The 285,425-nt window shown below is 43.7% G+C and overlaps 3 protein-coding genes across 16 annotated transcripts; 1 reads left to right on the forward strand and 2 right to left on the reverse strand.

The window, feature by feature from the left end:
* Positions 1–88,869: 88,869 nt before the first annotated feature.
* Positions 88,870–235,899, reverse strand: LOC106604533 (rap guanine nucleotide exchange factor 2). 13 transcript variants are annotated; one of them, XM_082975120.1, is made up of 32 exons: positions 235,249–235,899; positions 190,417–190,487; positions 189,850–189,906; positions 175,064–175,147; positions 164,798–164,873; positions 159,231–159,398; positions 133,487–133,618; positions 130,271–130,448; positions 128,663–128,799; positions 123,123–123,281; positions 122,055–122,207; positions 121,748–121,912; positions 119,848–119,955; positions 119,097–119,300; positions 117,965–118,073; positions 116,944–117,110; positions 116,576–116,694; positions 115,962–116,119; positions 115,739–115,753; positions 114,321–114,561; positions 113,592–113,975; positions 111,645–111,856; positions 103,331–103,454; positions 102,821–102,844; positions 101,291–101,514; positions 100,880–101,050; positions 99,785–99,934; positions 98,855–98,920; positions 96,292–96,496; positions 95,345–95,859; positions 93,322–93,624; positions 88,870–92,664 (listed from the first exon to the last, which is right to left on the reverse strand). In XM_082975120.1, exons 1-32 carry the CDS (start codon positions 235,315–235,317, stop codon positions 92,639–92,641), a joined length of 4,974 nt encoding a protein of 1,657 aa, XP_082831246.1. In that variant the 5' UTR covers positions 235,318–235,899; the 3' UTR covers positions 88,870–92,638. The 13 variants fall into 13 exon arrangements, with proteins under 13 accessions (XP_082831246.1, XP_082831245.1, XP_082831244.1 ...); XM_082975119.1 differs by having other exon boundaries at positions 101,291–101,505; positions 119,836–119,955; XM_082975118.1 differs by having other exon boundaries at positions 119,836–119,955.
* Positions 235,900–251,807: 15,908 nt separating this feature from the next.
* Positions 251,808–257,065, forward strand: LOC106604531 (peptidyl-prolyl cis-trans isomerase D). Its single transcript, XM_014199227.3, has 10 exons — positions 251,808–251,988; positions 252,505–252,645; positions 252,934–253,040; positions 253,176–253,364; positions 253,586–253,708; positions 255,378–255,484; positions 255,691–255,835; positions 256,079–256,165; positions 256,360–256,402; positions 256,644–257,065. The coding sequence occupies exons 1-10, from the start codon at positions 251,904–251,906 to the stop codon at positions 256,730–256,732; spliced, it is 1,116 nt and encodes a 371-aa protein (XP_014054702.1). The 5' UTR covers positions 251,808–251,903; the 3' UTR covers positions 256,733–257,065.
* A 104-nt stretch (positions 257,066–257,169) lies between these two features.
* Positions 257,170–281,462, reverse strand: LOC106604511 (electron transfer flavoprotein-ubiquinone oxidoreductase, mitochondrial). Of its 2 annotated transcripts, none has more exons than XM_082975132.1 (13): positions 281,169–281,462; positions 279,959–280,167; positions 279,147–279,376; positions 274,806–274,887; positions 274,565–274,683; positions 274,181–274,258; positions 273,839–273,985; positions 273,418–273,558; positions 265,204–265,347; positions 264,024–264,192; positions 263,227–263,409; positions 262,758–262,979; positions 257,170–257,762 (listed from the first exon to the last, which is right to left on the reverse strand). In XM_082975132.1, the coding sequence occupies exons 2-13, from the start codon at positions 280,101–280,103 to the stop codon at positions 257,599–257,601; spliced, it is 1,824 nt and encodes a 607-aa protein (XP_082831258.1). In that variant the 5' UTR covers positions 280,104–280,167; positions 281,169–281,462; the 3' UTR covers positions 257,170–257,598. The 2 variants fall into 2 exon arrangements, with proteins under 2 accessions (XP_082831258.1, XP_082831257.1); XM_082975131.1 differs by having other exon boundaries at positions 280,015–280,167; positions 281,169–281,403.
* Positions 281,463–285,425: the final 3,963 nt, after the last annotated feature.

The raw sequence follows: 285,425 nt of genomic DNA on the forward strand, positions 1-285,425 counted from the left end.
ACGCTTGGATTGCGTCCTACCTGACAGGTCGCTCCTACCAGGTGGTGTGGCGAGAATCTGTCTCCGCACCACGTGCTCTCACCACTGGTGTCCCCCAGGGCTCTGTTCTAGGCCCTCTCCTATTCTCGCTATACACCAAGTCACTTAGCTCTGTCATATCCTCACATGGTCTCTCCTATCATTGCTATGCAGACGACACACAATTAATCTTCGCCTTTCCCCCTTCTGATAACCAGGTGGCGAATCGCATCTCTGCATGTCTGGCAGACATATCAGTGTGGATGACGGATCACCACCTCAAGCTGAACCTCGGCAAGACGGAGCTGCTCTTCCTCCCGGGGAAGGACTGCCCGTTCCATGATCTCGCCATCACGGTTGACAACTCCCTTGTGTCATCCTCCCAGAGTGCTAAGAACCTTGGCGTGACCCTGGACAACACCCTGTCGTTCTCCACTAACATCAAGGCGGTGACCCGATCCTGTAGGTTCATGCTCCACAACATTCGCAGAGTACGACCCTGCCTCACACAGGAAGCGGCGCAGGTCCTAATCCAGGCACTTGTCATCTCCCGTCTGGATTACTGCAACTCGCTGTTGGCTGGGCTCCCTGCCTGTGCCATTAAACCCCTACAACTCATCCAGAACGCCGCAGCCCGTCTGGTGTTCAACCTTCCCAAGTTCTCTCACGTCACCCCGCTCCTCCGCTCTCTCCACTGGCTTCCAGTTGAAGCTCGCATCCGCTACAAGACCATGGTGCTTGCCTACGGAGCTGTGAGGGGAACGGCACCTCCGTACCTTCAGGCTCTGATCAGGCCCTACACCCAAACAAGGGCACTGCGTTCATCCACCTCTGGCCTGCTCGCCTCCCTACCTCTGAGGAAGCACAGTTCCCGCTCAGCCCAGTCAAAACTGTTCGCTGCTCTGGCACCCCAATGGTGGAACAAGCTCCCTCACGACGCCAGGACAGCGGAGTCAATCACCACCTTCCGGAGACACCTGAAACCCCACCTCTTTAAGGAATACCTAGGATAGGATAAAGTAATCCTTCTAACCCCCCCCCCCCCCCCCTTAAAAGATTTAGATGCACTATTGTAAAGGGGTTGTTCCACTGGATATCATAAGGTGAATGCACTAATTTGTAAGTCGCTCTGGATAAGAGCGTCTGCTAAATGACTTAAATGTAAATGTAAATGTAAATAAATACACTTCTCCTTAATGCAACCACTGTGTCAGATTTCAAAATAGCTTTACGGCGAAAGCACATTGTTCAATATTCTGAGTACAGAGCTCAGCCATCAAAGCAAGCTATACAGTTATCCACCAAGTTCTGGAGTCAACTAAACTCAGAAATAGTATTATAAATCTTCACTTACCTTTGCTGATCTTCGTCGGAATGCACTCCCAGGACTCCCACAAGAAATTTTTGTTTTGTTCGATAAACTCCATTTTATGTCCAAATACCTCCATTTTGTTCGCGCGTTCAGATCACTAATCCAAAGGCATAATGCGTGAGCGCAAAACTCGAGACAAAAAGTCAAATAGTTCCATTACCATTCTTAGAAACATGTCAAACGATGTTTACAATCAATCCTTAGGGTCTTTTTAACATAAATCTTTGATAATATTCCAACCGGAGAATAGCGTATTCATTACAGAGGAAAAAGAAGGAGTGGTGCGCCTGCGTGAGCGCGCAGTGAACAACTCACTGGTCCCAGGCTTGAGACAGCTCTTATTCTCTGCCCAGTAACAGTAGAAGCATGAAACAAGGTTCTAAAGACTGTTGACATCTAGTGGAAGCCTTAGGAAGTGCAAAATGACCCCACAGACACTGTAGTTTGGAAAGGCAATCAGTTGAAAAAATTACAAACCACTTCCTGGTTAGATTTATTCTCAGGTTTATGCCTACCATATGAGTTCTGTTATACTCACATACATCATTCAAACAGTTTTAGAAACTTCAGAGTGTTTTCTATCCAAATCTACTAATAATATGCATATCCTACCTTCTGGGCCCGAGTAGCAGGCAGTTTAATTTGGACACGTCATTCATCTGAATTTCCGAATACTGCCCCCTGTCACTAAAAAGTTAAGCAATGGCTTTTTTTCTGGCCACTCTTCCATAAAGCCCAGCTCTGTGGCGTGTACAGCTTAAAGTGGTCCTATGGATAGATACTCCAATCTCCGCTGTGGAGCTTTGCAGCTCCTTCAGGGTTATGTTTGGTCTCTTTTTTGCCTCTCTGATTAATGCCCTCCTTGCCTGGTCCGTGAGTTTTGGTGGGCGGTCCTCTCTTGGCAGGTTTGTTGTGGTGCCATATTCTTTCTATTTAAAAAACAAATTGATTTAATGGTGCTCCGTGGAATGTTCAAAGTTTCAGATCTTTTTTTATAACCCAACCCTGAACTGTACTTCTCCACAACTTTGTCCCTCCCCTGTTTGGAGAGCTCCTTTGTCTTCATGGTGCCGCTTGCTTGGTGGTGCCCTTTGCTTAGTGGCGTTGCAGACTCTAGAGCTTTTCTATAACAAGTGTATATATACTGAGATCATGTGACAGATCTTGTGACAAATACTGTAGATTGCACACAGGTGGACTTTATAACTAATCATGTGACTTCTGAAGATAATTGGTTGCACCAGATCATATTTAGGGTTTCATAGCAAAGGGGGTGAATACATATGCACGCAACACTTTTCCGTTTTTTAATTTTTATGTTTTGAAAAATATTTTTGGGGGATTTCACTTCACCAATTTGAACTATTTTGTGTATGTCCATTACATGAAATCCAAATAAAAATCTAATTAAATTACAGGTTGTAATGCAACAAAATAAGGCACTGTAACCACTGGGGTCTGAGTCTCACCATCCATTCAGTCACTAGGGAGCCTTCTGTCAGAGTTAGAGGAGATAGATATATGTGCTGTCTTCTGGTTATCCATATAGTGAACAGAAATGTTTTTACCGTTTCACTGGGGCTGGTATCTTTGGGTGGAAAGGTACTGTATGCCTTTTAGCTCTGTGGTGTTTTGCAGTCATACAGGATATGAAATATGGCCGCTTTTCCTGAGATTCTGTGTGGACATAGTCTGTCTTAAGAGCTAACAGTTGTTGTTACAAAAACATGCACCAATATACTCTGCCACTCATTAAACAAAGTACTGTACATTTTGAATGTTACCCTTTCCCTAAAGACACCAGTACATGATCTAGTTCCTGATTCATCCAAAGGAGAAGAAAAATACCGGCACCAGGTTTAAAAAACAAGTGTGAAGGCTAATGTTTTTATTAACCTCCTGCTACTTAACAGCCACCCTCAGGTTTTGAGTATAATGGTTCTATCCATGCCAGCTTTGTGTTGAAATGTTGGGCCAAACCATTCAGGAAGAGGGATAATGCAGTAACCTGTTCACTGTACAGTGACGCTAGCTGATGGGATCAAACAGTTCTCATCATTAGATGTGATAACTGTTGATAACAGGCTGCTATTTAGCCCTAAGCAGCTGATTTTCGACCAAACTTTACTTGCCATTACTTTCTTTGTAACGGCAAGTCACCGGTGTCTTCTAATCTCCCATGGCTAGTTGCAGGGGGAATGTTTGAATTTAGAAAATGCTCCATTATTAAATTAAATCTATTTTGTCTCCATGAAGTATGTCATAGGGTGGACTTTAGCTTTCCTATTTAACTGAATTTTCATTGATCTATGCATGCTTTGATTAACTTTAAAGTGGAACTGACAGCATTTTAACTACATTGCAGATATGAAACAAACAGACAATCATAATATCAATCAAAATATACAATTCCCAGTTTATGCTTCAAAACCAACTTTAGAAGAGGTATTAAAAATGGGGTCTATTTGACCAAAAATCCATGATGTACGCTAAGTCATTGTTGGTAGAATAGATGTATGCAGTTCAATGCATGATTAATATAATTCACCAATACATTTCTTGGTTGCCCCCAAAATATTGCTATCAGGTTGTAAATCACAGCTGGCATGGTACATTGTTTGCTTCCTCCATTCGATATGCACTGTTTCAGTTTCAATATTTTTAACAAAAACGGACGACTATAACTAAGTTTGGGAAAGTAAATACACAAGTCAGTCATAACGAGGCTAATAGGCTAGTGTACATGAGTCAAACACAAGGCCCGCGGGTCGAATTGGATACACAAGCGAGTATAAATTAGTCAACAAGTCCTCTACTTTATGAAATTACAGCCAGATGCGCAACTTCAATTGCGCTGCTTATGTGTGTCTCATTTACAGAGCGCAGAGGAGGGAAAGTGTGCAGACACATGATACAGTCCTAGCTAGGCTACTAAAATGTTGTAGTCTGGCTTCGGTTATTAAAGCTTGTCAATGAATAACCAAAAAAACTGAAACCTGCATCAAAAAATCATGCAAAGGAGAAAGATGTAGACGTATTACAGCATCATTTGAGCATTTGGCTAGGCTGGCTACTCAACTACAATACATTTTGCGTGCACCATACAGCAATACTGCATTCAACCTCACTGGTGATCAATGCAGTGCAGCAGAAATTAAAAACCTGTTTTTAATTTCAATGTTATAACAACCTATAGCTACATTTTTGTTATTTGGAGTTATTACATTTTTGAATAGGGTTGCAGCATATTATGCACGTATGCAAGCATAGCAGCAAAGGCTGGACAAATTATTTATCTCTTTTGTTTTAATATGTTAAAATGCTATATACAGCATCCTATGTACATAAGTGGACATTATAAAGGGCCATATTTCTTTCTGATAAATCAATAGCCAATTTGGGTCGCAGTTGCAAGTTTTTTTTGTAAAAACAGAAGTTTGACACCCCTGGGCTTGACTATCTATTTATGGCGCTAGCTATTTATTTAGCAAGCTAAAAACACAGAGCCTAACGTTAGCTAGCTGCTGGGAGGATTACATGTCATTTGAAGGCTGGGTGAGTGACCAACTTTTTTTCCCCCTCATATAGTGTTTTGGTGGCGACAGCTAGATATGCAGGTGTCATTTGGTTAGCTAGCATGACATGTGAATCACTTTGCTAGCTAGCTAGCTAGCTATGCAGAACTTGAACGATTGTTATCCACAGTTAGCATATATCTTAGTTGCCAATCAAATGTATTTGGCAGCGATCAAATGGGCGGTCAGGCAAGTTCCCATTCAATTGTCAAAACATGGGTTGGGACAAGCATGAATTAGCAGGCAAGCTGCAGAAGGACCAGCAGGCTACTATTCCCCATCGTTTATCAGCGCAAGTTTTGATAGCCAACTAGCTGAAAAAGTTTTAGAGTTGATCTAATGTTTCCTCGTTAGATTTTAGCTCATCTCGCTCTGGCTAGCATTAGTTGTTAATCTTGTTATTGTTCATGTGCATAGGCAACTGAGGAAAAAAGCCTATCTTTCCATGGTTGTTTGATCAATAGTAATGTGAAGTTCCCAAAATGTATTTGCATAAATCCTTTCAGGTGTATTTTGTGACTTTCACCGAATCTGTTCTAATGATCTAAAGTCCCGCTGTTGGTATTGATTGTAAACACACAGCCCAGTTCAAAGTGAATGACGGAAGGCCTGTGTTGCAAATGGCTTATTTGCATATACAGTTGAAGTCAGATGTTTACATACACTTAGGTTGGAGTCATTAAAACTCGTTTTTCAACCACTCCACAAATTTCTTGTTAACAAACTATAGTTTTGGCAAGTCGGTTAGGACATCTACTTTGTGCATGACACTAGTAATTTTTCCAACAATTGTTTACAGACAGATTATTTCACTTATCATTCACTGTATCACAATTCCAGTGGGTCAGAAGTTTACATACACAAGTTGAATGTGCCTTTAAACAGCTTGGAGAATTACAGAAAATTATGTAAGGGCTTTAGAAGCTTCTGATAGGCTAATTGACATCATTTGATTCAATTGGAGGTGTGCATGTGGATGTATTTCAAGGCCTACCTTCAAACTCAGTGCCTCTTTGCTTGACATCATGGGAAAATCAAAAGAAATCAGCCAAGACCTCAGGAAAAACAATTGTAGACCTCCACAAGTCTGGTTCATCCTTGGGAGCAATTTCCAAACGCCTGACGGTACCACGTTCATCTGTACAAACAATAGTACGCAAGTATGAATACCATGGGACCACGCAGCCGTCATAACGCTCAGGAGGAGACGCGTTCTGTTTCCTAGAGATGAACGCACTTTGGTGCGAAAAGTGCAAATAACCCAGACCAACAGCAAAGGACCTTGTGGAGATGCTGGAGGAAACAGGCACAAAAGTATCTATATCCACAGTAAAACGAGTCCTATATCGACATAACCTGAAAGGCCGCTCAGCAAGGAAGAAGCCACCGCTCCAAAACCGCCATAAAAAGCCCAGACTATGGTTTGCAACTGCAGATGGGGACAAATATTGTACTTTTTGGAGAAATGTAATCTGGTCTGATGAAACAAAAATAGAACTGTTTGGCCATAATGACCATCGTTATGTTTGGAGGAAAAAGGGGGAGGCTTGCAAGCCAAAGAATCAAATCAAAGTTTATTTGTCATGTGTGCTGAATACAACAGGTGTAGGTAGACCTTACAGTGAAATGCTTACTTACAGGCTCTAACCAATAGTGTGAAAAAAAGCTGAAATAAATCATTCTTTCTACTATTATTCTGACATTTCACATTCTTTAAATAAAGTGGTGATCCTAACTGACCTAGGACATAGAATATTTACTAGGATTAAATGTCAGGAATTGTGAAAAACTGAGTTTAAATGTATTTGGCTAAGGTGTATGTAAACTTCCGACTTCAACTGTAGGCCTACTGTAGCTCTGATTGGCTAATGCACACCGGTCTGTGTAGTCTCCGGTTCTGGAAAATATAGTTGTTTTTATTAGGTTTTATTTACTTAGGTAGCTACATTGCTAACCTCCACCCAGTGATGATCAATCAATCTAGATTTGAGTTTGGTTCAACTACCACCAAGCTACAGCAAAATGGAATTAAATGACTAGTTGAACTATGTAGTTCACTACACCTCAAGACTGCCTGCTCTTCACTGCAAAGCGAGCCTGCTGAACTGAACAGCAAGTTCTGAGAGAAGTGAAGGCTTTAGAACCTAATGTACTCTGTACATTGTAGCCTATTTATAGTTGATCAATCTATTGCAACATCTATAGCCCTTCTCTATTTCAGGGGGGTTTGCTTATTAATTTAGTGTTTCCATGATATTCTGTTGATTGCCTCCAGACCTAATTCTGACATCAAATCCTTTGTTCCATTTGGCCTTCTATAAGTGATTGAGTTAGTGAGTGAGTGAATGAGACAAAGAAGTCGTTTGTGAGTGAGGGAAAGAAGGGGTGAGTGAGGGAGTGAGTGAGGGAAAGCATGAATGCGCAATTTTTTGTTTATGCACTTTATTTTGTATTGCTTATAATTTAACCAATAAATGTGTTTTTTATATATAGATCTGCCTTGTTGCAACTCAAAAAATAAATCCCTTTTTCAATGTATGGAAACGATCAACAACGTTCAGGTAATTTTAGCAAAATTAAATGAGATACTTTTTACTTGAGTAGTTTTTTACAACAGTAGTTTTACTTCTACTTGAGTAGGATATTCCAGTACTATTTTCACCTCTGCTGTTATCACAGCTAATGATGAGAACCATTTGATCCCATCAGCTGCAGTGGCGCGTGCATTACTGATTGTGCACCACCACCCTCCTGTGTAAGTCAACTCAATCACACTCTCAAGCCTAATTACCTTCAGCCCTCACCACCTGCAGCTCACCACTAATCCACCGCTAAGCTGTCTAACCTAAAGGGGTTACACACATAAATAATTGTGTAGGTGCTCGCACGCACCTACACAATTGTGTGCACTCACACACACACTTGTGTGAACACATGTAAATGCACACACTCATGCGGAAAGACACATACCCAAACACACACCCACAAACAGTTATAATAACAAGTACAAAATAAATCTTAAACTGAAAGAAAATCAGCTTCTCCATCAAGAATGTATGCAAATTGAATGCAGACTGTGGCAAAGCAAACGTTAATGCATGTAAACAAAATGCACAAAATGAATTATGTACACTTTCCTGATCTTTGAGTTGAGACAAAGGTAAAAAAAAAAAGGTAAGTATAGACAAACAATGTTTCCTTCATTCTCTCATTAAGTGACTGTTCTAGTGTCCACAAAGTGTTCCTGAATTGCTCAACAAGTAAATAGTTCAACTCCTAGATCAATATCCCTGGCAGGCTTGGGCAAAGTGTTAGCATTAGGTCAAGTGTCAAACTCATTCCACCGGGGGTCGAGTGTCTGCGGGTTTTTCACCTGATTCTCTAGGGTTTAATTGTTAGGAAAAAAACAGAAACCAGCAGACACTAGGCCCTCCATGGAATGAGTTTGACACCCCTGCATTAGGCTAATAGATAACCTAACCCAGGGCTCTCCAACCCTGTTCCTGGAAAGCAAACCTCCTGTAGGTTTTCACTCCAACCCCAGAAGTAACGATCCTGATTCAGCTTATCAACTAGCTAATTATTAGAATCAGGTGCGCTATATAGGGTTGGAGCAAAAACCTACTGGACGGTAGCTCTCCAGGAACAGGGTAATGGAGAGCCCTGACCTCATTGGTGGTCCAGTGCTTCTGTGGAGGTTATACGTGTTGCACAGTTGGCTGTTTAATTGTCATCCAACTGGGAGGAAATTATGGTTTATGAACCCAGCAACAAATAAAGCTGATCCTCTCTCGAGTCACTAATGAGCGGCCTAGCATATTGCCTTATTTGTCGACAATACAAATGTTGGTAATTTTCGCTTTTATCGAGCAAACATTGAGATTCTGACATGTTTAATGAGAACCAATTCCCCAATTAGGTCTGTAATTGAATTATTACCATATATTTGTTAGGGCACGAGAAGGGAGAAAGACAAGCTTGATTGCGGTGTCACCTCTGTGGCGTGGTGGCAGGTGGTGGGCAACAGCTGGCAGGTCCTGTCAGGGCTGCCCATTGTCCCAATCTTCCAGCTGCCCAGCTGGCCCTCGCCATCCTGTGCCTGGCCTCGGCCGCCTCGGTCCTCTCTCTCAGGGCATCGTGGGATACTTCAGCTGAGTGTCGTCCGCCGCCCGCCTGCCTCTTGTGTACCGCTAGCCTGGGAGAATGAATGTGTCGGCCAAGGACATTTGGCATGGGCTGGACTGTGATAAAGTGTTTGTGTGTGTGCGTGCCTGTGTGCTTGCCTGCTTGCATGTTTGTGTGAGCCAGTTTGAGTGTGTGCGATCGTGCGTGTGTCCTCTACAAAAATACCAGAATATCCCCATATATTTATTAGTGAGTGTTGTAAACGAAGCATGTTGCCAGCCCTTGTCCTCATAGCTCTGGGATCAGGCTTTGACAGGGTGAGGTCAATAGATCATGTGCCTGCTCTCCAACATTTCTCTCCACAGCTTAACAAGTCAAGGGCAGAGTCCATGACTAACATAACACCTAAGAATAAAGGGTATGAAGGTCAGAATTATTTTGTTAGACTTATGTTGCTATTTCTCTCATACTTCCTCCAGCAAACTATTGTCACTGGTCGAATGGATTAGTGTGTGTTGTTTTCTGTAGATCTCAGAGTTTAGTTTACGGAAGCATATATCCCTGACATCAAACAGCTGTGTTGCTTTGCAAAATTACATATTTCAGCCATGTAATGACTTCTCAAATTGGCTTCACAGCTAAACCGAGATTACATCCTAATGTTTCAAAATGGCACTCAATTGCCAAATCACCTTGCAAAATGTCTTAAGCCTTGTAAACATTGGCAGTTTGAAGTAACTCAAATACAATTTTTCTGCATATCTGATTCTAACCTATTCTTTTTCCTGCAGTCTGAACAGCCAAAAAGCACATGGAATCAGATATTTCAAACCACATTTCAAACCAGATTTGTATCTTTGAAATCAGATACAAATCTGATTCCTGGCAATGCGACATTGTCTGAACAGTCAAATATGAATTATTTGCCCACAAGCATATCTTGTTGCTTGCTAACTACTCTGTCTACAGTTTTGACAGGAACATGTGGTAACTAACTAGCTTGTTCATTGTTTACAAACAAATGAATGAATGTGCTAGAAAGCTAACCAGCTAGCTAGTTGACTCCTGTGGCTAGCCAAAAATGTATCGTTTTTAAAGTTGGATCATCTTATCCTTAGAGACTTTAAAAGTGCACTATTATTTTGAACGTTCAAAATAACTGGGAAACGTCCATGACAGGCCATGTTGTCACGTTAGCTTGCTACATAACTTATGAGTGATAAGAAGCACGATCACCACCACCAATCAGCCTATACCACTGCGCACACACCCGTCATTACTAAGACAACTAGCGTAGCCATGTCAAATGACTGCTGTCTGAACACACACGTATCTGATATGGTCACTTGTAACTTGCTGTTTGGACAGTCAGTATTCCAAAATTGATTTAAAAAACTAAACGGATTTGAGCATTAAGGTCTGCAGTGTGAACAAAGCTATACACCGCACCCTCTAAAACGGAGGGAAACGGCGCTAAAGCACAGCAAGTGGCGTTTGCTGTGCCTTAAATCCGATTATGGCAGGTCACCTCTAATGAGCGAAGGTCATCCATCACTTCATCTGTCACCGTCGTCTTTTTCACCCCCCCTCTCCTCTAATTCCCCTCCTCCTTTCCTAAACAGTTAACTGCAATGCAGTGGCGGCTTTGAGAGACAGCAATGGCAAAGGGGGCATGTCAATGTTATCAGCATGCGACAGGCGCCGGCTTTGAGGGAGACCATGACTTTCCCTGCCACTCTTGCTCTCCGCTCGCTGGCTAATTACCCCACCAGACCCATTTCCTTCCCAAAAAGCAGCTGTGTTCATGTGTTAAAAAAGGCAGCCATCTTGGTGAATCAACTATTTTGGGGGAAGAGCGATTATGTCCCATCACTGGCTAAGAAGAGGTTAATCTCTCATGGACAAACTATTTAAACATAAATGGTATCATAGAGCTGTCTTTATGAGCAGTACTAGTTCCGGTGCTTGGGTTTTTCCATCACTGGTTATTCAGTGCAGGCACTTACTTTGATAAACAAACCATATGGCTTACCTCCTGCCAAAAGCAACAGGAGGTTATGCCAGTTATATTCTTGGTGTGATATAATGAAACATTTCAACTACATTTGCATTAAAAGATAGAATCACCTCCATAAAGGACATTTGATCGTTGTTTGGCCCCACACTCTTACCACAGATTTGACATTTGGATATGGTATTGATTTTGTTCAATGTTTAACATGGGCTACAAGCAGATAAAGGTCCCAGACTTAAAAAGTGTCTGCCCCTAAAAAGCAACTAAAATGGCCTACATGGTCATTATACGATTCCTTTTCAAAGACACAAGTAGGTATATCAGATTTCAAATATGCACTGGTGCACTGGTAAAATTAGGAAAAAGTTGAACAATAAAATAAGCACAGTAATTACCCTATACTTTAGCCCATTGTTAAGAATGAGAATTGTTCCACTGATCAGACTAAATAAAGTAAATAGATAAAATCTCCTGAAGACAAGATTACATAAATCTGCCCTTACACCCTAACCAAATTATTGTTCTATTTGTTGTCCCCCCTCTAGAAAACTTTGGGTTCACAATCTGTTTGACAAAATTATTTTCATGGTTACAAATCAGGTCACACTACTAAACTTCCCTGCTAAAACATATTGTCACAGCCTAAATGCCAATCAGCAAAAATAGGGGGCTAATGCAAGTGTGGATTAAATCGACACTACGACATGCTGCATTCTGCAATAGGGACAGGAGTAACAGAAATCTTATTTTGTTGGCAATATTGTACATAAAACAGCACTACTGTGCTGCTCATTTTACAGTTTTACGGCTCATGTACATTAGTACGTGGTACATTGCGGCGTGCTGCTCCGGCCGCCCAGAGTGCCTTGCATGTGGGTGTGCTGGCAGCATATAGCAGCACCTTCGATTGTGTGTCAAGAATTCAGCATATTAAGTTTGTATGAAGGTCTGGTTATTAATTATGTAGATAGTTTGATGCATTCTCTGTTTAATTTATTCACAGGTAAATAGTAATTCGCTCTAAACTGCTCTGGTGACAAACTATGTTGCTCTGTCTCCAATCATCCACATGGCAAGGAGAACCTATTCAGGTAAGTATATATATTTTGAAAATGTAAAAAAACAATGTATTATTAGCTAGCTAGCTACAATGAGCTGCTAACATAGCTAGCTAGCTAGCCAAATTTACATACTGTATAGATAGCTAGCTAAGTGAATAAAATATCACCAGCTATCTAACTTCATATTAGCTAACTATCTTAGTGTATTTATCATTGTAAATTAAAAACACGAACTCCAAATGCATTTGTAGGTAGCTAGCTAACAGCCACGGAAGAGGTTAAAAGGATAGCAGCTCCAGCTGTCAAAGAAGGGAGATAGCAATTATATTCTGAATAGGACAGATACTTTCGTGTAGTTCCAGTCCCTAGAAAGAAAAAACAGAGAATAGAGATGATAGCAACATAATATTCAGTGCTGTCTAATATGTCCTCAGATACAGAGTGCTGTAGATGAAGAGATCCCAATGAAAAGCAGTGGTTCTCAGTCCTGGGGTCTCAAAGGGGTGAACATTTTTGTTTTTGCATTAGCACTACACGGCTGATTCAACTCATCATCAAGCTTCAACTGGTATTTATGTATTCATTTGTGATGCTATCCTTGATATGATTGTCACAATCTTCTTCGTCAGATGATAAAGAAAAATCATTGGCGGACCAAAACGCAGCGGGGTTATGTGTACTCATCTTCTTTTATTAAATTGGCAAAGAAGGAAAAACCAAAATAAACACGTACACAAAACACAATGACGAATAACAGGCCGGTAAGGCATTAAGGCTATACCTAGCACAATCTCCCACAAACCACCAACAAACACATACCTATATATAGGACTCTCAATCAGAGGCAACTAGGAAACACCTGCCTCCAATTGAGAGTCCAACACCCAATGACCTAAACAAAGAAATACTAATACTAGAATAAACATAGCCCAAAACCCGGAAATAATAAATCAAACACCCTTCTAAACAACCAACCAACCCGAACCACATAAAACAAATACCTCCTGCCACGTCCTGACCAAACTACAATACAAATAACCCCTATTACTGGTCAGGACGTGACAATGATCCTGCTGTTGACACATGCTACACATGTACATGTGTGCACATGCATTTATCTATCCAATGTTATCGTGATTTGTTATAAGAGATATTATTCTTTAGCAATCCACAATGACCTGGTTATGTAAAAGTATAATAATGACATTATCTTCCATAATCCTAAAGATACCTTGCAACTTGGAGATTCTTTCAAAACGATTGCCTACCGTTACCGTGTAGGGCACTGCGCGGTTAGGTGCATTGTCAGGAGTGTGACCAGGGCCATCTGGGACTGCCTCGTGGGGGAATTCGGGCATGTGTGAAGGCTACCTGTGTCCTGCATAATTTCATGAGGATGGACACGAGGACTAGGAGGACACTTGCAGCTCTCCGCCGTCTGCTGCTATGCAGGATGTTGCCCGGATGGGGGCCAACAATGCAGCACGGGAGGCAATCCGTGTGCGGGAGATCTTCACCTCCTATTTCTTTGAAGAGGGTGCTGTTCCCTGGTAACGCCTTGTGCCATAGACTACACTATGCACAACCAAAGGCTCTTTTATTAAGAGCCACCCACATTGCAATAAGAGTATTCTTCTATTTACTTAGCTATGTCAATTGCAGTTATTCAATTCCTAGTTTCTCTCCCTTTGAAATTCTACTTCTCAGGTGAGGGATTTGTTCAGGTAAGGGTAATGTCAGCACATGAACAAAACAGGCTCTTAAGAGTCACACATATTGAAAAAAAATTGAACAATTAGACACCCTACAGTATCACCCACACACTCGTGTATCAATCTGATTGATGGATTGTGTTGTGCAGTAAGCAGGCTCAGGTGTATAACTGTGGCTCCTTCCACCTTCAAAGAATAGGCAAGAGGACCAACCATGGAGAATAGTAAGACACTTAATTATTTATATAACTACGCTATATTGTTTGTCCTTCTGTGTCTGTGCATGTTTTTCAGTATAAAGTACTCTGCAGCCAGTCGGTGTGGATACTAGGTAAGGCACACACACACACCTTTTGAACACTTTTTTTCAATAACAGTCTCCCTACCTCACTTCATCCCTCTCCCCCCTTCTCCCTAAATACTCTTATATCAGCTGTGTTGGTGAACCCCTCCTAGGTCGAGACAGCAGGTGCGGTGTAGAGAGAGAATCAAAAACAGCATGTCCGGGACAAGTTACCACATCCGGTGAACAGGTCAGCGTTCCATAGCCGCAGGCAGAACAGTTGAAACTGGAGCAGCAGCACGACCACGTGGACTGGGGACACCCAGGTGTCTTTAGGCCAGATAGTCCTGAGGCATGGTCCTAGGGCTCAGGTCCTCCGGGACGGGAGGGAGAGAGGGAGAGAGAGAGAATCAGAGGAGACGAGCCCATGGGAGCGCAAAAACCGGACAGGAATATCACGTCAGTGACTCAACCCACTCAAGTGACGCACCTCTCCTAGAGTTGGCATGGAAGAGCACTTAGTAAGCCAGTGACTCAGCCCCCGTAATAGGGTCAGAGGCAGAGAATCCCAGCGGAGAGAGGGGAGCCAGCCAGGCAGGGACAGCAAGGGTGGTTTTTCGCTCCATTGCCTTGAGTTCACCTTTGCACCCCTAGGCCAATCTACACTCAATCATAGGACCTACTGAAGAGATGAGTCTTCAGTAAAGAATTAAAGGCCAAGACCAAGTCTGTGTCTCTCACATGGCCAGGCAGACCAATCCATAAAAATGTAGCTCTATAGGAGAAAGCCCCTCCTCCAGCTGTTTGCTCAGAAATTCTAGGGACAATAAGGAGGCCTGCGTCTTGTGACCATAACGTAAGTATAGGTATGTACGGCAGGACCAAATCGGAGAGATGGGTAGTAGCAAGCCCATGTAATGCTTTGTAGATTAGCAGTAAAACATTGAAATCAGCCCTAGCCTTAACAGGAAGCCAGTGTGGAGAGACTAGCACTGGAGGAGTATGATTGTAGTTGGTTGTAGTCAAGATTTAGCAGCCGTGTTTAGCACTAAATTAACTTTATTTAGTGCTTTATCCTGGTAGCCGGAGTGTGGAGCATTGCAGTAGTTATTGCAATGTTACGAAGATGGAAAAAATCTGTCCTTGAAATATTCTTGATATGTTTGTCAAAAGAGAGATCAGTAACGCTGAGGTCCTTCACAGTTGAGGTCCTTCACAGTTTTATTTTAGACGACTGTACAACCATCAAGATTAATTGTCAGATCCAAAAGCAGAACTAGAACTAGCATATCTGTTTAGCCCAAGTTTAAAAGTAAAACATCTGTCGCCATCCACTTCCTTATGTCTGAAACACAGGCTTCCAGGGTAGACAATTTTGGGGCTTCACCATGTTTCATGGAAATGTACAGCTGTGTATCGTCCGCATAGCAGTGAAAGTTGACATTGTGTTTCCAAATGACATCATCAAGAGGTAGAATATATAGTGGAAACAATAGTGGCCTTGCAGTCGGAGGCCGAGCAGTTGCCATACCAGGCAGCGATGCAACCCGTCAGGATGTTCTCTATGGTGTAGCTTATAGAACCTTTTGAGGATCTGAGGACCCATGCCAAATCTTTTCAGTCTCCTGAAGGGGAATAGGTTTTGTTGTGCCCACTGTGGGCACGACTGTCTTGGTATGCTTGGACCATGTTAATTTGTTGGTGATGTGGACACCAAGAAACTTGAAGATCTCAACCTGCTCCACTACAGCCCCGTTGATGAGAATGGGGGCGTGCTCGGTCCTCCTTTTCCTGTAGTCCACAATCATCGCCTTTGTCTTGATCATGTTGAGGGAGAGGTTGTTGTCCTTGCACCACACGGTCCCTCCCTATATGCGGTCTCGTGATTGTCGGTGATCAGGCCTACCACTGTTGTGTCATTTGCAAACTTAATGATGGTGTTGGAGTTGTGCCTGGCCGTGCAGTCATGAGTGAACAGCGAGTACAGGAGGGGACAGAGCACGTACATCTGAGGGGCCCCCATGTTCAGAATCAGCATGGCAGATGTGTTGTTACCTACCCTAACCACCTGGGAGTGGCCCATCAGGAAGTCCAGGATCCAGTTGCAGAGGGAGGTGTTTACTCCCAGGGTCCTTAGCTTAGTGATGAGCTTTGAGGGCACTATGGTGTTGAACACCATAGTGTAGTCAATGAATAGCATTCTCACATAGGTGTTTCTTTTGTCCAGGTGTGAAAGGGCAGTGTGGAGTGCAATAGAGATTGTATTATATGTTGATCTGTTGGGGCGGTATACACATTGGAGTGGGTCTAGGGTTAATGGGATAATGGTGTTGATGTGAGCCATGACCAGCCTTTCAAAACACTTCATGGCAACAGACGTAAGTGCTACAGGTCGGTAGTCATTTAGGCAGGTTACCTTAGTGTTCTTGGGCACAGGAACTATGGTGGTATGCTTGAAACATGTTGGTATTACAGACTCAGACAGGGAGAGGTTGAAAATGTCAGTGAAGACACTTGCCAATTGGTCAGCGCATGCTCGGAGTACACGTCCTGGTAATCCATCTGGCCCTGCGGCCTTGTGAATGTTGACCTGTTTAAAGGTTTTACTCACATCGGCTGCGGAGAACGTGATCTCACAGTCGTCCTTAACATCTGATGCTCTCACACATGTTTCTGTGTTACTTGCCTCGAAGCGAGCATAGAAGTAATTTAGTTTGTCTGGTAGGCTCGTGTCACTGAGCAGCTCTCGGCTGTGCTTTCCTTTGTAGCCGGTAATAGTTTACAAGCCCTGCCTGTTTTATGGTTCGTCGGAGGGCATAGCAGGATTTCTTATAAACTTCCGGGTTAGAGTCCCGTTCCTTGAAAGCGGCAGCTCTACCCTTTAGCTCAGTGAAGATGTTGCCTGTAATCCATGGCTTCTGGTTGGGGTATGTACGTACAGTTACTGTGGGGACGATGTCATCGATGCACTTATTGATGAAGCCAGTGACTGATGTGGTGTACTCCTCAATGCCATTGGAAGAATCCTGGAACTTATTCCAGTCTATGCCACAAAACAGTCCTGTAGCTTAGCATCTGCTTCATCTGACCACTTTTTTATTGCCCGAGTCATTCGTGCTTCCTGCTTTCATTTTTGCTTGTAAGCAGGATCAGGAGGATAGAATTATGGTCAGATTTGCCAAATGGAGGGCGAGGGAGAACTTTGTACGTGTCTCTGTGTGTGGTGTAAAGGTGGTCTTGAGTTTTTCTCCCCCTGGTTGCACATTTAACATGCTGGTAGAAATGTGGTGAAAGGGATTTGTTTCCCTGCATTAAAGTCCCCGGCCACTAGGAGCGCCGCCTCTGGATGAACGTTTTCCTGTTTGCTTATGGCCTTATACAGTTAGTTCATTGAGTGCGGTCTTAGTGCCAGCATTGTGGTGGTAAATAGACAGCTACAAAGAATATAGATGAAAACTCTATATAAACTGTGTGGTCTACAGCTTATCATGAGATACTCTACTTCAGGCGAGCAAAACCTCAAGACTTCCTTAGATATTGTGCACCAGCTGTTGATTACAAATATACATAGATCGCTACCCCTTGACTTACCAGAGGCTGCTGTTCTATCTTGCCAGACAGTGTATAACCCACCAGCTGTATGCTATTCATGTTGTCATTCAGCCACGACTCGGTGAAACATAAGATATTAGAGTTTTTAATGTCCTGTTGGTAGGGTATACGTGTTTTAGTTCGTCCATTTTATTATCCAGCGATTGTACGTTGGCCAATAGGTTTGATAGCAAAGGCAGATTAGCCATTCTTCGCCTGATCCTCACAAGGCTCTCCTTCCATGAAACATCTGTCTCTTTCTCCTGTGAATGATGGGTATGAGGACCTCTTCGGGTATCCGGAGTAAATCCCTCTCGTCCGACGCAATAAAGAAAAATTATTAGTCCAATTCAAGGTGAGTAATCGCTGTTCTGATGTCCAGAAGCTCTTTTTGGTCATAAGTGTCATGCCCTGATCTGTTTCACCTGTTCCTGTGATTGTCTCCACCCCCTCCAGGTGTCGCTTATTTCCCCCAGTGTATATATCCCTGTGTTTCCTGTCTCCCTGTGCCAGATCATCTTGTATGTTTAGTCAAGTCAACCAGCGTGTTTTTCCGTACTCCTTTTCTATTCTCTTTTTATAGTCCTCCCGGTTCTGACCCCTGCCTGACTCTGGACAACTTTCCTGCCTGCCTGATCATCCTGCCTGCCCTGACCTTGATTCTGCCTGCCCTTCGGTACCTATTGGGCTCTGATCTGGTTTTGACCTTTTTGCCTGTCCACGACCATTCTCTTGTCTACCCCTTTGGATTAATAAACATTGTAAGACTCCAACCATCTGCCTCCTGTGTCTGCATCTGGGTCTCGCCTTGTGCCTTGATAATAAGAGACTGTAGAAGCAACATACAAAATAAGTTACAAACAATGCAAAAAAACGAACAAAATAGCACGGTTGGTTAAGAGCCCATAAAAAGGAAGCCATTCTCTCCGGCGCCATTATTATAGTTTGCTGTCGTAAATGTTAGCAACACCTCCACCTTTGCGGGATGCCCGGGGGATATGGTCACAAGGGTAACCAGGAGGAGAGGCCTCATTTAACACAGTAAGTTCATCAGGCTTGAGCCATGTTTCAGTCAGGCCAGTCACATCAAGATTTTGATCAGTGATTAGTTCATTGACTATGACTGCCTTGGAAGTGAGGGAGCTAACATTAAGTAGCCCTATTTTGAGATGTGAGATATCAAAATCTCTTTCAATATTGACAGGAATGCACAAGGTCTTTATTCCAGTGAGATTGCTAAGGCGAACACCACCATGTTAGTTTTACCTAACTTAGATCGAGGCACAGACACGGTCTCAATGGGGATAGCTGAGCTGACTACACTGACTGTGCTAGTGGCAGACTCCACTAAGCTGGCAGGCTGGCTAATAGGGTGCAAGCCAGGCAGCAGGCTATCTCATTGTGGAACGACAGGAGTTAGAGCCTTGTCTATGCTGATAGATAAGATGAGAGCACCCCTCCAGCTAGGATGGAGTCTGTCACTCCTCCGCAGGCCGGGCTTGGTCCTGTTTGTGGGTGAGTCCCAGAAAGAGGGCCAATTATCTACAAATGCTATCTTTTGGGATGGGAAGAAAACAGTTTTTAATGAGCGATTGAGTTATGAGAAGCTGTAGAGCTCATAACTCCCCCTAACTGGTAGGGGACCAGAGACAATTACTCGATGCCGACACATCTTTCTAGATAATTTACATGCTGAAGCTATATTGCGCTTGGTGACCTCTGACTGTTTCATCCTAACATCGTTGGTGCCGACGTGGATAACAATATCCCTATACTCTCTACGCTCGCCAGTTTTAGCCTTAGCCAGAACCCTCTTCAGATTAGCCTTTACGTCGGTAGCCCTGCCCCCTTGTAAACAGTGTATGATCGCTGGATGATTATTGTTATGTCTAATATTCCGGGTAATGGAGTCTCTAATGACTAGGGTTTTCAATTAGTCAGAGCTAATGGTGGAAGGCTTCGGCAGCTCAGACTCCGTAATGGGTAGAGGAGAGACCTGAGAAGGCTTGAGTCCGAATCTGTCACATAGGATGACGCTGGAGAGACGAAGCAGGTACGGGGAGTAAAGCATTTAATAAAGAACGGACGTGGAACGAGACAGTAACAGCGTCAGCAAACTAATAATACAGACAAAAAACAATTAATGCATCAGCAGGAAACAGAGCAAGGAACTGACAAATATAGGGGAGGAAATAAACAGATGAGTGAGTGAGTTCAGGTGAGTCCAATATCGCTGATGAGCGTGATGAGGGAAGGCAGGTGTGCGTAATTGATGACAAGAGGGGGGCAGAGCTTCGGGCAGAGCTTCGGTGGCGTACCCGAGCGCTGAGAGAGCACGGCTCCTATCCCAGCCTCGGGCGCGTCCACCTCCACTATGAATGCCAAAGAGGTATCCGGATGGGCCAGCATGGGAGCTGAGGTAAACAGAGCCCTCAGGTGACCAAAAGCCCTGTCCGCCTCAGCTGACCACTGCCAACGTACCGGTCCCCCCTTCAGCAGTGAGGTAATGGGAGCCGCTACCTGACCAAAACCCTGGATAAACCTCCGGTAGTAATTGGCAAACCCTAAAAACCGCTGCACCTCCTTTACTGTGGTGGGAGTCGGGACAGTTGGAAGAACAGTCGTAATTGCAGGAGAGCAATTACGCACGGCTGAAATGCGGTCACTCTCCATATCCACCCCTGAGGTGGAAATGCGGTACCCTAGGAAGGAGACGGACTGTTGGAAGAACAGGCATTTCTCAGCCTAGGCGTACATGCTCCAAAAGTTGACCAAGCACCTTGCGCACCAGGGACACATGCTCGGCGCATGTAGCCGAGTATATCAGAATGTCATCAATATACACCACTACACCCTGCCCGTGCAGGTCCCTGAAAATCTCGTCTACAAATGCTTGGAAGACTGATGGAGCATTCATCAACCCGTACGGCATGACGAGGTACTCATGCTGCCCTGAGGTCGTACTGAACGCCGTCTTCCACTCGTCTCCCTCCCGGATACGCACCAGGTTGTAAGCACTCCTGAGATCAAGTGGTGAAGAAGCGCGCCCCGTGCATTGACTCAATCGCCATGGCAATTAGAGGTAGCGGGTAACTGCACCTCACAGTTATCTGATTAAAGCCCCAATAGTCAATTCATGGGCACAGACCTCCCTCCTTCTTCACAAAAAAGAAACTCGAGGAGGAGGGTGAAGTGGAGGACCAAATGTACCCCTGACGCAGGGATTCGGAGACATATGTTTCCATAGCCACCATCTCCGCCTGTGACAGGGGATACACGTGACTCCTGGGAAGTGCGGCGTCTACCAGGAGATTTATCGCACAATCCCCCCGTCGATGGGGTGGTAATTGAGTCGCCTTCTTTTTGGAGAAGGCAAGAGCCAAATCGGCATATTCGGGGGGAATGCGCACGGTGGAGACCTGGTCTGGACTTTCCACCATAGTAGCACCTACAGAAACCCCTAAGCACCTCACCGAGCACTTTCGCGACCACCACGTGAGATCCCTCCGTTGCCATGAAACAGTGGGGTTATGACAAGCTAACCAGGGTAGACCTAGCACCTCAGGAAACGCAGGAGAGCAGAACTTGGTAAATAGCCGGAGCAGTTTAATAGTAAAACCGACGGCATAAGAAAATACAAAATATGGACACAATAACCCGATGCGCACCAGTCAAACACATGTGCACATGCACTTACAATAAACAATACCACACAAAGACATGGGTGGAACAGAGGGTTAAATACACAACACATAATGAGGGAAATGAAAACCAGGTGTGTGGGAAAACAAGACAAAACAAATGACAAATGAAAAATGGATCGGCGATGGCTAGAAGACCGGCGACGTCGACTGCCGAACACCGCCCGAACAAGGAGAGGCATCGACTTCGGCAGAAGTCGTGACAATACCCATACCCACGTCCTAAATAGTAGGCCATTCAAGTAAGCGAAAAATTTTAGTTTAATAGTATGCTACAAAAATCGAGTATACTTTAAATGCGTGGAGTAGTGAGGGCAGTGTGTGATAGGCCCTAATTCTCTTCAAGTAGACAAAAAACAAAACTAGTGTCATGTCTACTCCCTCTCCCCCGCTCCGGTGCTCGATTTCGCCAGTATACTAATCACCGGTCCTGGAAACCTATCATTATGCACACCTGGCAACCCTCATTACACACACACACCTGCGCCCCATCATGAGGCACACCTGGACTCCATCACTACCCTGATTACTCCCCCTTTATCTAGCACTCCCTAGCATCACTCTTCAGGCAGTATTGGTTCTGTGTTCATGTCCAGATGCTTCTCTTGCGCAATGTACGTTATGATTATTAAACTCAGCACCTGCTTCCTGAATCCCAGTGTCATCGTTACAACTAGGCTACTTAATTGGGACGATGCTGAATCCTGAAGCTTCTGCAGTGGTGTTCAAATGTAGGCTCAGTAGTTTTTGTTATCTTTAAAAGGATCACGAGTATTGCATTGTAGGCTACGTCTTTGAATACAGACGTTTTTAAAGTGGATTTCTGTTTTCTCATTAACCTCTATGGGCTAGCGTCCCACCTACTCAACAGCCAGTTGAACATCCTGTGGCGCGTTATTCAAATCCTTAGATATGCTATTACTTCAATTTTTAAAAAATATGACTATTTTACACCATTTTAAAGATAAGACTCTCGTTAATCTAACCACACTGTCCGATTTCAAAAAGGCTTTACAACGAAAGCAAAACATTAGATTATGTCAGCAGAGTACCGAGCCAGAAATAATCAGACACCCATTTTTCAAGCTAGCATATGTCACATAAACCCAAACCACAGCTAAATGTAGCACTAACCTTTGATGATCTTCATCAGATGACAACCCTAGGACATTATGTTATACAATACATGCATGTTTTGTTCAATCAAGTTCATATTTATATCAAAAACCAGCTTTTTACATTAGCATGTGACTAGCATGTGACTAGCATTCCCACCGAACACTGCCGGTGAATTTACTAAATTACTCACGATAAACGTTAACAAAAAGCATAACAATTATTTTAAGAATTATAGATACAGAACTCCTCTATGCACTCGATATGTCCGATTTTTAAATAGCTTTTCGGTGAAAGCACATTTTGCAATATTCTCAGTAGATAGCCCGGCATCACAGGGCTAGCTATTTAGACACCCAGCAGGTTTAGCACTCATCAAAGTCAGATTTACTATAAGAAAAATGTTCTTACCTTTGTTGTCTTCGTCAGAATGCACTCCCAGGACTTCTACTTCAATAACAAATGTTGGTTTGGTCCAAAATAATCCATCGTTATATCCAAACAGCGGCGTTTTGTTCGTGCGTTCTAGACACTATCCTAAAGGTTAAATAAGGGTGACGAGCATGGCGCAATTCGTGACAAAAGAATTCTAAATATTCCATTACCGTACTTCGAAGCATGTCAACCGCTGTTTAAAATCAATTTTTATGCAATTTTTCTCATAAAAAAGCGATAATATTCCGACCGGGAATCTGCGTTTAGATAAACAGACAAAGGAAAACAAAGCATTCGGTCGAAGCGGGCACGTGCCTAAGCCCATAGTACTCTGAGTGGCCACTTGCCAAAAGCGATAAAGTGTTTCAGCCAGAGCCTGCCTCGATATCGTTCAACGTTTTCCCGGGCTCTGAGACCCTATGGAAGACGTAGGAAGTGTCACGTTATTGCACATATCCTGAGTCTTCAATAAAAAGAGCCAAGATGAAACACTACTTCTCAGACAGGCCACTTCCTGCTTGAAATCTTCTCAGGTTTTGGCCTGCCATAGGAGTTCTGTTATACTCACAGACACCATTCAAACAGTTTTAGAAACTTTAGGGTGTTTTCTATCCAAAGCCAATAATTATATGCATATTCTAGTTACTGGGCAGGAGTAGTAACCAGATTAAATCGGGTACGTTTTTTTTCCAGCCGTGTCAATACTGCCCCCTAGCCCTAACAGGTTAAAGTGTTTCTTGTTCTCTTGGCCTTTGTCAGAGCTTTTAAACTAAATACTTCATCTTTTCATTTCTGAATGTGTCGGCACCGGGGACTCAGGATTTGGCTGTGTTATTGATGTCATGTTAATCAGGCCTTTTGACTTGAACATATGGTTTGTTTTAGTTTTGTAGGCTGGGCTACGTATTTAATTTATGGATCAAGCCTTAGCAGTCATTTGTATTTTTTATGGATCCCCATTAGCAGTCATTCTGATCTCATTCCCAATGATCAGTGCTTTAGTTTGTTACTGTCCAGTGGTTCTGAATTTGCGACGCACCCAACTGTCCACGTTTGTTTTGTGCAATATCCTTTTGATTTGAATATTTGAAAAGTTTTGTTGTGTGTACTAAGCTATTAAATGTATATACAGTATTTCACAGCACTTTGCTTTTACAAATAAGTTTGTTGAAATGGAACCAAATGGTCTGTTTCTGTCTTCAGTTCTTTTTAAATAGGATAGATGGGCTACAGTATAGGTTGAATGTGATAGGCTGCATATAACCTGCCTGAGTAGGTCTATAACTCCATTCCTATTCTATTCAGAGTTTAGAGAAATTAATCGAATTAGAAATTAGCTACTATCAGGCTGATTAATGCAATTAATGTCTGCGTTTGTAAAAATCCACCCTTAGTCGGCCCTGCAACACCTACTCAACCAGTCAGGAGCCACTCCTGTGTTGCGGCCATTTCATACTGCATACTTAACGGTACGCACTAAATAGTATGCGACAATGAGTTCATACAGTGCCTTCAGAAAGTATTCACACCCCTTGACTTTTTCCACATTCTGTTGTGTTACAAAGTGGGATTAATATTGATTTAATTTGTCACGGTTTTCATCGTGTTGCGGAAAAGACCAACATGCAGCGGGATTGTGGACACTCATGTTTATTAAAGAAAACATGTAAAGCATCCACTTGAACAAAAAAAACAATAAACAGTACTTACAACGGCAACAGTGTGGCAGGCTCAAACAAACGCAGTGCACACAAACAATCTCCCACAAAAGACACATACAAACACACCCTAATATATGGGACTCTCAATCAAAGGCAAATGGACAACACCTGCCTTCAATTGAGAGTCCCAACCCCAATTGACCACACATAGACATACAACAGCTAGATCAATCATAGACATACATAACAAGGAACAGTGCCTAAAAACCCCGGAATACACAAATCAAATCCCCTACAACAAACACACCACCCCGAATCACATAAAACGAATACCCTCTGCCACGTCCTGACCAAACTACAATAACAATTAACCCTTATACTGGCCAGGACGTGACAGTACCCCCCCCCCCCCCCCCTAAAGGTGCTAACCCCGGAAGCACCTCAAGAAAAAAAAAGAAAAAAAACCAAACAACAACAAAAAAATCCCCCTACTAAAGGGAGGGAAGGGAGGGTGGCTACTGTGCTACACCCCCCCTCCCCAACCCACCTATATCTGGAGGTGGCTCCGGTTCTGGCCGTTCCAGGCAGTCGGGCCACTCTGGCAGACCCGGAGGGCAGTCGGGCCACTCTGGCAGACCCGGAGGGCAGTCGGGCCACTCTGGCAGACCAGGAGGGCAGTCGGGCCACTCTGGCAGACCCGGAGGGCAGTCGGGCCACTCTGGCAGACCCGGAGGGCAGTCGGGCCACTCTGGCAGACCCGGAAGGCAGTCGGGCCACTCTGGCAGACCCGGAGGGCAGTCGGGCCACTCTGGCAGACCCGGAGGGCAGTCGGGCCACTCTGGCAGACCCGGAGGGCAGTCGGGCCACTCTGGCAGACCCGGAGGGCAGTCGGGCCACTCTGGCAGACCCGGAGGGCAGTCGGGCCACTCTGGCAGACCCGGAGGGCAGTCGGGCCACTCTGGCGGCTTCTGACTAGCGGGCGGCTCTGGCGGCTCCTGACTAGCGGGCGGCTCTGGCGGCTCCTGACTAGCGGGCGGCTCTGGCGGCTCCTGACTGGCGGGCGGCTCTGGCGGCTCCTGACTGGCGGGCGGCTCTGGCGGCTCCTGACTGGCGGGCGGCTCTGGCAGCTCCTGACTGGCGGGCGGCTCTGGCGGCTCCTGACTGGCGGGCGGCTCTGGCGGCTCCTGACTGGCGGGCGGCTCCGGCGACTGTTGACTGGCGGGCGGCTCCGGTGACTTACGACTGGCGGGCGGCTCCGGTGACTTCTGACTGGCGGGCGGCTCTGGCGGCTCCTGACTGGCGGGCGGCTCCGGCGACTGTTGACTGGCGGGCGGCTCCGGTGACTTACGACTGGCGGGCGGCTCCGGTGACTTACGACTGGCGGGCAGCTCCGGTGACTTACGACTGGCGGGCAGCTCCGGTGACTTACGACTGGCGGGCAGCTCCGGTGACTTACGACTGGCGGGCAGCTCCGGTGACTTACGACTGGCGGGAAGCTCCGGCGACTTACGACTGGCGGGCAGCTCCGGCGACTTACGACTGGCGGGCAGCTCTGGCGACTGTTGACTGGCGGGGCTGGGTTTACGCACTAGATGCCTTGTGCGTGGGGCTGGTACTGGACGTGCCAGCCCAGAGACACGCACCTCAAGGCTAGTGCGTGTAACGAGAAACACCGGACCGTAGAGGCGCACTGGCAGTCTTAAGCGCAGGGTTGGCATCTCCGGTGCTGGCTCGATGCCTACTTTCCCCTGGCACATGCGGGGTGCTGGTATTGAGCCTACTGGCCTGAAAATACCAGGCCTTACCATGGCACCTACCCCAAAGCACGGGACCTGTCCAGTCTGTTTACCTCTAACAAGGGTATGGGGCGCTGGCCTGGGTCTCCAGTCTTGCCCCGTCAAACAGCCCTTGTGCCCCCCTCTAAAAAATTATTGGGGGTGCCTCTCGGTCTCCCTTACCCGTCGTGTTCCCCAGTCCTCGCCAGAATTCTTCCGCTGCTTGGTCCTGGTTTGGTGGGAGATTCTGTCACGGTTTTCATCGTGTTGCGGAAAAGACCAACATGCAGCGGGATTGTGGACACTCATGTTTATTAAAGAAAACATGTAAAGCATCCACTTGAACAAAAAAAACAATAAACAGTACTTACAACGGCAACAGTGTGGCAGGCTCAAACAAACGCAGTGCACACAAACAATCTCCCACAAAAGACACATACAAACACACCCCAGTATATGGGACTCTCAATCAAAGGCAAATGGACAACACCTGCCTTCAATTGAGAGTCCCGACCCCAATTGACCACACATAGACATACAACAGCTAGATCAATCATAGACATACATAACAAGGAACAGTGCCCAAAAACCCCGGAATACACAAATCAAATCCCCTACAACAAACACACCACCCCGAATCACATAAAACGAATACCCTCTGCCACGTCCTGACCAAACTACAATAACAATTAACCCTTATACTGGCCAGGACGTGACATAATTGTTTGTCAACGATTTACACAACTCTAACATTAAACAAATATATAAATTAAAACATTCATCTATCTTGATAAAATAAGCATTTAACCCCCTGAATCACTAAATCTTAGAATCACCTTTGGCAGCGACTCTAGCTTTGAATCTTCCTGGGTAAGTCTCTAAGAGGTTTCCATACCCGGATTGTTCAACATTTGCCCATTATTATTAAAAAAATTACTCAAGCTCTGTCACTGGTTGTTGGCCATTGTTAAACAATCATTTTCAGGTCTTGTCATAGATTTTCAAGAAGATTTATGTCAAAACTATAACTCGGCCACTCAGGAACATTCACTGTCTTCTTGATTAGCAACTCCAGTGTAGATTTGGCCTTGTGTTTTAGGTTATTGTCCTGCTGAAAGGTGAATTCATCTACCAGTGTCTGGTGGAAAGCAGACTGAACCAGGTTTGCCTGTGCTTAGCTCCATTCAGTTTTTATTTTTATCCTGAAAAACTCCCCAGTCCTTAACAATTACAAGCATACCCATGACATGATGCATCCACCACTATGCTTACAATTATGGAAAGTGGTACTCAATAATGTGTTGTATTGGATCTGCCCCAAACATAACACTTTGTATTCAAGACAAAAGTTAATTGCTTTGCCACATTTTTTTGCATTATTACCTTAGTGCCTTGTTGCAAACAGGATGCATGTTTAAGAATATGTTTATTCTGTACAGGCTTGCTTCTTTTCACTCTGTCATTTAGGTTAGTATTGTGGAATAACTACAATGTTGTTGATCCATCCTCAGTTTTCTCCTATCACAGCCATTAAACTCTGTAACTGTTTTAAAGTCAACATTGGCCTCCTGGTGAAATATCTCTCATTTTTACTCCCAAACTTATTTAGTCTTGCCATAACAAAGGAGTATGAAGGTATGACCACTCTGACATGTTTGCCAATGTAGCCCCATTACCAGTAGAACAAAATGCTGAAAGGCACAGTATCTGTATCAGCTGGGAATGACAATGAAAGGTGCACATTGTTATATTAGCAGAACATTGTTTCTATGGTATTATGTAAAGACTTGTTTATTCTACATGGACCTGATACTACATTTTAAAGTTATCAAAAGTTTAGAATACCTACATAAATTCAGCAATTGTATTCTTATATTACTCTGTAGGCTACTGACCTATTCAAAGCTTCCTCCGGCATTTCACCAAACATCTGCCTTTATTTATTGAACTCAACCTGCAGGAGGTTTGCTTGTTGTGATTGAGTGGGGGGAAACCATTGCAGGCAAGGTTCTGGCAGATGGGTGTGTCTTGGGGGTGGCAAGGACACACCCAAGAAACACCCACAACAAACCACACCCCCAAGCCAACTCACGTTTGGCTTCTGTCATGGCTGCCAGCGTTTCTAGAGGAGCAAGCCAAAAAATTAGGCCAAATCAGTGGGTGCAGTTCCTCTTTAAAGGTGTGGGATTTTGTCAATGAAGCCCTTTATCTACTTCCCCAGAGTCAGATGAAGTCATGGATACCATTTTTATTTCTGCGTCTAGTATGATGTAAGTTAGTTTCGCGAGCCAATGCTATCTCGAACTAGTGTTAGCGCAATGACTGAAAGTCTACAGTAACAGCTGTTCCCATAGACTTCCAGTCATTGTGCTAACACAAATTGGCAATTACAGTAAACCAAAGTTAGCAACTTCGTTCAAACTGAACTCAGACAGAGATGACCTATTATATTGTCAAGATAGCCGAGTGACCTCTCTAACAATGGGAAGACGTCCTCAATGATTGAAGTCAGGCGAGATCAGGCGGGACCATTCTAGCCAATGAGAGGGCAGATCCATGTGTGAACAACAGGCTTAACTAAGTAATTTTCCCAAAGCTGCCAGAATGCCACGTGCATCCACTTATATCAGTATATTTGTAACAGCTTAAACATTACAAAACTTTTATTCGATCAAATAACCTCCATACAAAAAAGGGCTTATCACATGTGGACAGATTTTGGTTAGAGTAAATCCTTCTGCTTCACCTCTTCCTCTCTGACACATAAAAATGGTATCCACGAGTTCATCTGACTCTGGCGAAGTAGATAACGGGCCTCATTGCCAAAATCCGGAAGAATCTGTTTAATCGACATTGAATTTAGCATCTGAATTACTTACAGTACATAGTGTTGATTTATGTTTACTGCAGCAAGAAATAGAGAGCTTATTTCAGAGGATTGCAAAAGAGTTGAGGTCGGAGTTGCTGGTGGACTGCTCAATCATTTCTTATATGGTCGTACGTATATTGTTGTATACCACTCTGAAATTGCAAGAAACTAAGGCCTGTCACACCTGAATATTTCTATTGAGATAATGTGATTTATTTTTAGAGGGTGCAAGCCAATTGTATGGCAGCCACTTTGATTACAATTTCAACGTGTTGAATAGAGAATGACCTTACAAGGGGATTGTGAGCCAAATGTTATTTTACTATAACCACAAAAATTAACAGAATAAACTCTAAAGCTGTTCCCACAAGGGGTCAGTTGGAAACGGCAAACTAAATGAAAATAACCCTTGATAAGAATAATGTTCTCATTTCAGAGGTTCCTTCCACTTCTTTCTGGCCACACTAGACACCAATGGATAGACAGAGATCACAGGAAGTTGGTGGCACCTTATTTGGGGAGGACGGGCTCATTATAATGGCTGGAACGGAATTAATGAGATGGTAATCAAACTCATCACATGATTTCCATGTGTTTGATAGCATTCCTTTCACTCCATTCCAGCCATTATAATGAGCCGTTCTCCACCCAGCAGCCTCCTGTGACAGAGATTTAATACACACCAAACCAATGCAGACTACCTTAACGGAAAACCTACTCAGGTGTAACTCATTAGAACATAGCAACTAATCTTCCAGGCATCCAAGTATCCCAACTTCACACTCGACTACCAACTTCAAGGATTAATTATATGCTAGTGATTTAGGTGATGAAGTAACTTGTCAGGAAGTACAACCACTGATTGGAATTAATATTTTCTTAATCATGAATTGACCTTGAATAATGGAGAAGAACATTTAATTCTTCAGGTATACTTTTAAGTGATCAATTTGTTGAGAAGTTGTTTTGTGACCCTCAGTGAGTTGAAGATAAGTCCTCGCACTGACTCGGCTAATCAAATCATGATTTAGGGAAATTAACCTGTCAATGACTGAATAATTTAATAAATTAACTTTAATCAATCAATCAATCAATCAATCAATAAAATGTATTTATTTATAAAGCTCTTTTTACATCAGCCGATGTCACAAAGTGCGATACAGAAACCCGGCCTAAACCCCAAAACAGCAAGCAATGCAGATGTAGAAACACGGTGGCTAGGAAAAACTCCCTAAAAAGGCAGGAACCTAGGAAGAAACCGAGAGAGGAACCAGGCTCTGAGATGTGGCCAGTCCTCTTCTGGGTGTGTCTGGGTGGAGATTATAACAGTACATGGCCAAGATGTTCAAACGTTCATAGATGACAAGCAGGGACAAATAATAATAATCCCAGTGGTTGTGGAGGGTGCAACAGGTCAGCACCTCAGGAGTAAATGTCAGTTGGCTTTTCATAGCCGATCATTCAGAGTTAGAGACAGCAGGTGCAGTAGCAAGAGAGAGTCGAAAACAACAGGTCTGGGACAAGGTAGCATGTCCGATGAACAGGTCAGGGTTCCATAGCCGCAGGCAGAACAGTTGAAACTGGAGCAGCAGCACAACCAGGTGGACTGTGTACAGCAAGGAGTCATCAGGCCAAGTAGTCCTGAGGCATGGACCCAGGGCTCAAGTCTTCTGGGAGGGGAGGGAGAGGGAGAGAATTAGAGGGAGCATACTTCAATTCACACAGGACACCAGATAAGACAGGAGAAATACTCCAGATATAACAGACTGACTAGCCCCCCAACACATAAATGATTGCATCATAATTACAGGAGGCTGAGACAGGAGGGGTCGGTAGAAACTGTGGCCCCATCCAACGATACCCCCAGACAGGGCCAACCAGGCAAGATATAACCCCACCCACCTTGCCAAAGCACAGCCCCCACACCACTAGAGGGATATCTTCAAACCACCAACTTACTACCCTGAGACAAGGCTGAGTATAGCCCACGAAGACCGTAGCGTACGTGTAGGAATTTACAGCAGGACCAAATCGGAGAGATAGGTAGGAGCAAGCCCATGTAATGCTTTGTAGGTTAGCAGTAAAACCTTGAAATCAGCCCTAGCCTTAACAGGAAGCCAGCATAGAAAGGCTAGCACTGGAGAAATATGAAAAACATTTTTGGTTCTAGTCAAGATTCTAGCAGCCATGTTTAGCACTAACTGAAGTTGATTTATTGATTTATCTGGGTAGACGGAAAGTACAGCATAGCAGTAGTCTAATCTATAAGTGACAAAGCATGGATTAGCTTTTCTGCCAAATTTTTGGACAAAAAGTTCAATATTTTTTCAATGTTACGAAGATGGAAAAAAGCTGTCCTTAAAATACTCTTGATATGTTCGTCAAAAGTGAGATTAGGGTCCAGAGTAAGGGGTACATTTTTTTATTTTATAAGCAAACTCATACTACACAGAGGGTCGTACAAAATGTCCTTACATCTGATGCTTTGCCAAATGGGGACAGCGCTTTTGCCACCCTTCATATGGCATTATATTTGATAATGAATTTTAAAGCATCAATACACAGTAGTTTAAAGATAAGTGTTAAAAGTTGTTTAGTGAATTGACTATTACTAAAAGTATTAAATTATTACAATTTGAAAGGGTATTTTCATAGTTTATTCTACTCTTTATTACTATCGGGAAGAATAGGCTATTCAAACTTTGGAAACAATTGAATCATTATTGTAAGTCAAAGCACCAAAACATTGGGGAATGACAATCCTCTCTGCCCATACCAAACCGTAATGAGACAATTTGTTTGTTTACAAATCTAAGTTATCACCCACACTTAAATGATCTCCCCAGTGCTAGAGCCAAATGGCTGTCAAAGCCTTGAATAATTTATTGAACTCCTATCACAATATACTGCATGGTGCTGACCAAAACACTTTTAAAAAACATCTTGTCATCATCGTTATTGTTTAATCCCTGGGTAGTTTTGACATGTTCTCCATCTGTTGCAGCCTGCTGCTGTTGAGCTGTGTGCTGCAGGGACTCTGATAAAAGCAACTTTACTGTTTTGTGATCTCCAAACTGTTTCAGCTCTTACCATCATTCAAAGAAGGACTGCTGTGTGAAAGAGAGAGAGAGAGTGAGAGACACAGAGAGTGACAGAGAGAGACAAACAGAGAGCGAGAGTGGGAGGGGTAGATCTGTTATTGGGAGTGATGGCCGCAAACAGTGCAGTTGGCTCAAAAAGGCGCTTTTTCTTTGAGGGCAGTACTCTTGTTTCAAGCTAAGCAATTCCCTCCCACTCTCTTCCTATTCCCCCTCTCTGTTTTGTAGTTGGAAATGGGAAAGAAGGATTTTTTCTCCACACTGCCAAATGCGCTGCAGCAAAATGTTATCATTCAATGTATCAAGCAATACCAGCCTGTTGACAAGTTATAGGAACAGTGTTTGCATCGAGTGCACATACTGTAGGCTACACAATCATGTACATGGCATTGATTTAAGAGTTTATACTGGTAACTATTGCTCAGTACAAGCAAACCTACTGGCAGACAAAAATATTCAGTTCCAGGTCATTTTGGATGTCAGTACGATCATGACCTCCTACCATGTCACACATTGTAAACCCCAGTTAGACTTAAAGGCCCATTCTGTGATTTCTGCAGCCAATTCACAATCTCCACACAAGGGCACATTCGAAACAATTAACAATAGTCTAAAAACAGTTCCATACATTAAAGGGTGACAGCACTTACTGAGTTGGCCTTGTTTGTCAAATCAAATCACATTTTATTTGTCACAGGCTCCGGATACAACAGACCTTACAGTAAAATGCTTACTTACAAGCCCTTAACCAACAATGCAGTTTTAAGAAAATACCCCCCAAAAAGTAAGAGAGAATAATATAAAATAATTAAAGAGCAGCAGTAAATAACAATAGTGGGGCTATATACAGGGGGGACCGGTACAGAGTCAATGTGCTGGGGCACCGGAGTCGAGGTAATTGAGGTAATATGTACATCTAGGTAGAGTTATTAAAGTGACTATGTATAGATAATAACATAAAGTAGCAGCAGCATAAAAGAGGGGGGAACAATGCAAATACTCTGGGTAGCCATTTGATTAGATGTTCGGGAGTCTTATGGCTTGGGGTTAGAAGCTGTTGAGAAGCCTCTTGGACCTGGACTTGGCGCTCCGGTACCGCTTGCCCTGCAGTAGCAGAGAGAACAGTCTATGACTAGGATGGCTGGAGTCTTTGACAATTTTTAGGGCCTTCCTCTGACACCGCCTGGTATAAAGGTCCTGGATGGCAGGAAGCTTTGCTCCAGTGATGTACTGGGCCGTACGCACTACCCTCTGTAGTGCCTTGCGGTCGGAGGTCGAGCAGTTGCCATACCAGGCAGTGATGCAACCAGTCAGGATGCTGGTGCAGCTGTAAAACCTTTTGAGGATCTGAGGACACATGCCAAATCTTTTCAGTCTCCTGTGGGGGAATAGGTTTTGTCGTGCCATCTTCACAACTGTCTTGGTGTGCTTGGACAATGTTAGTTTGTTGGTGATGTGGACGCCAAGGAACTTGAAGCTCTCAACCTGCTCCACACATCAATGCTCAATAAGAAATGCTTGCAGCCATGACTGAGTCGATTCGATTTTCTGGCCCGGGTTACCCCAGTAGGAGGAGATTGACAGGGTGAAAAGTGATTGGACTTGTTTTGGAACCGGGCTGCCTCCCCATGCAAAGCCCATGGCGAACTCATCTCAAAACAAAAGTGACGTAGCCAAGGCTAGATTAAGCATGTGGAGTAATGAGTTGGATTCTGTTTTCACATGCAAAAGTGATTGCTTTTGATAAAAACCCTAATCTGCCTTGCCAAGAAAACGAGTTCAAAAAATGAAACATATATTTTACGGAAAAGAGATGTATGTTTCTGAACAATGCAACATCCTGCCTTGTTGTGCCAACATGACAGAGTGGCACAGATTACTGTTCAATTTGAAAGGGTGCTCCTCCCTCACCGCTTTGTGCCGTTCACATCACGGGCCGCAGACCGGTGCACTCAGGTTAGTAGAACTCCCTCACTGAAGGCAAACAAGACTTGTGGGGGTGTGGTTTGATGTGGGTGATTCTTGGGGGTGTCTTGCATTCCACCTGGCTACCCCTACCCCTGTCAACATCTCAGCACCCCCCACAGTAACTTGCCCAAGCATCCCCCATTTCTCCTTCACCAAATCCAGACAGCTGATGTTCTGAAAGAGCTGCAAAATCTGGACCCCTACAAATCAGCTGGGCTAGACAATCTGGACCCGCTCTTTCTAAAATTATCCGCCTAAATTGTTGCAACCCCTATTACTAGCCTGTTCAACTTCTCTTTCATGTTGTCTGAGATCCCTAAAGATTGGAAAGCTGCTGTGGTCATCCCCCTCTTCAAAGGGGGTGACACTGTAGACCCAAACTGTTACAGACCTATATCTATCCTATCCTGCCTTTCTAAAGTCTTCGAAAGCCAAATTAACAAACAGATCACCGACCATTTCGAATCCCACCATAATTTCTCCGCTATGCAATCTGGTTTCCGAGCTGGTCATGGGTGCACCTCAGCCACACTCAAGGTCCTAAACAATATCATAACCGCCATCGATAAAATACAATACTGTGCAGCCATATTCATCGACCTGTTCAAGGTTTTTGACTGTCAATCACCGCATTCTTATCGGCAGACTCAACAGCCTTGGTTTCTCAAATGACTGCCTCGCCTGGTTCACCAACTACTTCTCAGATATAGTACAGTGTGTCAAATCGAAGGGCCTGTTGTCCGGACCTCTGGCAGTCTCTATGGGGGTGCCACAGGGTAAAATTTTCGGGCCAACTCTTTTCTCTGCATACATCAATGATGTCGCTCTTGCTGCTGGTGATTCTCTGATCCACCTCTACGCAGACGACACCATTCTGTATACTTCTGGCCCATCTTTGGACACTGTGTTAACAAACTTCCAGATGAGCTTCAATGCCATACAACACTCCTTCCGTGGCCTCCAACTGCTCTTAAATGGGAGAAAAACTAAATGCATGCTCTTCAACCGATCGCTGCCCGCACCGGCCCGCCCGCCCAGCATCACTACTCTGGACGGTTCTTACTAAGAATATGTGGACTACAAATACCTAGGTGTCTGGTTAGACTGTAAACTCTCCTTCCAGACTCACATTAAGCATCTCCACTCCAAAATTAAATCTATAATAGGCTTCCTATTTCACAACAAAGCATCCTTCACTCATGCTGCCAAACATACCCTCGTAAAACTGACTATCCTACCGATCCTTGACTAAGGTGATGTCATTAACAAAATAGCCTGCAACACTCTACTCAGCAAATTGGACATAGTCTATCATAGTGCCATCCGTTTTGTCACCAAAGCCCCATATACTACCCACCACTGCGACATGTATTCTCTCATTGGCTGGCCCTCGCTTCATATTCGTCACCAAACCCACTGGCTCCAGGTCATCTATAAGTATTTGCTAGGTAAAGCCCTGCCTTATCTCAGCTCACTGGTCACCATAGCAACACCCACCCGTAGCACGTGCTCCAGCAGGTATATTTCACAGGTCACCCCCAAAGCCAACTCCTCCTTTGGCTGCCTTTCCTTCCAGTTCTCTACAGCCAATGACTGGAACGAATTGCAAGAATCACAGAAGCTGGAGACTTATATCTCCCTCACTGACTTTAAGCATCAGCTGTCAGAGCAGCTTACCGATCATTGCACCTGTACATAGCCCATCTGTAAATAGCCCACCCAACTACCTCATCCCCATGTTGTCATTTTTTTGCTCCTTTGCACCCCAGTATCTCTACTTGCACATTCATCTTTGCACATCTATCACTCCAGTGTTTAATTGCTAAATTGTAATTATTTCACACTATGTCCTGTTTATTGTCTTACCTCCCTAATCTTACTACATTTGCACACACTGTATATAGACTTTTCTATTGTGTTATTGACTGTACGTTTGTTTATCCCATGTGTAACTCTGTATTGTTTGTGTCGCACTGCTTTGCTCTATCTTGGCCAGGTCGCAGTTGTAAATGAGAACTTGTTCTCAACTGGCCTACCTGGTTAAATAAAGGTGAAATAAAATGTAAAAATCAATCACAACAAACAAGGCCAGTAGTGAGTACAGCAAGGTAAGCTAAGATACAATGGCTTTGCTTTGGAGAGAACAACATTTTGAAGTTTAGAACTTCTCCTGACTGACTGGCCATCTCAAGATGGTCAGCTAATTCAGTTCTATGTGTAGGCTAAAGCCTGCACTGACCTTGTGTTTAGCCAAGCTGACAGCAGCTAGTTAGCATAGCTTGGTGATAGGAAAGCCAGCTGCAGCTATCTAATTGATATTTCTGTCAAATCAGTTATGGCAAGATAGCAAGAGCCAGTGTCTGGAATGTTTTTCATAAGACACTCGTTCTACAACACCTTGCTACGAAATTAACTTTCAACTTAGTTTCAACGTTTCGACACCTCATGTAAATACAACTGCAAGTTGAGAAAGGTAAAGGGGATACGTCGTGAGTTGCACAACTGAATGCATTCAACCTAAATGTCTCTTCAGAATTTAACCCAACCTCAAATGAATTATCAAGTAATGTATAACCAAAGGTAGCTACTAGCTAGCTCATACCAGCTATCTACTTAGCTAAGGTACTCACCAACACCAGTGGTTTGATTGTTGAGGCAGCTGAAGTGACCGTGTCTGTTGTAATCCATTCCTGCCTATCTGGTAATATTGTTAAAATGCATTGGAAGTTTGAACCAACTTTATGAACGCCCATTTTCACTCCTATTTGCCGAGCAAAATGTGTGTGCATTGCACTCATATGCAGACTTAAAAACAAATGGAAGCTGGGGGAGGACCACAACGTGTTGTCTCTGGGCAATTGGGCATCATTGGCGTAAGTGGGCATGTAAGTTATCCATACTCAACCCTCCAATAAGCCGTGACAAACTCACTTACAAAACTCAGTTTTGGACGAGACTGACTATATGACCAAAATAATCCTATTAAACTTTGTAGTCATTTTGACACTAGAATGAATGTTTCTGAATCATATTGCCACATAGGCTGTTTAAAACCAGAGAAGTTGGTTCTAAGGGGCAGTTGACCTGTAACTCAGAGGAGCTTTAAAAAACCTGGTGTTACAACAGAAATTCAAGCAATGATGACGGCTTGGATTCGGCGTCAACTCTCCTGAGACGCCAGCTACGTGAGGGGGCTTTCGTAGCTCCTCCTCCTCCTCATTTGTCTTTCTCTGGGAGCATCCAGATGTTATCTTTGAGGGATCCCAGGCAGAAGCCTGATTGAAGTGCAGGGCTAGATAAAAAGCACACACTGAAGATTGATGGCTGAAAGACAGGTTCAGTCTGCTTGATGACAACTGATCAATTATTTTCTTCAGAACTTTTTTCATTGTACTGAGTAATAGCAGAAGTTCAACTAGAAGGGGTGCATTGTGAAGATGAAACTTTTCCTGTACTTTAGGCAATGAAGGACAGGAGGATGATATTCACATCCTAAACTTGAGTTTAGACATTTAAACATTTCAAAGAGCATGGGAAATTGGCATTCCTCATGCACCTAAACATTATTCAGTTTTGAAACAGATGTACCTAGCTAGTCAACACGTATACACAGTACCTCCCCCTAAATTACTTTATACCTCTTTTCCCCTGGTGTCAAATGTGGATATAATTGAATTGACATACTGTAAGTTATGTCACATACCGTCAAAAATTATTGACCATTTGGAAGTGGGCCTTTTAAAGTATGAAATCATGGCATTGACGCTATGTCATTGTAGTGTAGCCCAGTTTCACAAGTACACTCTGTTTTAAGCTCAACCTTGCATAAAATGACATGTTGAATATTCATTATGTGAAGCTTTTGAAGTCTTATCAATTGCTTTCTATTCCTAAACCAGAGACTCAGTTTAAGGCTTTCATTTAATGAACATTTCAACAAAGTGCCCCCCCTTGGGCTGTGCCGTGGCAGAGATCTTTGTGGGCTATACTCGGCCTTGTCGCGGGATGGTATGTTGGTGGTTGGAGATATCCCTCCAGTGGTGTGGAGGCTGTGCTTTGGCAAAGTGGGTGGGGTTATATCCTACCTGTTTGGCCCTGTCCGGGGGTTTCATCGGATGGGGCCACAGTGTCTCCTGACCCCTCCTGTCTCAGCCTCCAGTATTTATGCTGCAGTAGTTTATGTGTCGGGGGGCTAGGGTCAGTCTGTCACATCTGGAGTATTTCTCTTGTCTTATCCGGTGTCCTGTGTGAATTTAAATATGCTCTCTCTAATTCTCTCTTTCTCTTTCTTTCTTTCTCTCTCTCGGAGGACCTGAGCCCTAGGACCATGCCTCAGGATTACCTGGCTTGATGATTCCTTGCTGTCCCCAGTTCACCTGGCCGTGCTGCTGCTCCAGTTCCAACTGTTCTGCCTGCAGCTATGGAACCCTGACCTGTTCACCGGACGTGCTACCTGTCCCAGACCTGTTGTCCCAGACCTGCTGGAACCCTGACCTATTCACTGGACGTGCTACCTGTCCAAGACCTGCTGTTTTACACTCTCTAGAGACAGCAGGAGCGGTAGAGATACTCTCAAAGATCGGCTATGAAAAAGCCAACTGACACTTATTCTTGTGTTACTGACTTGTTGCACCCTCGACAACTACTATGATTATTATTATTTGACAATGCTGGTCATTTATGAACATTTGAACATCTAGGCCATGTGCTGTTATAATCTCCACCCGGCACAGCCAGAAGAGGACTGGCCACCCCTCATAGCCTGGTTCCTCTCTAGGTTTCTTCATAGGTTTTGGCCTTTCTAGGGAGTTTTTCCTAGCCACCGTGCTTCTACACCTGCATTGCTTGCTGTTTGGGGTTTTAGGCTGGGTTTCTGTACAGCACTTTTAGATATCAGCTGATGTAAGAAGGGCTATATAAATACATTTGATTTGATTTGATTTGAAATATGCTTAAAAACGTAATAATTGTATTGTGCTTGCCTTCTGGTGTAGGCCTATTTTTAAAGGTGAGTGTCACGTGCGCTCCCTCTCCGGCCTCTAGGTCACCAGTCTGCTTGTCATGGCACACACCATAGTAACGCGTAATTGCGTAGAATGACGACTCACCAAAGGGAAGTATCAGAAAGTTTTTTTTGCTTGTTTTTGTTTTGGAGGCGATGTCGGGTCCGGGTGTCTGGGCCAGAGCTACCTGGGAGGCCTCAGCCGGTTTGTCGGATTTCCATGCCTCGGTGCCTCGACCGAGGCAACTGGGGAGGTCTCAGCTGGCTCATCAGGCTCTCATGCCTCAGCCGGTTCATCAGGTTTCTGCACCTCAGTGGAGGCGACCAGTCCGCTCATCATCCCTGGGATCGTCCCTGTGGTTGGCATCCTGCGGCTGGAGGGGGTACTGTCACTTACAGTATGCTCTCTCTCAGTTTGACACATACAACAACACAGAGTTACACATGGAGTAAAACAAACATACAGTCATAGTAGAAAATTAAGTCTATATACAAAGTGAGCAAATGAGGTGAGATAAGGGAGGTAAAGGCAAAAAAGGCCATGGTGGCGAAGTAAATACAAAATAGCAAGTAAAACACTGGAATGGTAGATTTGCAGTGGAAGAAAGTGCAAAGTAGAAATAGAAATAATGGGGTGCAAAGGAGCAAAATAAATAAATAAATAAATAAATACAGTAGGGAAAGAGGTTGTTGTTTGGGCTAAATTATAGATGGGCTATGTACAGGTGCAGTAATCTGTGAGCTGATCTTACAGCTGGTGCTTAAAGCTAGTGTGGGAGATAAGTGTTTCCAGTTTTAGAGATTTTTTGTAGTTCGTTCCAGTCATTGGAAGCAGAGAACTGGAAGGAGAGGCGGCCGAAGGAGGAATTGGCTTTGGGGGTGACCAGAGAGATATACCTGCTGGAGCGCTTGCTACAGGTGGGTGCTGCTATGGTGACCAGCGAGCTGAGATAAGGGGGAACTTTACCTAGCAGGGTCTTGTAGATGACCTGGAGCCAGTGGGATTGGCGACGAGTATGATGCGAGGGCCAGTCAATGAGAGTGTACAGGTTGCAGTGGTGGGTAGTATATGAGGCTTTGGTGACAAAACGGATGGCACAGTGATAGACTGCATCCAATTTATTGAGTAGGGTATTGGTGGCTATTTTGTGAATGACATCGCAGAAGTCGAGGATCGGTAGGATGGTCAGTTTTACGAGGGTATGTTTGGCAGCATGAGTGAAAGATGCTTTGTTGCAAAGCCAATTCTAGATTTAACTTTGGATTGGAGATGTTTGATGTGAGTCTGGAAGGAGAGTTTACAGTCTAACCAGACACCTAGGTATTTGTAGTTGTCCACATATTCTTAGTCAGAACCGTCCAGAGTAGTGATGCTAGACGGGCGGGCAGGTGCAGGCAGCGATCGGTTGAAGAGCATGCATCTAGTTTTACCTGTATTTAAGAGCAGTTGGAGGCCACGGAAGGAGAGTTCTATGGCATTGAAGCTCGTCTGGAGGGTAGTTAACTCAGTGTCCAAAGAAGGGCGAGAAGTATACAGAATGGTGTCGTCTGTCTAGAGGTGGATCAGAGACTCACCAGCAGCAAGAGCGACATCATTGATGTATACAGAGAAAAGAGTCGGCCCAAGAATTGAACCCTGTGGCACCCTCCTAGAGACTGCCAGAGGCCCGGACAACAGGCCCTCCGATTTGACACACTGAACTCTATCAGAGAAGTAGTTGGTGAACCAGGTGAGGCAATCATTTGAGAAACCAAGGCTGTTGAGTCTGCCGATGAGCATGTGGTGATTGACAGAGTCGAAAGCCTTGGCCAGGTCGATGAATATGGCTGCGCAGTATTGTTCCTTATCGATGGCGGTTAAGATATCGTTTAGGACCTTGTGCGTGGCTGAGGTGCACCCATGACCAGCTCTGAAACCAGATTGCATAGCGGAGAAGGTGCGGTGGGATTCGAAATGGTCGGTAATCTGTTTGTTGACTTGGCTTTCGAAAACTTTAGAGAGGCAGGGTAGGATAGATATAGGTCTGTAGCAGTTTGGGTCAAGAGTGTGCCTCGCTTTGAAGAGGGGGATGACCACAGCTGCTTTCCAATCTTTTGGAATGTCAGATGACACGAAAGAGAAGTTGAACAGGCTAGTAATAGGGGTTGCAACAATTTTGGCAGATCATTTTAGAAAGAAAGGGTCCAGATTGTCTAGCCCAGCTGATTTGTAGGGGTCCAGATTTTGCAGCTCTTTTAGAACATCAGCTGACTGGATTTGGGAGAAGGAGAAATGGGGAAGGCTTGGGCGAGTTGCTGTGGGGGGGTGCAGTGCTGTTGACCGGGGTAGGGGTAGCCAGGTGGAAAGTGGCCAGCCCTAGAAAAATGCTTATTGAAATTCTCAATTATAGTGGATTCATCAGTGGTGACAGTTTCCTATCCTCAGTGTAGTGGGCAGCTGGGAGGAGGTGCTCTTATTCTCCAAGGACTTTACAGTGTCCCAGAAGTTTTTTGAGTTTGTGTTGCAGGAAGCAAATTTCTGTTTGAAAAAGCTGGCCTTGGCTTGTGCTGCCTGTGTAAATTGGTTTCTAACTTCCCTGAAAATGTGCATTTCATGGGGGCTGTTCAATGCTTATGCAGAACGCCACCGGATGTTTTTCTTGAATGGGGCATGCTTATTTAAGAAAGGCATTTAAAAAAAATAACCAGGTATCCTCTACTGAAGGGATGAGGTCAATATCCTTCCAGGATACCCGGGCCAGGTCGATTAGAACGGCCTGCTCGCTGAAGTGTTTCAGGGAGCGTTTGACAGTGATGAGTGGAGGTCGTTTGACCGCTGACCCATTACAGAGGCAGGCAATGAGGCAGTGATCGCTGAGATCTTGGTTGAAAACAGCAGAGGTATATTTAGAGGGCAGGTTGGTTAGGATGATATCTATGAGGGTGCCCGTGTTTATGGCTTTGTGGTGGTACCTTTTAGGTTCATTGATATTTTGTGTGAGATTGAGGGCATCAAGTTTAGATTGTAGGATGGCTGGGGTGTTAAGCATGTCCCAGTTTAGGTCACCTAGCAGCACAAGCTCTGAAGATAGATGGGGGCAATCAGTTCACATATGGTGTCCAGAGCACAGCTGGGGGCAGAGGGTGGTCTATAGCAGGTGGCAACGGTGAGACTTGTTTTTAGAGAGGTGGATTTTTAAAAGAAGAAGTTCAAATTGTTTGGTTACAGAACTGGATAGTAGGACAGAACTCTGCAGGCTATCTCTGCAGTAGATTGCAACACCGCCTCCTTTGGCTGTTCTATTTTGTCTGAAAATGTTGTAGTTAGGGATGGAGATTTCAGAGTTTTGGGTGTTCTTCCTAAGTCAGGATTCAGACACGGCTAGGACATCCGGGTTGGCAGAGTGTGCTAAAGCAGTGAATAAAACAAACTTAGGGAGAAGGCTTCAAATGTTAACATGCATGAAACCAAGGCTATTACGGTTACAGAAGTCATCAAAAGAGAGCGCCTGGGGAATAGGAGTGGAGCTAGTTACTGCAGGGCCTGGATTCACCTCTACATCGCCAGAGGAACAGAGGAGGAGTAGGATAAGGGTACGGATAAAAGCTATGAGAATTGATCATCTAGGACGTCCGGAAAAGAGAGTTAAAGGAGCAGGTTTCTGGGGACGATAAAATAGCTTCAAGGTATAATGTACAGACAAAGGTATGGTAGGATGTGAATACAGTGGAGGTAAACCTAGGCATTGAGTGATGATGAGAGAGATATTGTCTCTAGAAACATCATTGAAACCAGGTGATGTCATCACATGTGTGGGTGGTGGAGCTGAGAGGTTGGATAAGGTATAATGAGCAGGGCAAGAGGCTCTACAGTGCCTCTACAGCTCTACAGCCAATAAACACTAACCAGAACAGCAATGGACAAGGCATATTGACATTAAGGAGAGGCATGCTTAGCCAAGTGATCAAAGGGGTCCAGTGAGTAGTGAGGTCGGTTGCGGTCACGGCGATTCAGACAGCTAGCCGGGCCATGGGTAGCAAGTTGGCAGAAGATGGTCTGTTATTAGCCACCTCATGCGTTTCCGTCAGTAGATTAGTGGCGTTCCATGTGGTAGAGGGGACCAATCCAATTGGAAAAATAGTTATAGTTATAGTAGCCCAAGAAAATTGGCCGATAGACCTATTCACATAGCAGCCGATACGACAGCTAACGATTAACTGGCCGCAGATGGGCGTTCAGGTTACGTCGCGATGGAGGGGCCAGTTGGATAACTCCCTCGGGCAGATAACGTCGGTAGTCCAGTCGTGAAGGCCCAATGGGGCTCCGCATCGGCAGTAAAACGGGTCCGGATAGGTGTGTGTAGCCCAGGAGTGGCTGATGGAACTCTTCAGCTGGCTAGCTCCGGAATAATTGATGTTAGCTCCGGGACCGACGTTAGCCAATAGTCAGTCGGATAGCAGCTAGCTAACTGCAAGGTCCAGGTGTAAATGTCCAGAACTTGCGGTAGAAATCCGAGGATATGGAGACAAAATTGGTCCGGTATGGTCTGGTCTGAGTCGCATTGTACAAAACTGCCAATAGCTTTTCGAGCTAAGGGATAGCTGATGACCGCCAACCATGGTTAGCTGAATTCTAACATTAGCTAGTGAACTGGCTAACTTCTGGCTAACTTCTGGCTAGCTTCTGTTGTGGATTTCAGATTTAAGGTAAATAATACTTTTTTTTGAATTGGTGAGGTGGGTTGCAGGAGAGTGTTTTGAAGTTGAGTTTTTAGAAAAAAATATATAAAAAGATATGCGAAGAAAATATATGTATACACGGGACACGACAAGACGAGGACAAAGGACGTCTGACTGCTATTCCATCTTGGATTGGAATGAGTTAAAAAAAATAGAGTTAAGAAAATATTTACTAAATAAACTAAAGTAAAAAAAAATTATAATAACACAATAAAATAACAATAATTAGGCTATGTACAGGGGGTACTGGTATCAAGTCAATGTGCAGGGGTACAGGTTAGTCGAGGTAAATTGTAAATGTAGGTAGGGGTAAAGTGACTATGCATAGGCCTTCCTGTGTTTAGACCATGATAGTTTGTTGGTGATGTGGACACCAAGGAACTTGAAACTCTCGACCCGCTACACTACAGCCCCGTCGATGTGAATGGGGGCATGTTCGGCCCTCCTTTTCCTGTAGTCCACAATCATCTCCTTTGTCTTGCTCACGTTGAGGGAGAGGTTGTTGTCATTGCACCACACTGCCAGGTCTCTGACCTCCTCCCTATAGGCTGTCTCATTGTTGTTGGTGATCAGGCCTATCACCGTTGTGTCGTCATCAAACTTATTGATGGCGTTGGAGTCGTGCTTGGCCATGCAGTCGTGGGTGAACAGGGAGTACAGGAGGGGACTAAGCACGCACCACTGAGGGGCCCCCATGTTGAGGATCAGCGTGGCAGATGTGTTGTTGCCCACCCTTACCACCTGGGGGTGGCACGTCAGGAAGTCCAGGATCCAGCTGCAGAGGGAGGTGTTTAGTCCCAGGGTCCTTAGCTTAGTAACAAGCTCTGTGGTGTTGAACGCTGAGCTGTAGTTAATGAACAGCATTCTCACGTACAGTGCCCTTTAACTTGGTAAATATGAGCAAAACGGGCTGTGAAAAAAAAAAGATTTATTGTTTATCCTCGTGGTCTTTCATTCAAAATATTCACGAAAATCTAACCTTTAATAAAGTAAAATAATAAATTCTTAAAACAAATATTTTTCTCAAATACAGTGGCTTGCAAAAGTATTCACCCCCTTGGATTCTTTCCTATTTTGTTGCCTTACAACCTGGAATTAAAATAGATTTTTTGGGGGGGGAGGTTGTATCATTTGATTTACACAACATGCCTACCACTTTGAAGATGTAAAATATTTTTTCTTGTGAAACAAACAGGAAATAAGACAAAAAATAGAAAACTGGGGCGTGCATAACTATTCACCCCCCCCCCCCCCAAAAAAAGTCAATACTTTGTAGAGCCACCTTCTGCATCAATTACAGCTGCAAGTCACAAGGCAAAACTGCTCCAGCTCCTTCAAGTTGGATGGGTTCCGCTGGTGTACAGCAATCTTTAAGTCATACCACAGATTCTCAATTGGATTGAGGTCTGGGCTTTGACTAGGCCATTCCAAGACATGTAAATGTTTCCCCATAAACAACTTGAGTGTTGCTTTAGCAGTATGCTTAGGGTCATTGTCCTGCTGGAAGGTGAACCTCTGTCCCAGTGTCAAATCTCTGGAAGACTGAAACCGGTTTCCCTCAAGAATTTCTCTGTATTTAGCACCCTCCATCATTCCTTCAATTCTGACCAGTTTCCCAGTCCCTGCTGATGAAAAACATCCCTAGAGCATGATGCTGCCACCACCATGCTTCACTTTGGGGATGGAATTCTCGGGGTGATGAGAGGTGTTGGGTTTGCGCCAGACATAACGTTTTCCTTGATGGCCAAAAAGCTCCATTTTAGTCTCATCTGACCAGAGTACCTTCTTCAGTATGTTTGGGGAGTCTCCCACATGCCTTTTGGCGAACACCAACCGTGTTTGCTTATTTTTTTCTTTAACCTCTATGGGCTAGGTGGGACGCTAGCGTGCCACCCGTGGTGCACTCCATCAACAGCAGGTGCATTTCAAGAGCGGCAAATTTGAATCCAAATAAATGTCAAAATTCAAATTTTTCAAACATACAACTATTTTACACCCTTTGAAAGATAAACATCTCCTTAATCTAACCACGTTTTACGATTTCAAAAAGGTTTTACGACGAAAGCATAAATTTAGAGTATGTTAGGACAGTACATTTACAAGAGTTGTGTGTAATGTTTTGTCAAGTCAAAGACAGGGTCACCAAAACCATAAAACCAGCTAAAATGATGCACTAACCTTTTACAATCTCCATCAGATGACACTCCTAGGACATTATGTTAGACAATGCATGCATTTTTAGTTCTATCAAGTTCATATTTATATCCAAAAACAGCGTTTTACTATGGCATTGATGTTGAGGAAATCGTTTCCCTCCAATAACCGGCAGTCAAGTCAGCGTCACAAATTAAATAATTAAAATTAGAAAACATTGGTAAAATATTATATTGTCATTTAAAGAATTATAGATTTACATCTCTTGAACGCAATCAACTTGCCAGATTTAAAAATAACCTTACTGGGAAATCACACTTTGCAATAATCTGAGCACTGCGCCCAGAAAAATACGCGTTGCGATACAGACTAGACGTCATGTTGGGGAGATCTAAAATCGAAAATACTATGTAAATAATCCATTACCTTTGATTCTCTTCATCAGATGTCACTTCCAGGTATCACAGGTCCATAACGAATGTAGTTTTGTTCAAAAAAGCTCATCATTTATGTCCAAAAATCTCCGTCTTGTTAGCACATGATCTAAGCCAGCCGGACTTCTCGTCATGAACGAGGGGAAAAAATATATTTACGTTCGTTCAAACGTCAAACGTTGTATAGCATAAATCATTAGGGCCTTTTTTAACCAGAACATGAATAATATTCAAGGTGGACGAATGCATACTCTTTTATAACGTATTGGAACGAGGGTACCCAACATGAACTCGCGCGCCAGGTGTCTAATGGGACATCATCGTTCCATGGCTCTTGTTCGGTCAGATCTCCCTCCAGAAGACTCAAAACACTTTGTAAAGGCTGGTGACATCTAGTGGAAGCAATAGGAAGTGCCAAAATATTCCTCAGCCCCTGTGTTTTTCAATGGGATAGGTTTAAAGGTAATACAACACATCAGGTATCCACTTCCTGTCAGAAAATGTCTCAGGGTTTTGCCTGCCAAATGAGTTCTGTTATACTCACAGACACCATTCAAACAGTTTTAGAAACTTTAGAGTGTTTTCTATCCATATATAATAAGTATATGCATATTCTAGTTACTGGGTAGGATTAGTAACCAGATTAAATCGGGTACATTTTTTTTATCCAGACGTGCAAATGCTGCCCCCTAGCCCTAACAGGTTAAGCAATGTGTCACATCTGCTCCTGCTATGCCCTTTGGTGTTCATCTAGTGTCTTCTTGACCTGCAGTTACTCCCCCTGTACACTCACTCTCTCTCCCAATCTCTCTCACTCTCTATCCCTGTGATTGTGTGGTTGGAGACAGGTGTGCTGGAGTCAGAGCAGATCCCTACCAGCTGCAACTCGTTCCATAATCAAGACCTCTACAAATACTCAGTCCTGCCACTTCCACTCTGCCAGATCATAATCTCTGCTCAGTCAGTTCATGATTCTAGCCATTTATGATTACTCAAGATCCTGTTACTCTGCTGTGCCTGTTTCCCTGCCTGACACCATTTATCCTCCAATTGCAGTTACTGCTCTGTCTCTGGCTCCTGTCTACTATTCTACATCTCACCACCCAACTACCTTGCTCTGGATTTTACTCACCACCACTACCTCGGATTCCCCTCAGGACCTGTTTACCCTATTCTACTCAGCCAATTCCAACCTCAGTCTCCACATCTGTTTTTTCTCCAACTCATCCTATCTTCCCCGGATCTGCACTCCATATCTCTCTGTGTAACAATAAATATTTTGGTTCATTCATCCCTGTTTCCTCATCTGAGTCTGCTCTTGGTTTACCTGTGTCACTCCGCTTAACACAATGGCTTTTTTTCTGGCCACTCTTCCGTAAAGCCCAGCTCTGTGGAGTGTACAGCTTAAAGTGGTCCTGTGGACAGATACTCCAATCTCGGCTGTGGACCTTTGCAGCTCCTTCAGGGTTATCTTTGGTCTATTGGTTGCCTCTGATTAAGACCTTCCTTGCCTGGTCTGGGAGTTTTGGTGGGCGGCCCTCTCTTGGCTGGTTTGATGTGGTGCCATTTTTTAATAATGGATTTAATGGTGCTCCGTGGGATGTTCAAAGTTTCAGATATCTCTTTATAACCCAACCTTGATCTGTACGTCTCCAAAACTTTGTCCCTGACCTGTTTGGAGAGCTCCTTTGACTTCATGGTGGTGTTGCAGACTCTGGGCCCTTTCAGAACAGGTGTGTATATATACTGAGATCATGTGACAGATCATGTGACACTTAGATTGCACAAAGGTGGACTTTAACAAATTATGTGACTTCTGAAGGTAATTGGTTGCACCAGATCTTATTTAGGGGCTTCATAGCAAAGGGGGGTGAATACATATGCACGCACCACTTTCCATTTACATTTTTTTGAAACAAGTTACCTTTTTAATTTCACTTCACCAATTTGGACTATTTTGTCCATTACATGAAATCCAAATAAAAATCAATTTAATTTACAGGTTGTAATGCAACAAAATAGGAAAGAACTCCAAGGGGGATGAATACTTTTGCAAGGCACTGTACATGTGTGCCACAATTATTGGCACCCCTTCATTCAATACTTTGTGCAAGTCCCTTTGCCAAGATAACAGCTCTGAGTCTTCTCCTATAATGTCTAATGAGGTCGGAGAACACATGGCCAACGATCTGAGACCATTCCTCCATACAGAATCTCTCCACATCCTAAAGATTCAGAGGTCCACACTTGTGGACTCTCCTCTTCAGCTCACTCCACAGGCTTTTTATGAGGTTTAGGTCAGGGTACTGGGATGGCCATGGCAAACCTTGATTCTGTGGTCAGTGAACCATTTTTATGTTGATTTTGGATCATTGTCCTGCTGGAAGATCCAACCACAGCCCAGTTTAACCCTTGTGTAGTCTTAACATTCTGTATCCTCAAATCAAATCAAATTGTATTGGTCACATACACATGGTTAGCAGATGTTAATGCGAGAGTAGCGAAATGCTTGTGATTCTAGTTTCAACAGTGAAGTAATATCTAACAAGTAATCTAACAATTCCCCAACAACTACCTAATACACACAAATCTAAAGGGGTGAATGAGAATATGTACATATAAGTATATGGATAAGCGATGGTCGAGCGGCATAGGCAAGGTGCAGTAGATGGTATAAAATACAGTATATACATGTGATATGAGTAATGTAAGATATGTAAACATTAATAAAGTGGCATTATTTATAGTGGCATTGTTTAAAGTGACTAGTGATCCATTTGTTACAGTGTCCAGGAATTGGGTCTCAGTGTAGGCAGCAGCCTCTCTGAGTTAGTGATGGCTATTTAACAGGCTGATGGCCTTGAGATAGAAGCTGTTTTTCAGTCTCTCGGTCCCCGCTTTGATGCACCTGTACTGACCTCGCCTTCTGGATGATAACGGGGTGAACAGGCAGTGGCTCGGGTGGTTCTTGTCCTTGATGATCTTTTTGGCCTTCCTGTGACATCGGGTGCTGTAGGTGTCATGGAGGGCAGGATGTTTGTCCCCGGTGATGCATTGTGCAGACCGCACCACCCTCTGGAGAGCCTTGCGGTTGAGGGCGGTGGAGTTGCCGAACCAGGCTGTGATACAGCCCAACAAGATGCTCTCGATTGTGCACCTGTAAAAGTTTGTCAGGGTTTTGGGTGATATGCCAAATTTCTTCAGCCTCCTGAAGTTGAAGAGGCGCTGTTGAGCTTTCTTCACCACACTGTCAGTGTGGGTGGATCATTTCAGTTTGTCTGTGATGTGTACGCCCAGGAACTTAAAACCTTCCACCTTCTCCACTGCTGTCCATTCGATGTGGATAGGGGGGTGGTCCCTCTGCTGTTTCCTGAAGTCCACATTCATCTCCTTTGTTTAGTTGACGTTGAGTGAGAGGTTGTTTTGCTGACACCACACTCCGAGTGCCCTCACCTCCTCCCTGTAGGCGTCGTTGTTGGTGATCAAGCCCACTACTGTTGTGTCGTCTGCAAACTTGATGATTGAGTTAGAGGTGTGCATGGCCACGCAGTCATGGGTGAACAGGGAGTACAGGAGAGGGCTGAGCACACACCCTTGTGGATGGGTCAGCATAGTGGAGATGTTGTTTCCTACCTTCACCACCTGGAGGCAGCCCGTCAGAAAGTCCAGGACCCAGTTACACAGGGAGGGGTTGAGACCCAGGGTGTTGGTGTTGAATACTGAGCTATAGTCAATGAACAGCATTCGTACATAGGTATTATTTTTGTCCAGATGGGATAGGGCAGTGTGCGGAGTGATGGCGATTGCCTCATCTGTGGACCTGTTGGGGCGGTATGCAAACTGAAGTGGGTCTAGGGTGGCTGGTAAGGTGGCGGTGATATGATCCTTGACTAGCCTCTCAAAGCGCTTCATGATGACAGATGTGAGTGTTACGGGGCGGTAGTCATTTAGTTCAGTTATCTTTGCCTTCTTGGGTACAGGAACAATGGTAGCCATCTTGAAGCATGGGGGGACAACAGACTGGGATAGGAAGTGATTCAAAATGTCTGTAAACACACCAGCCAGCTGGTCTGCACATGCTCAGAGGATGCGGCTAGGGATGCCGTCTGGGCCAGCAGCCTTGCGAGGGTTAACACGTTTACATATTTTACTCACGTCAGCCACTGAGATGGAGAGGGGGGGGAGGCGCAGTCTTTGTTAGCGATCCGCTACAGTTTCACTGAATTATCCTCAAAGCGGGCAAAGAAGGTGTTTAGTTTGTTTGGAAGCGTGACGTTGGTATCCGTGACGTAGCTGTTTTTGAGGTCTGTGATTTCCAGTATACGTCTCGTGTCTGAGCCGTTGAATTGCGACTCTACCTTGTCCCTGTTCTGGCATTTCGCTTGTTTGATTGCCTTGCGGAGAGAGTAATTACACTGTTCATATTCAGCCATATCCCCAGACCTCTTTCCATGCTTAAATGCGGTGGTTCGCGCTTTCAGTTTTAGGCGAATGACACCATTCATCCACGGTTTCTGGTTAGGGTAGGTTTTAATGGTCACAGTGGGTACGACATCTTAAATGCACTTATTTATAAACACACTCACTGAGTCAGCGTATAGGTCAATGTTGTCCTCTGAGGCTGATTGGAACATATTCCATTCCGCGTGATCAAAACAATCTTGGAGCGTGGCTTCTGTTTGGTCAGACCAGGGTTGAATGGTTCTCGTCACTGGTACATCCTGTTTGAGTTTCTGCCTATAAGCCGGGACGAGCAATATGGCATCGTTGTCGGATTTGCCGAAGGGGGGGCGGGGGAGGGCTTTGTATGCATCGCGGAGTTAGATTAGCAGTGGTCGAGAGTATTAGCCCTACGTGTCGTGCAATCAATATGCTGATAAAATTTAGGTAGCATTGTTCTCAAATTTGCTTTGTTTAAATCCCCAGCTACAATAAATGCAGCCTCCGGATATACAGATTCCAGTTTACATAGAGTCAAGTGAAGTTCCTTGAGGGCCGTCTTGGTGTTCGCTTGAAGGGGGATGAACACAGCTGTGACTATAGCTGACGAGAATTCTCTTGGTAGGTAGAATGGCCGACATTTGATTGTAAGGAATTCTAGGTCGGGTGAGCAGAAGGACTTGAGTTCCTGTATGTTGTTATGATTACACCAAGAGTTGTTAATCATAAAGCATACATCCCCGCCCTTCCTCTTCCCAGAGAGGTGTTTATCTCTGTCAGCGTGATATATGGAGAAGTCGGGTGGCTGAATCGATTCCGACAACATATCCCGAGAGAGCCATGTTTCCGTGAAACAGAGAATTTTACAATCTCTGATGTCTCTCTGGAAGGCAACACTCACTTGAATTTCGTCTACCTTGTTGTCAAGAGACTGGACATTGGCGAGTAGTATACTCGGGAGCGGATAGCGATGTGCCCGTTTTCGAAGCCTGACCAGAAGACCGCTCCGTCTGCCCCTTCTGCGCGCCTTTGTTTTCGGTCAGCTGCTGGGATTAGATCCATTGTCCTGGGTGGTGGTCCGAAGAGAGGACCTGCTTCGGGAAAGTCATATTCCTGGTAGTAATGTTGGTAAGTTGACGTTGCTCTTATATCCAACAGCTCTTCCCGGCTGTATGTAATAAGACTTAAGATTTCCTGGGGTAACAATGTAAGAAATAATACATTAAAAAAATTAAAAATACTGCATAGTTTCCTAAGAACGCGAATTGAGGCAACCATCTCTGTCGGCGCCATCTAAGGGTCCTAAGGGTAAAAAATGACCCGCCTTCACTAAACCCCTAAAATAAAGCAACTGATTAATTGAATTTTAATCCCCAAATCATTTTTGCATGAAGAAACAACCTGTCATTCATCACAAACGTTGTGAATATCTGGGTTTTCCCTCTTCACAATGCAGAAAGACTGCACCACTCGTTTTTATTACAACACACCTGTCATAATTATTTTATTTAATAATAATAAACCTCTACTTTAGTATTATTACTGCTAAAGGTACTGTGTGGGTGTAAACATTTTTTTAGCAAGAGATAGCACTTGTATAGCCTAAGAAAGTAGCAGAAATGTGCAGAAAGTAGTTTTGAATGCATTTTATTGAAGGGAAACAAAAGTCTAACTTTTTTAGGAAACAGTGATTTGTTCTTATTTATATAGTGTATATATGAGGAATGCAACTACAAAATACTAGTCTTCTCCCATTTTTTTAACCATTGCCCCCACCCACAAGGTGTATAAACAACACCAATAAATAATAATAAAATAAGATAATAGATACAAAACAAAAATGTGAAGAACATACAGTTGAAGTCCGAAGTTTACATACACCTTAGCCAAATACATTTAAACTCAATTTTTCACAATTCCTGACATTTAATGCTAGTATATATTCCCTGTCTTAGGTTAGTTAGGATCACCACTTTATTTTAATAATGTGAAATAGCAGAGAGAATGATTTATTTCAGCTTTTATTTCTTTCATCACATTCCCAGTGGGTCAGAAGTTTACATGCACTCAATTAGTATTTGGTAGCATTGCCTTTAAATTGTTTAACTTGGGTAAAAGGTTTCAGGTAGCCTTCCAGAAGCTTCCCACAATAAGTTGGGTGAATTGTGGCCACTTCCTCCTGACAGAGCTGGTGTAACTGAGTCAGGTTTGTAGGCCTCCTTGCTCGCACACGTTTTTTCAGATCTGCCCACAAATTTCCTATAGGATTGAGGTCAGGGCTTTGTGATGGCCACTCCAATACCTTGACTTTGTTGTCCTTAAGCCATTTTGCCACAACTTTGGGGTAAATGTCCATTTGGAAGATCCATTTGCGACCAAGCTTTAACTTCCTGACTGATGTCTTGAGATGTTGCTTCAATATATCCACATAATTTTCCGTCCTCATGATGCCATCTATTTTGTGAAGTGCACCAGTCCCTCCTGCAGCAAAGCACCCCCACAACATGATGCTGGCACCCCCATGCTTCACGGTTGGGATGGTGTTCCTCGGCTTGCAAGGCTCTCCCTTTTTCCTCCAAACATAACGATGGTCATTATGGCCAAACAGTTCTATTTTTGTTTCATTAGACCAGAGGACTTTTCTCCAAAAAGTACGATCTTTGTCCCCATGTGCAGTTGCAAACCGTAGTCTGGCTTTTTAATGGCGGTTTTGTAGTAGTGGCTTTTTCTTTGCTGAGCGGCCTTTCAGGTTATGTCGATATAGGACTCGTTTTACTGAGGATATAGATACTTTTGTACCTGTTTTCTCCAGCATCTTCACAAGGTCCTTTGCTGTTGTTCTGGGATTGATTTGCACTTTTTGCACCAAAGTACATTCATCTCTAGGAGACATAACGCGTCTCCTTCCTGAGCGGTATGACGGCTGCGTGGTCCCATGGTGTTTATACTTGCATACTATTGTTTGTACAGATGAACGTGGTACCTTCAGGCGTTTGGAAATTGTTCCCAAGGATGATCCAGACTTGTGGAGGTCTACAATTTTTTTTCTGAGGTCTTGGCTGATTTCTTTTGATTTTCCCATGACGTCAAGCATACGAGGCAGTGAGTTTGAAGGTAGGCCTTGAAATACATCCACAGGAACACCTCCAATTGAGTCGAAGGATGTCAATTAGCCTATCAGAAGCTTCTAAAGCCATGACATAATTTTCTGTAATTTTCCAAGCTGTTTAAAGGCACAGTCAACTTAGTGTATGTAAACTTCTGACCCACTGGAATTGTGATACAGTGAATTACTGTCACGGTCGTCGTAATGGATGGACCAAGGCGCAGTGGGTATGTGAATGCTCATTTTATTTAACACGAAAAAAAAACAAGAAAACGATGAACAGATGACAAACAGCCTTGTAGGTTCACACAGCAGTACAAAGAACAATCTCCCACAATCCCCAAAACAAACAAACTCCTAATTATAGGACCTTCAATTAGAGGCAACGATAACCAGCTGCCTCCAATTGAAGGCCCCAATCCCAAATACTAAACATAGAAATAAACACCCCAGAAACAGACATAGAACTGTACAACATAGAACTAAACCAAAAACCCCGGAAACATAAATAAAACGACCCTCTACATAAACACACTCAAAACCATGTAAAACAAATACCCCCTGCCACGTCCTGACCAACCTATAATAACAAATAACCCCTTTACTGGTCAGGACGTGACAGTACCCCCCCCCCCCAAAGGTGCAGACCCCAGATGTACCTGACAACAAAAATACCCACAAAAAAACCTGCTAAACTAAAGGGAGGGAAGGGAGGGTGGCTGCCTTCACCAACGGCTCCCGTGCTACACCCCCCCTCCCCAAACCTCCTACAGTGGAGGTGGCTCAGGCTCAGGCCTTAGTCCCCTACCTGACCAGTCCACCCCCACTGAATACCTCTGCCTGAAGCCTGTCACTGTGGACCCTGGACTGTACTCTGGGACCTCCGGACTGTAGGGCGACTCTGGGAGCTCCGGACAGTAGGACGACCCTGGGAGCTCCGGACTGTAGGACGACTCTGGGAGCTCCGGACTGTAGGACGACTCTCTTGGTTCCGGACTGTAGGACGACTCTCTTGGTTCCGGACTGTAGGCCCGACTCTTTTGGTTCCGGACTGTAGACCGTCTCCCCTGGTTCCGGACACTCTGGACGAGGCACTGTTGCCGGACACTCTGGACGAGGCACTGTTGCCAAACACTCTGGACGAGGCACTGTTGCCGGAAGTTCTGGATGAGGCACTGTTTCCGGAAGTTCTGGACGAGGCACTGTTACTGGACACTCTGGACAAGGTACTGTTGTCGGAAGCTCAGGACTGGGCTGACGCACTGGAAGCCTGATGCGTGGGGCTGGTCGTGGAGGTACCAGACTGGGGACACGCACCTCAGGGCTAGGGCGGGGAGAAGGAACAGGACGTACTGGACTGCTCTGATGCACTGGAAGCCTAGTGCATGGGGCTGGTACTGGAGGTATCAGACTAGGGACACGCACCCCAAGGCTAGTGCGAGGAGCGGGAACAGGACGTACTGGACTGGGCTGACGCACTGGAAGCCTAGTGCGTGGTTGTGGCTTAGGAGACGCCAGACTAAGGACACGCACCTCAAGGCTAGTGCGAGGAGCGGGAACAGGACATACTGGACTGAGCTGATGCACTGGAAGCCTGGTGCGTGGTGCTGGCTTGGGATGTGCCAGACTGGAGACACGCACCTCACGGCTAGTGCGAGGAGCAGGAACAGGATACACTGGACCGTGAAGACGCACTGGCGGTCTCGACCGCAGCACTGGCTCCACCCTTACTGGCTGGATGCCCGCTTCCCCCTGGCAAATGCGGGGCACTGGCACCGCGCACACCGGCCTGTAAATACTTGGCCTTGACGCCGTGCGCATTACTCCGAAGCACGGGACCTGTCCAGTAATAGGTTGCCTCCAAAAAGCACGGGGATTTGGCTTGGGGCTTAATCCTGGCCCCACCAAACTACCCGTGTGCCCCCCCAAAAAAATTATTGGGGCTGCCTCTCAGGTTTAAACGCCAACCGTGTACCCCTGTAACATTCCCGGTCCTCTTTAACCTTCCTCCATGGGCCCTGTTCAGCTATAATCTCCTCCCAGGTCCACGACTCCCGATAGTCCACCTGCTGCTCCTTCCTCCGCTGCTTGGTCCGTGGTTGGTGGGAGATTCTGTCACGGCCGTCATAATGGATGGACCAAGGCGCAGCAGGTATGTGAATGCTCATTTTTATTAAACACGAAAAAAAACAAGAAAACGATGAATGGACGACAAACAGCCTTGTAGGCTCACACAGCAGTACAAAGAACAATCTCCCACAATCCCCAAAACAAACAAACTCCTAATTATAGGACCTTCAATCAGAGTCAACGATAACCAGCTGCCTCCAATTGAAGGCCCCAATCCCAAATACTAAACATAGAAATAAACACCCTAGAAACAGACATAGAACTGTACAACATAGAACTAAACCAAAAACCCCGGAAACATAAATAAAACGCCCCTCTACATAAACACACACTCAAAACCATATAAAACAAATATCCCCTGCCACATCCTGACCAACCTATAATAACAAATAACCCCTTTACCTGTCAGGACGTGACAATTATAAGTGAAATAATCTGTCTGGAAAAAGTTGTTGGAAAAATAACTTAGGACATCTACTTTGTTCATGACACAACTGACTTGCCAAAACTATAGTTTGTTAACAAGAAATGTATGGAGTGGTTGAAAAACGAGTTTTAATGACTCACAACCTAAGTGTATGTAAACTTCCGGCTTCAACTGTAAATCAATCAACTCTAATTAGCACATGTAGGACAGTATGCAAGTTTGTGTGCATGGACTTACAAATGTATTTCTCACATGTGCAGCACATAGTATTTGTTTTACAGTGCTTCTTTTGGGGCCAGAATTGGCATCTCCTCCTCTTGCCTGCCCCAGCTGCAGCCTCAGGTGGATCAGGACAAGATTTAGCCCCCTGAACAGCTTTCACAAGTGGTGCAGAGGCTGCTGTGCGGGGGAGGCGCTCCCTTCTTTGGGGTCACAAGTGCCTTTCCCAGCTGCTCCAGGAACACCCTCCTCTTGTTCCGCTTATCAGGCATCCAGGTAGGGTTGATCTTGTTCCATATCACGAAGGCATTGTATAAGGACACATCAATGATGTTATAGAAGATGACCAGGGGCCAGCGGGCAGTCATCCTCCTGCAGCTGTAAGTTTCAATCACCTTGTCCAGGTTGTCCACACCTCCTTTGTTGTGGTTGTAGTCCAGGATGCTGGCTGGCTTCCTGTCCTCACGATCACTGATCTCAGCCATTTTGTGCAGTGTGCTCAGGAGGACCAAATTCTTGTTCTTCTTTGGGAGGTAAGAAACAAGAGTGGTGGTGAAGGCAAACTTTGAGGAGAAGGTCTCTCTCCCCCTTGTTGCTAGGAGTGCAGGGTGGAGCTCAGGCTTGTTCTTCCTAACTGTGCCAACCATGGTGATCTTCCTCTTCACGAGCTGCTGGCTGAGTTTATAAGAGGTGAAGAAATTGTCACACGTGACATTGTGCCCCCTCAGTCCATCTGTTACATCAAGCACAACCTGCATCCTCTGGTTCTTCCTATCTGGGCCTCCACTGGTCGGCTTCCCTGTGTAGACTTGCATCTTCCCAGCATAGCTGGATTAGGCGTCACAGGCCACCCATATCTTGACGCCATACTTTGCTGGCTTGCTGGACATATACTGCCAGAAAGGACAGCAACCTTTTGACAAAATAAATTACTATCAGTAATTAGTATCATTGTCACAGAAAACAATCACATAAATCAATGATATTACAGCAATGCATAATGAAATTAACAGTGAAAATCACTTACATTACAGATATGAAGCTAAAAATGTACCTCTGAATGGAACCAATTGCTCATCCTCTGTTACTTCAGACCCAGGTTTGTAGAGGTATGGCAGACGCTCCACCCACTTTTCCCAGACCTCTCTTATGGCCGCCAGTTTGTCTCTCACACGTCCTGCAGGTCTTGACTCACGGTTATCAAATCGTAGCATTCTTGAGAAAGTGTGAAAGACTTTCAGTGGCATCGTGGCACGGAAAATCGCCCTTCCACTCTGCATTTCAGAGGCCACATGTAGCCTCGCCTCGGGACCTATACACACTCACTAAGATTAGCAGCCCTATGTAGGCACGCACGTCAATCAATCAAATGTATTTATAAAGCCCTTTTTACATCAGCCGATGTCACAAAGTACTATACATAAACCCAGCCTAAAACCACAAACAGCAAGCAATGCAGATGTAGAAACACGGTGGCTAGGAAAAACTCCCTAGAAAGGCAGTAACCTAGGAAGAAACCTTGAGAGGAACCAGGCTCTGAGAGGTGGCCAGTCCTCTTCTGGCTGTGCCGGGTGGAGATTATAACAGTACAAGGCCAAGATGTTCAAACGTTCATAGATGACCAGCAGGATCAAATAATAATAATCACAATGGTTGTAGAGGGTGCAACAGATCAACACCTCGGGAGTAAATGTTAGTTAGCTTTTCATAGCCGATCATTCAGAGTTAGAGACAGCAGGTGCAGTAGAGAGAGAGAGTCGAAAACAGCAGGTCCGAGACAAGGTAGCACGTCCGGTGAACAGGTCAGTGTTCCATAGCCGCAGGCAGAACAGTTGAAACTGGAGCAGCAGCATGACCAGGTGGACTGGGGACAGCAAGGAGTCATCAGGCCAGGTAGTCCTGAGGCATGGTCCTAGGGCTCAGGTCCTCCGAGAGAAGAGAAAGTGAGAGAGAATTAGAGGGAGCATACTTAAATTCACACAGGACACCAGATAAGACAGGAGAAATACTCCAGATATAACAGACTGACCGTAGCCCTCTGACAAAAACTATTGCAGCATAATTACTGGAGGCTGAGACAGGAGGGGTCGGGAGACACTGTGGCCCCGTGCGACGATACCCCCGGACAGGGCCAACCAAGCAGGATATAACCCCACCCACTTTGCCAAAGCACAGCCCCCACACCACTAGAGGGATATCTTCAACCACCAACTTACTACCCTGAGACAAGGCAGAATATAGCTCACAAAGATCTCCCCCACGGCACGAACCCGAGGGGGGCACCAACCCAGACAGGAAGAACACGTCAGTGACTCAACTCACTCAAGTGACGCACCCCTCCTAGGGACAGCATGGAAGAGCACCAGTAAGCCAGTGACTCAGCCCTCGTAATAGGGTTAGAGGCAGAGAATCCTAGTGGAGAGAGGGGAACTGGCCAGGCAGAGACAGCAATGGCGGTTCGTCGCTCCAGTGCCTTTCCGTTCACCTTCACACCCCTGGGCCAGACTGCACTCAATCATAGGACCTACTGAAGAGACGAGTCTTCAAATAAAGACTTAAAAGTTGAGAACGAGTCTGCGTCTCTCACATGGATAGGCAGACCATTCCATAAAAATGGAGCTCTATAGGAGAAAGCCCTGTCTCCAGCTGTTTGCTTAGAAATTCTAGGGACAATAAGGAGGCCTGCGTCTTGTGACCGTAGTGTACGTGTAGGTATGTACGGCAGGTCAATCTCATCCATCTTTTTCCAGTTGTCTCCATATTTACGGAAACCCTTCAAATTTGTCATCTCTAGGATGATTTTGCGATGGCTGGTGTGATGAACATGTAGAATGTTGAGGCGACGTCCTGGGCATGGGCGACTGCATGTCTTGTGGGCCCTGTGGTCATCCTTATGACATTTTGTGCTGCCATCCCTGGTTGTCATATGGTGACAAGGACCATATTATTTTGCTGTTTGACAAACATGTCTCTCTTTCAGCTTGGGGGATTTCTTCTTCATCTGAAGTTGATGCATCATGCTCTGGGTTGTATTCTTCCCCATCTTCTTCAGATACCTCCTCCTCTTCTAAATCATTGTTCTCTTGTTCCTCCTGGACATCTGAAAAAAAATCTGATCTACGACCTGTTGGGCACTGAAACGTACACTTATGGCTTCAGCAAAGAGAGAACTGGGGGGACTGTCATCTGCAGCACCTTTATGGCCTCTGACTGCATTCCCCAATAGTCAACAATTCTTTCAAGAAATGTTTATTTTCTCTGGTATTTTGTTTATTTAGTCTGTGAACTTGAGTCATGTGTGGCGTTGTGGAGGGGAGATGCTGCACATGCACAAGAAAGTTTCAATCAGTAGCACACAATCTCAATTTCTCATTTTGTGCGCGTGTGTGTGTTTTTTTTGTGGTGTGTAAATTATTTTATAACGGCCGGGTCAAAAATGACCCTAAGACAATCGTTGTACCTTGATGGTGTACAGCTTCCACTTACGGCGTTGTTTAACTTTTTCTAATGTTGGGGTCACTCTAGGAAAAATCATCAAATTTCAAGTTGAAAAAATATTAAGCTTCTTAGCAGAGGCCGTCAGGATTTGATTTAATATCTGCTGGTACTTGATAGAGTCCATGATACCATGTATCCTTACAACTTGACCAGGGCCTTTGGAAGAAAAACAGCCCCACAACATCAAAGATCCACCACCATACTTCACAGTGGGGATGAGGTACTTTTCTGCATGGCTATCTTTCTGTTTACGCAAAACACACCTCTGGTGTTTATTGTCAAAAATATATATTTTGGTTTCATCTAACCATTGAACCGGTCCCATTGAAAGTTCCAGTAATGTTTGGCAAACTGTAGGCGGTTGAGTTTGTTGTTTGATGACTGTCTTTTTATGGCAACCCTCCCAAACAAGTTGTGGTTATGTAGGTGGCGTCTAATCATAGTTTTGGAGACTTTCTGACCCCAAAACCCAACTAACGTTTGCAATTCTCCACCTGCGATCCTTGGAGATTTTTGGGCTACTCGAACCATCCTCCTCACTGTGCGTGGGGTCAATATAGACACACGTCCTCTTCCAGGCTGATTGTTAACATCTCCAGTTGCTTTAAACTTCTTAATTATTGCCCTGATAGTGGAAATAGGTATTTTCAACCATTGAGCTATTTTCTTATAGCCATTTTCTGATTTGTGCAGCTTAACAACCTTTTGTTGCACATCATTACTGTATTCTCGGGTCTTTCCCCATAGTGATGGATGACGATGGGAACTTGTCCTGTGTGTCACATATTCATACCCCAGTGAAACAGAAAGTCATGGTTTACCACTTAAGTGTTCCTAATCACTCAGGTGAACTTAAACATGTAAAATATGAATGGGAATATACTTAAGTAAAATTTTATTTATAAGAATTTCTAGGGGTGCCAATAATTGTGGCACACGTTTTAATCATTTTACAATTACAGGTTTGATTTTTGTGAATATTTTGAATGAAAGACCAAGAGGATAAACAGCAAAGATTTTTTTCACAGCCCATTTTTCTCATATTTATCAAGGCTGCCAATATTAGTGGAGGGCACTGTAGGCGTTCCTTTTGTCCAGGTGGGAAAAGGCAGTGTGGAGTGCGATTGAGTCATCTGTGGAGCTGTTGGGGAGGTATGCGAATTGCGGTGGGTCTAAGGTTTCCGGAATGATGGTGTTGATGTGAGCCATGACCAGCCTTTCAAGCACTTCATGGCTACCGATGTGAGTGCTACGGGCGGAAGTAATATTGGCAGGTTACCTTCGCTTTCTTGGGCCCAGGGACTATGTAATACCTACATGTTTCAAGCAGACCACCAGACTCGGTGAGGGAGAGGTTGAAAATGTCAGTGAAGACACTTGCCAGTTGGTCCGCCCATGCTCTGAGTACACATCCTGGTAATCTGTCTGGTCCTTTGGCCTTGTTAATGTTGACCTGTTCAAAGGTCTCGCTCACATCGGCTACGGAGAGCGTGATCACACAGTTGTCCGGAACAGCTGGTGCTATCCTCATTTGAACTGTGTACGCAAGTATTATTGACCAAAAATATTGACTTCAACACTGAGCATATTATAAAGTATGTCCTTTTCTCAGAGTATGATTGGGCTTATTTTTGCCCCTAAAGAAGTAATGTAATATTCAGCATAGACTTTGAGTCAAGTGTTCCAAACAAGGTAAACATATAGGGCCAGTTTCCCGGTCCTAAATCTACTCATGGAATGCAAAGCATGCTCAATGGAGAATCTCCAGTCCGGGAAACTGGCACTGTAATATGTTAGCCAGTGCTTGGCAGGGTCATGTGGGGGCTCTCATCCCTCTTGTGAAGTGACCAAATAGAGGACAGAGGTGGGGGACACAGTAACTCCTGGAACACAGTCAAGCCTTAATAGGCAATGAGGACTACCTGAGGCAGCTGCATCGAGTCATTGTATTCAGGCCTGTCCATCTGCTATCTGAGGCAGATGCATCTAGTCATTGTATTCAGGCCTGTCCATCTGCTATCTGAGTCAGATGCATCTAGTCATTGTATTCAGGCCTGTCCATCTGCTAGCTGAGGCAGATGCATCTAGTCATTGTATTCAGGCCTGTCCATCTGCTAGCTGAGGCAACTGCATCAGAATACATGAGGAGCAAGGGGAGGTTGACTGTAAAAGTGACAAATTGAAAATATAGGCTAGTCATTGACCTTAAACATCACTATGTTTGCCAATTCATTGCACATAGAATATGAACTGGATTGGAATCAGAAGGCTGTTGTACTGCTTAGGCATGTCTTACCGACTTCTCACATGAAAAAGTAAACAGCTATGCTATTTCAAGAACAGAACCATTCAAATCATTGTTGCAGGGCAGGTTGAGGTACGTTCTCTGCTTAGCTGTTGATCAAAGAGGATCCTCCCTTGTCCCAATGTAAAAAATGTGCAGGTATTACTGACATGGTCAGGGAAAATACACTGATATTAAGTATTTATTAAGTATAACATTCACAGTACACCACCAGTGCATATTGATAATAAAATAATTTCTGCCTCCGTCTCTCATTCTCTCTGTGAAAAATCCTCACGTGAAAAAGCCAACAATCCGAAGATGGACGCCAAAATCTTTCTTTCTAATTTATTCTGCAAGTCTCAGGGAAGACAAGACACATTATGAGGCCACTCCGACAGATGACAGGTTGCACAAAGTCAGCACTCCATCACCAGGAAAGGAGGCAGCAAATGGCATAGATTTGATATTATTTATTTATATATTTTTGTATTTTGAGACACTGGCAAGGATATGAGCTGTGGTCACCCAGACGGTAAATCTGAGAGTCCACAGTTCCTGGTTGTAAGTAATATGGATGCTATATGAGGATGGGTTTTTTTCATCTGTTTTGGCCCCGACCCCTGGCTTCCTGTCTTATCTCAGCACATTTTCAGGTGCTTTGTCACAGAGGGACCACAGTGCACTTCAGTCAGAGAGCGGGGTTGGGAGAATGGGAATTAATCAGCCTGATGTCTTCTTGTTGTCAGTACCTTCAGACAAATGGACCAGAAGATACTAGCTTTGAGGATATTATCAATGATGAGGAGGGTAAAGGTGGGAGTGATGGTGGAAATTATGATTTTGTTGTTGTAATACCATTGTGGGAGCAGTATTGTACCTTTGCCATTACAATTAAATATTATACATTCAAATATATAAAGTCATCTCTGCACCCAGACCCAAACCAGCTACTCGATTGAAACATTTTAACACCAGTCTCATAAGAGACTACACATTAAGTAAAGCTCTGTGTATAATAGATGTATTGCCTTTGTCGTTTATTTCGCCAGATAAACCTGAAATGTAGCCTTGTAGCCAGTATACCTTTTCTTTGTAGCCTATTTTTACATTCCATGACTACATTCCTTCTCTATTAGGCCTTCAGACAGAGCCTGGTGAAAGGACGTGATATCTCCACTCTCCTCAGCTCTGTGCCAGTGCTGCCATCTTAATCAAATTTAGCATGAACGGTTCCCAGACATCCCATTATATTGCCCACAGTATGCCTATTGAACACAGTCGACAATGCTAGAGCCCAGGCTTTACACACATAACTGGCCATTGCTCTGCAGAGTAATGTGGATGTCTGGTGCTTCATGATAAGGCCTGCTGGGAGAGGGAGAGATCACTCACCCAGACAATATTTACTGGGAAACAGTGACTCCATGTGGTGGGGAGTACACACTCAATTTGGAAAATAGGTAGTAAATCTATGCAGTGTCTTTCTGAATACATCAGGCCTTGTCCCCAAATAAGAGCAAAACTGAATTGCAATGGGTTCATATTGAATGACCCTGTTAAAACATGTCCACATGCATGGTTCGTGTGCAGTAGTTGGCACTGGTATTCAAAGGTCTACATGTTGCCTAGGAAACAACGGTTGGGGTTGCAAAATATTCTGTCAAAATACATGTGGCACTCACATATCAGGTTGAACATCGAACTTGACAAAATGAGTAAGTTCTTCGTATACAGTACCAGCCAAAAGTTTGGACACAAACTCATTCAAGGGTTTTTCTTTATTTTTACTATTTTCTACATTGTAGAATAACAGTGAAGACTATGAAATAACAAGTGTTAAACAAAGTAGCCACCCTTTGCCTTGATGACAGCTTTACACACTCTTGGCATTATTTCAACCACCTTCATTGGAAAGCTTTTCCAACAGTTTTGAAGGAGTTCCCACATATGCTGAGCACTTCCTGGCTGCTTTTCCTTCACTCTGCAGTCCAACTCATCCCAAACCATCTCAATTGGGTTGAGGTCGGGTGATTGTGGAGGCCACGTCATCTGATGCAGCACTTCTTCACTCTCCTTCGTGGTCAAATAGCCCTTACACAGCCTGGAGGAGTGTTGGGTAATTTTTCTGTTGAAAAACAAATGATAGTCCCACCAAAAGCAAACCAGATGGGATGGCTTATCGCTGCAGAATGCTGTGGTAGCCATGCTGGTTAAGTGTGCCTTGAATTCTAAATAAATCACTGACAGTGTCACCAGCAAAGCACCCCCACACCATCACACCACCTCCTCCATGCTTCATTGTGGGAACCACACATGCGGAGATCATCCGTTCACCTGCTCTGCGTCTCGAAAAAAGACACGGCAGTTGGAACCAAAAATCTCAAATTTGGAGTCATCAGACCAAAGGATAGATTTCCACCGTCCATTAGTGTCCTTTAGTAGTGGTTTCTTTGTAGAAATTCGACCATGAAGGCCTGATTCACGCAGTCTCCTCTGAACAGTTGATGTTGAGATGTGTCTGTTACTTGAACTCTGTGAACCATTTATTTGGGCTGCAATTTTTGAGGCTGGTAATGAACTTATCCTCTGCAGCAGAGGCAACTCTGGGTTGTCCTTTCCTGTGGCAGTCCTCATTAGAGCCAGTTTCATGATAGCTCTTGATAGTTTTTGCAGATTAACTGACCTTCATGTCTTAAAGTAAAGATGGACTGTAGTTTCTTTTTGCTTATTTGAGCTGTTCTTGCCATAAAATGGATTTAGTCTTTTACCAAATAGGGCAATCTTCTGTATACCAACCTTATCTAGTCACAACACAACTGATATGCTCAAACACATTAAGAAGGAAAGAAATTCCACAAATTAACTTTTAACAAACACACCTGTTAGTTGAAATGCATATCAGGTGACTACCTCATGAAGCTGGTTGAGAGAATGCGAAGAGTGTGCAACGCTATCATCAAGGCAAAGGGTGGCTACTTGAAGAATTTCAAATATAAAATATATTCTGATTTATTTAACACTTTTTTTGGTTACTACATGAGTCCATGTGTTATTTCATAGTTTTGATGTCTTCACTATTATTCTACAATGTAGAAAATATTAAAAATAAAGAAAATCCATTGAATGAGTATGTGTGTCCAAACATTTGACTGGTACTGTATTTTGTTCTATTTATTCTGTCAGTTTTACAAGGCTGTCTCCAATTGATACAAGAAGAGAGCCAGAATGACAAACCAACAACTTATATGTTCATCAAACAGCACACACTTTGTCCTTGGAAATAGAGTTTAATAGAAATCTACAGCCCCAGAGACCAAACACCTATTTCCCCACATCTTCCCTTATTTACTTTCAACAGTCTGAAACAAAAGATCTCTATCGACAGTATATTCATAATGTTTCCTTTAACTACACAGAGGTTGGAGGAGTGGAGAACGTTTTTAATTACTGACTAAATAGACTTTGCCAGATGGGTTCTGTCTCACTCTCGCACACAAGCAGACACACACACACATTGTTCACTCTCCCACAATTTCTCCTCCAACTCCCTCTCTTCATCTGGCTCCTGTTATTCACTGTCTACTCCCAACACACCCCCATCCTGATTAGCTCCCATTATGTACCCACTCCAACACACTCCACACACACTCTCCTCCAACACGCCCCACTATCCGACACAATTACAACAGCTACCCACATTCAAAATTACACACCCACGCATGCACCCCTGCACACAAAGGCCCACAATCAACTCACTCAATGCCATAGTCTCCTGGCACAACCATGGTTGAAATGAAATGAGACGGCAATGCGACAACAAAGAGAGAGGCCTGAGGACGAAAACAAGTTGTTTGGCAACCTGTGTGTCACGAACGTCAAAGGCTGGGTTTGAAGCAAGACCTTAGGGAGGATATCATGTTTATTAGTGTCACGAAATCACATCCCCCTTCGTAGATGTGACGGAGCCAAATAGTCAGTTGGACACACAATAACTAGAAAGTAGCTGCTACAGCTAGTGTTATTATGGAGATGGTACTTAACGTCTATCCTTCAACACCACAACTAAGAGTAACAATGAGGTTTTGTGGACGGCTTTAGAAGTAAAACACAAGGGAACTACACATGTTAATTTGAGAACACCATTTTTTGTGTTCAAGATGTGGCCTTGTATTGACAATTGAGGAATGAAGGTACTATTATACACTGGGTTTAACATCACAATACAAAACAGCATTGCAATAGAGAACAGCATTGCAATACAGAACAGAATTACAATACAGAACATTATTACAATACAGAACCAATTTATAATACAGGACAGATGTAAAATACAAAGCAGAATCACAATACAGAACAGCATTACGATACAGAACAGATTTACAATACAGAACAGATGCACCGCTTATGGTTTTGGAATGTTTTACCGAAGATCACAAACACAAAAGAACAACTCCAATTCCAGCATAGGGGCGTTTGTTATTATGTACTTCATGGTTACTGGCAGGATCTAACCTAAATGTAGCTCAAGTATTATTTTGTAAATTGTACATTTTATGTCAAGGCAGCTATTCAGTGTTGATGAAGTTTGCATTTACTGTATCCTGAAAAAGGAACTCTAGAAACAACAAAGAGGCTTACACATTAAGGTTTCAAGCAGGGCTGTTTAATTCCATTAATGGAGGGCCGAAACAGTTAAGTTTTTTGTTTCTACCTGATAGTTAATTGCACTCACCTGATGTTTGGGCTCCCGAGTGGTGCAGTGGTCTAAGGCACTATAGTCTCTGGATCGAATCCAGGCTGTATCACATCCGGCCGTGATTGGGAGTCCCATAGGGCGGCGCACAATTGACCCAGCATTGTGAATAAGAATTTGTTCTTAACTGACTTGCCTAGTTACATTTTTTTTAAATGTTACTTTACGTATAAGTCCCAGATCTGAATTAGTCCCTTATTAGGAGAGAAGAATCGTAAATGTTTTGTCCCTCCATGACCGACATTGAACAGCCCTGGTTTAAAGGAACTGAACAATTATGGTTTACCACAATATCAAAACAAGGATAATGAGAACAAACTCAAAATAATGTTATCTTGTTATGTCACTCCAAAATAAGTTTCTGCAGTACTGATATGTTGCTGCTGATATGTGCTCTCATTTTCCAGGTCAAAGAGTTGATGTTTTCCGCTCATACTAAACTCCCACATAGACTATCCACATTTCCTGGACTGACACCTCCACCAGTTCTAGGGGTACAGAAGGCAAAAACAGGCTCACAGACTCTCATTAGTGGCATAACAGCAACTCATTTCAAATGGCAAGTGTGTGTGTGTGTGTGTGTGTGTGTGTGTGTGTGTGTGTGTGTGTGTGTGTGTGTGTGTGTGTGTGTGTGTGTGTGTGTGTGTGTGTGCGCGTGTGTGCGTGCGTGCGTGCGTGCGTGTGTGTGTGCGTCAGATGGGGAACCAAGGCTATCTAGCATGTTTTCTTAATGTAGAATAGGAATGTCTAGTTCAGAGCTACAGGTTAACTGAAACGAAGGAGACCAGTCAAAATGACTAAGCCCTATAGCCAAGCTAGTACTCTCCATATTGACACTTCCCTCAGAGTATGCCATTATTTCTTAACTCACAGAATGACAAACTTTGACTCAAATGATTCAGAATAACAAGTTAATAGTTACAGTAACTTATAGCAGTGTATGAATCAAATCCATTATATAGTAGGCCTAATAGCAGTACTGGTAGCAGCAGCAGCAGCAGCAGCAGCAGCAGTAGTAGTAGTAGTAGTAGTAGTAGTAGTAGTAGTAGCAGCAGTAGCTGCAGTAGTAGTAGTAGTAGCTGGAGTAGCTGCAGTAGTAGGAGTAGTAGTAGTAGCAACAGCAGAAGTAGTAGTAGTAGCAGCAATAGTAGTAGTAGTAGAAGTAGCAGCAGTAGCTGCAGTAGTAGTAGTAGCAGCAGTAGCTGCAGTAGTTGTAGTAGTAGTTGCAGTAGTAGGAGCAGGAGTACTAGAAACAGCAGCAGTAGCACCAGTAGTAGTAGTAGCAGCAGTAGTAGTAGCAGCAGCAGCATCAGCAGTAGTAGTAGCAGCAGCAGCAGTAGTTGTATTAATAGTAGCAGTAGTAAAAGCAGCAGCAGTAGTAGAAGCAGCAGCTGCAGTAGTAAGAGCAGTAGTAATAGTAGTAGTAGTAGTAGTAGTAGTAGTAGTAGTAGCAGCTGCAATAGTAGGAGCAGTAGTAGTAGTAGCAGCAGAAGCAGCAGTAGTAATAGTAATAGTAGCAGCTGCAGTAGTAAGAGCAGAAGTAGTAGAGTAAGTAGTAGCAGCAGTAGGCCTAGTGGTATTAGTAGTAGTAGCAGCAGTAAAAGTAGTAGAAGTAGTAGTAGTAGTAGTCGTAGAAGCAGTAGGCCTAGTAGTAGTAGCAGTAGTAAAACCAGCAGTAGTAGTAGTAGTAGTAGTAGTAGTAGCAGTTGTAGCAGGAGAAGGACTAATGCAGCAGCAGTAGTAGTAGTAGTAGAAGCAGCAGCTGCAGTAGTAGGAGCAGTAGTAGTAGCAGAAGTAATAGTAGCAGAAGCAGCAGTAGTAATAGTAGCAGCTGCAGTAGTAAGAGCAGAAGTAGTAGAGTAAGTAGTAGTAGCAGCAGCAGTAGTAGTAGTAGTCGTAGCAGCAGTAGGCCTAGTGGTATTAGTAGTAGCAGCAGCAGTAAAAGCAGCAGCAGCTGCAGTAGTAGCAGCGGCTGCAGTAGAAGTAGTAGTAGTTGTAGTAGTCGTAGCAGCAGTAGGCCTAGTAGTAGTAGCAGTAGTAAAAGCAGCAGCAGTAGTAGGAGTAGTAGTAGTGTTAGCAGTAGTAGTCGTAGCAGCAGTAATAGCAGCAGCAGCAGTAGTAGTAGCTGCAGAAGTAGGAGCAGTAGTAGAAGTAGTAGAAGTAGTAGTAGCAGTAGTAAATGCAGTAGTAGTAGAAGCAGCAGCTGCAGTAGTAGGAGCAGCAGTAGTAGTAGTAGTAGTAGTAGTAGTAGTAGTAGTAGTAGCAGCAGCAGAACCAGTAGTAGAGTAAGTAGTAGCAGTAGTAGTAGTAGTCGTAGCAGCAGTAGGCCGAGTGGTAGTAGTAGTATTAGTAGTAGTAGCAGCAGTAAAAGCAGCAGCAGTAGTAGCAGCAGCTGCAGTAGAAGTAGTAGTAGTAGTTGTTGTTGTTGTAGCAGCAGTAGGCCTAGTAGCAGTAGTAAAAGCAGCAGTAGTAGTAGTAGTAGTAGCAGTATGCCTAGTGGTAGTAGTAGAATATGTAGGAGTAGTAACAGCAGCAGCAGTAGTAGTAGCAGCAACTGCTGCAGTAGTAGTAGTAGTAGTAGCAGCACCTACAGTAGGAGGAGCAGTATAAGTAGCATTAGTAGTAGCAGCAGTAGTAGTAGCAGTAGTAGCAGCAGCAGCAGCTGAAGTAGTAGGAGCAGTAGTAGTAGCGTAAGTAGTTGTAGTCACAGTAGTAACAGTAGAAAAAAAAGAAAAAAAATAGTAGCAGCTGCAGTAGTAGGAGTAGTAGTAGTAGCGTTAGCAGTAGTAGTCATAGCAGCAGTAGCAGCAGCTGCAGAAGTAGGAGTAGTAGTAGTAGTGTACGTAGTAGTAGTAGCAGCAGTAGTAACAGCAGCTGCAGTAGTAGTAGTAGTAGTAGTAGTAGTAGTAGTAGTAGCAGCAGCTGCAGTAGTAGTGGGAGCAGTAGTAGTAGTAGTAATAGTAGAAAAATCATCAGCAGCAGTAGTAGTAGCAGTAGTAGTAGTAGTCATAGCAGCAGTATGCCTAGTGGTAGTAGTAGAATATGTAGGAGTAGTAACAGCAGCAGCAGTAGTAGTAGCAGCAACTGCTGCAGTAGTAGTAGTAGTAGTAGTAGCAGCACCTACAGTAGGAGGAGCAGTATAAGTAGCATTAGTAGTAGCAGCAGTAGTAGTAGCAGTAGTAGCAGCAGCAGCAGCTGAAGTAGTAGGAGCAGTAGTAGTAGCGTAAGTAGTTGTAGTCACAGTAGTAACAGTAGAAAAAAAAGAAAAAAAATTGTAGCAGCTGCAGTAGTAGGAGTAGTAGTAGTAGCGTTAGCAGTAGTAGTCATAGCAGCAGTAGCAGCAGCTGCAGAAGTAGGAGTAGTAGTAGTAGTGTACGTAGTAGTAGTAGCAGCAGTAGTAACAGCAGCTGCAGTAGTAGTAGTAGTAGTAGTAGTAGTAGTAGTAGCAGCAGCTGCAGTAGTAGTGGGAGCAGTAGTAGTAGTAGTAATAGTAGAAAAATCATCAGCAGCAGTAGTAGTAGCAGTAGTAGTAGTAGTCATAGCAGCAGTATGCCTAGTGGTAGTAGTAGAATATGTAGGAGTAGTAACAGCAGCAGCAGTAGTAGTAGCAGCAACTGCTGCAGTAGTAGTAGTAGTAGTAGTAGCAGCACCTACAGTAGGAGGAGCAGTATAAGTAGCATTAGTAGTAGCAGCAGTAGTAGTAGCAGTAGTAGCAGCAGCAGCAGCTGAAGTAGTAGGAGCAGTAGTAGTAGCGTAAGTAGTTGTAGTCACAGTAGTAACAGTAGAAAAAAAAGAAAAAAAATAGTAGCAGCTGCAGTAGTAGGAGTAGTAGTAGTAGCGTTAGCAGTAGTAGTCATAGCAGCAGTAGCAGCAGCTGCAGAAGTAGGAGTAGTAGTAGTAGTGTACGTAGTAGTAGTAGCAGCAGTAGTAACAGCAGCTGCAGTAGTAGTAGTAGTAGTAGTAGTAGTAGTAGTAGTAGTAGTAGTAGTAGTAGTAGTAGCAGCAGCTGCAGTAGTAGTGGGAGCAGTAGTAGTAGTAGTAATAGTAGAAAAATCATCAGCAGCAGTAGTAGTAGCAGTAGTAGTAGTAGTCATAGCAGCAGTATGCCTAGTGGTAGTAGTAGAATATGTAGGAGTAGTAACAGCAGCAGCAGTAGTAGTAGCAGCAACTGCTGCAGTAGTAGTAGTAGTAGTAGCAGCAGCACCTACAGTAGGAGGAGCAGTATAAGTAGCATTAGTAGTAGCAGCAGTAGTAGTAGCAGTAGTAGCAGCAGCAGCAGCTGAAGTAGTAGGAGCAGTAGTAGTAGCGTAAGTAGTTGTAGTCACAGTTGTAACAGTAGCATTAGTAGTAGAAGTTGTGGTGGTAAGAGCAGCTGCAGTAGTAGGAGCAGTAGCAAAAGTAGTAGTAGTAATAGCAGTAGCAGCAGCAGCAGCAGCAGTAGTAGTCATAGCAGCAGTAGGCCTAGTTGTAGTAGTAGTAAGACCACACTCAATGAGCTGTATAAGACCATAAGCAAACAAGAAAATGCTCATCCAGAGGCAGTGCTCCTAGTGGCCAGAGACATCAATGTAGGCAAACTTAAATCCGTTTTACCTCATTTCTACCAGCATGTCAATTGCTACCAGAGAAAAAAAAACTATACTCCACACACAGAGACGCGTACCAAGCTCTCCCTCGCCCTCCATTTGGAAAATCTGACCATAATTCTATCCTCCCGATTCCTGCTTACAAGCAACAGCTAAAGCAGGAAGTACGAGTGACTCGCTCAATACGTAAGTGGTCAGATGACGCAGATGCTACACTACAGGACTGTTTTGCTGACACAGACTGGATTATGTTCTGGGATTCATCCAATGGCATTGAGGAGTATATCACCTCAATCACCAGCTTCAATAATAAGTGCATTGACGTCTTCCCCACAGTGCCCGTACGTACATATCCCAACCAGAAGCCATGGATTACAGTCAACATCTGCACCGAGCTAAAGGCTAGAGTTGCCGTTTTCAAGGAGCGGGACACTAATCCGGACGCTTATAAGAAATCCCGCTATGCCCTCAGACGAACCATCAAACAGGCAAAGCGTCAATACAGGACTAAGATTGAATCCTACTACACCGGCTCTGACGCTCGTCGGATGTGGCAGGGCTCACAAACTATTACAGACTGCGAAGGAAACCTACCCGGAAGCTGTCCAGTGATGCGAGCCTACCAGACGAGCTATATGCCTTTTATGCTCGCTTTGAGGCAAGTGTAACAGTTTAGCTTCCGTCCCTCTCCTCGCCCCTACCAGGGCTCGAACCAGGGACCCTCTACACACATCAACAACTGCCTCCCACGAAGCATCGTTAACGATCGCTCCACAAAAGCTGCCACCCTTGCAGATCAAGGGGAACAACTACTTCAATCTCAGAGCAAGTGACGTCACCGATTGAAGCGCTACTAGCGCGCACCCCACTAACTAGCTAGCCATGTTACACAAGCAACACTAAGCATGCATGAGAGCACCAGCTGTTCTGGACGACTGTGTGATCACACTCTCCGTAGCCGATGTGAGCAAGACCTTTAAACAGATCAACATTCACAAGGTCGCGGGGCCAGAACGTGTACTCAGAGCATGCGTGGACCAACTGGCAGGTGTCTTCACTGACATTTTCATCCTCTCCCTGACCGAGTCTGTAATATCTACCTGCAGACCACTATAGTACCTGTGCCCAAGAAAGCAAAGGTAACCTGCCTAAATTACTTCCACCCCGTAGCACTCACGTCGGTGGCCATGAGTACTTTGAAAGGCTGGTCATGGCTCACATCAACACCATCATCCCAGAAACCCTAGACCCACTCCAATTCGAATACCGCCGCAACATATGCACAGATGATGCAATCTCAATCGCACTCCACACTGCCCTTTCTCACCTGGACAAAAGGAACACCTATGTGAGAATGCTGTTCATTGACAGATCAGTGTTCAACACCACAGTGCCCACAAAGCCATTCACTAAGCTAAGGACCCTGGGACTAAACACCTCCCTCTGCAACTGGATCCTGGACTTCCTGATGGGCCGCCCCCAGGTGGTAAGGGTAGGCAACAACACATCTGCCACACTGATCCTCAACACGGAGGTCCCTCAGGGGTTCGAGCTTAGTCCCCTCCTGTACTCCTTGTTCACCCACGACTGTGTGGCCAAGCACAACTCCAACACCATCATTATGCTGACACAACGGTGGTAGGCCTGATCACCAACATCGATGAGAGCCTATAGGGAGGAGGTCAGAGACCGGTTAGTGTGGAGCCAGGATAACAACCTCTCCCTCAATGTGAGCAAGACAAAGGGAATAATTGTGGACTACAGGACAAGAAGGGCCGAACACGCCCCCATTCACATCGACGGGGCTGTCCTCATCACCAACAAACTATCATGGTCAAAACACACCAAGAAAGTCGTAAAGAGGGCACAACAATGCCTTTTCCCTCTCAGGTACTGAAAAGATTTGGCATGGGTTCCCAGATCCTCAAAAGGTTCTACAGCTGCACCATCGAGAGCATCCTGATCGGTTGCATCACTGCCTGGTATGGCAACTGCTCGGCATCTGACTAAGGCACTACATGCATGCAGCCCAGTACATCACTGGGGCCAAGCTTCTTGCCATCCAGGACCTATATACTAGGCACATGTAAAATGACATCGACTAACCTGTACCCCCCAAATTGACTTTATACCCGTACCCGCTGTATGTAGCCTCATTATTGTTGTTTTATTGTGTTACTTTTTAAAATGTTTTTTTTTTAGATCAAATGTTTTACTTTAGTTAATTTAGTAAATATATTCTTAACTCTATTTTCTTAAAACTGCATTGTTGGTTAAGGGCTTGTAAGTAAGCATTTCACGGCAATACACCTGTTGTATTCGGTGCATGTGACAAATACATTTTGATTTGAATACGCACACACATTCACACACACTTTGTTTGTACTGTTGACTTTTGTATGAATTATTTTTAACAAAATATTTGTATGTAGTTGTCATGTATTCATTATCTTAAACTGGTTAAATGTTTGTAGTTTGCATGTTTCAGTAATGATTAACATGATTAAATAGTCGTAAATCTCTGCTTGATTTTTCTTTTGGTGTATTTGACATTTTTATACATATTCTGTATTTCCAATGAAGAAAGCAATAATTAATCAACACACTACTTTAAATAATGGTGAGAAATGTTCAGTCAAAGCCATTCGGCTATGGGTTTCACAGCCCTATAATAATGACAAGTTATATCACCTTAAAAAGTGTTTATTTACAACCTCTGGGGTACAACATGTTGGGCAAAGCGGTATAGTAGAGTCTAACGTATAACCCATAACTTGACTTCAGTCTTCACCAATGAGAACCAAGAAGGGCCTAGCTTCGTCCTTCATGACTGGGAAAGGCCTCGATTCTAGGCCGTAGAAAATCCTACATCCATCTCATTAGATCAGAACAGGATCGATCAACAGTGATTTATAGTTCTGGTTTACATCCTAAAAAAAGGATAGTTGTGTTTATTTGTCTACCCATGTGATGTGGATTAGTGTCAGGTTATTAGATGTATAAGCTTCAGTAATGAACACCATGGTTGTAATAACATTTTAAACAGGTAGTTTGTAAATGTATAGAATGTTTTTGTTTTGGGTCCACACTGGAAAGTTAATTTATGTATATTGGACAGTCACAGGGGATTTTCTTCTGAAAAACTTGTCAGGGCATAGCACTTTCCATTCAGCTTCAGGCAACTTTGATGTAAGGCTTGATCACACCTGTAGTGACTACTTCTATCCGTCACTCCCATTGTTGTTATCCATTGTTCACTAGATATATCAATGTAATTTCACCCAACACAATGTTGAAAAACAGAACGCTTCCCACCACTAGATCACATAACTAGACGTCTGCTGGTTTTAATCCCAACACTGCCACTAATGTAGCAGAAGACAGTGAAAGCTGCAACAGGGACTTTAACCAGGGCTCATACGTGGCAAAGTGAGCTCTAATGGACGTTGTCATGAAAGCCAGAGTAGGCCTCTCGGCAGAGACAGTTGGCCTACAATGCTGGCATATGCCTTGTTACAATAGCCTAAGTATATAATATGATTGACACAACCGTAATAATCATCATGAAATGGCCTTGGAAGTGCCTTAAAGTGTAAGCCAACATAATTCATTATTTTACATTAACCTGTTTAACTGCATTGATATGACTTAATTGATCATAGTCCAGACTCGTTATAGGTTGAAGGTGGAGTAGGGGAGTGGGAGCGAGGTAGAGAGTAGGGTGGGGGAGAGGAGAAAGAGAGGGGATGAACGTGGAGTAACGGAAAGGTAAAGGGTAGAATGAGGGAGAGAGAGGTTTAGACGGTGTAGTGGTGGAGAGGAGGGTCGATGATGTGATACTAAATTTATGAAATCATACTACATAGCTGAAATGCAATAGAAGTGTTGGCACAGTTTCGGTTAAGTTGGAGCGTCATGGCAGTCTTGCCTGTAAGTGGTGGCACATTCCCTTAAGCATCTGACCAAGGCCTGCACAGTATAGACAGTATAAACATACAGTGAGGGAAAAAAGTATTTGATCCCCTGCTGATTTTGTACGTTTGCCCACTGACAAAGAAATTATCAGTCTATAATTTTAATGGTAGGTTTATTTGAACAGTGAGAGACAGAATAACAACAAAATCCTGAAAGACGCATGTCAAAAATGTTATAAATTGATTTGCATTTTAATGAGGGAAATAAGAATTTGACCCCTCTGCAAAACATGACTTAGTACTTGGTGGCAAAACCCTTGTTGGCAATCACAGAGGTCAGACGTTTCTTTTAGTTGGCCACCAGGTTTGCACACAGCTCAGGAGGGATTTTGGCCCACTCCTCTTTGCAGATCTTCTCCAAGTCATTAAGGTTTTGAGGCTGACGTTTTGGCAACTCAAACCTTCAGCTCCCTCCACAGATTTTCTATGGGATTAAGGTCTGGAGACTGGCTGGGCCACTCCAGGATCTTAATGTGCTTCTTCTTGAGCCACTCCTTTGTTGCCTTGGCCATGTGTTTTGGGTCATTGTCATGCTGGAATACCCATCCACAACCCATTTTCAATGCCCTGGCTGAGGGAAGGAGGTTATCACCCAAGATTTGACGGTACATGGACCCGTCCATCGTCCCTTTGATGCAGTGAAGTTGTCCTGTCCCCTTAGCAGAAAAACACCCCCAAAGCATAATGTTTCCACCTCCATGTTTGACGGTGGGGATGGTGTTCTTGGGGTCATATGTTGCATTCCTCCTCCTCCTCCAAACACGGCGAGTTGAGTTGATGCCAAAGAGCTCCATTTTGGTCTTATCTGACCACAACACTTTCACCCAGTTGTCCTCTGAATCATTCAGATGTTCATTGGCAAACTTCAGATGGGCATGTATATGTCTTTCTTGAGCAGGGGGACCTTGCGGACACTGCAGGATTTCAGTCCTTCCCGGCGTAGTGTGTTACCAATTGTTTTCTTGGTGACTATGGTCCCAGCTGCCTTGAGATCATTGACAACATCCTCCCGTGTTGTTCTGGGCTGATTCCTCACCGTTCTAATAATCATTGCAACTCCACGAGGTGAGATCTTGCATGGAGCCCCAGGCCGATTGACAGTTCTTTTGTGTTTCTTCCATTTGCGAATAAACGCACCAACTGTTGTCACCTTCAAACCAAGCTGCTTGGCGATGGTCTTGTAGCCCAATCCAGCCTTGTGTAGGTCTACAACCTTGTCCCTGACATCCTTGGAGAGCTCTTTGGTCTTGGCCATGGTGGAGAGTTTGGAATCTGATTGATTGATTGCTTCTGTGGACAGGTGTCTTTTATACAGGTAACAAACTGAGATTAGGAGCACTCCTTTTAAGAGTGTGCTCCTAATCTCAGCTCGTTACCTGTATAAAAGACACCTGGGAGCCAGAAATCTTCCTGATTGAGAGGGGGTCAAATACTTATTTCACCTCATTAAAATGCAAATCAATTTATAACATTTTTGACTGTGTTTTTCTGGATTTTTCTGTTGTTATTCTGTCTTTCACTGTTCAAATAAACCTACCATTAAAATGATAGACTGATCATTTCTTTGTCAGTGGGCAAACGTACAAATCAGCAGGGGATCAAATACTTTTTTCCCTCACTGTAGTTGTTTTTACCCAGTGTTCTCTGCAGGCTTGAGACTGAAGCTCAGCTGGTTCTCAACATGCTGCTTACCAGGTCACAGAGCTCTCTGTGTCCCCTGAGCTCTGAGAGAGAGAGAGACACCGACCGGCAGTGAGCCTGAGAGAGAGAAAGAGAGGAGGAAATACTGTATGTTAACTATATTAACACTGGATGGTGTTGGAAGGGATAGCCACTGTTTTATGTTCTATTTTGTGTTTTATTGTGCTGATTAACTTTTTTAGTATATAATGTTTCCGCCAATCGTTTCCTATGACAGAAAAGAAGAGGAGAGAGAGATGAGAAATAAATTGACAGTTTGGGTCGGATGTAGCCCTGGGTAGATTTAGGCTATGCCATGTTGTCTTCAGGAGATTTTCTGTTTAATATATTTCTTTCACATTAGCTGATGTAAGTCAGTGGAACAATTCCTATTCCTTATGATGGGCTATCATATTATAGGATAATTAGTTTGCCTGTCAGCAAGAACAGTACTGTTATTCCTCATTCTTGTTTTATTTTTCCACTTCTTCCCAATTTTGCTGTCGTAACTACTTATTTGAAATCTAGTATGCCTACTTGTGTCTTTGAAAATAAATCACAAGAAGCTATGCATTTTTTGTAGTCATTCATGTAAGTAGTCTATGTCATGGACATGTTGACTAAGTCATAAAATGAGTATAGGCTATATTGGAATTTGCTTCTTCCCTCAATTATTTTGTTATTTTAGTAGTGTGCACAAGCAGATATACAATAGCAGTGTGTACAAGCAGATATACAATATATTGTGTGTGTACATATGGAATAATAATGTAATAATTAAATTATTCAATCAATAACTTAAAATAAATATTGTATTTAGGGTTGCAAAAGTCTGGTAACAATCCCCAAATTGTTCAATTAAACACCTCTTGGGTGTTTTGACAACATCGATACTTATTGTAAAAGTAGAGGAAGCTTGCGCAAGAGGTAAGACAGATTTATTTTATTGATGATCATTTGGGAGTTTGAGAGTTTGAGAGTGAGTGTGAGTGTGAGTGTGAGTGTGAGTGTGAGTGTGAGAGAGAGAGAGAGAGAGAGAGAGGAGAGAGAGAGAGAGAGAGAGAGAGAGAGAGAGAGAGAGAGAGAGAGAGAGAGAGAGAGAGAGAGAGAGAGAGAGAGAGAGAGAGAGAGAGAGAGAGAGAGAGAGAGAGAGAGAGAGGAGAGAGAGAGAGAGAGAGAGAGAGAGAGAGAGAGAGAGAGAGAGAGAGAGAGAGAGAGAGAGAGAGAGAGAGAGAGAGAGAGTCAGGGCAATGTCTGACCAACACAGGAGAAAGAACCAGAATACACATACCAAAAAGTATAATTTTCTTTATTTTTGTAATACAAAAATCCATTCGAAATCACATTGGAACCCAAACAAGAGAGGGAGAAAAAAAGAGGGGGGTAAATAAAGGAGAAATGAAAAAAAGCAAACCATAAACATTTGCCACTCATCACTGACATGATGTCAGCTGGTCCTTTTGTGGCAGCGCTGAAATGCAGTGGAAATGTTTTTAGGGTATTAAGTTAATTTGCATGGCAAAGAGGGACTTTGAAATGAATTGCAATTATTCTGATCACTCTTCATAACATTCTGGAGTATATGCAAATTGTCATTATACAAACTGAGGCAGCAGACTGTGAAAATGTATATTTGTGTCATTCTCAAAACTTTTGGCCACGACTGTATACACTGCATGACAAGAATATAACTGGTTACTAATATATTGATCCATTATTGTTCCTACATTATCTTCTTCACACCACTGTTTCTTTTCTTCGATCAGGCTAAGAACAACATGTGGTCTTGTATAAAACCGCAGTGGCATGTTTCCTATCGACACAGATGGCCCTATAACAATATCTCTAAATCCATATTCATCAACCCTTTTTTCCAATCTCTCAGCCAAATCCCCTCTTCTGATATTGTTCACATTCCCAGCAGTCTTCTAATACAGTCAGTGTATGATGATCTACCGTACAACCCTTCTGTCTGACCCAGTATGCCAGGGCTAGCTTAACTCTAAGGGATAGTGGCATTTCTCCAGTATCTACTTGTGAGCCTCAACCGGTGTAGTTTTCTATCATCCTATCAAGGCACAACAGTGATGTAAAAGCCGCAGAACCATATACAAAGTACTCATAATCTATTAACGAACTCATCAAAATACGATAAATATTCAGTAAAGATTGCCTATCTGCCCCCCAATCATACCCAACTATTGCCCTCATAAGATTTAATACTTCTTTACAATTAATCTCAATACATGTAATCACCGTGGGCAGTCTTCAGCTGACCTTTTAAGGAGCTCTTTTGATTGGCTGAGACAGAGCCCAAGCAAAGAGAAAGCAATGAGGTATTGACCAATTCCAAATTGGGATGAGTCACAACAAGATGGCAGGTACGCCCAAATGGTTGCCGGACTTGGAGATGGAGTCAGGGTAACCCATAGAGGTCGGTAAGAAGGCGGGCAAGAAAAAAAGGAAAACATATTAATATAAAATATGGAGTGCTGCAGAAGGAAATTGAACATGACGAGAGTGAGGATAAATTTACTGCGGTGGCAGGTGCGGTGAAGAACGTTGAGTTTGAGCCTCCTCCTGATGGTGATAGATGGTTTTCCCCAGTGGGAGTGAGATTTTTGGAGAGAATGGGTCCTTGAAGTGAAAGTGACTCGAAGTGGAATCGTGTGGATTTGTTTTGTTTCTGCCGTCCTGAGCGTGCGCTCTGCACCACACAACTGGGGAACTGTGACTTGCTTCCCTCTCCAGAGCAAGGCAACGTTGAAAGGAATGATAACTGGAGTGGCATTAAAGGAGAATTTCACCCTGGGGGAATCTGGGATTTTTTTCATAATGTCCGAGGCATTTCTAGGTCAGTGAGATGTGTGTGAGATGTCGTTTTAGGCTAAATGGGACAATTCACTTGGAATAGCTTTCAGGAGGATTTTGTGATTGTTGGGGCTCAAACTATGTGTATTAAGGGGGGCGGTATAGATGGTAGTCCTTGTTCGATAGAGCCATTGGACATCTTTCAGCAATCAGCGGATTCATTGCTAAATATACAAGCTGACAAATGTTTTCTAATCTCTGAAAGACAACTCGTGTGGGGCGGTCTTTCGTGCTCTGGCCCGTCCCTCCCCCAAGTCAGGGAGGCGGACACTAACTAGACAATCCATTGCAGGGTTGCCATGTCTGCAGTTTTGCTAATTGTTATTTTATTTATTTCACCTTTATTTAACCAGGTAGGCCAGTAGAGAACATGTTCTCAACAAGTTCTCATTTACAACTGCGACCTGGCCAAGATAAAGCAAAGCAGTGTGACAAAAACAACAACACAGAGTTACACATGGGACAAAACAAACGTACAGTCAATAACACAGTAGAAAAAGTCTATGTACAGTGTGTGCAAATGTAGTAAGATTAGGGAGGTAAGGCAATAAATAGGCAATAGAGGTGAAATAATTACAATTTAGCATTAACACTGGAGTGATAGATGTGCAGATGATGATGTGCAAGTAGAGATACAAAAGAGCAAAACATTTTAAATAATATGGGGATGAGGTAGTTGGGTGTGCTATTTACAGACGGGCTGTGTACAGGTACAGTGATCGGTAAGCTGCTCTGACAGCTGATGGTTAAAGTTAGAGAGGGAGATATAAGTCTCCAGCTTCAGTGATTTGTGCAATTCGTTCCAGTCATTGGCAGCAGAGAACTGGAAGGAAAGGCGGCCAAAGGGGGTGTTGGCTTTGGGGATCACCAGAGAAATACACATGCTGGATCTCGTGCTACAGGTGGGTGTTGCTATGGTGACCAGCGAGCTGAGATAAGGCAGGGCTTTACCTAGCAAAGACTTATAGATGACCTGGAGCCAGTGGGTTTGGCGACGAATATGTAGCGAGGGCCAGCCAACGAGAGCATACAGATCGCAGTGGTGGGTAGTATATGGGGCTTTGGTGACAAAACAGATGGCACTGTGATAGACTGCATCCAGTTTGCTGAGTAGAGTGTTGGAGGCTATTTTGTAAATGACATCGCTGAAGTCAAGAATTGGTAGGATAGTCAGTTTTACAAGGGTATGTTTGGCAGCATGAGTGAAGGAGGCACTTCACTGAAAGGTCTACACTTGTTGCATTCGGCGCACGTGACAAATAAACTTTGATTTGATGTGAAATAAGAAGCCGATTCTAGATTTAATTTTGGACTGGAGATACTTAATGTGAGTCTGGAAGGAGAGGTTACAGTCTAACCAGACACCTAGGTATTTGTAGTTGTCCACATATTCTAAGTCAGAACCGTCCAGAGTAGTGATGCTGGGCGGGCGGGCGGGTGCGGGCAGCGATCGGTTGAAGAGCATGCATTTAGTTTTATTAGCATTTAAAAGCAGTTGGAGGCCACGGAAGGAGTGTTGTATGGCATTGAAGCTTGTCTGGAGATTTGTTAACACAGTGTCCAAAGATGGGCCAGAAGTATACAGAATGGTGTCGTCTGCATAGAGGTGGATCAGAGAATCACCAGAAGCAACAGCAACATCATTGATATATACAGAGAAAAGAGAGTCTGCCCGAGAATTGAACCCGGTAGCACCCCCATAGACACTGCCAGAAGGCCGGACAACAGGCACTCCAATTTGACACACGGAACTCTGAGAAGTAGTTGGTGAATCAGGCGAGGCAGTCATTTGAGAAACCAAGGCTATTGAGTCTGCCAATAAGAATGCGGTGATTGACAGAGTCGAAAGCCTTGGCCAGGTCGATGAAGACGGCTGCACAGTACTTTCTTTTATCGATGGCGGTTATGATATCGTTTAGGACCTTGAGCGTGGCTGAGGTGCACCTATGACCAGCTCGGAAACCAGATTGCATAGTGGAGAAGGTACAGTGGGATTCAAAATGGTCGGTGATCTGTTTGTTAACTTGGCTTTCAAAGATTTTAGAAAGGAAGGGTAGGATAGATATAGGTCTGTAGCAGTTTGGGTCTAGAGTGTCTCCCCTTTTGAAGAGGGGGATGACCGTGGCAGATTTACAATCTTTGTGGATATCAGACGATACAAAAGAGAGGTTGAACAGGCTAGTAATAGGGGTTGCAACAATTTAGGCGGATAATTTTAGAAAGAGAGGGTCCAGCTTGTCTAGCCCGGCTGATTTGTAGGGATCCAGATTTTGCAGCTCTTTCAGAACATCAGCTGTCTGAATTTAGGTGAAGGAGAAGCGAGGGGGGGGCTTGGGCAAGTTTCTGCGGGGGGTGCAGAGCTGTTGGCCGGGGTAGGGGTAGCCAGGTGGAAAGCATGGCCAGCCATAGAAAAATGCTTATTGAAATGATTGATTATCGCAGATTTATCAGTGGTGACAGTGTTTCCTAGCCTCAGTGCAGTGGGCAGCTGGGAGGAGGTGCTCTTATTCTCCATCGACTTTACAGTGTCCCAAAACTTTTTGAAGTTAGTGCTACAGGATGCAAATTTCTGTTTGAAAAAGCTAGCCTTAGCTTTCCTAACTGACTGTGTATATTGGTTCCTGACTGCCCTGAAAAGTTGCATATCGCGGGGGCTATTCAATGCTAATGCAGTACGCCACAGGATGTTTTTGTGCTGGTCAAGGGCAGTCAAGTCTGGGGTGAACCAAGGGCTATATCTATTCTTAGTTCTACATTTTTTGAAATGGCATGCTTATTTAATATTGTGAGGAAAGCACTTTTAAAAAGATCAACCAGGCATCCTCTACTGACGGGATTAGGTCAATATCCTTCCAGGATACCCGGGCCAGGTCGATTAGAAAGGCCTGCTTGCTGAAGTGTTTAAGGGAGCGTTTGACAGTGATGAGGTATGGTCGTTTGACAGCGGACCCATTACGGACGCAGGCAATGAGGCAGTGATCGCTGAGATCCTGGTTTAAGACAGCAGAGGTGTATTTTTGAGGGCAAGTTGGTCAGGATGACATCTATGAGGGTGCCCATGGTTACGGATTTAGGGTTGTACCTGGTAGGTTCCTTGATAATTTGTGTGAGATTGAGGGCATCTAGTTTAGATTGTGGGACAGCCGGGGTGTTAAGCATATCCCAGTTTAGGTCACCTAACAGTACGAACTCTATTGGGATACTTTGAAAACAAGGTTGCATGTTAAAATGAATTGGTCGTGGGTTGCAGGTTTTTGGGCTATTTCTAAGTTGCACCACGGCCGCCATGGCGTTTCTCTTCAAAATATATTTAACTCTGACCTGCTGCTGAGTGTCAGGTGGTTGCTGTTGCCGAGTGAGTGAGTGAGTGAGTGAGTGAGTCCTGACAACTTTTTATCAGGTGTAGGTAGGCTATTTAGATTGTCATTATGGAGACACATATTTCCATTCCTTTTTCCATAAAACATTAACACGCTAGAACAGATGCACATCAATAAATGATAGAGGCAAAGCACTGGAAAACGACTTGGACGCACTATAGCGCCTTACATAAATTCACTCGCAGAGGTGGTTTTAACTGCATTCTAATGTTGACTATGCAAAAAAGAAAACGGTATCAAGGAAGTGTTTTATGCAAACTGACATTTAATGTGAAGAATGATACATTTGCATCTGTTAGCCATTAAGTAGCCTATTAATTTATATGCCATTGTTGGCTACCATTTATTGTATGTTGACATGACGACATCACTGGAGTATTTGCAAATCAATTTGTGCCACTTGTGCAGCCTACCTGGAGCTAGCAAACCGATTTAATAAATAGCCTACAACTTCAGTTTTTGTTGTCGTTTTGTGTAATTATGCAATTATTAATGACCATGTTTACTTAATTAAATGGGAAGTTATCAAAATTATTGAAATTGCGGATCAGTTGTTCGAACACATTAGATTGACGGTATCAGTCAGATTATTCTAAAGCTAAATTAATAAATATAAACTGGATGTTGTTGACAAGCATATTCAGTTCATATACAGTTGAAGTCGGAAGTTTACATACACTTAGGTTGGAGTCATTAAAACTTGTTTTTCAACCACTCCACAAATTTCTTGTTAACAGACTATAGATTTGGCAAGTCGGTTAGGACATCTACTTTGTGCATGACACAAGTAATTTTTCCAGCAATTGTTTACAGACAGATTATTTCACTTATAACTCACTGTATCACAATTCCGGTAGGTCAGAAGTTTACATACACAAGTTGACTGTGCCTTTAAACAGCTTGGAAAATTCCAGAAAATTATGTTATAGCTTTGAAGCTTCTTATAGGCTTATTGACATAATTTGAGTCAATTGGAGGTGTACCAGTGGATGTATTTCAAGGCCTACCTTCAAATTCAGCGCCTCTTATGCTTGACATCATGGGGAAATCAAAAGAAATAAACCAATATCTTAGAAAAATAATTGTAGACCTCCACAAGCCTGGTTCATCCTTGGGAGCAATTTCCAAACACCTGAAGGTACCACGTTCATCTGTACAAACAATAGCACGCAAGTATAAACACCATGGGATCAGGCAGCCGTCATACCGCTCAGGAAGGAGACGCGTTCTGTCTCCTAGAGATGAACGCACTTTGGTGCGAAAAGTGCAAATCAATCCCAGAACAACAGCAAAGGACATTGTATCTATATCCACAGTAAAACAAGTCCTATATCGACATAACCTGAATGACCGCTCAGCAAGGAAGAAGCCACTGCTTCAGTTTGCAACTGCACATGGGGACAAAGATTGTACTTTTTGGAGAAATGTCCTCTGGTCTGATGAAACAAAAATAGAACTGTTTGGCCATAATGACCATGGTTATGTTTGGAGGAAAAAGGGGGAGGCTTACAAGCCGAAGAACACAATCCCAACCGTGAAGACCGGGGGTGTCAGCATCATGCTGTGGAGGTGCTTTGCTGCAGGAGGGACTGGTGCACTTCACAAAATAGATGGCATCATGAGGAGGAAAATGGCCTACAAACCTGATTCAGTTACACTAGCTCCGTCAGGAGCAATAGGCCAAAATTCACCCAACTTATTGTGGGAAGCTTGTGGAAGGCTACCCGAAATGTTTGACCCAAGTTAAACGATTTAAAGGCAATGCTACCAAATACTAATTGAGTGAATGTAAACTTCTGACCCACTGGGAATGTGATGAAAGAAATAAAATCTGAAATAAATCATTATCTCTACTATTATTCTGACATTTCAAATTCTTAAAATAAAGTGGTGATCCTAACTGACCTAAGACAGGCAATTTTTACTAGAATTAAATGTCAGGAATTGTGAAAAACTGAGTTTACATTTATTTTGCTAAGGTATGTAAACTTCCGACTTCAACTGTACATGTTAATAATTCTTAATTCAGTGATTGAAATGTAGCCTATTCCAGCAGGCTATTAGGAAACACAAGCACTTACCTCTTAATCGCCTCGATATTCATGTTGAATAAATGTGTCATTTAATTTGAATTTGTCAGTTTACATCTTGCCCACATATTGCCTAGGCTACTGTAGCATATCTGAAATGAGATGTAGGCCTATCAGGGGTTATAGGCTATCTGCATTTATCTAAGCAAGCTATGGCAATATTGAATTACAATCATAAACCCAGATTTTAGTCTGTAGCCTAGGCCTATTGAAATGACAAGTCAATCTCGCAAATGGGCCATTTATAACGCTTTGAATTCCTTAACATCTGACACATAATAAAAGCACAATTGACTGAAAATAGCCTAACATTAGTTTAAGATCATCCAAGTGTCTCTTGCTCAGAGATTGAAATCCGCTGTCCAACTTTCACTCAAACTTTCCTATAAGATTTATCTACAGTAGCACAATTAGTTAGGGGATTGTAAAATGGCAGCCATCTGTTCCCGGCGCCATTTTATATGTTTGATCAGATTCAAGTCTGGGCTCTGGCTGGGCCACTCAAGGACATTCAGAGACTTGTCCCGAAGCCACTCCTGCGTTGTCTTGGCTCTGTGCTTTGGTTCGTTGTCCTGTTGGAAGGTGAACCACCCCACTCTGAGGTCCTTAGTGCTCTGGAATAGGTTTTCATCAAGGATCTCTCTGTACATTGCTCCGTTCATTTTTCCCTTGATCCTGACTAGTCTCCCAGTCCCTGAAAAACATCCCCACAGCATGATGCTGGCACCACCATGCTTCACCTTAGGGATGCTGCCAGGTGTCCTCCAGACGTGACGCTTGGCATTTAGGCCCGAGTTCAATCTTGGTTTCATCCGACCAGAGAATCTTGTTTCTCAAGGTCAGAGTCCTTTAGGTGTCTTTTGGCAAACTCCAAGTGGGCTATCATGTGCCTTTTACTGAAGAGTGGCTTCTGTCTGGCCACTCTACCAAAAAGGCCTGTTTGGTGGAGTGCTGCAGAGATGGTTGTCCTTCTGGAAGGTTCTCCCATCTCCCCAGAAGAACTCTAGTGCTCTGTCAGAGTGACTATCGGTTTCTTGGTCACCTCCCTGACCAAGGCCCTTATCCCCCGATTGCTCAGTTTGGCTGGGCGGCGAGCTCTAGGAAAAGTCTTGGTGGTTCCAAAGTTGTATTTAAGAATGACTTCAATGCTGCAGACATTTTTTGGTAGCCTTTCCCAGATCTGTGCCTGAACACAACCCTGTCTCGGTGCTTTACGGACAATTCCTTCAACCTCATGACTTGTTTTTTTTCTCTGACATGCACTGTCAACTGTGGGACCTTATATAGACAGGTTTATGCTTTCCAAATCATGTCCACTTATTTGAATTTACCACAGGTGGACTCCAATCAAGTTGTAGAAACATCTCAAGGATGATCAATAGAAACAGGATGCAGCTGAGCTCAATTTCAAATCTCATAGCAAAGGGTTTAAATACTTATGTAAATAAGGTATGTTTTTTTATTTTAAATAAATGTGTTCATTTCTAAAAACCTATTTTCGATTTGTCGTTATGGGGTAGTGTGTAGATTGATGAGGAACTTTTTTTTATTTAATCTATTTTAGAATAAGGCTATAAAGTAAATCTTGGAGTCTGAATACTGTACATTGTGACATTCAACCATACATTTTTCTACCGGAATATATATATATATATATAGACGATTCCAAACCAAGTATTGGATTTCGCTAGAAACTCCGCTATAGCCGATGCCAGCACCAAGAGTGCAGATACGGTGGCCAAGTAAGTTATTTTTCCTGCAAGCCACCTAGCTAGCTAGTTAAGTTTATCAACCGAAACCCATATTGTGTATTGCTGGCTAACATACAACTGTGTTACAGTGGGGGGGAAATCAAATAACTTTTGTTTGCTAACTTAGGTAGCTAGGTAAGTAGCTAGCCTAGCTAGCTAAACAATGGCAGGTAGCTATATCTATGACTGAAAATAGAAGAGGTTTTACAATCGGAGATCTATTGCATCTACCTACCTGACCTACCTATCCAACCTACCTGCCGTGTTGTGAGCTTATTTCAGTCTTAGTGGCTGCATTGGCTACACTTAGGTCACACAGGGAGGAAGGATGGGCATGTCAGAGCCTTCCTTCCCTCTACGAGGGGCTCCGAGCCCTTCCATTTAGGCTGTCTGAGGTCAACTCATACCTCATAGCTGCTTCTGGATCTTCTGCCCTGGTCCTACCTGTTTCTGGTCCTGTCCCCAAGGTAAAGAGTTTTAAAGAGGGATTGAGCATGGGCCTACTCCAAGAGACAGGGTGGACAAATTACCACGTGTGATTTACATAAACCAGACCTGGATCACCTTGTACAGACTTGGAAGGCAGTCTACTTGGCTCTAACCGCAGCCTAAAAACATATCATTGATGTATTACTGAAATAAATGAAAACCAGCTATTTATGTGAACTGATTTTAATAAATAGTACAATTTTAAAGTTTGCTCATTCACAGTGGATAACATTTAACCAATGTCTAATAAAAGGGTCTGAATGTACTCTAATTCAAAGAAACAAGGGGGTTTCAAGAAGCCTTCAACATATTACATTGCTAAAGGGCTGGCTTCAGTCAATGTCCATGAACAGTTTTAGTTCTGAAAAGTTTAAGGCGTTGTAGAAAATATTTGTGAAGATAAAACGTTATCTCCTCTGGTAGATAACATGGCTAACTATACCTTACATTGCTGTATTATTCTGTATTATTCCAAACAAAAATGACAAAAGTTAAAAGAAACAAGTGGAGACTTATATTTTTATTAATTCTGACATACACTGTTGTCAGTTAGAAAAGTATGAGGGTTACACAGTTCAAGTTACTTCCATGTCTTATCTTGTGCAAACACTAGATGGTGCATAGGAGAGGTCTTGGAAAGGAACAATATTCAAGAGACGAAACCTCCAAATGCAGGAAAAAAATAAGTGCATTTAAACCTATGAATTGATAACTTTTGTAGTATTTATTGATTTTCCAGCTTCATACAAACTGGATGTTGAGGCATAAACATAGTACATTTCAACAAAAATATAACCAATATTTACAATTATTGTATTAAAAATACAAAAAAAACGACTGATACTTACTCCACCAATTGTCTTTTTAAAAGACATACAGGTCAAAGTAGTATAAGAAAGTATGAGAAATCATCACCAGTTAAATATACACTTCTCACTTGACATCACATCAAACCGAGTAGCAGTTCTACCTACTACAATTATCTTTATGCTTGTACATTGTTGTGCAACGTTTTGTTTTTCGAAATAGGACTTGGCCTGCTAAAGAGTTGAAGGAAAGTGAATGATGATGATGATGCATGTTACCACTGAATTACAAACGCATTAGACAATCTATTGGCAGACATAGAAAAAATTTATCATGAACAAAAAACATGACAAATGATTATAGTGTAATGACAAACCACAGTGAAAAACACTGCACTCGTTTATTTCTACTTCTCAGTCTATAGTTTCTAACTACTGATCAATGTGATCAGCACAACTCAGTGATAAAATAAGTGACACTTTCACAATTTGATTACTAATAATTCTGATTAGCAGCCTTCAAAGTTAATTATTTAATCTAGGTAACTTCCCCACTGGAGTCAAAAAACAAACATATTCAATAACCTTCTGCAGTCAATTCCAATGATGTTGCGAAACAGTGGAAAACAGGTTGTTCTACGCTAGCACTGCCTAGTCATATACACATCCACTGATCTTGATGCCTGTAACAGTGAAGGACTTCTCCAAGTGGCTTTGCAATGAAGAGGAAGGGATGTCTCCAACAGCAAGGTTGGAGAGAAGGTTTATTTTAGTTCATTCTCGTGTATTCTAGTTCAGTCTTAAAAGGGCAATCCTTAGTTGAAACAATAAAGCATTCTGTTTTGCTACAAAGTTGACGGGTGGGCCTGGAGAAATGTAACCACTCAAATTAATAGACAGAGATATGCATGCAAAGACTGACCAATCAAGATATCAAAATTAGTTTTAAGCATGTTTTTGAGGCTATACAATGTCTGTTTACATTTACAAACATTGAAGTAAAACAAGATTCTATTTTGGGGTATGATGGGGTTTGACAGTTGAACTAAGCTCATGAGGCATTTAAGTTATATTCTTCAAGAATCAATGGATATATATCATTAATTTATAAGTCCAAAAATGGACATAGCAACAGCAGATTGCTCCTTTACATGTTTGACAAACCCAGGGAAAGAGTTTGTTTATGCAGCACCACTAAAAGATCCGAGACTCCATTAACCTCTATAGGATTCAAGCCTTTGGGGTGCATAACTCAAACACGTCCCCAAGTTGGTTCATTTTAAAATCAGGTATAAATCACCTCTGTACTTATCTTTCAACATCACCATTAGGGACAAGACTAAGCCAATATAAATCTCATGTAGGTGTCCAAAACAATACCGTCTAAATATAGAATGAATATAAGTCACCAGGTGACCTTCCAGTTTAAAACCTGGATGTTCCTATCAGCGGATTCATTGCTAAATATACAAGCTGACATTTTTTCCAATCTCTGAAAGACTAAAACGTGTGTGGGCAGTGCTTCCTGCTCTGGCCCCGTCCCTCCCCCAAGGCAGGCTTTTTTGAAAGGGAGGCGGACAGTAACAACACAATCCTTTGGGCAAAATTGAAAAAAATTGACCAGACCACAAAGGCTTCAAGTGATTCCTCTCATCAACACGAATTCAAAGATGGAGCATTTTTGTTACCTACATGATGACATTCACCCATACAAGTTTCAACCGGAATATAGCGAAGAGGATTCAAAACAAAGAATTTGATTTAGCTAGAAGCTCAACTACAGCCGATGCCAGCACTAAGAGGGCAGATGACAAACACGGTGGCTAGCTCAGTATGTTATATTTCCTGCAAGCCACCTAGCTAGCTAGCAAACTTTAGTTAATCTACTGAAACATGTATTGCTGACTATCATACTACTTACTGTGTTACAGTGGGGGGGAAATCATTTTTTTCTGTTTGCCAACTTAGGTAGCTAGGTAGCCAGCCTAGCTAGCTAAGTTAGCTAAACAACTATAGGCAGCCATATCTATGACAAAAAATAGAAGAGGTTTTACAATTGGAGATGGGACCGGCCGACCGGCTAGGTCCAGCCAGATGGGACCGGCTGGACAGGTAGGGCCATTGCTACGCCTCACACCGTTAAAACTGTACATTACCATAATTTCCAGACTATAAGCCGCAACTTTTTTCTCATGCTTTGAACCTCGCGGCTTAAACAATAACGCTGCTAATATATGGATTTTTCCCACTTTAAATTTTTTTTTAAAGGAGATGACTTCAGTGGTTTCAGTGCACAGGAGGAAGAAGATAGTGACCAATGACTTTCTTGGTAGGCTACTGTTTACTGCAAATGTTTTATTTTTTGTTACAAGCCGTGTTTCGTTAAAGCCTGTGTAAAGTTCATTTGTTTCAATGTACCGGTAGGCACCTGCGGCTTATAGACATGTGCGGCTTATTTATGTTCAAAATAATAATTGTATTTAAATTCAGTGGGTGTGGCTTATATTCAGGTGCACTCAATAGTCCGGAAATTACAGTACTGTATATGACCTAGAACTTAAGATGTGGCTGGTCGTATTGGAAAAAGAGACCGATATCCAGGCCAGGTTTGGGAATGGAGGGTTGTACTAAAACTTAAGGTTTTACTGAAAAGTGCTGGAGCCAAACTGCCAGTGTGTCAGTACATTAGATTATGAAGGTGCATGTTGGTTACGCCAAATGATTTCTCTCATTGTGACTGTCCAGTTCGCAGTGGGGTGGAGCCACCACTAGGTCATGTCTAATATGTGAATTACCAGATAATACTGTAATTGTGGAATAAAACACCCTTTTGACAGATTTGTTATTCCGAGTCCATAGATATGAGACGTGGGTATAGTCTCTTTTACCCCCAGAGTGCAATAGTTCTGGAAAGAAAACCCCCAAAAACCTAGCAGGAATTTGAAAATCCTTAAGAGTTCAAAATCGATCAATGTTCTTTTATTAAATCATCATTGTCCGTTTTGTTCACGTTTTATAAAGTAGAAAAAGAAAAAGTGCAGACAAAGCTCAACACGTCATGATGCTGTGTGTAAAGTGAGGTGGGGTTGGGATAATAGTCTTGGAAAGCTGTTCCAGGACAGCTGTGTGTTTGTGTGAGCGTGGTTGTCACGCGTCGCCGTATGTTATTCCAGCAAAACAGTTTCACTTGTTTTTCTTTTTTCCAAAGTGCCAGGTATTGTATCTTTCTTTTTCTGTCTCTCCTTCTTCTACTTCTTCACAGTATTTTTTCAAGCAGGGTTATTCAACCCCTGATAATGCTTTAAGGCAGGGGAGGGAGATGAGCAGAAGAGTCTACCAATCAGGAGGGAGAGTCCGACGGAGGAGGCAGGCACGTATGTACTGGATTGCTTTGTCCGGCCATCAGTGTCTTTTTTTTCCGGCTCCATGGAAGCGACGTCAAGTCTTCTAGCAGAAGACTGTTCTCTCTCAGACTGCTGATACCTGTTCATCCTCTGAAGAGAGAAAGACAAAAAATAGCCATGTTGGTTACAAAGATGTTAAAACCCTGTGAAAGAATTAGAGGCAGAAAGCCCCCCACAACATCACTAACTGTCTCTATGTGAACTTACTGTACCATGGTCTACTATCAAAACATGAACATTAAGTGAGAAAAACACTGCTGGGGATGTAAGAGCATGTGTGCAAGCATTGACACAAATAAAAATAAAAATGGGTGAGCAAACCTAACAACTTGTGCACCCAGATGAATGCCATTCAACACAGAGAGTGAGGAGCTAATGCCTGATGAGCTTGGTGAGCTTTGGTCCAAGCATGATGACATCATGCACATGAGATGCCGTGGTGGGTTTGTGCTAGCCTGGTCCCAGATCTGTTTGTGCGGTCTTGACATCTCCTCAATGCCCATTCCGCATAGGAGTTGGCAAGACAGTACAAACAGATCTGGGACTAGGCTAGGTTTGCAGTGGATATGAGGGTAGTCTGTTGTTCCTGGTGGGCATGCATGTTATCATTGGTATAAATCAGTAATTTACCTCAGCCTGGGGGGGGGGCTGCCCTTTAACCCGTACACTCATCTCAGGGCCTGGTTGTCTCTGGTGTGTGTGCCACTGTCTTCCTCAGAGCGACTAGTTTGGGAGACAAGGACTCACCCTCTTCCTCCTCCGGCTCTTCATCCTCGTCTGGCGAGCGGGTGCGGTGGAGCCCATGGCGCTTTGTGGTTCCGGAACCTGGGTGTTGTTGGGACTGGTGGTGATGCTGGGAGTCGGGCGACTGGGTGACCATGCGCGAGCGCTGCAGGGCCGTGGAGTAGTCGGGTGGGCGGCGGCCAGAGTGGGACGGGGCCGTGGGCGGGGGTGGCGACTGCGTCTGGCCCTCACTGAAGTCAGAGATTGTCAGGGCGGTGTAGCCTGGCGGGGTGGGAGGGGGCTCGCGGTACCGGCTCTCCTTTCGTGCTAAGGGGGGTGAAAGATGGTGGGGAAAACGCAATTAACATTTTACGCGTCTGCACCACACACTCCATCCAGAAAAAGTGTTGGCATGGAGATCTACATGCGGACATAATTCAGAGGACATGCACTTCTCTCCATGGATGTGTCATGATGTTGGCCTGTGGGTAAGGTTTATGACCTCCCCATAAATACCTTTCTCCCTTCCCTCGCTCTCTCTCTGACTCTACTGAAGGACTCTTGAATAGCCTTTGTTAAACATAGAGAGTCTTTGAACATCAAACAAGTGGGGGAAAGGAACCATATTTCGGTAATGGAACCAGTTGAAAATATGCGTTGGTACTTAATGAATATGATGTCTGTTTGGTTGTCATCTGAGACATTATGACTGATGACAGGACGACATAAACTGTATCTGGGAAAGTCTACACATTATAGTTATCAGATTCACATGGAATTGTTGTTCAATTTAAATGAAACTATTTGTGAAAAGATTAAATGTAATTTTAGCTTCCAAATGAGAGAATTGGGTTTTCATAAGGTTAGAGCCCTGCTCAATCAGTGGCCCGTCGCTGTGAAGAGACATGGGTTATAAACTATGAAACACACCCTTCTCTCCCCCCACTATATAAGCCCTTGACGAAAATGTAACCTCCTGTTCCGAGGACGATAGGACGACGGTCCATACGTTAAAAAGGACTAACATGTCAACTACAGAACTAAGCCAACCTCAGCTTGAGCTTTGGTTGTGAATGGTATGAACTTTGAACTCTTATTCACTAAAGAAGTGAGACATCCTAGCCGTTGAGTTAGCAACAGCAGCTGTAAACGTGGGCTAGGAAAGGACGGACGACGTATCCAGTCTAACACACAACGAAGATACTACAACGTATCCAATTTACCACCAGAGACATCTTCCTGTCCTCGGAAGAATCTCTGTTGGCCAACACGGCCTGCATCTACGACCAACCTAGCGAAGCGCAGCTCAGAGTAAATATTTATTGCATTTTCCTTTTCCAAATGGGCGGTAATTTAGAATGCATAAGATACTGTATTTACGATAGCACAGCTTCTCCCTTTGTTCCTCAGTCTTCCCGCTCTTTCATTCAAGCCCAACACCCTCTCTCTGTCCCCCAGGGACGTTTTCTGTATGACATTATCTGCATTCTGTGTATATGTAATTCTGTGTGATTAGTTAGGTATTTAGTAAATAAATAATTAAACCCAATTTTGTATTGCTGATTCAACTTGTTAGGCAGGGTTCGTGAAGATAACCAAGAATTTACAACTTTCAGATGAGACTGAAAAAAGATGACGATTAATATTGACTGCTATTAATGTAAAATATTACTAGGTCTTTCAGAGTTTATTCGGAAGATAACAGCTCTATAAACTCTCTTTCGTGGTGCCCCGACTTTCTAGTTAATTACATTTACATGATTAGCTCAATCAGGTAATATTAATTACAGAGAAAGGATTTTATAGAATAGCATGTCATATCACTTAATCCGGCATAGCCAAAGACATGACAGATGTACACAAATCGTAAAAATGCATACACGTGAGCAGGGTTTGGCATGTTCAGAACATTCTAAATCCGACCTTTCATCAGGAACCTGTTAATTTGTTGAGGAACAGGTATGGACACCCTAACATTAGCCTATGAGGACAGCTTAACCCTTCCATCAACACAACAGACAAACAAACATGTCAGAGGTCAACTCACTGATAAGACCCTTGTTGCCGGCGGTGATGGGCGATGGCCTTCCGTGCTGCTTGGCCTCGTCAGACCCCATGGACGTGATACTACTCGTCTCTGGGTCAGCGTTCACGTCTTTCCCGCCTCGGCGTTTAATCGTGCCCGTGTCACCCTCTGAGTCCTCGCCCCAGTACGCTGCAGAGGAAGATGAAGAAGAGGCCGATGCCCAGCTCCCTCTAGCCTGAGATGCCCACAGTCCAGAGGGGACCCCTATAAACGCTTCAGGCCCCCCGGGAGGATGGACACCCATGCTGACCACACCACCCGGCCCGAAGGCCAGGGTCTCCCAGCTGCGTCCCTGCTGCATGGTCTGGATGTTGTCGTGGGAGCCCGAGGAGCACGAGGTCCAGGAGCCGCGGCCACTGTCTGCAGCATCCAGGGAGACACGGTCCCCTTGGTCCTGGGTCAGCTCTTCAGAGCTGGGAGATAGCACCGTGGCACAGGTATACAGACCCCGGCAGTCCTGCATGGACGAGTAGGAACTGTTTGTGGGGTTGGGGGGGGGGGGCAGAGAGTTAGAGACAAGCTATAACTTTACAATTGGGGTTAGCGATTAGAGGCAAGCTATTCCTTTACAGTGGGGGTTAGCAATTAGAGACCAGCTATTCCTTTACAGTGGGGGTTAGCAATTAGAGACAAGCTATACCTTTACAATGGGGGTTAGCGATTAGAGACAAGCTATACCTTTACAATTGGGTTTCCACTCATCAAGTGGAAAAATAAAGGGTTGGATCTCTTCCTTTTTCCATTTTTGAAATTAAAGCTCATCACTGTACTTAGCTGTTAAAATAGGATGTGTACCAAATACTACATTTCAAGTTAACCACTCAACAATTTTATAACTAGGGTACATTATCCCTTTAAACAAAGTTTTTGGGATGATGATCATTAGAATGGGCAGTGTTGGTTCATACCCGAGGCTGTACTGGTCCGGGTCTGTCGTAGCCCTCCTCTCCAGACGCACCCCTCCAGCGTGGGGGTCTCCCACCCCTCCGGAGTGCCTGAGCCCCCTCCTTTCCTCCTGGGCCATGTCAAAGGAAGAGTTGCTGACCAGGCTGGAGCGCGATGAGATCTCGCTGTGACCTGAGTCTGAGTAGGCATCTCCTGTTCTGGGGTAGCCTAGAGAGAGTAGGGGGGTGGTCTATTAACTAACTGATCAATCATTATTAAACCCTTTTCAGATCAGCAGATGTCACACAAAGTGCTAAATGATTCCAATCTACTAGTCCAGGGGTTGTGTTCAGAGGGTTGAATCGTTTAGAACCTCCTAACATGGATTTACAGCAGGCTGGATAGGAGAACACATAGGTTCCTAGGCTCACTGCAAGAAACTTCTCTTTCTAACTGCACCTCGAAAAAAAAAACTCTAACCTCTCAAATCCCTACCATCACTCTGCACGCCAGATAACTTACAGCTTGAACACGATCATACTCTGTGATCTACAATGAAAGGAGAAATTAAGATTCAAGGAAGCCACTACACAAGCCCACAATCACCTAATCAGCCTAATAAAAGGATTGGGGAAATACACAGCAAGTTCTAACTTTACAACAAAACTCAGAATGTGCTTGGGGCAGTGATTCAATCTAAAAAAAATGAAGATCCTCACACCTTTAGTTTGGAGTCACAGAAGGACTGACATTTCAAAGCAATCCCCATTCACACACACAGCAATAACCTCATCTCAAAGCCAGAAATCTCATCAAATGACTCTGCTCTCTAACATTCTGGGCACAAGTAATTGGAAAGTGAGTGTTCTGTGACATTAAATCATTGGCAAACAAACCGCGAGCTACCATTCAGAAAATGGAGGATTGCTCTTCCAAGTCAGATAGCCTAGCGTCAAGTCAGTTCCTGAAACCCATCCAATAATAAGTGAATTAGTTTTCACCGGTGGACCGAAGGGCTTCTACCGGCTTCTAAACACACAGACATGAATCAAGCGGAGTAGTGGATGTCGGTGAAGCAGGTGGATCTGAGCCCATCTATCTTCTGAAGCAACTGTCATACTACGTGTAATGCTACTAGACATCCCAGCAGCAACTCCGCTACTAAGACAAGTGGGGCGACAGACAAGCCCGCAGGACCCCCTATATACACTGAACAAAAATATAAATGCAACATGTTAAGTGTTGGTCCCATGTTTCATAAGCTGAAAGATCGAAGAAATTTTCCATATGCACAAAAAGCTAATATTTCTCAAAAATGTTGTGCACACATTTGCTTACATCCCTGTTAGTGAGCATTTCTCCTTTGAAAGATAATCCTTCCATCTGACAGGTGTGGCATATCAAGAAGCTGATTAAACAGCATGATCATTACACAGCTGCACCTTGTGCTGGGGAAAATAAAAGGCCACTAAAATGTGCAGTTGTCACACAACACCACAAGTTTTGAGGGGGCTGCAGGGATGTCCACCAGAGCTGTTGCCAGAGAATTGTATGTTAATTTCTCTACCATAAGCCGCCTCCAACGTTGTTTTAGAGAAATGGCTGAACGTCCAACCGAACTCAGAACTGCAGACCACATGTATGGCGTTGTGTGGGCGAGCGGTTTGCTGATGTCAGCGTTGTGAAGAGAGTGCCCCATGGTGTGGGCGGGGTTATGGTATGGGCAGGCATAAGCTACGGACAACGAACACAATTGTATTTTATTGATGGCAATTTGAATGCAGAAAAATACCGTGATGAGATCCTGAGGCCCATTGTGAGGCCCATTTTGTCCCACATCTGTATTCCCAGTCATATAAAATCCATAGATTAGGGCCTAATTTATTTATTTAAATTGACGTATTTCCTCACTTGAACTGTAACTCAGTAAAATCAAGGAAATTATTGCATGTTGCATTTTTATTCAGTATATATACAGGTCCCAACCACTTCGTATTTGTAAGATCCAACTGGGTCGTGTTCATTAGGGCATGCAACATAAAACATTTTACAATGGAAAATGAAATGTAATTTCTTAGGTTTCAAGTTAATGTCACATGCACAAGTACAGTGAAATGCCTTCTTGCAAACTCAAAACCCAACAACGCAATAATCAATAATGTATTACTTGAAAAAAAGCACACAAGGAATAATAATATAGAAAGTAAGTAAGCATACTATATACAGGAAACACTTAAAGTAAATTCCAATACTATATTTACATGTGCAGGGATACTGGAGTGATAGAGGTAGATATTTATAGGGATAAGGGGAATAGCCAACAGGATATAAGATAAACAATAGTAGCAGCAGGTTGTATGAGTGGTATACGGGTGTGTAGAGTCCGTATAAATGTATGTCCATATTATGTGTGAGTGAGCAGATGATGGAGTGAGTGTTTGTGTGCATGTGTGTTTGAGTGACAGCATGTGTGAGTGTGTAGGGCCCTGTGAGTGTACATAGAAACAGTGCAAATACTGAAATAAAAGGTCTAGGCCAGCAGCGTCTGTTTAGGTCTAGGGCCGGTCTGGGCCAGTCCCAGTTTACCTGTGGCTGTCTGTTTACTGGTAAAGGTAACCTTCCGGACACTTTGGCCCTTCAGTGTCCCGAGCCCTGCGTGCAGCAAGGCAAAGAGACATCACACACAGATAGGACACAGGACAGCATCACAGTATGTAAGGAGTGAGGTAGTTGGGATAGGAGGTAGGGGTGATTGATAGCTGATTCCAATATGGAACAGTGTAGACTAGGCAGTCTAGGCAGACACATTGCATATGCTCAGAACGACAAAATGGAACCCTTTACATAGCCTTTCTCCCCTTGTCTATTGGAGAGACTCACGCTGTTTAAATTTGATTAGACGTTAACAAATTTGACTATGACTAATGTGATGACATGTTTGTAAAGTTTGTAAAGGTGAAATATCTTGGGTTTATGTTCCTAAAACAGATTATAACTATATATGGACAGACTATATTTTACTTAAAAAGTAAAAAAAGGCATAATCATTAATATTTTTGATAATAACATCATATTTGTATATGTTTTATTATACTTTTATTGTGTACTAGATCATATCGGTTGAAAAGTGTTTTTTTTTCTCTCAGACATAAATAAACTATTCCAGGTGAAAGCCAAAGGTCATAGCTTTCTGGGGGGGGGGGGGGGGGGGGGGGGCACACTACTACATGTATAAAATATTGCCCTCCTGCTAGATTGATGACTAAAACCATAGCGAAACACTGCAAGCTCCGTCAGCTCAACTTTCCTTTTTCATGGGTCACAAGAAAACACTTTCAGTGTTCCATGGCCCTAAAAACCTTGAGTAACCGCTGCTACATCAGTATTATTATGACATCACAGGAGGCTGAACTGGTAGTTTCACTATGACCACCAGGTGTCAGCAGTAATCTTCTAAATCTCTGTGAGTGAGAGGGGCACTGGGCTGAGGTTGGACTGATGGGATTATTAGCTTACCCTTCTTGGGCGAGCTCTGTGGTGAGGTGGGCGGGGAGGAGAGCTGCGAGGTGGTGTTGGATACAGTGTCCTCAGTCTGACGCTTGTGACGCTCGCTGGCCTCCTCTGACAGTGACAGGATCTTCTTCAACGACTGAGGGGAACTCGTGCCTTCAAAACAAAACGATAGCCAAAATTAGCGTTGTGGAGTGAACGTCAATGGTGGGGTTTTAAACGTATCCATAGCCTACATTGTCTGGTGAGTTTTTAATCCTCACTTGGCCAGATGGCCTCTAGGTGGTGCTCAAGTCACAGTGAAAGGAGAGGTAGTACAACAGAGGTTTTATCTATTGTCTAAGAATTTAAATGGATGGAGAAAAACAAACTTGGCAGAGTGGATACTACTGTAGCAACACAGTGAAGCACAGCTACATGAGCTAATGTCTCCCTCCAAAGGAGGTTCTTCAAGAAATAGTTCCCACTTCCCACAGTCTTCTTGAATCCTGAACTACGCGTAAAGATGGAATCCTCAGTAGCCACCCCACCAACGCTGGTCGCCCCACCAACGCTGGTCACCCCACCACCATTGTTAAAGTTTTTTTTGTTGAGCTAAGGAGCGTCGTGCAGCATGGTAAAAAATTATTGCTGTACATATTGCGCTCTTCTACCGCGCGTACAATAATGTCTGAGGGGAAAAAAACGGTTTGTTGTTTGCAGTAACTTCTTTGTTGTTGTAATATCACATCGGACGTGGCTGATTCACCATTAAGGATTCCAGCTTTAACCCTCAACCTAACCCATGTTTAGAGTAGGATAAAAACTTCAGCAAAGGCCGGTTTCCCAGATGCAGATTAATCCTTAGAATCTCCATTGACAGTGTTTTTTAGTTCAGGAATAAACTTAATCTGGGTCTTTGGGAAACCTGCTCATAGCGTCTAAACTAGCGTAATGCCACACTAGAAGCAACATTGTGATCAGGTGCGCTTTACCTGAAATTGAAATAAATCTGTTTTCCTGAAAGGAGAAACACAGATTTGTGTGGTGTCGGAAAGAAACAATGTACTATAACGTATATTTTCAAGTATATTTTCCCCCTTAACTTGTGCAAGTTCTTACCGAATGGTGGCAGGTCCTTGACGGGTACTTTCTTGCGTGAGGGGTAGAGGGCTACGGCGGGCACCTGGAGGGCCTGGTTGCCCTTCTGCAGATGGCTCCTCTGCTGGCTGGCAGCCCTGGACACCACCGGAGACGTGTCTGGCCTCTTACTGCCACCAGCATTCTTGGGCACTGAGAAATGGTTGAGGAGAATGTGGTACTTGAACAATAAATACTACCAGTGAGAAACCGAGTGCTGCTGCTAAGCCAAAATGGCCACCTGGACCACTCATGTGTGCATCAATCACATGTTGATGGAGGGCTCATATTGCAGTTAGATATCGCAAGTGTATGTACTCCCACACTAAGTGCGAGACAGAACACAAGCGTGTGTGTGTGTTGTCCACAGCATGTACTCTCTCCACCACTTACGTGTGTTGATGGAGGGCTCACACTGCAGCGAGAGGGTCTGCAGCGCCTCTTCGTTGGTCTCCAGGCTGAGGTTGGACAGGAACTGCTTGACCCTGCGGGCCATCTGGGCATCCTCGTACAGCTTCTTGGCGTTCAGGAAGGAGCTGCGCCTCACCCGCTTCTTGTGCCCGCCCGTCTGGGTGACGTCTAGCACCGCCGCATTGGCACTGCCCTGGCTAAGTGAACTGGTCACACGCGTGCACACACACACACACGCGCATGCACACACACGCACGCACGCACACACACACACACACAGAGAGAGAGACAGAGAGGGAAGATAGTGACCACCATCAGACTATGACCGTGTGTGTACTACTATTTAGGTAACTGTGTGTGGGGGTACTATTCCTGGAATGTAGTTCAGAGGAGGGCCGTTTGAGGGGCAGACATGCAGAGACTGAGGCTTTGGGGGCATTCCTCTCAGCTCCAGAACATTACATGCATTCCAAGGAAGAAGGGGAGGGAATAGGGGCCAAGGGGTCAAGAAGCAGGGGAGGTGTGTGTGTGTGTGTGTGTGTGTGTGTGTGTGTGTGTGTGTGTGTGTGTGTGTTGGGGCTCAAATAGTGATGATAGTCAGTTAACATTTCTGTGGTCTAAAACCAAAGTAGCTGCAGTGAAATGCCTTTTCATCAGAACCTATGGTACATCCAGAGTACATGTATAGTGTGGTGGAATTGAACACAATAATTGTTCTGTAAACTATCTCCTTGGCCACTGATGTAGACCAGGGGTTCCCAAACTCGGTCCTGGAGCCCCACCTGGGTGCATGTTTTAGGTTTTACCCTAGAACTACACAGCTTTCAAATAACCAAAGCTTGATGGCGAGTTGGTTGTTTGATTCATCTGTGTAGTGCTAGGGGAAAAAAACTAAAAACATGCACCAGTGGGGGACCGAACAGGACCGAGTTTGGGAAACCCTGATGTTAAGCATGACTAGTTTGGCTGTCCTTGTAGCACACTATAGATTTTCAAGTTGAAGAAAATATGTTTAGTCTGGAGACTGATACACAGAATAAATCCACACTATGACAAACTAATAGAACTGAAAACAAGATGGAAGTTGGCATGCTGTTTTTGTTAAGTAGGTGGGAAGACAAAGTAATCACTTTTTCTAGTTCATGGATTGTGAATTGAATGGGATGCAAATTGCTATATCAGTTTTAATGAGTCATTGAGAAATATTTTGGGCAGAATAAAGAAATGTGACTTGAAACTAGCAAAAGTCATGTTCATTTCCATTTCTAAAGAACGTTTTACCAGAGCCAAGCAGTGTTAGAAGGGTATGACACCAAACGGGTTAGTTAAATCAGCACTAAGTAACGGGTTAGTTAAATCAGCGCTAAATAAAAGGTTAGTTAAACCAGCACCAAATAACAGGTTAGTAAAATCAGCACTAAACCAAACAAACGAGGCGTCAGAAATGAGGGAGAGCGCATAAATTGGCCAGAATAAAATAGCATCGAAAGATCGTAGGTCACCAAAACTTACCCTAAACTCCTCCATTTCTTCTTCCTAGAAGGGATAGCCATGAACAGTGAAGCGTGGAGGGCAAAGAGTGGACGGAGAGAGAGAAAGGAGGGAGACAAGCTTAGACAGGATAGACCACTAAGAGCCACCAAGATCAGCAAGGTTACCAGAGGCCCACAATTGAGAGAAAGAGAGACAAACATTGATAACAAACAGACACCCAAAAATGACATGGCAGCATGGTGGACATGCAAAGTCACACACACTTTCACTGTGTGGTTTCACATGAGCACTGTGTGGTTTCTACGCCAACAATAAGTAGACAGTACAAGAAACAGCTGGGTTGCCCAGAGAAACGTCTGCTCAAGAAAAAAGCCTTGAAGCAGGTAATATTGACAATCTACATGTAAACAATCGATCAATCAGTCAATCGTCAACAATCCACAGGGATTTGATTGGACCTAAAAGGGGATGGTGAAGCATTGTTAGTCTTCCGGGAATATTGGATTTCCGTGTTTTTCCCGATGTTACCTGGTTCTGAACATGAGCGCTGGGTCCATGTTGACGGAGGCCATGCGGCCCACGTGGCGGATCTCTTTGGCGATCATCCGCAGCTTCTCAAAGTTCACCAGGCCATCCACTTTAGAGTCATTCCCTGGGGAAAGACAAGTGACTACTAGTTATAACAGATTGATTAAGATGCCTTATATATATATATATTTTTAACCTTTGTTTAACTAGTTAAGTCAGTTAAGAACAAATTCTTATTTTACAATGACAACCTACACCGGCCAAACCTTCCCCGGACAACACTGTGCTAATTGTGTGCCGAACCTACAGGACTCCCGATCACGGCTGGTTGTGATACAGCCCGGGATCGAACCAGGGTTTGTAATGATGCCTCTAGCACTGAGATGCAGTGCCTTAAACCACTACGTCACTCTGGACAATATTAGTGCAATATTGGCATACAATTTAACTTAGTGCAACATCGTATACAAAAATGGTAGACCCAGGCAATGTTTTGCTGGTTTCTTGTCAAATCAAATTGCATTTATCACATGCGCCGAATACAACCGTGAAATGCTTGCTTACAAGCCCTTAACTCATATTTTTCTTAACTGCACTGTTGGTTAAGAAAATATTTACTAAATCAACTAAAGTTTGAAAAAGTAACAAAATAACAATAACGAGGCTATATACAGGGGGTACTGGTACCGAGTCAATGTGCGGGGGTACAGGTTAGTCATGGTAATATGTACACAGTACCAGTCAAAAGCTTGGACACACCTACTCATTCAAGGGCTTTTCTTAATTTTTTACATTGTAGAATAACAGTGAAGACATCAAAACTATGAAATAACACATATGGAATCATGTAGTAACCAAAAATGTGTTAAACAAATCAAAATATATTTTATATTTGAGATTCTTCAAATAGCCACCCTTTGCCTTGACAGCTTTACACATTCTTGGCATTCTCTCAACCAGCTTCATGAGGTAGTCACCTGGAATGCACTTCAATTAAATAGGTGTGTCCTGTTAAAAGTTAATTTGTGGAATTTCTTCTCTTCTTAATGCGTTTGAGCCAATCAGTTGTGTTGTGACAAGGTAGGGTTGGAATACAGAAGATAGCCCTATTTGGTAATAGACCAAGTTCATATTATAGCAAGAACAGCTCAAATAAGCAAAGAGAAACAACAGTCCATCATTACTTTAAGACATGAATGTCAGTCAATCTGGAAAATGTCAAGTACTTTTACAGTTTCTTCAAGTGCAGTCGCAAAAACCACCAAGCGCTATGATGAAAATGGCTCACGTGAGGACCGCCACAGGAAAGGAAAACGGCAGAGGATAAATTCAAATAAAATTAAATCTTATTGGTCACATACACACATGGTTAGCAGATGTTAATGTGAGTGTAAAGAAATGCTTGTGCTTCTAGTTCCGACTATGCAGTAATATCTAACAAGTAATCTAACAAATTCACAACAACTACCTTATACACACAAATGTAAAGGGATGAATATAATATGTACATATAAATATATGGATGACCGATGGTGTGCGGCATAGGCAAGATGCAGTAGATGGCATAGAATATAGTATATAGATATGAGATCAGTAATGTAGGATATGTAAACATTATTAAAGCGACTAGTGATTTCTTTATTAAGTCCATTTATTTAAGTGGCCAGAAATTTGAGTCTGTATGTTGGCAGCAGCCTCTCTATGTTAGTGATAGCTGTTTAACAGTCTGATGGCCTTGAGATAGAAGCTGTTTTTCAGTCTCTCGGTCCCAGCTTTGATGCACCTGTACTGATCTCGCCTTCTGGATGATAGTGGTGTGAATAGGCAGTGGATCAGGTGGTTGTTGTCCTTGATGATCTTGTTGGCCTTCCTGTGACATCGGGTGCTGTAGGTGTCCTGGAGGGCAGATAGTTTGCCCCCGGTGATGCATTGTGCAGACCGCACTACCCTCTGGAGAGCCTTATGGTTGAGGGCGGTGCAATTGCCATACCAGGCGGTGATACAGCCCGACAGGATGCTCTCGATTGTGCATCTGTAAAAGTTTGTGTTTTAGATGACAAGACAAATTTCTTCAGCCTCCTGAGGTTGAAGAGGTGCTGTTGCGCCTTCTTCACCACACTGTCTGTGTGGGTGGACCATTTCAGTTTGTCCGTGATCTGTACGTCGAGGAACTAAAAAAACGTTCCACCTTCTCCACTACTGTCCCGTCAATGTGGATGGGGGGGTGGGGGGGGGGGGGTGCTCCCTCTGCTGTTTCCTGAAGTCCACGATCATCTCCTTTGTTTTGTTGATGTTGAGTGTGAGGTTATTTTCCTGACACCACACTCCGAGGGCCCTCACCTTCTCCCTGTAGGCTGTCTCGTCGTTGTTGGTTATCAGGCCTACCACTGTAGTGTCATCTGCAAACTTGATGATTGAGTTGGAAGCGTGCATGGCCACACAGTCATGGGTGAACAGTGACTACAGGAGAGGGCTGAGAACGCACCCTTGTGGGACCCCAGTGTTGAGAATCTGCGGGGTGGAGATATTGTTTCCTACCTTCCCCACCTGGGGGCAGCCCTCAGAAAGTCGGGTCTCAAGCTTAATAACGAGTTTGGAGGGTACTATGGTGTTAAATGCTGAGCTGTTGTCAATTAACAGCATTCTTACATAGGTATTCCTCTTGTCCAGATGGGATAGGGCAGTGTGCAGTGTGATGGCGATTGCATCGTCAGTGAACCTATTGGGGCGGTAAGCAAATTGGAGTGGGTCTAGGGTATCCGGTAGGGTGGAGGTGATATGATCCTTGACTAGTCTCTCAAAGCACTTCATGATGACAGAAGTGAGTGCAATGGGACAATAGTGATTTAGTTCAGTTACCTTAGCTTTCTTGGGAACAGGAAAAATGGTGGCCATCTTGAAGCATGTGGGGACAACAGACTGGGATAGGGATTGCTTGAATATGTCCGTAAACACACCAGCCAGCTGGTCTGCGTATGCTCGGAGGACGCGGCTAGGGATGCCGCCTGGGCTGGCAGCCATGTGAGGGTTAACGCGTTTAAATGTTTTACTCACGTTGGCCACGGAGAAGGGGAGCCCACAGGCTTTGGTAACGGGCTGTGTCAGTGGCACTGTGTTGTCCTCAAAGCGAGCAAAGAAGTTGTTTAATTAGTCTGGGAGAAAGACGTCAATGTCCGCGACGGGGATGGTTTTCTTTTTGTAATCCGTGATTGACTGTAGACACTGCCACATCAACTCAGCCAAAAAAGAAGCGTCCCTTTTTCAGGACCCTGCCATTCAAAGATAATTCGTAAAAATCCAAATAACTTCACAGATCTCCATTGTAAAGGGTTTAAACAATGTTTCCCATGCTTGTTCAAATAACCATAATTAATGAACATGCACCTGTGGAACGGTTGTTAAGACACAGACCGCTTACAGACGGTAGGCAACAAAGGTCAGAGTTATGAAAACGTATGACACTAAAGAGGCCTTTCTACTGACTCTGAAAAACACCAAAAGATGCCCATGGTTCCTGATCATCTGCGTGAACGTACCTTTGGCATGCTGCAAGGAGGCATGAGGACTGCAGATGTGGCCTGGGAAATACAGTGCAATGTCCGTACTGTGAGATGCCTAACACAGCTCTACAGGGAGACAGGACGGACAGCTGATTGTCCTCGCAGTGGCAGACCACGTATAACACATGCACAGGATAGGTACATCCGAACATCACACCTGCGGGATAGGTTCAGGATGGCAACAAAAACTGCCCGAGTTACACCAGGAATGCACAACCCTCCATCAGACTGTCCGCAATAGGCTTAGAGAGGCTGGACTAAGGGCTTGTTGTAAGGCAGGTCCTCACCAGACATCACCAGCAACAACGTCGCCTATGGGCACAAACCCATCGTCGCTGGACCAAACAGGACTGGCAAAAAGTGCTCTTCACTGACGAGTCGCGGTTTTGTCTCACCAGGGTTGATGGTCGGATTCGTGTTTATCATCGAAGGAATGAGCATTACACCAAGGCCTGTACTCTGGAACGGGATCCATTTGGAGTTGGAGGGTCCGTCATGTTCTGGGGTGGTGTGTCACAGCGTCATCGGATTAAGCTTGTTTTCATTGCAGGCAATCTCAACACTGAGTTACAGGGAAGACATCCTCCTCATGTGGTACCCTCCAGCATGACAATGCCACCAGCCATACTGCTCGTCCTGTGCATGATTTCCTGCAAGACAGTGTTCTGCCATGGCCAGCGAAGAGCCCGGATCTCAATCCCATTGAGCACATCTAGGAACCTGTTGGATTGGAGGGTGAGGGCTAGGGCCATTGCCCCCAGAAATGTCTGGGAACTTGCAGGTGCCTTGGTGGAAGAGTGGGGTAACATCTTACAGCAAGAACTGGCAAATCTGGTGCAGTCCATGAGGAGGAGATGCACTGGAGTACTTAATGCAGCTGGTGGCCACACCAGATACCGACTGTTAATTTTGATTTTGACCCCTCCTTTGTTCAGGGACACATTATTCCATTTCTGTTAGTCACATGTCTGTGGAACTTTTTCAGTTTATGTCTCAATTTTTGAATCTATTGTTCATACAAATATTTACATGTTAAGTTTCCTGAAAATAAACGCAGTTGACAGTGAGAGGACGTTTCTTTTTTGCTGAGTTAACATCTCGTGCTTGAACCATTGAATTGCGACTCTACTTTGTCTCTATACTGACGCTTTGCTTGTTTGCCTTGCGGAGGGAATAGCTGTACTGTTTGTATTCGGTCATGTTTCCGGTCGCCTTGCCATGATTAAATGCGGTGGTTCGCGCTTTCAGTTTTGCGCGAATGCTGCCATTAATCCACGGTTTCTGGTTAGGGAAGGTTTTAATAGTCACAGCGGGTATGACATCTCCAATGCACTTGCTGATAAACTCGCTCACCGAGTTAGCGTACACATCAATGTTGTTGTCTGAGGCTATCCGGAACACGTGATCGAAGAAATCTTGAAGTGTGGTCTGATTGGTCAGACCACCATTGTATTGACCTGAGCACGAGCCTTTCTTGTTTTAGTTTCTGTCTATAGGCTGGGAGCAACAAAATGGATTCATGGTCAGATTTGCTGAAGGCAGGGCGCGGGAGGGCTTTGCATGCATCGCGGAAGTTTGAGTTGCAATGATCCAGAAATCTTCCAGCTCGTGTCGTGCATTCGATATGCTGATAGAATTTAGGGAGTATTGATCTTAGGTTAGCTTTGTTAAAATCCCCAGCTACAATAAATGCAGCCTCAGGATGTATGGTTTCCAGTTTACATAGAGTCCAGTGTAGTTCTTTCAGGGGCGACGAGGTATCTGCTTGGGGTGGATATACACAGCTGTGACTATAATCGAAGAGAATTCTCTTGGAAGATAATGTGGTCGGCATTTGATTGTAAGGAATTCTAGGTCAGGTGAACAAAAGGACTTGAGTTCCTGTATGTTGTGATTACACCATGAGTCGCTAATCATAAGACATACACCCCCGCCCTCCTTCTTACCAGAGAGATGTTTGTTTCTGTCGGTGCGATGGGTGAAGAAACCGGGTGGCTCTACTGACTCTGACAACGTATCCCGAGTGAGCCATGTTTCCGTGAAACAGAGAATGTTAAAATCTGTGAAGTAGCTCTGGAAAGCAACTCGTGCCCTAATCCCTCGTCCATCTTGTTATCTAGAGATTGGACATTGGCGAGTAATACGCTAGGAAGCGGTGGATGGTGTGCTCGCCTTCTGAGTCTGACCAGTAGGCCGCTCCGTCTGCCTCTCCTGCGGAGACCGCGTTGTTTTGGGTCGGCCTCTGGGATAAGATCGCATGTCCAGGGTGGAGGTTCGAACAAAGGATCCGCTTCGGGAAAGATGTATTCCTGGTCGTAATGATTAAGTTGACATTGCCTTTTAAATCCAATAGTTCTTCCCGGCTGTATGTAATAACACTTGTGATTTCCTGAGCTAATAATGTAACAAATAGTATATCGAAAACTATGCAGTTATTTCTTTTTTTAAGTACCTGAAGCAAGGCGACCATCTCTGTCAGCGCCATCTCATTTACCAGCCTCAAATTGCAGCCAAAATAAATGCTTCACAGAGTTCAAGTAACAGACATCAACATCAACTGTTCAGAGGAGACTGGGTAAATCAGGCCTTCATGGTCGAATTGCTGCAAAGAAACCACTACTAAAGGACACCAATAAGAAGAAGAGACTTGCTTGGGCAAAGAAACACGAGCAATGGACATTAGACCGGTGGAAATCGGTCTTTTGGTTCTGATGAGTCCAAATGTGAGATTTTTGGTTCCAACCGCCGTGTGTTTGTGAGACGCAGAGTAGGTGAACGGATGATCTTCGCATGTGTGGCTCCCACTGTGATGCATGGAGGTGATGGTGTGGGGTTGCTTTGCTGATGACAATGTCTGTGATTTATTTAGAATTCAAGGCACACTTAACCAGCATGGCTACCACCCCATCTGGTTTGCGCTTAGTGGGACTATCATTTGTTTTTCAACAGGACAATGACCCAACACACCTCCAGGGTGTGTAAGGGCTATTCGACCAAGGAGAGTGATGGAGTCCTGCATCAGATGACGTGGCCTCCACAATCACCCTACCTCAACCCAATTGAGATGGTTTGGATCGCAGAGTGAAGGAAAAGTAGCCAACAAGTGCTCAACATATGTGGGAACTCCTTCAAGACTGTTGGAAAAGCATTCCAGGTGAAGCTGGTTGAGAGAATGCCAAGAGTGTGCAAAGCTGTCATCAAGGCAAAGGGTGGCTACTTTTAAGAATCTAAAATATATTTTGATTTGTTTAACACTTTTTTGGTTACAACATTATTCCATGTGTGTTATTTCATAGTTTTGATGTCGTCACTATTATTCTACAATGTAGAAAATAGTAAAAATAAAGAAAAACCTTGAATGAGTAGGTGTGCCCAAACTTTTGTCTGGTACTGTACATGTAGGTGGTAGGGGGGGGTCCAATGTAAATAGTCCGGCTAGCCATTTGATTAACTGTTCACCAGTCTTATGGCTTGGGGGTACAACCTGTTAAGGAGCCTTTTGGACCTAGACTTAGCACTCCGGTACCGCTTGCAGTGCAGTCGCAGAGAGAACAGTTTATGACTAGGGTGGCTGGAGCCTTTTTGGAAGCTAACCATTATTTCATCCCTACGTTTAATCGGCATTGAACAAGTCACCCTCCCTTGGAGAGGGGGTGACCTTGACAATTTATTGTTAAAACTAGAAGCTGCCTGGATATTTCATTTAAAGACCATTGCTACCTTCAGTCTCAACGTAGACTTTGTTCTGAAGCCACTCTTGTGATTTTGCTATTCATTGTAAATGTTTGTAGGCCTATGTAGCCAAATTCTATCTATGATCATATGCTATCCATTCATGTTTTGTATGTGTTCTATTTATATCTGTAAATTAACCAATGACAACAAGCCATACCTGGCCATGATAACAGACAACCGTGTGTCCTTTGAAACTATATAAACTAGTGACCTGCAGTGTTTGTCATTATACCCTGATGAAGACAGCTTGTCTGTCGAAACGTTGGTTATTAGGTTATTCAATTAATGTATCTGAGCTCCTAAAGTGTACGTCTCTCCGTTTCTTTTTCAAGTGTTCTACTCCGTTAGCCAGCCCCTCGCCTAAACAGGTGTATCTTTCTTTCAACTCCAGATGGCTGGAGTCTAACAATTTTTAGGGCCTTCCTCTGACACCGCCTGGTATAGAGGTCCTGGATGGCAGGAAGCTTGGCCCCAGTGATGTTCTGGGCCGTATGCACACCCCTTTTCTCCTGAGGGGGAATAGGCGACACTTGCTGAATCTGACATAGTGGAAAGGGAAGAGGAGAGGCTGGGGATGAGCTTTGGCAGAAGCTTTGAGAAGGGCAATGGTTTTTCTTCCTTCAAATCCTACTCCACTCTCCTTTTCACCTCATTTAACACCTGATTTACATAACAAAAGGAACATCTCAATAGGTGATCCAGGTATCATGTCATGGCACAAGTGGGAGGTTGGGCCTATCCTCTTTTGCTCCACTATTGTTCTTCAAGTAAGGGGGAGGCCAATGACATCAGAGGGCACCATCAGCCCAACTCCTTGAATGGCCTACTACATTAAGTTTTGCTCAAAACTATTTTTTTTACCCTTAAGTGTGTGTACATTACTGTATTTATATGTGGGATATTGTTTTTCAACGGGAAAAGTTAAAATATAGCTGGAGTGAGACAGCTTTGGATCTGGGTTCCAATATTGTTTGGAACACATTTTGTGATCCAAAATGACTAGGTGTGTGGCTGCCTACCTTCGTGCAGGAAGGTGAGGTCCTTCTTGATGACGGGGAACAGGGGGATGATGGGGGGCTGGAGGTTCTGGTTGTTGAGCACGTTGCGATACTTGGCCATGTTCCTGGATGGATCAAACAGGTCTTGCAGGTCCCCGAACAGCTTCTCGTACTTACTGGGCAGCTTCTCCCACGTGCCCCGGAGTCTAGATACTGGGGCCAGGTTCAGACCACTGTTGGGGGGAGGACCACAGAAAGACAGTGAAATTAGAATACTGATACAGTGGAGAAGGGGGCTAACTCTGGTTCCAGGCTTTTGTTCCAACCCCACACAAACACACCTGATTCAGATAATTACATTTCAGTGGGCAGCTGTTCAGTAGAATCAGGTGTGCAAGATTATGTTTGGAGTGAAAGCCTGCATGCCTAACTGCTGAATTTGGTGTAAAACTCTTCCAAATCGGTTTAACCTGTTAGGGCTAGGGGGCAGTATTTGCACGGCTGGATAAAAAAAATGTACCCGATTTAATCTGGTTACTAATCCTACCCAGTAACTAGAATATGCATATACTTATTATATATGGATAGAAAACACTCTAAAGTTTCTAAAACTGTTTGAATGGTGTCTGTGAGTATAACAGAACTCATTTGGCAGGCAAAACTCTGAGACATTTTCTGACAGGAAGTGGATACCTGATGTGTTGTATTACCTTTAAACCTATCCCATTGAAAAACACAGGGGCTGAGGAATATTTTGGCACTTCCTATTGCTTCCACTAGATGTCACCAGCCTTTACAAAGTGTTTTGAGTCTTCTGGAGGGAGATCTGACCGAACAAGAGCCATGGAACGATGATGGCCCATTAGACACCTGGCGCGCGAGTTCATGTTGGGTACCCTCGTTCCAATACGTTATAAAAGAGTATGCATTCGTCCACCTTGAATATTATTCATGTTCTGGTTAAAAAAGGCCCTAATGATTTATGCTATACAACGTTTGACATGTTTGAACGAACGTAAATATATTTTTTCCCCTCGTTCATGACGAGAAGTCCGGCTGGCTTAGATCATGTGCTAACAAGACGTAGATTTTTGGACATAAATGATGAGCTTTTTTGAACAAAACTACATTCGTTATGGACCTGTGATACCTGGAAGTGACATCTGATGAAGAGAATCAAAGGTAATGGATTATTTACATAGTATTTTCGATTTTAGATCTCCCCAACATGACGTCTAGTCTGTATCGCAACGCGTATTTTTCTGGGCGCAGTGCTCAGATTATTGCAAAGTGTGATTTCCCAGTAAGGTTATTTTTAAATCTGGCAAGTTGATTGCGTTCAAGAGATGTAAATCTATAATTCTTTAAATGACAATATAATATTTTACCAATGTTTTCTAATTTTAATTATTTAATTTGTGGTGTTGACTTGACTGCCGGTTATTGGAGGGAAACGATTTCCTCAACATCAATGCCATAGTAAAACGCTGTTTTTGGATATAAATATGAACTTGATAGAACTAAAAATGCATGCATTGTCTAACATAATGTCCTAGGAGTGTCATCTGATGGAGATTGTAAAAGGTTAGTGCATCATTTTAGCTGGTTTTATGGTTTTGGTGACCCTGTCTTTGAATTGACAAAACATTACACACAACTCTTGTAAATGTACTGTCCTAACATACTCTAAATTTATGCTTTCGCCGTAAAACCTTTTTGAAATCGTAAAACGTGGTTAGATTAAGGAGATGTTTATCTTTCAAAGGGTGTAAAATAGTTGTATGTTTGAAAAATTTGAATTTTGACATTTATTTGGATTCAAATTTGCCGCTCTTGAAATGCACCTGCTGTTGATGGAGTGCACCACGGGGGGGACGCTAGCGTCCCACCTAGCCCATAGAGGTTAACCCATCTACATCACAACATGGCCGCTGGGTCTCCTCTCATACTTCTCTTCTCCGACCTCACCTAATGATGGAGAACATGGAGTTGAAGTTCTTGCACTCTCTACAATGGAGAGCTATCTTGATGAAATGCTTGACAGTCTTCATGCGCTTGAGCTGGTTGGGCTCCCGGGTCACCTCCGACGCCACCCAGAAGGTTTCTTGGTTGATGATCTCCTCGAAGCGCTTGAGGCAAAACGAGCCCGTCTTGGACTTGAGCTTGAACAGGTCGTCGATGTACTCGGTGGGCTCGATGGCGCAGAAGAGTTCGAAGGCACGCATGGAGAGCTGCGTGGCTACTTCCATGGTGGACAGCTGGAGGAGGGAGATCTGGCCTTCACGAAGGAGGTCCTGGGCGTCCTCGTCTGAACAGAGGGTCTCTGTCTCCATGTTGCTCTTCAGGTAGTATCTAGAGAAGAGCAGGGAGTTTCTTTACTATTCGCTCACATACACACAGGTATTCTATTGTACATAAATAAATGGTCTCTCTATTTTGCTCCTCAACACAAAGCACATATTTAAAATAGGTGTTTTTGTTGTTGGAGTTATTCATCAAGTTGAGTAACTTAACAAACACCTGATGTACTGTGACTTAAGTAAAAGTAGAAAAAGACAAGGTCTTTAATAAGAGGTGGTGATTAAGATAGGAATGGTCAGGAGAACATCAGCACAAGAGAAGGGGACTTTGCTATCTCTTGTAAAAGAGATGGGACTAACCTGTATAAAAAATGTGATCAATAAAACCAGTCCTTACCTGCCACTGAGCTGTATCCTGTCTGCCAGCTTGGACAGTTGCTCCGGGAGCCGGCGTTGCTTGATGACGCCTTCCGGTGTGATGGACACCTCACACAGCGAATAGGCTTCGGGCGCTGCGGTCAGGGCGAACTCCCGGATGGCCTGGGCCACCACCTCTTTGGCCGTGGTGTCCTTACCGATCATGATGTATCGACTTTGCTGGTCTGCCTTGAACACCCGCAGCACCTGGTCTGACATGTCTGGATGGGGTGGGGGAATATAGTTACAACGTCAACACAACATTGGACAAACATTAAGGGCAGAATCCTCACTTTGGATATGGAGTTTAAATAGGAATTACCCACACAATTCTCACGTCAGCAATTTATTTTATTTTTTTTACCCCTTTTTCTCCCCAATTTCATGGTATCCATTTGGTAATAGTTAGTCTTGTCTCATCGCTGCAACTCCCGTACAGACTCGAGAGAGGCGAAGGTCGAGAGCCATGCGTCCTCCGAAACACAACCCTGCCAAGCCGCACTGCTTCTTCACACAACGCCCATTCAACCCGGAAGCCAGCCGCACCAATGTGTCGAAGGAAACACTGCACACCTGGCGACCTGGTCAGCGTGCACTGCACCCAGTCCGCCACAGGAGTCGCTAGTGTGCAATGAGACAAGATATCCCTGCCAGCCAAACCCTCCCCAACCTGGACGACACTGGGCCAATTGTGCGCCGCCCCATGGGCCTCCCGGTCGCGACAGAGCCTGGACTCGAACCCAGAATCTCTGGTGGCACAGCTAGCACTGCGATGCAGTGTCTTAGACCACTGCGCCACCCGGGAGGCCAGAATTCAGCAATTTCATCATGGACAGTTACATCATTCAAGTACCATTGCTTTTTTTTTACCCAAGGTTACAAAATCTTGGCATCCCCACAACTTTTTCAATTCACCATACCATCCAAAACATACCAAAATTAGAATGAATGAGTCACTGCTAGCCACTTACCCTCTCAAAAGTTTACAGGATCAATTAGTTTCAAACTGTACTCCAAACATTTCAACAAAAAGGTCAACAACTGATGTCTGCTAGAAGCCACGCTGACATGCTCAATGATCTACGGTGAGTTTGCGTAACTCATTTAGCCGACTACAACATTGAAAGACAGAGGGGCTGACTGACAGCATTGACAAGGACATGATTGTGCTTTCTACAGCCAAGTTAGATTCAGGCCTACGTAACCCATTAAAACACACTGATTTGCAGGCTGCTGTTATCAAGACCAACAAGCCCAGACCATAACCACAGTTAGAAAACATTAACCTTTAAGACCCCAGATTTAGAAACACCATAGGAAGCTTGTGAAAGAAACAGCAGTAAGCTTGCAAAGAGGACAAGCGTTGCGTGGGCAGAACAAAAGCAGACTGATACTCACTTGTCACGACTGGGGCTGAAGGAACACAAAGAGTATGTGTGGGAGAACATTAAAACGTGGGTCAAACATCTGGCGAAGAATTTCCCCGGTTAGCAATGTATGAAAATAAACTGCCTCAAGAGAGATGAAGACAGCCAAGTGGTGCTTATAGATGTGTAATGTATGCTTTATAATATACAGTTGTATATAAAAGGTTCAAAGAAGAGTGTGTGTTTGTCCTCACCAGGCGGGTTGTTGAAGTCCAGGATGCGGTGGTGGGACTGCAGCAGGTCAGGGTTGCTGGACGACAGGCTGCCGCTGACTGGCAGCGCGGCCGGAATCTGTTTGGACTGCTTCAGGCCCACGATGCTGTCGTCCTGCGACTGGCCCACACCCACGTCGCTACGGAAACAGAGGGAGGGGTTGGAAAGTTCCACTTTCAGAGGATAGAGGGCAATGTTTTTACAGTAAAGTATATAAGTAATAGAGGTTACACTGCTCAATACAACAAATAACATTTTATTTTTCACATGCACCAAATACAACAGGTGTGTTTCACCTTACCGTGAAATGCTTACTTAGAAGCCCTTAACCAACAATGCAGTTTTTAAAAAATAGTTAAAATATTTACTACATTAAAAAAATTAAAAATAACCGGCATTGTAAATAAGAATTTGTTCTTAACTGACTTGCCTAGTTAAATACATTTGTTATAAATAAATCTTCATAAGAGGTTACACTGCTCAATACATCATCAATGCAACACAAAAAACATGAATAAGTCAAACCGATTTTATTCCACACTCCTCTCCTCTAACTTTGAAGCAACTTTTTCCATTGGTCTCTGACGTCTCTTACTTGTATGGTTTTGGGGGCAGGATGCTGGTGAGCGTCTTGTCAAAGATCTTCTTGAGCTTGTTTCTTCCCCCCACCGTGTTGGCTTTGGCCTTCTTGCTGGCCTTCTCCAGGCCCATCACCTGCATTGAGGAGGAGACGGGACACCATTACATTAGGCTTTAGGAACATCTTTACAAAGACAAAACCAGGGACATATTCATTAGGGCACACCATAGCTAAATGTTTTGCAACAAAAAATAAAAACAAGCATTTCTGATTGGACAATGTCAGGTAGTACCTTCCTGTTTCAGTCTGTTTAGTGCCTAATGAATACATCCTTGATAACATACACAAAGCATTATGGGTACTGTAGTCCATCATAACATCACCTGCTCAACATCCACCGCCAGGTCAGGGATGGAGTAGCGCGAGCCCTTCTTGATATCCCCGATCTTGGGCAGGTGTGCCGGGGCGCCATTCTTGCGGTCCACCTCTGGCGTCTCCTCACCCTCTGCCTCGTGGTCGTGCTCTGGTCGGGCTAGGAGCTCCTTGAAAACTGGGTGGATGAAAGGGGTGAAACGCTATCAACAAGGCAGGTCCTACAGGCCGCTAGTTTTGTCGCACCTGGTCTACTGTTCAGTCGTGTGGTCAGGTGCCACAAAGAGGGACTTAAGAAAATTACAATTGGCTCAGAACAGGGCAGCACAGCTGGCCCTTAAAAGTACACGGAGAGCTAACAATGATATGCATGTCAATCTCTCATGGCTCAAAGTGGAGGAGAGATTGACTTCGTCACTACTTGTTTTTGTAAGAAGTGTTGACAAGCTAAATGCACCGAGCTGTCTAAACTACTAGCGCACAGCTTGGACACCCATACATACCCCACAAGACATGTCACCAGAGGTCTCTTCACAATCCCCAAGTCAAAAACAGACTATGGGAGGTGCACTGAACTACATAGAGCCATGGCTACATGGAACTCTATTCCACATCAAGAAACCAATGCAAAAAGTAGAATCAGATATAAAAACACATAAAAATACACCTTATGGAACAGTGGGGACCGTGAAGAGACACACACACAGGTACAGACACGCATATGCCCACAAATGCTAGCACACGAACTCTACACAAACGTACATTGTAATATTGCTTTATGTTGGTATTATATATTTTGTATTGTAGCTATGTAGTGGTGTAATAATGTTATATGATGTACTGTTTTTTTATTATGTTTTATGTGTAATGTAAGCATCTTAATGTGTTTGGACCCCAGGAAGAGTATCTGCTACCTTGGCAAGAACTAATGGGGATCCTTAATAATTACAAATACTGTGTGGAACATAGTGTTACTGTTACTTATATTCTTCTATTATTATTAAATTCATAGTTAGCCCTAATAACTCTTACCTAAAAGATTCGTTTTCACAGAAATTGACAAGTGGGTGTTGTTCCTCAGGATCTCATTAGCTTTCGTGAGCTGGACATTCTCAAAGTTCTGCCCGTTCACCTCCAGAATCTGTTCAAAGACAAAGATACCACAACATTACATACAGTATCAGCCACATGCTCAATTCTGTTAATTCATGCAGAAGTCAAATCCACAACTCTGATGATGTAAGCACCAAAACACCAACCAACTGAGCAATGTGAACTCCTCTATGACATGACACTCATACCATCCCCCCTTCTCTTCTGTTCCCATCTCCCTAACCTCTACATTACTGGTCTCCATCCCCCCCTTCTCTTCTGTTCCCATCTCCCTAACCTCTACATTACTGGTCTCCATCCCCCCCTTCTCTTCTGTTCCCATCTCCCTAACCTCTACATTACTGGTCTCTATCCCCCCTTCTCTTCTGTTCCCATCTCCCTAACCTCTACATTACTGGTCTCCATCCCACTTCTCGTCTCCCTAACTTCGACATTACTGGTCTCCATCCCCCTTTCCCTCCCATCTCCTTAACACTACTGGTCTCCATTTCCTGTTAGCTGCCTTATGAAAGCTGCTGACTTGTCATGAGAGGGGAAGGACTTCTTGTTTACACATGAGCCTGCCACTGAGTTTTCCTCTGAGTGAACCAGGAAGTGAATGGTTATCCCTCTATGAGGGGCCTTCCTCTGCAGTCATTTGAGCCACTCATGGAGAAGGTTAGACAAGAGTATTGCAAGAGCAAACATACTTTGCAAGATGTTATGGTTCACATTTCCTTTGGGAAGCAGCTGCAAGGAAGAGTAAGTTTATGCCAAAACAAAGCACAGCAGAGTAGGGTTTTCAAGCTGGCATCCTGGATTTAACATAGGATCTTTGCCACCCTTGGGGCAAAGTATGAAAAAATCACGAGTGAGCAAACTAGTCTAGTGAATCAGCACATCGTGGTAGCTGTCTGATGCGTGGTGAGCTTTCAGATGCAAAACAGTGCCCTGGCATCAATCAGGTGGGTGCTACACTGCTAGGGGATGAGGGAAGTTTCCCATCCTATGTAATGCATTTTGAACATATGAAAAAAACGCTATATAAAGAATATCATTCTCGTTACTTCACCTGGTCTCCTCGTTTAAGGCCGGCCTCCGCGGCCTTGCTCCCGGGCTCCACACTGTCGATGAAGATGCGAAAACCCTTCTCGGAGCCCCCCAGCAGGGTGAAGGCTAGCGGGGCCTCCCTGGACGGCTTGGTCAGTGTCACTAGTCGCAGTTTGGCTTTAGCAGCGCAGGCAATGTTTAACAGTCTAAGGTGGCCGTACATTTTCTGTAAAGGAAAATTATGTTTAGTACCGGTATATTGCTCAATTCAGGGTTTGTGTATCTCAACATTGTTACTATGTGGAATGAAATGAAAATTCTAAATTAAACAATCTATAGCATTTTAAATTGTGAAATAAGAGGCTAGCACAAGGCAAACATTTGGACAATTTGAATGCTTTGACTGAATATATAATGAGGGCAAATTAGGAGTAATGTTGAAACTGGATATGAAACACGCTGTAATGTTGAAACTGGATATGAAACACACTAATGTTGAAACTGGATATGAAACACACTAATGTTGAAACTGGATATGAAACACACTAATGTTGAAACTGGATATGAAACACACTAATGTTGAAACTGGATATGAAACATGCTGTAATGTTGAAACTGGATATGAAACAAGCTGTAATGTTGAAAATAATATGAAACATGCTGCAATGTTGGAACTGGATATGAAACACGCTGTAATGTTGAAAATGGATATGAAACATGCTGTAATGTTGAAACTAGATATGAAACATGCTATGCTTAACTGAGACACGGACCTCTCTCTCCAGATTGTTCTCAAACTCTTCAAGAAAGTTAGTCATTGCAGGGTCGCCTTCAAAGTCATTGAAGTGATTGTTCACCCACAGCAAGACTACCCGTGTAACCTGGGGATGCAAGAAGAAAGTAATCAAGATTCATTCAAAGTAAAAAATAAGTGGATGAGCATGGGCTTGGATTGAATGTTAGCTTGTTATATACATTTCTTCACATGTAGTTCTGTGTGTGTGTGTGTGTGTGTGTGTGTGTGTGTGTGTGTGTGTGTGCGTGTACACACTACCGGTCAAATGTTTTAGAACACCTACCTCACTCAAGGTTTATTTTTTATTTGTAATATTTTCTACATTGTAGAATAATAATGAAGACATCAAAACTATGAAATAACACATGGAATAATGTGGTAACCAAAAAAGTGTTAAATAAAAAAAAAAAACAGCCACCCTTTGCCTTGATGACAGCTTTGCACACTCTTGGCATTCGCTCAACCAACTTCATGATGTAGTCACCTGGAATGCATATCAATTAACAGGTGTACCTTCTTAAAAGTTAATTTGTGTATTTTCTTTCCTTCCTAATGCATTTCAGCCAATCAATTGTGTTGTGACAAGGTGGGGGGTGGGGGGTCAGTCAATACAGAACATTTCAGGAACTTTGAAAGTTTCTTCAAGTGCAGTCGCAAAAACCATCAAGCGCTATGATGAAACTTGCTATCATGAGGACAGCCACAGAAATGGAAGACCCAGAGTTGCCACTGTTGAAGAGTATTTTTTATTTTTTTATTTCCATTTTTCATTTTATTTCAGGATAAGTTCATTAGACTTACCAGCCTCAGAAAGTGCAGCCCAAATAAATGCTTCACATAATTCAAGTAACAGACACATCTCAACATCAACTGTTCAGAAGAATCAGGCCTTCATGGCCGAATTGCTGCAAAGAAACCACTACTAAAGGACACCAATAATAAGAAGAGACTTGCTTGGGCAAAGAAATACGCGCAACGGACATTAGACCGGTGGAAATTTGTCCTTTGGTCTGGAGTCCAAATGGGAGATTATTGGTTCCAACCACAGTGTCTTTGTGAGACACGGTGTGGGTGAACGGATAATCTCCGCAAGTGTATTTCCAACCGTAAAGCATGGAGGAGGTGGTGTTACGGTGTGGGGGTGCTTTGCTGGTGACAGTGTCTGTGATTTATTTAGAATTCAAGGCACACTTAACCAGCATGGCTACCACAGCATTCTGCAGCGATACGCCAACCAATCTGGTTTGCGCTTAGTGGGACTATCATTTGTTTTTCAACAGGACAATGACCCAACACACCTCCAGACTGTGTAAGGGCTATTTGAACAAGGTGAGTGATGGAGTGCTGCATCAGATGACCTGGCCTCCACAATCCCCTGACCTCAACCAAATTGAGATGGTTTGGGATGAGTCGGCCCGCAGAATGAGGGAAAAGCAGCCAACAAGTGCTCAGCATATGTAGGAATTCCTTCAAGACTGTTGGAAAAGCATTCCAGGTGAAGCTGGTTGAGAGAATGCGAAGCGTGTGCAAAGCGACATCAAGGCAAACGGTGGCTATCTGAAGAATCTCAAATTTTATTTTATTGGTTTAACAGTTTTTTTGGTTACTACATGATACCATATGTGTTATTTAATAGTTTTGAAGTCTTCACTACTATTCTACAATGTAGAAAATAGTAAAAAAAAATAAAAAAAAAATCTATGAGTAGGTGTTCTAAAATGTTTGAAAGATAGTGTATGTAAGCATGCATGCATCTGTGATATTATCTATGCTTTAGCTATTACTGATGTTAAGTACCGTCTAGCTTCCATTACAATAAAATTACAAAAAAGACTTATCTGAAAAAGGATAGTAAAGTGTTTGAACTGGGATCTGACCTTGTCCCTGAGGCTTGGGTCGTGGAACCACTCGAGGAGCTTGTTGCCCACGACCATGGGGCTGGAGAGGAAAGTCCTGTAGGTCAACAGGAAGTCCTCGATGTAGGTGGGGTCCACCACAGAGTGCTCCTCTACCAGGTGCATAGTCAGACGCTCCTTCGTGCCCTATAGGAGATGGTGTATAATCCTTTAGGTAACACTAAACGTCATATACATGGGCATTCATAACACCTAATATGGCATGACATCTTTATTAGGAAGATGTGGTTTGGAGTCTAAAGGCTTACTAAATAATGAATTAACTCACCTTGATGACGATGTGTCCCTTCCGGGTGCCGGTGCGGTCCAGCTCACGGTGCTCCTTGACCATGACGATCTCGCCCTCCTCCTCCACCTTCTGCATGTTCTTCTCCACCTGGTTGAGGATACAGCAGTAGTCCTGCTGCGCTATGCACACAAACTGGAACAGAGGTGGAGGGAGTGAGGGAGGGAGAGAGAAAGTGAAAGAGCGGAGTAGTTAGCTTGGGGACATAATGCTTTTTAGACCAACATGGCTGAGAGACATTTTGAGCGAATCTATTTTAAGACAGCAATGAAATAAACACTCTCTCAGTGAATTAACCCCAGCGTCTTCATTTAATTGGTTGGTACCTACTGGACAATGTATACTGAACAAAAATATAAACGCAACATGTAAAGTGTTGGTCCCATGTTTCATGAGCTGAAATAAAAGACCGTCAAAATGTTCTATACACTCAACAAGCTTATTTCTCAAAAATGTGCACAAATTTGTTTACATCCCTGTTAGTGAGCATTTCTCCTTTGTAGCATATCAAGAACATGATTAAACAGTATGATCATTACACAGGTACATCTTGTGCTGGGGACAATAAAAGGTCACTCTAAAATGTGCAGCTCTGTCTCACAACGCCACAGATGTCTCAAGTTTTGAAGGCAGAGTACAATTGGAATGCTGACTGCAGGAATGTCCACCAGAGCTGTTGCCAGAGAATTTAATGTTAATTTCTCTACCAATGTCGTTTTAGAGAATTTGGCAGTACATCCAATCCGGCCTCACAACCACAGACCATGTGCAACCACGCCAGCACAGGACAGGACCACAATTGGCCCAGCGTCGACTGGGTTTGGCCAGTGTAGGCAGTCATTGTAAATAAAACAATGTTTTAACCGACTTCACTATTTAAATAAAATAAATATTTAAATGTCAAGCCTGCATTAAAATGCAACAGACTAATTGAGTAAGTAACAGGGGTGGAGTATATAACACCGTTCAATATATGGGAGAGAAGGCCCATATCACAGGCCAATCAACCGATAGTCCATCATAATAGCCAGTCTCAGTGCTGAGCCTTACCTGACAGTCGTCCACCTTAGTCTTCATCACTCCCTTCATGTACTCCTTCTCTATGGTGGGGGAGACCCCGAAGCTGTTGCCCATACACAGGATCTCAGGCCTGCCCTCAGGGTACGTCACCTCCACCGAGCCATTCAGGATCACTGACCACGAGTCCAGCTGAGTGGGGAAAGACCACAACCACAAACAGTTAACATTCAGAAATACTCAGTGATCATTCAGTGGACAATGGTTTAATACAGGGACTGGAAACTGAAGTCCTCGGGGCCGGAGTGGTGTCACTTTGTCCCCATCCCGAGTGCAAAACAGCTGATGCATTCTAAAGTGAAGATCATGATTAGTTGATTATGGAGTCAGGTGTGTTAGTTGGGACTGGGGCAAAAGTGTGACACTAATCAGGCCCCCGAGGACTGGAGTTGCCCATCCCTGGTTTAATATCAGGCTAGGATCAAAATGTTAAAGGAAAATAAAGAAAGCTATGATGCTTTAAATAAATGGTTTAATATCAATTAGACTTAAGCAATTAGTTAGCCATTAGCGATTAGTTAGCCGTTAGTTAAATCAAATCAAATTTTATTAGTCACATGCGCCGAATACAACAGGTGTAGACCTTACAGTGAAATGCTTACGTATGAGTCCCTAACCAACAACGCAGTACAGATAGGAAATAGAAGTAACATGTAATTAAAGAGCAACAGTAAAATAACAAAAGCGAGACGATATACAGGGGGGTACTGGAGCAGAGTCAAAGTGCGGGGGCACCGTTTAGTCAAGGTAATTGAGGTAATATGTACCGTAAATTCCGGACTATAAGCCGCAACTTTTTTCCCACGCTTTGAACCCCGCGGCTTAAACAATGACTCGGCTAATATATGGATTTTTCCCGCTTTCAATTTTTTTTCTTCCAAGAAAACACATTCTGTGACGTGCTCAGTTTTTTGGCGGCATGAAGCTTTCATTAGACCAATGAAATTGCCGAACGGGTTAAGGTCAAACAACTTTTTTGTTTACTGTTTAGATTAAATCGAGCGCTCTCAAACTTCATCATTCTGATTACGGTAGTCATTTTGTCACCCTCATCATGGCAAAGACACGGAGAAATGCATATGATGCAGCTTTCAAGTTGAAGGCGATTGATCTGGCTGTTGGAAAAGGAAATCGAACTGCTGCACGGGAGCTTGGTCTTAATGAGTCGATGATAAGACGTTGGAAACAGCAGCGTGAGGAATTGACCCAGTGCAAAAAGACAACTAAAGCTTACTGCTAATTTTACATTTTTTGTTACAAGCCGTGTTTCGTTAAAGCCTATTTATTTTTGTTACAAGCCGTGTTTCGTTAAAGCCTGTGTAAAGTTAATTTGTTTCAATGTACGGGTAGGCACCTGCGGCTTATAGACATGTGCGGCTTATTTATGTTCAAAACAATAATTTATTTTAAATTCAGTGGGTGTGGCTTATATTCAGGTGTGTTTAATAGTCCGGAAATTACTGTACATGTAGTTTGGGTTATTAATATGTACAGTTGAAGTTGGAAGTTTTCATACACTTAGGTTGGAGTCATTAAAACTCGTTTTTCAACCACTCCACAAATTTCTTGTTAACAAACTATAGTTTTCGCAAGTCAGTTAGGACATCTACTTTGTGCATGACACAAGTCATTTTTCCAACAATTGTTTACAGACAGATTATTTCACTTATAATTCACTGTATCACAATTCCAGTGGGTCAGAAGTTTACATACACTAAGTTGACTGTGCCTTTAGAACAGTTTGGAAAATTCAAAAAAATGTCATGGCTTCAGAAACTTCTGATAGGCTAATTGACATCATTTGAGTCAATTGGAGGTGTACCTGTGGATGTATTTCAAGGCCTACTTCTAACTCAGTGAATCTTTGCTTGACATCATGGGGAAATCAAAAGAAAAAAGGCAATATCTTAGAAAAAAACATTGTGGACCTCCACAAGTCTGGTTCATCCTTGGGAGCAATTTCCAAACACCTGAAGGTACCACGTTCATCTGTACAAACAATAGTACGCAAGTATAAACACCATGAGACCACGCAGCCATCTTACCGCTCAGTAAAGAGACGCGTTCTGTCTCCTAGAGATGAACATACTTTGGCACGAAAGATGCAAATCAATCCCAGAACAACAGCAAAGGACATTGTGAAGATGCTGGAGGAAACAGGTACAAAATATCTATATCCACAGTAAAACGAGTCCAAAATTGACATAACCTGAAAGGCCGCTCATCAAGGAAGAAGCCACTGCTCAAAAAGCACCATAAAAAAGCCTGACTACAGTTTGCAACTGTATATGGAGATAAAAATCATACTTTTTGGAGAAATGTCCTCTGGTCTGATGAAACAAAAATATAACTGTTTGGTAATAATGACCATCGTTATGTTTGGAGGAAAAAGGGGGAGGCTTGCAAGCCGAAGAACACCATCATGTTGTGGGGGTGCTTTGCTGCAGGAGGGACTGGTGCACTTCATAAAATAAATGGCATCATGAGGTAGGAAAATTATGTGGATATATTGAAGCAACATCTCAAGACATCAGTCAGGAAGTTAAAGCTTGGTCACAAATGTGTCTTCCAAATGGACAATGACCCCAAGCATACTTCCAAAGTTGTGGCAAAATGGCTTAAGGACAACAAAGTCAAGGTATTGGAGTGGCCATCACAAAGCCCTGACCTCAATCCTATAGGAAATTTGTGGGCAGAACTGAAAAAGCGTGTGCGAGCAAGGAGGCCAGCTCTGTCAGGAGGAATGGGCCAAAATTCACCCAATTTATTGTGGGAAGCTTGTGGAAGGCTACCCGAAACATTTGACCCAAGTTAAACAATTTAAAGGCAATGCTACCAAATACTAATTGACTATGTAAACTTCTGACCCACTGGGAATGTGATGGAAGAAATAAAAGCTGAAATAAATAATTATTTCTACTATTATTCTGACATTTCACATTCATTAAAATAAAAGCGGTGATCCTAACTGACTTAAGACGGGGAATTTTTACTAGGATTAAAAGTCAGAAATTGTGAAAAACTGAGTTTAAATTTATTTGGCTAAGGTGTATGTAAACTTCCGACTTCAACTGTACATGTAGGTAGGAGCGGCAGGTAGCCTAGTGATTAGAGCGTTGGGCCAGTAACCGAAAGGTTGCCAGATCGAATACCCGAGCTGACAAGGTAAAAATCAGTCGTTCTACCCCTGAACAAGGCAGCTAACCTACTGTTCCTAGGCCATCATTGTAAATAAGAATTTAAATAAAAGGTTAAACAATATGTATATATATTTTTTTTATTACAGTGACTATGCATCGATAACAACAAAGAGTAACAGCGGTGTAAAAGAGGGGGGGGGTCAATGCAAATAGTCTGGGTAGCGATTTGATCAGACGTTGAGGAGTCTTATGGCTTGGGGGTAGACGTTGTTTCGAAGCCTCTTGGACCTAGACTTGGCCCTCCGGTACCGCTTGCCGTGTGGTAGCAGAGAGAACAGCCTATGGCTGGAGTCTGACAATTTTTAGGGCCTTCCTCTGACACCGCCTGATGGCAGGAAGCTTTGCCCCAGTGATATACTGGGCCATACGCACTACCCTCTGTGATGCAACCAGTCGGGATGCCTGTCGGGATGCTCTCAATGGTGCAGCTGTACAACCTTTTGAGGAACTAAGGACCCATGCCAAATATTTTCAGTCTCCTGAGGGGGAATAGGTTTTGACGTGCCCTCTTCACGACTGTCTTGGTGTGCTTGGACCATGTTAGTTTGTTGGTGATGTGGATACCAAGGAACTTGAAGCTCTCAACCTGCTCCATTGTAGCCCCATCGATGAGAATGGGGCGTGCTTGGTCCTCCTTTTCCTGTAGTCCACAATCATCTCCTTTGTCTTGATCACATTGAGGGAGAGGTTGTTGTCCTGGCACCACACGGCCAGGTCTCTGACCTCCTCCCTATAAGCTGTCTCGTCGTTGATCAGGCCTACCACTGTTGTGTCATCGGCAAACTTAATGATGGTGTTGGTGTCGTGCCTGGCCGTGCAGTCATGAGTGAACAGGGAGTACAGGAGGGGGCTGAGCACGTACCCCTGAGGGGCCCCTGTGTTGTGGATCAGCGTGGAGTATCTGTTGTTACCTACCCTTACTACCTGGGGGCGGCCCGTCAGGAAGTTCAGGATCCATTTGCAGAAGGTGGTGTTTAGTCCCAGGGTCCTTAGCTTATTGATGAGCTTTGAGGGCACTATGGTGTGGAACGCTGAGCTGTAGTCAATAAACAGCATTCTCACATAGGTGTTCCTTTTGTCCAGGTGGGAAAGGGCAGTGGAGTGCAATAGAGATTGCGTCATCTGTTGATCTGTTAGGGCGGTATGCAAATTGGAGTGGGTCTAGGGTTTCTGGGATAATGGCCTTTAGCGGTTAGCCAGACGTTAGCCAGACGTTAGCCGTTAGCCAGACGTTAGCGGTTAGCCAGACGTTAGCGGTTAGCCAGACGTTAGCGGTTAGCCAGACGTTGGCGGTTAGCCAGACGTTGGCGATCTGAATGGGGCTTGGATCGATGTTTAATCACTATTTTTGGCCAGAAAATCAAACTGATGACCATCACATCCTTTAACAGGTGATATTCTTAATCATTAGTCACAAATGGTTCAATAGTATATAATGCCCCCGTTTTTACACTAATAATAAGTACGATTTTACCCTTTTATTATGGATATAAAAAGATAGCAAATCTTATTTTACAGCAAGGCATCGCTTTCTCCTTTATAGCGTCATCAACAACACATTTGACAATGCACTGAGGCAGTAGTGGACATACTTCTAACACACACCAGCTCAATAGGATGTTATTCCACATTGACTGGACTGCCCTTGAAGTGAACTGGACTTAAGGGTATGGCTCTGCACTCTATTGTTTGGGTGCATCGCAAAGTGACCAAAGTGGCTTAATTCAAAAACCAGAGCCTGTCCAGACTGTTGAGACAGTACAAGTGATCTCTCTACTGGTCCCCTTGGGGAATGTTATGATGCTGGGAGATGGCCGTCATTCGTGCTTAATAGAGCAGGGAAAAAGAAAAAAAAATGGAAAAAGAGAAACCTGCATTGGTAATGGAAAGGGCAAACTCCATGTCCCAGGCCATAGATGTGCAAACCCAGACACATTCAAGACACACACAAGACCAATATAAGAGACAACGGAAATTCCACGCCAAACTTTTTTGTTATTTGTTTCTTTAGTCCATTGTTGATATAGTCCCAAAATGTTTCGCCTGTCAGCAATCAAGTAATCAAAATATTTCAACTTTTAAAATACAGAAATACAGCCAGTATGTTGCATCTTGATGCAAAATGCATCATACCGGCTGTATTTCTGTATTTTAAAAGTTATATATCTTGATAACTTGATTGCTGACAGGCGAAACAATTTGGGACTATATCAACAATGGACTAATGAAAGAAATACCAAAAGATCATTTTGGATTGGAGTTTTCCTTTAAGACCGACTCATTCACGGCACACCCCTCCACATACAAACATACCTCTTCCCCGTCATTGAGTACGATGGTGCCGGCCCGCTCGACCACGGCAAACACCATGACGGCACACAGCTCCCTCCTCACAGACATGGTCATGTTGGCAAACGCTGGCAGCTGATGCATGAACTCCAGTAATTGCTCTGTGGAAAGGTTGGAGAGGGGGAGTAGAGAGGGAGCGGTGGTTAGGAAGGTCTTCACACAGAGGAGAGAGAGGACGAGCGTAGGAGGACTTGGCAGTCCTTCACTCTTCCTTCACCCTCTGTGTGGCTTTGGATGAAAAAAAGGGCACAGCTAGAGCGCGAGAAGGTGCATTGAATTCAACCCCACAAGTGATGAGTACCCAACAATGGGATGATTATCTGAAGAACACTAAGGCAAACTATTAATTTAATTTTCATAGACAGAAAAAACTGCATGAGCATAAAAGGAAAAGCGACCTTTTGCATTCACTTCTAAGTGGGTCAACATTAATCAAATCTCATTTGGGGCTTCAGCTTGGCTGTATAGGGCATTGCCTGTCCTGATTCCTGCCCCATGCATTTTTTTGGCTCCTTGAAATAGCTCGTTGCGGGAGCCAGGGAAGGACTCCATCCCTGTGCTAGGCGCCTAAAGTAAGTCTGGGGTGCGGGCTGACCTGTGCTTGGCATGGCAACAGTGTCGTGTGGGAATCCTGCGGAAGCACTGAAACTTTAATGTGCCGGGAGAAGAGAGGCGAGGACGTGCGATGTTGACCTAGAAAAGCCTGTCGGCAGAGAGAGCAGGAAGGGGAGGGGTGGCGGGGAGGTTGTGGGGTAAATCGAGGGGAGGAGAGGGGGACTGGGGTACTCTCTCACTCTCTACATTTGCATCCACTAGATCATCCACACATCACATCTACAGCTAAGCTTTATATGTGAGTAAATGTGAACTAATCTCTTCTTTTGGCTCCCTATCATTGTAGCTGTACTGCTGCTAACAGGCCTATGATATCACAGTCTTCGTATGGCACAGAAAGAATAGAACTGAGGGCTAAAATAAATTCACCTAACAACAGCATTGAAGCACGAAGGCCTACAGATGGACACATAATTCACGGTAGCTAGCTAATACAGGGGGGCAGGGTTGAGATACACCAAGGGCGGGGCACTGGGAGAGGGGGCGTCGCTGTGGATTGTTTGATTAAAATCGTGAATGCTTGATTAAACTCTGATGAGCCTACAATGCGGACTCAGATTAGGATTTCCCCTTAGTGAACAAAGCCAAATCTAATTGGCTCCCATTGCTTTTCCAAATGTCTTGCCAGAAAACAGCAAGTACTCACATACAAGGTCTTTTTTAGCAGTAGTAATAGGCATTATAACTGTTGTTTGTAGATTTTAAGAGTTTAACGGTGGTGTGGAATAGTCATCCCCTTCTGTGTAATAGGAGCCAGGAAGCAACATAGCAAAGAAGGGGAGGGAAGTGGGGGGGCACCCTGCCTAGTGCCTACACAATGGTAGGGGAAACACTGGCAGGCCACAAGTAAATACATTTTGGTTCCCAGAACATTGTGAGTAGGTCACTTTTTAATCAATCAAAGGGGAACCTTGAGGGAATGTTAGGGGAACATTCTGTGTGCTAGCAAGGACTCACCTATGTCGTCATCGGTACGGTCCATTGGGTCCTTCTCCAGGCAGTCCCGCACGATGTCGCGGCTCATGAGGGGGTCCGACGATCGCTCGATGTCCTCCTCGTCATCGTCCTCCTCTGAGTCGACGGCAGTCTCGGGCAGGCCGCTGAGGTCCATGTCGCCTGGCTCGTTTTCCGTGGCCTGAGGGTCAGAGGAGAGGATGGATGGCAGTCAGTCATCACGGATCAAGTCATCCAGGATCAACAAAAACACAACGGCTTTCTCCATCATAAGCACCACCATCAATCTTAGTTTTAATAACATGAGTGCAGGAAAATGGTCACTGGTCCATACTAAGCATGTCAGCTCCATCCATCTACTCCAAGTAGTAACAGCTGCACACTGGTGGGCTGAGATGAGGTTGGTAAATCTAAATCAGGGTTTTGGTGCACAAACTTCACATAAGGGCTGGTAAACAAAACAGCGGCAAGAAGCAGACCCTGTTTCAATTCAATGCTTCAAAAGCGACAACAATGTCTGAAAATCTAGCCTGTTTAGTGAGAATGATAGGTCTGAGAGAGACACATCAACACTGCATACCAAAGCACCCCGCTATGCATAAAACACCCAGCTAATTATCTCACATCTCTCCCTCTCCGGGCTCCCCATTTCCCTCTCCGGGCTCCCCATTTCCCTCTCCGGGCTCCCCATTTCCCTCTCCGGGCTCCCCATTTCCCTCTCCGGGCTCCCCATTTCCCTCTCCGGGCTCCCCATTTCCACTCAGAGACTGATAACCTCTGAAAGAGTGATAAAATATGTACATAGCAAAGAGAGAAAAACGAACAAAGAGAGGGAGCACTAGTAACGCAATTGACAATGTCACACTGATATTAATAGAGATCTTGGCACTGTGCATCCATCAAGGCTTCTCACATACTAGACATATCGCTGAGAGGCCATATTGTGTGTTTCATGCTCTCAACACGAGCCTCTCCTCGGAACGAAATCCAGGCACAAATCACAGGGATATGAAAACTAAAAACCCTCCCCTCCTGTTGAGTGCTAACCAACTCCTCTTACCTGAATAAGGTGCCGAAACTCCAGCCTTTTCACTGAGAGAGACGAAAACAATGTTGCCTTCGCAAACTGCCTGCAGCAGCCTAGTCCAAGACGCATCTTTACCGCCCGGGCTGCCAGTCGTGTTTAAATTTTTCAGAGATTCAAAGAGTCCCTGTCTCTCACCGAACGTAGCCCTATGTCATTTATCCTTAACCATCATGTGCAAATGTCTCATTAATGATTCAGGGTGCTGTCTGACTAGCCACTCAGGCGTCAGGAGGTCAGCGAAGTAGGAGGGGCAGGGGAGGGGCCTGATGGGGCGAGAGAGCAAAGGGGCGGGGTTATTATGTTGGGCAAGGGGTTGGTACGGTGTGGACTTGGAGTGAAACAGCGGAAAATCTGAAGATTGAGGTATGTCGGTTCCCTATGCGACAGGGAATAACTGAGGTGGTGAGATAAAAAAATCCTAGAAAACCGTCTTGAACTCATCTGGAAATCTCGGCAGCAGTGAAAACAGAGAAAACAGCCATCAGTCTTCAGCTTGATATGAAAGTCAATGTCTACTGATGCCGAAACCCGGTAGAACACACAGCTATATTCCACATGAACAAACAAACATTGTTGGCATGCTCCAAATCTCAGGAGACAAAAAAAAGGAAAATGTCCTAAAATAGCAGACCCTATTACTTATCTACAGTAGGAGCTAGGCTAGTTCTCTCACAGAAGCATTCATTTACTAATATCGCTGTCAATTCCATATTACCACCCACCCAACCAGTCTTACAATAAACGAAATACTCGAGATTAGTGCGTCGATCATAATTTAGAAGTGTGTGCCTCGGGAGGTTGCAACACCTTTGGATTTGATTCGGACATCATTTCCACTGAGTTACACAATGTTAGACAGTCCAGTGGGAATGCTGAACCATTAAAATCGTCAAATGTTCTCGAAATACAGAGCAAGTCAGAACCCCTCTGTGTGTGATCCGGGGTGTGGGTGGTTAATATTTCAACAGGGCTATTCTTGGATCAATGCTTTCAAGCCTCCTTCTGAAGAACCAATTTCATGATTTATTCAGAGGCAAAACAGTCTGCCATGTTTGCCAGGCAGTGACAGAGGATGCAGCTCTATTCTTCTCTCTGGGAGGAGAGACAATGGGGCACTCCAGCTGACATGGCTCGTGGATGAGAGGACTCTGACGAACAAGGGGCATCATCGCCAAGAGCTTTACCCTGGTAGACGTCCATCTTTGAATAGATTTTACACATACAGTCCTGTGATTTGGGTTGTCCTTAATATTGTCAAATATATATGGTGCTATCCTAGAGGCTGGCACAACAAATACAGACTACTAGTTCCTGTGTTTTACATGTTCCTGTGTTTTTACGTTGTACCAACCCTCTTTCACTCGATGCTCCAGCCCTTATAACAGATAAACCCAAACATGCTTGTCCTGAACTACTACTGGTTCAGCCATTTTCTATAAGCTTTGAAGACGAAGTGGGCCTGGATCGTCTCTATTAGTAAGACCGAATAGATAGATAGATAGAGAGAAAGAGTAAGAGAGAGTAAGAGAGTGTGAGTAGATGAGGGATTTAATGGAGGCGCTACAGCAGACCTGTTAATGAGGACCTAGCAGATGGCCCCAAGACTGGATCAGGGCCTGGGCACAGTAGAGCTTGTTCACAACCTGTCCCCACCCCTCCACATGTACATACGCGTGCACGCGAACACAATATTTACTCTACACAGATTGTGCGTGTGCACACAAACGGCAACAGACTGACACCGACTAATGCGCACACACACACACGCAAACAAATGCACTCACAGATACACAGACAGCAGGTCACGACGTCGGGAGCCAATGGGGTGCCTGCGTGTGGTAAGAGGATTAGGTGTGATTGGCTATGGGGCCTGACTACAGTCACGAGATGGGGGGCGGGGGGACTGTTCTGTTATATTGGCATTTAAAGGGGGTTGAGGGGGGATGTTGGTGGGACATTGTTGGGAGGTTATGGGCCTGCTAACCTTGTAGGCTGCTTCTTCCAAAGTGTGTGGGGGGAGGGGGGCTTCTCCATGGGCATTTATTGGACTTTATGGGGAAGTTGGGAGTAAGTTATGGGGAAGTTGGGAGTAAGTTATGGGGGACGTTGTGGGGAAAGGGGCCTGCGCTTACCTGATATATGTCTGACAGGCTGCTGCTTCCAGAGTCGCTGGTGATACTACATCCTGAGTGGCTGGAAGACACGTGGGTCACCTGTGGGTGCAAGCCGTCGGCCAGGTGGAGTCGGCTGAAGTCTGCGGGGAGCTGCACACACACGCCACACACGCACACAAACAGACAGATGGTCAGTTTCACCAGTCTCAACCCACTCACACCACCCACGCATGGCTGTCAGGCATTTAAAAGGCACTTGGCTACATGGTGGGTGCAACACTTGTTTAGCCCTGACCAAAACATTGTCTATATTAGATACTAGCGTTGCGTAGATGTTCGCATGGCATGTGTAGCCTTTTGCCTCTGAAGGGCACAGGTGGAGTTGGGGAACTAGTTCCCAAGTGAAAATCTAGAAATGAAGTGGCAGTGGGTGAGTTGAGATCCCAGAGGGATTCTCGATTCTAGATGTAATTTATTAATCTTCGTCAGTTCATTTGATGCCCCTCTACATTAATTTAATTCAAATTAAAAATGCCTTAACCCATCTCATTCTCCTGTGATTACTTACATAGCCGTCTTAATAGAACATACGTGAACAAATTTTAATGAAGCCTGCTCATTAAACACTAAACTATTTCCAAATAATTAATAAATCAAACTAGCAGCTGTTAATTAAATTTCCCACTTTTATGGCATCCGTGGAGAACATTTGAAGAGTTTAACACAATCTAAGTTTTAGTCCGAAAACAAGAAGTATTTATTTAACATGACGTAGCTCAACATTTTAAGCCCCTCTGTAATAGCACCAATTACCCGATACTTATAAGTGCATACAACCAAGATCAATTAAATTTGAAATCGCGGGCGGTTGGTTGGCAAACCTTGCCGTTCTGTTTCCTGTCCATATTTACTGAGCTCCTCGTGTGTATGGAAAGTAGCCGGGGCAGTTGGGTAGCCCCAGGCCAAGCAGCCGGGGCAGTTGGGTAGCCCCAGGCCAAGCAGCAGGGGAAGTTGGGTAGCCATAGGCCAAGCAGCAGGGGAAGTTGGGTAGCCATAGGCCAAGCAGCAGGGGAAGTTGGGTAGCCATAGGCCAAGCAGCAGGGGAAGTTGGGTAGCCATAGGCCAAGCAGCAGGGGAAGTTGGGTAGCCATAGGCCAAGCAGCAGGGGAAGTTGGGTAGCCATAGGCCAAGCAGCAGGGGAAGTTGGGTAGCCATAGGCCAAGCAGCAGGGGAAGTTGGGTAGCCATAGGCCAAGCAGCAGGGGAAGTTAGGTAGCCCTAGGCCAAGCAGCAGGGGAAGTTGGGTAGCCATAGGCCAAGCAGCAGGGGTAGTTGTGTACTGAGTCTTGCGTGCTGATGTGACCGACTGGGGTTCAAACCCGGGTCTCCGGCATTTCACAAGATTGTCTTAGCCCGTTGAGCTAAAACCTTGATAAAACTTCAGTACCAATGGCAACAAGCATGTATAATTACCAGACTCCAAGATACACTGTGGTGTTGTCACACAGACTCATTCCTAGCTATATGAAGATGACTGAGCAACACACCACAAGTCCCAGGGCAGAATTAGCATTAAAAAAGGTTGAATCCGCAGTTGCTACATCCACTTTTGGACGTATAAATTAATGATTTGCACCCATTGATTTTTGAAGAATATAATGTATACATGCCTCGAACATAGTTCAACTGTCACACTCCATGAGAACCCAAAATAGAAGTTTATATTTACATTGGAGTAAAACAAACAAACATTGTATTGCCTCAACCTGGTTAAAACTATAATTTTGATTTTATGGATGCCATCCTTGCATCCATAGCTCCGTCTATAAATTTGAGTGGTTACATTTCTCAAGGCCCATCCCTCAGCTTTTTACAAAAACAGTGCGGATTCTAGCTTTAAAGCTAATGGTGCAAAATCTCAACTTGTCTAACTAGTCTAGCAAAAGAACAACAATGACAACAACGACCAGTGCTATTCGCAATCTGGAGCATGAATCCACAAGCACATCTATCCAAACTGACCCAAGCCTATGTTAGGAGTGGAAATACCATTAGGTTAAATGTATCAAAAGAAGATATAGGCTACTCCAAGAGGCATAGTTGAATATGAATATTTGAGTGTTTTAATGTTTAATTTATTACCACGCTCAAAGCTTTAAAGGAGGCAGTTGCTCCTTACAGCCAACCCCCTGGCTGCGACACAGGCATTGATTTCTATTTAACCTTTATTTTGACATGGATTCATGAATTCATATTTTAATCTTCACACCTAAAAGCCAAGCGCATGTGATACAAATCATTTTGCTCTTTATTCAGCCATCTTACATATAAAACCTTATTTTCTCATCAAAAATGGTGAATAACTCACCACAGCTTAATAAGAAGGGTGTGCTTGAAATGATGCACATAACTCTGCATTGTTGGGTTGTATTGGAGAGAGTCTCAGTATTAAATAATTTCCCCCACACAGTCTGTGCTTAGTTTTCATGCTAATGAGGGCCGAGAATCCACTCTCACATAGGTATGTGGTTGCAAAGGGCATCAGTGTCTTAACAACGCGAATTTCCAAGGCAAGAAACTCTGAGCGCAGCCCAATCCAGAAATCTGGCAGTGGCTTCTGATTAAATTACATTTTCACAGAACCGCTTGTTGCAATTTCGATGAAGCTCTCTTGTTCAGATATCGGTAAGTGGACTGGAGGCAGGGCAGGAAAGGGATAATGAATCTCGCTGTTTGTGTCGTCCGTTTCGGGAAAGTACCTGCATAATGGCGCACCTAGCTCACTCAGGTGCTTCGCTATATCACATTTTACATTGTCCGTAAGCTTGAGTTCATTTGCACACCGGAAAATAATACAATGATGGAAAGACCTGTGTGTTGTCCTTGTTAAAACCTCTTAAGGATGGGACCCTTTTATTCCATTTTTGCCTAAAATGTCATAACCAAATCTAACTGCCTGTAGCTCAGGACCTAAAGAAGGAAACGCATATTGTTGATACAATTTGAAAGGAAACGCTTTTGAAGTTTGTGGAAATGTGAAATGAATGTAGGAGAATATAACATTAGATCTAATAAAAGTTAATACAAAGGAAAAAAAACATGCATTTTGTTTGTATCATCATCTTTGAAATGCAAGAGAAAAGCCATAATGTAGTATTCTAGCCCAGGCGCAATTTAGATTTTGGCCACTAGATCAGGGTGTCGCAGCCAGAAAGAAAATGTGAGAAGCAGAAACTAGAACTGGAGAATAGTACTGCTCCAGATACTAGGCCTATACTCCTAAACATGCTCTTCACCACCACCAAGAACATGTGAGCAGGTGAGCAGGTAAACAGTCACAAAACATTAAAAGTATCATCCAAAATTAAGTTTTCCCCAAATGATTGTTTGAATTTAAAATCAGCACTATGTTGCTGATGGATTATGAGGAAACACCTCCAATGAGAGACATTCTGGAGGTCTCACATGGTTCACAAATGGAATAGATGTGGAATACATTTGGAGGTTCATTTGATACTAAATCAGTTTGACTCGAAATGTCCCTTGATTCGTGTTCATAGTAAATCTCAGACTCCATGTGGAGGGGTAGAGAGGCTGAGGCGGAGGAGGTTAGAGAGAGGCTGAGGTTAGAGAGAGGCTGAGGTTAGAGAGAGGCTGAGGTTAGAGAGAGGCTGAGGTTAGAGAGAGGCTGAGGAGGAGGGGTAGAGAGGCTGAGGCGGAGGAGGTTAGAGAGAGGCTGAGGAGGAGGGGTAGAGAGGCTGAGGAGGAGGTTAGAGAGAGGCTGAGGAGGAGGTTAGAGAGAGGCTGAGGAGGAGGGGTAGAGAGAGGCTGAGGAGGAGGGGTAGAGAGAGGCTGAGGAGGAGGTTAGAGAGAGGCTGAGGAGGAGGTTAGAGAGAGGCTGAGGAGGAGGGGTAGAGAGAGGCTGAGGAGGAGGTTAGAGAGAGGCTAAGGAGGAGGTTAGAGAGAGGCTGAGGAGGAGGTGTAGAGAGAGGCTGAGGAGGAGGTGTAGAGAGAGGCTGAGGAGGAGGTGTAGAGAGAGGCTGAGGAGGAGGTGTAGAGAGAGGCTGAGGAGGAGGTGTAGAGAGAGGCTGAGGAGGAGGGGTAGAGAGAGGCTGAGGAGGAGGGGTAGAGAGAGGCTGAGGAGGAGGTGTAGAGAGAGGCTGAGGAGGAGGGGTAGAGAGAGGCCGAGGAGGAGGTGTAGAGAGAGGCCGAGGAGGAGGGGTAGAGAGAGGCCGAGGAGGAGGGGTAGAGAGAGGCCGAGGAGGAGGGGTAGAGAGAGGCCGAGGAGGAGGGGTAGAGAGAGGCCGAGGAGGAGGGGTAGAGAGAGGCCGAGGAGGAGGGGTAGAGAGAGGCCGAGGAGGAGGGGTAGAGAGAGGCCGAGGAGGAGGTTAGAGAGAGGCCGAGGAGGAGGTTAGAGAGAGGCTGAGGAGGAGGTTAGAGAGAGGCTGAGGAGGAGGTTAGAGAGAGGCTGAGGAGGAGGTTAGAGAGAGGCTGAGGAGGAGGTTAGAGAGAGGCTGAGGAGGAGGTTAGAGAGAGGCTGAGGAGGAGGGGTAGAGAGAGGCTGAGGAGGAGGGGTAGAGAGAGGCTGAGGAGGAGGGGTAGAGAGAGGCTGAGGAGGAGGGGTAGAGAGAGGCTGAGGAGGAGGGGTAGAGAGAGGCTGAGGAGGAGGGGTAGAGAGAGGCTGAGGAGGAGGTTAGAGAGAGGCTGAGGAGGAGGGGTAGAGAGAGGCTGAGGAGGAGGGGTAGAGAGAGGCTGAGGAGGAGGGGTAGAGAGAGGCTGAGGAGGAGGGGTAGAGAGGCTGAGGAGGAGGAGGTTAGAGAGAGGCTGAGGAGGAGGTTAGAGAGAGGCTGAGGAGGAGGTTAGAGAGAGGCTGAGGAGGAGGTTAGAGAGAGGCTGAGGAGGAGGTTAGAGAGAGGCTGAGGAGGAGGGGTAGAGAGAGGCTGAGGAGGAGGTTGGAGGAGGTTAGAGAGAGGCTGAGGAGGAGGTGTAGAGAGAGGCTGAGGAGGAGGTGTAGAGAGAGGCTGAGGAGGAGGGGTAGAGAGAGGCTGAGGAGGAGGGGTAGAGAGAGGCTTAGGAGGAGGGGTAGAGAGAGGCTGAGGAGGAGGGGTAGAGAGAGGCTGAGGTTAGAGAGAGGCTGAGGTTAGAGAGAGGATGAGGAGGAGGTGTAGAGAGAGGCTGAGGAGGAGGGGTAGAGAGAGGCTGAGGAGGAGGGGTAGAGAGAGGCTGAGGAGGAGGGGTAGAGAGAGGCTGAGGAGGAGGAGGTTAGAGAGAGGCTGAGGAGGAGGGGTAGAGAGAGGCTGAGGAGGAGGTTAGAGAGAGGCTGAGGAGGAGGGGTAGAGAGAGGCTGGGGAGGAGGGGTAGAGAGAGGCTGGGGAGGAGGTTAGAGAGAGGCTGAGGAGGAGGGGTAGAGAGAGGCTGGGGAGGAGGTTAGAGAGAGGCTGAGGAGGAGGGGTAGAGAGAGGCTGAGGAGGAGGTTAGAGAGAGGCTGAGGAGAAGGGGTAGAGAGAGGCTGGGGAGGAGGTTAGAGAGAGGCTGAGGAGGAGGGGTAGAGAGGCTGAGGAGGAGGGGTAGAGAGAGGCTGAGGAGGAGGGGTATTAACATTGGTTGTAATGACTCAACAGCTTTTTAAGGTGGGAAAAGTGACGACAGTGTTCTGCTCCTGGAATAAACACTTCCAAATTCTCCGGAGAATGTTTCTGGTTACTAAATCACGCGTCAATATTCCTCACTTACAGAAAGCTATATAAATGTTTTAAACAGGAACCACCACAGAATTGTAGATTAGGCATATTATGAGTAGTAGTAGAGAGCACACCAGGTCAAGGAATTTAAATAGTTGGTGTAGCACTTCGAAACAGTTACACGTTATTCAACAGACAAAGCCAAACCAACAGCCTAAATTGGTCTTCTCAATCAAAGCAGAGGCTGTGGTGTGCGTGCGTGTACGCATGCATGTGTGTGTCTCTGTGTGTGTAGCCCACACCCCCAATACATTCACACCCAAAAGACCATTGTGAATGAGATGTCATTACAGTGTATCAAAGATGGCCGTCCCATTTCATTAACTGTCTCAGTGCACAGAATCAAATGATTCACCTGGTGGGCTAGAGCCAAAACCAGGCCACAAGCCCCTCATCTGGTCACAACCCCTCTGAACCCCCTTCAGCAGAGTAGAGACACACTATTAGTGGACCCTGAATGGTGTTACAATGATGAAGATCTTATACAATTGCAGTCTGCATTGAACAAACTGAATGACAATCCTTTGCACTATGTATTTCGTGGAGATATCATCTTACATGACTGGACACTGAATTGATACACAACTACAACTGTAGTCTGTTTTGGACATCATTGATATTTAATGGCACTATAGAACATGGGGCAATGTTATTATATTTTCATTTCATGAAGACAAAAATCAATGCTGCCTATAAACTGGGGCACGTTATTGTCCTGTTCGATAAGAATGCTGGGTGCAGAAATCAACGCTACCTACAGACTAGCCTGAGATGGACTGCATTTTGAATGTATGGTGGAGCAGATTGCCGATTCCACCCTGATGTAGACTTGCATGGTGGATAAACAGAACGATTAGGACCGGGACGATAACAGTACTGCGAAACTCGTTAGTATTGTGGCAAGGAAACAAACCACAAAGTAAAGTGGATTTAACTTCTTTAGGAAAACAGCCCAAATGTTGGAAACAAACATTATGTTGTCATCCACAATACTGTACATACAGCATTTATTTTTTTTTTAAATAGCAAAGAGTGGGCTGCTTCGTGTTTTCATTTTTGCCATGGAAAATATATTGCGATACTGGTATCACAGCCTTAGCAGCGATGGGAGCTTCATCAATATTGGCGTGTGTGTTACCAGACGTTGGGAGTAGTACACACATGGTCGATAGCCACGTCAATAGCAATATCCTGGCTGTAACCCTACCCACCCTCAACCTGGGTGGTCCCCCTCCTCTACTGGCCCTTCTATGCCCTCTCAACCCCACTCGCTCTCCTTCTCTCCTAATTGAGGTCATCATCTATCCAGCCGTCAGTCAGTCAAGGCAGCGCGCAACTCATTCCAGGAGCATTGGGGTTAAATGGCCTTCTGTTCATTGGCATGGCCAATTCGGAGAAAATGGATGCTAACAACAAAAACATCCGCAAACAAAAACATCCAAAACACACAATTCATCTATATGTAGGCCCCGTGTGACCCTCCCTTCTGATCTAGATATTCTGGGAACAAATCTAAATAATGAAATCAGCTTTCCGGGGCAGAGCCCAAAATATTTACAATCAGATGGTCATGAGGGGATTAAAGCAGTAGCATCATCTAACACTAGAGCCACAACACTGCATTCATTTGTGCCTTCCATGGTGAGCAGATGTGGAGCTCGCTCCTCAAATTACACTGTAGACCTAATGACCTAGATAGCCGCACTGGCGGCTGCCCCGTGGATGTGGATGGAAGTGCTGGGCTGGCCGCGACTCAACCCAATTATACAGTACAGGGTGGACCGTGAAACTAGGTCTGGGACTGTCGGACTTGGATGAACTAGCCGGGGAGGCTATTCCTTCAACCTGGAGACTGTATAGAGGCTTAACCAAGGTAGATGATAAGGTAGAAAAATGGTGACGTTGGAGGACCAGATACGGCGGGCGCTATCCCAGAGTTCCCCCTGGCCAAAGACCTTGGCGGTGGGGGCGTCTCGCTTTCATGAGCTGGGCGGGTCAAGAGATTAAAGCTGTTTGTGCTAGGTGTCTTGATTAAACGGGACGGATATTCTCTCTGCCGAGGCTTACTCACCCTACCTTGTGATACTACTCTACTCTACACAGCCGGAGCACATTTACTGACACACAACATGGCTGGCATGGCACAGAGATATGAGAGAGAGATAGAAACAGTCTTACCAACCAACTCACAAGACATCTATTATAATATCACTTTGCTGCTGACAATCACCTAATACTCATATGGCAATCCAAAATCAAAAACTGGGGCATTGTCCAGAGCTTTTAAATGGACAGGAATTATACTGAATAAAAATATAAATATCACCATTCAAGAATTTCAAACATTTTACTGAGTTACAGCTCATGAGGAAATCAGTTCATGAGGAAATCAGTTCATTGAAATAAATTCATTAGGCCCTAATCTATGGATTTCACGACTGGGAACACCGAGATGCATCTGTTGGTCAGAGTTACCTTAAAAGAAAAGGGCCTCACAATGGGTCTAAGGATCTTGTTACTGTATTTCTGTGCATTCAAATTGCCATCGATAAAATGCAATTATGTTCGTTGTCCATAGCTTACGCCTGCCCCATACCATAACCCCACCGCCACCATGGGGCACACTGTTCACAATGTTGACATCAGCAAACCGCACACCCACATGACGCCATACACGTGGTCTGCGGTTGTGAGGTCGGTTGGATGTACTGCCAAATTCTCTAAAATGATGTTGAGGCGGTTAATGTTATTCTCTGGCAACAGCTTTGGTGGGCATTCCTGTAGTCAGCATGCCAATTCCACGCTCCCTCAAAACTTGAGACATCTGGGGCATTGTGTTGTGTGACAAAACAGAGGCAGGTAGGTAGCGAGACAGAGGCAGGTAGGTGGCGAGACAGAGGCAGGTAGGTGGCGAGACAGAGGCAGGTAGGTGGCGAGACAGAGGCAGGTAGGTAGCGAGACAGAGGCAGGTAGGTACGGAGACAGAGGCAGGTAGGTAGCGAGACAGAGGCAGGTAGGTAGCGAGACAGAGGCAGGTAGGTAGCGAGACAGAGGCAGGTAGGTAGCGAGACAGAGGCAGGTAGGTAGCGAGACAGAGGCAGGTAGGTAGCGAGACAGAGGCAGGTAGGTAGCGAGACAGAGGGACAGAGGTAGAGAGACACAGAGAGAGTGACAGAGGTAGAGAGAGAGAGAGGGACAGAAAGAGAGAAGCAAATAGATACACTAACTCATAATAGCCATGCTACTATGACAACCATCTACTCTCACTAAATAGACATGCAATTTCCACATATTAGTCATGGGCATGATGTCACTGCTCCAGAAATATGATACTCTTATTTTTGAGAGACAGAGGCAGGCAGAGGTAGGCACGCAGAGAGGCAGAAAGAGACAGGTAGGTAGAGACACAGAGGTAGAGAGAGAGACACAGAGACAGAGGTAGAGAGAGAGACACGGAGACAGAGGTAGAGAGAGAGACACAGAGACAGAGGTAGAGAGAGAGACACAGAGACAGAGGTAGAGAGAGAGACAAAGAGACAGAGGTAGAGAGAGAGACACAGAGACAGGTAGAGAGAGACACAGAGACAGGTAGAGAGAGACACAGACAGAGACAGGTAGAGAGAGACACAGACAGAGACAGGTAGAGAGAGAGACACAGACAGAGACAGGTAGAGAGAGAGACACAGACAGGTAGAGAGAGAGACACAGACAGGTAGAGAGAGAGACAGACAGGTAGAGAGAGAGACACAGAGAGACAGAGGTAGAGAGAGAGACAGAGAGACAGAGGAAGAGAGAGAGACAGAGAGACAGAGGTAGAGAGAGAGACAGAGAGACAGAGGTAGAGAGAGAGAGAGACAGAGGTAGAGAGAGAGAGAGAGAGACAGAGGTAGAGAGAGAGACAGAGAGAGAGGTAGAGAGAGAGACAGAGAGACAGAGGTAGAGAGAGAGACAGAGAGACAGAGGTAGAGAGAGAGACAGAGGTAGAGAGAGAGACAGAGGTAGAGAGAGAGAGAGAGAGACAGAGGTAGAGAGAGAGAGAGAGAGACAGAGGTAGAGAGACAGAGAGAGAGAGACAGGTAGAGAGACAGAGAGAGAGAGACAGGTAGAGAGACAGAGAGAGAGAGACAGGTAGAGAGACAGAGAGAGAGAGAGAGAGACAGAGAGAGAGAGAGAGAGAGACAGAGAGACAGAGGTAGAGAGAGAGACAGAGAGACAGAGGTAGAGAGAGAGACAGAGGTAGAGAGAAAGACAGAGAGACAGAGGTAGAGAGAGAGACAGAGACAGAGGTAGAGAGAGAGAGAGAGAGACAGAGGTAGAGAGACAGAGAGAGAGACAGAGAGGTAGAGAGAGAGACAGAGAGACAGAGAGACAGAGGTAGAGAGAGAGACAGAGAGACAGAGGTAGAGAGAGAGAGAGGGACAGAAAGAGAGAAGCAAATAGATACACTAACTCATAATAGCCATGCTACTATGACAACCATCTACTCTCACTAAATAGACATGCAATTTCCACATATTAGTCATGGGCATGATGTCACTGCTCCAGAAATATGATACTCTTATGTTTGTGGTCTCCCACTGTTTCACTAATTCATATGTGCATTATATTAATATTACAAACTAGCCTACTGCTTGCTTGCTGAGGATGAGATAAAAGGGATGGAGGAGAGAGAAAGAAAGAGGGGAGAGAGAGAGAGAGAGAGAAGGCTAAATCTGTGTGCTTGATAGATGTAACTTACCCTCCCCAATCCGTCTATCTCTGTGATTTACAGCTAGGCAGGAGGCCTCGGAGGGTTGAGCGATGCCAGCGGTTGCTGACAGCTGATCAATTCACCTACAGCTCAAGTGCAGATCGCTCAGTAGCCTACAAATGTCTGCCTGATCGCTGTCTCAAGTCTGGCTGTCACTACTAGCACCATGGACAGCAGCCCACACGAAGGCTGCCCCATCAACCCGCAAGTCACAACACACCCAACCTTGCAAAAACGAATCTACGATACATGTAGGCTACTGCATTTGCACAAGAAGTTGGCTAGCCTTTTTTCTAGGAGCACATCATGCAGAAAGATACAATCAAAGTATTGTATCCTAAGTGCATCATAAAAATGTATGAGAAACACAGACACTCCGGAGTCATGGTCGTAAACCCCTCCACCCTGCCTTGCGACGAGAGACTGTGCTACGAGCACATGGCGACTAGCCTACACCACTACTGCTTCTAAATAAAGGTTGTGATTCAGTGAGTCCATGCTCCGGTCTTGCGCTGGGTTATAGTGGGCTGGGCCCTGCATATTCATTAATCTTGGCGCGGCTCGAAAGAAACCCGACGCGCAGCCATTATAGGGTACATAATCATATCCAGAGAGTGGGTCATAGAGCAAAATAAATGCGCACGTCGATACTTACCAGGTTTTTATCTTGCTGGCTCGGGACTCCATGGCTGGTTGATGCTGCTAATGGTTTCATAATGATACAATATACGCTGGGCTAAAATGTAACATTCTTTATCCAGCTATCTATACCGCAGCGCGCCTCTCCCCCATCTTCCTCCCCTCTCGGCTATCCACCGGGCTCTCGCTCTCTCCCTCTCTGGGAAGAGAGGGGGTGATGCTCAGGGAGTATCTGCTGAAGCTGGCCACGGTTTCAGACGCACCAGCAGCCCTGTATCGGGGGTTAACTCCAGCGAGAGGACAGCCCAGCTTGCACAGCCCCCGCTATGGTCTGCCAACGCAAGGATGCAAAAAAAGAAAGATCTGACTACCCAAGAGGATGCTGGTCGTGCCTTCTTTCTTTTGATACTGATGCCAACTAGGTAGATTCCTCCTCCAATGAGCTCTGGTGTGTGGATCATAAAGCCGGGGGAAAATGTTTAAAAAGAAAATGGCTAAAATGGCTGACAGCACTTTCACTCACGTTCGCTCCCTCATCCTACCTCTCATTTTCTCCCTCCCTCCCTGCTCTGCTCTCTGTCGATGGTAGGCTGGCTGTACATACACACGCGCGCACGTCCACTGGCTGTACACACAAACGCGCACGCACCGACTCGCTCACTAGGCTTCACGCACCATTAGATTAGTCTGAAATGTAGGAGCCACCGCCCCCGTGATGCTTTGTTAACACTACTCCTGGTTCATTTGTCGACCAAAGCAGAGGGACGTGTATATGTCAGTGTGTGTATTGGGGAGGGGTGAACGGGGGATTGAATAGGGACCTCCCTCACTGAGGCTGAGAGAGCAGCCGCTGGTGCCTGCTGTTCTACACAGCTTAAAAAGAGGAGAGAATGATAGAGAAACAGAGAAAAGGAGAGAGACTGAGGGAGGGGTGGATGTAGGGAGAGGAATGAGGATGAATAGGCTGGTTAGAAACAGATAATAAACAGAGAAAATAGGCAGGGAAGAGAGGATGCAAAGGAGAGCAACACACAGAAATCAAAAGGGGTCAATGGAGAGAAGGGGAGAGAGGAGCCCAGAGTGAGTAATGCCATTATCACTCTCACTTCAGCAGTCAACCACGGCTGCAGCCAGTTGGCATGGCAACGGAAGCAGGGAAAGCCATTTCCTGGGCGCACGCACACACAGAGAGTCAGAGAGAGACAGAGAGAGAGAGACAGAGACAGAGAGAGAGACAGAGAGAGAGACAGAGAGAGAGACAGAGAGAAAGACAGAGAGAGAGACAGAGAGAGAGACAGAGAGAGAGACAGAGAGAGACAGAGAGAGACAGAGAGAAAAGGAGGGCCCTATTCAGACAGCAGGTAATAAAACAAAAGAGGAATATGGATTTGGAGACAAATGGTGTTGCTTTGAATCGCTTTAAATCAGTATGACAATGTCACCGCTGGAGTATAGTAACCACAGCAACTGAGCATAACCTGCCCCCGCGGGGTGTTTGTTGGTTGCTGTGGCGACAGAAGCATAGGGACACAACAAGATTTAGGGAGAGTGTAAGAGTGAGAGCGAGCGAGAGAAGGGGGCACACGTGTGTCAGAGAGTAGCAGTCTGGTCACTGACCCCTCCATCACATCACATCACATCACAGGCAGGGCTGTGGTATCACATCACAGGCAGGGCTGTGGTATCACATCACAGGCAGGGCTGTGGTATCACATCACAGGCAGGGCTGTGGTATCACATCACAGGCAGGGCTGTGGTATCACATCACAGGCAGGGCTGTGGTATCACATTACAGGCAGGGCTGTGGTATCACATTACAGGCAGGGCTGTGGTATCACATTACAGACAGGATTAGAGGTCGACCAATTAATTGGAATGGCCGATTAATTAGGGCCGATTTCAAGTTGTCATAACAATCGGTATTTTTAGACACCGATTTGCTAATTTAAAAAAAAATTATACTTTTTTTTTACCCACCTTTATTTAACTAGGCAAGTCAGTTAAGAACACATTCTTATTTTTCAATGACGGCCTAGGAACGGTGGGTTAACTGCCTTGTTCAGGGGCAGAACGACAGATTCAATCTTGCAACCTTACGGTTAACTAGTCCAACGCTCTAACCACCTGCTTTACATTGCACTCCACGAGGAGCCTGCCTGCTACGCGAATGCAGTAAGAAGCCAAGGTAAGTTGCTAGCTAGCATTAAACTTATCTTATAAAAACAATCAATCATAATCACTAGTTCACTACACATGGTTGATGATATTACTAGTTTATCTAGCCTGTCCTGCGATGCATATAATCAATGTGGAGCGCATTCGCGAAAAAGGACTGTCGTTGCTCCAACGTGTACCTAACCATAAACATCAATGTCTTTCTTAAAATCAATACACAAGTATATATTTTTAACCTGCATATTTAGTTAATATTGCCTGCTAACATGAATTTCATTTAACTAGGGAAAATGTGTCACCTCTTGCAACAGAGTCAGGGTATATGCAGCAGTTTGGGCTCGTTGCGAACTGTGTGAAGACTATTTCTTCCTAACAAAGACAGCCAACTTCGCCAAACGGGAGATGATATAACAAAAGCGCATTTGCGAAAAAAGCACAATCATTGCACGAATGTACCTAACTATAAATATCAATGCCTTTCTTAAAATCAATACACAGAAGTATATATTTTTAAACCTGCATATTTAGCTAAAAGAAATCCAGGTTAGCAGGCAATATTAACCAGGTGAAATTGTGTCACTTCTCTTGCGTTCATTGCACACAGAGTCAGGGTATATGCAACAGTTTGGGCCGCCTGGCTCGTTGCGAACTAATTTGCCAGAATTTTACGTAATTAGAACATTGAAGGTTGTGCAATGTAACAGGAATATTTAGACTTAGGGATGCCACCCGTTAGATAAAATACGGAACGGTTCCGTATGTCACTGACAGGAAAAACATTTTTTTTCGAGATGATAGTTTACGGATTCGACCATATTAATGAGTTAAGGCTCGTATTTCTGTGTGTTATTATGTTATAATTAAGTCTATGATTTGATAGAGCAGTCTGACTGAGCGATGGTAGGCACCAGCAGGCTCGTAAGCATTCATTCAAACAGCACTTTCATGCGTTTTGCCAGCAGCTCTTCGCTGTGCTTCAAGCATTGCGCTGATTATGACTTCAAGCCTACCAACTCCCAAGATTAGGCTGGTGTAACCGATGTGAAATGACTAGCTAGTTAGCGGGGTGCGCGCTAATAGCGTTTCAAACATCACTCGCTCCGAGACTTTGAGTAGTTGTTCCCCTTGCTCTGCATGGGTAACGCTGCTTCAAGTGTGGCTGCTGTCGATGTGTTCCTGGTTCGAGCCCAGGTAGGAGCGAGGAGAGGGACGGAAGCTATACTGTTACACTGGCAATACAAAAGTGCCTTTAAGAACATCCAATAGTCAAAAGGTATATGAAATACAAATCGTATTGAGAGAAATAGTTCTATAATTCCTATAATAACTACAACCTAAAACTTCTTACTGGGAATACTGAAGACTCATGTTAAAAGGAACCACCAGCTTTCACATGTTCTCATGTTCTGAGCAAGGAACTTAAAAGTTAGCTTTCTTACATGGCACATATTGCACTTTTACTTTCTTCTCCAACACTGTTTTTGCATTATTTATTTATTTGAGGCTAAATTTATTTTATTGATGTATTATATTAAGTTAAAATAAGTGTTCATTCAGTATTGTTGAAATTGTCATTATCACAAATAAATTAAAATGTAAAAAAAAAAATATTTAAAAAAAAATGCAAAAATCGGCCGATTAATCGGTAGCGGCTTTTTCGGTCCTCCAATAAATCGGTATCGGCGTTGAAAAATCATAATCGGTCGACCTCTAGACAGGACTGTGGTATCACATTACAGACAGGACTGATAGAACCATCAAATGACCACACATGTGCGGTATGCCTGGTGTGTGTGTGTGTGTATACTGTATGCGTGCATGTACAGTATGTGCATGGAGTGTATAACTGTGTCCAGGGTACACCCATACCCCTAGGAAGGCTTCTGGTTATTGGAAACACTAAAAGCCCCAGTCAAATATGAGGCCAGTGGGCCAGGCTTGCTGACGGACACTGAGATGTGAGAAGAACAGTGCTTTAAATGATAAAGCACAGCGAACAATGGCTTAAAGGGTATTTCAAGGCCACGTCCCAAATGTATGTATTCCCTACATAGTCTGTATAGTCCCTGGTCAAATGTAGAACACTATATAGGGAATAGGGTTGGTGCTGAGCTGATATTTTCAAATTGCACAATAAGAAACTGCCAATTTGGGCAAATAGGAAAACCCAGCGGTGTTCCTACAATGACAGTCAAAAACAAAAGCGCTTTCTTACACAAACAAAATATGTGTTGCCACCATGCTGCCTTTCTTCAACATCAGATTTCCTTCCATTAGCTACGGTGGTTCTTGTTATTGCAGGGTTGGATAGGAAAACAAATTCTGATCAAAATGATATTTAGCGAACAGACATATACAGTATGTCTATATATGGCTCTGATGCAGATATTCTGTTCTATATTCTATATTGATAGGGTCAACAGAATAGTAATGTATTGAGTCGTTCTGGAAAGGGCTATTTGTTCACACTGTATAGTTATTACGTTTTGAGAATACCTCGAAAGCAGGGGTTGTATTTATCGTCGGCCGGCCTCCAGCCAACCAATAGGACATGAAGACCCACTATGACATGAATCCCGTCACCCTCTCCACCCCCCGCGATGATGTAATGCATCGCCAAGCTCAGGTGCTTTCTTCTGGTGCTGATGGCCCGGTCATTAGCGTTGTTGGCAACAATCGCTAGGGGCGTCATTATATCATTACATCACTGTGGTGGGGATCGAGTCTGGGGACAAGAGCCAGAAACTCTAGGTCACCCTTTAATGGTTCCCTTTAATGGCATCCTATTTCATACATAGTGCACTAGCTACTTTTGACCACTACTACTTTTAGTGCACTATGTAGGGAACAGGGTGCCATTTGGGATGTAGACTATGGGGTTGACATTCTGCTGAACAATCTCAATCTAAATACAAAGGAAAGGCAGGGGCGCATTGATTGTAGTTGATTGTGACACTGATGTGACAGTGCTAATGGAGAGTAACATTAATGCAGTCACAGATTCAGTTGAGGGGGGGCGGTGAGCCTTTCGACGTCAGCCATTTCTAATGTTCCCCGCTAACCACTATGGCTATAAGTATGTTCCATGCATTATGGGCTTGGATCACGTGATGCTGTTTGCCTGCTGATGCATAGCATTTGGGTCGTAAAAAGCTCATTACCACGGTAAGGAAGATAAAAGCACACAGACACTCTCATACCGTATGTACAGAGACATGCTGTAGGGGGACATACAAAGCACATAAGCTTTTTTCTCTTAATGTGGCTTTTTCAGTTAAAGCATTTACAGTCAGTTGTATCATTAACAATGTGCACACTGACAAACATTTTTGGAAAAGTAGCCTTTATTTTTTTTTTCTTCATGATGAGTAAAAATGTTTCAGACTTTTACTTCCCCATTCAGACAGTACAGTAGCTGGTCATACTACCAGTACAAAGACGAGGCTCCTCAGCTAAAACTCAAAGCCAGTACAGACACTGCCAGCTAAACACTAAAAGTACACATTTCAAAGGTTAACCAATGCAAATGCTCTTATCACTGAATAACATTGGCTACTTAAGAAATAGAGAAATAGCATACAAGACTAGATCTATTACGGATGGCTTTAAATCTAAGGCTTAGCTTGACTGTAGTTTTGCAAATGGTTGATTATTCCAACTAATATAAAACCTTGCTAACAACTGGTTAGCGATTAGCATCCGTCAAACTAACAAAAGCGACTAGAACGGATGCTACCACACTGCCAGTATCGATCTTGACGTTGCAATTTCTACAGTACATTATGCATGCTACCTTAGCTAATTAGCATGCATGAGAAACAGTCTTGAGCCTTGTTAAATAGCAGACTGTGCATATCAATAAGGGGCCAGGCCCGTGACTTATATATATAAAAAAAAAGATGAATACACTGCTACGGTCTGCTCCTCTAGGGTTGACTTCCTGTCAGAGAACACAAGAGGCTCATGCCTCTTTCCTGACTACCGTTCCCACGCCACCTGTGCGACTTCAAGAGGTGTCAGGGTATTGTGCTTCTGTTGGCACGTGTTGGCAGGTGTTGGCGTGGGCGCGTTTCCTTTTCCGGGCAGGAAGTGAAGAGGATTTCCTAGCCAAACACGGAAAGGAGTGGTCCACTAGGAGGAGGGGAGGAGAGGGCGAGGAAGAAGCTTTTGAAACAATAGTCCAAGACTCCTCCCAAGACGTAAGGCAAGTTAGCAGGAGAAAAACATTCAGAAGTATAGGAGTAGACACCCGTCTTTACTAAGATGTGTGTTAGGAACACACTAACGTGTTCGGACATTGAACAGATACACTCAGTGCGCAAAATTGATGAAAGTGGGTCTGAGCATTGTGCAAACAAGACCAACAGTGACTTGTGTTTAACCCTACAAGTGAACAGGGCTTGGTCAAGACCACCAAATATTAAACCTACAATGACTTGTGTTTAACCCTACAAATGAACAGGGCTTGGTAAAGACCACCAAATACTACACTACACCATTAGATGAGCAACAAAACATTTCATCTTTGCTGCGTGTGACTGTGTGTGACCGACCGAGGGACTACATGAGATTGAGTAAGGAGATGAAGAGTATCGAGACAGTTCCAAATCGGGTTAAAGGATTACTATGGAAGGTCACCAACTATGACTTGATAAAACTCTGTCACCGACTATCTTAAGGTAAGCCAGGCACCATGTCTCCCACACCTTCCCCCAGTCTCCCTGATAGGAAACAGGAATATGAAAAAGAGAGGAGGGAAAGCGTACACACTGTCCCAGCCAGGCATACCCTGCTTGTGACAACAGGACAGCCATGATGTCATTGTCCAATGTTGACAGAGATGGGACAGTGAGAGAGATTAGATGGCCTGATATGACCCCCACTAGAGCCCATTTCCCTCCACAGGCCTACTTTTCTTTCTACTGATCTTCAAATGTCTAAGTATAGTAAAAAAAAAGGAAAGAAAAGGAAGATGAAATGAGAGAAGGAAACACTTTTTTCTCTGGTTAGTCCCTGGTCAGTCATTACAGTAGTCCTTGGATCTGTCTGTGTCTCCCTGGTCAGTCATTACAGTAGTCCTTGGATCTGTCTGTCTCCCTGGTCAGTCATTACAGTAGTCCTTGGATCCGTCTGTGTCTCCCTGGTCAGTCATTACAGTAGTCCTTGGATCTGTCTGTGTCTCCCTGGTCAGTCATTACAGTAGTCCTTGGATCTGTCTGTCTCCCTGGTCAGTCATTACAGTAGTCCTTGGATCTGTCTGTCTCCCTGGTCAGTCATTACAGTAGTCCTTGGATCTGTCTCTGTGTCTCTGGTCAGTCATTACAATTGTCCATGGATCTGTCTCTGGTCAGTCCCTGGTTGGTCATTACAGTAGTCCATGGATCTGTCTCTGGTCAGTCCCTGGTTGGTCATTACAGTAGTCCATGGATCTGTCTCTGGTCAGTCCCTGGTTGGTCATTACAGTAGTCCATGGATCTGTCTCTGGTCAGTCCCTGGTTGGTCATTACAGTAGTCCAGGGATCTGTCCCTGGTTGGTCATTACAGTAGTCCATGGATCGGTCTCTGTGATAGTGTAAATCCTTTAAACCTTAGGCGCTTGTGTCCGTGCAGCAGCTGAACCTAGGTACAGAACAGGCCTTCACAAAAGACAGCTCTAAAAATAGGACCCCTGCTTTTCCACGGGAGCGTCTGTCTAACAGGTTAGTCTCACTCCTCTCTTTCGTTTTGGGCCCGGCTCACCTAGCTCCTATTCTTCACCCTCTCCAATCCGATTCCGTCCGGCGCAGGCAGCATCCTGGAGCCAAATCGGAATATGGGGATATTGGAGTATCGGAATATGTGATATGTGATAGATAAAGTCTGAGGATACTATATTTAAGGAGTGATACTCAATCTAAAGCAATAGCCAAAAAAATTAGAACTGCCCAGACAGTGCACTAGAAAATATATATTTTTTGTCAAAGTTCACAAACCCAATTATTAGTTTGGATTGAATCAGGAGGTTGTATGTGACAAAACATCTTGGGGGGGGGGGGGGGGGGTTCTTGTTCTCCAAACCCACTAATGACGTTGTTCAGCGGATGAGATTAGATGTTCCTCCAACAACTAAATTACACTCATTATATCATTTCAAAATCCTTAAGAGGTACGGCAATCATGGTTATCATGCTCACTGCACTGTAGGCTACGTGATTACCTGTAGGCCATGTGACCAGATTCCATTTCTGCTTTATATCTCTAACTCAGTGTTCCCAAACTTTCACTCAGGCCCTCCTTCCAGCATTTGGGAACATCTCTATTCATGTTGCCATGTCTAACGTGTATTCATGTGATATTTGAGTGACTTGAATGTTACTACAACATCTATGGGATAAAAAAACGTTAGCTGACATGGGCTAGTTGTTCTGGACATTTCTGACAAGTTATAAATAGCTCTCTAATGTATGCAATGACTGACATGACAAGAGGAAAACTGATGATGCACTACCCAATTTCGAAATTGCACCTCGTGCATTCTACTATTACAACTTTCAAGAGTCAGCTGAAAGCCAGACCTTTTTTTTTTAGAGGACCCCACAGTTTGGGAACCACTGCTCTAACTGAACATATTTACATTTGCTATCCATATCAGGATAGTTGAGTCATTTTCAGATGTGACATTGTAAATCTCTATACAACCACAATAGCTTTTCAATTCATGCCCCAATAATATAGCTAGAAGTAAAACATTTTTTTTTAGCACAATGCATTTGACTGTTAGGAGTAAATGGGAAAAACACCTTTATCATTTCAGACACCATCAAATGAAAAGGTCTGTCTGAGTGTCTATAATTAAAAAGGTAAAACTAAGTACAGTCATGAGTGAGACAGACACCCACCCTCACCAACACTGTGTTAACAGATACAGTACCTGAGCTTTAATGCATTCCTGGGAGCATTCAGGATGAAATGAAAAGCATGAAAAGAAAAAGCAGAGGAAGATGAGTGTTATCAAACATGCCACATGTCACTCAGGGAGGAAGAGAGAATTAGGCCTGAAGCTTCAGCAGCTGCAATGAGCGGCTGTTAAAAAGCCTTACTCTGCACCAGTTGGGCAGGGTAGGGTTTGAAATACACAAACATGTACATTATTCATTGAGCCAAACACTCCCATCCTCCTTTTCCTGTTTCACATGACAACTGAGGAGCTAGCTGAAGAAACTCTTTCACTGGTTGGGCATAAAAGAGACCGTATACACCAAGACTCACTAAGCCTCAACACACACACACACACACACACACACACAATTGAGAAAAGGCAAGAAAGCCCTTATTGCGTTCAGTGAGTGCCCATATTGTGAGACAAAACGGTTTCGGGAATCATCATTAAAAGCAATAACTTTGGTCAACTCTGGAGTTTACATTTTATATAGAAACAATTAACACCAATCACGGACGCAAATGAGCACATGGTTGGTTGGATACTAAGATGGAGGTGGGAGGGGAGGTTGAACTGAGGGGCATTGATTCGATGAGGCTGGCGCCGGCCACGTGCGTTGCACCATGGTAATTAGGGAACAGCTGCTCAGGGCCTCGGCAAGAACCTGGCGGCCACTGGGCAGACCCAGAAGAAAGAGATTACTCATCCGTTCTGGTGGCGATGGAAAGATTCTAAAATAGAGAGTGATGAAGAAAAATTTAGAGAAAGAGAGAAACACCATCAGAGATAAAACTTCCATCCAAACGCCTCCTGTGTAGCGCAGTGGTCTAAGGCACTGCATCACAGTGCTTGCTGTGCCACTAGAGAACCTGGGTTCAAGTCCAGGCTCTGTCACAGCCGGCCGCGACCGGGAGACCAATATGGCGGCACACAATTGGCCCAGCGTCGTCCGGGTTAGGGGAGGGTTTGGCCGGCAGGGATGTCCTTGTTCGATCGCGCACTAGTGACTCCTGTGGCGGGCCGGGCGCAGTGCACTCTGAAACGATTGCCAGGTGCACGGTGTTTCCTCCGACACATTGGTGCGGCTGGATTCAAGGTTAAGTGGGCATTGTGTCAAGAAACAGTGCTGCTTGGTTGGGTTGTGTTTCAGAGGACGCACGGCTCTCAACCTTAGCCTGTCGCGAGTCGTTACGGGAGTTGCAGCGATGAGACAACACTAACTACCAATTGGATACCACGAAATTGGGGAGAAAAAAAGGGTAGAAGTAAAATTTTTTTTATTTTTTTTAATCTAACCACACTGTTGACAGACTCATTAAATGGACATGAATTACATCATATCATGACAGAGAGAGAGGGAGAGAAATAGAATAAAGAGAGCCAGACTGAATAAGAGCTGACCATTCTGAGGACAGAACATGGGGGTCAGTCAGTGTAGCCGACCTCGTCTGAGCGCGTGCGTGCGGCGTGTGATGCATTCTAAGATATCACAGTTTGCCTAACCCACAATGGACAACCATTTTTAAAGATATTTTACTGCATCTTCATTTGGAACTTGTCCTTTATCATGGCTAGTGTTTCAGTAGCTACGAGCCTTAGCCTCATGTCACCGCCAGGATTGTAGGCTTTTCATTTGGAAAATTTTAGCTTTCTGGGATTTCTGAGGTAAAATAAATGTCTGGCAAGTGGTAACAATCCTTTATTTATTCAGCTACTTGCCCTTGGGAGCGTCTTTTTCAAGGGAAGACCAGGACATTGGGCTACACACAGAACCAGAAGTCCCAAGGAGACCACCAGTGCTAGGTTAGCACGCCATTGGCAATATCCCAGTTACAATTTTGTAGGACATAGCAGATGTTGGTCAAATCAGGTCCACTGTTGGGGGAACAAAGTCTTGGCACTCTTTGCCTGGAGGGCCTTCAATTGTGATGGTCCACACTGAGGGAATACCCATACTTAAGAGGATCCTATATATTGCACATTATGATGGCAATAAGGATATATTTAAGAAGAAAATTTGAAAGTAGGGACAGAGCAGATTGATTAGAAAAGACAGATACCTTAAATGAAAGGCCCCTTGTGTTAAAGGGAATCCCGACAAAATAAAACGTATAGACAAGACCAATGTCCCCGTAATACACACACTCTGTCTACCAAGTCCGATTTTAAGGGCCTTAAATGTGAGTGAATCCTTTAGATTCCTACGCTACTCTCTCGCTCTCCCTATCCCCACGTCAAAAGTTTCTCCCTGCAGCATTTTTCACCTCTAAAAGCACCTTAGGGTTTGGGAGGAAAATCCCAGTCTCATCTGAAGTTACATCTGAAGTTACTCTGCACTACTGTGCTTAAAGCGCACTCCACCAATGGCCATTCGGGACTACTTGTTACCATGGCACCTAAGTATTCTTCCCACAGAGTCTCTGAGGAGAACTAGAATTTTGTGACAGGCGACATCAGGCCATGTGAAAGTTCAGGGTGTGTTTTTATGTCAGAGTCATTGTAAAATTAGGGGGTGGTTTGGGAGGGTTGGATGATGTCTGCCGTGTTTCTGCTTTGTATGGCAAACCCAGACTTTCCATGGTATTTCAAACAAGCCAGGGTACTCATGTCGACACCATCCCTTGAGAATGCCAGGAATGGGAGGAATGGACTGAAATAGGGCAGAACTGGGGCTTAGGGAAAATAACAACATGGCCCAAGGGATGTGTTCACATCATTAGTGAACATTTAGTGCACTTCCATGGGTTCCCATGAATAGCAATATGGGGTGCGTTCACATAATTGTAATGTATATACAGAGTGCAAAAAACATTAAGAACACCTTACTAATATTGAGTTGCACCCCCTTTTCAGAACAGCCTCAATTCGTTGGGGCATGGACTCTACAAGGTGTCGAAAGCATTCCACAGGGATGCTGGCTCATGTCGACTCCAATGCTTCCCACAGTTGTGTCAAGTTGGCTGGATGCCCTGGATTATTTTTGATACACATGGGAAACTGTCGAGCGTGAAAAACCCAGCAGCTTTCCAGTTCTTGACACAAATCGGTGAGCCTGGCAACTACTACCATACCCCGTTCAAAGGCACTTTAAATATTTAGTCTTGCCCATTCACCCTTTGAATGGCACACAAACACAATCCATGTCTCAATTGTCTCGAGGCTTAAAAATCCTTGTGGTTGTAACAGGTGACATCAATAAGGGATCATAGCTTTCACCTGGTCAGTCTGTCAAGGAAAGAGCCGGTGTTCCTAATGTTTTGTAAGTGAACACTTCATTATAGTTAATATGGGTTCCCATGAACAAGGCACACTTTAGGACCCCTCTCAGGCACTGCTGTGGCCACCTCAGAGGACTGTGGACTGTTGCATGGGAAAATAAGAGACTCCGTCTCTACACATGCTGCCCTTTTAGAATGTGGGGGGTGGGCAGCTATGGGACCACACGATGAAAAGGGCCCCTGTTCCGTTTTCCATATTGACTGCTCTTTTCTCCCTTCCCTCCTTTCCAGTCCTCCTCTTGCTGATTTTCCTGGAGAAACTAACTGGTTCTACAATAACCATCCATATCAACTCCTAGTGGGTGACTCAACACAGTGTGTGCCTTGAACTACATGCAGGGAACTCCTTAAGCTATACTGTGTAGAATAACAGCCGCCCTGACAGACAGCGCAGAATAATGACAGCCCCCCTGACAGACAGCGCAGAATAACAACAGCCCCCCTGACAGACAGCGCAGAATAATGACAGCCCCCCTGACAGACAGCGCAGAATAACGACAACCACCCTGACAGACAGCGCAGAATAACGACAACCACCCTGACAGACAGCGCAGAATAACAACAACCACCCTGACAGACAGCGCAGAATAACGACAACCACCCTGACAGACAGCGCAGAATAACAACAACCACCCTGACAGACAGCGCAGAATAACAACAACCACCCTGACAGACAGCGCAGAATAACAACAACCACCCTGACAGACAGCGCAGAATAACGACAACCACCCTGACAGACAGCGCAGAATAACAACAACCACCCTGACAGACAGCGCAGAATAACAACAACCACCCTGACAGACAGCGCAGAATAACAACAACCACCCTGACAGACAGCGCAGAATAACAACAACCACCCTGACAGACAGCGCAGAATAACAACAACCACCCTGACAGACAGCGCAGAATAACAACAACCACCCTGACAGACAGCGCAGAATAACAACCACCCTGACACAGACTTGAGCAATAGGGGACACAGTAAATATGCACTTGGGGTTATGGAGTGAAGGAGACATGCACATTGAGTAAAGGGAATGAGTAAAGGGTATAGGGGTGTTGCAAAGGGACACTAGTTCTAGAGAGAAAGGGTCCAATGATGACTACACAGGAGGTTATAGCCTTTAAAATGGCTAACAGTGAGGGTGCAGATAAAGATATATAAGGTAGCCTACAGCAAAAGGGTGCACAGCATGGAACAATGCGTTTTGAGAACAGGTAGCCAGGAGGGTAGAACTATAATACCAGGGTGAAACAAGGCACAGCAAGCCTACAGCAAACACAATACATTGACAACATAAATACAGACCTCAGCAAAGCAGTAACAAGGGTGTACACAGACCAGGCTATAAGGTACTAACTAGTAGGCTACACAGACCAGGCTATAAGGTACTAACTAGTAGGCTACCCAGACCAGGCTATAAGGTACTAACTAGTAGGCTACCCAGACCAGGCTATAAGGTACTAACTAGTAGGCTACCCAGACCAGGCTATAAGGTACTAACTAGTAGGCTACCCAGACCGGCTTTAAGGTACTAACTAGTAGGCTACACAGACCAGGCTATAAGGTACTAACTAGTAGGCTACCCAGACCAGGCTATAAGGTACTAACTAGTAGGCTACCCAGACCAGGCTATAAGGTACTAACTAGTAGGCTACCCAGACCAGGCTATAAGGTACTAACTAGTAGGCTACCCAGACCAGGCTATAAGGTACTAACTAGTAGGCTACCCAGACCAGGCTATAAGGTACTAACTAGTAGGCTACCCAGACCAGGCTATAAGGTACTAACTAGTAGGCTACCCAGACCAGGCTATAAGGTACTAACTAGTAGGCTACCCAGACCAGGCTATAAGGTACTAACTAGTAGGCTACCCAGACCAGGCTATAAGGTACTAACTAGTAGGCTACCCAGACCAGGCTATAAGGTACTAACTAGTAGGCTACCCAGACCAGGCTATAAGGTACTAACTAGTAGGCTACACAGACCAGGCTATAAGGTACTAACTAGTAGGCTACCCAGACCAGGCTATAAGGTACTAACTAGTAGGCTACACAGACCAGGCTATAAGGTACTAAATAGTAGGCTACACAAGTTAGCGTCCGACCAGCTAAGGCAAGGACTAAGTTAAACCAACACAGAAACTCAAACTACACAATCTGGACGCTCCATCTTCGCGCCACATGCGTGTCCAGCAACACACAACACCCTAGTTGTTAACTAAGACAGAGGAAGAGCCAGGTAGCTAAAAGGGACTCACCGTGTGATATCCCCTGACTATGGGCGGCTTGCCGGTGGGGTACGGGTCCACCGTGTCGATGATGGTCTGTCGCTCGCCTTTCTGGTTGATCTTGCGGAACCTGCGGCGGGACTGTCGGTGTGATGCTTGCCTCTGGAAGTACTCCTCATTTTCCTCCATATAGTCCACCTGGGGAAACAGGGTAGGAGGAAAGAAAGGAGTGACTGGCTCTTCTTTTCCCTGCCCCCTCCTCCCCCTCCTCCTCCCTCCCCTCTCACTGCGTAAAAATAGCAACGTTTGTGGGCTGCGCATCAACACTCCTCTCTGACATCAACGGGAGCTTTCACAACTCCAGGAGAAGGGGGAAAAAGTGAGAAGGATGTGTGTGTGAGAGAGAGAGAGGTACAGAAAGAATGGGCAAGGGAAGGGTGTGAACGAAAGACAAAAACAGAGTAATAGATCGAGAGATCAAGAGCGGGATGGAGGGGGAGAGAGAAAATAAAGGGAGAGGGAGATAGATACCTTGCCCTGATGTGATTCAGATTGAGTCAATCTCAGTCAGTCAGCCAGCCAGCCAGTCTCAGTCAGTCAGCCAGGCAGTCAGCCAGTCTCAATCTCAGTCAGTGCCAGCCAACCAGCATTAGTCTCAGTCAGTCAGCCAGCCAGTCTCAGTCAGTCAGCCAGCCTCAATCGCAGACAGTCAGCCAGCCAGTCTCAATCTCAGACAGTCAGTCAGCCAGCCTCAATCTCAGACAGTCAGTCAGCCAGTCTCAGTCAGTCAGTCAGTCTCAATCTCAGACAGTCAGTCAGCCAGTCTCAGTCTCAGTCAGTCAGTCTCAGTCAGTCAGTCAGTCTCAGTCAGTCAGTCAGTCTCAGTCAGTCAGCCAGCCAGCCTCAGTCTCAGTCCTCAGCCCCGGCCGGCCTGCCTGCCTGCCTGCCTCAGCCCCGGCCGGCCGGCCTGCCTGCCTGCCTCAGCCCCGGCCGGCCGGCCTGCCTGCCTGCCTCAGCCCCGGCCGGCCGGCCGGCCTGCCTGCCTCAGCCCCGGCCGGCCGGCCGGCCTGCCTGCCTCAGCCGGCCGGCCGGCCGGCCTGCCTGCCTGCCTCAGCCCCGGCCGGCCGGCCTGCCTGCCTGCCTCAGCCCCGGCCGGCCGGCCTGCCTGCCTGCCTCAGCCCCGGCCGGCCGGCCTGCCTGCCTCAGCCTCGGTCCCGGCCGGCCGGCCGGCCTGCCTGCCTCAGCCTCGGTCCCGGCCGGCCGGCCGGCCTGCCTGCCTCAGCCTCGGTCCCGGCCGGCCGGCCGGCCTGCCTGCCTGCCTCAGCCTCGGTCCCGGCCGGCCGGCCGGCCTGCCTGCCTCAGCCTCGGCCCCGGCCGGACGGCCTGCCTGCCTGCCTCAGCCTCGGCCCCGGCCGGACGGCCTGCCTGCCTGCCTCGGCCTCGGCCCCGGCCGGCCTGCCTGCCTGCCTGCCTGCCTGCCTCGGCCCCGGCCGGCCGGCCTGCCTGCCTCGGTCCCGGCCGGCCGGCCGGCCTGCCTCGGTCCCGGCCGGCCGGCCGGCCTGCCTGCCTCAGTCCCAGCCGGCCGGTCTGCCTGCCTGCCTGCCTCAGCCTCAGTCCCAGCCGGCCGGCCTGCCTGCCTGCCTGCCTCAGTCCCAGCCGGCCGGTCTGCCTGCCTGCCTGCCTCAGCCTCAGTCCCAGCCGGCCTGCCTGCCTGCCTGCCTGCCTGCCTGCCTGCCTGCCTGCCTGCCTGCCTGCCTCAGTCCCAGCCGGCCGGCCGGCCGGCCTGCCTGCCTGCCTGCCTCAGCCTCAGTCCCAGCCGGCCGGCCGGCCTGCCTGCCTGCCTGCCTCAGCCTCAGTCCCAGCCGGCCGGCCGGCCTGCCTGCCTCAGCCTCAGTCCCAGCCGGCCGGCCGGCCTGCCTGCCTGCCTGCCTCAGCCTCAGTCCCAGCCGGCCGGCCGGCCTGCCTGCCTGCCTCAGCCTCAGTCCCAGCCGGCCGGCCTGCCTGCCTGCCTGCCTGCCTCAGCCTCAGTCCCGGCCGGCCTGCCTGCCTGCCTGCCTGCCTGCCTCAGCCTCAGTCCCAGCCGGCCGGCCGGCCGGCCTGCCTGCCTGCCTCAGCCTCAGTCCCAGCCGGCCGGCCGGCCGGCCTGCCTGCCTGCCTCAGCCTCAGTCCCAGCCGGCCGGCCTGCCTGCCTGCCTCAGCCTCCTCAGCCTCAGTCCCAGCCGGCCGGCCGGCCTGCCTGCCTGCCTCAGCCTCAGTCCCAGCCGGCCGGCCGGCCTGCCTGCCTGCCTCAGCCTCAGTCCCAGCCGGCCGGCCGGCCTGCCTGCCTGCCTCAGCCTCAGTCCCAGCCGGCCTGCCTGCCTGCCTGCCTCAGCCTCAGTCCCAGCCGGCCGGCCGGCCTGCCTGCCTGCCTCAGCCTCAGTCCCAGCCGGCCGGCCTGCCTGCCTGCCTGCCTCAGCCTCAGTCCCAGCCGGCCGGCCTGCCTGCCTGCCTGCCTCAGCCTCAGTCCCAGCCGGCCGGCCTGCCTGCCTGCCTGCCTCAGCCTCAGTCCCAGCCGGCCGGCCTGCCTGCCTGCCTGCCTCAGCCTCAGTCCCAGCCGGCCGGCCTGCCTGCCTGCCTGCCTCAGCCTCAGTCCCAGCCGGCCGGCCTGCCTGCCTGCCTGCCTCAGCCTCAGTCCCAGCCGGCCGGCCGGCCTGCCTGCCTGCCTGCCTCAGCCTCAGTCCCAGCCGGCCGGCCGGCCTGCCTGCCTGCCTGCCTCAGCCTCAGTCCCAGCCGGCCGGCCGGCCTGCCTCAGCCTCAGTCCCAGCCGGCCGGCCTGCCTGCCTGCCTGCCTCAGCCTCAGTCCCAGCCGGCCGGCCTGCCTGCCTGCCTGCCTGCCTCAGCCTCAGTCCCAGCCGGCCGGCCTGCCTGCCTGCCTGCCTCAGCCTCAGTCCCAGCCGGCCGGCCTGCCTGCCTGCCTGCCTCAGCCTCAGTCCCAGCCGGCCGGCCTGCCTGCCTGCCTGCCTCAGCCTCAGTCCCAGCCGGCCGGCCTGCCTGCCTGCCTCAGCCTCAGTCCCAGCCGGCCGGCCTGCCTGCCTGCCTCAGCCTCAGTCCCAGCCGGCCGGCCTGCCTGCCTGCCTCAGCCTCAGTCCCAGCCGGCCGGCCTGCCTGCCTGCCTCAGCCTCAGTCCCAGCCGGCCGGCCTGCCTGCCTGCCTCAGCCTCAGTCCCAGCCGGCCGGCCTGCCTGCCTGCCTCAGCCTCAGTCCCAGCCGGCCGGCCTGCCTGCCTCAGCCTCAGTCCCAGCCAGCCGGCCGGCCGATCTCAGCCTCAGTCCCAGCCAGCCGGCCGGCCGATCTCAGCCTCAGTCCCAGCCAGCCGGCCGGCCGATCTCAGCCTCAGTCCCAGCCAGCCGGCCGGCAGGCCTCAGCCTCAGTCCCAGCCAGCCGGCCGGCCGGCCTCAGCCTCAGTCCCAGCCAGCCGGCCGGCCGGCCTCAGCCTCAGTCCCAGCCAGCCGGCCGGCCTCAGCCTCAGTCCCAGCCAGCCGGCCGGCCGGCCTCAGCCTCAGTCCCAGCCAGCCGGCCGGCCGGCCTCAGCCTCAGCCGCCTGGGCCCGCCCCACCCGGGCCCGCCCCACCCGGGCCCGCCCCACCCGGGCCTGCGCCCGCCCCGCCCCAGGCCCGCCTCGCCCTGCCTGCAGGCCTGCACCGCCCGGCCCAGGCCGGCCGGCCTGCCTGCCTCGGCCAGCCAGCCCGCGTCAGCCAGCCCGCGTCAGCCAGCCAGCCAGTCCGCGTCAGCCAGCCAGCCAGCCAGTCCGCGTCAGCCAGCCAGCCAGTCCGCGTCAGCCAGCCAGCCAGTCCGCGTCAGCCAGCCAGCCAGTCCGCACCAGCCAGCGTCAGCCAGCCAGCCAGCGTCAGCCAGCCAGCGTCAGCCAGTCAGCATCAGCCAGTCAGTGTCAGCCGGACCCCCCCAAGTCCAACCCCCTCACTCAGTGTCCGTCAGCTGCTGCCCTCCCTCCCGTTCAAACTGTCTACCTGGCTCTGCTCTGGCTCTCTAGCACCTTCCAGAGTCACAGCCCCATGAAATGGCACATAAGGGATAATGGCACAACTGGCCTGATAATGATGAATACAACTTGCGCTTGAGGAGAAAGAAAGCTACTTTCATGAGGCATGGGCTATTGGAAGACAGAAAGACATGTACAAAATCTTGCAGCAACACATTTTCTGTGATCACGAAAAGCATTTTAACACCTTGATACTTAACAGTCGTGTGCAGTAGCCTGGTGACATATGCCTGGTCCTAGAATAACACATTTAAGGCCTTTACAGTTGGCACACTGTCCTCCATCGCCAGCTTCCTTACTGCGGTTTCACATTTCATAGCACTTAGCCTTTGGGATTACACATCAAATCTCTCTGCCTCACTCTGCCATACCAACTGCTGCTATGGCAACGGCAGGGGAGCCGTGGTGGATGACAGAGCTGTGTATGAGAGAGGAGAAAGAACAAGAGAAAGTGCATGTGATGTGTATCAGTTTGTGTATGTGTGTATTGATTTGGTTTGAGTGCGTGTGCGCGTACGCGTACGAGTATTGGTCCGGTTTGCGTGAGAGCCGCTGGTGTCTCGGTATCATAGCACTCCAAAGCCATTCTCCCAGTAATTCTAGGGAGTTTGTTGCTCCCATAATAGCCGAGGACCATGCCAGGAAGGGGTAATGATCAACAGCAGGACAGAGAGAAGGCTATTAGAAGAGCTGGAGCTTAGCTGTTGGAGACACATTTAACAAAAAGGCACCACCTATATGAATATTATTAGAGAAATCCATAGGACACTGATTACTAAGAAGATATCTTAGTTGCAACCATACTGTATGGGAGATGGTGGTTAACACATAGGTTAAGTATGACTGCTCTATTCACATGGAGCAATAGGAGATGTGTGTGATTAAATTGGTGTCAAATTGTAGCATGTGTGTGTTTGCTCGATTATGTGTGTGCGCATGATTATGTGTGGTGTGTGCCTGCACACATCAGAGAGAAAATAACAGTGGGCTTTCATATCTTTAAAGATCTAGCACACTTCCAAGGCCTACTGTTCCACCGCAGATTGCATTGTGCCTCTACTTTTATGTCCTGGTAAAGCTGGATTGATTGGTTTTTAACGTCGCTTTTTATAAAAAGTTCTGTGTCAAGTGGGTCAAACGTTACATCACAGACTGTAGCCTTCGACTGGAGAGTGAAAAATAACTGGAAATTACTGAGACACTATATATTCATTACATTTAAGTATGTGAGTGAGCAGTGAACAAGAAAACTGCTGCAGGTACTATAGCTGAAGCCATGTCAACAGAAGCACTAGCATTACTTGTAGTTGATATTACGCCGCAACAAAAATAAAATAAAGGCCATTAAATATAACTTACATTGTGGGCGCATCATCTAAATTAGATGGGGTGTAAAAGTCCTCATAAAACATGTTAGGTCATTGCTAAGTCCCGTCCCCATAAGCTAGCCCTAAATCGCCTTTATAAACCCCCGTCCCAGTATATTAGTGTATGAAGCGGTGTGCTGTTGCCCGATGTGACGTCACTGTGGTCAAGTTGGCAACGCTGGCGGGACTCACCACAATCATCTCCGAAGGTTCCAGAACGATGCACTCACATCCACGTCTCAGGCTCCCTGCAGAACGCTTTCCAAAACTGGTGAGAGAGAACAAATGACACAGAGAAAAAAAGAAGAGTTTAAGGAAAACAACTTTTAATACATTTTGCTTGGCATCGGTGGGATTCAATCTGGAATTCTGTTATTCCTGTTCAAATGATAGACAAACATTCCTCCTTGAACGGCTTGTAAGTAAGCATTTCACAGTAAGGTCTACACCTGTTGTATTCGGTACATGTGACAAATACAATTCGAAGTTGGAGAAGTCGTCAGAGTAAAAATACACTTCAAGTGGAAAATTCCTGGATGAAGAATGAAGACTGCAAGAGTTGTATGATGCATTCAGTCCCCAAAATGTGTGTTGATGTGACTCCCAAACACACTATTAGGGAGTCACATAACAGTACATATAATTTCTTGTTTATGTTGTGTAAATTCCCCCAGTGTACATACATATACAAAAGTACATGGACATCCATCAAATTAGTGGATTTGTCTATTTCAGCCACACCTGTTGCTGACAGGTGTATACAATTGAGCACACAGCCATGCAATCTCTATAGACAAACATTGGCAGTAGAATAGTCCGTACTGAAGAGCACAGTGACTTTCAACGTGGCCCCATCATAGGATGCCACCTTTCCAACAAGTTTGTCAAATTTCTGCCAAGCTAGAGCTGCAGCGGTCAACTGTAAGTGCTCTTATTGTGAAATGGAAACATCTAGGAGCAACAACGGCTCAGCTGCGAAGTGGCAGGCCACACAAGCTCACAGAATGGGACCCCCGAGAGCTGACGCGTGTAGTGTAAAAATCGTCTGTCCTTGGTTGCAACACTCACTACCGAGATCCAAACGGCCTCTGGAAGCAACGTCAGCACAATAACTGTTCTTCGGGAGCTTCAAAAAAGGTTTTCCATGGCCGAGCAGCCACACATCACCATGCACAATGCCAAGCATCGGCTGGAGTGGTTTAAAGCTTTCCACCATTTTACTCTGGAGCAACATAAATGTGTTCTCTGGAGTGATGAATCGCAACCTGCCCTAATGTCGTCGCAACCTGCCCTAATGCATAGTACCAACTGTAAAGTTTGGTGGAGGAGGAATAACGATCTGGAGCTGGAATTTGTGCGACTTACAAATTGGTGCATTCACCTTATAATATCCAGTGGAACAACCACTTTACAATAGTGCATCTAAATCTTTTAAGGGGGGGGGGGGGGGGGGGGGGGTTAGAAGGATTACTTTATCCTATCCTAGGTATTCCTTAAAGAGGTGGGGTTTCAGGTGTCTCCGGAAGGTGGTGATTGACTCCGCTGTCCTGGCGTCGTGAGGGAGCTTGTTCCACCATTGGGGTGCCAGAGCAGCGAAAAGTTTTGACTGGGCTGAGCGGGAACTGTGCTTCCTCAGAGGTAGGGAGGCGAGCAGGCCAGAGGTGGATGAACGCAGTGCCCTTGTTTGAGTGTAGGGCCTGATCAGAGCCTGAAGGTACGGAGGTGCCGTTCCCCTCACAGCTCCGTAGGCAAGCACCATGGTCTTGTAGCGGATGCGAGCTTCGACTGGAAGCCAGTGGAGAGAGCGGAGGAGCGGGGTGACGTGAGAGAACTTGGGAAGGTTGAACACCAGACGGGCTGCGGCGTTCTGGATGAGTTGGAGTGGTTTAATGGCACAGGCAGGGAGCCCAGCCAACAACGAGTTGCAGTAATCCAGACGGGAGATGACAAGTGCCTGGATTAGGACCTGCGCCGCTTCCTGTGTGAGGCAGGGTCGTACTCTGCGAATGTTGTAGAGCATGAACCTACAGGATCGGGTCACCGCCTTGATGTTAGTGGAGAACGACAGGGTGTTGTCCAGGGTCACGCCGAGGCTCTTAGCACTCTGGGAGGAGGACACAAGGGAGTTGTCAACCGTGATGGCGAGATCATGGAACGGGCAGTCCTTCCCCGGGAGGAAGAGCAGCTCCGTCTTGCCGAGGTTCAGCTTGAGGTGGTGATCCGTCATCCACACTGATATGTCTGCCAATTAGGGCCCAGGTCTGACAGAATCTGTGCAGAAGATCTAGGTGCTGCTGTAGGCTGCCCTCAGTTGGGGACAGAAGCACCAGATCATCAGCAAACAGTAGACATTTGACTTCAGATTTAAGTAGGGTGAAGCCGGGTGCTGCAGACTTTTGTAGTGCCATGCCCTCGCCAATTCGATGATATACATGTTGAAGAGGGTGGGGCTCAAGCTGCATCCCTGTCTCACCCCACGACCCTGTGGAAAGAAATGTGTTTTTTTTGCCAACTTTAACCACACACCGTGTACATGGATTTGACAATGTCATGTCGTTTTTGTTTATATAAATGCTGCAGTTGCCACTCAAGTTTTTTCTTCCAATTGTAAACAGTATGAAATAACTAGCTAGTTAGCGGTGTGTGTTAAAAGTGTTTCAATCGGTGACACCACTTTGTCTGAGACCTTGAAGTAGTTGTGTTCTTTGCTATGTACGGCCATGGCTTTTGTGGAGCGATAGGTAACGATGCTTCAAGGGTGACTGTTGCTGATGTGTTCAGAGGGTCCCTGATTCAAGCCCAGGTTGGGGCGAGGAGAGGGACGGAAGCAACACTGTTACATTGATGCTGTGGACCCGATTCACTCGGTAGGGCTCTGACTTGTGGTTGCTGCAGAAAATGAGAAGTGCAAAGGGGGTGAGTGTAACCAGTGTAAAATGGCTAGTTAGTGGTGCACGCTTGTAAAGTTTCAAATCTATGAGGTCAATCGGTGTGAGACTAAGTCGTTGTTACCCCTGTGGGGTAGGTAATGATGCACCATGGGAGGCAGTGGTTGATGTGTTCAGGGGGTCCCTGGTTTAAGCCCAGGTTGGGGCAAGGGGCAGGAAGGAATAAAAACTGTTACACATGTGTGACCCTATCAATGCTTCTTTCACAATCCTGTTTGTTCCCATTAGTCCTAAATTATAGCATTTCAAGGTTATATTTGATGACTGACAAGAATTGTTTTAAAAACATGTCGTCTAACTGTTCTAAAAGAAGGATTGATGTGCAGGGCTACTACAATATGTCGAGTGTGTTAAGCTGTGTGGGGTTAATGCCAATCATTACTGTTTGACTTGACTGGTGATGAGACTGCCTCAGCTGCGGCTTATGCACTCTTAGCTGTGAGACCACCAAATAGCGTGTTCAATCATGCCCTTCCATTTACATTCCTTTCCATAAGTACTCCGACACGCCATTTCATAGTGTTCTTTCTGCAAATGCCACAGTATATGAGCTAATAAGGTTATGTATGAAGAGAGAGTATAGGGGGAAGGGGGGTTGACTTCCACATGTGGGACTTGTTTAGGCGTCAATACACTACAACTTCCCCCACCTGGACAGACGAGTCATAGCAATGCTATAGGTTTACGGTTTGGGAATGTAAATCAGAAGATGGAAACAGTAAAAGATTACAAGTTAAAATTGCTTTTTTAACAGACAAAGATTAAACCCCTGGTTATGCAAGATTTTTACTGCTTGGAGGTGGTGAAGCCGCAAGGAGGTGGGCGGAGAGAGTGCCTCAGGGGTAATCAAAGTCAATGCAAACATGACCGGGCAACGAATGGTTTAAGGTCTCCAACCAACCCCAACCGACCAAAGGCTAAACAGACAGTCAGATGGTTAGAGGGCATCGAAAGAGTGCAGAGCATCTGATGCCTTCTCGCCCATCCAACACAAACACAAACAAATGCCATTCGGGCCACATGGTAAGCCTTCCTGAACTGTAAATAGAAGCCGACATCCAGGCAAAGAATTCACAAGTGACTTGTGACTAATGACTCATACATTTTACTTCCCAATATATAACTTGATGCTTCAATGACGCTGAAATAGGGTGGAGTGCATCCATTTTGGGTACACGTCGGGTGGAGTGCATCTGAAAACATCAAATCATGCCTAGTGTCTACTCATATATTTCCTCACAAATTCAAAAGCACAAAAGGTAAAGGTAGTGTTAGTTCAGTTGCCAAACGGATGTATAACCTCAACCCAACAAATCTTTCTGCTGAGCTGATCTGCAGGCACAGTGTGCTCGCTAACAATACCAAAATAATAATTTTAAAAAACATGCCTTGCATTCCTGACATCTTTCATATACTCTAATCATTCAACCCACCAGCTCCCTTGCTGGAGAAAAGTTATAATTTCAGTTACAACCTACCATTGTGCTACTGTGTGCTGGTCCTCCTAGGGAAAACATGTCACAGACTCACGCCTAGTGCCTGGAAGTTAAGAAAAGCTCAATGAACTCATACCTGTCAGAGGTCTGTCATCTGGTATGTATATCCTCTCAAAGTCCTTCCTCAGTCTACAACTACCTAGAAGAGTACATCCAGTTCGGGAAAGTTCTGATCAATCGCAGCATTTCACTCCGCTCATAGTTGCACCCTCCTGCTGGTGTTTGAGTGAGTGAGTGAGTGTGTGAGGGGGTGTGTGTGTGTCTGCCTGTCTCTAGCTACGCTGTGCGTACTCTGGCCAACATTCCAGTGCATAGCTCACTTCCTGCAGGCCTGGGAGCGTACAGGCCAGGGGTGGGGTGGTGTGAGTGAGAGGGTGACCCTTACTTCCACCAGTCGTCCTCTGCAGATCATATACATGAACTCTATGACGCAACAGGCTACAATTTTGACTAGTGGGGAGAGTCTGAATATGCTATATGCTATACTGTGCTGTCTAAGTATCTTGTGCAATACAGCACTGTTTTGGTCCTGTTTTTTGTCTTATCCAAGTATTCAACCCACAAACAGCGCTTGATTTACAGGTTCAATTCAACAAGCATTCTTATAATTGTGAATTTGAGCTTGGACGTTCAGTGTAAACAGCATGTCTCAAAACAAGGGTTGGACAACATTGGCATAGTGAGGAACAATTTAAAAAATATGATTGTTATTATGCATCTCACTATGGCATACCCCATTTAATCGACTCGTCGATTGTTTGGTCAATAGCCTGTTGGTCGACCGAGATTTCTTTAGTCGAGCAGTCGCAAAAAATAAATTCTCTCTTCGTGGTGCCCGTCTCAGTGGACTAATCCATCGTGGAGGCCACAGGGGTGGCACAGTTCATCACTTTAAGACATGTCATACTGAAATTGTATATATATTTTTTATATGTAAAAATAATGGTGCAACACTAATAAATCTAATATTATAACAAGTGTGCTTTCTCCCACATTGGATATGGTCACTTTCCACAGTTCTGAAACAATCTTCAGTGCGCAGGAGAATTACCGCCTTTCCCTATGTTGCTATGTGCATAATAGCAAAGTTAACCAGCATATTGGAATTGACAACAATGCGGCGGAGGCAGCAGCAGAGAACGAGGAAACAGCCCTTGCCTTAGCCTAATTGTCCAAAAAAATTGGAGGAGAGAGGAAACCAATTTAATTAGGTCTATAATCAATAGCTTAACTGTTAAAATATGCCTGGCTTATAAATCTATATAGATCTATGGAAATAAGACAGATCTTGCTTCTGTTCCCTGTGAGTGTTTGACAGCATACTGATTCCGTGACCACCAAGCCTCATGCAACGGCAAAATGTTGGATAAAGCAATTTCACAAATTCGGCTGTTTTTAATCTTTACTATGCTGTAATATAGTCGTTACAATTTGTTTTTGTTAGAACATAAAGGGTATTATTTATTTAGTGTTGTTTACACTGTTCCAAACAGATAGAAAAATACTCTAATCTAAGCGCACCTGTTTGTCTCACACAATATCCACGCAGCTCTCACTCCTATACCCTCCCTTTTTTTGATCTCCTTACTGTTACTACAATTATTATTATGATTATCATTATAATAAGTAATGTAGTTATCATTAGTAGGCTTTGTATAGTATCCTTGTATAACCACCATCGAGCTGTAGGCCTAAGAACGTATCCTGTTTACTTTTAATACCGTAACGTACTCTGGCCTATATTTCAATATACAGGCTACTGTATCAATCAATTAACCATTCATTCGTTCATGCCATCGCGAAAGACATTCATGCTTTGAAATGCAATCAAGCATTTTAGTTTTAAAATTCAATAAGAAAATGAGCTTTTGGAATAAATAGCCTAAACAATAAATAAACCGCAATTCACAAATGCATGCAACTGTTTTTAGTCCGCTGTAAGGCAGTAGTTGACTTAGTTGTGTCAACTACTGGAGATCATGAGAAAGGAGGGTATAGGAGCAAGTGTTGCGTGAGTATTGTGTGTTTTAACAGTTTTTTTTGTTAATCTTATCATTTGGAACAGTGTAAACAACAGTAAATAAATAAATAAATAAATAAATACACCACCCCCCCCAGTTACAACAGACTTTCTGGTACACATATTTATTTAGTGTTGTTTACACTGTTCCAAATGGTAAGATTAAAAAATAATAATAAAAAAACTTCAAACACACAATACTCACGCAACACTTGCTCCTATACCCTCCTTTCTCTTGATCTCCAGTAGTTGACACAACTAAGTCAAATCAATCAGGGCTCCCGAGTGGCGCAGCGGTCTAAGGCACTGCATCTCAGTGGAAGAGGGGTCACTACAGCCCCTGGTTTGAATCCAGGCTGAAAAACATCTGGCCGTGATTAGGAGTCCCATAGGGCGGCACACCATTGGCCCAGCAGTCATTGTCAATAAGAATTTGTTCTTAACAGACTTGCCTAGTTAAATAAAGGTTAAATAAATAAATAAAAAAATTGCATGTTTTTCGTAAAGAAATTAGGGATTTCGGGAACAGAACTTATCAATCAGAAACAAGTAAGAAAATAAAAGGCGTTTCAGCTACAGCACAGACAGAGCAAAAAAAAAAAAAAAAAACACTTGCTGTGCTGTGGTGCCTTTTCACGACAGTAGGGAGGAGAATGAGACAACGTGTACCAGTCACACAGGGACTCGCTGTCATTTTTGTTAGTGTGAGTATCGGGATCTTTCTGGATTATTTGTGTGTTAGTTATTTAATCAAACAGTGTGCTTAAAGCATCACACAAGCTCAGTGCGTATAGTTGATTTTATTCAAACAAATAGGGTCTATATATGAACAAAGAAGTTTAAACATAGACCAAACGATTGGTCGAAAGAACAGAACGAATCTCGGTCAACCGACATTTTTTGGGGTCGGGGACAGCACTACAACTCACACAACAGCAAAAATGTGCAGAGACCTTTCCTCTGTCACAGAAATGCCCTTGTACGTCTTACAGAGGCTTTACAGAAGTTCATTAGACAACGGCACAACTTGTTTTCATCAGGAAATGACAGCAGTTAGAGTTAGTAAAGGGTTAGGTCCCAAATGGCTTCCTTTTCCCTGTGGGCCCTGGTCAAAACTAGTGCACTACATACTAAGGAATAGGGTGCCATTTGGAACAAAGACAGGAGTCAATTTTCACATGGCAATTAGGTTTATATTCCTATAAAACTGGACCCAGGCTTGCTGGGAACAGCTGACGAATGGTTGTGGTTACCATTAGGCAAGAAGATCAGGGAGGTTTCGTCAGGCGAAGTGTGGGCGATCAGCTAGGTTCAGTGTAATGGTGATAATAATGAAGACAAATGAAAGGGAAAGTGTGTGATCAATAAAGGGTTAATATAGGGCACTGCCTCCATTAACCCTTTTCTAGCCCTGCTGACTGGGACTAACCATGTTATATTAATGAAAATATACAGTTGAAGTCGGAAGTTTACATACACATTAGCCAAATACATTTAAACTCAGTTTTTCACAATTCCTGACATTTAATCCAAGGAAAAATTCCCTGTCTAACGTCAGTTAGGATCACCACTTTATTTTAAGAATGTGAAATGTCAGAATAATAGTAGAGAGAATGATTTCTTTCAGCTTTGATTTCTTTCATAACATTCCCAGTGGGTCAGAAGTTTACATACACTCAATTAGTATTTGGTAGCATTGACTTTAAATTGTTTAACTTGGGTCAAACGTTTTGGGTAGCCTTCCACAAGCTTCCCACAACAAGTTGGGTGAATTTTGGCCCATTCCTCCTGACAGAGCTGGTGTAACAGTCAGGTTTGTAGGCCTCCTTGCTCACACACGCTTTTTCAGATCTGCCCACAGATTTCCTATAGGATTGAGGTCAGGGCTTTGTGATGGCCACTCCAATACCCTGACTTTCTTGTCCTTAAGTCAATGTACCACAACTTTGGAAGTATGCTTGGGGTCATTGTCAATTTGGAAGACCCATTTGCGACCAAGCTTTAACTTCCTGACTGATGTCTTGAGATGTTGCTTCAATATATCCACATAATTTTCCATCCTCATGATGCCATCTATTTTGTGAAGTGCACCAGTCCCTCCTGCAGCAAAGCACCCCCACAGCATGATGCTGCCACCCCCATGCTTCACGGTTGGGATGGTGTTCTTTGGCTTGCAAGCCTCCCACGTTTTCTTCCAAACATAATGATCGTCATTATGGCCAAACAGTTCTATTTTTTTTTCCATCAGACCAGAGGACATTTCTCCAAAAAGTACGATCTTTGTCCCCATGTGCAGTTGCAAACCGTAGTCTGGCTTTTTATGGCAGTTTTGGGGCAGTGGCTTCTTCCCTGCTGAGTGGCCTTTCAAGTTACGCTGATATAGGATTTGTTTTACTGTGGATATAGACAGATACTTTTGTAACTGCTTCCTCCAGCATCTTCACAAGGTCCTTTGCTGCTGTGCTCGGATTGATTTGCACTTTTCGCACCAAAGTACGTTCATCTCTAGGTGACAGAACGCGTCTCCTTCCTGAGCGCTATGAAGGCTGCGTGGTCCCATGGTGTTTATACTTGCGTACTATTGTTTGTGCAGAAGATCGTGGTACCTTCAGGCGTTTGGAAATTGCTCCCAAGGATGAACCAGACTTGTGGAGGTCTACAATTTTATTTCTGAGGTCTTGGCTGATTTCTTTTGATCTTCCCATGTTGTCAAGAAAAGAGGCCCTGAGTTTGAAGGTAGGCCTTGAAATACATCCACAGGTACACCTCAAATTGACTCAAATGACATCAATTAGCCTATTCCAAGCTCCTAAAGCCATGACATCATTTTGTGGAATTTTCCAAGCTGTTTAAAAAGGCACAGTCAACTTAGTGTATGTAAACTTCTGACCCACTGGAATTGTGATAGTGAATTATAAGTGAAATAATCTGTCTAAACAATTGTTGGGAAAATGACTTGTCATGCACAAAGTAGATGTCCTAACCGACTTGCCAAAACTATAGTTTGTTAACCAGAAATTTGTGGAGTGGTTGAAAAACGAGTTTTAATGACTTCAACCTAAGTGTATGTAAACTTCCGACTTCAACTGTACATTATCTTTCCCTTCATGTATTGTAAAGATTGGGCTGAAACAGCACAGGTGATATGATTATCTGTCACAGTGTACTGTGTATTAATCCAAAAACAGATGGGTTAATATTAAACCCATATAGCTCCTCCTGCACAACTAAGTGGGCTAATATTAAACCCATATAGCTCCTCCTGCACAACTACGTCGGCTAATATTAAACCCATACAGCTCCTCCGACACAACTAAGTGCCTCCCTGTGTGCCTGCATCATACGCTGAGCAAACATTTTCAGACCCCTTCTCGCTAGTGGTTGTCTCTCAAGCATTAAAGTCTAATCTGCCAATATCCTCAAATCCCTCTCAAGGAGACACACTTTCACCTTGGAAAGGGGAAAGGTTCAATTTGAGCGTGGGGAGCGGCTGTCCGATTCTTGGCATTTTTCAGATGGAGTGGAACGCGGGACTGTGGCAACAATGTTCCAGACATGCATATGAGCTATGAGTGTTACTGACCCTGAGATATGACAGAATAATTAGAGCTAAGCTTCTTAAGTCACTGTGCTTCGTATTGCCAATTTTTTTACATAAAGGAGCATTGTTTCAAGACACCCACAGTCGGGAAAGCGAATCCCGCATGCAAGTCTGGATTTCATCACTGTGTTTATTTATTGAGACTAACATTTTAGTCTGCTAGACAAATAATTCAGACGGGGGGGACGAATAATTCAGTCAGTGAGCCTAACATTTCAGTCATGAGACTAACATTTCAGTCAGTGACAATCATAGTTTTATTCACTTGTCTGCACCTGTAGTCCAATGCACATATAGTCCTACTCTGACATAAGAGACCCTTGGGTCAAAAACGTGATTACAAAATGGCCGACAATTTGATCAAATCCAGTCCCAACTTGCTGTTGTTCGTACCTGCTTCTTGGCAGGAACATGGACTCCTTGATGAAGACGGACCCGGACAGTAGAATATACCAGCAGCTTCCGACGTCATCCGGGCTGTGAAAGAGAAGAGAGAATTGAACTGGTGAATCGCAAATTCAAACCTGCACACACACCCATGTGAAAACACAGACAGCGTGCTACACGTCACAGACAAACTCACACTAACCCTGAGCAGTACAACAGAGTGGATGACACACACAAAGTTGTCCAGCTTCCGAATAGAAAACTCCCTAGTTGGCAATTCCAGTGACGATAATATCAGATTTGCTGTTTATAGTAGCCAGAAGAAGCAGCAGAGGACTACAGTAGAATGAGGGAGGATTCAATAGTCCATTGAGAGGGTTTTCTGATAGTTTTCTTGGCAAGCCATGGTTTTCTAATCAAATAGATCTAACATAAAACAGCCCATTGATAGTTCAGATCTAGGAGGAAATACCAGTACAGACACATTACGGTGTCTCTACTGATGGCACCGACACATTACGGTGTCTCTACTGATGGCACCGACAGACATGGTCGCTCTGTTTCTTGCTCCGAGTCAACTATGCAGTATTTTTTGTGTGCGTGTTATTTCATACATTACTTGCTCAGAACGTTTCTTGCATTATTAACAAAAGCCCAAATTAATTGGTGGCTATAAGATCGGCAATTACTCAACAGCGTTTCAACCACAAATTTGATTTCCCTAAATTGGATCCTTTGATTGAACACCCCGAGGCAGTTCCATTCATCCCGGGGGCTGCTCCAAAACGCCGCCGCCGGAGAAGAGGAATAAAGAGTGGGCTTCTCGTCAGAGGAGGCATGCATAACATCCACCACTTCCGAGTATATTGCTCGCTAATATTCAGTCCTGGACAACAAAGTAGACAAGCTCAGGGCAAGGACTTCCTTCCAGACTATCGTTCTGTTTTATGGAATCATGGCTCTCTCAGGAAATACTGTCTCTGTCCATTCAGCCAGTGGGGTTCCCAAATAACTCTCATTGAAAAAGAAAGGTGGAGGTGTACGTTTCATGATTAACTACTCGTGGTGTGATTACGATAACGTGGAGGAACTTTTGGTGTCCCGACCTGGAATACCTCACCATCAAATGCCGACCACATTACCGTCAGAGATCATTTTCTTAAGTAATCGTTACGGCCGTGTATATTCTCCCCCCAAGCCGAAATGGCTCTCAAGGAACTAACCTGGACTTTGTACAAATTGGAAAACGCAGATCTTGACACTGCATTTATTGTAGCTGGGGACTTTAATATGACAAAAAAAACTATCGAAGTTCAATCAACATATCTCCCTGTCATACTCGCTCATCGAGCACTCTTGACCATTGCTAATATATACACACACACACACACACACACACACATATATATAAACTCAAAAAGAAACGTCCCTTTTTCAGGACCCTGTCTTTCAAAGATAATTCGTAAAAATCCAAATAACTTCACAGATCTTCATTGTAAAGGGTTTAAACACTGTTTCCCATGCTTGTTCAATTAACCATAAACAATTAATGAACATGCACCTGTGGAACGGTCGTTAGGACACTAACAGCTTACAGACAGTAGGCAATTAAGGTCACAATTATGAAAACTTAGGCCTCTTTAGTGTCTTATCTACTGACTCTGAAAAACACCAAAAGAAAGATGCCCAGGGTCCCTGATCAACTGCGTGAACATACCTTAGGCAAGCTGCAAGGAGGCATGACGACTGCAGATGTGGCCAGGGCAATACATTGCAATGTCCGTACTGTGACACTCCTAAGACAGCGCTACAGGGAGACAGGACGGACAGCTGATTGTCCTTGCAGTGGCAGACCACGTGTAACAAGACATGCACAGGATCGGTACATCCGAACATCACACCTGTGGGACAGGTACAGGATGGCAACAACTGCCTGAGTTACACCAGGAACGCACAGTCCCTCCATCAGTGCTCAGACTGTCCGCAATAGGCTGAGAGGGGCTGGACAGAGAGCTCGTAGGCCTGTTGTAAGGCAGGTCCTCACCAGACATCACCAGAAACAACGTCGCCTATGGGCACAAAACCACCATCGCTGGACCAGACAAGACTGGCAAAAAGTGCTCTTCACGGACGCGGTTTTATCTCACCGGGTGTGATGGTCGGATTTGCGTTTATCGTCGAAGGAATGAGCGTTACACCGAGGCCTGTACTCTGGAGCGGGATTGATTTGGAGGTGGAGGGTCTGTCATGGTCTGGGGCAGTGTGTCACAGCATCATCGGACTGAGCTTGTTGTCATTGCAGGCGATTTCAACGCTGTGCATTACAAGGAAGACATCCTCCTCCCTCATGTGGTACCCTTCCTGCAGGCTCATCCTGACATGACCCTCCAGCATGACAATGCCACCAGCCATACCGTTTGTTCTGTGAGTGATTTCCTGCAAGACAGGAATGTCAGTGTTCTGCCATGGCCAGCGAAGAGCCCGGATCTCAATCCCATTGAGCACGTCTGGGACCTGTTGGATCGGAGGGTGAGGGCTAGGGCCATTTCCCCCCAGAAATGCCAGAGAAATTGCAGGTGCCTTTGTGGAAGTGGGGTAACATCTCATAGCAACAACTGGCAAATCTGGTGTAGTCCATGAGGAGGAGATGGACAGCAGTACTTAATGCAGTTGGTGGCCACACCAGAAACTGACTTACTTTTGATTTTGATTCCCCCCCTTTTGTTCAGGGACACATTATTCCATTTCTGTTAGTCACATGTCTGTGGAACTTGTTCAGTTTATCTCTCAGTTGTTGAATCTTATGTTCATACACATATTTACATGTTAAGTTTGCTGAAAATAAAACGCAGATGACAGTGAGAGGGCGTTTCTTTTTTTGCTGAGTTTACACACACACACACACACACACACACACACACGTTAGAAAGTTTAATGTCACTTAAAAATGTCCTTGTTTTTGAAAGAAAAGCACATTTGTGTGTCCATTAAAATAACCTCAAATTGATCAGAAATACAGTGGAGACTTTGTTAATGTTGTAAATGACTATTGTAGCTGGAAAGGGCTGACTTTATGTAATATCTACATAGGCGTACACAGGCCCATTATCAGCAACCATCACTCCTGTGTTCCAACGGCACGTTGTGTTAGCTAATCCAAGTGTATCATTTTAAAAGGCGTATGGATCATTAGAAATCCTTTTGCAATTGTTAAAACAGCTGAAAACTGTTGTGCTAATTAAAGAAGCAATAAAACTCGCTTTCATTAGGCTAGTTTCCCATCATCTTTTGTAGGTTTGATTACAGGCTCAAAATGGCCAGAAGAAAAGACTTTCTTCTGAAACTCATCAGTCTATTCTTGTTCTGGGAAATTGAGTCTATTCCATGCGAGAAATTGCCAATAAACTGAAGATCTCGTACAACTCTGTATACTACTCCCTTCACAGAACAGCGCAAACTGGCCCTAACCAGAATAGAAAGAGTGGGAGGCCCCAGTGCACAACTGAGCAAGAGGACAAGTACATTAGAGTGTCTAGATTGAGAAACAGTCGCCTCACAACTCCTCAACTGGCAGCTTTGTTAAATAGTACTCGCAAAACACCAGTCTCAACGTCAACAGTGAAGAGGCGACTCCGGGATGCTGGCCTTCTAGACACTAATGTACTTGTCCTCTTGCTCAGTTGTGCACCGGGGCCTCCCACTCCTATTTCTATTCTGGTTAGAGTCAGTTTGCCCTGTTCTGTGAAGGGAGTAGTAGAGTAGTACACAGCGTTGTACGAGAATCAGTTTCTTGGCAATTTCTCGCATGGAATAGCCTTCATTTCTCAGAACAAGAATAGACTGACGAGTTTCAGAATAAAGTACTTGGTTTCTGGACATTTTGAGGCTGTAATCGAAACCAAATGCTGATGCTCCAGATACTCAACTAGTCTAAAGAAGGCCTGTTTTATTGCTTCTTTAAATCAGAACAACCGTTTTAAGCTGTGCTAACATAATTGCAAAAGGGGTTTCTAATGATTAACTAGCTTTTTAAAATGATAAACTTGGATTAGCTAACAACGTCCCATTGGAACACAGGAGTGATGGTTGAAGATAAAATGGGCCTCTGTACGCCTACGTTGATATTCCATTAAAAAAAAAAGAATCTGCCACTTCCAGCTACAATAGTCATTTACAACATCAACAATGTCTACACTGTATTTCTGATCAATTTGATATTATTTTAAAATGGATCAACATGTTTTGGCTTTTCTTTCAAAAACAAGTAAAATGTCTAAAATGACCCCAAACTTTTGAACAGTAGTGTGTGTGTGTAATATATATATACTCTAGTCAACAGTTTGGACACCTACTCATTCCAGGGTATTTTACATTTTTACATTGTAGAATAATAGCTAAGACATCAAAACTATGAAATAACACATGGAATCATGTAGTAACTAAATTAAAGTGTTAAACAAATCAAAATACATTTCATTTTTGATTCTTCAAAGTAGCCACCCTTTGAACACTTGGTATTCTCTTAACCAGCTTCACCTGGAATGATTTTCCAACAGTCTTGAAGGAGTTCCCACATATGCTGAGCACTTGTTGGCTGCTTTTACTTCACTGCGGTCCAACTCATCCCAAACCAACTCAATTGGGTTGAGGTTGGGTGATTGTGGAGGCCAGGTCATCTAATGCAGCACTCTCCTTAGTCAAATAGCCCTTACACAGCCTGTTGAAAAACAAATGATATCCCATCTGGTTTGGGCTTAGTGGGACTGGCGTATGGCTGCAGAATGCTGTGGTAGCCATGCTGGTTAAGCGTGCCTTGAATTCTACATAAATCACAGACAGTGTCAGCAGCAAAGCACCCCCACACCATCACCTCCATGCTTCACGGTGGTTACTACACATGCGGAGATCATCCGTTCACCTACTCTACGTTTCATGACACAGTGGTCGGATCCAAAAATCTCCAATTTGGACTCATCAGACCGAAAGACAAATGTGTCCATTGCTCATGCTCTTGGCCCAAGCTAGTCTCTTCTTATTAATGGTGTCCTTTGGTAGTGGTTTCTTTGCAGCAATTCGACAATGAAGGCCTGATTGATGCAGTTTCCTCTGAATGGCAGATGTGGCAATGTGTCTGTTAATTTAACTCTGTGAAGAATTTATTTGGGATGCAATTTCTGAGGCTGGTAACTCGAATGAACTTATCCTCTGCAGCAGAGGTAACTCTGGGTCTTCCTTTCCTGTGGCAGTCCTCATGTTAGCCAGTTTCATCATAGCGCTTGATGGTTTTTGCAATTGCACTCGAAGTAACTTTCAAAGTTCTTGAAATTTTCCCGAGTGACTGATCTTCATGTCTTAAAAGTAATGGACTGTTGTTTCTCTTTGTTTATTTGAGTTGTTCTTGCCATAATATGGACTTGGTCTTTTACCAAACAGGGCTATTTTCTGTATACAACCCCTATCTAGTCACAACACAACTGATTGGCTCAAACACATTAAGAAAATAAATTCCACAAATTAACTTTTAACAAGGCACATCTGTTAATTGAAATGCATTCCAGGTGACTACCTCATGAAGCTGGTTGAGAGAATGCCAAAACTGTGCAAAGCCGTCAAGGCAAAAGGTTGGCTACTTTTAACAATCTCAAATATAATTTGACTAACACTTTTTTTGTTACTACATAAGTCCATATATGCTACTTTATAGTTTTGATGTATTCACTATTATTCTACAATGTAGAAAATAGTAAAAATAAAGAAAAACCCTGGAATGAGGTGTATTCAGACTCCGACTTTTTCCACATTTTGTTACGTTGGTCTTATTCAAAAAACATCATGACACACAATACCCCATAATGACAAAGCGAAAACAAGTTTAAAAAACAGAAATACCTTATTTACATCAGTATTCAGACCCTTTGCTAAATTGAGCTCAGGTGCATCCTGTTTCCATTGATCATCATTTAGATGTTTCTACAACTTAATTGGAGTCCACCTGTGGTGAATTATATTGATTGGACATGATTTGGAAAGGCACACACACCTGTCTATATAAGGTTCCACAGTTGACAGTGAATGTCAGAACAAAAACAAAGCCACGAGGTTGAAGGAATTGTCCATAGAGCTCCAAGACAGGATTGTGTCGAGGCACAGATCTGGGGAAGGGTACTAAAACATTTCTGCAGCATTGAATGTCCACAAGAACACAGTGGCCTCCATCATTCTTAAATGGAAGAAGTTTGTAACCACCAAGACTCTTTCGAGAGCAGTCCGCCCGGCCAAACTGAGCAATCAGGGGAGAAGGGCCTTGGTCAGGGAGGTGGCCAAGAACCCGATGGTCACTCTGACAGCGCTCTAGAGTTCCTCTGTGGAGATGGGAGAACTTTCGTCGCAGGAGTAAAATAATACTGCAGCAGGAGGATTTGATTATTAAAAATAAATACATTCAAACGGGAAATCAGTTTTGATAGGACCTACAGTAGTAGGACATTTATTCTGTCTGGTGCTGTAGAATTTGAGCGAGCGAGCGAGCGAGACCACTGAAGTGAATTGATGTCAATTCTGTGGCGCAGGGAAATTCTCTGCGACAACAGAGTGAACAAATGAAGATAAAATACCTCTAAGTTCAATGGCCAAGTGTTTCACTTTGCTATGGGTTTACTCATCTAGTCTCTACCAAATGACGCTATAACAAGGAATAAACTGCTTCATCATCGTAGTTCAGTCTTACACTAACTACAGAGCAGATTGCTGTGGCTGCACACCCTGTACATGCTGCAGGTGCAATTAAAGTGTTGTCTTGTCATTGGGTTCCCTTTAAATCTAGTGCTAAATCGGCCAGTCGTGTGTAATTATTGGTCAGCATGTTCATCGAGTCCCACCAGCAGAGAGCTCTGAAAGGTAGTCTGGAGGAAATCCATTCGATGGCAAATATGGCACGCCCAAGGTTTGTGGCCCACTCACATCTAGTGGTGGGACGGATGGGGATGAATGCATGGCCAAACAAACAGACAAGTTCATACACACACACACACACACACACACACATAAAGACAGAGCGAGAGATTATACTGAGTGAGAGTTTCTCATCAGAGTACAAAGTAATCCCCCCTACCCCCCTCTTCCTTCTCTCCACACCTTCACTCTGGAGATAATAAGGCTGGGTATAGCACACCCTAATGATGCAGTGTGAATCCTACTTCCCTCCCTCTCCCCATCTCTCTCCTTCACCGTTTTCTCTCCTTTCCCCTGATGCACTTGTTCCCCCCTATATTGTCCTCATCTCCTCCCTCGCAGTCCAAATGAAATGTTCAATTATTAATCGCTGGCACGCAGAGGCGCTCGCTCCCTTGCACATCGCTAAGGAGGAGAGGAGCACAGAACACAAAGTAGTAGGAGACAGGAGAGCCTTATGCACCACGACAGCTTGACTGAACTGGGTCATGAGCATTTTCGGAGAAACAATCGTCTGAGAAGCGCTCAGCAATGACAAGCCCGAACACCACATCTCATCTTCAGACAGGATGTAAGGTAGGAGAGGAGCTGAGGGTCTCTGGGTGTGTTAGAAGCTGGAGTGGAACTGTTTTCTTTTAAATGAACATCAATATTCTCATGAGACACTTTATAAAATGATGATCAAATGATGTTGGAGTGGGTGGGGGACAGCCCGAGCCTATTTCCAAAGGGGTGTGTCTGCTAAACTACAGTATACAGTGCATTCAGAAAGTACTCAGACACCTTCCCTTTTTCCACATTGATTAAATAAAAAAATCTTCAATCTACACACAATACCCCATAATGACAAAGCAAAAAAAAGTTTTTTTTAAATATCTTTGCAAATTAAAATAAAACAGAAACACCTTATTTACATAAGTATTCAGACCCTTTGCCATGAGACTCGAAATTGAGCTCAGGTGCACCCTTTTTCTATTGATCATCATTTAGATGTTTCTACAACTTAATTGGAGTCCACCTGTGGTGAATTATATTGATTGGACATGATTTGGAAAGGCACACCTGTCTATATAATGTCCTACAGTTGACAGTGCATGTCAGAGCAAAAACCAAGCCATGAGGTTGAAGGAATTGTCCATAGAGCTCCGAGACAGGATTGTGTCGAGGAACAGATCTGGGGAAGGGTACCAAAAAACTTCCTGTAGCATTGAAGGTCCCCAAGAACACAGTAGCCTCCATCACTCTTCAATGGAAGAAGTTTGGAAACACTAAGACTCTTTCTAAAGCTGGCTGCCCAGCCAAACTGAGCAATCGGGGGAGAAGGGCCTTGGTCAGGGAGGAAGAATCCGATAGTCGCTCTTGAGTTACTCTGTGGGAGAACCTTCCAGAAGGACAATCATCTCTGCAGCACTCCACCAAATCAGGCCTTTATGGTAGAGTGGCCAGACAGAAGCCCCTCCTCAGTAAAAGGCACAACAGTCCGCTTGGAGTTTACCAAAAAGCACCGAAAAAGGACTCTCAGACCATGATGAAACCAAAATTGAACTTTTTGCCCTGAATGCCAAGCATCACATCTGGAGGAAACCTGGCACCATCCCTATGGTGAAGCACAGTGGTGGCATCATGCTGTGGAGATGTTATTCAGCGGCAGTAACTGGGAAACTATTCAGGATCCGAGGGAAAGATGAACGGAGCAAAGTAAAGATAGACCCTTGATGAAAACATGCTCCAGAGCGCTCAAGACCTCAGACTGGGGGAAAGGTTCACCTTCCAACTGGACAATGACCCTAAGCACATAGCCAAGACAATGCAGGAGTGGCTTGGGGACAAGTCTTTGAATATCTATGAGTGGCCCAGCCAGAGCCCGGACTTGAACCCGATCGATCATCACTGGAGAGACCTGGAAATAGCTTTGCAGCGACGCTCCCCATCCAACCTGACAGAGCTTGAGAGGATCTGCAGATAAGAACAGGAGGAACTCCCCAAATACAGGTGTGCCCAGCTTGTAGCATCATACCCAAGAAGACTCAAGGCTGTAATCGCTGCTTCAACAAAGTACTGAGTTAAGGGTCTGAATATTTATATAAAATGTGATATTTCCGATTTTTGTTTTTATACAATCGCAAACATTTCCCAAAACCTGTTTTTGCTTAGTCATATGACTGTCCTGTGAGAATCAGAATGGGCCAGATGAGACTGGCGGGGGTTGACAGTAACCAGGCCCCTCTCTCTCACTTCAGGAGTGGGGGGGGGGGGGGGGGGGGTAGCTGCTGGATGGTCAACAGTTCACACCCTGTTGTAAATTACAGGAGGAGACTTTCTTTCCCTCTTTTAGTATCAACCAAAGGAATGTATTTGTTTCACAGACAGTTTTTTTGCCGAAACTCTCACACGGTCAAAAGTGGATACTGGAACAATATTTGTAACAATGTGGGGAATGGTCAGTGGGGAGCTATAGAAAACTAATGTCACATGGGTTTTCATTTTGTGATGTCATTAAAAATTGTATGAACGAAATACTGTAACTTGGAAAGTCTCTCCTATTTATCTGTCAAGTTTCCATCCAATACGTTGTGCATAAAGTATGAAAAATGCAGAAAGTATTTTTGTTAAAATATGAATGTGATTAAGAGAATCTCTCCATAGTAAGTAGTCACGCCCCAAATGAGGTCAGAGACTGTCAGAACAATCATCTTTTGACTACAGTACATAAAAGTATTGCCAACTAAATTAACCCCATACCAGGAAACTTGCTGGTAGCTACATGTTTTGAAATAGTTGGCAGAATTAAGTCAAACTCTAACTTGGACACTCAGGAACATCCACGGTCATCTTGGTAAGCATTTCCAGTTGAAATTAGGCTTTGTGTTTTAGGTTATTGTCCTGCTGAAAGGTGAATTCCTCTCCCAGTGTTTGGTGTAAAGCAGACTGAAGCAGGTTTGCTCTACCATTTTCCCTGTGCTTCGCGCCATTTTTTCTTTTTATCATCCTGAAAGGGTATTTGCTGATGTCAAGCATACTCATACCATGATGCAGCCACCACCATGCTTGAAAATGTAGGCCAAAAAGTGTATTCCTTTGCCATGTTTTTTGCAGTTAGTGCCTTGATGCATACAAGACACATGTTTTGGAATATTTGTATTCTGTATATTTATATTCATCTTTTCACTCTGCCATTTAGGTCATTATTGGGGAGTCACTACAATGTTGATGCATCCTCAGTTCTCCCTTCACAGCCATTGAACTCTGTAGCAGTTTTAAAATCCCCAATGGCCACATCCCTGTGCAGTTTCATTCCGGCCCTGCAGCTCACTTCAGAAGGACAACTGTATCTTTGAGGTGTCTAGTGGTTTAATAACATAAGTAACTTGACCATGCTTACAGAAATATTCAATGTCTGATTTATTGTTACACATCTACCAATCACTGCCCTTTTTATGATGCTTGAAATTCAATACATGATGGAGGGACCTTACAGATGTTGTATATATGGGGGACAGAAGGGTAATTTATAAATCATGTCAACTGCTATTATTTTTGTACATGTAACTTCGTGATTTGTTCAGCTTTACTAACTTAATCTTGCCTAAAAAAAAGGGGCTGAATACTTAGCATGCAACGACTACATGTGTTATATTTTTTCTTAATCTTAAAAAAAAACTATTAAAATGTCCAACGTTGACAGAGTATTTTGTGTATATTGTTGACAAAAAAATGACAAATCCATTTTAATCCCACTTCATAACACAAAATGTAGAGAAATCCAAGGGGTCTGAATACTTTTGCAAGGCAAAAGTTAGTGGCAGTCGGTGGCCTTAGTTCTATTACAGCATATTGGATGACTGAATGTAATATGAATGACACTCAGCTCAATGTAACATCGATAGGTTTAAGTGACTACATGATACTCAAATTTGCCCTATACACATCATGAGGTCGCTAAAACCTAGCCTACAAATGAAAGTTTATAACGTAGGTGCACAGATACAGAGACAAAATTGGAGTAATCAAGGTGACAGTGACATATTCAATACCACCTTGCACACTCTTGCCAGCATCTAGCGGATCTAGGGTGTAATCATTAATCCAAACAGTTGCTAACATTTTGCAACAAAACTAAGAGTTTCTTTTGGACAAATTTAGGTAGGTCCAGCCCCGTTTTGTTCCGTTTGCTTCCATTTAAGAAACGTTTCGCAAAACAGAATTAGCAGAATGAATACACCCCTGATCACCGGCACACAGTTCATACAATTTTGAAGAAATTAATTTGTTTAAAACCTTTCAACTAGCATCTCACTGAGTCACTTTTGATTGGATGGACAACATGTCAGTTCATACTGCAAGAGCTCTGATAGGTTGGAGGACGTCCTCGGGAAGTCATTATAATTATTATAGTAAGTCTTTGGAAGGGGGTGAGAACCATGAGCCTCCTAAGTTCTGTATTGAAGTCAATGTACACAGAGGACAGAAAATAGCTGTCCTCTGGCTACACCAGGGTGCTACCCAATTGAGTGTTGTTGAGGCTACTGTATACCTTCATTGCAAATCCGTTATTTGGTGACATAAAACGATACTAAATATATACATATCTAAAAAAAAATAATGTTTTGTAATGTTTCACTATTTTGAAAAAATTCACTGAGTAGTATGGTCCTCCCCTTCCTCCTCTGAGGAGCCTCCACTGTTTGCAGTGTTTTATATGATGGTTTTTACTACAGAATATTGCTAACCCCAATACTGACATGACACTCCCCAATTCCTACAGAGACCATCACTCATTGCCATCAGCCAGTATAGCCTCAGCTGACACATTGAATCAACAGTACGGTGTGTTTTGTCCATTGGAGTGGCGTTTCTCATAGTAAACAAAACTCTACTCAATCTAGATCTGCACATTCAGAAGGATGGAAATGCAATGTTCCCTAAGCGTTGTTTGGATGGGACATGTTATTTCTCCCAGTTCTTTTCCCAGATCAGATGACCTTGTTTCCAGAAGCGAGCGGGCACATTCCCAGCTGATTACAGTAGGACCCTATTGTGAGTATGAGCTGGTGAGGGGAAAACTTTCCATCAGCTGCGTGCGAGTGCCACACACACACACACGGGACGCTAGGCACACAGGGGACGCTAGGCACACAGGGGACGCTAGGCACACAGGGGACGCTAGGCACACACACACACACACAGGTAAGGGGAAACCTTTCAATGAGCTGGGTGCGAGCGCTGCACACACACATACCAGGGAAGAGGGAAACCCAGAGATGAGGACTGCTGGAGGGTATAATCAATTCCTGTCAAGTGAAATACTCTTGGTTTATAACCTGATGTACTAAGATGGCAGTGTATCGCCTGTAGCACACACACTATCAACCTCACTTTGGGATTTCAGGTTTGGACAGAATTGGAGTAAGATAAGAGTTGCTTAGCCTTGTAACAATTGACTGTCCACCTCCCTATGCATAACGTGCTGTCTATGATTGACAGTAGACCACCCTATCCAAAATGTACTGTCTATGATTGACAGTTCTTCTGTCTATGATTGAGAGTCATTCACCTCCCTATCCAAAATGTGCTGTCCATGCTTTAATCTCAGGAACTGTGTTTACCTTAAAAAGGGTCCATCAGGATTTCTAACAGTCTGGTTTTAACGCCTCATAGTGCCCAGGTAGTCAAAACTCATTGTAAAAAACAGAAAAAAGGAAAAAGGGCACCACTACAGCTAAAGATCCTTAATCCGATTCTCCACAGGGGGATACTGCATCTCATTCTCCCTCTGTCTGCTCCCAGCACTTATCCAGGAAGAGAACCACAGTATGAATGTCTACAAGAGGAATCCCCTACCCTGGGCCAAAATATTCATGCATGCATACATACTACACATGACCACAGGCAGACGAGTGCACACACACACACAGACTGCTGAAAGTGATGTCACACTAGCCCTAAGCTACCAGCAGGGTACCAGACACCACCACCACCACCACCACCCCCCCCCCCCCCCCGCTACTTTTGTCCAATGGGAGCAACTCTGTGTGTGTGTGTGGTGTGTGTGTGTGTGTGTGTGTGTGTGTGTGTGTGTCCTCTGACTATAGGGCATTCTGGAATAGCCCTGCTCTCATCTAAATGAAGCAAGTCCTCTAATCAGTTCCCTCTTTAAAAAAAATTAAGGATCAGACCCTTTTTTTAAGTTTTCACCTAAAATGACAAATCTAACTGTTTGTAGCTCAGGACCTGAAGCAAGGATATGCATATTATTGATACCATTTGAAAGGAAGCACTTTGAAGTTTGTGGAAATGTGAAATTAATGTAATACAAACAGATAAAAAAAGATAAATACAAACAAAAAAAACATGCATTTTCTTTGTTTTTGTTCCAGCATCTTTGAAATGCAAGAGAAAAGCGATAATATTGCATTTTAAGCGCAATTTAGATTTTGGGCACTAGATGGCAGCAGTGTGTGTGCCAAGTTTTAGATTGATCCAGTGAAGCTTTGCAATACTGCACAGTATTTTGTATCAAGTCTGCCCAAATGTGCAGAATTTGTCAATTGATCCATTTTCAAGTACATAACTATTGGTAACATACAAAAATGATATGGTAATACAACATTTAAGTTTACAAACTCACAGGAATGTCATATATGATGGATCATTAGTTTATTCACTAACTTTCACACATCTAGATGGCCGGGCGGGGTGGGTGTGGAGCAAGAGGCATCAGGGGTTCAAACTGTAGAACCCAGTTCCTACATTTGAATATAAAAATGGATTTTATCAAACAAAACTATGCTACATTTTATCTCTAGGACCCTCAGGATGACAAATCAGAGCAAGAATACTGAATGAAAGTATATTATTTACCTTCCCAGGTGAATGTCTCAAACCAGTTGCCGTGGTAATTTTTGTTTTTGGTACACATTCCTCAAACCATAGCATGGCATTTTTTCACTGTAATAGCTACTGTAAATTGGACAGTGCAGTTAAATTAACAATAATTTAACATTTCTGCCCATATAAGACATGTCTAGGTCCTGGAAAGTTTGTTGTTTATTACAACATCATTCTAGTCACATTAGCGCAAATTAGCATCAACTGTCCCAATATTGGGACACCGATCTCGTAGAGGTCAAATCAGATGAACTTCCGTCTCCTGCACCTATATCTGCGTGTGGACACGGTTTTCTATAAAGGTAATTATTTCTCGTCAGATATGGATGACAACAGCAAAACCTCTTCTCAAGTGTGTGTGTGTCTTCCAGTCAGTGTGTGTATATCCAGGAGGGTCTCAGGCTCTTAGCATCATAACAGGATGTCTTGGGGCGGAACAATGGAGTGGACGGTGCCAACGGGAGAACTAAACTACAAGCCTTTTCAACCCTCTCAAGACACACCACTATATTTTTATCTGTCTGAATTGGAAGACAACATACAGAGGCTTACCTCAAAATGGCTTAGCTAGCCAGGAACTAACCATCAAAACAAGGTTTTGGTAGCCATTAAAGCTTCATTTTGTTATCAACCACAACTCAATGACTTGTCATGTTGGCCAAATTGAATTGTTCCGGACTAACTTGCAGGTCTCTCTGCTTCAGTGGTTTAGATTCACTCCTAGGCAGCACAGAGGGTATCTGGTGACCGTGCTGATGCGCACAGCCATTTGTTTTCGAAATCATTAATTTCGCGGCGCGTCATTAATGGGGCATAATCGCAGCTTGTCAATAAGTTGGACTCTGACCATGTCTTGTGTAAAGGCTTCCGGCAGAGAATATCTAGATATGATTTATTATTAAGAATGGATGCATTAAGAATGTGTACCTACATACACGCATAAAGGTACTTACTAATAGAGCACTTCATTGGCTTCGTGTCTTTCATAGCGCACTGTCTCACACATTATCCTGTAGGAGAGAGGGGGAAGGACAGAGGAGGGGGGGGAGAGGGGGGAAGAGAGGAGACAACAGTGACAGCAAAGTTAACAAATACAATAGAACAGATGGATGGTTGGGTTCACTAAGTTTAGTTTATTGAGTTTGTAGAAGCTCTCTACTGGGGTTCCCTTTATAAGAGGAAGGAAATGTCAGTATTTTAAAAAGTAACTCATGCGCCTTGGCATTTGTGAAACTTTATCTTAGTAAACAGCGATATCAAAAAACAAACTCCAAAAAAACAGCCCAGAGCATGTCATGCATATTGTTGCTCAAGGATTCAAAACAAGCAGGAGAAAAACAAGTCTCTGAGAACTAGCTACCGCAGAGGAAAACATTCCTTTAAGGTGTTACCGTCTAATAATAGTTTTAGTCTCATCAGGGTATTGTACAACTGCTAATCACAGATCATCCATGTAATTAACAAGTATAAATTCATGTGTAATTCATTTGCTCAATCTGAATCAATGTGGGAGCGCTCACCTCAGCTGGTGTTCTCTGAGGTTAGACAGGGCCTCCATCCCATGCAGATAGGAGTAGACTATCTCCAGGTCCTGTGTGAATAGAGGAGACGCGTCAGTTTATTAGCATTTTAACATTCCGATTTTACCGGGTGCAGGGTGTTGGAATATCATGGGAAAAAGGTCAGTGTGTTAACAGTAGACAGACATGAAGGGTCAGCAGTTCTAAGAGCCAAACAACCTTTCTAAAATGACCAGTGCTGTCCCTAACACACAGTACCCGTCAAAAGTTTGGACACACCTACTCATTCAAGGGTTTTTCTTTATTTTTACTATTTTCTACATTGTAGAATAATAGAAGACACCAAAACTATGTTATAACACACAGAATCATGTAGTAACCAAAAAAAGTGTTAAACAAATCAAAATATATTTTAGATTTGAGATTCTTCAAAGTAGCCACCCTTTGCCTTGATGACAGCTTTGCACGCTCTTGGCATTCTCTCAACCAGCTTCACCTGGAATGTTTTTCCAACAGTCTTAAAGGAGCTCCCATATATGTTGAGCACTTGTTGGCTGCTTTTCCTTCACTCTGCGATCCACCTCATCCCAAACCATCTCAATTGGGTTGAGGTAGGGTGATTGTGGAGGCCACGTCATCTGATGCAGCACTCCATCACTCTCCTTGGTCAAATAGCCCTGACAATCTGGAGATGTGTTGGGTCATTTTCCTGTTGAAAAACAAAATGATAGTCCCACTAAGCGCAAACCAGATCGGATGGCATATCGCTGCAGAATGCTGTGGTAGCCATGCTGTTTAAGTGTTTCTTGAATTCTAAATAAATCAGTGTCTCCAGCAAGCACCATCACACCTCCTCCATGGGAAGCACACATGCGGAGATCATCCGTTCACCTACTCTGTATCTCACAAAGACACAGCAGTTGAAACCAAAAATCTCAAGCAGTCTCCTCTGAACAGTAGATGTTGAGATGTGTCTGTTACTTGAACTCCGTGAAGCATTTATTTGGGATGCAATTTCTGAGGCTGGTAACTAATGAACTTATCCTCTGTAGCAGAGTTAACTCTGGGTCTTCCTTTCCTGTGGCAGTCCTCATGAGAGCCAGCTTCATCATAGCGCTTGATGATTTTTGCAACTGCACTTGAAGAAATGTTCAAAGTTTTTGAAATTTCCCACATTGACTGACCATGTCTTAAAGTAATGATGGAGTGTCGTTTCTCTTTGCTTATTTGAGCTGTTCTTGCCAAAATATGGAATTGGTCTTTTACCAAATAGGGCCGTCTTCTGTATACCAACCCTACCTTGACACAACAGAACTGATTGGCTCAAACACATTAAGGTAAGAAATTCCACAAATTAACCTTTAACAAGGCACACCTATTAATTTAAATGCATTCCAGGTGATGACCTCAAAGCTGGTTGAGAGAATGCCAAGAGTGTGCAAAACTCTCAAGGCAATGGGTGGCTACTTTCAAGAATCTCAAATATATTTTGATTTGTTTAACAATATTTTGGTTACTACATGATTCCATGTGTTATTTTGTAGTTTTGATGTCTTCACTATTATTCTACAATGTAGAAAATAGTAAAAATAAAGAAATAACCTGAGACACATAGACAGACACACCTCTGCCATTCAAGGCAGCGGCAGGTAGCCTAGTGGTTAGAGCGTTAGACTTGTAACCGAAATGTTGCAAGATCGAATCCCCGAGCTGACAAGGTAAAAATCTGTCGTTCTGCCCCTGAACAAGTCAGTTAACCCACTGTTCCTAGGCCGTCATTAAAAATAAGAATTTGTTCTTAACTGACTTGCCTAGTTAAATAAAGGTAAAATAAAATAAATAAAAATAGTACACACTTAGAGGCCCAAAGCACCTAATCTAAGAAAGACACATTTTAGAGACCAAAAAGAAAACAGGACGGGTGGTGCTTCCCTTCATTTGTCTTGACTTTGTCAGCTGACACCGTCTGACACCAAGGGGAATGAATGGAGAGGTCAACCGGTTTGAAGCACCTCAGGTTAGAGGTCAAAGATTGAGAAAGGGGAGGCGGTGTTTGGTAAAAATGACCTGTGGGTCGTACCAAAGTGTGAGTTACTACAAACACAAGACCATAGATCAAACACAAGATGTTGAGCAGATCCAAGCTGAAATGTGATCTTTTGAAAGTTATTATTAGAACAATCACACATATGAGATTATAACGTATGCACATTGAACAGACAAGGGCTATAGGCTATTATGCAAAGTTAGAATTGCTAATAGCATATCAAATATACGCCTTATGTCCCATCAAAATACACTACATGCATGCAATACAAAACACTGTTCAGACCGTTGGCTGTTGGTTGAATTAGAACTAAAAAACCTAAACTAGCTTGGCCTTCAAAAGGTCCATCGACTGGGTTACCTCGATCCATGTTACATCATGCAGTAATATCCCCAGCCTAAGTTACCTCGCCCCATGTTACATCACGCAGTGATATCCCCAGCCTAAGTTACCTCGCCCCATGTTACATCATGCAGTAATATCCCCAGCCTAAGTTACCTCGCCCCATGTTACATCATGCAGTAATATCCCCAGCCTAATAGACTGGGTTACCTCGATCCATGTTACATCATGCAGTAATATCCCCAGCCTAAGTTACCTCGATCCATGTTACATCATGCAGTAATATCCCCAGCCTAAGTTACCTCGCCCCATGTTACATCATGCAGTAATATCCCCAGCCTAATAGACTAGGTTACCTCGCCCCATGTTACATCACACAGTGATATCCCCAGCCTAATAGACTAGGTTACCTCGCCCCATGTTACATCATGCAGTGATATCCCCAGCCTAATAGACTAGGTTACCTCGCCCCATGTTACATCACGCAGTGATATCCCCAGCCTAATAGACTAGGTTACCTCGCCCCATGTTACATCACACAGTGATATCCCCAGCCTAATAGACTAGGTTACCTCGCCCCATGTTACATCATACAGTAATATCCCCAGCCTAATAGACTAGGTTACCTCGCCCAATCATACAATGATATCCCCAGCCTAATAGACTAGGTTACCTCGCCCCATCATACAATGATATCCCCAGCCTAATAGACTAGGTTACCTCGCCCCATGTTACATCATACAGTGATATCCCCAGCCTAATAGACTAGGTTACATCACACAGTGATATCCCCAGCCTAATAGACTAGGTTACCTCGCCCCATGTTACATCACACAGTGATATCCCCAGCCTAATAGACTAGGTTACCTCGCCCCATGTTACATCATACAGTAATATCCCCAGCCTAATAGACTAGGTTACCTCGCCCAATCATACAATGATATCCCCAGCCTAATAGACTAGGTTACCTCGCCCCATCATACAATGATATCCCCAGCCTAATAGACTAGGTTACCTCGCCCCATGTTACATCATGCAGTAATATCCCCAGCCTAATAGACTAGGTTACCTCGCCCCATGTTACATCACACAGTGATATCCCCAGCCTAATAGACTAGGTTACCTCGCCCCATGTTACATCATACAGTAATATCCCTAGCCTAATTGACTAGGTTACCTCGCCCAATCATACAATGATATCCCCAGCCTAATAGACTAGGTTACCTCGCCCCATCATACAATGATATCCCCAGGTGTTACAATCTCCAGCAGCAACAGGTGTTAAGACGCTGAGTGAGAATATTCTCACTCAGCGTCTTAACACCTGTTGCTGCTGGAGATTGTAACACCTTCCTTGAAAGCCTCATTCTTCCATCTGTTGGGTCTCGCCCAAAGTATTTAACCTGAATCTGTTGTCCAACCTCTAATCCAATAGCACTTGGGTGTTTTATCCGTTTGTGGTCCAGCTGAGAGTTATGGAGCAGAACAGCACTCATATTGACTAGGTTACCTCGCCCCATGTTACATCATACAGTGATATCCCCAGCCTAATAGACTAGGTTACATCATACAGTGATATCCCCAGCTGAATTCTAGCCTTATGTTCTGATGTCGCCCACTGATTTGTATACTGTGTGGGCCTGATAATTCTGTTTGGAGACTGGCTAGGTTCTGGCACCATCTACTGTACAAGGACAGGACAGGGCATTTTATTTGGGATTTAACATAACAAAATGGCACAGTACATTGAAACAAATTATCCAGCAATCTGCTATGAACCAAAATAAGACATATTGACATTCTTATACTTGTGACTAGATGTAGGCCTAGTAAAATATGAGAATATGACTACAAAAGGTGCTATACAATGAATTTAAGCAAGACAAATACTGCCAATGCCATTTTTGGGAGGGATAATCTGGACTCATTATGCCTCAATGTTGCTTACATAGAATGAACCGTGAACATGCTGACTCACACGGGACAACAAGGCCCTGTTGAAAGCTTAGGTGACATTTTTCAGTCTTAAAGTAGGCTTAATCACAGATTTGAGAGGTTGGTAGGTGAACACACTAAGGTTGAAAACTTGCTTTGACTTATCCAATCACCTACAGTAACAGACTGTAACCTAAAGGAAAGGTTGTAAGGAAGATTCAAAACACCAGCGCACAAGTCTAATTTCCCATTGCCATACATGGAAGCAGACCTTAACAATAACGACCACTAGGTGACATGCTACTGGTGTGTTTTCCCATAGGCCTACTATAGCACAGTGTGGGAAAGAGCACCACTCTTATGCCACTCAGGAGCTCCAATGAGAGAGACAAATATGCAGAACCATCAATTGTGGCTTTGGTCTTAAATATTTCAGATTGACGGAAAGAATGCGAGGGACACCATTTTTCCACTGCCTCTCGCTACCATGCATTTTCATTTTCCGGTTTTGTGTTTTTGGATTGGATAACGTTTCAGATGTTGGGGCCAACCGCAAAACACTGGGGGGGATATGTCAAAGTTCATCTGGTATTGCATATTGACGGCAATGACTGTATAGACTCAAGGTAGGGGAGTGGGATAAGAGTCAAGCAATGTCAAGTTAGATGAGTGTGTGAGAGAGACAGCGAAAGAGAAAGAAAGCAAGTATTTGATGAGGGTGATTAATAACAGTGCTATTCAAGCACATTTTTGAAATACCAGATGTTAGTCTTTATGGGGTCTGGGACATTTTTCTCTGTTACCATCCAATTCCTGCTCACTTCCTTAGATCAGGGGGATCTAATGTTTCACTACACCTCTGGATCTGAGTCAGACAGTAGCAGTGTAGCGTACCATACTGTAGGCAAACTAGCAGAGGTATTTTCTCCCAGGACATTAGGGCATTAGCCAACAACGATAGCCTTGTGTTCTTTGTTTTGGGGGCCAATATGACCAAGGCTGCCTCTCCAGTCTCCATTATCTATGGTTTGTTGTGTAACTGCATGGGCAGTAGGGTACAGAACAGGGCTCTGGGCCAACGTGTAAATAGACATGACAATCAGTTGAGCGGAGAGAGTTCAAGGAGGAAATGAATGTTTAGCTAAAACCATGCACGTCCACTGAGATCCTGGATTCAAGTTAAGAGGAGGCCTTTTACATGATCATTTAGATTCAAGTTATGATGGGAACTAAGCCTATAACATGATAACTTAGTATATAACGTCATTCCGAGGGTGAAGAATTTACAACATTGTCATAAAACATTTTAGAGATTCCAGTCAGCAATCGCAGACCTCAAATTGCTCCCTTTCACTTACAATAAAATGGGAAGGACATGAACAACAAAGCCTCATTTAAATTCTAAAACGACAGCCACTCCTCATCTCAAATCCACTGATGTGTCTGCAAACAAGATGGGGAGCTTTCATTGTCCGCTACTTTCATTGGTCTGAATGAGTATTTGGTACATTCATTTGGGTCAGCGTGAATGCAAACCCCCCTGCATCTTATCACACTGATACTGGAGGCGAGACATCAAAAGGTGGGGTCACACCCTTAAAGACCTGTGGGGAAGGTAAACTTGGACTTACAAAGAGGACAGCAGGTAGTCTAGTGGTTAGTGTTGGGCCAGTAACCGAAAGGTCACTAGTTACAATCCTCAGGCAGACAAGGTGAAAAATCTGTCAATGTGCCCAATCGCTCCAAGGTCACCACTGATAATACAAGCACCCACAAAATGGATGATTTATTACCATTTTAAACCTCATTGTCTTAGCTAAGAGACGTCCAATGTTGTAACATATGAGCCTATATATTATAATGATACAATATCTGTGAGATTGCTGTGAGAATTTTTAATGTGAGATTGGCAGTTGTGGTTAATGTGGCCTTTGGTTTCCACAGGATATTAAAATTATATGACATGTTATTGGCCATAAAACTCACCATGGGATGAGTGTAATGAGCACTTCATTGGATGTATTGACCTTACAAAGGGAAGTTACCCACTCCTGTCATTGGTTATTATGTAAGACAGTATTACTATCATAATCTCGATCATTCAGTCAACAGTAGCAGCCTCCAATACAGCGTAAAATAGAGATTTTAAACAGCTGATAGTCAATGGTGATAGTAGATGGTGATTGCCAGCTGATAGTCTCTTTAGCAGATCAGTGATCACCTTAAAGGAAAGAACAAAGGATGTACTTTAAAAGTATTCCTCAAAAGTTTATCAGGAGATAGTCACAACTACTGGGCATACGTGACAGAGATAGACCAACAGTAAGGCCACGTGTGGGAAAGCATGGGTCTGTCACTGATGAGAAGTTGTTGCCAACATCAAGTTCTGTGAGCTACATCCTGTTGGCATGCCTTGTGTAACTAGTCCGGTTCTCTGCTCCATCAAAACAATGTGTCATCGACCAGTTAGCTCAGTCCATTAACATGCCTTAAGACGCCGGTGTCCCCGATCCCCGGCAGGCAGGCACGTCAAGAATTGGGCTTTTAAATCTGGGACGCTTCGCACAAAGATCGTTTTATACTTTTCCCCGAAACAGAACAACAATCTCCTGCGACTCGGAGCCGAGCCGTGCTAGATTCACAACAAATCTCTAACTTGTCACCTGCTGAGGGTGATGATTTCACCATATCTTCAGAGGGCAATGAGATGTGGCAACAAGTTCATAGCTCGACCTAGCGATCGGTGACACGGTGGAACAAAAAAAGAAAGAAAAACACCCCCATTATCAGTATGATTGCCGCCATTTTGATTTCTGACCTTGATCCTTAACCAGGTTAGGCCTCTAATCTGATGGTCCATCCCACCAAGCAGAGTCCCAGTGCCAATGGATCCCCTTACCGTGACAGTAGAGGGGCCATCTTATGTGTCAGCCAGGGGTGAGGACTGCATTCCTCAGACAAATAACACTATGCTATGCCCTCCACCGCTCCCTAACCTATGGAAGGTATGACATGTCGGGAGGAAGAGGAATCTGGGTCATCCGTTAGTTAGAACAGGTCTTGTGCCTGGATACATTCTGGTGCTAGCCAGAGACAGCTCACTGTCAAATCTTACAGCAAGACTCCTGAACAGCTAATCAAATGGCTACCCAGACTATTTGCATTGAGGCTAAAATTGAGGCTTTAATGTAATCAGTATTTAGTAAGGCAGCTGACTGGAAGGAGGGTATGAGCGTATAGAGAGAGGCAGAGGACAGACACACACAGACAGTGGTGAAGGTCACCAGGTCAGTGTTGTCTACTGTCAAGTATGTGCAAATGGCACATAGTAGGTTTATACTGTCAGTTCAGCACAAACACACCCCAGCCCCCATCGGTGTCAGTGTGCCAAGCAGGACTCATGAGGCCCCCAGCCATTCAAAATAGCAAGGACAACAGTTTATCCAAAATGTTGTAGGAGACACGTACACCTCAGGCAGGCAGGCAGGCAGGCAGGCAGGCAGATAATGCTTGTGCAAGTGTGTGTCATTGTGGAAGTAACATCAATAATGTGTGCAGTGGTATGTGTGTATTCCTGTGTGCCTGTGAGTGAGAGGACATTGACTGCTGTCCTTGAATATCTATTGACAAAGAGTGTGGGGCCTGAGGGATATTTTTATCAATTGCCCAGTGCGACCAGACAGCAGGTGGAACCTTTATGTAGGAGGGCAAGGTCACAGAGTAGCTGGGCGCTACACACAGTATCAGTGGGTGTCCTGACTCCTGGCAAAGAGAAGGCCAACGGTCTTGTTTTCAAAACTCCATGTGCACTACACTATGGTAGGAATGTTGGTGTGGGGCAACACTTGTTTCCCCCTGGTGATACCTTGAAATTATTAGCCAAGGCTGGCACCAACACACATTACACAAAGCTAAGTAGCAGCATTAGTATTGCTGTGCTAGCTAACTCCAACAAGCTAAGACAACACAGCACACAAACATACCGGAAATTGGAAGAAAAACAATGTGGTGCAATGGAAAAAGTAAACAATTGCTAATCGATCATTTCAAGGAAACCCAATCTCTAGCAGTGCTTCACACCCTGTTTGTGTGAATTGTGGGAGGGGGTGACATGGTGGATTTCGGTAACAGGAATCTAGGAGGCATGTGAATGAGCTTAGCACCCTCCACTTGAGCTGCCAGGATAAAGACTAAGAACAATAGCACAGTGAGATTCCTTAAGCATGCAAATAGGATGCATGCTAGGCTAATATGAGCGGTTGGTGGTATGCACTCTTTGGACTACAATATTTCTTAAAATCAGAATTGTCTACCCTGTGTTCTAAATTGCAATTTACAAGTAGGAATCTTCAATGTATTCATTTATAAGATGAAAATACATGGGATCAATAGGGTGTACAGGCATCGACTTTTATTTTTTTTATTTCACCTTTATTTAACCAGGTAGGCCAGTTGAGAACAATTTCTGATTTACAACTGTGACCTGGACATGATAAAGCAAAGCAGTGCGACAAAAACAACAGCGTTACCCATGGGATAAACAATCGTACAGTCTGATGACCACCACACTAGATATTATGCTAATGCCAACGCACTGCTAATATTGATGAACATTGGTGACCACTGCACTAGCTATCATGCTAACACACTGCTAACATTCAATGTAAGCTTCAAAAAAGGCTCAGGACTGGTACATTTCACCATTACACTGCATTCATTCATCAGTGCATGGAAAACCAGAGAAGTTAAAAAAAAAAAAGTACTAAAAATAGACAAGTTTGGAAGCACTGACGCTCCGGACCTTATGAATATGCATATTGACTGCAGGGCGGGTTCGGTGAGCACGGCTGTTGAAGCAGGAGCCTTCAGGCCACATCACGTGCGGAGGTCCTTATTAGGGTCATTATTGTTGGTTATGAACAGGGTGAGGGGGTGCGGAGTCAAAGGATTAAAACTATAAAATAGTCCCCTCACTGTGCTTCGTTACAGATCGTTATTTCCAAACCCAAGTGAGTGAACAATAAATGGGGCCCGTTTCTAAGGCTACCTTATAACCTACAGTATCGCAGCTATAGTACTAATACCTGGCTGTAGTCAATACTACCTAAATGGGACTAAATTCATGTCACAATCTTAAACATGATCTCATAACAAGATAGCAGTAAGCTGCTGGCTTGAAACGTGTCTGAGGGAAAGTAACCAGAGGAGCTTCAGTTATCAACAAGGCTAATCACTTGTTAATGTGTAAGAATTTGATGATAAGATGGCTTCACTGTTAACCTGTCAGACCCTCAGGTAGGGAACTAGGGGATAGGAACTTTAAATGAGACTGATTTCTGCCTGTGCTGGCATAACTTTCTGTAGAATCATTCCTTTGGCTTCATTCTATTGGGGTTAGTTGCATATTTGCAACGGTTGTCGTCAGCACAGAGGAATATTTTGCATAACTAGGCTAGTTATTTTTGTAAGAACTACTATTACTGAATTATTCTTATTGAAAACAGCCAAGACAATTCCATGTACAATATCATAAGGTACTGACAAAACTCATAAAATGTGCAATTTTTTTCTCGTTCAGGAAGCTAAATTCAGCCACTGTTATTGTAGTGGGTTTTTTTCTCCACAAACTACAACCCTCTGGCAAAAACCAAGCAACTGATATCTTCTGAATAATTAACGTGGTAAATAAAGATGCATGCATAATTCATGAGTATGTTTACCTTTCCTCAGGTTGAATCCTCAGAGAGGTAATCAAGATGGCAGCGACAGTCTCGTTTGTGAGCAAACATTTAACAATGTTATTTTGGGGGAATATGGGGATACGGCAATGTTACGCCTACGACTATGTATAGATAACGGAATTATGGGGACGGGGAGTGGGGGGGCTGGTAAGAATGTTGTGGGCTGTTTGGGGGAAAACTCAAAATCGTGAAGGAAATAAATAACTTCTGAAACAGCTTTTCATAAGGATAAGAAATATGGAGCAAGCAAGTTGGTATAATACCAGCGAAAAGTGTATCCATGTTGAATAATGCAGCATGTGGACGCGGCGCTGAATATCAGATTATGCATTGTGAGGACAAGACATTGTAACCCTGCTATGCCTCTGGGTGCGAAAGAGCCAATCGGTCTACGCTAAATGAGCATTAACTTGCCCGCAGGCCTTCAGTCTGGTGTTATTTTAACGTTATCCACACAACATTAGTCAAGCGACATCGATACAGGATCTCAACAGTCATCTAATTAGCACTGCATTTTATGCTTTGAGCAGGGCGTGAGTAACTATAGATCACAATTATGCCAGCATGGGTAGACATGGCAATACATCAAAGTTAGCCAATCAAAACATTGAAACTAGACCAAAAAAAGTTACCGCTTAACTAACCACAGCAGGCTATTCAAACATTACCGGTACAAAATGGTGCTACACAAGGATGAGTGTTGACCAAACCCCAATGACCTCACCACACAGCCTCCAAGTTCAACTACAGTGACCACAATCACCTGGACTAACAACAAACTGACTCGCATTCAAACAATCACCATGACTCTTCTTAGCAACTCCACAGCTTCTAGCCACAACTTCTGACCACAGATACTGTTAAACGTACAACCAACCATGACTTTGTCCACAACCTCTTATCATGCTTCATAAATGCAACACAACCATTGCCCCCGACTCCAACCCTCTAACCTAACCACAATGGCCCAGTATGGATTTAACCGTGGACTCTGAACACTCGTTTCAACAAAAGGATAATTCAGCACTGTCATTCAACCAGGTTGTAGCAGGTCCCAGCCGGGAACAAAGCCAACTGTCGGGTAAAATGAAATACGCTCCATCTCGCTCAAAAAGAGGTGCGGGATAATCAAAGTTACAGAACATCCCATAAAGACCAATTCATGCTAATCCACCCCAAAATGAAGCAAAATGGGTAGAATTATATTAAGGTGAATTTGACCAAACAAATGATTTGCTGTATGGGGACAAATATGCCAAAATGTATTGTATTGTTTTTCTGTCTAATTAAATATACAAGCATGGCAGGGCTGGGGGCCAAGGTCATGAATCATAAGTAGTTGGGATGATAATAGCAAGTCAGGTCTGGCTCGAATGGGCTTCGATACAGTGCTGCTTTAAAAATCAGCCATTCTCTCTGCTCCTGTGGCCATTAATCCTCAACATATCCGCCAGTGCATATTTTCAGGCCTCCACTTCGGTATTTATGGAAACCAATAATCAATCTCCTTACAATTTCTCCCCTCAGCATTCTCTGAAAGGCAATTCCAGCCATGGGTTATGATGACATCGTTCCCTGGTTGTTAGGGAACAACCAGTCAAAACGGCTTTGCGACGAGCATGGCTTTCGTTAGGGGGGAATATTTTGGGCTCCAAGAGTGTAAATCCCCCCCCCCCCCTCACCAGGTGAGCATGGAATTTTGGGTGGTAGTAAATCTAAGGTGGCAAATGGTGACATCTTTAGATTGATGAGGTGAGCTCCTCTCTCATCTTGATTGGTTTTCAATGACGGGGGATTTAGAAGGACTTGTAAATCATGATATCCTTTATGATATGCAGGTCGACTGCTCACAACTGGGCATTTCTCTTCTTTAGAGAAGGAATGCACACATGCGTCACCCTCCCAAATCACGCCACACACACACACACACACACACACACACACACTCCCCCAAGCCACACACACAGCGAATCCTGAACACCAACGCTGAATAAATGCATTTGTGGCTCTCTAGCAGTACATAGGGGCATTTCAATGGCTCTATCTTCCGAGTCAAGGTTACTTCCCCTCGTCACTAGCCATGTGTTTAGCGTGATTCAAGAGGGGCTTTAATATCTGGGGGTTATTTGTGCAGGGAAAACATGTCCCCAGTCATCTGGGAGCAGGCCAGAGGCGAAACACCTTTGTTAGTAACCAGATGACAGAGTCAATAACGTTCCTTGAACGTGTCACCAGTAATGGAGCTGTGAGTCACCAACACCGCTTCAACGTTGCAGTGATAATGGAGATGGATCTCTCACCAGTCTGTTTCACCTCTGAAGGTATAATTGTCACCTTCTATATACCGTCAGTATTAAGAGACAATGGCACTTCTGTTCTCAGAGTCTTTAACCCAGTCTCTAAGCCCTGTCTTAGTCAGGGGAGGTACTACTAAGCTATATGGAATTGTTTTAAGGTCATACCAAGGATCATTTAGCTATTTGATTTTACATTTTAAATTCCCCTTAAAGTTAAGTACCAAAAACATTTTAGATTTTTTTTTTGGGGGGGGGCCTTACTCAATGCGTTTGTATGGGCTGAATCAGTAACAGATTTACTACATGGAACATAGTGGTCATAATAGTTTGTAGGCCAAACCAGTCAGACTCTACACACGATTTCGTGAGAAGACCGATTTTCAGGATGTCTCATGGTCTGACAAACACCGCTCTAGCTCTTTCACCGCAGATGCGAAAGTGCGATATTGGCGGATGCAGTGGATTGAGATGCATCCAACGCAACAAAAAAATAACATCTTTAGCTTAAACAGATTTTTATGGCTTTGTTTTTATTATGCTAATTAGATGTATGCGGGAGCACGGACATTGACTCTAGGGGGTTAAAAAAAATGTTACTCATTGTATGCTGATGGTGTATTTGGTTGAAGTGTGAGTGTCATTTGGTTGATATGGATACAGGAGCTCCCATGACCAAGAGACATTTAATACTAGGTCTACTAGACTATGTGTCAGTGTGATGTCCTGGCAAGGTAATGGTCCATTCAGGTGCCACAATGAATTAAGACATATAACATGGGGGCATCTGTTATTTAGTGCAATTACTTAGTATGTAGACTACTACAAATCAACAGTATTAATGTTTAGAAAAAAAGCCCTGCTCTTGGAAATAGGAAATCAGTGTTTATCAGATAGCCTTTCAAATGTTCCTGCACTTCCTGTATACAAAGTAGCCTTACGATCCCACCCATTGACCTAGCGCCTCACTACGTCTAAAAAACTGCCCCAACTACAGACGGTGGTATTTCAAGCTATATCCTGAGGATGTTGTTTAACAAAAGAAACAGAGGACTGATTTCACTATTGTTATCTGGCGGGCCCCAAGTCACAAGTGTAGGCTTCCTCAGGGCAATAACTCACCAAACCTGATCATGTTACAAAAATAAAAAGAGTGGATTTTTCCATTCGAGGGTAGTTCTCAAAGCTTAGAGGATTTGGAAAATGAACCCTGGATATTGGGGTATTCTGCTGGTGTGGTATGGAGAGGCATCCATTTCAGTGGGTGTTGCTGCAAATGTAGGCCTACTTGACTCTAAAAGGTTTTTCCAACGAGGCTAAGCATTACAAGTTAACTAGGATATATAGATAGATATAGATATATAGATATATATATATATATATATATATAGAAAAAGATATGTTTGGCATGGGTACAACTACAGTTTTATGTATGCATGTTCAGTACCAGTCAAAAGATCGGACACCTACTCATTCAAGGGTTTTTCAAAATTTTTACTATTTTCTACATTGTAGAATAACAGTAAAGACATCAACACTATTAAATAACACATATGGAATCATGTAGTAACCAAAAAAGTGTTAAATCAAAATATATTTTAGATTCTTCAAAGTAGCCACCCTTTGCCTTGATGACAGCTTTGCACACTCTTGGCATTCTCTCAACCAGCTTCATGAGGTAGTCACCTAGAATGCATTTCAATTAACAGGAGTGCCTTGTTAAAGGTTCATTTGTGGAATTTCTTTCCTTCTTAATGCATTTGAGCCAATCAGTTGTGTTGTGGCAAGGTAGGGGTAGTATACAGAAGATAACCCTATTTGGTAAAAGACCAAGTCCATATTTTGGCAAGAACAGAAAATAAGCAAAGACAGTCCATTACTTTAAGACATGAAGGTCAGTCAATCTGGGAAAAAAACCATCAAGCGCTTAGATGAAAATTGCTCGTGAGGACCGCCACAGGAAAGGAAGACCCAGAGTTACCTCTGCTGCAGAGGATAAGTTGATTAGAGTTACCAGCCTTAAAAATTGGCAATTAACTGCACCTCAGATTGCAGCCCAAATAAATGCTTCAGAGTTCAATTAACAGACACATTTCAATATCAACTGTTCAGAGGAGACTGCATGAATCAGGAATTCATGGTCGAATTTCTGAAAAGAAACCACTACTGAAGGACGACAATAAGAAGAGACTTGCTTGGGCCAAGAAACACGAGCAATAGACACCAGACCGGTGGAAATTTGTCTTTTGGTCTGATGAGTAAATTTTTGGTTCCAACAGTTGTCTTTGAGACGCAGAGTAGGTGAACGGATGATTTCCGCATGTGTGGTTCCCACCGTGAAGCATGGAGGAGGTGTGATGGTGCTTTGCTGGTGACACTGTCAGTGATTTATTTAGAATCCAAGGCACACTTACCCAGCATGGCTACCACAGCATTCTGCAGCGATACACCATCCCATCTGGATTGCGCTTAGCGGGACTATCATTTGTTTTTCAACAGGACAATGACCCAAAACACACCTCCAGGCTGTGAAATGGCTATTTGACTAAGAAGGAGAGTGCTGCATTAGATGACCTGGCCTCCACAATCACCCAACCTCAACCCAATTGAGATGTTTGTGATGAGTTGGACCGCAGACTGAAGGAAAAGCAGCCTACAAGTCCTCAGCATATGTGGAAACTCCTTCAAGACTGTTAGAAAAGCATTCCTCATGAAACTGGTTGAGAGAATGCCAAGAGTGTGCAAAGCTGTCATCAAGGCAAGAATCTCAAATGTAATTTTGATTTGTTTAACACTTCTTTGGTTACTACATGATTCGATATGTGTTATTTCATAGTTTTGATGTCTTCACTATTATTCTACAATGTAGAAAATAGTAAAAACAAAGAAAAACCCCTTGAATGAGTAGGTGTCCAAACTTTTGACTGGTACTGTACGCATACATGTCCAATATTCCTGCACATTGTAAATATGTACTTGAACTGACCCTGTATAAAGAAAGCTTAATTACTTTATCATGTTCTTATTTTTTGTTTCTGTTCTACCTTGTTATTTTTAGTATTACATTGTTATTGATTACTGAATTGTTGGGGTTAGTACAGTGAAAGGAATTTCACTGTACTTGTGCATGCAACATAAAAACTTGTAGTTGGGTTACTCCCAGTGTGGCAACAAGCAAATTACACTGATCTTGATGGCTTTTGACAAGCAGAAATTGGTTTCAACAGGGAATGTGAACATTGTGCCACACGTCAACATGTTGAGTAACTTATAGCGCTTTAATTAACCTTAGGTAATGTATAGACAAAACACAACTGACATACCCTCCACCAAAACATGGCCTTGGTAATAGGCTACCCATGAGCACCAGCATGAAAACAATACAAGGCGAGACACGGATGTAAATCCAACAAATGTAAAATAAATCAATTAAACAAATGTCTAAGAGACCACATAACTCGAGCTGTTTAGTGAAGGCAAACAAATATTGGATTAGTGCACACTTCAAACAAGTTATTAGTTACCCAATGGGACGGACAATAAAGCCCCCAGGACTACCACTAACCACCAACTGCTGCTTCAGCATACTAATACTAAGTAAAGCCCCCAGGACTACCACTAACCACCAACTGCTGCTTCAGCATACTAATACTAAGTAAAGCCCCAGGACTACCACTAACCACCAACTGCTGCTTCAGCATACTAATACTAAGTAAAGCCCCAGGACTACCACTAACCACCAACTGCTGCGTCAGCATACTAATACTAAGTAAAGCCCCCGGACTACCACTAACCACCAACTGCTGCTTCAGCATACTAATACTAAGTAAAGCCCCCAGGACTACCACTAACCACCAACTGCTGCTTCAGCATACTAATACTAAGTAAAGCCCCAGGACTACCACTAACCACCAACTGCTGCTTCAGCATAGTAATGCCCCCAGGACTACCACTAACCACCAACTGCTGCTTCAGCATACTAATACTAAGTAATGCCCCCAGGACTACCACTAACCACCAACTGCTGCTTCAGCATACTAATACTAAGTAAAGCCCCAGGACTAACACTAACCACCAAATAACGCCACAGAATTGTCCCCTTGTATCATGTCGCACTTAAAGGAACTTGACAAAGTACACAAATGGGTGGTCCCGCACCCCCCCTCCTTGTTTGCAAATTGGGTCACGCCCATGTAATTACTAATTCACTAGACTGACCACCACTAGTCTGTGCCTGACCTGGGCAATATGCAAATGACCTGATAAAAACAAGCTTAGGTTTATTAAGTTCATTACATATAGGGGATTAGGCCAGAAATAGGTCTACACAATGGTACCTAATGTGACAGGGCAAAGCCTGGCAGTCCAGATTAGGCACACCAAAAACAACCTCCAAATCTGGAAACAGATTGCAGCACAGTTAGAGCTGAGCCAGCTAAATACCACAACACCAAAGCTCAGCAACCTCCTTTCTTTTCAAATTACAGTGCATTCCAAAAGTATTCAAACCCCTTGACTTTCTCCACAGCATTATTCTAAAATTGATTAATTTGTCCCCCTCCCCATCAATGTACAAACAATACCCCATAATGACAAAGCAAAAACAGTTTTTTGGAAATTTGTACAAATGTATTAAATATAAAAAAGGAAATATCAAATGTACATAAGTATTCAGACCCTTTACTCAATACTTTGTTGAAGCACCTTTGGCAGGGATTACGGCCTTGAGTATGACGCTACAAGCTTGGCACACCTGTATTTGGTGAGTTTCTCCCATTCTTTGCTGAACCCCTCAAGCTCAGGTTGGATGAGGAGCATCACTACACAGCTATTTTCAGGTCTCTCCAGAGATGATTAGCCTACTATCAACTAGAGGTCAACCGATTATGATTTTTCAACGTCGATACCGATTATTGGAGGGCCAAAAAAAAAGCCGCTGCCGATTAATCGGTCGATTATTATGATTTTTTTACAATATATATGCACACACACACACACAGCTCTGAAGTGACAACGATACTGAAGAGTCTGCTTAGGAGACAAATACTCTCAACTGTTTGAATAATAAAAAGAGAGTTTAAGTTACCTGTGATGAATGCTGAAAACAAAAACTGTAATTTCTAAATGCAGGAAATCCTATTTTAATAATGGGCATGGTAAGAATTGACTACCAAAGTGCGAGTCATAATTCCCATGACACCTAGCAAAATCTGAAAAGCGGTTCATTTATTCCATAGGATATTTTTAGATTAACTAAAAATAAGGTCTGTGTTTGGTTTAGGCTTACACCACCTTGCCAATTTTATAACTGTGTAGATATCCATAGGATATAACTCTGATCAATATAAGCGGAGATAATTTTTTTTGTAGAGTGGATTTATGAAAATATGTTGATAAACGTTACCTAGTGAGATTTACACGGGTATCAAAATGCCGAGGCGGTTTAAGCACAAAACACAGACCTTATTTGAAGTAGATCAAGACATTCTCTATGGAAGACATGAACGGTAAAATAACGAAGGAACCCCTTTCAAGTTCAGCCGCAAGTTATTACAGGAATTATGACGCGTCGACTATTTCTCTCTAAACCATATACCTTTGACTATTACGAGCCTGCTGCTGCCTACCACTGCTCAGTCAGACTGCTCTATCAAATATCAAATCATAGACTTAACTATAATATAATAAACCTTAGGTCATTAATATGGTCAAAACCGGAAACTATCATCGAAAACATTCTTTCAGTGACATACGGATCCGTTCCGTATTTTATCTAACGGGTGGCATCCATAAGTCTAAATATTCCTGTTACATCGCACAACCTACAATGTTATTTCATAGTTCCGTAAAATTCTGGCAAATTAGTTCGCAACGAGCCAGATTCTGTATACCCTGACTCTGCGTGCAACGAACGCAAGAGAACTGACACAATTTCACCTGGTTAATATAGCCTGCTAACCTGGATTTCTTTTAGCTAAATATGCAGGTTTAAAAATATATACTTCTGTGTATTGATTTTAAGAAAGGCATTGATGTTTATGGTTAGGTACAGTCGTGCAACGATTGTGCTTTTTTTCCGCAAATGCGCTTTTGTTAAATCATCCCCGTTTGGCGAAGTCTGCTGTCTTTGTTAGGAAGAAAGTCTTCACAGTTTGCAAAAAGCCAGGCGGCCCAAACTGCTGCATATACCCTGACTCTGTTTGCAAGAGAAGTGACACATTTTACCTAGTTAAAATAAATTCATGTTAGCAGGCAATATTAACTAAATATGCAGGTTTAAAAATATATACTTGTGTATTGATTTTAAGAAAGACATTGATGTTTATGGTTAGGTACACGTCGGAGCAAAGACAGTCCTTTTTCGCGAATGCGCACCACATCGATTATATGCAAAGCAGGACAGGCTAGATAAACTAGAAATATCATCAACCATGTGTAGTTAACTAGTGTTTATGATTGATTGTTTTTTTTATAAGTTAAGTTTAATGCTAGCTAGCAACTTACCTTGGCAACGTAAAGCAGGTGGTTAGAGCGTTGGGCTAGTTAACGTAAGGTTGCAACCCCAAGCTGACAAGGTAAAAATCTGTCGTTCTGCCCCTGAACAAGGCAGTTAACCCGCCATTCCTAGGCCGTCATTGAAAATAAGAATGTGTTCTTTAACTGACTTGCCTAGTTAAATAAAGGTTTAAAAAAAAAATAATAATATTAAAAAAATAAAAAATAAAAAAATAAAAAAAGGCAAATCGGTGGCCAAAAATACCGATTGTTATGAAAACTTGAAATCGGCCCTAATTAATCGGCCATTCCGATTAATCGGTCGACTTCTACTATCAACACATCACATTGGATGTGGATCATAAAATAGGAAATTGCAGTGCGCAAGAAATATGGAACATGAGCTGGGAGAGGATGAATGTTATGATTTCAGAACAGTCTGAAGCAATGTTTTCATACCAATGAGGGACTAAACTGCAATGTATTCCTTAATGAATAAAAATGTTTGACTACATGCTAGAAGAGCACTTAAAAGGAAGAGTATTCTAAGCAACGTGTTCTAAATTTGCTTCATGGAGAATCCTGAGTGGCACAGCGGTCTAAGGCACTGCAGTGCTTGAGGCGTCACTACAGATCCGGGTTCAATCCCGGGCTATGTCGCAGCCGGACGCGACTGGGAGGCCCATGAGGCGACGCACAATTGGCCCAGCGCTGTCCAGGTTAGGGGAGGGTGTGGCTGGCCGGGAAGTCCTTGATCCATCGTGCTCTAGCGACTCCTGTGTCGGGCCGGGCACATGCACCCTGACATGGTCGCCAGTTGTACGGCGTTTCCTCCGACACATTGGTTCGGCTGGATTCCAGGTTAAGCGAGCAGTGCGTCAAGAAGCAGTGTGGCACGATCGTGTTTCGGAGGTCGCATGGGTCTCGACCATCGCCTCTCCCGAGTTCGTACGGGAGTTGCAGTGATGGGCCAAGACTAACAACCAATTGGATATCACGAAATTGAGAAAGGGGTAAAAAAATAAATAATAATAAAACAAAAAGAGTAGTGCACGACCCTAGGGTGGCAAATTCTAAGTGATTTCAATGGGGCTTTCGCCATTCTTATTGTTTTACACTAGGTCACCAACTGGTTGATCTCCAAGACATTCCTAGTTGATCACCAAACATTTCTGTAAAATGTGTTCCTATTTTAGAAATGTTTCCCCGTGCCGCTGCCGGTAGGTGCACTTGACTCCGCAGCCCTAGTGCTGGGACGTCAAAGTGTTCCAATTTTGAACCATTTAAAGTGTCTGAAAGAAGAACTCTGCCTACTCGGCCGAGAGAGCAAATCAAGTGCACCTATAGGCCTACCATTGGACAATTAGATAGCTCAGACCACCGTGTCTGCACAGTTTCCTCGAGCCATAGACTGTAAAAAGAAGCCTGGAATGCACAGCAAAGTTGATACTGTGAGATTTCCAAACCATGACTAGAGACTCAATGACCAGCAAAGAACTGCTGTTTTTATTGGTTAATGTTGCATTGGTTTACATTTTAAGTCATGTTTTAAAATCTGAGCAGTAGATCTCGGCTTTGACTCAGAAAGTGATATTGACTAAGGAAAAGGATGGTGGCAACTGTTTTACACTGTTCAATCAAACCTCAACCAACATTTCTATTTGTAACAATTTGTGCATTTGCTGCACTCATGAGAGATCATTTCCACACTGCCAGGTAGGGCTGCATGATTTTCAGTGTTGCCAAGTAGATTTAGCGAGTTCAGACCGCTGCAGCGACTTTTATTGGTAAAAGAGTATTGAGACAAATTCAGCTACTTTTTATTAAGGTTGCCCCAGCGACTTCCCTGCTTGTGTGCCAGCTTGGCTGAGCTGCTCTGCTCCCTCTCCGAGGCTCCGCCTGCCGTGTTTTGCACCGATCACTTGGCCCCTTCTCCTGCCTCTCTCCGACTATCTCTGCTCTAGCCTCTGTCCTCTCCCTGCTGCAGCTAGTGAAGTGAATTTACAAAAAATAAAATGGGTTCCTTGTTAAAATGACACAAAGCTCTCCAAGGCATAAATAAATTTAGTTTCGACCTGTCCCCAAATTAATATAGGTGGTTCAGAGTTTGTTTTGATATCTCAACCACGTGTCCAGATGGCGTCTGGTATGGATAGACAAAATCAACATGCTCACAATGGCACACGCCCAGTCTTGTCTGCATGTAAGCATAACATAAAAATGATTTAATGTGCATGCGACAAATGGCGCAACCAACAGCTACTTTCCTTGAAAAATATTTGGCAACCCTGATATGGGAAAAATAAATAAAATAGAGGCCTTATTTTTAACCAAATATTGCAATAGCGATTTGACTTGCGATTTAGATCAAAACACATGGGTAAACTGTTGGAATCATGGATATAGAATGATTATTCTAATTCTATAGTAATATGATAGTGGGCAGGTAACCTAGCGGTTAAGAGCATTGGGCCAATAACCGAAAGGTCGCAGGTTCAAATCACCAAGACGACTAGGTGAAAAGAAATCTACTGATGTGCCCTTGAGCAAAGCACTTAACCCTAATTGCTCCTATAAACATGCTAAGATGGCACTGACGGACGGCGCCTCGCCTCGAGCTCCTACAATAGATTGCAGGTTTCTACTTTCATAGTGTTACTATAATTTTCCCCTATTACCGAGCATACACCTCGCCAATGTTCAAATCAGTGAATAAACGTATAAACTTATCAGTGAATAAATAAAATCAGAGCGAGGATGTCCTTCCAGAGGGACATCAGATTCTGCAACATACTGTTTTTCTGAGACTGGGTTTTCTTGCGACATCCAAATGAATTATACCCAACCAGCAGGTTTTACAGTTCATTGAGCGTATAGAAAGAGGGCTCTGCTTTATTATCAATAACAAGTGGTGCGACGGGGGAAATGTACAGGAACTTGCAAACTTCTGCTCTACCGACTTGGAATACTTGGTCTTCAAATGACGCCCTTTTTACCTTCCGAGAGAGTTCTCAGGGATTATCACCATGGCTGCGTACAAGCCGACACCAAAAATGCTCTGAAAGATCTTAATTGGACCCTCTGACGGTGTAGTGCCTGGTGAACAACCTCTCCAATGTCAGCAAAACAAAAAAGGAGCGGATTGTGGACTTCAGGATGAACCAGGCTGGACACGCCCACATCTTCAATGCGGCCGCCATGGGGACTGTCAAAAATATCAAGTTCCTCGGCGTACACATCTCAGAGGAGCTGAAATCTTCAAACCACACAGACACCGTGGTAAAGACACGACAACGACCCTAACCTCAAGAGGCTAAAAAAAAATTGGCCTGTCTCAGAGGGCCCTCACAGTGTTCTACACGAGCACCATTGAGAGCATACCGTCGGGCTGCATCACAGCCTGGGACGGCAACTCGACCACCGCGGACCGCAAGGCTCGACAGTCGAACGCATCATTAAGTGCACAGTGCCTGCCCTCCAGGACACCTTCAACACCAGGTGTCGCACTAAGGCCAAGAAGATCATCAGGGACCTCAGCCACCCAAGCCATGGCCTGTTCTCCCCGCTTCCATAATTCGGACAAGGCCAATACAGGAGCATCATGGCTGAAACTAACAGAGGCCAATATCTTCTACCTCCAGACCATCAGGCTGCTGAATAGATGAGGAAAAAAACAGTACAAACTCCCAATACTAAATATGGAAGAGCTAAAACCAAGAGCGGCAGTCTAAATTAGTAACGGTCACAGTAAATTAACTTTCCTATTTCATCAACACAATCAATTACAAGTATATTAAGGTTATACTATTGTAGCGAAAAATGTAATTAAATCGTATGCAATTTAGAATGACAGTTTTTGCCCTAAGTTTTGATCATTTCATAGCACCCTTTAGAATTTCCCTGTTTTTCCTCGACATTCTAGAGCAGTGAGTGAACACCCTATAAATTAAGAAGCAAAGTGGATAGCAGCATCGCTGTCATCAACATCTTGTTGCATCTGCTGCATTGACCATGCAGACTGAAGAATGAACAGCAAGTGGTCTCGTGGTCAAGCAACAACTGCACTTTCTTGAGTGATAGTGGGAGGGGCTTGGTGTGTTCGGAAAGAGGCAGAGACTCAGGTAGCAGAGTAAATTATGAACTATAGAAACAGATGTTACACACAGAGGAGTGGCCTATCACATTTAACAAACCAAACATTGGAAATACCGTTACACAAGTAAAAAACCAAACCGGTCCATGTATCAATACCAGTAAATTGTACAATACGGTATAGTGCTCAGCCCTACAGCAGAGGGCATAATAGTGGAGCAGCTGCTGCTCATCGCTGTAGTACACATTGCCCTTAAGACAGGGAGACAGCAACACCAGGTGTCTGTCTAGTTAAATAATAGAACAAAAAAAACAATATTCAATGTTATTCTGAAGTAGAGCACAAAACATCTGCCAGGAAGAAGCACCACTAATATGGTATTATGCAAGACAACATTCTTAGCTGTTAGGCCATATTGCATCAACAATGTATGTACCACATAGGCAATATGAATATTAATGATTAAAAGAGGAGTTATGCAAAGCATTTGTTCTCAGCAGGAACAGTTTAAATGCAAAGGAGATTCCAGGCCATTTGGGAGAAACCTGGCAATGGATGGCAGTTTGAGGTCAAGCCAGTCAATTAGCTAGAACTCGGTCTATCACGAAATATGTCAATGAAAAAAAATATGCCTTGTAATACATCATGCAATTTACAGTGCATCACATATGCTTCCTCACCTCTGAACTAAAAATACAGCGGGAGGGAATCTTTAAGTGATGTCAGAGGCACTCAAAATCAAATGACTTGGAGATGGTGTCATTACAAGAATATGGCACATTATCTAACAGATACACATAACCGGTCAGAAATTAGCAATAGCATACTGCCAAGGCTTCAAGTAAGTCAATCTCAGAAGTAAATGTCGTAAGAAGCTGGCTTGTAAAGACACAATGGTGCACAGTGTGAGGAAAGAGTGGCCGGCTAATCTTGAGGTTCCCAGTCTGGTAGCCGAGGCTTGAGCCGTTTAGAAATAATCTAGCCGGAAGTCCAGCCGAGGCAAGGCTCTACCAGAGATAATGACCCTTTTTCCCAAAAGAGGGAAAGGGAAGAAGAAAAAAAAAAAAAAAAAAAAAAAACCTGCCTCGGACATTTAAGGCAGAATTGGATTAGGATCAAGCTGGCAAGCAACGGACATTTTTCTTTGATAGGCAGAAGAGGGACAGGGTCTTGGATACGTGACCAGCCACAGGTCAGACAATCCCTCGGGGACCAATTACACAGATAGAGGGACACACTGCACCTATTTGAAACCCTCAATTCCAATCTGCCAATCTGCACATGAAATCATCAGGACCGCAGGAACAAGTCAGAATTTGTCATTGCTCATTAATAACAATGTTGTACCTAGTTACTGGTTTAATACTGCAATTGGAAGTCTAAGTAACAAGGGTAGGCAATTTGAAGACAATTTAAAAACAAAATGTTAAAAGGCAGATTACTCAGAAATGGACTTCATAGTTTTACATTTTGCAAAGGAGCATACATAACTCCAACAACAATAAGCGATGTAGGCATACATTTTCATTATCCAGTTGTTTAACTCAATAGAAATGTCAAAACCTCCTTGTTGATTGTTCCTGCATGAGACTCAGGCCAGTCACAATTACCTGGCCACACTTTGAGATGTTTTGTTGGCCTCTATGAATAAAGACAGCTGTTCTTGCTTATGTCATTTTTATTTCACCTTTATTTAACCAGGTAGGCCAGTTGAGAACAAGTTCTCATTTACAACTGCGACCTGGCCAAGATTAAGAAAAGCAGTGCGACAAAAACAACAGAGTTACACATGGTATAAACAAACATACAGTCAATAACACAATAGAAAAATCTATGTACAGCGTGGGCAAATGTAGAAGAGTAGGGGGACCGCTAGCAGTGGCTAACTGACTACTAGCTAGTTAGCCGGCTAGCTCTGATGGGGGTTCCGGTTCTAAAGTATAAAAATAGCAGATCTGTACCACATTGGGTGAGGCGGGTTGTAGGAGAGTATATTCAGTGTGTAGATGGAAAGTGAGACTAAAATATATTACGAAGAAAACGATATATACACGGGACAAGACAAAATACATGTCCGACTGCTACGCCATCTTGGATCTTCTTCTAAAGGGATATCTTTTGTCATAAAGGGTTATGGATCAGCCATCTCTGTTCACATGTCAAGCAGTAACAGCATCCCATGCACAGCAGCTACAACACTTTGCCCATGTTAACATATGGATTGACAAGATAAATTAATTAATTTAGACTAGGTCTCAAAGCCCTTTACATTGTCTGGGAAGAGTAACCAACATCCAACACTGATGTCTAGCGACCCCCTGGGTGATTCACTGTAGCCATCCTGCGACGGAATCCTCACCACAGATTGCCTATGAAGGTAGACGGATGATGAGCGATTGTGATCGTTTTAAGTTTGGGATAACTAGATGGTTAACGTCACCACTTTGAACAGACTGTCAACGGGTTGCAAAAACGGATGAGCTTTCCCTTACTTTCTATAATACAAAAAGAAAGCAGACTTAATTATAGAAAGTAAGGGAAAGCAGACTATTATAAGATAGTGGGGCTACCAATCTATGCCCTAGTTTAGCATAAAGAGAACACAAATTGAAATCTTTAAGCAAGTAGGCAGAGGGATGAAGGATGAGCAAGAATTTTGTCCCAGTGTTTGTTTAGACACTGTTCATTCAAAGACACTAAAAAGCATTTGAGAGTGAGAGGAGATAGGATACATGCTGACAGTATAGCCTGTCACCAGTGCTAGAGTAGCTTATCTAAATCATGAGCCTTCTTGAGCCAATAAGTGATGGGTGGGCATCTGGCAAAGGTTTCTGGTATTGCAACAACTGGAAAGTGGCAAATGGCCAAGGTGACCCTGGTTGGCCACAAAGGGCAGAAGTCAAGACAAAAACTGGCCAATACAATTATACGTGCCCAGACGATGACCCCTGTTGTGGCAGACACAGCCCACTAACACTAAGACCTTTGTAAACAAGCATTAAGTCTGTATAGTGGACTACAGCATCGTTGGATTAACAGACTCCTAATCAGTTCACCGTTTTATCCACTTCATGTCTGGCCAGTTCAAGAACAGGAAGGATTACCCTGTGCAGTAGGAATCGAGGCCAAAAGGCAATTTTCACTCATAAGCAATTCTGGTGCTTTTGTTTCTCTGGCGCCATAACGTTCTGCATCGGATTTAATGCCAAGCACAGTGTGAGCTGTGTAATACAATAGCATAAACGTATATATTGTGTGTCTGGGCAAGAGGATGGTTTATTCTGTATACCAGTGGAGGAAGGGGAGGACTTTATCTTTTTAGATAAAACTACACTAAATATATTCACGTCACCAAATAACTGATTAAAACACTTTTTTGCAATGAAGGTCTGTCTACAGTAGTCACGGGCTTGACGATATATTGAATTACACTGTACAAAAATAGAAATGCAACATGTAAAGTGTTGATCCCATGTTTCATGATCTGAAATAAAATCCCAGAAATGTTAAATATGCACAAAAAGCTTATTTCTCAAATTGTGTGCACAAATGTACACTGCTCCAAAAAAATAAAGGGAACACTTAAACAGTTAGGGCTAGGGGGCAGTATTGACACGGCCGGATAAAAAACGTACCCGATTTAATCTGGTTACTACTCCTGCCCAGTAACTAGAATATGCATATAATTATTGGCTTTGGATAGAAAACACCCTAAAGTTTCTAAAACTGTTTGAATGGTGTCTGTGAGTATAACAGAACTCATATGGCAGGCCAAAACCTGAGACGATTCCATGCAGAAAGTGGCCTGTCTGAAAAGTTGTTTCATCTTGGCTCTTTTTATTGAAGACTGAGGATCTTTGCAATAACGTGACACTTCCTACGGCTCCCATAGGCTCTCAGAGCCCGGGAAAAAGCTGAACGATATCGAGGCAGGCTCTGGCTGAAACACTATCGCGTTTGGCAAGTGGCCGATCAGAGTACTATGGGCTTAGGCGCGTGCCCGAGTCGACCGAATGCTTTATTTTCTTTCGTCTGTTTACCTAAACGCAGATTCCCGGTCGGAATATTATCGCTTTTTTATGAGAAAAATGGCATAAAAATTTATTTTAAACAGCGGTTGACATGCTTCGAAGTACGGTAATGGAATATTTAGACATTTTTTGTCACGAATTGCGCCATGCTCGTCACCCTTATTTACCCTTTCGGATAGTGTCTTGAACGCACGAACAAAACGCCGCTATTTGGATATAACAATGGATTATTTTGAACCAAACCAACATTTGTTATTGAAGTAGAAGTCCTGGGAGTGCATTCTGACGAAGACAGCAAAGGTAATAACATTTTTCTTATAGTAAATCTGACCTTGGTGAGTGCTAAACTTGCTGGGTGTCTAAATAGCTAGCCCTGTGATGCCGGGCTATCTACTGAGAATATTGCAAAATGTGCTTTGACCGAAAAGCTATTTTAAAATCGGACATATCGAGTGCATAGAGGAGTTCTGTATCTACAATTCTTAAAATAATTGTTATGCTTTTTGTGAACGTTTATCGTGAGTAATTTAGTAAATTCACCGGCAGTGTTCGGTGGGAATGCTAGTCACATGCTAGTCATATGCTAATGTAAAAAGCTGGTTTTTGATATAAATATGAAATTGATTGAACAAAACATGCATGTATTGTATAACATAATGTCCTAGGGTTGTCATCTGATGAAGATCATCAAAGGTTAGTGCTACATTTAGCTGTGGTTTGGGTTTATGTGACATTATATGCTAGCTTGAAAAATGGGTGTCTGATTATTTCTGGCTGGGTACTCTGCTGACATAATCTAATGTTTTGCTTTCGTTGTAAAGCCTTTTTGAAATCGGACAGTGTGGTTAGATTAACGAGAGTCTTGTCTTTAAAATGGTGTAAAATAGTCATATGTTTGAAAAATTGAAGTTTTTGCATTTTTGAGGAATTTGAATAACGCGCCACGGGATTACACTGGCTGTTGGACGCTTGCGTCCCACCTAGCCCATAGAGGTTAAATGTCAGGAATTGTGAAAAACTGAGTTTAAAATGTATTTGGCTAAGGTGTATGTAAACTTCCAACTTCAACTATATCTGTGACCAGATGCATATCTGTATTACCAGTCATGTGAAATCCATAGATTAGGGCGTAGTTCATTTAACTAATCTGACTTCCTTATATGAACTGTAACTCAGTAAAATCTTAGAAATTGTTACATATCACTTTTATATTTTTGTTCAGTGTAATTCAAATTAATGTTTTTGCATGATATTCCAAAGGCCTGCTTCTCAAAAATCATGTTTTTATGAATGTTTATGTCCGCTTGTTCTCATGCGTTTTTGGTCTCGTCTCCTTCACTTCTGTGCACCTTCCCATTTACACCAGAGATGTGTATATAATGACGATGCGCATGTCTCTGCCCTAACAATGGGAGTCGTTGTCCCAAAGGAGGGAAGGCAGGTGACAAGCTTAGATTCAAAATAAGCCCACAGAAGCGCACTGGGCTTATTTTGTACAGATTTGTAGTGAGGGTGAAACCTCTTGCTTCACCTCTTACTCTATGGTTTATACGCACACACCAAGCCCCTGCCACTCAAAGTTTAGACTTCACATCTTCCTTTCTGACAAGTAGGTTGAACAAAATTGGTCATTTGGACACAAACACATTGAGACATTATTTTACTGTAATAGAGAAGTTAACCTTTCTAACGATACTCATTTTGGGTCTCAACTACTGAAATTGTGCTCAGAGCAGACACTACTAAAACAAGAGTATCAATTAACATTGATTCTGGAAAATGAATGCTCAGTTTGTTGTGCACAGCATTTTAGCCAAAGACTGTTATACTAGCTGTCCAGTCTTTTATAAAACGTGCAATAAGCATAAAACAATTATATAAGGAACTGGCAACTGGTTCTCATGCTGAGAAATAAACATCTGAACAAAGTGGATAGGCTAGCATGCTGTTCAAACAGTTGAACAGCATGCTAGCTCTTCTGTCCAGAGATGGACAGAAGAATGTGTTCATAACAATTAAACTGTTCTGCCTTGTTATCTAGCAAACAGATCCAAGTTGGCTAAACTTGAAATATAAAGATTAGCTGGCTACTCACTAGCACGTGGGCTTGTGCTTGAGAGATTGTTTATGAGACCGGTGTTCATTTTTTATAGTTTAATGCCTGCTACAAAAAAGTTGTCATTATTAGTGAATGTCTATTATGCATGGTTCTGGTTATATATTTCTTTTAAATGGCATTTTCCATAGACAGACTTTAAAGCCGGATCAGTGATTGCAAAAAAAAATATTTTGATGATATAATAAAATTATTAGTTGGTCTTATGGTTGTGGAAGGCTTATATTTAACCCAGGTATAATTTCAAACACTGAATTCATTAGATTTTGCTGATTGTTTGAAATAGTGTTTTTGACCGTTAAAACTGTAGAACGCCTAATCAGAGAAACACACATTTTTAAAATCAAAATATGTAGTGTTTATCACCCAGAAGTTTAAAATAAAAATATAGATTTTAGGCCATGTCGCCAAACTCTACAGTAGCCTTAACAGCACTCTGTAGGGTAGCACCATGGTGATTACAATACCTAGGAGGCTCGTGGCTCTCACCCCCTTCCATAGACTTAGTCATTATGACGTCCTCCAACCTAGAGCTCTTCCAGCATGAACTGACATGTTGTCCACCCAATCAAAGGATCAGAGAATGAATCTAGTACTGAAAGCATAAGCTACAGCTAGCTAGCACTGCAGTTCATAAAATGTGGTGAGTAGTCGACAAAAGAGAAAGACAATAGTACAGTCTTGAACAAATGTTCCCAAAAAATTGAGAAGCAAAGAGATATTTAGTTAAAGAAATAAACTATTACTTTCACTTAGCTAGCTAATGCAGCTAGCTAATTTAGCCTACTCAACAACCTGACTCAAACAGAGAGGAATAATATTTATGTTAGCTAGCTGGTTAAGGCTAACATGCTGACCAGACCGGACACGTCGCGTATGTTGCAAAATAAATTTAGAAATCCATGTTATTCAATTATTGCACCCACACTGCTCGCGCGTGCCACGAGCGTCTGCGATGCCAAGGGCTAAAATAGAACTCCTTTCCATTTCTCATGCAGATCGCGCTGCAAGTCCTGCCTCTCCCATCTCATTGGTTTATAGGAGCAGGTACCCACGTGCCATCTCCTCATTGGTTATACCCACGTGGGTGATTGAAAGACGAACTGTTTTGCCGGTTGCCGTGGTAATACTATGAAAGTGTAGATGGATCACCATATAAAGTTCAAAGATGAAAAAGCCTGGAAGGAGGAGAGATGACTAGAAACGATTCGGTTGGCCGTTTTATGTGTGGATTAATTTTCGGAGTAGAGAACCTTGTGCATTTCAGGTAAAATAACAACTCAATGTTTATATCCCAGGACAAATTAGCTAGCAACAGCAAGCTATCTAAAATAGGACAAATTAGCTAGAAAGTGCAAGCTAGAAAGTGCAAGCTAACTAGTAACACTACAACTCTTCCAAGTCAATGTAAGCTTTTGGTTTTATAAATGTATTGCCACCGGAGCCTGCTGGTGTAAACGCTACACTGCTTGTGTGACACTGTACTGTGTGAATGTACACATGGATTGGATTGTGGGTTTACGAAAGCATTAGCTTTTTTTTTAACTATGTTGATTATGGGGTGGCTGGTAGCCTAGTGGTTAGAGCGTTGGGCCAGTACTAGGTATTCCCCTTTCCCTTTGATGTTAGCTAATATGGTGACAATGATGTAGGCTGTGTTAGCGGTTATGGTATGGAGAGGTTTCAGCCTGTGCACAAAAGAAAGAGGAGAGCGCATTTGTATGGCTGCTATGAAAGTGAACTGTGTGGGTGATCAGGGGTGTATTCATTCGGCCGATTATGTTACATTTTAGTCATTTAGCAGACGATCTTATCCAGAGTGACTTACGTAGTGAATGCATACATTTCATGCATTTCATTTTTATTTTTATTTTTAATTTATTTTTTTCCCTGTGCTGGCCCCCCGTGGGAGCACAGCAAAATGTTTCTTAAACGAAAGCCAACGGAACGAAACAGGGATGGACCTACCTGAATTTATCCAATAGAAACTCATTTGGACTAACGATCACACCTTAGAACAGCTAGAATTGTGCCTGAGGGGATGGCAGCTGTTTAAAGGGCTACTAACCAATTGTGCCATTTTGTTTTTCTGTGCATTGTTTGTAACTTATTGTGCATAATGTTTACAAACATCTCTTATGACCGAAAAGAGCTTGCGGATATCAGAACAGCGATTACTCACCTCAAACTGGATGAAGATTTTTTTCTACCTTCTGTCCGATTGGTCAACGTGCAATCAATTAAGAATATACAGGGTGAGCTCCGTTCGAGGCTATCCTACCAAAGGGACATTAAAAACGGTGTACCTTGTGTTTCACCGAGTCGTGGCAGAACGACGACATGGATAATATACAGTTGGCTGGGTTTCCCGTGCATCGGCAAGACAGAACAGCTACCTCTGGTAATACGAGGGGTCTTTTTTGTCAATAACAGCTGGTCTGCAACCTCTAACATTAAGGAAGTCTCATGTAGAGTACCACATGCTAAAGCTCTAGACCACACCGTTTACCAAGAGAGTTGAACTATATTTTTCGTAGCTGTCCATTTACCACCACAAACCGATGCTGGCACTAAGACAGCACTCAACGAGCTCTATAAGGCCATAAGCAAACAAGAAAACAAGAAAGTGATGCTCCTAGAGGCCGGGAACTTTAAATGCAGGAAAACTTTAATCCGGTTAACCTCATTTCTACCAGCATGTCACGTGCAACCAGAAAATAACAAAAATATTTAAAGAAAAATCCCTTTAGACCACCTTTACTCTACACATTCTTTAAAAGCTCTCCCTGGCCCTCCATTTGGCAAATCTGACCATTATTATATCCTCCTGATAACTGCTCACAAGCAAAAACTAAAGCAGGAAGTACCAGCTACTCGATCAATATGGAAGTGGTCAGATGACGCGGATGCTACGCTACAGGACTGTTTTGCTAGCAGAGACTGGAATATGTTCCAGGATTCATCAAGTGGAATTGATGAATACCACAAGTCACCGGCTTCATCAATAAGTGCTTCGATGACGTCATCTCCACAGTGACCGTACATACCCAAACCCAGAGGCCATGGATTACAGGCTCATCCACACTGAGCTTAAGGCTATAAATGCCGCTTTCAAGGAGCAGGACACTAACTCGGACGCTTATAAGAAATCCCGCTAAGTCCTCCGACGAACCATCAAACAGGCAAAGCGTCAATACAAGACGAAGATTGAATCCGACTACACCGGCTCTGATACTCGTCGGCTGTGGCAGGGCTTGAAAACTATTAACGGACTAAAAAGGGAAACCCAGACATGAGCTGGCCAGTGACGTGAGCCTACCAGACGGCCTAAATTACTTCTATGCACGCCCCCATTCACACCGACGGGGCTGTAGTGAAAATGGTCAAGAGCATCAAATTCCTTGGTGTCCATATCACCAACAAACCATCATGGTCCAAACGCACCAAGACAGTTGTGAAGATGGCACGAAAACGCCTATTCCCCTTCAGGAGAATGAAAAGATATTGGCATGGGGAGGGTAGAGCATACAGCCCACCATATCACTGGGGACACGCTTCCTACCGTCCAGGACCTATATACTAGGCGGTGTCAGGGGAAGGCCCTAAAGATTTAAAAAAACTTCCAGCCACCCAAGACATTGAATGACCTCTGTGCTACCGCACAGCAAGCAGTAACGGGGCACCAAGTCTAGGTCCAAAAGGATCCTTAACAGCTTCTACCCAAGCATAAGACTACATTGGACCCCTTTTTTTTAACTCTGCTGCTACTCACTGTTTATTATCTATGTATAGACACTTTACCCCGACCTACAGTTGAAGTCGGAAGTTTACATACACCGTAGCCAGATATTTAAACTCAGTTTCACACAATTCCTGACATTTAATCCTAGTAAGAATTCCCTGTCTTAGGTCAGTTAGGATCACCACTTTATTTTAAGAATGTGAAATGTCAGAATAATAGTAGAAAGAATGATTTTTCAGCTTTTATTTCCTTCATCACATTCCCAGTTGGTCAGAAGTTTACATACACTCAATTAGTATTTGGCAGCATTGCCTTTAAATTGTTTAACTTGGGTCAAATGTTCCGTGTAGCCTTCCATAAGCTTCACACAAAAAGTAGGGTGAATTTTGGCCCATTCCTCCTGACAGAGCTGGTGTAACAGAGTCAGGTTTGTAGGCCTCCTTGCTCGCACACGCTTTTTCAGTTCTGTCCACAAACTCTATAGAATTGAGGACAGGGCTTTGTGATGGCCATTCCAATACCTTGACTTTGTTGTCCTTAAGCCATTTTGCAACAACTTTGGAAGTATGCTTGGGGTCATTGTTCATTTTGGAAGACCCATTTGCGACCAAGCTTTAAAACTTCCTGACTGATGTCTTGAGATGTTGCTTCAATATATCCACAATTTCCCTACCTCATGATGACATCTATTTTGTGAACTGCACCAGTCCCTCCTGCAGCAAAGCATCCCAACAGCATGATGCTGCCACCCCCGTGCTTCACGGTTGGGGTTGTGTTCTTCAGCTTGCAAGCCACCTTTTTCCTCCAAACATAACGATGGTCATTATGGCCAAACAGTTCTATTTTTGTTTCATCAGGCCAGAGGATATTTCTCTATAAAGTACGATCTTTGTCCCCATGTGGTGCAGTTGCAAACCGTAGTCTGGCTTTTTCATGGCCGTTGTGGAGCAGTGGCATCTTCCTTGCTGAGCGGCATTTCAGGTTATGTCGATATAGGACTTGTTTTACTGTGGATACAGATACTTTTGTACCCGTTTCCTCCAGCATCTTGACATGGTCCTTTGCTGTTGTTCTGGGATTGATTTGCACTTTTCACAACAAAGTACGTTCATCTCTAGGAGACAACGCGTCTCCTTCCTGAGCGGTATGACGGCTGCGTGGTCCCATGGTGTTTATACTTGCGTACTATTGTTTGTACAGATGAACGTGGTACCTTAAGGCATTTGGAAATTGCTCCCAAGGATGAACCAGACTTATGGAGGTCTACAATTTCTTTTCTGAGCGCTTGGCTGATTTCTTTTCATTTTCCCATGATGTCAAGGCACTGAGTTTGAAGGTAGGCCTTGAAATACATCCACAGGTACCCCCCTCCGATTGACTCAAAATATGTCAATTAGCCTATTAGAAGCTTCTAAAGCCATGACATCATTTTCTGGAGTTATCCAAGCTGTTTAAAAGGCACAGTCAACTTAGTGTATGTAAACTTCCTACCCCCTGGAATTGTGATACAGTGAAATAATCTGTCTAAACAATTGTTGGGAAAATAACTTGTGTCATGAACAACGTAGATGTCCTGACTTACCTAAACTATAATTTGTTAACAAGAAATGTGTGGTTAAAAATGAGTTTTAATGACTCCAACCTAAGTGTATGTAAACTCCCGACTTCAACTGTACATGTACACACACTACCAAAAGCATGTATGTGGACACCTGCATGTCAAACATTGCAAAAACATGGGCATTAATATGAAGTTGGTCCCCCTTTTGCTGCTGTAACAGCCTCCACTCTTCTAGGAAGGCTTTCCACTAGATGTTGGAACATTCCTGTGGGGACTTGCTCTCTTCAGCCACAAGAGCATTAGTGAGGTTGGCACTGATGTTGCGCAATTTGTCCTGGCTCGCAGTCGGCGTTCCAATTAATTCCGGTGTTCGATGGGGTTGAGGTCAGGGTTCTGTGCAGGCTAGTCATGTTCTTCCACACCAATTTCGACAAAACATTTCTGTATGGACCTCACTTTGTGCACGCGGGCATTGTCATGCTGAAACAGGAAAGGGGCATCAAACTGTGGCCACAAAGTTGGAAGCACAGAATCGCCTAGAATGTCATTGTATGCTGTAGCGTTAAGATTTCCCTTCACTGGAACCAAGGGGCCTAGACCAAACATGAAAAAAACAGCCTCAGTACATTATTCCTCCTCAACCAAACTTCACAGCTGGCACTATGCATTGGCATAGGTAGAGTTCTCCTGGCATCAGCCAAACCCAGATTCGTCCATCAGACTGCTAGATGGTAAAGCATGATTCATCACTCCAGAGAACGCATTTCTACTGCTCCAGGGTCGGCGAGTTTTACACCACTCCAGCTGATGCTTGGCATTGCGCATGGTGATCTTAGGCTTGTGTGCAGCTGCTCGGCCATGGAAACGTATTTCATGAAGCTCCCGACGAACAGTTATTGTGCTGATGTTGCTTCCAGAGGCAGTTTGGGTGTCGCCTCCAAGGACAGACGATTGTTGAGCACTACGCGCTCCAGCGGTCCCGTTCTATGAGCTTGTGTGGCCTAACACTTCGCGGCTGAGTTGTTGTTGCTCCTAGACGTTTCCACTTCACAACAACAGCATTTAGTTGACCCGGGCAGCTTTAGCACGGTAGAAACTTGACTTACTGACTTGTTAAGGTGGCATCCTATGATGGCGAAACGTTCAAAGTCACTGAGCACTTCAGTTATGCCATTCTACTGCCAATGTTTGCCTATGGAGATCAGGGTGTGGCTGAAACAGCCAAATCCACCTACAGTACACCAGTCAAAAGTTTGGACACACCTCATTCAAGGGTTCTGCTTTATTTGTTCTATTTTCTACATTGTAGAATAATAGTTAAGACATTAAAACAATGAAATAACACATGGAATCATGTAGTAACCAAAAGTGTTAAATCAAAATATATTTCATATGACATTCTTCAAAGTATCCACCCTTGGCCTTGACAGCTTTTTACATGCTTGGCATTCTCTCAACCAGCTTCTTGAGGTAGGCACCTGGAATGCATTTCAATTAACAGGTGTTCCTTGTTGAAAGGTCATTTGTGTTAATTCTTTCCTTCTTAAATCGGTTTGTGCTAATCAGTTGTGTTGTGACAAGGTAGGGGTGGAATACAGAAGATATCCCTATTTGGTAAAAGACCAAGTCCATATTATGGCAAGAAGAGCTCAAATAAGCAAAAAGAAACAGCAGGCCATCATTACTTTAAAACATGAAGTTCAGTCAATCCGGAACATTTCAAGAACTTTGAAAGTTTCTTCAAGTGCAGTCGCAAAACCATCAAGCACTATGACGAAACTGGCTCATGAGGACCGCCACAGGAAAGGAATACCCAGAGTTACATCTCCTGCAGAGGATAAGTTCATTTGAATTACCAGCCAAGTAACAGACTTCTCAAAATCAACTATTCAGAGGTGAAACAGGCCTTCATGGTCAATTTGCTGCAAAGAAACAACTACTAAAGGCCATCAATAAGAATAAACTTGCTTGAGCCAAGAAACACATTAGACTGGTGAAAATCTGTCCTTTGGTCTGATGAGATTTTTGTTTTCTACCAAAAAATGGCCTCCACAATCACCCGACCTCAACCCAATTGAGATGGTTTGGGATGAGTTGGACCGCAGAGTAAGAAAAGCAGCCAACAGGTGCCAGCATATGTTGGAAGTCCTTCAAGACTGTTGGAAAAGCATTCCAGGTGAAGTTGGTTGAGAGAATGCCAAGAGTGTGCAAAGCTGTCATCTAGGTGGCATTTCAAAAATGTCACACCAAATGATATGTTTCACACTATTTGTTAATACATGATTCCATGTGTTATTTCATAGTTTTGATGTCTTCATTATTACTCTACAATGTTGAAAATAGTCAAAATTAAACAAAAACCCTTGAATGAGTAGGTGTCCAAACTTTTGACAGGTACTGTGTGCGTGCGTACGTGCACACACACAGTGTATTACCTCGAATAAACCTGTATTGAATTTGTCACTTTAGGTCACCTTGATAACTGCAATTTGTCTCAAATTGTGCAAATACGTTAGAAACTTTCGTAGGCTAGGTTGTAGCAACCTCATGATGGGTATAGGGCAAATTTTAGTATCAGTAGCCTAAACCTATTGATGTTACATTGAGCTGGGTGAATGGAATATGAATGACAGTGATTCAATATGATGTAATAGAAATAAGGCGAGCCATAAAACAAATAAAATCGCCACTGGTATCTACCCTTTGTACAATGCCAAGGATTATATGCACAATATGTAAAGTGTGTAGTGTTTAGTAATCTGTTGATCACTACATTCTGCAGTGAAGAACAATGGAATCTACAGTGTGGACCCTTGACTTGTCTGAAGCTGTTTCCTTTAAGAAATATGTCATGAGGCATAAGGAACCAAAACATGCCTTTGCCATGAGATGAGGGCGATTCATCCGACAAATGTTTGACCGTCAAAGAAATGTCCCGATCCGTCTATATTCCAACAGATATAGGGCGAGAGAGCAATGCACCTTGAGGAAACATGCAGTGCGAGAAAAGCCGTTTTCCCTCCAAGCGGCGTGAGAACACAGAAACGGGCTACGTCTTTGTACTGCACTGAGTATGGCGGCAGATCAAAGTGTACAATCTATGGAAGCAGATCACAGGAACATGTTTTGCAATGTGATAGAAGGGAGTGGGTAGCCTAGCAACACTTCAAAGCAGCTACTGTGTGGAGGGGCATTACCCATAGCGTAGTCAGAGCATAGCATTAGACCACAAGATAAAATAAAGTACAGAGAGAGCACTGGATGGTCAGCTTTTAGTCCTTTGTATGAAGGTTGTTGAATATTCCTGTTTGATTTGTACTTTCCCTTCTCCAAAAATATTACTGTATCTGAACGATATCTATCAAACACAGAGAGCAAGTGTATTAGTAAGAGATAGGCCTATGTATTCTTTAGATTTAACCTACTGTGTAGGAAGCCTAGATATTTCATAATTCACCACATTGGATTTTCCTGCCTTAAAATGAGACCAATGGATTGTGATCTTACCTTTGTTATGAACAGAGTAGAAACAATTAACTTCCAACAGATTGTAATGCAGAGATGGAAATATACAGAAGCCCGTTATCAGAGAGGTACATACACTAGTGAGCAAGGTAGTGACGATTTCAGCAGACAGTCCAGTATGGTTAAATTGTGCAACGGCTTGTGACCATTTGTTTTTGTACAGTCTCAGTAGCGGATTTGAATTTAGAGGATAGGCCTACCTCATTGGCCTTCTCATTATTAGATTTGCTTACTAACAGACAAACACTAGCACCGTGGCACACAACATCCTGGTATTCCAATGAGGTGTTCCAGTGGCCTGGAATTCAAATGCAGGCACACAATTCAAACCAGGCAATCTGAGGAATTCAACAATTTTTTCCCTATCCTCCATTGCTACGGTCTGCTACAGAAAATGAAGGACTGCCCACTAGGTCACAGATTTCACAAATTTAAAACAGCAATCATTGACTAACTACAACTCTGGTAAACTACATCAATATTTCTAATGTACTGTGGCCCAATGCAACCTGTAAATAATAATGAATTGTTCCATCCCCCCATTATCTCAAATGTCATTATGAGCTGAAATACAGCCAATGTGGGACTGGATATGAAAAAGAAAAAAAAAAAACAGCTAATCAAGGGCTTTGCCAAAATAGTGTGCTCTGAGAAAGTGAAGGCATCATTAATTTTGTGCTTTTCTTCCCTTTTTCCCTTGAAATACGTAGCTTCTGTATTAATAATGTGATGAATACGTAACTGTAACCGCCATGTGTGTAAACAGTTAAGCCAGAGCTCTGCCTCCACTTTCAATACAAGAATAACATGTGACATCACTTAAGTTCCACAGGGTTAGCGGCGCGAGGAGAGGCCAAAGAAAGTTGCTTTTGTGCTTATGGACTGGGAGTTTGAAGCATTTAGACTATATTAGCACATTTTATATGGGCAAACTAGAATGTTCCTGCTTGCAAAAGCATAAGACAAAGTTCTTCACAATCCGTTTTATTTCTCAATCAAGCCCGTCTCGCATGCTTCTGTTCTGACTGTGTGACCAAAATAGGACAGATGTCATCGACCAGAAACGACAAACAAGCAGGATGAAAACAGTCACTTCAAAAACGTCTCATCTGAGTCCGTCTTGCCATCAGCCCTTCCTTCCTGCTGGCTCGGTTCAAAAAGCATTCTGACTAGAGAGAGAAACAAGCTATGTCTGTCTCTCTGGGCCTCCTGGGCTCCTGTCTTCACCTTCTCCTCGCTGCCTTTTCACTTAGATATTACTAGCCACTGTTTGACTACTATGCTAATCCCATGCTAAGTTCAGCACACAAGGACACTGTCTGAGCTCTGAGGTAGGCCTGGCATTTGAGCTGTGATTCACTGGCAGCTAGAGGTCTTGATGACTGCGCGTGACTGTTCATGGCCTTTGCCTTTTTGCACCTGCCTAAACAATTACAAGGAGCTGACAAGTCTGACTCATTGTCCCTTCTTGGATGGCTGCTGCATCTTAGACACTAGCGCCGGCTGTACAGCCGATTAGAGACTCATATTCAGCCAGGTATTTTTTCAACTTAAATTAACCAGGCTACTTTTCTATAGAGCTCGCCAGCTTGTAGTCCTAAAAGACAGATGAGTTACCTCTGGTTCATTCAGCCATTCCTATGGAGAAAACGAATGGGGAAAGAATAGGATTTTGGGATAAGGTCTGAGGTTAACACAGACTTAGGAGATCTTATATATGTTTTGTTCTATGAGACAATCAGTCAACGTGACATCAGTAGTCTACCACCTAACCCAATATTGGACTAAAGGAGCATAATGTTACTCCTTAGCCCAAGAACTGTACATGTTCTGTTTATAGGGCTCTGGAAGCCAAAACAGCGAAATACTCCATCAAAACGGCAAACGATTCTCAATTGCCTTTCGTGAACTAACACTCGCATTTGACTTGACAATCCCCACCCCCCAACTTTTCTGACAGCTAGTTTGAGAAAATGTTTTACTTACTATGACTGATATGTGGTTGTCTCACCTAGATATCTTAAGATGCACCAACTAAGTTGCTCTGGAAAAGAGCACCCTGCTAAATTACTAAAATGTAAACGCAAAATTGCAGTACAGTTCTAGAAACAGAAATCCCTCTACTTTCAATCACACCAAAATAATGTAATAAATACTCAAATACACACTGTGCACTGTTGTAACAGTTGCAGCAGACGGTACTTTTCACTGACAACACGTTCGTGGCATCTGTCTTCCGTTTACACAGATGTTAGGAGACGCAAATAGTTCATTACCACAGGTAGTCCACTTCTGTTTTCCATAAACAAGCGCTGTAACATGGAAATATGGCTGTGTGGGAAGCCTAACAAGGTGTGTATCAATTTAACTTTTAATTATTACTCCTCGCTACCAGTCAGAACCAGATGTTGATTACAAAGCTTTGAAACCTAGGCTAATACCAAGAGGGAATGCCATCTCCAATAGGACTAACACAGTCAGTTGCGTAAGCTGAATATTTAAATGAGTGACAAGTTAAAATTCAGAAACAAAAGTGCAAAGATGTGCCTAGTAAAAATCTGAAAAAGTTCTGGACATCTTTCAAGGAGAACTTGTGGGGACTGTGGTAGGGCCACATTTGTCAAATACTTGTTTCCTCATATCTACGTCTATTTTTATTTCTAGCCAGCTTGCCTTTAATGCTTACAAATACAGTCTTGCAGAATTTGGATCTGCACGTGCATAGTGGGATAACGGATTTCACAGTCTACACTATGTAATTACTAGTTTATGAGGCTTCCATTGTGAAGTCAGGCAAACAGCACTGTGCGTACGAAATAACATGCATATCTATGACAGATACACAAATCAATTTTTATTGGTCACATACACATATTTAGCAGATATTATTGCGGGTGTAGCGAAATACTTGTGTTCCAATCTAACAATGCACACAAATCTAAAAGTAAAAGAATGGAATGAAGAAATAGAGAGAGTACCAGTCAAAAGTTTTAAAACACCCACTCATGCAAGTGCTTCTTTATTTTTAGTATTTTCTACATTGTAGAATAATAGTGAAGACATCAGAACTATGAAATAACACATATGGAATCATGTAGTAACCAACAAAAAAAAGTGTTAAACAAAACAAAATAGATTTTATATTTGAAATTCTTTAAGTAGCCACCCTTTGCCTTGACAGCTTTGCACACGCTTGGCATTCTCTCAACCAGCTTCACCTGGAATGCATTTCCAACAGTCTTGAAGGAGTTCCCACATATGCTGAGCACTTGTTGGCAGCTTTTCCTTCACTCCGCGGTCCAACTCATCCCAAACCATCTCAATTGGGTTGAGGTAGGGTGATTGTGGAGGCCAGGTCATCTGATGCAGCCCTCCATCACTCTCCTTGATAAAATAGCCCTTAGACAGCCTGGAGATGTTGGGTCATTGTCCTGTTTAAAAACAAATGATAAACCAGTGTGGCTACCACAGCATGGGACTAAGTGTGCCTTAATTTCTAAATAACTCTAAGAGTGGCATCAGCAAAGCACACCTCAATGCTTCACGGTGAGAACTACACATGCAGAGATCATCCCTTCACCTACTCTACATTTCACAAAGACAGCAGTTGGAACCAAAAATCTCAAATTTGTACTCAGAACAAAGGACAGATTTCCACCGGTCTAATGTCCATTGCTCGTGTTTATTGGCCCAAGCAAGTCTCTTCTTATTGGTGTCCTTTAGTAGTGGTTTCTATGCAGCAATTCGTAAGTCGCTCTGAATAAGAGCGTCTGCTAAATGACGTAAATGTAAAAAATGTAAATGTAAACGAAGGCCTGATTCACAGTATCCTCTGAACAGTTGATGTTGAGATGTGTCTGTTACTTGAACTCCGTGAAGCATTTATTTGGGATGCAATTTCTGAGGCTGGTAACTCGAACGAACTTATCCTCTGCAGCAGAGGCAACTCTGGGTCTTCCTTACCTGTGGCGATCGTCATGAGAGCCAATTTCATCGTAGCGCTTGACGGTTTTTGCAACTGCACTTGAAGAAACTTTCAAAGTTCATTACATTTTGCAGATTGACTGACCTTCATGTCTTAAAGTAATGATGGACTGTCATTTCTCTTTGCTTATTTGAGCTGTTCTTGCCATAATATGGACTTGGTCTTTTACCAAATAGGGTTATCTTCTGTATTCCACCCCTACCTTGTCACAACACAACTGATTGGCTCAAATGCATTAAGGGAAAAAAAATCCACAAATTAACTTAAGGCACACCTGTTATTTGAAATGCATTCCAAGTGACTACCTCAAAGATGGTTGAGAAAATGCCAAGAGTGTGCAAAGCTGTCAAGGCAAAGGGTGGCTACTTTGAAGAATCTGAAATAAATCTATTTGTCTAACACTTTTTGGGTTGCTACATGATTCCATAGTTTTGATGTCTTCACTATTATTCTACAATTTAAATCAATCTGTAAAAAATGAAATAAAAAACCTTGAATGAGTAGGTGTGTCAACTTGACTGGTACTGTGTATATATAGTGCATTCGGGAAGTATTCAGACCCCTTGACTTTTCCCAAATGTTGTTACGTTACAGCCTTATTCTAAAATTGATTAAATAGATTGAGGGGGAAAAAAACTACACACAATAGCCCATAATGACAAAGCAAAAACAGTTTTTTAAATTTGTGTAGTTGGATGGGAGCATCGCTGCACAGCTATTTTCAGGTCTCTCCAGAGATGTTCGATCATCCGGGCTCTGGCTGGGCCACTCAAGGACATTCAGAGACTTGTCCCGAAGCCACTCCTGCGTTGTCTTGGCTGTGTGCTTAGGGTCGTGTCCTGTTGGAAGGTGAACCTTCACCCCAGTCTGAGGTGCTGAGCACTCTGGAGTATTTTTTCATCAAGGATCTCTGTACATACTCCGTTCATTTTTTCCCTAGATGCTGACTTGTCTCCCAGCCTGTCAGAGTTACCATCGGGTCCTTCGTCACCTCCCTGACCAAGGCCCTTCTCCCCCGATTGCTCAGTTTTGGCCGGGTGGACAGCTCTTGGAAGAGTCTTAGTGGTTCCAAACTTCTTTTATTTAAGAATGATGGAGGTCACTGTTCTTCAGGACCTTCAATGCTGCAGACATTTTTTTGGTACCCTTCCCCAGATCTGTTACTTGGCCCAATACTGTCTCGGAGCTCTACAGACAATTCCTTCAACCTCATGGCTGGTTTTGCTTTGACATTCACTGACAACTGTGGGACCTTATATAGACAGGTGTGTGCCTTTCCAAATGATGTCCAATCAATTGAATTTACCAAAGGTGGACTAAAATCAAGTTGTAGAAACATCAAGGATGAACAATGGATAGAGGATGCACCCGATTTCAATTTCAAGTCTCATAGCAAAGAGTCTGAATACTTATTTAAAGGAGAAAGGGGATACCTCGTCAGCTGTACAACAATGCAGTAAACTAAAATGTGTCTTCCGCAAGAGAACTGTTGGTTAACGGCCTTGCTCAGGAGCAGGACGACAGATTTTTACCTTGTCAGCTCAGGGATTCTATAAATAAGGTATTTCTGTTTATTTGTAATAAATTTGCAAACATTCCAAAAACCTGTTTTCGCTTTGTAATTATGGGTTATTGTGTGTAGACTGAGGAATGTATTTTATTTAATCAATTTCAGAATAAGGATGTAATGTAACAAAACGTGGAAAAAGTCAAGGGGCCCGAATACTTCCCGAAAGCACTGTATGTAATGGGATGTAAAGACATTATGAACAGTATGTGGACAGAATATGGTGGCTTGGTTGAGTGACTTAGTAAACAGAAACACTGACACACCAATAGGTGTAGTGTGACATGGCTAAAAAAAAGTTTTTTTTAACTCTACAAGGCTCATTGTTTCCTAAAGAGCTATGGAGATGAGAGCGACAGGCATGATGCCATATTCATTTATTTTTATGTTGTACTAATTTAGTACAAGCACAGATGACTAGAATGGTATGCTCCACTATGAAAAAATGAAATGTGTAGACCTACTAGCACACGGTTAACGAGACATCAATGACAACACGTGACAGACGTTTAATTGTTTCCTCAATGTCAGATACATCAGCATGTGGCAGTGTCACTATCAGCATGTGGCAATGTCACTATCGCCTCGCCCACTATTTTAAGTGGTCTATCGATTTTCTAGGCCATCGTTGTGCGTATCTCTTGCTGCTAACAAACCGCAGGGCCCATTGCCTGATGGTTGAAATGTACTGGAAATAATTACCCTTGCAATAAACAATAACATGTGGAAATTTAACCGATATAGTCCACTGAACTTGATTATTGCCAACTGTCCCATGCAGCCAATTCAAGCGGCTACAGATAAGGAGTCCTGATTATTTAAGTCACTTCTAGGAGAGGCTTAAAGTGTACAGCTGAAACAGTGTATTTTAATCAAAACATTTCCATTCAAGCTCAATATACCTAATGACACACATTTAAGGTTTGTTTGAAATTGGTTCAGGCCAACAGCATTATTGTAATATTTTGTATGCTGTTTAAAAACAAATTGAGCAAATTCGTAGCCTATTTCACTGTCTGGGAAACAATATAGCCGGTTTACATTGCCGTTTGGAAAATACAGGAAACGTTCGCTCTGATGTGCTCTGAAGTCTGAATATGTTCGTGCCATAAGTGGCTGGGTTACTATCCAATCCTGTTATGTAAAGTAGCTGGAGATTATCTCCCAATGATAGAGTTTTACCGGGATGTAGTCAGGAAACGTAACACTAGCCGCATGGCAGCAGAAACAAAGAATGTAACAATTTAGCGAAGGAGTGGCAGCGGGAAATTATAGAACACTGATAGTAGCAGGGGTTTCACAAATTACAACATTTTGAGATTAGCATCACTGAAGGCTAATCAAATAATTATACTGACCTGTTGCGTTCTTTCCGCCGGATTCATCATCACAGCTTGACGAAAACTGTTATCCACATAAGACGCCATTGTTTTGAAGACGCGTTAAAAACAATTAAATTGCTTATCTTGTTGACAATTCTCTAATGTTCGCGGTCTGTGTATGCACAGACCAAGCCACAATCTCTGTTCCCACTTTGTTATCCACTAAGAGAACTCCAGTGTGCTAAAAATGGATAATTAGTCCCCCCGGCCAGGCCACAATGTGAGCCTCGGGGTTTATTCTGTCCCCAAACCGACACCAGAAGGCTGCCACCGGTCCAAACAAACTTCCTAACAAGGCGCGGCTCGAAGAATCCAGAATCCAACTCACAGTAGATCTGTTGCTGTACAATTTGTATTATGGTAAAACGGTTCCTTTATCTAAACCGACACTAAAAACCAATCCATTGATCTTCAGCATTTTTGCGTTTGCCACAATTTCATGTTACCGCCTTCAAAGAAAAAAGTAGAACTCTATCCTGACAGTAACCGGTTGTCCATTTTTTTTTATATAAACCTATACATGTAGAAAGGCAACCTTTAAAAAATCATTATGATAGGTTTAAAAGTGACGATGAGGCCACAGCTTTCTGCTGTATGCCGCCATGGTGACTGACACAAGGGAAAGCTCATGGGCGAGTCCATTTACAAAAATAGAGCCGGGGGACAATGCATTGTGGCCTACAAAGCTATCCTTTGTCGCCATCCAATGACAGAACCTGGAATAAAACACACAGATAGGCTACCGAAGGGGCAAATACTTATTATGCACATTTGGGAACAATGAATTGTTATGGACCTTAACGATGTGAATATATCCGATTTTTTTGTCCTTTTTATTGACAACATGAAACTCTATTTGACTGGAATTTCATTCTGCTTTGATATATGGAGGAAAATATCAAGTGTAGAAGTAGGAAATGTGGAAAAAGTTATATTCAATTCCATTTAATTATATTATATTTCCTTATTCTAACCACGTGTTATATTTGTATGCTTCAGTGCTGTTCAAGCTCTTCTATTCAAGAAAAATCTGTGGCCAATTGTACATTTACATTTTGTAAAATTGGAGAAGTTCAAAACAACAGGGAAATCTCCGTTTTCCAACTTCAGTGTGTTTAATGTCTCGTTCATGTGCATATCGGAACTAGGAAACTCGGAAATGTACGAATTGCCAACTGGTTGAACGCAACAGGTGTATAACTACAATACATGAGGCTGCTGAGGTTTGGGAGGCTCATAATAATGTCCGGAACGGAGCTAATGGAATGGCATCAAACACCTGGAAACCGTGTGTGATGTATTTGATACCATTGCACTCATTCCGCCCTAGCCATTACCACGACTCTGTCCTCCTCAAAACCTGTGCCACCAACCTCCTGTGAACTACAACCAGTTAGCAAGTCGTACATTTCCGAGTTTCCTATATCTTACTAGCACAAGCACAAAAAAAGAAGACTGGTAAAAATACTTTTGAACCATCATCCAACTCGGAATTCCAAGTTTCGACTTTTTGACCTAAAGATCACTGATGTTATGATTTTGTTTTTTTACAAGTTCCCAGATGTACAGGGTCTTATTTCACTGATTCCGAAGCCTGATAAAGACCCTTCTCTCATTGACAATTGGAGACCAATTACTTTATTAAATATTGATTACAAATTGATTGCTCTGGTTTATGTCAAAATATTTTTTTTTTTAAAGAATAGATACCATTATAAATTAGACTCAAACAGGATTTAGGAAAGGCCGTCATATATACTCCGATATTCGTTTAGTCTTGGACCTTTTAGATTATTCAGATGAAATGGACTCAAATGCTGTTGTTTTATTTTTGGACTTCTGTAAAACCTTTGACACAATTGAACATTAATTTCTCTATCGGTCTCTTAAACTTTTTGGTTTCGGTGAAAATGTTATCAAAGTCATTTGCATGTTTTACAAAGATATAAATAGTTATGTGATACTAAACCGTAATACATACAAAGATTCAGTATCAACAGAAGTGCACGACAGGGATGCCCATTTTCGCCCTTTTTATTCATTTTGGTAGTGGAACTTCTATCTCTAGATATTATGAATAATGCAAATCTGCATGGTTTATCCATTTTTAACAGAGAAATCAAAATTCCCCAACTTGCAGACGATACTACTCTTTTTTTTAAAAGATAAAGACCAGGTTTCCCATGTCCTTAATGCTGTCACTGCATTCTCTATTGCATCTGGATTAAAACGAAATGTTTCTAAATGTGAAATCTTATGTTTATGACTCAGATGATAAAGAAATATAAAATATTCCTGTAAAGGACTGTGTTAAATATTTAGGAATACATCTATCAAAAAACCACTTAGTCAGACAACATATGAATTTCTCTCCTAAAATTAAGAAAACCAAGAATATATTTAATAATTGTCTACAAAGGGATCTTTCAATAATTGGGAGAGTGCTTCTGTCCAAGGCAGAGGGACTGTCTCGCTTTGTGTACCCCTCATTATCTTTATTTGTAAATCTCTCTACCTGTAAAGAGATCAACAAGACATTTCTTGACTTCATCTGGAAAAGTAAGTCTCACAAATTAAAAAGTCAGTCCTCTCAAATAAAAAAACTGAAGGTGGTCTGCAAGTGTTGGATTTTGTTGACATAAATAACCCTTTCAAGATCAATTGATTGAAAAGATGTTTGGTCAATACATCATTAATTTGGTATTTCATTCCAAACAATGTATTTAATAAATTGGGAGGTCTTAAATTTTTACTGAAATGTAATTATATTTCTGAAAGATTACCCGCTAAAGTTACTAGGTTTCACCAACAAGCTTTAATGTCCCGGAAAAGATGTTTCCTGCACAATTTTTCCCAACATAAAACTATTTTGTGGAATAATTCAGACATAACTGTAAGGAATGAGTCATTGTTCTACCCTAGCTGGCATGAGAGGAATATTTACTTTGTTCGTGTTTTTGACAACAGGAGTAATATTCTTTCATCTGACCAATTTATGACATTGAATGAGTTTCCAATACCTTTTCAGTTTATTTATGTGATCAAAGCTATTCCCAGTGGTCTAACTACAATAATGAAAACTCATTTTAGCTTTGGTGATGATCACAGAGCTTATCCAGAACTCAGAACTCAGGCATGGGTGTCACACCCTGATCTGTTTCACCTGTCTTTGTGATTGTCAACACCCCCTCAAGATGTCACCCATCTTCCCCATTATTCCCAGTGTATTTATTCCTGTGTTCTCTGTTTATCTGTTGCCAGTTCTTCTTGTCTTGTCAAGCTTACCAGCGTGTTTTTCCGAGCTCCTTTTTTTTCTAGTCTTGGTTTTTCTAGTCCTCCCTGTTCTGACCTCTTGCCCGCCTTGAAACTAAGCCCGCCTGCCTCATCATTCAGCCTGCCCTGAACTCGAGCCTGCCTGCCGCCCAGTATCATTTGGAACTCTGAACTGGTTTATGAACTTTTGCCTGTCATCGACCTGCCTCTTGCCTGCCCCTTATTGTTCAATAAATATCAGCGACTCGAACCATCTGCCTAATGTTGTCAGGCGGTGGGTGTAGCTGGTGCATGAAGTCAGGCGCAGGAGAGCAGAGATGAGTGAATAATGCTCTTTACTTAATAAATAGCACAAAGTAAACATACCAATGTGCGAACACCGGGGCCTCACTGCGGTGACGGTCTGCGCTGGATTTCTGGCGCAGCACGGCTCGCTGAAGGTGAACATGAGCGGCGTCCCATGTCTCCTCCGCGTGCCTGAACCAGTCGTCCACCTCAGGAGCCTCGATCTGGCTCTGATGCCGAGGCGCCAGAACCGGCTAGTACTCCAGTACGCACTGGAAGGGGGAGAGGTTAGTAAAGGAGTGGCAGAGAGAGTTCTGGGCTATCTCTGCCCAGGGCACGAACGCCACCCACTCCAAACCTACCCACATCCTGGTTCACTCTCTCCACCTGCCCGTTACTCTCGGGGTGAAAATCCGAGGTAAGGCTGACCGAGACCCCCAGACGTTCCATGAACGCCCTCCAGACCCTGGACGTGAACTGGGGACCCCGATCAGACACTATATCGTCAGGCACCCCGTAGTGCTGGAAGATGTGTGTAAACAAGGCCTCTGCAGTCTGTAGGGCCGTAGGGAGACCAGGCAAAGGGAGGAGACGTCAGGACTTAGAAAAACTATCCACAACGACCAGGATCGTGGTGTTCCCCTGTGAGGGAGGAAGATCGGTCAGGAAATCCACCGATAGGTGCGACCACGGCCGTTGTGGAACGGGTAAGGGTTGTAACTTACCTCTGGACAGGTGCCTAGGAGCCTTGCACTGGGCGCACACCGAGCAGGAGGAAACATAAACCCTCACGTCCTTAGCCAAAGTGGGCCACCAGTACTTCCCACTAAGACAGCGCACCGTCCGACCGATACCAGGATGACCAGAGGAGGGTGACGTGTGGGCCCAATAGATCAGCTGGTCACAGACAGCAGACGGAACGTACAGACGCCCAGCTGGACACTGGAGGGGAGCGGGCTCTGTACGTAACGCCTGCTCAATGTCCGCGTCCAGCTCCCACACGACCGGCGCTACCAGGCAGGAGCCCGGGAGTATGGGAGTATGATCCATGAGCCGCTCCTCTGTGTCATACAGCCGGGACAGTGCATGACAGTGCAGACCTGGTCTGTAGGACAGGGTAAACACAAAGCGGGTAAAAAACATGGCCCACCTTGCCTGACGAGGATTCAGTCTCCTCACTGCCCGGATGTACTCCAGGTTGCGGTGGTCAGTCCAGATGAGAAAAGGGTCTTTAGCCCCCTCAAGCCAATGTCTCCACGCCTTCAAGGCTTTCACCACAGCCAACAACTCCCAGTCCCCCAAGTCATAGTTCCTCTCCGCCGGGCTGAGTTTCTTCGAGAAGAAAGCACAAGGGTGGAGCTTCAGAGAGCACGGCTCCTATCCCAGCCTCGGACGCGTCCACCTCCACTATGAACGCCAAAGAAGGATCCAGATGGGCCAGCATGGGAGCCGAGGTAAACAGAGCCCTTAGGTGACCAAAAGCCCTGTCCGCCTCAGCCGACCACTGCAAACGTACAGGACCCCCCTTCAGCAGTGAGGTAATGGGAGCCACCACCTGCCCAAAACCCCGGATAAACCTCCGGTAGTAACTGGCAAACCCTAGAAACCGCTGCACCTCCTTTACCGTGGTGGGAGTCGGCCAATTACGCACGGCTGAAATGCGGTCACTCTCCATCTCCACCCCTGAGGTGGAAATGCGGTACCCTGCTTATTGGTATTTTGTGATTTCAATGACATGTAGATGGGTCAGGACAAGGAACTGTGGGGGTGAGTGGATAACAGATACTTGGCACAGCCCTTTCATTGGCAAATGCCCTCTAAAGGGTACTACTTTAGATTAGGGCTCTGTGTTGTTCACTATGTATGAATGGTTCTCACATTTCACTATGTTGATTCTAACAAGGTCCAGATGGAATTGGAGACTACAGTGCAAGATTGATCGACTTTCCCCGCTAGATTGGGGTTGGCCCTTTGTCACCTATGGGTACAAGCGATTTGAATGACCTGTGCCGGCCTACTCCCTGCACCCCACCCCCCAACCCCATGCCCAAACAGTGCTACATTGGAGGGGTGGGATGGGCCATGCAATATCACCAGCAGCTGAACAGTAGGACTCCGCTCAGAAATATGCAAATTAAGGTGGAGCCCAAATGAAGCCTGTGAGCTGGATGTTAATTAGATTATTAATAAAGGAGGCAGTTAGGCGACCTTGATGAACATTTAGTAGATTAGCCGCATCATATATTTTATTGTGGTATGACATAAAGCGAATGCAACATATGCTAATGTAAGCTTGTCTTATCTAGACCTATATCAGTATTGTGTTGAAAAGTCATTCAGCATGTTTAAATGGTTCAAGAGGTTCCCCACCTCTTTAAGGAATACCTAGGATAGGATAAAGTAATCCTTCTAACCCCCCCCCCCCCCCCCCCCCTTAAAAGATTTAGATGCACTATTGTAAAGTGGTTGTTCCACTGGATATCATAAGGTGAATGCACCAATTTGTAAGTCGCTCTGGATAAGAGCGTCTGCTAAATGACTTAAATGTAATGTAAATGTAAATATTGATTTGACCTGCCACAATGGTAAGAATGTTGTCATAAAACAATACTATAATAATGATGTCATAATGCTCACCTGTCACAATAGTCAAAATGTTGTCATAAGGCAAAACTGTAATCATATGATTCTCAACAAATTATGTCACAATTGTCCATGTCACAATGCTCAGAGTGTTGTAAGAAGACAATACTCTAATCACGATTCCCAAAGTTGTCATGGCTCATGACCCTATTCTTACACATACTTTCATTCTGATGACAGCATTACATGGGTATTAAGACAAAGCCACTTCAATTGTGACATTTTTATTCAGCCATCCATTTAACTGTTATAACATAGAAGTTTTGAAGTGACTCAGACCATGTTGTTCCTGTAGAGAGCTGAATTCCGCTCCGGCCTTGAGGACAGAGTCACCAACAGATATCAAAACCCATGGTAGGCCCCACATGTGGTAACCCATACTTTATTGAATGTATTTTATTTTCAGTCAGTCAGAATCATTTTACCTGCGCTGTGTGCACATTTCCAATGGGAAAGTGATAGCACCAAAGCAGGCATGTTGAGTGAATGTAGGTGCATTGTTCTCCAACCATTATTCACCACTTCCACTTTTGCAGGCATTCACCGCCCCACTTTCTAGATAAGCAATCTGTCGAGGTCCGCAGCAAATTCGTTTGGGCGCACAACAAGTATGACAATTACAGCCAAGACAACAACAAATATGTTCTTCTCAACAGTAAGTCATTAACTCTAGGAATGTGAAATGTCCTCCCTTACCAAAGAATGTAGGACACATTTCATAGCCGGATATATGCTATACAGTGCATTCGGAAAGTATTCAGACCCCTTGACTTCTTCCACATTTTGTTACTTTACAGCCTTATTCTAAAATGTATTAAATAGTTTTTTCCCCCTTATCAATCTACACACAATACTCAATAATGACAAAGCAAAAACAGTTTTTTTAAAACATTTTTGCAAATGTATATATATATATATATATATATATATAAAAAATAAAAATAAAACACAGTTACATAAGTATTCAGACCCTTTACTCGGTACTTTGTTGAAGCACATTTGGCAGCGATTAAAGCCTCGAGTCTTCTTGGGTATCAAATCAAATCAAATTGAATTTGTCACATGCGCCAAATACAACAGGTGTTATTAAAGTTATTAAAGTGACTGCATAGATAATAACAGAGAGTAGCAGCAGCATAAAAGAGGGGGGGAGGGGCAATGCAAATAGTCTGGGAAGCCATTTGATTAGATGTTCAGGAGTCTTATGGCTTGGGGGTAGAAGCTGTTTAGAAGCCACTTGGACCTAGACTTGGCGCTCCGGTACCGCATGCCGTGCGGTAGCAGAGAGAACAGTCTATGACTAGGGTAAATGGAGTCTTTGACAATTTTAAGGCCTTCCTCTGACACTGCCTGGTACAGAGGTCCTGGATGGCAGGAAGCTTGGCCCCAGTGACGTACTGGGCCGTACGCACTACCCTCTGTAGTGCCTTGCGGTCAGAGGCCGAGCAGTTGCCATACCAGGCAGTGATGCAACCAGTCAGGATGCTCTCGATGGTGCAGCTGTAGAATCTTTTTTGAGGATGTGGTGGATGTGTTGTTACCTACCCTTACCACCTGGGGGTCGGCCCGTCAGGAAGTCCAGGATCAAGTTGCAGAGGGAGGTGTTTAGTCACAGGGTCCTTAGCTTAGTGATGAGCTTTGAGGGCACTATGGTGTTGAACGCTGAGCTGTAGTCAATGAATAACATTCTTACATAGGTGTTCCTTTTGTCCAGGTGGGAAAGGGCAGTGTGGAGTGCAATAGAGATTGCATCATCTGTGGATCTGGTGGGGCGGGATGCAAATTGGAGTGGTCTAGGGTTTCTGGGATAATGGTGTTGATATGAGCCATGACCAGCCTTTCAAAGCACTTCATGGCTACAGACGTGAGTGTTACGGGTTGGTAATCATTTAGGCAGGTTACCTTAGTGTTCTTGGGCACAGGGACTATGGTGGTCTGCTTGAAACATGTTGGTATTTGTCACGCTTGTCGTCGGTTAAAGAGGACCAAAACGCAGCAGGTATGTGAATGCTCATCTCGACGTTTTAATGAATACAAAATGAACACCAAAATAACAAACAGAAATAACGATCGACTGACAGTCTGCAAGGCACAAGGCTAACACAGAACAATCACCCACAAATAACAAACACAAACACACCCTAATATATGGGACTCTCAATCAAAGGCAGATAGACAACACCTGCCTTCAACTGAGAGTCCCAACCCCAATTAACCAAACATAGAAACAGACATACTAGACTAAACATAGAATACCTGAAAACCAAACAGTGCCCAAAAACCCCGGAATACTTAAACCAAATGCCCCTTCAACAAAACACACCACCCCGAACCACATAAAACGAATACCCTCTGCCACGTCCTGACCAAACTACAATACCAATTAACCTTATACTGGCCAGGACGTGACAGTATTACAGACTCAGACAGGGAGAGGTTGAAAATGTCAGTGAAGACACTTGCCAGTTGGTCAGAGCATGCTCAAAGTACACGTCCTAGTAATCCGTCTGGCCCTGTGGCCTTGTGAATGTTGACCTGTTTAAAGGTCTTACTCACATTGGCTGCGGAGAGCGTGATCACACAATCGTCCGGAACAGCTGATGCTCCCATGCATGTTTCAGTATTACTTGCCTCGAAGCCAGCACAGAAGTAATTTAGCTAGTCTGGTAGGCTATTGTCACTGGCCAGCTCTCGGCTGTGCTTTCCTTTGTAGTCTGTAATAGTTTGCAAGCCCTGCCACATCCGATGAGCATCGGAGCCGGCGTAGTAGGATTCGATCTTAGTCCTGTATTGATGCTTTGTCTGTTTGATGGTTCGTTGGAGGACATAGCGGGATTTCTTATAAAAATCCGGGTTGGAGTCCCGCTCCTTGAAAGGGGCAGCTCTACCTTTTAGCTCACTGCGGATCTTGCCTGTAATCCATTGCTTCTGGTTGGGGTATGTATGTACAGTCACTGTGGGGACGACGTCATCGATGCACTAATTGATGAAGCCAGTGACTGATGTGGTCTACTCAATGCCATCGGAAGAATCCCGGAACTTATTCCAGTCTGAGCTAGCAAATCAGTCCTGTAGCTTAGCATCTGCTTCATCTGACCACTTTTTTATTGCCCGTGTCATTGGTGCTTCATGCTTAAATTTTTGCTTGTAAGCAGGATCAGGAGTAGGGTATTATGGTCAAATTTGCCAAATGGAGGGCGAGGGAGAGCTTTGTATGCATCTCTGTGTGTGGAGTAAAGGTGGTCTAGTGTTTTTTTCCCTCTGGTTGCACATTTAACATGCTGGTAGAAATGAAGTAAAAAGGATGTAAGTTTCCCTGCATTAAAGTCCCCGGCCACTAGGAGCGCCGCCTCTGGATGAGCGTTTTCCTTTTTTCCTGCTTATGGCCGTATACAGTTCATTGAGTGCAGTCTTAGTGCCAGCATCGGTTTGTGGTGGTAAATAGACAGCTACGAAGAATATAGATGAAAACTCTCTTGGTAGATAGTGTGATCTAAAGCTTATCATGAGATTCTCTACCTCAAGCAAACAAAATCTCTAGACTTCCTTAGATATTGTGCACCAGCAGTTGTTTACAAACATACATAGACCGCCACCCTTTGTCTTACCAGGCTGCTGTTCTATCCTGCCGATACAGTGTATAACCCGCCAGCTGTATGTTATTCATGTCGTCGTTCAGCCACACCTTGGTAAAACTTAACATATCACAGTTTTGAATGTCCTGTTGGTAGGATATACGTGCTTTCAGTTTGTCCACTTTATTATCCAGCGATTGTACTTTGGTGTCACAACTTTTGCCGAAGTCGGTTCCTCTCCTTGTTTGGGTGGCATTCGGCGGTCGACGTCACCGGTCTTCTAGCCATCGCTGATCCACCTTTCATTTTCCATTTGTTTTGTCTTATTTTCCCACACACCTGGTTTACATTTCCCTCATTACTTGTCGTGTATTTAACCCTCTGTCCCCCCATGTCTGTATGTGTAATTGTTAATTGTCAAGCTGGCACTCTTCCGGCTGGTTTGCGCAGGTTATATTTTACACCCGTGCTTTTTGACAGCCTGTACTTTGTACTTTGTTTATTTTTGCACTTAGTGCTGCCTCACTTGTTCTGAGGGCATTTGTTTTGTGACGCGGTTGCATTCTATTCATATATTGCCTCAGTAAAGTGCCTTGTCCACTCATCTCTGCTCTCCTGCACCTGACATCCAATGCACCAGCTACACCCACACCTTGACAGAAATACACACCCACAAGATGGAGTCAGCAGGAGCAGGTGCCCCTTGTATAGGGGTCGAGGACCGCGTCCAGGAGCACACGGCAATTATTCACCGCCTCGGCGCCGCAATGGACCACGTCGTCCAGACGATGGACCATTGGGAGAGACAGAGAGTCCCTCCAGGGCCCTCCCCAGCAAAACCGGGGTCTCCACTGCTCACCCCCTCCACACCCGGGTCCAGTGGGATTCGTCTCGCATTTCCCAGGGAATACGACGGGATGGCTGCACGCTGCCAGGGTTTCCTGTTACAGATGGACCTTTACCTGACAACTGTCCAGCTGGCTCCTTCGGGCCGTGAGAAGGTGTCTGCCCTCATCTCATCCCTCTTGGGGAAAGCCCTGGAGTAGGCCAACGCCATGTGGGGAGAAGAAGATACGACGTTGGACCATTTCGAGGATTTCACCTTAAATAATTATGAATAGATCAACCATTGAGCACAAAAACAACACTTGTTACAGAATATTTTACATAGATGTTATTTCTATCAGACAAACCATGCCTGACAACATGATCCAATAAGACAGAAAAATAGAAGAACATTTAAAGGCTGTGTCTTCGACCACCCGCCCGAGGGAAGAGCGGCAGGTGAACGTCTCTTTCATCTGAGGCAGAGGACGAGGAGCGCCCAGGAGTTCGCTTTGGACTTTCGGACCCTGGCCGCCAGCGCGGGATGGATCGACAGGGCCCTGATCGACCACTATCGCTGCAGTTTGCACGAGGACGTCCGTCGGGAGTTGGCCTGCAGGGACACCACCCTCACCTTCGACCAGCTGGTGGACCTGTCCATTCGGCTGGATAACCTGCTGGCCACCCGCGGACGTCCAGACGGGGGTCTGTCGGTTCCATCCCCCAGCACCACCGCTCCGATGCCCATGGAGCTGGGAGGTGCATCGCTCAGGGAGACCGGTGGAGGTTCCTTCACGTGCACCATCTGTGGCCGCAGAGGTCACACTGCCGGTCGGTGTCGGGTTGGTTCCTCTGGGGGTCGAGGCAGCAGGCAGGGCACTCTGGCATCACCCCAGGTGAGAAGGCACCATTCTCACCCAGAGCCCTCTGTTGCACACATGTTCTTGTTTGTTACTTTTCCTGAGTTTTCCCCGCATAAGGCGCTCATCGATTCAGGCGCGACTGGGAATTTTATAGACAGATCATTTGCCCATAGTTTAGGGATCCCCATCATTCCAGTGGTTATGCCCTTCCCAGTTCAAGCTTTGGACAGTCAACCATTAGGGTCAGGGTTGATTAGGGAGGCCACCGCTCCTCTGGGCATGGTGACGCAGGGGGGTTACAAGGAGAGAATCAGTCTCTTCCTCATTGACTCCTGCGTTTCCCGTGGTGCTAGGCCTACCCTGGTTAGCTTGTCATGACCCCACTGTTTCATGGCAACAGAGGGCTCTCATGGGGTGGTCCTGAGAGTGCTCGGGGAGGTGTTTAGGGGTTTCCGTTGGTGCTACTACGGTGGAAAGTCCAGACCAGGTCTCCACCATGCGCATTCCCCCCGAATATGCCGATTTGGCTCTAGCCTTCTCCAAAAAGAAGGCGACTCAATTACCACCCCATCGACGGGGGGATTGTGCGATAAATCTCCTGGTAGACGCCACACTTCCCAGGAGTCACGTGTATCCCATCACAGGCGGAGACGGTTGCTATGGAAACATATGTCTCCGAATCCCTGCGTCAGGGGAACATTCGGTCCTCCACTTCACCCGCCTCCTCGAGTTTCTTTTTTTTGTGAAGAAGGAGGGAATTCTGCACCCGTATTGAGGCCTAAATCAGATCACTGTGAGGTACAGTTACCCGCTACCTCTTATCGGCACTGCGATTGAGTCAATGCACGGGGCGCGCTGCTTCACGAAACTAGATCTCAGGAGCGCTTACAACCTGATGCGTATCCGGGAGGGAGACGAGTGGAAGATGACGTTCAGTACGACCTCAGGGCATTATGAGTACCTCGTCATGCCGTACGGGTTGATGAATGCTCCATCAGTCTTCCAAGCCTTTGTAGACAAGATTTTCAGGGACCTGCACGGGCAGGGTGTAGTGGTGTATATGGATGACATTCTGATATACTCCACTACACGCGCCGAGCATGTGTCCCTGGTAAGCAGGGTGCTGGGTCGACTGTTGGAGCATGACCTGTACGTCAAGGCTGAGAAATGCCTGTTCTTCCAACAGTCCGTCTCCTTCCTAGGGTACTGCATTTCCACCTCAGGGGTGGAGATGGAGAGTGACCGCATTTCAGCCGTGCGTAATTGGCCGACTCCCACCACGGTAAAGGAGGTGCAGCTGTTTCTAGGGTTTGCCAATTACTACCAGAGGTTTATCCGGGGTTTTGGTCAGGTAGTGGCTCCCATTACCTCACTGCTGAAGGGGGGACCGGTACGTTTGCAGTGGTCGGCTGAGGCGGACAGGGCATTTGGTCACCTGAGGGCTCTGTTTACCTCGGCTCCCGTGCTGGCCCATCCGGATCCCTCTTTGGCGTTCATTGCGGAGGCGGGTGTGTCCGCTGCTGGAATAGGAGCTGTGCTCTCTCAGCGCTCGGGTATGCCACCGAAGCTCCGCCCCTGTGCCTTCTTCTCGAGGAAGCTCAGCCCGGCGAAGCGAAACTATGACATGGGGGACCGGGAGCTGTTGGCTGTTGTCAAGGCCTTGAAGCCGTGGAGGCATTGGCTTGAGGGGGCTAAACACCCTTTTCTCATCTGGACTGACCACCGTAATCTGGAGTACATCTGGGCGGCGAGGAGACTGAACCCTTGCCAGGCAAGGTGGGCCATGTTTTCACCCGTTTTGTTTTCACTCTTTCTTACAGACCAGGTTCCCAGAACGTGAAAGCAGACGCACTGTCCCGGCTGTATGACACAGAGGAGCGGCCCAGAATGACAATGCCCCCGTGCACAAAGCGAGGTCCATACAGAAATAGTTTGACGAAATCGGTGTGAAAGAACTTGACTGGCCTGCACAGAGCCCTGACATCAACCCCATTGAACACCTTTAGAATGAATTGGAACGCCGACTGCGAGCCAGGCCTAATCGCCCAACATCAGTGCTGAACTCACTAATGCTCTCGTGGCTGAATGTACGCAAGTCCCAGCAGCAATGTTCCAACATCTAGTGGAAAGCCTTACCGTAAAAATGGAGGCTGTTACAGCAGCAAAGGGGGGACCAACTCCATATTAATGCCCATGATTTTGAAAGGAGATGTTAGACGAGCAGGTGTCCACATACTTTTGGTCACTAAACTCAATTGTACACACACTCCTATTTCTGCACAGGCCTTGTTCTCAGGGCGTAACTGACCTCTCATTTGCTATATCACTTCTTAGAACTATTATGAAACTATATCCACAGCAATTGAGGAATTCGATGCAAATGCATTTAAAGTTCAAAAGGGCCATGCATGATATATCAAAGGACATGATCTGGTCTGTGAATGAACCCATTCAAACCACACATGCTTGACCATTTCTGTAAGTGGTATTTTAAGTGAACAGTATTCAATGGAGACATCATTATTTAAGGATTGTTAAGATATTTTGGACTGACAAATACCTACAACTCATAAATGCTACTTTGTTTTTCCCTTCCTAGGGAGATCTACTCGTTCAGAGAAAAGCTGCAGGTGCCTCACAAATGAGTTTCCTTTAAATCCTTTAAATTCCTTTAAAGTACAGAAGATGATTCAATCAGCTGTGTTGTCCTGAAGACTTGACCAATTATCTGATATACACCACATTATCTACCGTATATAAACGTGAATCAAACTATTTTACTCTCCATCAGTACTCAATTACATCCAACAGTCTCATGAATTATTTGCATGTTCTATTTAACTGAAATGGTTTAGGATCATTGCAAGTAAGCTACTCTACCACACCTACTACACTGGTGTATTTTACATTTAGTTATACAGCGTCATTTACAGTAAATTAGCAGTCCTTAAAATCCTCAAACAAGGATTTGATTAGAAGGATGAAAACATCCCCAAGTTTTGTCTGAAGAGTTACATTTGACATTTTAGTCATATAGCAGACACTCTTATCCAGAGTGACTTACAGTTAAGAGTTAAAGTATAATTTATGTAAACCCGCTTAAGTAAATCATTCCTATTTGGTTAAACCCATTGGCTCCACTTTAAAATCTCCAAAGTTTTGACAAACCATTTGGAGATAACCTATCTAAAAGTACTCAAATATTGATAGCTGTACATGGGAAAATAAGAGAATAAAGAAGTTAATTCACCAAGGATGACTTGGACACCAGTATTGGATACCACAGGTCTGGGATCCAGGTATTTCCTATCTTATGACATAGATTCAAACTTTTGATAACAAGTGTGAAGAAGATAATCCATCCCCTGAGCAAAAGCCATTACAATCCCCAAAGTCTAGCTCAGATAGCTGTGCTGCTAACTGAAATAGATTGGGAGAGGAGCCTTTATCGCACTAGAGAATTCCAATGTGTTGTTAGCTCAACTTCCATTTGGTGGTAATCTTGCCTCCAGTTAATGGCTGACCCTTTCTAATACCTTACAAAAAACATGATTTTATCTATTATAGTACAGCATTTTCAATCAATACATGGCCAACATATTCACATGCACACCTTTGGGACATTCAGGTAGGTTTTAGCAGTGGTTGAATTGAATGGGATTTTTATTGTTTTATTTTTTTATTTCACCTTTATTTAACCAGGTAGTTTAGTTGAGAACAAGTTCTCATTTGCAACTGCGACCTGGCCAAGATAAAGCATAGCAATTCGACACATACAACAACATAGAGTTACACATGGAATAAACAAAAACATACAGTCAATAATACAGTAGAAAAAAAAAGATAGAAAAAAGTCTATATACAGTGAGTGCAAATGAGGTAAGATAAGGGAGATAAGGCAATAAATAGGCCATGGTGTAATTACAATATAGCAATTACAATATAGCAATTAATTACAATATAGCAATTAAACACTGGAATGGTAGATGTGCAGAAGATGAATGTGCAAGTAGAGATACTGGGGTGCAAAGGAGCAAGATAAATAAAATAAATACATTAAGGGGATGAGGAAGATAGATGGTTGTTTACAGATGGGCTATGTACAGGTGCAGTGATCTGTGAGCTGCTCTGACAGCTGGTGCTTAAAGCTAGTGAGGGAGATATGAGTCTCCAGCTTCAGTGATTTTTGCAGTTCGTTCCAGTCATTGGCAGCAGAGAACTGGAAGGAAAGGCGACCAAAGGAGGAATTGGCTTTGGGGGTGACCAGTGAGATATACCTGCTAGAGCGCGTGCTACGAGTGGGGGCTGCTATGGTGACCAGTGAGCTGAGATTAATGGCGGGGCTTTACCTAGAAAATACTTATCGATGACCTGTAGCCAGTGTGTTTGGCGACGAGGATGAAGCGAGGGCCAACCAACGAGAGTGTACAGGTCACAGTGGTGGGTAGTGTATGGGGCTTTGGTGCCAAAACAGATGGCACTGTGATAGACTGCATCCAATTTGTTGAATAGAGTGTTGGAGGCTATTTTATAGATGACATCGCCAAAGTCGAGGATCGGTAGGATGGTCAGTTTTACGAGGGTATGTTTGGCAGCATGAGTGAAGGATGCTTTGTTGAACCCTGTGGCCCCCCCATAGAGACTGCCAGAGGTCCGGACAACAGGCCCTCCGATTTCACACACTGAACTCTATCAGAGAAGTAGTTGGTAAACCAGGCGAGGCAATCAATTGAGAAACCAAGGCTGTCGAGTCTGCCAATAAGAATGTGGTGATTGACAGAGTCGAAAGCCTTGGCCAGGTCGATGAATACGGCTGCACAGTAATGTCTCTTATCGATGGCGGTTATGATGTCGTTTAGGACCTAGGCAAAGGGTTCACTACTTTAGTATTGGGGACAGAACACTGGAAATAGAAAATATTTTAGTTAAACATAAACATTTTGGAAAAGCTATAGTTATTTTTTTGGGGTACAGTTTCCCCGTCTTAAAAATTCACACAGGTTCTTGTAGTTGCACATCCAACTCAGTAGATGGCAGTGGTCCATGTTTTGCAACGTTTGAATCAAGGCATCGAATTTAGAGGAAGTAAAATCTCAGAGATTGAAGCTCGCAGTCAACCGGGAGTACCGTGGAAGTAGATACCATTTAGAATTGTGTAATTTTAGAAATGTCTAACGCAACACCAGTAACCAAGCCTTCAAACAAAGAAAACCCCCGTGTCTTCCTTGATGTAGACATTGGTGGTGAAAGAGGTTAGGATAGTTTCAATAAATGCGTTTAGTCGAACAACTGGACTCGATAGGCTAATGGCTAACTAGCAGAACCGGGTAATATTAGTTTATAGAAAAAGCACATTCATTCATTCAAGCTAGCTAGTTATCATGTTCTTAAGTTGTTAACGTTACGCCACAGCCAAACTGCAGCGACCAATGTAGCCATGTTAAATAAAAAAAAAAAGCAATTTGCATGCTGTTTTAAACATTTAGATGCTTGTCTTGTTACCTAATTTTACTGTCTGAATGTACGTTAGTTAGCCTAGCAACTTTGTTACCGTTCATTCGCAATTATAAACTTACCAGTACATTGCATTTGAAGCACGTGCTGTCATGTCTTGCATGAATAGTCAACACACCAGTATCTACCCGATTATCCAGTTCAGGACTAAACGGCTAATTTGTATGAGTTAGTTACTACAACTACTTAGAAAATTGCATTTATCAAGACCAGCTATCCACACAGTCGTGACTTATTTTGTTTGTTGTCACCAGTTGGCCGAATCGTGTTCGAACTGTTTGCTGATGTTGTCCCCAAAACTGCTGAAAACTTTCGAGCACTCTGTACTGGTGAGAAGGGAACTGGCAAAACCACAGGGAAACCACTCCATTTCAAAGGATGTCCTTTCCACAGGAGTAAGTAAATATGGCTTTCCACTGTCTGTGTGGAACTCTGCCCCAAACACCCACAGTTTCAAATTCATAAGCGGTTTATAGCTATGTAACTGAAGCTTTATCTGCAGTAGCCATGTAGCTACATTTCCCCTCTCATTTTGTTCTAAATTACTACCTTGAAACCTCTTTTACCGGTGCATAGCTATTATAGATCACATCAATAATTCAGTAGTAAATCAATTTTATAGCAACAAACTTAAGAAAGTTAATGACCTCTTACATGTATTTTACGCTGTCAATCAATTTTAGTCATCAAGCAATTCATGATCCAGGGAGGTGATTTCTCCAACCAGAATGGCACTGGAGGAGAGAGCATCTATGGGGAGAAGTTTGAAGATGAGAACTTCTATTACAAGGTAAGGATTTTCATAACGGCATGGAATAACATATAGCTGGGGCGAGTATAAATACCTGGCTCTAATTATAACATATACTTAAAGTTTTTTTTAGTCTTCTCTAAATTAACATGTGGGCGTCGGTCTCCTCTCCAGCACGACAAAGAGGGCTTGCTGAGTATGGCCAATTCTGGACCCGCCACCAATGGCTCCCAGTTTTTCATCACCACTGTGCCTACTGCTCATCTAGACGGCAAACATGTGGTCTTTGGACAAGTCTTGAAGGGGATGGGGCTGGTGAAAACACTGGAGGCCATAGAGACCAACGAGGACACGCCTGTCAAAGTAAATCAGTGAAAGCAACTGCCACATTAAGTTGGAGCTTGGTGTAATGTGTGTGATGACATTGTCATCAGAGGTTGTTTTGGGGCATATTAAAACTGCAGCAAGCTGTATGTTTTGTAGCCAGCAGGTAGATTACCTGGTATTTTTCTGTAAGGTACGTGACACTTGTGAAATGCTCATCATGTATTAACAGTTCTGCTCTGATGTTTCTTTCCACATAGCCATGTGTAATTGCTGAGTGTGGTGAGCATAAAGATGGCGACGACTGGGGAGTAGCACCGAATGACGGCTCAGGGGACACCCATCCAGACTACCCAGAGGACTCCGACGTCGACTTAAAAGATGTTAGTAGGCCTACCTTTTTTTCTCTGAATGCTTCTCTTAACCTCTATGGGCTAGGTGGGACGCTAGCGTGCCACCCGTGGTGCACTCCATCAACAGCAGGTGCATTTCAAGAGCGGCAAATTTGAATCCAAATAAATGTCAAAATTCAAATTTTTCAAACATACAACTATTTTACACCCTTTGAAAGATAAACATCTCCTTAATCTAACCACGTTTTACGATTTCAAAAAGGTTTTACGGCGAAAGCATAAATTTAGAGTATGTTAGGACAGTACATTTACAAGAGTTGTGTGTAATGTTTTGTCAAGTCAAAGACAGGGTCACCAAAACCATAAAACCAGCTAAAATGATGCACTAACCTTTTACAATCTCCATCAGATGACACTCCTAGGACATTATGTTAGACAATGCATGCATTTTTAGTTCTATCAAGTTCATATTTATATCCAAAAACAGCGTTTTACTATGGCATTGATGTTGAGGAAATCGTTTCCCTCCAATAACCGGCAGTCAAGTCAGCGTCACAAATTAAATAATTAAAATTAGAAAACATTGGTAAAATATTATATTGTCATTTAAAGAATTATAGATTTACATCTCTTGAACGCAATCAACTTGCCAGATTTAAAAATAACCTTACTGGGAAATCACACTTTGCAATAATCTGAGCACTGCGCCCAGAAAAATACGCGTTGCGATACAGACTAGACGTCATGTTGGGGAGATCTAAAATCGAAAATACTATGTAAATAATCCATTACCTTTGATTCTCTTCATCAGATGTCACTTCCAGGTATCACAGGTCCATAACGAATGTAGTTTTGTTCAAAAAAGCTCATCATTTATGTCCAAAAATCTCCGTCTTGTTAGCACATGATCTAAGCCAGCCGGACTTCTCGTCATGAACGAGGGGAAAAAATATATTTACGTTCGTTCAAACATGTCAAACGTTGTATAGCATAAATCATTAGGGCCTTTTTTAACCAGAACATGAATAATATTCAAGGTGGACGAATGCATACTCTTTTATAACGTATTGGAACGAGGGTACCCAACATGAACTCGCGCGCCAGGTGTCTAATGGGACATCATCGTTCCATGGCTCTTGTTCGGTCAGATCTCCCTCCAGAAGACTCAAAACACTTTGTAAAGGCTGGTGACATCTAGTGGAAGCAATAGGAAGTGCCAAAATATTCCTCAGCCCCTGTGTTTTTCAATGGGATAGGTTTAAAGGTAATACAACACATCAGGTATCCACTTCCTGTCAGAAAATGTCTCAGGGTTTTGCCTGCCAAATGAGTTCTGTTATACTCACAGACACCATTCAAACAGTTTTAGAAACTTTAGAGTGTTTTCTATCCATATATAATAAGTATATGCATATTCTAGTTACTGGGTAGGATTAGTAACCAGATTAAATCGGGTACATTTTTTTTATCCAGACGTGCAAATGCTGCCCCCTAGCCCTAACAGGTTAACATATTCAGAGAATATTAGTAGTTCTTTCTACTAAGTATTAATAAGCAAAAAATATTGTCTTAACCCTTATTCAACCTCAATCAGCATATGTGTATTGATTTAGTCTGTCAAATTAAAAAGTGTATCATGAACTATGAATTGCTGTGATTGTGAAAATGGCATTAAAGTCTCACTTGTCTTTTTGGTTAGGTTGACAAAGTCCTGTCTGCTGCTGAAGATATTAAGAATATTGGGAACAACTTCTTCAAGAACCAAGACTGGCAGTCTGCAATCAAGAAGTACTCCAAAGCTCTCAGGTGAAACATGGTCCCGGGCTCACTCTTCTCTTGCTGTGATTTGTTTGTGTACTAGGCCTGCTTGTGAACTAGGTCTGTCTGCTTGTTCAAAAGCATGACATGCTTTTGAATGTGCGATGACCATAGAAGTTGGCCAAATGGCACAAACAGATCTGGGACCAGGCTAGCAAAGTGTGGACTAAATGGTGAAATGTGTCTCTTGCCAGGTATCTGGCACTTGGCGGAGACGAGCAGGAGATTGAGAAGGCCCAAGCGAAGCTGGAGCCCACAGCGTTGAGCTGCATTCTCAACACAGCTGCCTGTAAACTGAAGATGCAACTCTGGCAGGAAGCCATGGATAGTTGTGACGAGGTAAGTATTTAAGGCCAGCCAAAATCCTACAAGCAAGCCCTATCATGCTACCATCACTAGGCTACAGTACGATTGTTTATTAATGGCAAAGATTCAAAGGCCATTCGTGGCCAGTACTGTAAGTCTCTATGGAACTGATTGAGTGCAACTTAGGATGCATATATTTGTAGATAAACATTTAAAAGAAACACGTAAAACTTAGTGCAGTTACTATTTAGTCTGATTTTGTGTGTTTGTTTGCAGGCACTGGAGTTGAACCAGAAAAACACTAAGGCTCTGTTTAGGAGGGCCCAGGCCTGGCAAGGACTGAAGGAGTACAATAAAGCCATGGTAAAGACAAACTTATCATACCAGACATATTTCTGACTTTAAAATGTGCTCTTTCTGGACTGGAACCCATGCCACAGAACTATTTATTTGCACTAAAGGATGCCGTCAAGAGTTGGGCTAACTCGTTTTCTTAAATCAGTGAAGTTGACTTGTGTCTGTTGACTCACTGAAATATTTTCAACTTGTTCCATTAGAGTGATCTGAAGAAAGCTCAAGAAATTGCACCGGAGGATAAAGGTTTTTACTGCTTTTTTATTGTGACAATCAATCCAGGGGATCATGTCTTCACGTGTTCCTTTCAATATCCCAAAGGCTAACTATAGAATACATGGTCAATAGTGAGAGCAGTATATTTATCCAATTAAAGTTGTTTAGAAACCCCCTTTGACAGATGTGCAACATTAGATTTTTCATTTCATCATGATCGGTTGTTTTCCTTGCCTGACCAAGTGAATTTACTTTTTGCATCCTTTAACAGCAATCGGAAACGAGATGAAGAGAGTCCAGATAAAAGTGAAGGAGGAAAAGGAGAAAGAGAAGCAAATCTATTCCAAAATGTTTGCATGAAGGTATATCAGACAATAATTTGATATAGACCGATCCTTAAAGTCCACTTGCCAATAGTTATTTTGTTTAGGCAGCTAGCTACAATACAGGTCCACATTGAAAACCAGGACTGTTTAATTATATTGGCTGTTTAATGAGTGGCACAAGGGTAGCTGAAAATGAAGTATAGATACGTAACAAAATGTAAGCATTTTTATTTTTGAGGAAGTGTAAACCTGTCAGCATTTTGTCAAGAGTATTTCACATTCTGTCATGTTTACTCTGAATAACTACTGTAATATCCCTTTATTTATTTTTCTGAATGTTTAATATAAGCCATAAAGATAAAATGTGGTTGGTTAGTTGACTCTATTTCTAGAAATTTCCCTACTCCACCTGTATGCAATTAAATACTACCTGTACGTTCAATGAGAGAAATATGTAGTAAGACACCGAGGCACGGTAAATATTTTATTCACCCGCATACATTCTACCCACTAATGACATTATGTACAGTATCTCATAGATCATATGCTGTTGCTAATGGCACCTGCTACTAGCTAATGAAATAACCCTCAATTTTGGCACTGATTCGAAGAGATTTCGATCCATGTCAATGCAGCTTCTTCTGCTTATGGCATACAAATATATAACATACTTTAGTTGCATTCAGAAAACCGTACATAAACCAAAGTCACTGTTTAATGCCCGTACTTTACAATGTTGACATTCAGTTCCATATCTATGCACACAGTATAGTAGATTATAAAAGCTGTCTTGGCAGCAAGCCCTGAATGTGTTTTTGCAGACACCACACTTGAGGTTTCCACCCTCTGACCTCACTGCTACAATTGGTGCCTCGTGATACGTCTGAATGAAAAGGGAAATCACATTCCGTTGTAGGCTGGTCCTCCGCTGCCTTCGGGCACCACCCAGTTGATGTTCTGGCTGGGGTCCTTGATGTCGCACGTCTTGCAGTGGACGCAGTTCTGAGCGTTGATCTGCAACCTCATACCTTCTCCAGTTTCGAGTGGCACGTACTCATATACACCTAGTGAAAGGGGGAATGAAGGGTGTTTTGACAACTCAAACTAATACTGTAAGTCTACTCTGGTGGTGACTTATGTGATTGTTATCAAGAAACATAGGTTAATGACTGATGTGAGAAATGATAGCTATGCAGCCAGAATTACCGCAGGTGTGTGCAGTCCTCCCAGACAGTCAATGTTTGTCATTATCCATTAGATAATGAAATTACATTTCAACGGTGGTACTACTTACAATGAACAAAAATATAAACGCAACATGTAAAGTGTGTTGGTCCCATGTTTCATGACCTGAAATAAAAGATCGCAGAAATCTTCGATTTTGTTCAGTGTAAATGCATGGTACCGCACAAACAAAAATGCAACGATTTTACAGAGTTAGTTAATTTCAGGAAATCAGTCAATTAAGAACAAATTCTTAATTACAATGATGGCCTAACCCGGACGACGCTGGGCCAATTGTGCGCCACCCTATGGGACTCCCTAACATGGCCGATTGTGATACAGCCTGGAATCAAACCAGGGTATGTAGTGATGCCTCTAGCACGGAGATGCTGCGCCACTCGGGAGGCCCTAAACTATGGCTTTCACGACTGGGAATACAGATACCTTTAAAAAATAAAAAAAGTAGGACCATGGATCAGAAAACCAGTCATTTTCTGGCGAGCACCATTTGCCTCATGCTGCATGACATCTTCGCATTGAGTTGATCAGGCTGTTGATTGTGGCCTGTGGAATGTTGTCCCACTTGTCTTCAATGGCTGTGCGAAGTTGCTGGATATTGGGGGGGGGGGGGACTAGAATACGCCGTCATACTTGTTGATCCAGAGCATCCCAAACGTAATCAATGGGTGACATGTCTGGTGAGTATACAGGCCATGGAAGAACTGACATTTTCAGCTTACAGGAATTGCGTACAGATTCTTGCGACATGGGGCCATGCATTATGTTGAAACATGAGGTGATGGCGGCAGATGAATAGCACAACAATGGGCCTCAGGTTCTCATCACGATAGCGCTTATGCCTGCCCATACCATAACCCTACCACCACTGGGCACTCAGTCCACAACATTGACATAGGAAAACTGCTTGCCCACACGTCTGCCATCTGCCCCATACAGTTGAAACTGGGGTTCATCCGTGAAGAGCACACTTCTCCAGCGTGCCAGTGACCATCGAAGGTGAGCATATTCCCAATAAAGTCGGTTACGATGCCAAATTACAGTCTGGTCATGATCCTGGTGAGGACAACGACCAAGCAAATTAAGTTCCCTGAGACGATTTTTGACAGTTTGTGCAGAAATTCTTTGGTTGTGCAAACCAACAATTTCATCCTCTGTCCGGGTAGCTGGTCTCAGACCATCCTGCAGGTGGAGAAACCGGATGTGGAGGTCCTGGGCTGGCGTGGTTACACGTGGTCTGCGGTTGTGAGGCCGGTTGTACGTACTGCCAAATTCTCTAAAACGACATGGGAGGCGGCTTATGGTGGGAGAAATTACATTTTCTGGAAACATCTCTGGTAGACTTTCCTGCAGTCAGCATGCCAATTGCACGCTCCCTCAAAACTTGAGACATCTCGGTCATTGTGTTGTGTGACCATACTGCACATTTTAGAGTAGCCTTTTATTGCTCCCAGCACAAGGTGCACCTGTGTAATGATCTTGCTGTTTAATCACCTTCTTGATATGCCACACCCGTCAGGTGGATGGATTATCTTGGCAAAGGAGAAATGCTCACTAACAGGGATGTAAACAAATTTGTGCACAAAACTTGAGAGAAATAAGCTTTTTGTGCGTATGACACTTTTTGGGGATCTTTTATTTCAGATCATGAAACATGAAACACTTTACATGTTGCGTTTATATTTTTGTTCAGTGTATTTAATGGGTGGTACTAAAAAGTTTGTAATAGTTACATTCTTTATGGATGGGAAACCATGAAAGAGATGCAGAAATATAAATCCCAGGTTCTGGGTCAGTAATTTAGGCCAGACATCTGGAGAAGACTGATTTCTAACAGTGTTGTCTGCATATCAAATCAATCATACTGTATTTATTACAGCTCTGCCTCTGTAGCAGCATTGGGTTTGATATTCATTTCACAGAGAATAAACCAGAGAATAAACCTGGCTGTGCCGAACAATATCAATGTTGAGTCATATTGGTTGTGCAGGCAATGACAGCACTTGGAAGCAGCAATGGTGTGCACTCTGCTTGGGTTTACTTTATTGATAGAGGGTCAGGTCTTTCAGTGGACAGTCATAACAGAGAGGAAGAGGCGATGCGAGAGGTTTTAAATCTGCCCAGAAAAATAAGCCCACCAAGTAGGGTTGAACATTTTGGGGAATATTCAAAAAGGCAAGATCTTGAGAATCAGCTGTACATGTGATGGAAGAATGCACTGTGCATGCAAAGGTTGCGATTCCATTGAATTGGGGATAGTTTAACCAAAATATGCCACCATACTAAGAATTGCCATGTGTATCCCACAAAAAATGCTAACTTACTTGATGAATTTAAGCTAAATCCCCGGGCTTAATTTGCCATGGAATATTTAGGAAATTTCCCAGAAAGTTTGACCCTTTGCAACCCTACCACCAAGTGAGGCATTTTTGTATGGAGGTCAATGAGTGACGAATTTGGTTAACAAATATATTGCTAATGTGCTACGTGAGGTTTATTTGATCTAATATAAGTTTCGTAATGGTTTGGTTATAATGAATGCACTGATAAGTGGACACACGTGGCATTTCGGCAACTTTGGAAAATGAAAATACTACTTTATATCAGAGTTTTGCCTGTTGTAAAAGAGATAGAGGACTCATCATGGATATAAACCTTTTTAGCATGAGGGCTTCCACCATTTTAAAGTAGTCAACTGGGTGAGGATTCCTATGAGCTGGGAGCAATCAGCCAATGAAGAAGAAAATTGACTACTATGCTGCCACAGACACTATAATGCAGGGCTGCCCAAACCTCTTCCTGGAGATCTACCATCCTGTGGGTTCAGTCCAACCCTTTTTTAACACACCTGATTCTACTAATTTGCTGCTCAACAAGACCTTAACTAGCTGAATCAGATACGCTAAATTAGGGTTGGACTGAAAACCTACAGGACAGTAGATCTCCAGGAAGAGGATTGGGCAGCCCTGCATAATGGCACAGATCCAAAGATGTGTCCTCCATCACTATGGCCCATTGTTCACACTCGTTCTAGCACTCTCATTGGCTAGAATGGTCCCACCTGATCTTGTCTCCTCCCGCCTGCCTTCCATGTTTGAGGACATGTATTACCATTGTTAGAGCGGTCACGTCTATCTTGTCAATATAATTATCAATGTTTGGTAATAACCAATTATACCCCTGGCCTAGCCCCATACCTCCCACTTGGAGTTATTGGTCATGTTCCAGGTCGTCCTCATTGCAGTCATGCTGCACAGATTATCATACACTACAAAAGTATGTGGACACCTGCTTATCAAACATCTCATTCCAAAATCATGGGCATTAATATGGAGCGATTAGACCTGGCTTCTCCAAACTGTTGCTACAAATTGGGCCTAGCCCAAACCATAAACAGCCCCAGGCCATTATTCCTCCTCCACCAAACTTTACAGTTGGCACTATGTATTAGGGCAGGTAGCATTCTCCTGGCATCTACCAAACCCAGATTCGTCCGTCAGACTGCCAGATGGTGAAGCGTGATTCATCACTCCAGAGAACGCGTTTCCACTGCCCCAGAGTCCAATGGCGGCAAGCTTTACACCACTCCAGCCGACACTTGGCATTGCGCATGGTGATCTTAGGCTTGCGTGCGGCTGCTCAGCCATGGAAATCAATTTTATGAACCTCCCGACGAACTCGGTAGGGAGTGTTGCAACCGCAGACAGACGATTTTTACGAGCTTCAGCACTCGGTGGTCCTGTTCAGTGAGTTTGTGTGGCCTACCACTTCACGGCTGAGCCGTTGTTGCTCCTGGACGTTTGCACTTAACAATAACAGCACTTACAGTTGACCGGGGCAGCTCTAGCAGGGCAGAAATTTGACAAACAAACTTGTTGGAAAGGTGGCATCCTACAACTGTCCCACGTTGAAAGTCACTGAGCTCTTCAGTAAGGCCATTCTACGCCAATGTTTGTCTATGTAGACTGCATGGCTGTGTGCTTGATTCTATACATCTGTCATATACACTTGTCAGCAACGGGTGTGACTGAAATAGCCAAATCCACTCATTTGTATCTCAAAACGCCTGGAGGCACCACAGTAATATTACACAGCAATCTTCAGAGATGCGAAGCACGACTGCAATAAAAGACAACCTGGCAGAGGTGGAAAAAGTACCCAATTCTCATACTTGAGTTAAAAGTATAGATTGATACCTTAATAGAAAGTTACTGAAGTAAAAGTGAAAGTCACCTACTAAAATACTACTCGGGTAAAAGTCTGAAAGTATTTGGTTTTAAATATACTTAAATATGAAAAGTACATTTAATTGCTAAAATATACTACGTATCAAAAGTAAAAGTATAAATAATTTCAAATTCCTTATATTAAGCAAAACAGACGGCACCATTTTCTTGTTTTTAAAATGCATGGCTAGCCAAGGTCACACTCCAACACTCAGACATCAGTCTGCCAGAACATAAGGCAGTAGGGATAACCACATGTTCTCTTGATAAGTGCATGAATTTTACAATTTTCCTGTTCTGCTAAGCATTCAAAATGTAAAGAGTTCTTTTGGGTGTCAGGGAAAATGTATGGAGTAAAATGTACAATATTTTCTTTATGAATGTAGTGAAGTAAAAGTTGCCAAAAATATAAATAGTAAAGTACAGATACCCCCAAAAACTTAAGTAGCTCTTTTAAGTATTTTTACACTACTGCAACCTGGAACACAACCCATAACATATTGCTCATACCTATCCAACCCTTTAAGATCTAAGTGATGTTCTTATGGTGTATTGGCGAAAGATGGATGTGTAATTGTGCATCAGTGGTACCTGCTGGACAGAAGCGCTGCTCAGGCCCATCGTAGATGGCCAGGTTGTTGGCCACGGGGACGCTGTCGTCCTTCAGGGTGAGGTGGGGGGGCTGGTCCCCCTCGTGGTTGGTGCCACTCAGAGCCACCGAGGAGAGCAGGTCGAAGCTCAGCTTGCCGTCGGGCTTGGGGTACTCGATGGCCGTGCACTCCTTAGCCGGTTTCAGCTGGGCCGAGTCCAGGCCTAGGGTAAAAGAGTTGGAAGTTATCAAACCTTACAGGCCAGACCAGATAAAATAACCTTGGTTTGTTCCCTGAGGCAATTCACTCAGCCTGAGAGCATGATTTTGCTGTTGCCTTGTCCAAAGACAACAACAACAAAAAAAGCATCCAGGAGGGCTACTTCTATTCTTACTTTTTCTCACATTTAAAGAGTTGCTATATAACCATCTGATGAACGCATCATACAAAACAACCTCAATATGTTGTACCTGCATGTTTTAGTGTCCATGGCTCCTTCCCTCTGAGTATCCAGTAGAAGACACCGGTGTAGACCATGCCCCCGTACAGCCCAAAGTAGTTGTGGAACGAGGGCCTGATGTTCCTTACTGAGTACAGCTCTTTCCAGATCCAAGACTTCTTTAAATTGTCCTCATATTCAGGTACATGAAGTCCTGGAGGACATCAGATAATAACTCATTGTAAAGCAGATGTTAGAATATCACCCACAAATTAAACTGCTCATTTACCTTGTGTAAAAATTCCATGCATGTACATACAAAAATTTAACTGGAAAGAAGCAATTAACATCAATGTTCTCCTATTGGCATTAGTGATAAGAGTCTCTTCAACAAATTACACTCTTTAATAGTGTATTGAGTGCATATTCTATTGTGTAGAAATGTGCCTTAGGTTTCACCTCAAGTAACGAGAGGTGTGTGTGTGTGTATTTAATCAAAGGAAAGGGTTTTGGTCTGGCTTAATCCTTAGAGTCCCCGTGCGTCAATCTAATTACCACATTAAAAAAATCCCCATCAAAATCCCCATCTGTTTAAACTAGATGTGTTTTTTTTGGTATGGGCTGCATCTTAATCCACTCCATCCGCTTATGTCGGCCTTCCACATCGGAGGTGGAATGTGGCTGAGCTACAGTAGTGTTTGTCAGACCAGGAGACATCCCGAAAATCGGTCTTCTCACAAAAATGTTTGTGGAGTCCAACTGGTTTGGCCTACAAAATAATATGATCACCATGGAAATATGAGACTCTCCCCCCAGCAGTTAGGTTACCTGCAGTTTCAGATGCTAGGTCCTTGGCTGTGACTTTGGGGAAGATGGCCTCTGCGGCCAGCATGCCACTCTTCATGGCCGTGTGGGTGCCTTTAATCTTTGGTACGTTCATGAAGCCCGGACTGCATCCGATAAGCATACCCCCAGGGAATGTCACTTTAGGTAGGCACTGGATGGAAGAACAGACAGGTAAAGATTACAATCTTGAATGTAATGCTCAAATGCTTTCACTGAATAGGAACCTCAGAACCAGTGGAAAACCTGACATAAGATTGATGCATTTCCCATTTTTGCTGCCAAGACACACAGTAGCCAGGTTTCCATTGAACCAGGTTTATTAAACACAAGCAATGTCGCTAAAATGTTATTATTATTATTTTTTTTTTTTATGTAATTGTTTAATCAAAAACATTTTTATCTGTTTGACAGGGATGGATTTTTCTTTTGTGAAACTTTCTTTATAATGGAAACTGATGACTGATTAATAATTTCAAGGTACGTGGGGCACATGATGTCATCACGTAACTATAAAGCTCCACTCCACATTTAATTGTAAATGCTACTGCTTGCTAAAATCAAATTTTTCAACTATAAAAAGTTTATTTGCAGGATAAGGATTGTCCTGACTTTCGAGAATGCCTGTATTGCTTCACCTTGCTTTTCTGGTTGGCTGGCAAGTTTCACCATCCAATTATTTCAGATCTGAAGGAGTGCAAGTTGGCACATGAGAATTATTAGAATATGGATGATATTAGTTCATTCTATCCATGCTGGCTTTTGGGGGCTGTACCTGAGACATATTAGGTAAGAGGGCATACAGGCTGTCCCCAATTTATTAATGCACAACATCTAAATTAATAATGGAAACACTTCAAGCAACACGAGATATTTTTTTTTTGGCGACTTCATTACATCATTAAGTCCAGCTGTTTTTATTGACACAAGACAGTCCAATGGAAATGCACCGTAGCAGGAAATTGTCACATCTACTTTCTATGCAAACTCTCTAAATAAATAAATAAATAAATAAATAAATAAATATAAATATATAAATATATATATAAATAAAAAAACTGGACAAGTTAATGGAAACAGCTATCGTCACTGAAGCATGCACAGAGCCACACATTCACACACCTTTGAGTAGTTCATAAATAATATACACATAACACACACATACCTGATAGCCTCCCTCATTGAGCGCCCTGGCTCCGTAGGCGATTCTGTTCCCTCCCTCCAGGGTCTTGGCAATGAAGGGGTGGTGCTTCCATCGCTGGAACTCTCTGAAAGGGCTGAGGTACGGGTTGGTGTAGTCAAGCCCAACCTGGGAGTGGGGTAATACACAACATTAGTTTTTGACCTCAATGTATGATCTAGATAAAAGTTTTAGCTATACACATCTCAAGTAGGGCTGTGGCGGTCATGACATTTTGACAGACGGTTATGCCGGTCTCACGGTAATTGACCGTTAATTAACATAAACACGTTTAGCATCTCCAGGCCTCAACGCAAACAAGCCACTGATGCACGCCTTTGGAACATCCACATTTAAAAAAAAAGTCTAATAAATCAATTTAATATACACCATCACAATAAATCCATGATTTATTTTAGGCAGTTCCAAAGAAACATGATAAGAAAGTGTATTTCAGAAGAACAGAATTTGAGTGTCTACTGTATGTTATCTGGATATGCGCCATGCCATAGGCTTGTTAATTTAGCAGACAAGATATGCTTAGAAGTCCCCAGCCATTATTTTATATTATAGTAAGAATAATATAATTGAACTTGGCTTAATAAAATAGAGTATGCATATAAAGTGGCTATGTTGAGCGTAACAGTTATAACTCTAAAACAGGTCCTATACGCTAGATTTAGAGTTATTTAGCAACTTTAGTTGTGAATGATACAAACCTTAGAATGTCTTAGAAATCAAAACATATATGGGCTGCATGGTGCGACTATAGGCTATTGATGATTTGAGAAAGTCGCAAAAAAGGTTGCACATGCTGTTCTCTCATCAAGTGATCATATTTTCACCCTCCAGACTATTCTCAATGTAATTTTGTCTTTACTTATATGTAAAATTTGTTTCGATTTAGAATGGCCCATTATCAAATGGACAGGAACAGGTGCAGGGGCCAAAATACATCCTTATGCACCCGAATAGCGAATGGAGGCCGCTTTTTCCACGTTAGTTTTTTAATCATGCCAGGTAACCAAGTGAAATATGTTCAGAATCATCGATAGTAACACGTTTTCACAATGAAACACATTTCATTAAACTGTTGACACCCTCTCTTTATGCGCGCTCGAGAAAGGAATGAAGGAAGGAGAGAGGAGAGATATTCCGTAGCTAAACGTAAATATGTCAGCCTATTAATTATGAAAATATATTATTACTAGGCTATTCAACATCAAATACAAATTCAATATAATTGTAGGCTAACTCTGTAAGCCGCCCTGCACAATAAATGAACCAACAGCATCTCCTAGGCCTAAGATTTATATTCTCTCCCAGACTCATGCATAGAACGTTTGGAGCGTAACATAAGATAACCAGTCCATCCAGAATGTATACTATTACAGTCCACACTCAAATGCGATTACTAGAATTTGTAAAAAAAAAAAAAAAAAAGGTATTAGGCTACACCAATTATGTGCCAAAGACATCTTAAATCTGTTTATATTTTGTATGTTTTTGCGTAACATGCGATAGGCTACTACGCTACCGTATAACAGCACAATCATTATTTTAATTCAAGGTTTTTTAGACAGCAATTACCGCTGTGAGTCTTCCTGGGTAAGTCTAAGAGCTTTGCACACCTGGATTGTACAATAATTGCACATTATTCTTTAAAAAAATTCTTCAAGCACTGTCAAGTTGGTTGTTGATTATTGATAGACAGACATTTTCAAGAATTGCCATAACATTCGTCTTGATAAGCAACTCTAGTGTATACTGTATTTGGCCTTGTATTTTAGGTTTAGGGCGGTCCCCCCCAAAATTATAATCTTGGTCAACCAAGAATGTGGGAGATCTGTCGACGTGCCCTTGAGCAGGTCGTTGACCCTGGATGCTTTGTTGTGTCGCTCTGAACGGGAGTCTGTTGGATGACTGGTGTGGTGTTGTTGAGCGGCTTCACTGCAAGTATATTGTACGTTTTTGAATATTCAATAAAAAAAAATATATATAATAATTAAGCATAAATAAAAAAATAAAGAGTTGTCTGTTCTTTCGACCAATCAATTGGTCGGAATTTTTAAACATTTTTTTTTTTTTCATATATTAGATACATCCTGTGTGTTTTAAACAAATCAACTATACGCACTGAGCTTGTCTGATGCTTTAAGCGAACTGTTTGATTAAATAATTAAAGACACACAAATGACTAGAGGGATTCCAACTGCAACTGATTTGATTGTGCCAGGCCTGGCTCAGACTTGCTGTGACGTGAAAAAAAAAGACAGCTAGTGACAGTGTGACAAGCACCCATTGTCTTGCTCTCCTCCCTGCTGCAGCAACTACCACAGATCATCAACAGTGTATCGCACCTTCCGTGTTGCTGAAGCTGCAACATAATTACAGCCATTAGACTGAAAAGTTATTTACCGAAGTCACTCAATTGTTTAGAAAAAAAAACATTCCCTATTTCCTCACTTGCTCTCTTTACATGACATGTAACATCGCATGTACATGACCAATAGGGCCTGACCTATATCTTATCATAATCACATTAATAAATAGGTTATAACACCGTAACACATGTAACTGCAATATGGATGCAGAGGATGTGACAAATAAACTCGAAACGGGGGAATGTTTACTGGTTGCTCAGGAGGTAAAGGGGAAGTCAGATGTGTGGAATAAAATGGACTAGTTGTGGAAAATACTGGAGATCAAGAAAAAGGTGCTGTTAGATTACAATATAATTTTTCTGACCGTTTGGAACAATGTAAACACTAAATAAATGATAAGCATACCAGAGAGTCTGTTGCTAAAAATTGTAAAGCCTTTATCACAGCAAAGACTAAAAACTGTTGCATTCATTCGGTTTAGGCCTATTTATTGTTTACGCTAATTATTCAATGGTCGCTTTGTTATTTTATTTTAAAACAAATGCTTGATTGCATTTCACATCATGAATGACCCGTATACTGTGTGATGACATGAACGAACACATTATTGATTGATACAGTAGCTTATATAAGTATTGAAATATAGGCCAGAGTACGTTACGGTATTAAGACTAAACAGTACGCACTCTTAGGCCTACAGCTCGATGGTGGTTATACAAGGCCGCTATACTAAGCCTACTAATGATAATGACATTACTTATAATGATCATAATAATAACAATAAGTAGCTCAATGAAAAAGGAGGGTTATTATTATAATAAATATACTGCTCAAAAAAATAAAGGGAACACTTAAACAACACATCCTAGATCTGAATGAAAGAAATAATCTTATTAAAAACTTTTTTCTTTACATAGTTGAATGTGCTGACAACAAAATCACACAAAAATAATACATGGAAATCCAATGTATCGACCCATGGAGGTCTGGATTTGGAATCACACTCAAAATTAAAGTGGAAAACCACACTACAGGCTGATCCAACTTTGATGTAATGTCCTTAAAACAAGTCAAAATGAGGCTCAGTAGTGTGTGTGGCCTCCACGTGCCTGTATGACCTCCCTACAACGCCTGGGCATGCTCCTGATGAGGTGGCAGATGGTCTCCTGAGGGATCTACTCCCAGACCTGGACTAAAGCATCCGCCAACTCCTGGACAGTCTGTGGTGCAACGTGGCGTTGGTGGATGGAGCGAGACATGATGTCCCAGATGTGCTCAATTGGATTCAGGTCTGGGGAACGGGCGGGCCAGTCCATAGCATCAATGCCTTCCTCTTGCAGGAACTGCTGACACACTCCAGCCACATGAGGTCTAGCATTGTCTTGCATTAGGAGGAACCCAGGGCCACCCGCACCAGCATATGGTGTCACAAGGGGTCTGAGGATCTCATCTCGGTACCTAATGGCAGTCAGGCTACCTCTGGCGAGCACATGGAGGGCTGTGCGGCCCCCCAAAGAAATGCCACCCCACGACTGACCCACCGCCAAACCGGTCATGCTGGAGGATGTTGCAGGCAGCAGAACATTCTCCACGGCGTCTCCAGACTCTGTCACGTCTGTCACATGTGCTCAGTGTGAACCTGCTTTCATCTGTGAAGAGCACAGGGCACCAGTGGCGAATTTGCCAATCTCGGTGTTCTCTGGCAAATGCCAAACGTCCTGCACGGTGTTGGGCTGTAAGCACAACCCCCACCTGTGGACGTCGGGACCTCATACCACCCTCATGGAGTCTGTTTCTGACCGTTTGAGCAGACACATGCACATTTGTGGCCTGCTGGAGGTCATTTTGCAGGGCTCTGGCAGTGCTCCGCCTGCTCCTCCTAGCACAAAGGCGGAGGTAGCGGTCCTGCTGCTGGGTTGTTGCCCTCCTACGGCCTCCTCCACGTCTCCTGATGTACTGGCCTGTCTCCTGGCAGCACCTCCATGCTCTGGACACTACGCTGACAGACACAGCAAACCTTCTTGCCACAGCTCGCATTGATGTGCCATCCTGGATGAGCTGCACTACCTGAGCCACTTGTGTGGGTTGTAGACTCCGTCTCATGCTACCACTAGAGTGAAAGCACCGCCAGCATTCAAAAGTGGTCTGTGGTCCCCACCTGCAGGAAGCATAGGAACTGAGAAGTGGTCTGTGGTCCCCACCTGCAGAACCAGTCCTTTATTGGGGGTGTCTTGCTAAGTGCCTATAATTTCCACCTGTTGTCTATTCCATTTGCACAACAGCATGTGAAATTTATTGTCAATCAGTGTTGCTTCCTAAGTGGACAGTTTAATTTCACAGAAGTGTGATTGACTTGGAGTTACATTGTGTTGTTTAAGTGTTCCCTTTATTTTTTTGAGTAGTGTATAATTTGGAACAGTGTAAACACTAAATAAATTATAAATAATACCAGAGAGGCTGGTCTAACAAAAAAAGTGTAAAGCCTTTATTACAGCATAGCAAAGATTAAAAACAGATGAATTTGTTAAATTGTTGCGGGAGGCTTGGTGTTCACGGAATCAGTAGGCTATTAAACAAACACTCAAAACAGGCAACAGAAGCAGGATCTGTCTAATTTATGAAGATGTATGTAGATGATTTATTTAACAGTTAGGCTATTGATTATAGATCAAATTAAGTTGGGGTTTCCTCTCCAACTTTCTTAGACAATTAAGGCAGGGCTGTTTTCTCGTCCCCATACACTGCTGCCTCCACCGCATTGTTTTCAACACCAATATGCTGGTTAACTTTGCTATTATGCACATATAAATATGGTCTAAGAAAAGGTGCCAATTTAACAGCGCACTGATGGGTTTTAGAACCACTATGCAATGTGGGAGAAAGTGCATGTTATAAAATGTATAATACCGTGTAATAATATAACCATTTACAATTTTAGTAGCACGTCTTAGACTGATGGACTGTGCCACCCCCATGGCCTCCACAATGGATCAGTCCACTCAAATAGGAGCGAATCAGACAGGTTTCTTGTACACCATGATTTCTTTGTTTAATCTCGACCAGTCGACTAAATGGGGTCAGCCCTATTTAAGTTATTGTCCTGCTGAAAGGTGAATTTGTCTCCCAGTGTCTGTAGGAAAGCAGACTGAAATGTAAGTAATTCTATCCTTGACCTGTTCTTGTCTACTAATGTTCTGTATTATATGGCATTCTGTATTATGTTTCATGTTTTCTGTGGATGCCACGAAGAGTAGCTGCTGGTTTTGCAACAGCTAATGGGGATCCTAATAAAATACCAAATACGAAACCAAGTTTTCCAATTAGGTTAGTATTGTGGAATAACTGCAATGTTGTTGATCCATCCTCAGTTTTTACAGCCATTCAATTCTGTAACTGTTTTAAAGTCACCATTGGCCTCATGGTGAAATCCCTGAGTGGTTTCCTTCATCTCCAGCAACTGAGTAGTGACTGGGTGTATTGATATACATACAAAGTGTAATTAATAACTTCACCATGCTCAAAGGGACACAACAAAATGTGGAAAAAGTCAAGGGATGCGAATACTTTATTATTTTGTATAATACCCCACCCCCCTTTTCTTTACTCCAAAAAACAACTTCTACATCCAAACAACTTACAGAAACAAACAGACTACATGTCATCATCAGACTACATATAATCTACCCAGATCTCCATCTCTAGCGCCTGAATTATTGTTTGCCACTTGGCCTTAAAATTGTATGGTCGCCCATGCTATTTCAATAATAAATCATTTGATTTTTCTATTGTGTCTCAATGATGGTGGATTGATTGACTTCCAAGCTTTTAGTATACATTTTTTCAAGATAAGTGATGAGAAGAGAATCATCCAGCCCATTGGGTATCTCATGTCTTGAAATATGCAGACAGACGGATTAAAGGTAAGTTTACATTGTAATACCTCTGACAGCCAGCTTTCTAGCTCCACCCACAACTTCCAGACTTTAACATTCCCAGAAAGCATGGGTTAAGTCATTATTAGTTTTACACTTAAGTTATGACTCTGCCGTTGTGCTGTAGAATTTGTGAATGTTTGTCTCTTGTATAATACATTCTATACATTAGGTTTATACTGGATTAAGAGTACATTTTCATTAACTGTAATTTCATTAGTTATGCTCCAACTTTCCTCCAAGTCTTAGAAAAATATATATAAACTATTGGAACTAAGAGATTTTCAGTTGGATATGCTCTCTGCAAGGTTTTGCATATCTTCCCTATTACATGAACATCCTTTGACTCAAATATGATTCCCTCAAGGTTGCTCTGATATCCAAAATATTTTAAATCAAAATGTTGTGGTATGTAAGTTGCATGTATTTTAAACTAATCTACATTGGTCAGTACAATATTTTTATTAAAATGTATTATTTCAGCTGGAAAGTTGAAAGCTTCCGAAGTGGACTAGAAAAGGCCATTCAAGATGAACGCCTTTTCACCATGAACAGCCATTATTGATCAATCTATATCTTGTTTTTTTGCATATTGTATAAAACTTGTTCTTGTATGTTTGTTTGTTTGTAAGTGTCAATTTTTAATAACCCCTGTTTGATCAAGTCTGGTAAGACTTTTGCCATTCTATTGATTTTAAGCTTTGTTATTATTTGTCACAATTTATTAAACTTAGGGGTATATAAATCAGCAGGTGACTACAGATTTTCCTGGTTTTAATATAACTGAAATAACTATTTGATACATGGAACTAGGAAGCACTGAATTGAATGATGTGTGTTGTCATTTGTGTTAATGGGGGGGCTACTTGATCCCAAAATGTTGAATAGAATTACATGGGAAAGCCATCCATTCCTGGTGCTTTTCTCCGTGTGAATGTTTAACAGTATCTAATATTTATTTACATTTATGTCATTTAGCAGACGCTCTTATCCAGAGCGACTTTATTCTTGGGTGATCTCTGTTTTAGTGATTATTTTTGGTTTGCTGATAGTTGCTTCAGAGTTGTTGAGTCTAAGAAGGATATAGGATCCGTCCAACTGTTGTTTAATTCAGATTTATATAAATTGTGAATACTTTCTGAAGGCACTGGACAGGCCTATGCGTCTGCATAAGCTCTAATGTGTATGGGTGTTCTACATGCTACATATTAAACGCTTTGAAATAATCGTCACCTTAGAAAGCGCTGTCCTTTTCGTTGTGTTTGGCTTTGAAACAACATCCTCAACGACCATGTTTTCCACTCAGTTTCAACCTGCCGTTGAACATTATCTTCAAATTGATCGATCACAGTGAGGTCAAACAATGTAGCCTAACGGTGGGTTTTAAAACCTTGATACTGTTTTGATTATGTGTTTGATATGAATTTCAAAGGCATTTGCATTGATGTCAGAGTGGTTAGAGGGACAATAGAGCGCTGAGTAACAGACCATTAGCGACTTGACGGTTAGTGAGTTGGGTACCATACCAATGCATGTCCAGAGTGCATAAAAGGAGATTACCGTGACTCAGCGGTCATGTGGAATTTGACTGCGGCCATGTCTCATGACTGCCGGTGTGGTGGTAATACGGTCACCGTAACAGCCCTAAGTTGTTGTTTTAGGCCTAATTAAGATTCACATGACAAGCTGACAAGCATCCCCTTAAAAAGGCCAATAAGATAATGGGTAGAGGTATAGTACATTGACATACACTGACCTCAGTGGTAAAAAAGTAACTTCATTTAGAGTTCAGACCGTTTGAAAGTGTTAGCATGTCTAGTAGTTTGACTGTTGCCATTAAATGGCATCAAGGAGCCAAAATGGCCACCATAACAGGGACTCACCACAAAGCCCAAGGCCACCAGTGGCTCGCCCTCGTTCAGGTGGTAGAGGAAGGAGCCGCCGTACGTGTTCCTGTTCAGCGGCCAGCCCACCGAATGCTCCACTCTGCCAGGTCTCCACTTCTTCTCATCAATCAGCCACACCTGGTCAAACAGAAAAATAACACCATTCATAGAAGTCGTTCTGCATAAAAGCATCTGCTAAATGACTCCAATGTAAAATGTAATCAATATGCCATTCTAATTTGGATCCATTTAGAAATAATAGCTACTACAAATTATAATAAATGAATGGACCCTTTCAATCTGTAATGGATGACTGGTTGAAAACAGAAAACCAATTAGAGTATTTGTTTAATTCTGCCCAAATACAAAGACACTTTGAGAAAGACCCTTTTGGATTTGAGGGGGCAGGGGGAGTTACCTCTTTTAGGCCAATGGCGTAGGTCTGTGGTTCACAGTTCTCCCTGAGGTTGAACTGCCTGTAGAGCTGCTTGGCCAAGTGGCCATGGCAGCCCTCTCCGAACAGTGTTACTTTAGCATGGAGTTCCATCCCCCTCTCAAACACGTCCTGCAGAGGCAATGTAGAGGAGCATGTTATTCTGATACACCAGGGATGAGGCTACTTGTCATAAATACTCTATTCAGTGCCGATTCTTCTTTGTGTTTAATCAAACTTGCCGTTTTTACAATCCAACTCTAAACTTCCAAAGTCATACTGTATGCTTCACATTGGTGAATAAGTGACTGTACAGCAGAAGTTTACCTTTGGCGAACCATCCTTAGCGATGCCCACATCATTGGTAGCAATTCCTTTTACACTTCCATCTTCATGAAACAAAACCTAAAAAAACACAATCAGAAATTAAACACTTTTGAAAGTAGAATACAAGCGAACACGATCAATGAAAGCCAGTCACGTCTCGTCAACACATGAAATCAGTTATCGATCTCAGGCATGAAAACGCCTCAAAATATCACGGCCTATATTTTGACAACGGCATCCAATTATGTAAATGTTTACAGACAAAAATCTGACGTTCGAGAAAAGATCAATGTAGCTTGTCAACAGTAATTGTCACCCCTACATTAGTAAGATGGCCTGTGTTTTCTTAAAATGTGAGAGAGGTAGAGAGTGGGCAGGGCTCACCTCAGCAGCAGCGTAGCCGGGGTATATCTCCACTCCCAGCTCCTCAGCCTGCTCTCCCAACCAACGCACAAAGTGGCCCAGCCGCACAATGTAGTTCCCATGGTTGTTCATGGGCAGACCTATAGGAAAATCAAACAATTGCACAAAAACAGACTGAACAGTCAAGGCTAATACCATAATTTCTGTATGTTTAGAACAGAGCTAGAGTTGTCATTTCATGTAAACATGCATGTGACTTTACCTGGCAACATTGGGATGGGGATTCTGTATTTCTTGGTTAGAAGGCTAAACACATCCTCTGTCACTGGCGTGTTCAAGGGTGCCTAAGGGAAGAGTACAAAAATAACGTAAGCACTTTATCTTTAGCCTGTGTTGCTTGAAGACATTCCAGTGGGAAGTATCACAGTGTTGTCTGGGACTGTGATGTACTGTCATAGTTCTGTCTAAGAATGAAAAAAAGACCAAGAAAATGCCAGGTCCATATCCTGTGTGTATCCATCTAACACAAGATGTCTGTGAATTGAGCATATGCTGCATATCCCTCACTGCCTTTCTAATAATAAAGAGCAGAGATGTGGACAATTTCATTTTAATCTCTCTCAGTGGAAAGAAACTCCTGCAAAGTAAACTCAGTGAGAAGATGCTTCTTTCCTCTGGATGACATTGTAACATTTCCAACAGACCTACTGAAGCAGCTTCCAATTTTATTTTTTACTTTAGTTTCTTTAGTAAATATTTTCTTAACTCTATTTCTTGAACTGCATTGCTGGTTAAGGGCTTGCATGTAAGCATTTCACAGTAAGGTCTAAACCTGTTGTATTCGGCGCATGTGACAAATAAAATTTGATCTGGGAGGGCATTTCAGTTTTTCCCCTATATGCATTTACCAGCAGCGCTCCGCTGGGAAAACACTGCATTTCATTTATAAATCTCACTCTCAGTGGAACTAGGAGCTTAATTCAATTCATGAATGTGTATGGTGAACTGACACCAACCCTGCAATAACTAACAGAATAAAATAAGGAAAATACAAATATTATAAGTTTTTGCTCAAATATTCTCATTTACCCAGAGTAGATGTCACCAGTCAAATAAGCTTGCCAGTTAGCCTAATGAATGATATCGTTGCCTGTCTCCATTACCTGAAGTAAGGAATACACACACACACGAGCAAGAAACGCGAGTTAAGGACAAGAATGAAAATGAGAAGAGAAAGTTAGACACAAATTGAAAGTTAGAGACCCATTTATATGTAACAGTTAAAGCTAGAGAGATAGCATACAGGTCCTACACACACACACATTTGACTCCACACAGAGACAGATAAGATGACACAACCAGGGCTCAAAACTACTTTTAACTGGTTGCTAGGGCAGCAGCGATTTTTTTTAATATAGCTGGTCACGTTCGTTTTTGGTTCACAATTTGCTTGTAAATGTATTCATTTTTTCAAGATTTATTCAAACAGCAATGGGTATGCAGACCAGGTACTCAAAAAGTTTGGTCCGAAGTCGTGGTTGAATCATTGCGATTCAGTCATCAGGCGCTGTTTGAATGGACATTTCTAAAGGCTTTCCCAAAACACCTCCCCAATTAAATGTTGACTAAAAAGTAAGCCTACCTGACAGAATGATATCATGATGATTTGTATCAATTGCGGGACATTTGTTTTGCAATCTCATGTAGCCTACACTGTACAGTACAAAAACACCGCTAGCCAAACAACGGTCTCTTGCAAGGCGTGCAATTTAATTAAAGGGTAACTACACCCTCTAATTAAATGTTTTTGATTGTTCCCAGACCTCAAAAGTGGTCTCCTGATGTGGTTTAAGCATTGTTGTGGACTTAGATCATCCAATCTTTCTTTTTTTGTGAGTGATAACCTAAAAACAAAAATGTGGAAAACTCCGAAACCAGGAAAAATAAAACTGTAGAATGACTGTTCAAAATAAAATGGCTAACAATAACACCCTTAATGACATTTGTGCAAACAATCAATGTAAATATGATATTCTCAAGATAAAATGAAATTGTATGGAGGGTAAGTATTATAGGCTACTTGGTCAGCATGCAAATTAATTATAGGCTACTTGGTTAGCATGCAATTACAGATAATATTTATATGATGCGCATCATCCACTTTCCCAGGCCAGTAGCTTTCAGCTGGCACTGGCCCACTAACAAATTTACCCAAATGTCAAGCCCTGCAAGGGCATGCTAATTTAAAGATGGCTAGTCATTATTAGCCTGGTTCTGTATGGAATGCAGGTACATTATGGGACACAGGTCATTATCTGGGACACTGTAAAGTCCATGGAGAATAAGAGCTCCTCCTCCCAGCTGCCCACTGCACTGAGGCTAGGAAATACTGTCACCACCGATAAATCTACGATAATTGAGAATTTAAATTTTTCTACGGCTGGCCATGCTTTCCACCTGGCTACCCCTACCCCGTTCAACAGCCCTGCACCCCCCACAGCAACTTTCCCAAGCCTCCCTCATTTCTCCTTCACCTAAATCCAGATAGCAGATGTTCTGAAAGATCTGCAAAATCTGGACCCCTACAAATCAGACGGGCTAGACAATCTGGACCCTCTCTTTCTGAAATGATCCGCCGCAATTGTTGCAACCCCTATTACTAGCCTGTTCAACCTCTCATATCACCTGAGATCCCCAAAGATTGGAAAACTGCCACGGTCATCCCCCTCTTCAAAGGTGGAGACACTCTAGATCCAAACTGCTACAGACCTATATCTATCCTACCCTGCCTTTCTAAGGTCTTCGAAAGCCAAGTTAACAAACAGATCACCGACCATATTATATCCCACCGCACCTTCTCCGCTATGCAATGTGGTTCCCGAGCTGGTCATGGGTGCACCTCAGCCACGCTCAAGGTCCTAAACGATATCATAACCGCCATCGATAAGAGACGATACTGTGCAGCTGTATTCATCGACCTGGCCAAGGCTTTCAACTCTGTCAATCACCACATCCTCATCGGCAGACTCAACAGCCTTGGTTTCTCAAATGACTGCCTCACCTGGTTCACCAACTACTTCTCAGACAGAGTTCAGAGTATCAAATCGGAGGGCCTGTTGTCCGAACCTCTGGCAGTCTCTATGGAGGTGCCACAGGGTTCAATTCTCGGGTCAACTCTTCTCTGCATACATCAATGATGTCGCTCTTGCTGCTAGTGATTCTCTGATCCACCTCCATGCAGACGACACCATTCTGTATACTTCTGACCCTTCTTTGGACACTGTGTTAACTACCCTCCAGACAAGCTTCAATGCCATACAACTCTCCTTCCGTGGCCTCCAACTGCTCTTAAATGCAAGTACACTAAATGCATGCTCTTCAACCAATCGCTGCCCGCACCTGCCCGCCCGTCCAGCATCACTACTCTGGACGGTTCTGACTTAGAATATGTGGACAACTACAAATACCTAGGTATCTGGTTAGACTGTAAACTCTCCTTCCAGACTCACATTAAGCATCTCCAATCCAAAATTAAATCTAGAATTGTCTTCCTATTTCGCAACAAAGCATCCTTCACCCATGCTGCCAAACATACCCTCGTAAAACTGACTATCCTACCAATCCTTGACTTCGGCAATGTAATTTACAAAATAGCCTCCAACACTCTACTCAGAAAATTGGATGCAGTCTATCACAGGGCCATCCGTTTTGTCACCAAAGCCCCATATACTACCCACCACTGTGACCTGCATGCTCTTGTTGGCTGGCCCTCGCTTCATATTCGTTGCCAAACCCACTGGCTCCAGGTCATCGATAAGTCTTTTCTAGGTAAAGCCCCGCCTTATCTCAGCTCACTGGTCACCATAGCAGCACCCACCCGTAGCACATGCTCCAGCAGGTATATTTCACTGGTCACCCCCAAAGCCAATTCCTACTTAGGCTGCCTTTCCTTCCAGTTCTCTGCTGCCAATGACTGGAACGAATTGCAAAAAAAAAATCATTGAAGCTGGAGACTCATATCTCCCCTCACTAACTTTAAGCACCAGCTGTCAGAACAGCTCACAGATCTCTGCACCTGTACATAGCCCATCTGTAAATAGACCATCCAACTACCTCATCCCCATACTGTTATTTTTTTTTTTTAAATCCTTTGCACCCCAGTATCTCTACTTTCACATTCATCTTCTGCACATCTATCACTCCAGTGTTTAATTGCTAAATTGTAATAAATTATTTCACCACTATGACCTATTTTTTTGCCTTACCTCCCTTATCTTACCTCATTTGCACACACTGTATATAGACTTTTCTATTGTGTTATTGCCTGTATGTTTGCTTATTCCATGTGTAACTCTGTGTTGTTGTTTGTGTCGCACTGCTTTGCTTTATCTTGGCCAGGTCGCAGTTGTAAATGAGAATTTGTTCTCAACTGGCCTACCTGGTTAAATAAAGGTGAATTAAAAAATACAAATAAAAATTATCGAGCATTGAATACCTGAAGACTTGGTGCGACCAAATCATGTGTTGGTGCCATCAACTTAAAAAAGTTGGTAGCAACAGTGTCACCAGTGGAAAAAGTCTTAAGCCCTGCACACTAACATACCCCTCTCTCCTTCCAGTCTGGGAAGAGCTCGTTGAGGGCGCTGGGCTCCAGGCAGGCCCCAGAGAGAGTGTGTGCGCCGATCTGAGAGGCCTTCTCCACCAGGCAGACCCGCAGCTCCTTCTCCTGCTCGTTGGCCAGCTGCTTCAGCCGGATGGCTGCCGACAGCCCTGCGGGACCCCCGCCCACTATCACCACATCGGCCTCGTCGGCAAACCGCTCCATCTCCACACCTGGACAGAGACAAAACACCACACACAAATAGGTATGTCACCAACAGGGTTTGGAACTTGGGTCGTCTGAGCGGCACAGGAACTGTGTTAGCCCACTGAGCTACAGCGACAGTCATTAGCTTGGGAGAGCTCACACAAGTCTTCAGGTCTCGGGCAAGGTTACACAAGCCTCTGTAAGACAAACTGGAATGAATAGCAGTATGTAGTACTATCTAATGTCAAAAGTGGAAATGTTTAGTGCTGAAATCAGTTACAATAACTTAACTTACAATAGTATACACTGAAGAACAAATGTTTGTTTTAGGAAGACATACGCCTAATATACTCCCCAGTCACTCACATATGAGATTATTTAAAAGTTAACGTGAGATTAGGTGAGAAAAACAAAGGTGTTTGGGTGTTGCATAATGCAATACATTCCATTTCAGACAGTGTGCCATAGATGAGGTGAACCATAGATGAGGAGGATTACCCCCATAGCAGGTCTTTGTCCCTGGGGCAGATTGTGTAGTGTGATGTTATGTACCTTCCCATTGTGGGTCTTTGTCCCTGGGGCAGATTGTGTAGTGTGATGTTATGTACCTTCCCATCGTGGGTCTTTGTCCCTGGGGCAGATTGTGTAGTGTGATGTTATGTACCTTCCCATCGTGGGTCTTTGTCCCTGGGGCAGATTGTGTAGTGTGATGTTATGCGAGGCGTTACTGCGGACGAGCATTTCCATCTCCATGTGTAGAGCTGTGGAGGTGCATGTTCTGCTTTCACTGTTTTCAACGCTCTTATAGACCTCTGGGCTGCAAAGAACAAGGCAGATCCGGTCAGTGCCGACTGTGACTGGCAAGGAAGCTGATTAAGTTAGATCCTACTTTACACAAGTTATCTTATGCACAGTACTAACAATCACATAGTCAAAAGTACACTCATGGTGGCCTGGGCAACTCATGTCACTGGTTATGATGGATCACACAACTGAAGGAGAAGTAACAAATGATCATGACTTCATTATGTGAGTGTTTATTGGCCTATACAGCAGAACTGTATAATACACTGCAACTGAATGTGTCACTATTCTTCTGCCTAGCAGCTTGTGAGATATTTGTATGGGCATGTGCACTTGTCAATAGGCACTCTCTTTTCTGAGATTGTCAGCAGAGTACTGGTATCAGCCAGATACGTTATCACATATAGTAGTAACAAATCAGTAGGAAACAAAAAGACCTAGCCCTCTACATTATCCTCAACAGACTCTTCGTCAATCATCTCCCTGACCAAGCCATAAACTGTCCCTCAATCTTTGGAGGATCCATCCACTCAGACTTGTCCTCTATTGGTTGCAATAACTATAGCAAGCTACAAAGTTAGCTAGCTAGCCAGCCAAGTTACTTTTAAAAGTGCATATATTTATATTATTCTAAGAGTGGTTTCAAAACACACAATGTAAGAGGAAACGTAGCTACCAATTTATCTTAGTTATACACGTACTAAAATAATATTCTGACCCAAGGACAGTAGTTCATGTGCACTACATCTGATTTCAACTTTGCCCTACATTTAGTTTAGCTAGTTAGATACAGTGCCAGAGTGGAGATAGCTAACGTTAACTAGCTAGCGTAAAAATATTTCACAAAGCTAATGTCACCCATCTTACTATGAAAATCTTAGTGCATGCCACTCTCAAATTATAGCTAGGTAGTTTTGATAACTATCATTGAAAAGTTAGGGGGACCAATATGTGTCAAAGGGCAAGAGAGAGAACATGGAAATTGACACGCGTGTGCATAGCTAACTAACTTACCTTGAATTGAATATCTGCTAGCTGGAAACATCGTATGAATTAACATTAGTCAGCTAGTACTAGCTAGCTCACCAGTTAGCAGCGGTAGTCTTTGGGTACAGACGAAGTGCTCTCGCAGCTCAGCCACCCGAATGATCGTGCAAGTCTGATAAGACCACAAATCTCCTCCAGAGACACGTTATAAAATCCGTCTCATAACACATACATAACATACCGTCGAAATGATCAGTAACTGCGCAGAAGCTGCAATGTTCTGGCACGTTCACGTGAGGGAAAAGAGGCGGTACCTGCGTAAATGTAGATCTCACACTGACTGGATTGACTCAGAGACATGTACACAGTATCCGTTTCATAATCAAATCAAATGTTATTAGTCACATGCACCGAATACAACAGGTGTAGACCTTACAGTGAAATGCTTACTTACAAGCCCCTAACCAACAGTGCAGTTTCAAAAATTTCTGATGAGAATAAGAGATAAAAGTAACAAGTAATTAAAGAGGAGCAGTAAAAAATAACAATATATACAGGGGGGTGCCGGTACAGAGTTAATGTGCAGGAGCACTGGCTAGTTGAGGTAGTATGTTCATGTAGGTAGAGTTAATTAAAGTTACTATGTATAGATGACAACAGAGTGTGGCAGTGGTGTGGGAGGGGGGGGGGGGGGGACAATGTGAATAGTCTCGGTAGCCATTTGACTAGATGTTCAGGAGTCTTATGGCTTGGGGGAAGAAGCTGTTTAGAAGCCTCTTGGACCTAGACTTGGCGCTCCGGTAGCGCTTGCCGTGTAGTAGCAGAGAGAACCGTCTATGACTAGGGTGGCTGGAGTCTTTGACCATTTTTAAGGACTTCCTCTAACACTGCCTGGTATAGAGGTCCTGGATGGCAGGAAGCTTGGCCCCAGTGATGTACTGGGCCGTTCGCACTACCCCCTGCAGTGCCTTGCGGTTGGAGGCCGAACAGTTGCCATACCAGGCAGTGATGCAACCAGTCAGGATGCTCTCGATGGTGCAGCTGTTGAACCTTTTGTGGATCTGAGGACCCATGCCAAATCTTTTCAGTCTCCTGAGGGTGAATAGGTTTTGTTGTGCCCTCTTCACGACTGTCATAGTGTGCTTGTATAACAGTCTAGCTTCCGTCCCTTTCCTCGCCCCTACCAGGGCTTGAACCAGGGACCCTCTGCACACATCAACAACAGACACCCCACGAAGCATCATTACCCATCGCGCTACAAAAGCCGCGGCCCTTGCAACGCAAGGGGAACAACCACTTCAGGTCTCAGAGCGAGTGACGTCACTGATTGAAACGCTATTAGCGCGCACCACTGCTAACTAACTAGCCATTTCACATCGGTTACACTTGGACTATGTTAGTTTGTTGGTGATCTTGAAGCTTGAAGCTCTCAACCTGCTCCATTGTAGCCCTGTCGATGAGAATGGGGGCGTGCTCGGTCCTCTTTTTCCTGTAGTCCACAATCATCTCCTTTGTCTTGATCACTTTGTGGGAGAGGTTGTTGTCCTGGCACCACACTGCTAGGTCTCCGACCTCCTCACTATAGGCTGTCTCGTTGTTGTCGGTGATCAGGCCTACCACTGTTGTGTCATCGGCAAATTTAATGCAAGTTTCTTTATTTTTACTCTTCTAGAAGCCAAATAAAATAAAATAACAATACATCTGTAAAATATTAAAATGATCAAGTTACATCTAGAAAGCAAACAAATCATGTATATTTGTTTTTATTTCCAAGTTTGATGCTGTGCAAATCTTAAAAACATCTGATGTAAACCACCACCAGGGTCAAATGCACAAGACACATAACTCTCCACTAAAAACACATTCAGTAGTAGTGACATAATGTAGGCTACAAAGCCAGCGTTCACATCCAAACTACAGATTACATTACTTTTGCAGTTCTCCTCGTCCTTCCATTATTGAAGTCTGAGCACGTATGGGTTTATCATATGAAAGCAAGTTTCAATTCAGCAGATAAGCCTTTTTATTATTTTGGTCATCATGTCAATCAGTTCATGATAGCAAGAATCAAACAATATATCCACAAAATCATTGAATAAAAAATATTTTAGGACCAATCAAACTTTTTGGCTCTTGATTTTATTAAATATAATTACAAATAAAATAACAAATGATAACACACATATTGTAATATGTGGGAGTGACTGAGTGCAAATAATGTTATGATGACTTCCTTCCAAAGGAATGACACATTACCACTGTTATCAGCAACTGTAAATTGAGACCTTTGAACAAACATTCTATCATGCCTTTGAGAAAATGCCTCCTGCGGTCACCAAATCAAAATCAAATCAAATTCTATTTGTCATATACACATATTTAGCAGATGTTATTGCGGGTGTAGCGAAATGCTTATGTTCCTAACTCCAAAATTGCAGTAGTGTCTAACAATTCACAACAATACACAAATCTAAAAGTAAAAGAATGGAATTAAGAAATATACAAATATTAGGACGAGCAATGTCGGAGTAGCATCGACTAGAATACAGTAGAATACAGTATATACATATGAAATGAGTAAAACAGTATGTAAACATTATTAAAGTGACTAGTGTTCCATTATTAAAGTGACCAGTGATTCCACGTCTATGTACATAGAGCAGCAGCCTCTAAGGTGCAGAGTTGAGTAACTGGGTGGTAGCCAGCTAATGATGGCTATTTAGCAGTCTGATGGCCTTGAGATAGAAGCTGTTTTTCAGTCTCTCGGTCCCAGCTTTGATGCACCTGTACTGACATCGCCTTCTGGATGATAGCTGGCCATCAAAGATGGACGCAAACCCAAGATCGACTGCCCTTGGAACATGACATACTGTATCTTTGTGTTGCAATAGCAAATGCCATGAACAAGTCACCTCTGCTGTCGGCATAGCCTGCCTGTACATTAAATAAACAACATGAATCTGTCAGCAGTTCACTACTCCTCTCAGAGATGATGTCATAATTATTTCAAAGACAAAATGAAAACCATTAAAACATACAGTACCAGTCAAAAGTTTGGACACACCTACTCACTTAAAATCAGATACCACCTGGCGCTTCTCCCCTGACAAATAGATGTCTGACTCAGTAGCATCAGTTGCCCTCTTTGTGAAGAACATGCAGATTGTTTTTTTTCACATTGAGATGCAAACATGAGTCACTGAGCCACTTTGTATCATGGACCATTACAGTAGTGAGTTCTTGTGCAGTTTGTTGTTTGCTCTTTGCATGCACATACAGTACCAGTCATAAGTTTGGACACACCTACTCATTCAAGGGGTTTTCTTTATTTTGACGATTTTCTACATTGTAGAATAATAGTGAAGACATCGGAACTATGAAATAACACATATGGAATCATGTAGTAACCAAAAAGGTGTTAAACAAATCAAAATATATTTTATATTATAGTAGCCACCCTTTGCCTTGATGACAGCTTTGCATACTCTAGGCATTCTCTCAACCAGCTTCACCTGGAATGCTTTTCCAACAGTCTTGAAGGAGTTCCCACATATGCTGAGCACTTGTTGGCTGCTTTTCCTTCACTCTGCAGTCCGACTCATCCCAAACCATCTCAATTTGGTTGAGATCGGGGGATTGTGGAGGCCTGGTCATCTGATGCAGCACTCATCACTCTCCTTCTTGGCCAAATAGCCCTTACACCGCCTGGAGGTGTGTTGGGTCACTGTCCTGTTGAAAAACAAATGATAGTCTCACTAAGCGCAAACCAGATGGGATGGCATATGGCTGCAGAATGTTGTGGTAGCCATGCTGGTTAAGTGTTCCTTGATTTCTAAATAAATCACTGACAGTGTCACCAGCAAAGCACCCCCACACCATCACACCTCCTCCTCCATGCTTCACGGTGGGAACCACACATGCGGAGATTATCCGTTCAACTATGCTCCATCTCAAAAACACACAGCGATTGGAACCAAAAAATCGAATTTGGACTCATCAGACCAAAGGACAGATTTCCACCGGTCTAATGTCCATTGCTCGTGTTTCTTGGCCCAAGCAAGTGTCTTCTTCTTATTGGAGTCCTTTAGTAGCGGTTACTTTGCAGCAACTTGATCATGAAGGCCTGATTCATGCATTATCCTCTGAACAGTTGATGTTGAGATGTATCTGTTACTTGAACTCCGTGAAGCATATTTTTGGGATACAATTTCTGAGGCTGGTAACGCTAATGAACTTATCCTCTGCAGCAGAAGTAACTCTGGGTCTTCATTTCCTGTGGCAGTC

Source organism: Salmo salar, chromosome 05 (genome assembly GCF_965601325.2).
Source record: "Salmo salar chromosome 05, fSalSal1, whole genome shotgun sequence".
Taxonomy (NCBI): Eukaryota; Metazoa; Chordata; class Actinopteri; order Salmoniformes; family Salmonidae; genus Salmo; species Salmo salar.

Excerpts from the sequence above, each read along its gene's own strand:
- LOC106604531 (XM_014199227.3), top strand. The coding sequence starts at position 251,904 with ATGTCTAACGCAACACCAGTAACCAAGCCTTCAAACAAAGAAAACCCC. Across the intron at positions 255,836-256,078 it reads CCATGGATAGTTGTGACGAG|GCACTGGAGTTGAACCAGAA; the intron begins GTAAGTATTTAA and ends GTTTGTTTGCAG. Across the intron at positions 256,166-256,359 it reads AGGAGTACAATAAAGCCATG|AGTGATCTGAAGAAAGCTCA; the intron begins GTAAAGACAAAC and ends TTGTTCCATTAG.
- LOC106604511 (XM_082975131.1), bottom strand. The coding sequence starts at position 281,214 with ATGTTAATTCATACGATGTTTCCAGCTAGCAGATATTCAATTCAAG. Across the intron at positions 273,559-273,838 it reads ACGCCATTGGCCTAAAAGAG|GTGTGGCTGATTGATGAGAA; the intron begins GTAACTCCCCCT and ends CTGTTTGACCAG. Across the intron at positions 262,980-263,226 it reads ATGGACACTAAAACATGCAG|GCCTGGACTCGGCCCAGCTG; the intron begins GTACAACATATT and ends CTTTTACCCTAG.
- LOC106604533 (XM_082975118.1), bottom strand. The coding sequence starts at position 235,317 with ATGGCGTCTTATGTGGATAACAGTTTTCGTCAAGCTGTGATGATGAAT. Across the intron at positions 159,399-164,797 it reads AACCTTCGGAGATGATTGTG|GTGGACTATATGGAGGAAAA; the intron begins GTGAGTCCCGCC and ends CTGTTTCCCCAG. Across the intron at positions 130,449-133,486 it reads GCCTGTCAGACATATATCAG|GCCACGGAAAACGAGCCAGG; the intron begins GTAAGCGCAGGC and ends TCTGACCCTCAG.